Source organism: Capra hircus, assembly GCF_001704415.2.
Source record: "Capra hircus breed San Clemente chromosome X unlocalized genomic scaffold, ASM170441v1, whole genome shotgun sequence".
NCBI lineage: Eukaryota > Metazoa > Chordata > Mammalia > Artiodactyla > Bovidae > Capra > Capra hircus.
In genome coordinates, this window is record NW_017189516.1 from 2,836,337 (window position 1) to 3,103,558 (window position 267,222).

General features: G+C 36.8%; 1 protein-coding gene and 4 pseudogenes across 1 annotated transcript; 4 read left to right on the plus strand and 1 right to left on the minus strand.

Moving 5' to 3' along the window:
• Positions 1–8,280: 8,280 nt before the first annotated feature.
• ATRX (ATRX, chromatin remodeler) lies at positions 8,281–243,487 on the minus strand. The gene is made up of 30 exons (XM_018043618.1): positions 243,484–243,487; positions 243,202–243,436; positions 167,990–168,102; positions 145,823–145,878; positions 144,898–144,950; positions 143,894–144,018; positions 140,637–140,750; positions 136,488–136,597; positions 134,672–134,739; positions 133,326–134,374; positions 131,310–133,238; positions 127,312–127,384; positions 113,551–113,681; positions 112,680–112,856; positions 103,127–103,220; positions 92,058–92,160; positions 88,266–88,481; positions 68,194–68,335; positions 67,142–67,251; positions 65,934–66,080; positions 65,604–65,781; positions 58,751–58,888; positions 57,596–57,771; positions 56,141–56,258; positions 51,087–51,217; positions 49,150–49,238; positions 48,848–49,020; positions 19,289–19,442; positions 16,232–16,338; positions 8,281–8,429 (listed from the first exon to the last, which is right to left on the minus strand). The coding sequence occupies exons 1-30, from the start codon at positions 243,485–243,487 to the stop codon at positions 8,317–8,319; spliced, it is 6,426 nt and encodes a 2,141-aa protein (XP_017899107.1). The 3' UTR covers positions 8,281–8,316.
• On the plus strand, positions 38,429–42,033 carry LOC106503819 (annotated as a pseudogene).
• Positions 182,248–184,043, plus strand: LOC102170127 (annotated as a pseudogene).
• LOC108634332 lies at positions 204,373–205,068 on the plus strand (annotated as a pseudogene).
• Positions 205,224–206,086, plus strand: LOC108634280 (annotated as a pseudogene).
• Positions 243,488–267,222: the final 23,735 nt, after the last annotated feature.

The following is a 267,222-nucleotide window of genomic DNA, read 5'->3' on the forward strand; positions in this document are numbered from 1 at the left end:
GCAAAGAAGCTCAAAATTTAATAAGAACAAGCTCATAATAAAGAAAAATTCTGGTACAAGATGAATTACAGTACTAGTCATGTTTTATATCATCATCTTGGAGCTATCACATGTCTAGGAATATAACCTATAGAAATTACCAGAAATGTAAGAATATATGTTCATCACAGTGTTATTTACAAGGGCATTAGTTTGGGGGAAAAAACCTGTGTGACACACAAGACTAACTTACACTCTGCCTATTCAACATGGTACATTACCATAAAAATCTACAATATAGGGACTTGTCCTGTGGTTAAGACTCCATGCTTCCACTGCAGGGGCATGGGTTGGATCCCTGGCTGGGGAACTAAAATTCCTGCATGCCATGTGGTGTGGCGCAAAAGAAAGAAAGAAAAAAAAAAAAACTACAATATTACCTTATGTGGGGGAAAAAAGCAGGATATAGAACTTAATTAAGTATAATTGCAACTGTATTAGAAAACAAAACATATACATAGCTACATACAAACAACGTTAACAGTGGTTACCTCTGGTCACTAAGATGATGATCATTATTTTCTTCTTTATACTTATCTGTAAAACATACTCATTACAGAGAATGAACTGTGCTTTCTTTAATTAGTAGATATACTTAAAGTTTATGGGCAAATGCTGCTCCAAAATTACTTCAGTTACTTAGATCTATTCCACACCAGCTAAAGGATCAAGCATATAGAACAGTATGGACTATATGGGTTAAAAAACACACAGATAAGAGAAAACAGAGGAGAGAACTTCAAAACTCTTTGGTAATCTATCCACTAATGAACAGTTGAATGGGTTTAATAAGCATGTTTATCAAACTGTTATCAATTCCAAGTGCTGAACTACTCTGGGAATACAAAAGATGAAAAAAAAAATCTGGTAACTGCACTAAAGGAGACCACTAACTACAAAAAATTTTAAAAGACATATAAACAATTGTAATATAGTCTAGTTTGCAATAATAGAGGTACTTATTTACACGATAAAGATGTAGTCAGTGACATATTTTGTTTCTTAAAGGCATACAAGTGGGAAGCAAACGTGTAATTTTGTCCTCAGAAGAAAAATAAAGAAACAGAGATTCAAGTGACTGAACCAGCATCAAGAATTATTCTACAACTATTTAACCTTTAATATTATTCAGTCTGGAATATGTAAGCCCATACTAAATTAAACTTAACCAGGATATTTTCAGATTTTCTTAGTATTAAGGTACACAATAAGACACAATTAAAATATGAACCATATTTGGATGGTGTTGCTATAAACCATTTTTGTATGTTTTTGGTTAAAAATCTGCAAGCATTTCTTTTAGGTATATATACCTAAGAGTAGAACTGCAGGATCACACAGTATATACATGGCACTATTAAAGCTGAACAAATAGTTCTCCAAAGTGGTCATTCCAATTTACATTCCCACCAGCAGAGTATGAGAATTCCAATGTTTCAGATCTTAGATAACTCATGATATTGTCTTTTAATAAAGTATAACCTTTAAAAAATAGTTACGGTTCATAAGAATTTGCAAAAGTGGTACAAAGAGTTCCTGTGTACTGGTTCATCCAGCTTTTCCAAATGGCAACAACTTACATAGCTACAATATGTTGTCAAAAACAGGAAACTGCCATGGGTACTGGTACAAAACTATGAACTCAATCACAGAGTTTGTTTGGATTTCACTGGTTTTTATACATATTTTTATTGCTTGGTGTATAGCTCCATGAAAATTTATCACATATGCAGAATCATATAACCAAGCAGGAATCAGAACCATTCCATCACCACAAAAAACCTCCCATAAGTTATCCCTTAGTATTTACACTATCTCCTTAACTCTAATCCCTGGCAACCACTAACGGGCTCTTTATCACTATAATTTTGTAACATCAAGAATACCATATGAATGGAATCACATCATATGTAACTTTTTGAGACTGGCATTTTTCACTCAGCATAATACCCTCAAGATCCATCCAAGTTGTTGTCTGGATCATTATGAACAGTTCATTTCTTTTTACTCCTGAGCAGTATTTAATTATATGGACATATCACAATTTGTTTATCCAGTCACATGTTAAAGGACATTTGGGTTGTTTCCAGTTTTTGTTTATCAAAAATAAAGATGTGTATAGGTTTCGATGTGAAAATTTTCACATAGAAAGTTTTCACTTCTCTGGCATAAATTTCCAAGACTGTGATTGCAAGATTTTACAATTAAGCAAATGTTTGATGGTTTAGTTTAAAAAAAAAATACCTATTTTTCAGGAAGAGTGGCTGTGCCATTTCATTTTCTCACCAGCACTGCAGAAGAAATCCAGTTTCTTCTCTGCAACCTCATCAGCATTTGGCAGTATTACTATTTTTTTATTTTTAGTTACTTTGATAGATATGAAATGATATCTTGTGGTTTTAATTTACATTTCCCTGTTAGCTAATCATGCCGAACATCTTTTCCTGTGTTTTTTTCTTTTCTTTTGCCAGACATAGATTCTCTTCAGTGAAGCATAAGTTTAAGTCCTTGACTAATTTTCTAACTGAAAAAAACAACTTCTCTTACCATTACATTTAGATAATTCTTCATATACTCTACATATGACTTCTTTGTTAGATATGCAGTTTCAAAGTTGGTGGCTTGTCTTTTCCTCTTCTTCACATAGTCTCTCACAGACAAAAGTTTTTAATTTTGGTTGTTCAATTATTGATTTTTTATTTAATGGCTTATATGCTTTTGGTGTCACAGCTAAGACATCTCTGCTTAATCTTAGTTCCTAAAGACTTTCTTCTATGTTCTCTTACATATCATTTTTACACTCAGATTTAGGATCCACTTTGACTTGATTTTTGAATGGGGGTTAGGCTTAATTCAAGGTTTGTCTTCAGCTTATGAATACCCCACTGTTTCAACACCATTCATTGAAAAGCTTATCCTCCCTTCATTGAAACATTTTTTTGCATCTTTGACAAAAATGTGTTTAACTTGTATTTCTCTCATGATTAATAAAAATGATCACATTTTTGTATGTGTATTGGTCATTTGGATATTATCTTTTGTAAAGTCTTTTCCAAGCTTTTTGCTCATCTAACAATGAGGTTGTCTGGTTTAGTATCCTGATTTTTAAGAATTCTTTACATATTCTGGGTAAGAGTCCTTTTTGAATCATTTTATTGAAAATAGCTTCTCCCAGCTTATGGTTTGCCTTTTCATTTTATCACAAAATGCCTTCGATGAATAGAAGTTCTTAATTTTAATCATGCTCAATCTATCAATTTTTCCTTTTATGGTCAGCACTTTGTGTGTCCTATTTACAAAAAAATTCTTACAACAAAATCAGGAAAATACTCTGTGCTATTGCCAGTTAACACCTTTATGCTTTAGTTTCAACATTTAAATCTATAAACTACTTGGAATTAGTTATCAGGAAAATACAGATCAAGATTATGAAGCCTTGGGACTTCCCTAGTGGTCCAGCAGTTAAGAATCCACCTTGCAACGCCGGGTACGCGAGTTCGATCCCTCATCCGGTAACTGAGATCCCACATGCCGCAGGGCAACTAAGCCTGCAAGCTAGAACTACTGAGTTTGTGCTATGCAATGAAAGATCCTGCATGACACAAGAAAGATACCGTATGCCACAACTAAGATCTGATGCAGCCAAATAAATAAATACTTTTTAAAAGACTATGAAGTCTTACTACTATATATCTATGACAACGGGTTAATAAAAACTGACATCAAGCGATGATTAGGACAGATAACAAAATGAAACACATCCTCTACTAGCCGGAGTGTAAACTGGTACAACCATTTGGGAAAAATGTTTTGATAGTATAAGCTAAAGCTGAATATGCACATACATATTACCTAGCAATCCCACTTCTAGACATACACACAACATAAGCAATCTATATGTTCACTAAAAGACAGATAAAATTCTTGAAAAAGTGCAATCTTTGGACTTCTAATTCTGGAAACATAAAATAGACATGTTGTTCCCTATTCCTCACCGTGTATGTGTGCACACACACGCACACATGTGCGCACACTCAGTCCCTCAGTCATGTCTAACTTTGCAATGCCTATGGAATGTAGCCTGCCAGGCTCCTCTGTTCATGGGATTCTTTAGGCAAGAATACTAGCATGGGTTGCCATTTCCTACTCCAGGAGATCTTCCCAACCCAGGGAACAAACCTATGTCTCTTTGTCTCCTGCATTGGCAGGCAGATTCTTCACCACTGTACCACCTGGGAAGTCCTATTTCCCACCATAAATACAGTGAAAACGCCTGGATACTATATATAAAACAAACAAGAAGCTTCTTAAAAGTGAGAAGGAAGCACACGGGCTTGAGACCTAACACATAATATAGCAGTGACTTCCACAGGCTTTCTTTTTGCCCTGTATATCCCAGATTGAGTGCTAAAGAACTGAGCGATCTGGAAACACCAGTGGGTGCTATCAAAATCTCCACAAAAAGCCTGCTCTCTAGCAAAAGGACCAAAAAAGGGCCAGACCAGCAAGAGAAAAAAAAACTTTACAACAATAATCATTCGACTCCAGTCAAAAACAGTACAGACAAAATGTGGTGAACCTTCACCCTTATCACTAAAGGCTGAGTGGGAAGCCCAGGCTTCCATCCTCATCTAACTGCAACAAGTCATAGCCAAAATAGTGTCAGATAATTTTGAGTTAACAAAGTCCTCTCACCAATCCAGCAATGTCAGTGAAGACCATGTAGGGAACTAGGATATCCATTCCCACCAAGTGGTTGTAAGAAAAACCCACTCCCCTGTACTAGGTTAGTATCAGAAGAAATCAGGTGGAGAATTAGGAATTATACCACAACGCAAACAGAAGAAAAAAATGGAAATCTCAGAACGGAAAAATACAGTAACAAAAAAAGAAAAACTGAACAGATGAGCTCAACAGTAGAGAACAGCCAACTCATTGGAAAAGACCCTGATGCTGGGAAAGACTGAAGGCAAAAGGAGAAGTGGGCAAGAGGATGAGATGGTTGGATGGCATCACTGACTCAGAGGACATGAATCTGAGCAAACTCTGGGAGACAGTGAAGGATGGAGAAGCCTGGCATGCTGCAGTCCATGGGGTAGCAAAGAGTTGGACATGACTGAGTGATTGAACAACAACTACAAGATGTAACCATTAGGAGAAACAGGTCACAGTACCTCTCTATCTTTGTAAGTACCTTTGATTCTAAATAGTATAAATAAATAAACATATAAATAAATATAAATAAAATAAATAAGTTTAAAATAATGGTATCAAGCTAACCAAAGACCCTGAGCCTGTTAAAAGTGCTTCCTGGCCATACAAGGCATTATGTTACTATTTTAAAGCTTATCTTAAAGTGTCTAATGGCTTAACAATAAACAAAATTGTATTTATTTTCTGAAAATTAACAAGTCATGAGAAAATAGAAGATGGATAGGTAGAAAAACAGATATAATCTTTCACATTTGCGAATTAAATCCAGACAGATTTAGCTACTCAAGAGTAACCCCTCAAATCCATGGGGTGTTTGTATGTGTGTCATGAAGAATCTGAATCAGAGACACTTTCTGGCAGATGTTTAAGGGGTTTAATTTGCTAGTGAATAAGTCAAGATGACTGCTCACCAACCATATTTCAACATTGTTTCCTTCAGTTCAGTTCAGTCACTCAGTCGTGTCCGACTCTTTGCGACCCCATGAATCGCAGCATGCCAGGCCTCCCTGTCCATCACCAACTCCTGGAGTTCACTCAGACTCACGTCCATCGAGTCCGTGATGCCATCCAGCCATCTCATCCTCTATCGTCCCCTTCCCCTCCTGCCCCCAATCCCTCCCAGCATCAGGGTCTTTTCCAATGAGTTAACTCTTCACATGAGGTGACCAAAATACTGGAGTTTCAGCTTTAGCATCATTCCTTCCAAAGAACACCCAGGGCTGATCTCCTTCAGAATGGACTGGTTGGATCTCCTTGCAGTCCAAGGGACTTGCAAGAGTCTTCTCCAACACCACAGTTCAAACGCATCAATTCTTTGGTGCTCAGCCTTCTTTACCGTCCAACTCTCACATCCATACATGACTACTGGAAAAACCATAGCCTTGACAAGATGGACCTTTGTTGGCAAAGTAATGTCTCTGCTTTTGAATATGCTGTCTAGGTTGGTCATAACTTTTCTTCCAAGGAGTAGTGTCTTTTAATTTCATGGCTGCAGTCACCACCTGCAACTAGTTATCAAATATGACTCTTATGGGACAAATCATATGCTATTACGACATTTACAAATTTGGGAAACTGAACAAGTCAAAGGTTCAGATTAAATTTGACAAGAATAGGATTACTCAGAATTCTTTCTTCACACTTATGCACAAATAATAACTTTTTAAAACATGGCAAACAGAATACAAAATGTACTTATCTTTATATAGTTATATAACCATTAAAACATAACTTTACTGTACTCAATCCCTTTGTAAGCTTTCCAGACTCTACAGATTTTAAATATGTAATAAAAATATAATCTTTCCTAGGGTCTAACTGGAATTTCCCTAGTTATAACCCTAGGTGTAGTTCAGGATGGGCTTCCCTGGTAGCTCAGTGTGCTACCTGCAATGAATCTACCTGCAATGCAGGAGTGGCAGGTTCAATCCCTGGATCGGAAAGATACCCTGGAGGAGGGCATGGCAACGCACTCGAGTATTCTTGCATGGAGAATCCCATGGACAGAGAAGCCTGGCAAGCTATAGTCCATAGGGTCACACAGTCAGACACGACTGAAACAACTTAGCACGCACACATGTAGTTTAGGACTCTGCTAAAATTAAAACATGTTTTACACACAATATACTACCTCTCAAACTTTAGAACATTTATTAAGGCATATATCAGCCATCTTTACATTCAACTAATCTCATCAGGCCCTTTGCTGTCCACTTGAAACACTGTTAATTGACTATGTGTGAGTGTTAGTTGCTAAGTTGTGTTCAACTCTTTGAGACCTCATGAACTGTAGCTCACCAGGCTTCTCTGTCTATGGAATTCTCTAGGCAAGAATACTGGAGTGGGTTGCCATTCCCTTCTCCAGATCTTCCCAAAGCAGGGATTGAACCTGGGTCTCCCATACTGCAGGCAGATTCTTTACCACATGAGCCACTAGGGAAGCCCCATTAATTGGCTATACTCCAATACAAAACAAAAACTTAAGAAAAAGCTAATCCCATCTCTTCATTACTTTCTTAAAGGCAATGTTTTCACACACACACGTGTGTGTGTGCAAATATTTATATGTACATATACACATAAATTTTTCTCTTACAAATTCAGTTCAAGTATATTAATTGCTAACAGTTAAAAGTAACATCAGGTATGGCAAAACCAATACAATGTTGTAAAGTAATTAACCTCCAATTAAAAAAAAATTTATATTTAAAAAAAAGCAACATCAGTAACACATATATAACACAACCTCTACCTACAGTGGTTTGAAGTATATTATTCAGAGATCAAGGATACCTTCTTAACTTTAACAGCTGTGTCTCCAAAGATGATAAACACATGAAAAGATGCTTCTCATTAGGGAAATGCAAATTAAAACCATGTAAGGTTCCATTACACACCTATCAGAATGGGTAAATTTTTATTTTTAACTATCATACCAAGGACGTAGAACAACTAGAACTCTCATACACTGCTGGTGGGAATGCAAAACTATACAATTACTTCGGAAAACTGTTTGGCAGTTTCCTACAAAGTTAAACATAAATTTACCATGTAGCCCAGCAACTGCACTCCTAGATTTGCATTTCACTTGGACAAATATCCACACTCACACAAAACTTACACATGAATCTTTAAAACAGCTTCAATTTTAATTTCAAAATCTGGAAGCAACTCCAAGATCTCTCAAACAGAAGTGATTAAACAAACCACTCATCCATACAATGAACATATTCAAACAATGAAAACTATGGTAACAAACTTTATACCCACACAACAGAATAGTATAATGAAATACAACTCAACAATAAAAAGGAACTAACTATTGACATGCAGTAATGAGGATGAATCTCAAATGCATTTTGCTAAATGAAAAAAGTAAGATTCAAAAAGCTACAAACTGCATGATCCCATGAGTGAATTTCCTAAAGGATGATGAAACCATTTTATATCTGGACTTTATCTTGTATTTGTCAAAAATTATAGTAGTAGACAATAAAAGAGTAAATTTTATTATCTGCAGATTTAGAATGATTTTATAAAAATTATACATTCAGAAAATGCTTCTTACCTCACATTAGTTTCATCATTAAATTCTTCAGCCCATTTTTTCCTTGACTGAGCAGTTGTAGAGCCATCTAAACGGTAATAATCAATGTTTCTGAGCCACTTCCCTTCACCTGAAAATTCAACAAGAAAAAAGATATATATATATATATATATATTATCCTAGTAGTAAAAAATTTATCTTTTTTGCTTGCCATTTAAGAGCTATTTATATATACTCTATTTGCAGAGCAAGACAAATTTTTATTCAAGAGATAACATTGTATTACTAGTACAATTTACCACAGATTTCCTTCTAACACATATTGAATAGCAAAGGTATTCTCAAAACTATTTCACCTACATGTAAATTTCATCCTTGATTAGAATCCAAAAAAACTTAAGCTGTATGAAAATTCTTTTTAATTAAGTCTAAAAATGACAAGCTTTCCCCCTTTGTTATTAACAAGTTGATACTAAAGAGATAAAAACCAAAGACATAGAATGCATTTATTCATTCACTGAACAAATAATGACTGAATACTTATTTATATGCCAAAAAACATACTATCATCTACTAAGGTGAAATAAATAAAAGCAAAAATACATCAATGGGACCTAATTAAACGTAAAAGCTCTTGCACTGCAAAGGAAACCACTAACAAAATGAAAAGAAAATCCATGGAATGGGAGATAATATTCACAAACAATATGACCAACAAGGAGTTAATATCCAAAATATACAAACAGTTCATATAGCTAAATATCAACAAACAGTACTATCAGAAAATGGGGAGACCTGAACAGATATTTTTTCCAAAGAGGGCACTGTTGTTGTTCAGTCACCCAGTCATGTCCAACTCATTATGACTCCAGGATCCGCAGCATGACAGGCCTCCCTGTCCCTCACCATCTCTGGAAGTTTGCCCAAGGTCACGTCCTTTGAAACGGTGATGCCATCCAGCCATCTTATCCTCTGATGCCCTCTTCCCCTTCTGCTCTAAATCTTTCCCAGCATCAGGGACTTTTTCAATGATTCAGCTGTTTGCATCAGATAACCAAAATACTCGAGCTTCAGCATCACCATCAGTCATTCCAATGAGTATTCAGGGTTGATTTCCTTTAAGATTGACGGGTTTGATCTCCTTGCTGTCCAATGGACTCTCAAGAGTCTTCTCTAGCACCACAGTTTGAAGGCATCAATTCTTTGGCCCTCTGCCTTCTTCAGAGTCCATGTTTCACAACCTTATATGACCTCTGTGAAGACTATAGCCTTGATTATATGGGCCTCTGTCAGCAGAGCAATGTCTCTGCTTTTCAACACACTGTCTAGGTTTGTCACAGCTTTCCTGCCAAGAAGCAATCATCTTCTGATTTCATGGCTGCAGTCACCATCTGCAGTAATTTTAGAGCCCAAGAAGACAAAATCTGTCATTGCTTTCACCTTTTTCCCTTCTATTTGCCACAAAATAATGGAGCTGGATGCCATCATCTTAGTTTTTTTTAATATTTAGTTTTAAATCAGGTTTTTGACTCTCCTCCTTCACCCTCATCAACAGGTTCTTTAGTTTCTCTTTGCTTTCTATTGTTAAAGTGGTATCATCTGTATATCTGAGGTTGTTAATGTTTCTCCTGCCTATCTTGATTCCAGCTTGTGCTTCATCCAGCCTGGCAGTCTTCATGATGTGCTCAGCATATAGGTTTAATAAACAGGGTGACAAACAGACAGCCCTGTCACACTCCTTTCTCAATCTTGAACCAATCAGTTGTTCCATAGAGGGTTTTAACTGTTGCTTCTTGACCTGCATACAGGTTTCTCAGGAGACAGGTAAGATGGTCTGGTATTCCCATCTCTTTAAAGAGTTTTCCACAGTTTGTAATGACTCACACAGTCAAAGGCTTTAGTGTAGTTGATAAAAGAGAGGTAGATGTTTTTCTGGAATTCCCTTGCTTTCTCTATGATCCAGCAAATGTTGGCAATTTGATGTCTGGTTCCTCTGCCTTTTCTAAACCTAGCTTGGATGCCTGGAAGTTCTTGGTTCATGCCTAGCATGCAAGATTTTAAGCATGACCTTACTATCATGGGAGATGAGTGCAACTGTACGAGCTGATGGGGACATTAAAAGATGTTTGACATCACTAATTATTCAGTTCAGTTGCTCAGTAATGTTTGATGCTTTGGGACCCCATGGACTACAGCATACCAGTCTCCCCTGTCCATCATCAACTCCTGGAGCTTGCTCAAACTCATGTCGATCAAGTCAGTGATGCCACCCAACCATCTTATCCTCTGTCATCCCCTTCACCTGCTGCCCTCAATCTTTCTGAGCATCAGGGTCTTTTCCAATTAGTCAGTTCTTTGCATCAGGTGGGCAAAGTATTGGAGCTTCAGCTTCAGCATCAGTCCATCCAATGAATATTTAGGACTGATTACCTTTAGGATTGACTGGTTTGATATCCTTGTAGTCCAAAGGACTCTCAAGAGGCTTTTCCACCACCACAGTTCAAAAGCAACAGATCTTCAGCACTCAGTTTTATGATCCAACTCTCACATCCATACATGACCACTGGGAAAACCATATAGTTTTGACAAGACAGACCTTTGTAGGCAAAGTAATATCTCTGCTTTTTAATATGCTGTCTAGGTTTGTCATAGCTTTTCTTCCAAGGAGCGAGCATCTTTTAATTTAATAATTGACTAATTATTAAAGAAATGCAAATGAAACCATAATATCCTTTACTACCTGCCAAAATGGCTATCATCAAAAAATCTACAAATAACAAATGTTGGTGAAGATGTGGAGAAAAAGAAACCCTTTTACCCTGTTGGTGGGAATGTAAACTGGTTCAGCCACTATGGAGAACAGTATGGAAGTTTGAGAAAAACTAAAAATAGAACTACCATAACATCCAGCATGGAGAAGGCAATGGCAACCCACTACAGTGTTCTTGCCAGGAGAATCTCAGGGATGGGGGAGTCTGGTAGGCTGCCGTCTCTGAGGTCGCACAGAGTTGAACATGACTAAAACAACTTAGCAGCAGCAGCAGCAACATCTCGCAATTCCACTCCTGGGTATATACCCAGAAAGTCTGAAAACACTAATTCAAACACATACATGCACCCCAATGTACACAGGAATAGTCAAGATATGGGAGCAACTCAAAAGTCCATCAGCAGACAAATGATTAAAAATTTGTGGTATACACTCAAACACAGACATATGAATATTACTCAGCAATAAAAAAAAGAGTGAGATTCTTCCATTTTTAGCAATATGGATGAACCCAGGAAATATTCTACTTAGTGAGATAATTCAGATAGAGAAAAGACAGATGCTGTATCACTTACATGTAAAATACAAAAAAATTACCCATACAAAGGTATATAACAAAACAGAAACAGACTCAGAGATACAGAAAACAAACTAGTGGTTACCAAGGGGGAGAGGAAGAGGAGAGGGGTAAGAGAGAGGTAAGGGATTAAAAGATACCAACTACTATGTATAAAATAGATTTTTTAAAAAGGGTATACTGTATAACACAGGGAATAACAGTCATTATTTTCTAAAACTTTTAGTGGCGTATAATCTGCAAAACTACTGAATCACTATGCTGTATAAAAGTGTGTTAGTCGCTCAGTTATATCTGACTCTTTGTGAACCCATGGGCTGTAGCCTACCAGGCTCCTCTGTCCACGGAATTCTCCAGGCAAGAATACTGGAGTGGGCTGCCATTTCCTTCTCCAGGGGAACTTGCCAAACCAGAGACCCAAAATGAAAATTAATACAGTGTTAAAAAAATTAACACATCCATTCCTTTGAGAATTTAGACTAAAACAAAAGAACAAAGTATGTCTCATCAAGTGAAATTTTGTTTATGTTCTAAGGACTGTAATATCCTACAAGATTCAAATATTAAGGATGTCTAGAATAAATGATCTAGCTGTATTAATGATTCCCACAAATAGGATGTGTTTCTTTATTTTTGGCTGTACTGGGTCTTTGTTGTTTTTGTGTGGGCTTTCTACAGTTGCAGCTACACTTCACTGCAGCATGCAGGCTTCTCATTGTGGTGGCTTCTCTTGTTGTGGAGCACAGGCTCTAAGGCATATGGGCTTCAGTAGTTGTGGCACATGGGCTTAGTTGCTCCACCACATGTGGAATCTTCCAGGACCAGGGATCAAATCCATGTCCCCTGCATTGGCAGGGAAATCCTTAGTTGTTTAATTTTTTTTTTTTTTACTTTATTTTACTTTACAATACTGTATTAGTTTTGCCATACATCAACATGAATCTGCCAAGGGTGTACAGATGTTCCCAATCCTGAACCCCTAGTTGTTTAATTTTTAAATAACATTAAAAGTTTAAAAGTCTTAGGATATATCTTAAGGTGTATGCATGCTCAGTCACTCAGTGGTGTCCTATTCTTTGCAACCCCATGGACTGGAGCCTGCCTGGCTCCTCTGTCCTTGGGATTTTCCAGGCAAGAATACTGGAGTGGGTTGCCACTTCCTCCTCCAGGGGATCTCCCCAATCCACATCTCCTGCATTTGCAGGCGGATTCTTTGACCACTGAGCCAAGTGGGAAGCTCCACATCTTAAGGTATATAAGAATACATTATTCCTAGGGAAAAATTTTAAATTAACAAATTAATTTAAAAAATCCCACATGATCATCTCAATAGACACTAAGAAATCACCTGACAATACTCAATACACATTCATGACAAGAAAAACACACTCAAAAAACTGGAAATAGAAGAGAATTTCCTCAACATCATAAATGCTATCTACTAAAAAATATAAATAACATTATACAGAATGGTGAAAGATCAGATGCTTTCCCTTTAAGATTAGGAACAAGCAAAGGATGTCCGGTTTTGTCAGATTAATTCAACACTGCACTAGAAGTTCTAAGGAGGGAAATAGTCAAGAAAAAGAAATAAAAGTAATCTATATTGGAAAGGAAGAAGTAAATCATTGTTTGCAGATGACATGATCTTGCATAAGGAAAATCCTTGAAAATCCGCAAAAAACTACTGGAACTAATAAATTATTTAATACGCAAAACTTAATTCATACATTTGCAATGAAAATTCAAAACTGAAAGTAAGAACACAATTCCACTCATAATATTATCAAAAAGAATAAAATAAATTTAACATAAGAAATGCAAAATGCATACACTGAAAACTAAAACACTGGTGAAAGAAATTCAAGATTTAAGTAAGTGTTAAAACATCCCATGTTCATAGATCAGAAGACTTAATATTGTTAAGAAGGCAATACTTCCTAAAATGAATTTACAAGTTCAATGCAATTTCTATCAGAATTCAAGCTGACATCTTTGTAAACTTTACAAGCTAATTCTAAAATTCATATGAAATTGCAAGGGATCCAGAATAGCCCCCCAGAAAAAAAATGTTGAACAGAAACAATGTAGGAGGAATCACAATTTCAAAACTTACTTTCAAAGCAAACGTAATCAGAACAGTGTGCTACTGGCATGAGGACTGACATACAGATAAATGGAACAAAACTTGGGGAGTCAAAAAATAAATCTGTCTCTTTGGTCAACTAATTTTCAACAAGGGTGCCCAGAAACGATGAATGGAGAAAGAACAGTCTTCTCAGTAAATAGTGTTTGACAACTGGATAGACACAGCAAAAGACTGAAGTTGGATCTTTAACCTCATAGCATATATAAAAATTAATGTATCAAAATTCTAACCAATTAATGCATCAAAGACCTAACCAAAAGAGCTAAAACTATGATTCTTTGAAGGAAGCATAGGAGTAAATATTCATGAACTTGGATTTGCCAATGGTTTCTTAAATATGACATTAAAAGCATAAGTAACAAAAGAAAAAATGTAAATTAGACTTCATAAAAATGAAATACTGCCTAGAAAGTAAAAAGACAACCAAAAGAATGAGAGAAAATATTTACAAAGCATATATCTGAAAATGGCCTCCAAACAGAATATTTTTTTTAATTTTTTTTTTAAAAAGGTCTTTCAAATGAGCAAAGGACCCAAATAATCATTTTTCCAAAGAAGAAATACAGATGGCCATGAAACAATGGTCAAAATCATTAGTCACTAGAGAAATACAAATCAAAATCACAATGAGATACCATTTCAGGGCCACTAGGATGACTATAATTCAACAACAGAAAACAAATGTTGATAAAGATGTGGAGAAATGAGAACCCTTGTACAATGCTTCTTGAGTGCAGCCAGTATAGCAAACAGTTTGGTCGATCTTCAATACATTAAACTTAGAATTGCATATGACACAACAGTTCCATTTGTAACTATCCAATATATCCCAAACAGGTAAAAACAGATTTTAAAGAAATAAAAACTTGTATACAAACATTCGTAGCTGCACTATTCACAACAGCCAAAAAGAGAAAACAACTTATATCTATGAATTAATGAATGGATAATCAAAATGTGGGTATTAACCATAAAACAGAATATTATTAGGTTATTAGGAATAAAGCAGTGACACTTGCTACAACTTGGATGAACCTTAAAAACATGCTATGCAAAAGAAGTCAGTCACAAAAGACCAAATATTATATGACTCTATTTATATGAAAGGTCCAGAATAAGTCAATCTCAATTTATAAAAAGAGAAGGTAGATTAGTGTTTGCTTAAGGGTAAAGTGGTAGAAAGGAGGTTAGCAGAGTGATAGCTAAAGGGTACAGTGCTTCTTTGGTGATTAATATGTTCAAAAATTGACTATGATGATAGCTGTACAACTCTGAAAATATACTAAAAACCATTGAACTGTACACCTTAAGTAGGTAAATTGCATATTATGTTAAGTATATCTCAACAACACTGTTTAAAAAAACAAACAAAAAATTTGCTACAACAACAGCAACAAAGACCATATTTATAGGGAAAAGGACAAAAAGAAAGTGCAGAAAAAATATATAAAGGTTGTGAGTCCAGGTAATTTTTTTCTTCTATTGTTAAAATGTTTATATGTCTGAATGAACATTACATTTCTCCAAAGAAGACATATGGATGGCTAACAAACACATGAAAAGATGCTCAACATCACTCATTATTAGAGAAATGCAAATCAAAACCACAATGAGGTACCACTTCACACCAGTCAGAATGGCTGCGATCCAAAAATCTGCAAGCAATAAATGCTGGAGAGGGTGTGGAGAAAAGGGAACCCTCCTACACTGTTGGTGGGAATGTAAACTAGTACAGCCACTATGGAGAACAGTGTGGAGATTCCTTAAAAAATTGCAAACAGAACTACCTTATGACCCAGCAATCCCACTGCTGGGCATACACACCGAGGAAACCAGAATTGAAAGAGACACATGTACCCCAATGTTCATCGCAGCACTGTTTATAATAGCCAGGACATGGAAACAACCTAGATGTCCATCAGCAGATGAATGGATAAGAAAGCTGTGGTACATATACACAATGGAGTATTACTCAGCCGTTAAAAAGAATTCATTTGAATCAGTTCTGATGAGATGGATGAAACTGGAGCCGATTATACAGAGTGAAGTAAGCCAGAAAGAAAAACACCAATATATACTAACACATATATATGGAATTTAGAAAGATGGCAATGACGACCCTGTATGCAAGACAGCAAAAAAGACACAGATGTGTATAACGGACTTTTGGACTCAGAGGGAGAGGGAGAGGGTGGGATGATTTGGGAGAATGGCATTGAAACATGTATACTATCATGTAAGAATTGAATCGCCAGTCTATGTCTGACGCAGGATACAGCATGCTTGGGGCTGGTGCATGGGGATAACCCAGAGAGATGTTATGGGGAGGGAGGTGGGAGGGAGGTTCATGTTTGGGAACACATGTAAGAATTAAAGATTTTAAAATTTAAAAAATAAAAAACTAAAAAAAAAATTATGATATACAACATAACTCACCTTTATAAATAAGAGGCTTATCTTTATCTTCTGTCTTTTCTCTACTAGCCAATTCAAGAAAATCTTCAATCAAGTCCAGAGATATGAGAGATTGGCTGAAAACAAGGCTGAAAAACAAATCAGCATTCATAGATTAAATGAATAACAAACTCAACACATTTCTAATCAAAACGTCAGTAGGACTTTTTTGGTAGACATTAACAGGCTGATTCTAAAGTTTATATGGATATGCCAAGCACATAGAGTAGCCAAAACAATTTCGAAAGGAAAAAAGTTGGAGGCATAACTCTACATGATTTCAGCACAAAGCTAGTATAGTCAAAATAGTATAGCACTGACGAAGAAACCAACACAAATCAATGGAACAGAATATAATCCAGATATAAAGCCACATTACATTTAACTAGTTTTTGACAAAGAAGCAAAAGCAACTCAATGGAAAGAAGTCTTTTCAACAATAGTCTTGGCAAAACTGGACGTTCATATGCTAAAAAACAAATTTCTGTCTAAGCCTCAGCTGCATAAATAGGGAACAGAAGAATCTAATTTGACAAGTTTTTCTTTAAAAGAAAAAAAAATCTTAGCTGACCATAAGTCAATATGAAGCAATAATGTTGTTTAGATGTTGGAAAACCATTCTATCAGACTGTAGGAATGGAATGACAGGATCCAGAGTAAATAATAACCAGACTCACTATAATTATGTGTTAATAGAAACTCAGCTGAAGTGTTTTGTTTACTGTGACCATATTTTGAGATGAGTGCTAAAAACTGAAGCATATTCAAGACCATTGTCAGGACTGAAATTAAGCCATACAAAGAATAGAACAATCAACTGAGAAGAAAAAAGCTTACAGTGACAAGAGATAAACCCATCATTATCTGAAGAGGAGACAATTGAAATAGTAGTAGTGATGTCTGCAACCTACTTTGAGAAGTATCAGGAAAATAAGATGGACAGAGGGATGGATAGATAGGTATATAATAAAGTATAATAAAGTATAGTATAGATTCTAGGAAAAAGGTATGTAGGTATTCACTCTATTTATTCTTTCTGCTTTTTATGTTTGAAAATTTCCATAATGAAACACTGGACAAAGAATAGTGGTAATCACAATTTCAGAAATGCACAGTTTTATGTCTTAATGTTGATAACATTTATCACTTGGGTTAATAACTAAAAATGATCATTATAACAGTATTTTTAAAAAGCAATAGATATATTCTATTTTAGACCAGGGGAAAATAGCTATAAGAATACAGTACAAACTAAAGATAAGCATGCATTTTCTAACACTTTGAAGTATTCAACTCTTGGGAGCCTTCTGAAATGGAAAATATTCTACTCAGGAGAAACTAGAAGAGCATCTATGATGAACATGGTAAAAGATATTCCTTGTTAGGAAAAATTTAAAGACTACTAAAAATCTCCTATACACTCATAATATTCTTATATGGTATCCAATAAAAATTAACATTAAACTATAAAAGTTAATAGAAAAAAAAAAAAGCATAAGCATGTCTAAATCATCAGTCTCTTCTGACCCTTCAGGAACTTGGAGCTCAAATATCTACTTTCTACTTGACATCTCTCGTGGACATATAATATGCCTTGGAAACTTAACAAAACCACAGTAGAACTCTTTACTACCTGTAATAAACTTAGTTCTCCCTTAGACTTCTCCATTTTAGTAAATAACAACATAATTCACAGGCACTTAGGGGGAAAGCCTGGGAGTCATCTTTGACTACTCTATCTTACTGTCCTGCATTTAATCTACCAAGTATTGTTTCTCTACCCCAAAACACACTCTTTATCTCCACTACTACCATTCCATTCCACGCCAATATCCTCCCTTATCTGAACTACTTGTTTCTGTGTAAGTGGCAATTTATAACTAAAATAACTTGCAGTGAGTATTTACTTGGTGTGATGTACAGTGGTTAATAAAAATCAATATTTTTATAATTAACGATTAACTCAAACAACTCACTGTCTAGCAAAAAAATAAATACATTAGAATGTGTTAAGAGTAAAGTAGAAGTATATTAAAAGGTGGTATGAAAATATAACAGAAATCTACCTCTTTCCAGGAAAGTTAAAGAAAGTAAATTAGATTTTTTTTAAGATAGAAGATTTGTTTTATTTCAGCCTTATGTTAAAGTGCTTAAAGTTTTTAACAAAAAATTCTTATATTACAAGCATTATATTTTAAAAATATTTTATGACCAGAACATAGGGCCTTATAAAAGCCTAAATGATAAGCATGGTTCAAAATTTTAAAAGCACATTTTTAAATAATAAAATGAAGGATAAGATTGGGGGATGGAATCTAGGGAAGGGAATTGGGGCACAAATGCTAGAAGTAAAACAAACAGGAAAAAAAAACAAAGGAGAAATTATAGAGAGTAGTCAAAAAGGGGTAAAATAAAGTCTGAGAGGTATCCACTAGATTTGGAAATTAGAAGGTCAATAGGTGACATTAAAGGGCTTCCCTGGTGGCTCATCAGTAAGGAATCCACCTGCCAATGCAGGAGATGCAGGGTGGATCCCTGGGTTGGGATGATCCACTGGAGAAGGAAATGGCAATGCACTCCAGTATTCTTGCCTGGGAAATCCCATGAACAGAGGAGCCAGGAGGTTATAGTCTATGGGGGTGCAAAAGAGTCAGACACAACTTAGCAACTAAACAATAAAAACAACAAAGCGACTTTGAGGGTGGGGGGAAATCTCAGTAAAGTAACAGTGTAGAAACCACACTGCATGGATTGAAAAATGATTCTGAAAATGATGAAATATAGATACCAAGTAGAGACTTGGCTCAAGGAAATAAGTTCAAGATTCTACAGCCAGAAGGGGAAAATGGCACTGAAAGAACATCCAGAATATGCACTCAGAAATAGTGGCTTAGAAGGAAGATAGTTGTCACTACACTAACCAAGAAATTACATCTTTAAAAAGGAAGAAAACAAAACAGATTTAAGTATTTCAAACAATAAAAAGGTTATCAAAAATTTGTTTAATATAATAAAAATAGGAAATAAGAAAGAACTTACACTTTATCCCCAATTTCCTCTGCCATTCGAAGAATTTCAAAGAGAAGTACCATTTTTCCAGAATGCTCTAAAACTTCAGCATCAGCATCTGTAACAAAATCTTTGTACCAGTCTGGAGCTGGGCTGCTTGGATTAGAAGAGGAAGTAGCTTTACCTAAACAAAATAAATGAAATATAAATAAGTAGGCAAATAAGAGAAGAAACTAAAAGACTCCAGAGTGGGATTAAGAAAGAGATTAAGAGAAACAGATATAGACCAACCAATTCAGGGAGAGACTGAGAAAGAAAGAGACTGGTAGGGAGAGAGAGGAAAAAAGACAACCATAGGAGAGAAAGAGCTCTACACTCTAAGAGAAAGACAAGAGGTGGGGGAGGTGATGGCAGAGAGGATTGCGAGAAAAGGAAATGAAGAGACAGAAAATCAAGACATATACAAAGGCACATAAACACACACACACATGCACACAGACACGGGGGAGGGCCTCCAAATACAGAGTAAGCAAGAGACAGACCTTGAGAAAGTGGAAGTATGAGAAACAGCATTTGGGGTGGGGGGAGGGGTTCAGAAAGATAGAGACCCAAAGAAATTAAGTCTCCCAGGCCCTGAGACAGTATAATCCCAAAGCACACCCTAACAGACAGGGACTAGGAGAAAAGACCGAGAGACCCAAAGAGAGAGGGAGAGAAGGGAAGAGAGACTGACTTGGAGATCAAGAGAGAAAAGCTCTTTAGGGACAGGAAAACTTTCACTGTGCTAGAATTCTGGAAAACTCAAACAAGGATTGTTCCCAGCATCATCATCTCGTGGTAAATCACTTTGCTCTTTAAAAAAAGAAGAAAACACTATTTTGCTCTTATTTTCCCCATAAACTTTGACTATAAAAAGGTATGAGAAGCAAGTAACAAAATACCTATGAAAGATAAACAGTTAAGTTTTAAATACAGGATGTACAGGTTTAACATATTTCTGTGCCTTCTCAGATGCCATTTAATGCAAAGTACTTTAAATTTTTATATTGTTTGTTATAAAGTATTCTACATATTCAGAAACGTATACAGAATATAAAGAACAACAGTGTTTACACATCTCATCTTTGTCTAATTTTAAAACTTGTTAAGTCTGCTTCTGATGCAGTTGAAGCATAATACATGACCCTACTCAATACTATTCTCTTATTTCCCACCCTTCTTTCTGAGAGATAAATAAAACCCTAAATTTTATATTTACTTTTTATGTGTATGTTTTTTTTAATATAAATTTATTTATTTTAATTGGAGGTTAATTACTTTACAATATTGTATTGGTTTTGCCACACATCAACATGAATCCACCACAGGTATACACGTGTTCCCCATCCTGAACTCCTCTCCCTCCCTGGTACGTCACCAAACTGTATATTATACTTCATGTTTTTAAACTAGATGTAAATGGAACATATGTATAACTATATATGTATAGTTGTACTTTGGCCACCTGATGTGAAGAACTGACTCACTGAAAAAGATGCTTTCTTGATGCTGGGAAAGATTGAAGGCAGGAGGAGAAGGGGACAACAGAGGATGAGATGGTTAGATGGCATCACCGACTTGATGGACATGAGTTTGAGCAAACTCTGGGAGCTGGTGATGGACAGGGAGGCCTGGTGTGCTGCAGTCCATGGGGTTGCAAAGAATCGGACACGAATGAGAGACTGAACTGAACAAACTACATACTTTTATACTGAATATACTTTTTCACTGAATATAGTTTTCATTTTCCATTCAAAGTGAGACTGATTCAATAATTCTGCCATATATGGTATTCTACTGCATCACTATATTATAATTTTTTAGTTCTCCCGATCACAGACATTTAGGTTCTTTTTCATTTTTGGATACTATGAAATAACTGCAATAAACCAATCAGTATTCTATTTTTCTAGAATGTATATATCTCATATAAGTTTAAAATTTTCTGGTATAAAGTTATGCTTATGATTTATAAAATATCACATTAAACATTACTACTTTATAAATTGTTTACTATCTCAGGTTCTTGACATTCTGATCATGCTGTTTGATTTTTGTGTTAACTTTGTCAGGTTAACTAATAATTTTTGTTGCTAACTTTTCCTAATGTTGATTGTTTCTTCAGGCATTCTATAACTTTTTACTGTCATGTCACTTTTAATGTGGCTGGAATATGTGAGAATCGTTGATAGCCTGGGTTCAGTTCAGTCAGTTCACTCGCTTAGTCATGTCCAACTCTTTGCAACACCATGGACTGCAGCATGCCAGGCTATCCTGTCCATCACCAACTCCCATCACCAAGCTCCCAGGGAGCTTGCTCCAACTTATGTCCATCGAGTTGGTGATGCCATCCAAACATCTCATCCTCTGTCGTCCCCCTCTCCCACCTTCAATCTTTCCCAGCATCAGGATCTTTTCCAATGATATAGTTCTTCACATCAGGTGGGCAAAGTATTTGAGCTTCAGGTTCAGCATTAGTCCTTTCAATGAATATTCAGGGCTGATTTCCTTTAGGATTGACTGGTTTGATCCCCTTGCAGTCCAAGGGACTCTCAAGAGGCTTCTCCAACACCACAGTTCAAAAGCATCAATTCTTCAGCACTCAACTTACTTTATGCTCCAACTCTCACATCCATACATGACTACAGGAAGGACCATAGCTTTGATTAGATGGACCTTTGTTGGCAAAGTAATGTCTCTGCTTTTTAACATGCTGTCTACATTTGGCATAGCTTTCCTTCCAAGGAGCAAGCATATTTAATTTCACGGCTGCAGTCACCATCTGCAGTGATTTTGGAGCCCAAGAAAATAGTCTGTCACTGTTTCCATTGTTTCCCTGTCTATTTGCCATGAAGTGATGGGACCAGAAGGCATGATCTTCATTTTTTGAATGTTGAATTTTAAGCCACCTTTTTCTACTCTCCTTTTTCACTTTCAAGAGGCTCTTCAGTTCCTATTTGTTTTCTACCATAAGGGTGACGTCATCTGCACATCTGAGGTTATTGATATTTCTTCTGGCAATCTTGATTTCAGCTTGTGTTTCATCCACATCAGCATTTTCATGATGTATTCTGCATATAAGTTAAATAAGCAATATACATCCTTGATGTACTCCTTTCCCAATTTGGAAACAGTCTGTTGTTCCATGGTTCCAACTGCTGCTTCTTGACCTGTATACAGATTTCACAGGTGGCAGGTAAGGTCAGTATTCCCATCTCTTTAAGAATTTTCCACAGTTTGTTCTTATCCACAGAGTCAAAGGCTTTGGCGTAGTCAATAAAGCAGAAATAGATGTTTTTCTGGAACTCCTTTGCCTTTTCTATGATCCAGCGGACGTTGGCAATTTGACCTCTGGTTCCTCGGCCTCTTTTAAATCTAGCTTGAACATCTGGAACTTCTCAGTTCACGTACTGTTGAAGCTTCACTTGAAGAATTTTGAGCATTACTTTGCTAGTGTGTGAGATGAGGGCAATTGTGCAGTAGTCTGAACATACTTTCACATTGCCTTTCTTTGGGACTGGAATGAAAACTGACCTTTTCCAGTTTCCTGACAGCAAGATGGCAGAGTAAAAGGATGGGTGCTCATCTTTTTCTGCAAGAACTCCAAAATTGCAATTCAGTGCTGCATAACCACTGACAGGAGAATGTTGGACCCGACCAGAAAAAGATACCCCACATCCAAGCAGAAAGGAGAAGCCCCAACAAGATGGTAGGAGGGGTGAAATCATGTTTAGAATTAGACCCCACACCTGCCAGAGATACTTGAAGGGCTCAAACAAAACCTTGAGTGCACCAGGACCCAGAGGCCCCTCAGAGACTGAGTAAGACCTGCCTTTGAGTGTTTGAGTGTCTCCTGTGGAGGCACGGGTCAACAGTGGCCTGCCGTGGGGACAGCGGCTCTGGCTGCAGCAGACCTGGGTCACACAGCATGTGCCATAAGCCCTCTAGGAGGAGGTCGCCACTAGCCCCACCATATAGCTCCGAGCAAAGGACACATAAACTGCAGAACAATTATACCAAAGAAATTCTCCCACTATTAAGAAAGTTCTACGACCCACAAGAGATTTCCCAACCTGGAGATCTCGCAAAGGGACCAAGAACACCCAGGGAATTTGACTCCACAGGCCAGTGGGAAACTGAGCCAGACTCGCCTGTGAGTGGAGGCAGGAGTCAACAGCTTGGCCTCAGGCCAAACAATAAGGAGGGAACACAACTATGCCTGTCAACAGCGAATTAGATATAAGATTTACTGTGCACAGTCCTGCCCATCAGAACAAGATGCAATTTCCCCCTCAGTCAGTCTCTCCCACCAGGAAGCTTCCATGTCTCTTCTCCTTATCCCTCAGAGGACAGACAGAATGAAAACCACAATCGCGAAAAACTAACCAAACTAATCACATGGACCACAGTCTTGTCTAACTCAATGAAGCTATGGGCCATGCCATGTAGGGCCACCCAAGATGAACAGGTCATTATGGAGAGTTCTGACAAAATGTGGTCCACTGGAGAAGGAAAAGGCAAACCGCTTCAGTATTCTTTTCTTGAGAACCCCCTGAATAGTATGAAAAGGCAAAAAGATATGACACTGAAAGATAGAGTCCCCAGGTCAGTAGGTGCCCAATAAGCTACTGGAGAAGAGTAGAGAAGTAACTCCAGAAAGAATGAAGAGACAGAGCCAAAGCGAAAACAATGCCCAGTTGTGGATGTGACTGGCGACAGAAGTAAAGTCCAATGCTATGAAGAACTGTATTGCATAGAAACCTGGAATATTGTTAGGTCTATGAATCAAGGTAAATTGAAAGTGGTCAACAGGAGATGGCAAGACTGAACATCGACATTTTAGGAATCAGTGAACTAAAATGGACTGGAATGGGCGATGTTAAGCCTGGGTTAACATCATACAATTCCACAGTGATTATGCATCTGCATCTGTCAGGTCTTCCAAGAGGATCACCAACCCAGAACTACTTTTGAGATTAGTATTTCAGCTTGAAATGTTTAGACTATGTAGATAATATAAATTGAAACCACAAACTATGTGAGGGAAAGCCCGTGATTATGAATCCAAGGGAACTACTTTTGAATCTCATAGCCCAGGGTGACACAGATAAGATTTCTTGCCATCTCCCTGAACTGATGGGCAAATTTTTTTGTATCCTATTCTTCTATGGAGTAAATATCCTTTAAATAGATTCAGCTTTAATCTGAGTTCTAAGAACTTTCCACCTCATAGAGGGCTTGAATCTTACCCTGGATAGGTAAAAACCAAAATTACTCTCAAGACTAGCCCATCCCCAGAGCTTCCATAGCATATCTTCTTGACCTTACTGTTTAAATTCAGTTTCTTCTTTTTGTCTGGGTCCTAGTAATTTCCATTACTTTCGTTTTTATTGTTGTCCAGTCGTTAAGTCATCTCCAACTCTTTGCAACCCAATGCACTGCAGCACATCAGGTTTCCCTGTCCTTTACCATCTCCTGGAGCTTGCTCAAACTCAAGTCCATTGAGTTGGTGATGCCATCCAACCATCTCATCCTCTGTCATTCCCTTCTCCTCCTGCTTTCAATCTTTCCCAGCATAGGGTCATTTCTGATGAATTCTATCTTCACATCAGGTGGTCAAACTATTGAAGCTTCAGCTTCCACAGTAGGCCTCCCAATGAATACTCAGGGTTGATTTCCCTTCGGATTGACTGGTTGGATCTCTTTGCAGTCCAAGGGACTCTCAAGAGTCTTCTCCAACACCACACTCCAAAAGCATCAGTTCTTTGGTACTCAGTCTTCTTTATGGTCCAACTCTCACATCCATACATGACTAATGGAAAAAACATAGCTTTAACTATTCAGACTTTTGTTGGCAAAGTAATGTCTTTGCCTTTTAATAAGCTAAGTTTGTCATAGGTTTTCTTCCAAGAAATATCTTAATTTCATGGCTGCAGTCACCATCTGCAGTGATCTTGGAACCCAAGACAATAAAATCTGTCACTGTTTCCATTGTTTCCCCATCTATTTGCCATGCAGTGATGAGACTGGATGTCATGATCTTAGTTTTCTGAATGTTGAGTTTTAAGCCAGCCTTTTCACTCTTCTCTTTCACCTCTTTAGTTCCTCTTCTCTTTCTGCCACAGAAGTGCTGTCATCTGCATATCTGAGGTTATTGATATTTTTCCCAGCAATCTTGATGCCAGCTTGTGCTTCATCTAGCCCGGCATTTCTCATGTTGTACTCTGCATATAAGTTAAATAAGCAAGGTGACAATATACAGCCCTGATGTACTCCTTTCCCAATTTGGAACCAATCTGTTGTTCCATGTCTGGTTCTAAGTGTTGCTTCTTGACCTGCATATAGGTTTCTCTGGAGGCAGGTAAGGTGGTCTGGTATTCCCATCTCTCTCAGAATTTTCCACAGTTTGTTGTGATCCACAGAGTCAAAGGCTTTAGAGTAGTCAATGAAGCAGAAGTAGATGCTTTTCTGGAATTCTCTTACTTCTGTGATCCAAGGGATGTTGGCAATTTCATCTCTATTCCTCCGTCTTTTCTAAATCCAGCTTGTACACCCGGAAAGTCTCAGTTCATATACTGTTGAAGCCTAGCTTGGAGGATTTTAAGCATTACCTTGCAAGCATGTGAAATAAATGCAATTGTGCAGTAGTTTGAACATTCTTTGGCATTCCCATTACTTTTGCAGACCTCATTATGCATTTATCTTTAAACCACAATAAACTACTACCTAATGTGTCACATATTTAATATGATTCTATGCCTTGAGTATCTTATACTATATTCCTCCCTCTTTTCTTGACAAACTTCCATGTATATTTTAGTGTCCTTCAAGTGTCAACAAAACTTTCATCTTAGAACAGCCTTCTTAAGAGAGTAACCCTTGTCTATCATCTGGGAACTTGAATGGTAAACAGTCCCCTGTACTAACGTAAAATTTTCCCTGAAAACGAAGGGATCACTGACCCTAGGCTTCTAGAAAAAAAACACCTATTTTTGTTCCAGGAGTCTGGTATTTGCTAAAAGCCAGGCAGACAGTGCTGTTGTCACCAGGCCCCAATAAAAATCCTTGGGTACTTAGCTTTTAATGATCTCCTCTGGTAGACAACACTTCACACATATTCCCATAAAATGTTACTGCAGAAATTAGTACATCCAGTGTGAAGGAGATCAGCCCTGGTATTTCTTTGGAGGGAATGATGCTGAAGCCGAAACTCCAGTACTTTGGCCACCTCACATGAAGAGCTGACTCATTAGAAAAGACTCTGATACTGGGAGGGATTGGGGGCAGGAGGAGAAGGGGACGACAGAGGATGAGATGGCTGGATGGCATCACTGACTCGATGGACGTGAGTCTGAGTCAACTCCGGGAGTTGGTGATGGACAGGGAGGCCTGGCGTGCTGCGATTCATGGAGTCACAAAGAGTCAGACACGACTGAGTCACTGAACTGAACTGAACTGACTGTGACTCCACTAGAAGAGGATTCTTGGAAGATTATGCCTGTTTTCCTCTGGACTTTGATCCATATATGCCTTTTCCCTTTCCTGATTTTGCTTTATGCCCTTTTGCTGTAACAAACCATAGTCCTGAATATGAGTATCTGCTAAGTCCTATGAGTTACCAAACCTGGGGGTGGTTTGGAAGACTCCTGACACATAGCTTATCAAGCATATGTTGACTAAAATTCCTTTCTACCATTAGTCAACTGGCAAATAATCAGTGCCTTTGGGAATTTTACATTTTGACAGATGTGCAAACAACTTCAGCAATGGTTACCCAATTCAATAATGGCAATTTATATATGGTAAAAGTGTCAACAATTAAATTAAAAAGCTGGTTCAAACGTGGCAGAAAATAAGAAGTCTCAAAACTTAGCACAGGTGAAAATTTCTGTGCAAAGCCAACAGATTCATACTAATTTTAATTCTATTGGATATAATGACAATATTTAATCTCTAAAAATTAAAACTGGCCCCCAAAACATGGGATACTCCAGTTAATAATTATCCTGAATATATAATTAAAACCTACAAATAGATATTACATGCAGAATATTCATATTTCATCATTGACATAGAATAATCATTCCTTCTGTTATAATTTTATATTGTATAGGCATATATGATAATTAACAGTGAATTAATAAATCAAAGCCATTCCTAAATATCCACCTTGGATATCAAAAACATGCTTACAAGGTATGGTACAAAGGAAATACAAATAGAAAGCAAAACTTTTACCTCTAATTTCTTGAAGCAATGCAAATATATATTTAAACACCATATCTGCAGCGAGATACACTATAGTTGGTTTTTTTCTTTAGAATTTCATTTTATACCAGAATTCTACTACACATGAATACTGGGAGAAATCATTGGAAATGTAGATTATTGTTAAATGCAACTTAAAGAATACTCTCTCCATCCCGTTTTGATAGCACAAGTGTTTATACGCTTACTATACTCAGTGGTTCTATTGGAAAAGCAACATATTTGCCAGTCTAGTGAAGAATATTCCCTACCAGACTAAGCATCCCCTTTGCTTATCTTTTGATTCCTGGTATCAGCATATTAGATATACACCATATATTTTTTATTCTAGAGAATGATTGGAAGAATTAGGCTATAAATTCATCTATCAATCAGTCATCATCATCATCTTCAAAGTGGGGTTGCACAGAATCGGACATGACTGAAGCGAGTTAGCAGCAGCAGCAGTAAGTATATGTTAATCCACAACTCCTAATTTACCCCCCTTTCTGTTTTGGTAACCACAAGTATGTTTTATATGTCTGTAGGTCTATTTCTGTTTTGCATATGTTCATTTGTATTATTTTTCTTTTCTTAGTTTCCAGATATAAATTATATCAGATGGTATTTGTCTTTCTGACTTACTTCACTCTGTATGATAATCTCTAGGTCCATTCATGTTGCTGCAAATGGCATTATTTCATGAATTTTTATGGCTTAGTAATATTCTACTATATATACATATATGGGATTGCCTGGTGGCTCAGTGGTAAATAATCTGCTTGCCAATCCAGAAGACGCAGGTTTGATCACTGGGTCAGGAAGATACCCTGGAGAAGGAAATGGCAATCCACTCCGGTATTCTACCTTGCATGGAAATCCCAGGGACAGAGGAGCCTCGTGGGCTATGGTCCATGGGGTTGCAAAAGAGTCAGACAACACTAAGCGACTAAACAACTGACTAAACAACTAAACAACAACATACACATATACACACCACATCTTTATCCATTTATCAACATTTAGGTTGCTTTCATGTGTTGGCTATTGCAAATTGTGCCACAATGAACACTGAGGTGCACATATCTTTGCAAATTATGGTTTTTCTCCTGATATATGTGCAGGGCTGGGATTCTAAGATCATATGTTTTTAGATTTTTATGGAACCTCCATCATCTCACACTGGTCAGAATGGGAATCATCAAAAAGTCTACAAACCATAAATGCTAGAGAGGGTTTGAAAAAGAACCTTCCTATACTGCTGATGGCAATGTAAATTAGTATAGCCACTATGGAGAACAGTAAGGATATTCCTTAAAAAGCTACATTGTAATCTTAGAAATAAAGGTGGGATATCATTAAAATATTATATGTATAAATAACAGTACTAATAGAATGGTAAACTCTGTAAGTGTATTTTGTACATTGATATAACCAAGCTTATTGAGCAGTACCAGGCACATAGTAAGAATACAATATGCATTTGTTGAATGAATAAATGTGCTATGTTACTGTTAACATTATGATATTACATCATATACAAAGACTATACCCATACCATAAATTATAGACATTTTGCTTTTAATTGACTTTTAATTAGCTTTTAGGTGTACAACAGGGATTAAATGTTTTATACATTATGAAATGATAACCACAATAAGACTAGTTACCATCCATCACAGTACAAAGTTGCTATAATATTACTGACTATATTCCCTAGGTGTACATTAAATCCGTATGAATTACTCATTTTATAGCAGGAAGTTTGTATCTCTTTGTACCTCTTAATTCCCTTTACCTATTTCATCCACACCCTCATGATGTACCTCCCTCTGGAAACCACCAGTTTGCTCTAGATATTTGCCCTGTAGGTCTATTCATGTTGCGAAAATGACAAGATTTCACTTTTTATGGCTGAATAGTATCCCATCACACACACACAGACACAGACAAACACATACACCATCTTTATCCATTCATCAACTGATAGACACTTATGTGCTTCCATATCCTGGCTATTGCAAATAGTGCTGTAGTGAACATGGGCTACATATGTATTTTTTATTTAGTCTCTGTATTCTTCAGAAATGGAAATGCTCGATCTTGTGGTGAATGTTAGTTCTTTTAATTTTGGGGACAACCTTCATATTTTCATAATGGTTGCATCACTTTACATTCCCACCAGCACTGCACAACAGTTTTCTTTTCTCCACATATTCACCAACACTTGCTGTATCTTGATTTTTGATAACAGCCATTCTGACAGGTGTGTGGTGGAATCTCACTGTGCTTTTGATTTGCATTCTGCTGATAATTTGTGATGTTGAGGGTCATTCCATGTTCTTTTTTTTTTTTTTCCATTCCATGTTCTTCTCAACCGTCCGTATGTTTTCTTTGGAAAAACATCAATTCAGGTCCTCTGGCCAGTTTTTAATCAGTTTTTAATTGTTTTTTGATACTGAGTTGTATGACTTCTATATATACTGTGGATATTAACCCCTTATAGGGTATATCATATGCAATATGTTCTCCCATTCAGTAAGTTGCCTTGCATTTTGTTGGTGGTTTCTTCCACTGTAGAAAATCTTTTTACTTTGATGTAGTCTCATTTCTTTAATTTCACTTCCATTGCCCTTGCCTAAGGAAACAGATCCAAAAAAAAAATTTTCTAAGACCCATGTCACAAAGCTTACTGCCTATGCTTTCTTTCAAGAATTTTAAAATTTAAGGTCATTAAGTCTATAATCCATTTTGAGTTTATTTTTGTATGTGGTATAAGAAACTGGTCCAGTTTCATTCTTTTGCAGATAGCTGTCCAATTTTCCTAACAACATCTTTCCAAGAGACTATCTTTTGCCCAGTGGATGTTCCTGTTCCCTTTGTTGTAGATAATGGGATATAGAGGCTTGGTTGAGTTTTTTCTTCTGAATTCCCTATTGTGTTCTATTGATCTATGTCTTGGATTTTGTGCTACTACTATCTTGTTTTGATTACTAAAGCTTTGTAGTATAATTTTATAAGTCTGGAATCATGTTATCTTCAGCTTTGTAACTCTTCTCAAGATTGCTTTGGCTGTTCAGTACATTCCTGGTTCTATACAAGTTTTAGGATTGCTCTAGTTCAGTCTAAAAATGCCATTGGGAATATTCCTCCCTTTGCAATTTTTGAAGAATTTGAAAAGGAAAGATGTTAGCTCTTCTCTAAATGTTTGACAGAATTTCCCTGTGAAGCCATCTGGCCCTGGACTTTTGTTTGCTGGGAGATTTTTTATCACAATTTCAATTTCCCTGGTTCTGATTAGTCTCATGATATTTTCTATTTCTTCCTGGTTCAGTCCTGGAAGAACAGGTTGTATCTTTCTAAATATTTGTCCATTTCTTCCAGGTTGCCAATTTTATAGGCATATATTTGCTTGCAGTAATCTCTTATGATTTTATTGCATTTCTGCAGTGTCAGTTATAACTTCTCCTTTTTCATTTCTAATTTTTATTGAGTTCTCTGCTTTTTTTTCTTGATGAGTTTGGCTAATGGTTTATCAATTTTGTTTATCTTCTCAAAGAATGCGCCTTCAGTTTTATTGATCTTTGCTATTTTTTTCTTCATTTTTTCTTCATTTATTTCCACTCTGCTCTTTATGATTTCTTTCCTTCTACTAACTTCAGGGATTTTTTGTTCTTATTTCTCTAATTGCTTTGCATGTAAGGTAGGTTGTTCATTTGAGATTTTTCTATTTCCTTAAGGTAGGATTATATTGCATAAATGTCCCTCTTAGAATTGCCTTTGCTGTGTCCCATACATTTGGTGTTGTCATGTTTTTGTTGTCATTTGTTGCTAGGTATTCTCTGATTTCCTGTTTGATTTCTTCAGTAATATCTTGGTTAGCTGGGAGCATATTATTTAGCCTCCATGTGTTTGTGTTGTTTTTTTTTTCTTTCTTTTACAGTTTTTGCCTGTAATTTATAACTAATCTCATAGCATTGTGGTTGGAAAAGATGCTTGATACAACTTCAGTTTTCATACATTTACTGATGCTTGATTAGTGACCCAAAATGTGATCTATCCTGGAGAATGTTCTGTGTGCACTTGAGATGAAAGTGTATTTGGCTGCTTTTTGATGGAGTGTCCTATAAATACCAATTAAGTTCTAAATGCTCTAATGTCTCATTTAAGGCTTGTGTTTCCTTATGAACTGTCTGGATTATATGGCCACTGGTATAAGCGTGGTGTTAAAGTTCCCCACCATTACTATGTTACTGTCGATTTCCCCTTTTATAGCTGTTAGCATTTGCCTTATGTACAGAGGTGCTCCAATATTCCTAAACTCATTCTATGAGGCCACCATCAACCTGATACCAAAATCAGACAAAGATCACAAAAAAAGAAAATTGCAGGCCAGGATCACTGAAGAACATAGATGCAAAACTCCTCAACAAAATACTAGCCAACAGAATCAAACACATTAAAAGAATCACACATCACAATCAAGTAGGGTTTTCCAGGGATGCAAGGATTCTTTGATATACAAATCAATCAATGCAATATACTATATTAACAAATTGAAATCTCAATAGATGCAGAAAAAGTTACTGACAAAATTTAATATTCATTTCTGATTAAAACTCTCCAGAGGGAGGGCGGGGTTGGGAAAAAATAAAAAAATAAAAAAATAAAACTCTCCAGAAAGTAGGCATAGAGTGAAGCTACTGCAAGCTAATAAAGTCCACATATGACAAACCCACTGCAAACATTATATGCAACAGTGAAAAACTGAAAGTATTTCCTCTAAGATAAAGAAGGTAATAAGGGTGTCAACACTTGCCCCTATTCTTCAACATAGTTTTGGAAGTCATAGCCATACTAATCACAGAAGAAAAATGAAAGGAATTCAAATTGGAAAAGAAGTAGTAAAACTGTCACGGTGTACAGATAACATACATGGAAAATCATCAAGATGCCACCAGAACATTACTAGAGGTAACCAATGAGTTATTAAAGTTGCAGGACACAAAATTAATGCACAAAAATCTCTTACATTCCTTTATACTAATAATGAAGGATCAAAAGGAGAAATTAAGGAAACAATCCCATTTATCATCACAACAAAAAGAATCAAGTACCTAGGAATAAACATACCTAAGGACTCAAAGGGCTTCCCTGGTGGCTCAGTCAGTAAAGAATCCACCTGCAATGTGGGAGACCCGGGTTCGATCCCTGGGCTGGGAAGATCCCCTGGAGGAGGACATCACAACCCACTCCAGTATTCTTGCCTGAAGAATCCCTATGGACAGAGGAGTCTGGCAGGCTACATACAGTCCATGGGGTCACAAAGAGTCAGACACAACTGAGTGACTAAGCACAGTACACAGCACAGCAAGGAGGCAAAAGACTTGTATGCAAAAAACACAAGACACTGATGAAATCAAAGACGACACAAACAGATGGAAGAGATATACAATGTTCTTAAATTAGAAGAATCAATATTGTGAAAATTACTATACTACTCAAAGCAATCTACAGATTCAATGAAGTCTCTATCAAATTACCAATGGCAATTTCCACATAATTCAAAATTTGTATGGAGACACAAAAGACCCCTAATAAACAAAGGAATCCTGAGAAAGAAAAACAGAGCCAGAGAAATGAGGCTCCCCAACTTTAGACTATACTACAAAGTTACAGTAATCAAGGTATTATCATACTAAGACAAAAACAGAAATATAGATTAATGGAACAGAATAGAAAGCCCAGAAATAAATCCATGCACCTATGGTCACCTAATCTATGACAAACAAGGAAAGTATATACCACGGAGAAAACAGTCTATTCAGTAAGTGGTGCTGGGAAATCTGAACAGCTATGTGTAAAAGAATAAAATTGGAACACTCCCTAACAGCATACACAAAATGAATTAAAGACCTAAATGCAAAGCCACTATTAAAAACTTAGAAGAAAACATAGCCAGAACAGTCTTTGACATAAATCACAGCAAGATTCTATCTCCTAGAGTAATGAAAATAAACAAATGGGGCCTAATTGAACATAAAAGCTTTTGCATAGGAAAGGAAACCAAAAACAAGATGAAAAGACAACCGTCAGAATGGGAGAAAATACTTGCAAATGAATCAACTGAGAAAGTATTAATCTTAAAAATACACAAGTAGTTCATGCAGCTCAAAATAAAAAACAAACAAACGACCCTACCAACAAATGGGTGGAAGACCTAAGCAGACATTAATCTAAAGAAAATACACAGACAGCCCACAAACATGTGAAAAGATGCTCAACATCACTCATTTTCAAGAAATGCAAATCACAACTACAATTTATATCACCCCACACTTCTCAGAATGGCTGGCATCAAAAAATCTACAAACAATAAATGCTAGAGGACTTCCCTTATGGTCCAGTGGTTGAGAGTCTGCCTGCCAATGCAGGGCACACAGGTTCGATCCCTGGAGGTCCAGGAGGATTACACATGCTATGGGGCAACTAAGCCTGTAAACCATAACCAGTGAGCCTGTGCTCTAGAGCCTGCCAGCCAAAAATACTGGAGCCTGTGCTAGTAGAGCCTATGCTCCACAGCAAAACAAGCCACTGCTATGAGAAAACCACACATTGCAACTAGAAAGTAGCCCCTGCTTGCCGTAACTAGAGAAAGACCATGAGCAGCAACGAAGACTCAGTACAGTCAAAAATCAATCAATAAGTCAAATAATATATAAAAGACGATCATTAAAAATCAACAGAATCTACATTTTCTTTTTAAAAATTAAAAAATGAATGCTGTAGAGGGTGTGTAGAAAAGGTAACACTCCTATACACTGTAGGTGGGAATGTAAATTGGTACAGAGACTAAGGAGAACAGTATGTCAGTCACTCAGTCCAGTTCAGTTCAGTTGCCCAGTTGTGTCCGACTCTTTGCGACCCCATGAATTGGAGCACACCAGGCCTCCCTGTCCATCACCAGCTCCTAGAGTTTACCCAAACTCATGTCCATTGAGTCGGTGATGCCATCTAACCATCTCACCCTCTCTCGTCCACTTCTCCTCCTGCCTTCAATCTTTCCCAACATCAGGGTCTTTTCAAATGAGACATCTCTTCGCATCAGGTGCTCAAAATATTGGAGTTTCAGCTTCAACATCAGTCCTTCCAATGAACACCCAGGACTGATCTCCTTTACGATGGACTGGTTGGATCTCCTTGCAACCAGGAATCTCAAGAGGCTTCTCCAACACCACAGTTCAAAAGCATCAATTCTTCAGCGCTCAGCTTTCTTTACTGTGCAACTCTCACATCCATACATGACCACTGGAAACACCATAGCCTTGACTAGATGGACCTCTGTTAGCAAAGTAATATCTCTGCTTTTTAATATGCTGTGTAGGTTGGTCATAACTTTCCTTCCAAGGAGTAAGCGTCTTTTAATTTCATGGCTGCAATCAACATCTGCACTGATTTTGGAGCCCCACAAAATAAAGTCAGCCACTGTTTCCCCATCTACCTGCCATGAAGTGATGGGACCAGATGTCATGATCTTTGTTTTCTGAATGTTGAGCTTTAAGCCAATTTTTTCACTCTCCTGTTTCACTTTCATCAAGAGGCTCTTTAGTTCTTTTTCACTTTCTGCCATAAGGGTGGTGTCATCTGCATATCTGAGGTTATTGATATTTCTCCTGGCAATCTTGATTCCAGCTTGTCTTTCCTCCAGCCCAGCATTTCTCATGATGTACTCTGCACAGAAGTTAAATAAGCAGGGTGACAATATACAGCCTTGACGTACTCCTTTTCCTACTTGAAACCAGTCTGTTGTTCCATGTCCAGTTCTAACTGTTGCTTCCTGACCTGCATACAGGTTTCTCAAGAGGCAGGTCAGGTGGTCTGGTATTCCCATCTCTTTCAGAATTTTCCACAGTTTATTGTGACCCACACAGTCAAAGGCTTTGGCATAGTCAATAAAACAGAAATAGATGTTTTTCTGAAAATCTCTTGCTTTTTCAATGATCCAGTGGATGTTGGCAATTTGATCTCTGGTTCCTCGGCCTTCTCTAAAGCCAGGTTGAACATCTAGAAGTTCACAGTTCACGTATTGCTGAAGCCTGGCTTGGAGAATTTTAAGCATTACTTTACAAGGGTGTGAGATGAGTGCAATTGTACAGTACTTTGAGCATTCTTTGGCATTGCCTTTCTTTGGGACTGGAATGAAAACTGACCTTTTCCAGGCGTATGGCCACTGCTGAGTTTTCCAAATTTGCTGGCATATTGAGTGCAGCACTTTCACAGCATCATCTTTCAGGATTTGAAATAGCTCAACTGGAATTCCATCACCTCCACTAACTTTGTTCATAGTGATGGCTCTCAAATCCTACTTCTGGGGATATATCCAAATAAAATTAATTCAGAATGATATACGCACCCCAATGCTCTTTGCAAAGGATTAATCTCCAAACTACACAAATAGCTCATAGAGCTCAATATCAAAAAACAAACAAGTCAATCAAAAAATGGGTGGAAGACATAAATAGACATCTTCCCAAAGAAGAAATACATGTGTCTAATAGACATATGAAAAGATATTCAACACTGCTAATTATTAGAGAAATGCAGATCGAAATGACAATAAGGTACAACCTCACACCAGTCAGAACGGTCATCATCAAAAAATCTATAAACAGTAAATGCTGGAGATGATGGGAAGAAAAGGATCACCTCTTGAACTGTTGGTGGGAATGTAAACTGTTTCAGTCACTGTGTAGAACAGAATGGAGGTTCCTCAAAGAAAAAAAGTAAAATTACCATTTGTTGTTGTTGTTGTTCTAAGTCGCTTCCAACTCTTTGTGACCCTATGGACTATAGCCATAGGCTTCCTCTATCCATGGGATTCTCCAGGCAAGAATACTGGAGTTGGTTGTCATGCATTCCTTCATGGGATCTTTTTGACCCAGCGATCAAACCCACAAATTCACCTGTGATGCCATCTGTACCTGGACTTTTGTTTTTAAACTATAGGTTAAATATTGTTATTAGTATAAGGTCTATTCAGATTTTCTATCTCTTCATGATTCAGTCTTAGAAGATTGTGCAATTCTAGAAATTTATCCATTTCTCCTAGGTTGTCTAATTTGTTGCCACGCAATTTAGTACTCTCTCATTATTCTTTTTATTTTGTTGATGTTAGTTGTAACTTCTCTTTTCATTTCTAATTTTATTTATTTGGGCTTTCATTTTTTATAATTCTGGCTAAATGTTTGATTTTGTTTATCTTTTCAAAGAAACAACACTCAATTTCATTGAATTTTACTTTTTTAGTCTCAATTTCCATTCTTTCCACTCTAATCTTCATTATTTCATTCCTTCCAGAAACACTGGGCTTTGCCTGTCCTTTTTCTTGTTCCTTTAAATGTATATTTACATGATTTATTTGACATTTTTCTTATTTCTTCTAGTAGGCCTGTACCACTATGAACTTTTCTCTTAGCATTGCTTTTGCTTCATCCCATAGATTTTGTAATGTTTTGTTTCCATTTCCATTTGTCTCAATGCATTTTTGAAATACCTCTTTGGTTTCTTTGTTGATCCACTACCTGTTTAGTACCATGTTTTTTAACCTCCATATGTTACTGTTTTTCTCTAGTTTTCTTCTTCTACGTGACTGCTAGTTTCATACCACTGTGATCTAAAAAGATGCTTGATATGATTTCAATCTTCTTAAATTTATTAAGGCTTTTTTTCCATTTTTATTTTAAATAAATTTATTTATTTTAATTGGAGGTTAATTACTTTAAAATATTGTATTGGTTTTGCCATCAGTTCAGTTCAGTTCAGTCGCTCAGTCGTGTCCCGACTCTTTGCGACCCCATGAATCTCAGCACACCAGGGCTCCCTGTCCATCACCAACTCCTCGAGTTCACCCAGACTCACGTCCATTGAGTCAGTGATGCCATTCGGCCATCTCATCCTCTGTCATCCCCTTCCTCTCCTGCCCCCAATCCCTCCCAGCATGTATGGATGTGAGAGTTGGACTGTGAAGAAGGCTGAGGGCTGAAGAATTGACGCTTTTGAACTGTGGTGTTGGAGAAGACTCTTGAGAGTCCCTTGGGCTGCAAGGAGATCCAACCAGTCCATTCTGAAGGAAATCAACCCTGGGATTTCTTTGGAAGGAATGATGCTAAAGCTGAAACTCCAGTACTTTGGCCACCTCATGCAAAGAGTTGGTTTTGCCATACATCAACGTGAATCCGCCACAACTATACACGTGTTCCCCATCCTGAAACCCCCTCCCTCCCCCCTCCCCATTTCACGCCTCTGGGTTGTCTCAGTGCACCAGCCCCAAGCATCCAATATCATGCATCGAACCTGGACTGGTGATTCGTTTCATGTATGATATTATACATGTTTCAATGCCATTCTCCCAAATCATCCCACCCTCACCCTCTCCCAGAGTCCAAAAGAATGTTCTATACGTCTGTGTCTCTTTTGCTGTCTCGCATATAGGGTTATCATTACCATCTTTCTAAATTCCATATAAATGTGTTAGTATACTGTATTGGTGTTTTTCTTTCTGGCTTACTTCACTCTGTATAATCGGCTCCAGTTTCATCCACCTCATTAGAACTGATTCAAATGTATTCTTTTTAATGGCTGAGTAATATTCCATTGTGTATGTGTACCACAGCTTTATTATCCATTCATTTGGTGATGGACATCTAGGCTGCTTCCATGTCTTGGCTATTATAAACAGTGCTGCAATGAACACTGGGGTACACGTGTCTCTTTCAATTCTGGTTTCCTTGGTGTGTATGCCTAGCAGTGGGATTGCTGGGCTATATTTCCAGTTTTTTAAGAAATCTCCACACTGTTCTCCATAGTGGCTGTACTAGTTTGCGTTGCCACCAACAGTGTAAGAGGGTTCCCTTTTCTCCACACCCTCTCCAGCATTTAAGGCTTTTTGACATAATATATGATCTGTCCTGAGAAACATTCCATGTATACTTGAAAAGAATGTGTATTTTGCTGCTGTTGAATGAAATGATCTATATTGATTAAAGACATCTTGCTGAATATGTCCTTTACCAATTTAGAGTCTAGATGGTCTATCCATTGAAGTATTAAAGTCCTCCATTACTGTATTACTGTATATTTCTCCCTTTATTTCTATTAATATTTTCTTTCTATATTTACATACTCCTATGTTGGGTATATGAATAATTATAAATTTTATATCCTCTCTCTGGATCGACATCACAATGGCACACCCTTCCTTGTCTTTTCTTATAGTTTTTGTTTTAAAGTCTATTTTGTCTGATATAAGTATTACCATTCCAGCATTCTTTACTTTTCCATTTGCATGGAGTATCTTTTTTTTAATCTCTTCTTTTTTGGTTTATGTGTGTCTTCAGATCTGAAGAGTCTGCTACAGGCTGCATATAGAGATGTGTCATACTTTTTTATCCATTCAGCTACCCTATGTCTTTTGATTGAAGCATTTAGTCAATTTACATTTAAAATAATTATGGCAGGCATGTAGTTATTGCCATTTTGGTACTTGTTCTCTGGTTATGTTTTCAGTTCTTCTCTGTTCCAGTCTTACTCTGTTTCTTCCCTTGTTTTTTGATGGATTTCTTTAGTTTCACATTTGGATTCTTTTATTTTTGTGTGTACCCATTGTATTTATTTTTGATTTGTGGTTACCATGAGGCAAAAGTTCCCACTCTGTGGTCATGTGGTGTCAGATGAGTATGAGCAGCATTGGAGGCTGCCCCTACTTGTGCTAAGTACACAATGAAAAGCTATGTCAAAGATGGTTTCCACGTCCAAACACATCACCCTTTCACAACATCTGTATCAACAGGACAGTGTCCTGTGCCAAGGCTGACAAGCTCTAAGAAGATATGTCGGGTGCCTTTGGAACACCCCAGGACACAGTGGCCACAGTACACATTGGTCAAGTCATCATGTCCATCAGCACCAAGCTGAAGAATAAGGAACACATGACTGAGGCCCTACAGAGGGCCAAGTTCTAGTTCTCTGGCCAAGAGAAGGTTCACCTGTCCAAAAGGTGAGGATTTACTAAGTTTAAAGCCAATGAATTTGAACAGATGGTGGCAGAAAAGCAACCCATCCCACTTGGCTGTGGGGTCAAATACATCATTAATTATGGCTCCCTGGACAAATGGCAGGTCACAGAATCACAACAGCCTTGGCGTTCTCCACTGCTTGTTCAAGCCCACCATTAAATCCTCCTTTTCAGTCTGTCAATCAATCAATCAAAAAAAAAAAACTCCATTTTCACTTGTCTGTCACATTTTTTGTTGCTGTATTTAATTTCTTTTTGTGTATCCCGTAACTTACTTACTTACACCTGATACCTGATATTCTTTTTACTACTTTTTCTTTGAACTTTCATACTAGTTTTTTAGAGTGACTGATCTAATTCCTTTAACATATATTTTTCATCACCAGTGATTTTTTTTTCTTTCATATATTTTATTTCTAGTTGTGACCTTTTCCTTTACCCTTAAAAGTGACCCTTTAATATTTAAGGCCAGTTTACTGGTTATGGACTTCTTTAGAGTTGTTTGCTTGCCTGAAAAACTCCTTATCACCCACTTCAAGCCTGAATCATAACCTTGTTAGGTAGAGTATTCTTGATTATAAACTTTTATTCTTTCAGCACTTTAAATACATCCTGGCACTCCCTTCTGGACTGCAAAGTTTCTGCATTAAAATCAGCTTATAGGCTTATAGGAGTCCCCTTCTATTGATATACGATTAGCTGTTTTTCTCTTGTCTTTAAAGTTCCCTTTTTATCTTAAACTTTTGCCATTTTAAATATGACGTATGTTGGTATGGGAGTTCCCTTCAATTGATATATGATTAGCTGTTTTTCTCTTGTCTTTAAAATTCTCTTTTTTATCTTAACCTTTTTCCATTTTAAATATGATGTACCTTGGTATGAGTCTCTTTGGGTTCATCTTATTTGGGATCTTTGTTTCCTATACCTGGGTATCTGTTTCCTTCCCTAGGTATGGATATTTTCCACCATTATTTCTCAAGTAAGTTTTCTGTTACTTTCTTTCCTTCTGGGAACCGCATAATGTGAATATGGTTGATGTTTCACAGATGGCTCATATACTCTCATTTTTTAAAAATCCTTTCTTTCTTATTGCTATTCATATGGGGGTAATTTCTACTATTTTATCTATCAGATTGCTTGTCCCTTTATGTCGTCTCATCTGCTTCTGATTCCATAAAGTGTAACGTTTTTTATTTCAGTTACAGTATTGAGCTCTGATTGGTTCTTTCTTGTATTTTCTAAGTCTTTGTTAAAGCTTTCAATGAGTTCCTCCAATCTTTTCCTGAGTTTGGTGAGCACCATTAGGACAGTTTCTTTCAAATCTTTTATCAGGTAAACTACTTATGCCTGTTTCACTGGGGTTTATTTTTTCCTGAGGTTTTATTTTGTTCTTTCATTTGGACCACATTCCTCTATCTCATTATTTTTATTTCCTTTACATTTCTATAAATTAAGAGAAACAACTACCTCTCCTAATCTTGAAGAGGCCTTGTATGGGAGCATTCCCTGTGTAGACCACTTGGGCCTAAAGGCTTCTGCAGGCTGGCTGGAGCTGCAGCGGGCACCAACAGGGGTTAATCCCTGGGGAACAATATGCCCAATACTGCAGTGGTGGGACCAAAGAGCCTGAAGCAGGCCCAGTCCAGGGGCAGCCCCCTGGGAAGTACTGTGTATAAGGCTGCCTTAGAAGGATAGCTGGAGCTGGAGAGGACATGGCCCAGGAGCAACCCCTGAAGAGTGCTGGGCTGTAGGCTACCTTGATGGGGCAGCTGGAGGTAGAGCAGTCATAGGCCAGGAGGAGTGCTGGGAGGCAACTCCAGACAATGGTGATCATCAGTGCCTCCTACCCAAGCCAGACCTCCAGCAGTTCCCTGTCATTCTGGCAGCAACTTCAGGGTGAGTAAACATAGTTCCTTTACATATACTCTAGGTGCCTTTAAAGTTTTATCACTGTGTCACAGAGTGAGTGTGTCTGCATTTGGATGCCTCAGCAATTATCTTTCTACTGTAGATTATCCTGAAAGAGGAGAGATTCCCATGGATACTGTGTCTCTGACTTTCCTGCTAGTTTCTATGTGGATCTTCAATTGGCAGCACCAGCATATTGGGCCCTCAGATCTTCTTCAAGAAGAAGTGTGCTATATGTAGGTGTAGATCAGTGTGCTCAGGGGAGTAGGTAAAGACAGGGTCTTCGTGTGCCACCATATTCCTCAATCTGCTTTATGTTTTCAAATATAAATGCTCACTGATAAAGCTTACTCTGAAAACAAGTGCGTAACTCAAAGATACTGCACGTTCAGTTCCAGACCATCACAATACAGCAAATAGCACAATAAAGTGAGTCACATGGCTTCATGGTTTCCCAGCACTTGTAAAAGTTATGTTTATATACTATGCTTGCTTGCTAAGTCAGTCACTTCAGTCATGTCTGACTGTGCAAACCTATAGATCATAGCCCACCAGGCTCCTCTATTTGTGGGATTTTCCATGCAAGAATTCTAGAGTGAGTTGTCATGCCCTCCTCTATGGGATCTTCCTGACTCAGGGATTGAACCTGCATCTCTTACGTCTCCTGCACTGGCAGATGGGTTCTTTACGACTAGCTCCACCTAGGAAGCCCTTATATACTATCCTGTAGTCTGTAAGTATGCAATACTATTATGTCTTAAAAAAACAATGCACATAACTTAATTAAAAAGTAGTTATTGCTAAAAAATGCTAAACTTCATCTCACTGAAGCGAGTCATAATCGCTCTGGCTGGTGGAGAGTCTTGCCTCCATGTTGATGGCTGCTGACAGTCAGGTTCCTGATAATGGGGTGGCTGTGGCAATTCCTTAAAAAATGAAGTTTGCTGCATCAATATTAGCTCTTCCTTCCATGAATGATCTCTTTGTAGCATGTGATGCCGTGTGACACCATTTTATTCACAGTAGACCTTCTTTCAAAATTGCAGTCAATCCTCTCAAACCCCGCCACAGATTTATCAACTAAGTTTAAGAAAGGTTCTCAAGTCTCTGTTGTCATTTCCACTATCTTCACAGCATCTTCATCAGGAGCATATTCCATCTCAAGAAACCACTCTTTTTGCTCATCCACAAAAAGCAACTCTTCATCTCTTAAAGTTTTATAATGAGATTGCAGCAATTCAGTCACATCTTCAGGCTCCAATTCTAATTCTAATTATCTTGCTATAGTATTTCCACATCAGCAGTGACTTCCTCCACTGAAGTCTTGAACTCCTCAAAGGCATCCATGAGGGTTGGAATCAACTTCTTCCCAACTCCTGTTAATGTTCATATTTTGGACCCTTCCCATGAGTTACAAATGTTCTTAATGGTACCTATAATGGTAAGTACTTTCCAGGTGGTTTTCAACTGACTGCCCAGATCCATCAGAGGAATCACTATCTATGGTAGTTATAGACTTACAAAGGGTACTCCTTAAATAATAAGACTTGAGAGTCGAAATGACTCCCTGGTCAATGCGCTGCAGAAAGAATGCTGCATTAGCAGGCTTGAAAACAACATTAATCTCATTGTACATCTCCATCAGAGCTCCTAGGTGACCAAGAGCAGTAATATTTTCAGAGGAATCTTTTTTTCTGAACAGTCGGTCTCAACAGTGAGCTTAAAATACTCAGTAAATGATAACAGATGTGAGGTTATGCAGGTTTTGTTCCATTTACAGAACACAGGCAGAGTAGGTTTAGCAAAATTCTTAAGGGGCCTAAGATTTTCAGAATGTACTGTCTTCAATTTGAAGTCACCAGCTGCATTAGCTCCTAATAAAAGTCAGCCTGTTCTTTGGCACTTTGAAGCTGGACATCCAGTTCTCCTCTCTAGCTATGAAAGCCTTAGGTGGCATCTTCTTCCGATAGAACACCATTTTGTCTCCACTGAAAGCCTTTCGTTTAGTGCAGCCACCTTCATGAACTATCTTCACTAGATCCCCTGGATGCCTTGCTGCAGTTTCTGTATCACCACTTGCTGCTTCACCTTGTCCTGTTATGTTATACAAATGGCTTCTTTCCTTAAACCTCTGAACCAGCCTCTGCTAGCTACAAATTTTTCTGCTGCAGCTTCCTTGTCTCTCTCACACGTCTTACAATTGAAGAGAGTTAGAGTCATGCCCTGGATTAGACTTTTTAGCTTAAGAGAGTGTTATGGCTGGTTTGATCTTCTATCCAGACCACTACAACTTTCTCCATATGAGCAACTAGCCTGTTTCACTTTCTTATCATTCATATGTTCAGTGGAGTAGCACTTTTAATTTCCTTCAAGAACTCTGCATTTGAATTTACAACCTGACTACTCGCTGTTTGGTGCAAGAGGCCTAGTTTTGGCTTATCTTGGCTTTTGACATGTCTTCCTCATTAAACTTAATCATCTCTAGCTTTTTATTTAAAGTAAGACACAAAAGAGTCTTTCTTTCACTTGAACATTTAGAGGCCATTGTAGGGTTATTAATTGGCCTGATTTCAATACTTTGTGTCTTAGTGGATAGGGAGACCTGAGGAGAGGGAAAGACACAGGGGAAAGGCCATTTGGTAGATCATTCAGAACGGCAACAGTGCAATATTTATCAATGAAGTTGCCTGTCTTACCTGGGTGTGGCTCATGGCTCCCCAAAACAATTACAATCGTAACATCAAAGATCACTGATCACAGAGCACTATAACAAACCTAATAGTAACCAAAGAGTTTGAAATATTGTGAGAATTACCAAATTGTGACACACAGATACAAAGTGAACAAATATTGGAAAAATGGTGCCAATAGATGTGCTCAACATAGAGTTGCCACCAAACTTCATTTTGTGAAAACACAGTGTCTGTGAAGTACAATAAAACAAGGTATGCTTGCTGTGAAATTAATAATAAATCAAATATTTTGAAGTAGTTTATATACAGTCATTTCCTCCTCACAAACAACCTAATATGATACTAAACTAAAACACAAAGATGTAGATGCTGTAAGGTAAACGTAAATGACTTATTCAAGATCCTGTTTCTCAAAAAGACCAGAAAGCTAATGCAAATAAATTAGATATCAATTCTTTAAAGGAAAGTGAAATATGTAGTGAAAAAATGATAGTTCAGTTACAGCCATCTACTTATTTATTAATAGTATCCATTTCGATTTCCAGGTGCAATATGTTGGTTCCTTAATACTTCCAATTCAGGTTTTACATTTACTATAAGAAAGTGATTTTGGGGGGAAATTTCCTGGCAGTCCAGTGGTTAGGACTTGGCATTTTCAGTGCCAGGGCCCAGGTTGGATCCCTGGTCTGGAAACTAAGATCCTGCAAGCCACAAAGCATGGACAATAAATAAATAATATATACCAGGTATATATGACCATATGCTGTGATCTACTCAGCCTTATATAGATTTAGATCTAAAGAACAAAAATAGATCTTTATCATCTATTTGTTCTAAAAAATGTTTCTGATGAACTATACATGCAGAGAGCTGCAAAAAATGAAATACATCCATATATGAATGACTTCTTTTTGACCACAGAGAGCTACACACTAGAGGAATAGGTGAAGTTCATCATTTGTAAACCACAGCTTTCCCTGTCTGCCTTTATGTTCATAACATGCAGCAACCTACTCTTTGCTCCAGTTCTTTATAGTCTTTTCCATATTTCAGCAAATATGGCAAGTGATAGTATTAGGTTGGTGCAAAAGTTAATTACAGTTTTTGCATTGTTGAAATCTGCCTTTTGATACTGGCTGCTGCTAAGTCACTTCAGTCGTGTTCGACTCAGTGCGACCCCATAGAGGGCAGCCCACCAGGCTCCCCTGTCCCTGGGATTCTCCAGGCAAGAACACTGGAGTGGGTTGACATTTCCTTCTCCAATGCATGAAAGTGAAAACTGAAAGTGAAGTCGCTCAGTCATGTCCGACTCTTTGTGACCCCATGGACTGCAACCTACCAGGCTCCTCCGTCCATGGGATTTTCCAGGCAAGAGTACTGGAGTGGGGTGCCATCGCCTTCTCCGTTTGATACTGGAATGCATTCTAAATAAATGTGGTCATCATTTTCATGTGCATTTCTTGCTTTATGCTTTTTTGCTAATGAGTTATGACTTACTATTTTATATTTATTTTAGACTAGGGAAATGATGTTAGACAAAAAGCAAATTCAAGCGATTTTCTTATTTGAGTTCAAAATGAGGCATAAAGCAGTGGAGACAACTCACAACATCAACAACACATCTGGCTCAGGAACTGATAATGAACGCACAGTACAGTGGTGGTTCAAGAAGTTTTGCAAACGAGACGAGAGCCTTGAAGATGAGGAGCACTGTGGCCATCAGAAGTTGACAATGAACAACTGAGAGGATCACTGAAGCCAATCCTCTTTCAACTATGTAAAAAAGAGTTGCCAAAGAACTCACCGTCGACCATTCTATGGTCATTCATCATTTGAAGCAAATTGGAAAGGTGAAAAAGCTCGATAAGTGGGTGCCTCATGAGCTGACCGAAAATCAAAAAAACCATCGTTTTGAAGTGTCATCTTCTCTTATTCTATGCAACGACAACAAACCATTAATCAAACAGATTGTGATATGTGACAAAAACTGGATTTTGTATGACAACTGACAATGACCAGCTCAGCAGCTGGACCAAGAAATAGCTCCAAAGCACTTCCCAAAGTCAAACTTGCACCAAAAAAATGTCATGATTACTGACTGGCAGTCTACTGCACATTGATCCACTACAGCTTTCTGAATACCAAAGAAACCACTTACACCTGTGAAGTATGCTCAGCAAATCTATGACATGCACCAAAACCTGCAATGCTTACAGGTAGCATTGATTAACAGAAATGACCCAATTCTCCATGACAATGCCCAACTGCACATTGCACAACCAATGCTTCAAAAGTTGAAAGAATTGGGCTATGAGGTTTTTCTCTCATCCATCACATTCACCTGACCTCTTGCCAAGAGACTACTACTTCTTCCAGCATCTCAACAACTTTTCCAGGGAAAATGTTTCCACAACCAGCAGGAGGCAGAAAATGCTTTCCAAGAGATTGTCGAATCCCAAAGCATGGATTTTTATGTTACAGGAATAAGCAAACTTATTTCTCGTTGGCAAAACAGCATTGATTTTAATGGTTCCTATTTTGATTAATAAAAATATGTTTGAGCCTTGTTATAATGATTTAAAATTCACTGTCTGAAACCATTAATTACGTTTGTGCCAACCTAATACTTTTAATTGCACAACAGGAAAACTGGAAGAAGCTCCTCATTTCTGAAAGCAACCCAGCTGCATTAGACCCCATGTGTACTTCCAACTGATGAAGGGATCTATACCTCAACATACTTTTATGCAACCCATATGGAGCACAGTATGATACATACTGGTTAGTCTACTCTCTCTTCTCTTAACCATGCTGCTGCTAAGTCACTTCAGTCGTGTCCGACTCTGTGCGATCCCATAGACGGCAGCCCACCAGGCTGCCCTGTCCCTGGGATTCTCCAGGCAAGAACACTGGAGTGGGTTGCCATTTCCTTCTCCAATGCATGAAAGTAAAAAGTGAAAGTGAAGTCGCTCAGTCGTTTCTGACTCTTCGCGACCTCATGAACTGCAGCCTGCCATGCTCCTCCCTCCGTCCATGGGATTTTCCAGGCAAGAGTACTGGAGTGGGGTGCCATTGCCTTCTCCATCTCTTAACCATAAGTTACAAGAAAAACTTCAACAAGAGTATTTTAGGAAAAATCATTCCCAGGAACACATAAATTATGAGCTATTTATTTCTAATTATGAGATGAGAGACTAAGGAAAATTTAAGTGAAATGCAGATTAGGAGACCAGAGGAGAAAATAGCAGGAGATTCCCACTACCTTAAACCTTAACCATTCCTTTAAGTATACTTTAAATCTAGCTGGAAGATGAACACTGTTAAGCTATCTTTATGGGATTGCAGGGGACAAAAACAAGAAAAGAGAAACTGCTTTGGTGGTCCAGTAGTTGGGAGTCTACCTCCCAGTGCAGGGGACATGGGTTCAAGCCCTAATCAGGAAACTAGGTTCCTACATGCTGCAGGGCAACTAAGCCTGCACACCACAACTACAGAGCCCAGGTGCCGCAACTAAGACCCAATTTCACCAAAAATAAAAAAATTAACTAAATTTTAAAAATAAGAAGAAAAGAGATTTTGTAATTTAATTTATACTACTCCCCTGGTTTCTCAGAGAAGTAATCCAAGGTCTATTGTTAGGCTGCCATCTGTCTATTCTAAGGAGGTACTGAAGAGAGAAATGTTTATCAGGGATTCACCAAATTTGTTCAGCTGGAGGCCTGTCTGTTCTTAGGATCATTCACTGAACTGGCAGCCACAACTCCCTTCTCTTCAAAGACGGTCTATACTTTGCTCCACGATTCACAAATGCCACATATTTAGAGTTATTTATACTGTTGTGTCTCTAGATATTTTAAATATTCAGCTATCTGTTCCTAGCACTCGAGTTTCTAAACATCTAGTCAGACTGCTCTAGGAGAATGTGCACCCTGACTACTCATCCTTCAAATGTAGAAATGAGTAAAGAGAACTTAAGCCACTGGGAAGTTCAATGGAAGACTTTCACTGAGTTTATACCCATGCACAAGAGAAAGAAAGAGAAAGCGAAGTAGATGACACAACTGTACCTGATACAAGGGAAATCTAAAGTAGACAATAAACACAGATTCTGAAGAATTACAAAGGAATAAGACTAAAACATCAAAACTAGCTTTACTGTATAAAATGAATGACAATCATTGTTTATTACCTGAAATGCTTACAGTTATTTATATGTAGTTAAGTGAAATCACCATGGTGGGTTTAAAATAGGATATATCTAGGTCTGAATCCTCTTCTACCGATCATTATAAAGATATAATAATATTGTGAGGCTGTTCAAGAATTAAGTTAGATAACACATAGAGTAAAAATAATATAGACTTTAGGCATATACGTGTAAATGTTAGCTTTGCTTTTTTCCCTTCTTAAATACCAAAGAGAGCACAATGGTTTGCTTCTACTTCAACATTCATTAAACATTTGTTGCTATTATGTGTATATGATTATCCTAGATGCTTACCAATTGTGGAAAGATATTCCTTTGAGCCCATTGGTGAGGATAATAACTGGAAAGAAGCATGACTTTACAATGACATGATATTTTTAAAATCAGTGTTCCATGATATATGTAAGAATTATTAGACTCACTTTCTTCCAGTTTTAAAGAAACTGAGGGATTGTTTCCTGTTTCATCCACATTTCCTTCACCACCTCCTCGAGATCTTGAATTCCAGACTTTAATCACTTCAACATCATTGTCACTGCCACTTCCACTTGAGCTACTATCTTTTTTTCCCTTTTTCCCCTTTGCTTTTTTCTTTCTAAAAAACAGAACAAATTCAAATGGTTAGGGAAACACAGGAAAAATACAAGTGCCAATTATTAGAGGACAATCAGCAAGTTGGGATTTTAAACATGTCAACACAGGGCACAAAAAGTATTCAATTTACTTTGTATAATCATCAGAGCTTAAACTCATGGAGGTTTCATCGGAATCTGAAGCTATAAATTCATCCATACTGTCTTCATCAAAATATCCCTAGGAAAAAAAATGAACAGTTTAAGAATTTATTTCAATTTAAACTGGAAATCATAATGATGATGCCTATTTCATTTAAGGATAAGTTCATTGTTATGAGATAAGAAAGAACTGAAGAACTATAATATATTAGAAAAAATAAAGGAAACATCACAATATAACTAATAAATGCAACATGAAGTCTTAGATTGACTCATGAAAAAGAAAAGGGATGTAAATACAAAAACTGATGAAATCCAATTAACCTCTATGTTTAGTTACTAGTACTTATGTGAATTTCTTAATTTTGACTATTTTACTATGGTTATACAAGATGTTAATCTATGACAGAAGAGACAAGAACATACAATTGAAAAAAAAATAGTCTCTTTAATATGTGGTGCCAGGAAAACTGGACAGCTATATGTAAAAATGAAATTTGAACATTCCCTAACACTATACACAAAAATAAACTCAAAACGGATTAAAGACTTAAACGTAAGGCTGGATACTATAAAACCCTTATAGGAAAACATAGGCAGAACACTCTCTGACATAAATCGCAGCAAGACTTACCTCTGAGAGTAATGAAGATAGAAACAAAAATAAACAAATGAGACTTAATTAAAATTTAAAAAGCTTTTGCAAAGCAAAGGAAACCAGAGACAAAAACGAGGTACTATGCCACACTGGTTAGAATGACAATCATCAAAACTCTACAAACAATATATACTAGAGAGGGTGTGGAGAAAGGGGAACCCTTTATACTGTTGGTGTGTGTGTGCTAAGTCACTCAATCGTGTCTGACTCTTTGTGACCTCATGGATTGTAGCCCGCCAGGTTTCTCTGTCCATGGGAATTCTCCAGGCAAGAAAACTGGAGTGGGTGGCCAGGCCCTCCTCCAAGGGATCTTCCCAACCCAGGGATCTAACCCAGGTCTCCCACATTGCAGGTGGATTCTTTACCGTCTGAGCCACCAGGGAAGCCTTGTTAGTGGGAATGTAAACTGGAATAGCCAGTATGGAGAACAGTACGGAGGTTCCTTAAAAAACTAAAAGTAGAGTTGCCACATGATCTAGCAACCCCAGTCCTGGGAATATACCTGGGAAAAAACTGTAATTCAACAAGTGTACAATAGTCAGAACATGGAAGCAACCTAAATGGCCACTGACAGAGAAATGGATAAAGAATATGTGGTGTATATATATATATATATATATATATATATATATATACACTATGGATATTATTCAGCCATAAAAAAATGAAATGATGCCATTTGCAGCAACATGGATGGATCTAGAGATTATCATTCTGAGTGAAGTCAAACAGAGAAGGACAAATATTGTATGATATTGCTTATATGTGGAATCTAAAAAAAGGGTACAAGTGAACTTATTTAAGCAACAGAAATAGAATCACAGGTGTAGAAAACAATCTTATTGTTACCATCGGGAAGGGAATAGGGGATTGGAATTGACATATACACAATACCATAATAAAGACCTACTGTATAGCAGAAGGAACTCTACTCAATACTCAGTAATGATCTATATGGGAAGAGAATCTAAAACAGAGTGGATATACGTACAACTGATTCACTTTGCTATACAACAGAAAGTAACACAACACTGTAAATCAACTATATGCCACTAAAAATTTTTAAAAAGATTAACATTTAACACTCCTTCCATAATCACAATTCATTTAAACACTGAGTAATTAACTAGAAATAAAATAGGCTGAAGTACTGTACCACAAAGAAAAAGAAATCTGAATATACAGTAAGTCTATATAGATCAACCTTTTTCCAAAGTTATTCTACTTACTACAGACACCTTTTGATCAATTTTAGGTTAGTTAATTTACCTTATTTTCTTTACTAATGTAGTCCAGCTGCAAACACCATGGGTGAGTCCAGATTCTACTTAACATTTGAAAATCTTGGAAAAGTTTTGCACCGGCCTTTCCTCTTCCGCCTTCACTGCTATTACCTACACCTGATCAAAAGAAAAAAAAAAAAAAGAGCTAACGTTAAGACATAAGAATTCTCTAGTTCAACTGAGGTGTTTCTGTATTAGGACCTTAGCTTGATCTGTGCATCAGAATACTCTGGCCCTGTAGAGAAGCTAATAGGCCCTCACTTTTAGACTATTTCAAAACACATAAACAGGACTGCAAAAGAAATCTAACATACAGAAATCATCAAAATGCTACAAAAAAACACTTGTGGTATAATGATATGCAACCTTATTAATACACTAAATAACAAAATATAGTAGTAACTTTAACAATGGCCTGAAATTTTGAAGTACTGATAAAGGTAAATAAGTTTGAGATATCAGTAACAACAATAATATGTAGAAATATTTCTTATTTCTATTGGTAACAAAGTCACAGCTATCACTAATACTACTATGGTTTAATTACTGGAAAAATGCCATATTTTTGATAAAGGTTAGTGAAAATAGGCAGTATTTTCTTATTCAGGTCCTAGATTCTATCCATGTGCTCTATATTACAAATTCCTGCTTTAGATAAAGCCACTCTCTGTATGCAGTACTTAAGCAAAACTCTTATGTCAAAAACCCAGCATTTATAAAAAGTGTTTTTCAAGTTAAAAAAATTATTTATTTTGCCCAGGGAAACTTCAACAATATATTTTTTATATGAAAATGAAGTAAAAACAAAATGAATGCACATTTCATTAAGATGACAAAATTATCAAGGGGGTAAAACACAAAAGAACAAAGTTGATCTTTTAAAAGAACAGTATTTAAACAATAACATTTTTCTGTCCACACATGAGGGACAAGATGTATATTCAGTAATGATATGAAATATGAATAAAAAAGCATAAAAATCCAGTACTCGCTATTTTGCCTGATTAGAGGTATTGCCACTGTGTATGATAGAAATCATTGCTGTGAAAATGAGGCATCTAATTTCTTGATAGCATTCCCTTATAATCCTTTTATTTCTACAAAGACATAAATGAGTCTTCTTTTCACCTGAACACTTAAAGAGGCTAAGGTATGCCTATATCTTGTTCTGGTTTTGATTTACATTTCCCTGATGGCTAATCATATTGAGCAACATTTAGAGAGGTGATTCTCAGGCAGAGGGTACATCAGAATCACCCAGAGGAATTATAAAAATGCAGCTGCCTAAGCCCTACTCTAGAACCATTGAATCAACCTGTAAGATAACAGGAGTTTATTGTTTTCTATTTATAAGAGTACAACTCAGTGGCATTAAGTATAATCAAAATGTTGTACAACCATCAGCACATTCCATTTCTAAAACTTTTTCCATCATTGTTAACAGAAACTCTGTACCCGTTAAATGAATCTGATTCTTCTAGTCAATTCTAAATGTAATCACACAGTATTTGTCCTTTTGTTTCCGACTTATTTTACTTAACATGATGTCTCCAAGTACCATTCACGTCAGAATTTCTTTAAAAGATTGTAATATTCCATTGTTTGCATATATCATATTTTGTTAATCTGTTCATTATTTGATGGACACATTGACTGCTTCCATGTTTTTGGCTATAATGCAGCTATATAAACATGAATTGGTAAGTATCTGTTTTGAATTCTTGCTTACAATTATTTTGAAAGTAGAATTTTACCTAGAAGTACAATTGCTGTATCACATGGTAATTCTCTGCTTAACCCTTTGAGGAACTACCACACTTCTGTCACAGCAGCTACACAAGTGTTCTAATTCCTCCATATCACTTCCAACACTTATTATCTTTCTTTATCTGAGAGTCATCCTATTGGGTGTGATGTGATATCTCTTGGTTTTATTTGTATTTCTTGAATAACTAGTGATAATGTAGAGCATCTTTTAATGTGCTTATCAGTCACTTGTATATCTTTTTTGGAAAAATGTCTATTGAAAACCCCTAAGTCCATTTTTTAATTTTGTTGTTTTTTTGTTGTTGTTAGGTTGTAAGGGGCTCCCCAGGTGGCGCTAGTGGCAAAGAACCCGCCTGCTAATGCAGAAGACATAAGAAACACAGGTTGGATCCCTAGGACCGGAAGATCCCCTGGAGGAGGGCAAGGCAACCCACTTGCCTGGAGAATCCCATGGACAGAGGAGCCTGGCAGGCTACAGTGTACAGGGTTGCAAAGAGTCAGACATGACTGAAGCAAATGACCACATGCACACACAGAAGTTGTAAGAGTTCTTTTTATGTTCTGGATATTAATCCCTTTTAGGAAAATGACTTACAAATATTTTCTTCCATTCTGTAGACTGTTTTTGTATGTGCTCCATTTCTGCATGCCTAAGACAATGTATGGATTTTAATAGTGATTTAAGCTAAAAATCAGGCTGTTTTAAAACTAAGTATTCACACTTATAAAACCTAAAGTGTCTACTGAAAGCAGAGGCTTACATGTAAATTGAAACTTCTGATGGAAAGTCAAGTTTTAGCTCCTCGGTTGTGTCTGACTCTTTGTGACACCATGGACTGTAGCCCACCAGGTTTCTCTCCATGGAATTCTCCAGGTAAGAATACTGGAGTGGGTTGTCATGCCCTCCTCCAGGGGAAATTCCTGATCTAAGAATCAAACCTGCATCTCTTGCACTGCAGGCAGATTCTTCACTGTCTGAGCCACCAGAGAATTTGATGGTAAAAAGGAAGGAAAAGAACTGTATTTTTTAGAGAATGAAGGAAAATTAAGATGATACTAATTTTCTTGAAATTCATTAAATTTAGTCTCTTATGACTTTAATTCTACAAATATTAAATATATGATAAATTATTACTACTAAAATTACCATCAAATTGTTGCTAGCATTAAAAGAAAAATTTATATGAACTTCTTAAAGCTAAGTTGAATATAAAAAGAGTCAAAGAAACAAAAGTATTTTTGGACTATGTAATCAATAAAGTATCAAAGATTTTAACTGCAAGTGAGAAAGGTGACATTTTGGGAGAAACACTTTGATGGTTTCTAGTGAGAATCAAGATAAAGCAGCTTTTAATATAATCCATTTGGCCTTTTATGAGAGTTTTTTTCAAGGGGTTATTAACTCAGGTTATTCTACTTTAAGGAAAATAAAACATCACATTTAGTAAGGGGGAAATTCCAAGACATTCTCATGACTGAAAGATTCATGGCACCAGATAAATTAACAACCATACCTTTCTTAGTTAAGAAGCTATAGCAGTTAGTACTTTAGATATCTACTATCAATTAAAGTCATAAAAAATGAGACCCCCTTAAATCTTAAAATTGCACTGCTCTTAGAAAGAATGTTTTAATATCTATACATGAGCTATATTAACATTTTGCTGTTGGTTATTAAACACAACTGATTCTTTAATATTTTTAAACAGTATGTTCCCCATAATGAAACAAAATTTTAAATATTTTGGAGAAAATATTAAGTGACCAAATTTAGCACCTTTTATTATTCAGAGATTAATGAAAGACAGGTCTCAACATCCCTCTCTTTCTCACTGGAATGACTATATTTAGTTAATGATGTCTGTACTTGTCATTCAAGTCCACATGGTACAATAAATCTAATAGCTTATGATTAATACACAAATGAAAATGTGTGACTTAATAGAAATGATCTCCTTTCAAAAGTCAGTCAGAAAATTGTTTTAAAAATAAAGCAAAAAAATCTCTATAAAATACAAACATTCGAAACCTGTTTTCCCCAAAGTAGAAGAACTGTTCAGGACCATCATCATTATTCTATTTTCTAAAATAGAAACTATCTGTCACAAAGAGTGTTATTTTAACTACTAATATGAAGCATCACTATAATGTGTGTGTATAAATCTCCACTCTCTATTTTTTTTTGATCACTTGTATTGAAAATAGCTGAAGAGCACCTTCTAACCTATAGCCCCTAAATAAATCTGGCACATCCACTGGGGAAAGGTACCAGAATAAAGTGACCAACAAGTAAAAAATTTCACTCCAGACCAAACAGAAACTAACGTTTTGCTCTGTGAATGGTGACAACCTTGGACAAACACACATACAAACACCTGAATTTATTGATGATGAAACAGTATCTATCTGCTACATGTTTTTAAAGCACATAGAGTGACTTTCCTAATAGACCAGTGGTTAAGATCTGCCTTCAATGCAGGGGACACGGGTTCAATCCCTGGTCCAGGAACTAAGATCCCACATGCTGTGGGGCAACTCAGCCCACATGCCACAACTAGAGAAAAGCCAGCATGCTGCAACTACACAGCCCACATACTCTGGAACTCACATGCCACAAGTAAAGAGAAGCCTGTGTGCTGCAACAAAAGATATTACATGCCGCAGCTAAGATCCAATATAGTCAAAGATAAGCTTAAATAACAACAATTTTAAAAAAGCATATGAAAAAGAGTATAAGTTCCTCATAATGTAATCACTCAGAAAATAACCTGTTATTAACATATTTGTGTATTTTAGGCATTTCTGTGTATTTTTATTGTAACACTGGGACATAATATATGCCCTGCTTTGTATTTTGCCCTTTTTTCCCTTCAACATTTGTCAATTTGATACCTAAAAGGCAATTTCATTAGTCTGACTTATAGGTTTTTTATTAATGTGGTCAGATATTTTTTAATAATACAATGGAATTTTCTGTATCTTCTTTTATGGATTTAGTAAAATATATATTTTATGAAATAAAAGCTCTTTACAAATTGAGGCATTATTGATATATTCTATATATTTTCTCACTAATTTGTTCCTTAATTTTATTTTGAGAATATTAGCTTTTTAATTAGAAATATTTTTTGTTTTTATAATATAAACATACCATTTTATACAAATCCAAAATTGCAAAAGAACAACTGATGTGGTAAAATTACCATGATAGCATTCTTCAGAAAAGGAATGTCTTAAGAAAGAAAAAAACAATAAACTAAGTCTATTTGTTACCTGTTAAGTGATCTAAGTAGTATTGATAGAGTTTGCACTGAATAGGAGTCATTCTCACAGCTAAAACATACTCATGCTTTGGAGGCAAAAACTTTGTTAATGCTGTATAATCTTTCCTCTGTAATTAATAATAAACAGAATGAAAATTAGTTAAATATATGACAGGAATTAACTGCTCTAAGAATCATCACTGCTTGCAACTAAAAAGTGCACACAAATAAAAGGTACCAGACATATAAGAAAACATTTACTTAAATATATTTACCCTCTTTAATCACACAATGATCCCATTTAATTGTAGTTAATGTATTTCATGTGACTACATAGTATGACTCACTGGTAAAAAGATACTGCAACACACCAGGCAGGTTTTAAATTGAAGTGGCCATACTACCAAGTGAGCAATTTAGGTTTTCAAATGGTCTCCTCTATATAGAAAAAAAGAAAAGAAAAAAAAGGTGGGGAGGGGATACAGTAGGTAGTGCTAGCAAAAAGAATTGCTTTAATCATACAGTAAAACGGATGAATCAAAGTCCAATGTAGTCTGGGTTATCCTTTGGGTAAAGTGTGTCAACATGCCAGAGGATAACATATAACATCAGGGGGAATGTTTGTCCAATTGAGAAAACAAGCCATGTATAGGCATTCTTAATATAGGAACAGGAAAGAAAGAACACTAATGTGATAGATACAAATGACTACCTAAATCAGAAAAATGCCACCTAGGTAGTAGCAGTAATACAGAAATAAGAGTACCTGCTAGTAAGTACCTGTGGGTAACCTAAACAAACAGAAAGACTTTACCTTATATAACGGTAGTACAGTCAGTCAAAAGGACAGCCTATCTCATCTGTTATATACATTAATAGCTGGTGTCTTAAGAAAAATAAAGAACTGAGATCTATTAACTGCTTGCTTAGTCTCTAAATACTTACCTCCTCATTAACAATGGTTTACTGAAGATCTATGCGGAAAGAACACTATTAGTCCATTAAAGTTATTGTATGTACTTGGAATTAATAAAACTGTTTCTTCAGGATTACTTCTTTCATAATTCATAAGTGCCTTTCTTATAACCATTTCAAACAAATGAGGTTTGGAATACTATACTATAAATTCTGGTGAGCACAGAAATTTCCTAATCATAATAGCTGTGGTCCTTTTACATATCCCCTATCTTGAGGATGAGGAAAATCTAAACATTAACATATAACCATATCAAGCTATACATCCAGAAAATGAATTAATTAAGTATTTTCTAAACTTCTCAATGCAAATTTTTAAAAGTTCAATACTAAATGAACTTTGGAAAAGAGTGCAAGAAGATTTAACTGTAAAACTACTGAAAGAAGGAGACAGAAAACACAAAATAATTCACGTTAAAATTCAGAAAACATTTTAAGATTACAATATAAAAAAGTAACAATATATTATTACTGTGGAATGTACTTGTACCTGAACACATCCAGCTAACATTTCATAGAGAATGTGAGCTCGTTTTTTCATTACTCTGACATCTACCATGGTAGAATCTGCACACTGACCATTTTGGATTGGATTTATAAACCGATTCCTGAATTCCTTAATGGATCCAAGCAAATTTTCTTTGATAAAGTTAACCATGCAATGATCTAAGAAAGAAGATATTAGTGCATTAACAACAGTAACAGCTAAAAGAACTGAGAAAAATTCTCTGACATAAAGCTCATGTCAAAAATGCATGCCATGGCAGCATTAGAATCAAGATACAAAGAAAGAACACCAAACTGAGTGTAGACTAAACACTGGTTTATCAGTCTCATCTAGAACTGGATTACCTAAACCAGATGAGAAATTCAAATAAAACTCAATCCAAAATTCTAGACTGTTTAGGAAAAACACCTAGAACATTTTATTCTAACTCACTAGTCTTTATAATACATATTGAGTACACAACAACTGCTCTGCAATTCTACCCATGACTTTATGATCAGCAAGGGTATCATGTGAAAACAACATAGATACTGAACCAAAATAATAAAATCAATTAATAAGCAACTAGATCAAATTTTGAATTAACTAATTTTAGTTCAAGAAGTCCTAAATAGTTGCCCTATGCTATATAGGACCACAATGTGAAACAGGGCAACATTCTATAAATGGGGAAAGAAAAAAGGGGAAATTGGAACAGACAAAACTAAAGATAAAATATAGACATATAGTATAGATAAATATAAAGAAAGATAAAGTGAAACAGTAACCAGTATTACAAATAATAAAACAGAAAACAGAAACTATAAAAATAGTAAGAGAATGGAAATAACATAAAAATAACAAAAAACTATTAGAACAGATTACAATGGGATATTTCAATTTGTTACTTGCTGCGTAACTCATGTTCCCTCTTTAGTGTCACCACACACATATGAAAATGAGGGAAACTCACAAGTCACTTCTTTGGGTTCTCATCATTTATCCTCAGCCTCAGCAAACTATATCCTGACATCAATTCAACACAACTTTCCTCCAATCTCCACCTTCCTAAAACTTTCATTTAGCACAGCATTTCTTTCCAAGTTCCTAACAGTAACTCCTCCAAAACTGGATACATTCTTTTACACATTGACTCACACTCAATTAGGTTATTTTGAAGTGGTGTTCCTGTTAAAATAATTCTCCTCCTTGATCGTATAGAATTCATAGCTTTTGAAACAGCAGATGCTTCATTTTTTAGAATATGGCCTTCATCACAAACAACAAAGTCAGGTCCTAGAAAAACAACATTTAATACATAATAAAATTAAAAGAAAAATCGATTTAGGTAAAGTTACCCACTTTTCAGTGCTGCTCTTATGGAAAGATGCTGTGGAAACAACATCCTGATAAGAACAGTTATATTTTATCTGTTGCTGTATTTAGTTAATGCGGTACTAACAGTATTAATCTTATTAAAGTGCTATTATGATGGTACTTAAGGGCCTCTGAATAAGAGCACAATATAAGTTAAAACTACCACTTGAGACGAAGAGTAACTTATATATACGAGAAAAGACAAATTACTAAAGCTACATTTAAAGAAACACTATAGAAATCACAACAGACCAAGTAGTAAAGTACTTCCCATTTGACTTACTTCACGTAACTGGTAGTCACTGCTGGGAAAAAATTTAACTGATAAAGGACAGCTAAACTGACTGTTACATGGGTATGGAGGTAGGAAGAAAAACATGGTCCAAGCTACAGATCTCATACCAGAGAGTGGCTCTTTCAAAAGAAATACATATGATTTGTTCTATAAAAATAACCATATGCACTCTTGGGTAAAGTATCCTATAAACACAAATTGCTTGCAGGTTAATATCACAGCCTTGATGTACTCCTTTTCCTATTTGGAACCAGTCTGTTGTTCCATGTCCAGTTCTAACTGTTGCTCCATGACCTGCATACAGGTTTCTCAAGAGGTAGGTCACGTAGTCTGGTATTCCCGTCTCTTTCAAAATTTTCCACAGTTTATTCTGATAAACACAGTCAAAGGTTTTGGTATAGTCAATAAAGCAGAAATAGGTGTTTTTCTGGAACTCTCTAGCTTTTTCAATGATCCAGTGGATGTTGGCAATTTCATCTCTGGTTCCTCTGCCTTTTCTAAAACCAGCTTGAACATATGGAAGTTCACAGTTCATGTATTCCTGAAGCCTGGCTTGGAGAATTTTAAGCATTACTTTACTAGCGTGTGAGATGAGTGCAATTATGTGGTACTTTGAGCATTCTTTGGCATTGCCTTTCTTTGGGATTGGAATGAAAACTGACCTATTCCAGTCCTGTGGCCACTGCTGAGTTTTCCAAATTTGTTGACATTTTTTCACAGCGTCATCTTTCAGGATTTGAAATAGCTCAACTGGAATTCCATTACCTTCCACTACCTTTGTTCATAGTGATGCTTCCTAAGGCCCACTTGACTTCCCATTTCAGGATGTCTGGCTATAGGTGAGTCATCACACCATCCTGATTATCTGGGTCGTGAAGATCTTTTTTGTGTATTCTTGCCACCTCTTCTTAATATCTTCTGCTTCTGTTATACCATTTCTGTCCTTTATCGAGCCCATCTTTGCATGAAATGTTCCCTTGGTATCTCTAATTTTCTTGAAGAGATCTCTAGTCTTTCCCATTCTGTTGTTTCCCTCTATTTCTTTGTACTGATCACTGAAGAAGGCTTTCTTATCTCTCCTTGCTATTCTTTGGAACTCTGCATTCAAGTGGGTATATCTTTCCTTTTCTCCTTTGTTTTTCACTTCCTTTCTTTTCACAGCTATTTGTAAGGCCTCCTCAGACAGCCGTTTTGCTTTTTTACATTTCTTTTCCTTGGGGATGGTCTTGATTCCTATCTCCTATACAATGTCATGTACCTCCATCCATACTTCATCAGGTACTCTGTTTATCAGATCTAGTCCCTTAAATCTATTTCTCACTTCCACTATATAGTCATAAGGGATTGATTTAGATCATACTCAATGGTCTAGTGGTTTTCTCCACTTTCTTCAATTTCAGTCTGAATTTGGCAGTAAGTTCCTGATCCGAGCCACAGTCAGCTCCCATTCTTGTTTTTGCTGACTGTATAGAGCTTCTCCATCATTGGCTAAAAAGAATATAATCAATATGATTTCTTTGTTGACCATCTGGGACTGTTCACGTGTAGAGTCTTCTCTTGTGTTGTTGGAAGAGGGTGTGTGCTATGACCAGTGTGTTCTCTTGGCAGAACTCTATTAGCCTTTGCCCTGCTACATTCTGTACTCCAAGGTAAAATTTGCCTGTTACTCCAGGTGTTTCTTGACTTCCTACTTTTGCATTCCAGTCCCCTATAATGAAAATGACATATTTTGGGGGTGTTAGTTCTAGAAGGTCCTGTATAGAACTGTTCAATTTCAGCTTTCTTCAGTGTTACTGGTTGGGGCATAGACTTGGATTACCGTGATATTGAATGGTTGCCTTGGAAACAAACAGAGACCATTCTGTCATTTTTGAGATTGCATCCAAGTACTACATTTTGGACTCTTTTGTTGACTATGATGGCTATTCCATTTCTTCAAAGGTATTCCTGCCCATAGTAGTAGACATAATGCTCACCGGAGTTAAATTCACCCATTCCCGTACATCTTAATTCACTGATTTCTAGAATGTTGATGTTCACAATTGCCATCTCCTGTTTGACCACTTCGACTTTGCCTTGATTCATGGACCTGACATTCCAGGTTCCTATGCAATATTGCTCTTTATAGCATCGAACCCTGCTTCCATCACCAGTCCCATTCACAACTGGGTGTTGTTTTTGCTTTGGCTCTATCCCTTCATTCTTTCTAGAGTATTTCTCCACTAATCTCCAGTAGCATATTGGGCAGCTACAGACCTATGGAGTTCATCTTTCCATGTCCTATCTTCTTGCCTTCTCATAAGGAGTACGTCAAGGCTGTATATTGTCACCCTGCTTATTTAACGTCTATGGAGAGTACGTCATGAGAAACACTTGGATGGAGGAAGCACAAGCTGGAACCAAGATTGCTGGGAGAAATATCAATAACCTCCCATATGCAGATGACACCACCCTTATGGCAGAAAGTAAAGAAGAACTAAAGAGCCCTTTGATGAAAGTGCAAAGAGGAGAGTGAAAAAGTTGGCTTAAAGCTCAACATTCAGAAAACTAAGATCATGGCATCTGGTCCCATCACTTCATGGGAAATAGATGGGGAAACAGTGGAAACAATGGCTGACTTTATTTTTCTGGGCTCCAAAATCACTGCAGATGGTGATTGCAGCCATGAAATTAAAAGACGCTTACCCCTTGGAAGGAAAGTTATGACCAACCTAGACAGCATATTAATATAAAAGCAGAGACATTACTTTGCCAACAAAGGTCCATCTAGTGAAGGCTATGGTTTTTCCAGTGGTCATGTATGGATGTGACAGTTGGACTATAAAGAAAGCTGAGTGCCAAAGAATTGATGCTTTTGAACTGTGGTGTTGGAGAAGACTCTTGAGAGTCCCTTGGACTGCAAGAAGATCCAACCAGTCCATCCTAAAGGAGATCAGTCCTGGGTGTTCATTGGAAGGACTGATGTTGAAGCTGAAACTCCAATATTTTGGCCACCTGATGCAAAGAGCTGACTCATTTGAAAAGACTTCGATGTTGGGAAAGATTGAAGGCAGGAAGAAAAGGGGATGACAGAGGATAAGATGGTTCGATGGCATCACCGACTCAATGGACATGGGTTGGGTAAACTCCGGGAGTTGGTGATGGACTGGGAGGCCTGGCATGCTGCAGTTCATGGGGTTGCAAAGAGTTGGACATGACTGAGCGACTGAACTGAACTGAGCTAATATACACATAAATTACTTAAACACTGATTTAAACAACAGCAATTGTCGAATCATCCCCTGTATTTTAGGGATTACAGAAAATGCATCTTTTACATGATTTCAGAAGTAACTCCTTCAGTATGATTGATCAAAAAACACAACTGCTATTCAATGTTCAGATGGCGCTACATGAAGAATAAGAGCTATTTTTAAACTAATCAACTTTTTAAAAATGAAAATAAGTATCTTGCTTTATATGTAAAAACTTATTATTTACTTTGAATCCTAAAAAGTTATCTAAATATAAAAATTATCCTTTATACAAGTGATTAAAATGATTTTTACTACCTAATATTACATGTTCATGAGGGTGTGGTAAAGTAGGTACTCATACATTCTTTGTAGAAGTCTAAGGTAGTATCAACGGGGCTTCCCTGGTGGCTCAGATGGTAAAGAATCTGCCTGCAATGCAGGAGACCTGGGTTCAATCCCTGGGTCAGGAAAATCCCCTGGAGAAGGGAATGGCTACCCACTCCACTATTCTTGCCTGGAGAATTTCATGGACAGAGAAGACTGGTGGGCTATAGTCCATGAGGTTGCAAAGAATTGGACACAACACAGCGACTAACACTTTCACTTTTCACAAGCTGTTAATCAAACACTGTGGAAGACAATTTCATAATATCTACTAAAATATAAAATATGTTGTACCCTTAACCCAAATTTCAGCTTCTGGGAATTTAACCTAAAGATATACTTCCACAAGTATCATAAGATACATGAAATATTCTCTAAAGCATTGTTACGGTAGAAAATTGAAACAACTTAAAAGCTTGGTCAAAGGGGTTAATAAAACTATGCTATGATGGAATGTTGCAGTACTTAAAATTAATGATGTACATTTCTTTGTACTATCCTTCAAAGATATGTCAAATGTGTTGTTACTAAACAAAAGGAAGAGAGTTTCAAAATCTACATTATGATCCCATTTTATTTAAATAACCACCTCAAACAGGGTAATTTTTATCTATGTACACATATATGTAGTGAAGTAGAGGATTAACCTAGCCCCAAAAAAAGTTTAGCTTTTGCCTCCAGCTCTAGGGCAGTAACCTCTAAATTCCAGCAATGTCTAACTAGATAAAAATTTGTTTACCTAGATGGCTTGGGAAACATTAGAGATAGTCTATGCTAACAAGGTGATGGGGCTGAAGGGAGATCAACTCTGGGCATGTAGCATCTTCTCAACTTCTGGAAGGACTAGAAACTAAGATGACCCACATGAGTGGTCAACCATGTCTATGTGACCAAGCCCAAACTTCAGACACCAAGGCTCGGATGAATACGCCTGTTTGGCAATATTCCACATATACTGTCACTATAACACTAGCCTAATCACAAGAAAAACAACAGACACCAGTGAACATCCTACAGGATACTTTAATAACACTCCTCAAGACTGACAAGATAACAGAAAATAAAAGAAAGACTAATAAACTGTCATAGACCAGAGAAGAATGTGGAGACATGACAAACGCTATGTGGTACCCTGGATGGGATCCTGGAACAGAAAGTGGATGGTAATATTAAACTGGTAAAATTCAAATATGGTTTGGAGTCTAGTTACTAATATATCAATTTCTTAGTTTTGACAAATCTACCATGGCAATGTAAGATGAACAATGGGGGATTTGGGTCCAAGATAAATAGGAGCTTTCTTTACTGTCATTTTAACTTGTCTGTAAACAAACAAACAAAAATTTCAAAATAATGCTTTTTTAATGTTACTAAATAGCTTACATAGAAAAACAAACATTACTAATTATGTTATAAGCTTTCATTTCTTTTTATTTCCTCATGATCACATTAAACATCTGAAACTTGTTTTAAACTGTTTCAAGGAAACCTTCTGAAAAATATGCTGCAATACTATTCACTAGCTTATACCTCTCTGACAACAAAACCACCACAGGACTTTTAGACAACTATTTTAGTCATGAGAAAAGGACAAACTTAACATTTATAATGGCAGTTAGTTTGGTACATGTTGATTACATCATTACAAAAAAAAGGCAAAAGAACACAGACTTTCAGTTATAAAATGAATAAGGTCTGAGGATCTAATGTATAAACAACATGGTGATAACAAGGTGACTATAGATGATAACAATGCACTCTATCACTGAAATCTGAAAATGAGTAGAGCATAAATGTCATGACCAAAAAGAAAAAGAAAACTACATGAGATAATGGATGTATAACACAAAGGGGGTTACCCTTTCACAATGTATACATGTATCACATGATTACATTATACATTTTAACTGTTACAATTTTACTTCTCAAATAAACCTCAATAAGCTGAAAAAATAAATTAAAAATAAAATTTAAAAGGGGCAAAGCCACGGATTCTATTCAAATGATTCTATTATTCAAATTCAAATTATTCTATTCAAATCATTCTATTCAAAATAATACTATTATTTTGGCAGTGAAAAATTAGACTTTCTCAACAAACATCTAAAGCCTCAACAGTGTCTTAAAGTAATTAGATATAACAAGACAAAGTTTGAAAAGAAAAAATTATAGAATACAAATAACTAAATATTGATTGGCTCTGGGACAGTACAACTTGCTGCTTTTCCAAGTCACAAATAGGGATTAAATATTTGGATCTTGCATCATGAGGATACTGTCAACACCACTGTAAATATTAACCTTCCACAGTGATGACCATTTAAAAAAAGGAAAAATGCAGCAATTCTTCTAATGATATAAAGTTGGAAAAGAAACATAAAGAACTGTTTTCAGAGAATGGAGAGAGCTCTCATGATTGTCTAATATTCAGTCAGAGGAATTTCCAATTGTGACATACCTGGTACATTTTTAATTGCTTATTTATTGAAAACCTCAAACATTTTCAGACTCAGCAAGTGAATTCTGAACATCTGACAATATTAAGGATCATTTCATCTTAATGAAAGTATACTAAGAAACAAACAGAAAGCAAAAACCTGAATGATAAACAATAGCCAGCTACTTAATAGTTGGTCAATTAGTATTTGTTAAATAAAACATAATAAGCACATTTTTCATTCAACTTGCTTTGTTATCTCAGTGGCTGTTAATATCTTACCTGGATCAACCAATGCTTTGTTAAATATTTCTTTAAGTTTCCTACTCTTCACATTCCTTCCTTGAGCAAGATTTCTGTACATCTCATAGCCTATGATCATAACACCACCATCTTCTTGCCACCTCTGTAGCATGTAGCTTCTTTCTTGAGGACGTTTCACAGTTGCTAATTCAGAGACCTTTGGTGGGAAATTAAAGATTTTTAAAGGTAGGAATGCATAAATACTAAATATCCCCACAGAAACATGCATCACTGACAATTAAAAATCTTATTTTTTACTATATGAATTTTATGCAGTTATTTTCATAATAGAAAATATTTTAAATATACCTCAAGCTTCTCATCATCTTTTAATCCCTCCTGCCACTTCTCAAATTCATTCATCCAATTCAAAGCAGTATTAAGAGGACAAACCACTAAAGCTGTGCTGAAATCCAATTTGTCACACAAAAGAACTGTATGAAGAAAACTTACCACCTACAAGAAAACAAATTAAGTTGCCACCTTCATTTAAATATCTTCAAAAAGTAAATAAATTGAGCAAACTTATAATAGTTGGGATTTTTTTTGCTGTTTAAACAATAAAGCAACCAGGCAAAGGTCACAATTTCCAAACCAGGAAAAGTACAAAGAGATATAACATGTAAAAGGCAGAAATTCAACTAGATGATACATAACGTCCTTCCAACTCTAAAGCTCCATGATTTTATGATCAGGAATAATAATAATATGAATATAATAAACAATAACCACAGCAAAATAGCTACTAAGTCCCTAGTCCCCAGAGAACATTCCTATGATCTTTAGAAAATACCACTTCCCATTTAGAAGAGAATTATATCATAGAGTATTTTCCCACTGCAAAGTGTTCTGACTCACTGAATCTACTGTCTTATGGCTTGGAATTACATATATATACAGATATATATAATACATATATTTTGATATATATATTTTATATATATATATATGTATCTTTTCACTAATTCCACAACTCTGCTACAATTCCTGCAGTCTTCCTGCAACTTCCTGCATTCAGAAATGTAGTGTTTTAATAGTGAAAATACATTATGTTCTCATTACTACAGGATCACCGACTATTACCTGGTTAGGACTGTGCTTTCATGCCGAGGACATTGGTTCAATCCCTGATAGAGGAACTAAGATCTCAGAAGCCACACAGCACGACAAAAAGAAAATTGTAAAGGAAGTTCATTTCCACCTCAGAATCTTTGCAGTTTTACTGGCTATGCCTATAATCCCACTGCTTCACTTCATTAGGGTCTCTGTTCAAACATCGCTTCCTAAAAAATGCTTTACCTCTCTATGCTTCCTTAACATTATCTGAAAGTACATATTTCTTATTTCATTTGAATAAAATCTCTCTCACCCACCAGAATATAAGCTTCTTGGGGGAGAAATCTTGTTATTCACTGCTTTATCTCCAGCCCCTACAACCGCATCTGGAACCTAACAGAACATAGTATACATTTTTTAATTCATGAATGCACAAGAACAGAATACCTTCATGTTCTTACCTGTAAAGTCTTACCAAGGCCCATGCAGTGGGCAAGAATGCATCCTGAACCTGGAGATTTCTTTGTTTTTTTAACAGACTCACAGCAGCAATCCCACATAAATTGAACACCTAAAAATGATATCTTTGTTAAGTTCAAATTTAAAGGTGCAAGTTAAAAAATCTTCCTTCGTAAATACATCATAAACATAACTAAAACTTCTAAGAAACAGAATTTTTTAAAAAGAAAGAGACAAAAATCTCTTAATGTAAATGAGATTTGTTTTACACACAACCCCCCTACCCACCGCTAAGGTTTATTAGAAAAAATGTGAACACAGGCACACAACAGGGTGACTTTCATTCCTCTCAGGTATCACAGCACACCTTTTCTGCATTCCCTGGGATGATCCAAAGAGACAGATAAATAATCTAATAGAAACTTTATCCAAAGAGAATAGATCCCTATCAAATATACTTTCAGATTTATTGAGTCAATTCAGGGCGGGAGGGGAAACCTCAGGAGCTAAGTTATCATTTCTCCCTTTATTCAACACTAAAAACTCAACAAGAAATGGGCTTGCTACCTAAGAAGTAGGAACTACAGAATTTGCTTAATGTATTCATTCACATACACCCTCAAAATTGACTTATTGATTCTGCTCAGACAAAGCAGATAGGGATAATTGGATATCTTTCCAAAACCAATAAAGGAATATTATTAACAAAAATACTTGAAAAAGCATTTCCTAAAGAAGGCTTTTAGCTAACTGTACCTTTCCCTACCACACCGCTGCCCTTAGCTAACCATTGCAGATTAGGTGAAATCCACTTGCTATACATACCCATTTGTGAGTGGCACACACTTCCCGTTTCACAAAACTCATTTTCTGTGCAATGTTCAATTTTGTTCTTCCTCATTTGCTTATGCACTCCATAAAGGCAGAGATCATATCTGTTATGCTCACCAGTAAAAGTAACTCCAGGTCTTAGCAGAAACGTGAGGCACACTGGGGCCATCAAATATTGGTAAAATTTAATGAAAAACACTTTAACCATCTAATGGTTTCTTACCATCTACTTGATGTGGTTTCAATTTGATAACCATATTTCTATGAACCTGCACTAAAGGTTCTTTGGTTTCTTCATCTTCATCTAAAACCAACTTCGTTGTTATTGGACACTTAGTCGGTGAAGCATCTTCAATTTCTATCACCTACAAGAAAGGGAATTATAGATAGTTAAGCTCAAAGAAACCTTTTAAGCAATGGTGGAATATGAATCTTACTAAAAGAAGTTTTCCAAAATACAGACATGTCTACTTCCATACTAAAATCCAGTAATTTTTGTTCAGTAAGACCAGGATGGATCATTAGTTTACAAGTTTTCTAAAATTAAAAAAAAAAACCTCTACAAGACTCTGAATCACTGTTGTAATGTTGGTAATTTATTAATAGCTCATTGGTTTTCACCTTGAACACCTTAACACGTGATAGGTAGAGATGTGAGAAAAGGAGCACTCTAAATTAACCAATGACATCATCATTAAAATTCACCATTATGTGGGATTCTATTCTTCTAGAGCTTCCCTGGTGGCTCAGATGGTAAAGCCTCTGCCTGCAATGCGGGAGACCCGGGTTCGATCCCTGGGTTGGGAAGATCTCCTGGAGAAGGAAATGACAACCCACTCCAGTATTCTTGCCTGGAGAATCCCACAGACGGAGGAGCATAGTAGGCTACAGTCCATGGGGTCACAAAGAGTCGGACACGACTGAGCAAGCTTCACTCGCTTCACTCGCTTCACATTCTTCTACAAGACATGTGAAAATGTGCAAGGAAACTTATGGTTACCACAATGACTGGTCATGACTAGTATTTAATTCAGGCAGTAGTGAAGGTAAATATAAATGTTTTACAATGTGAATGAAGACAGTCCCAAACAAGAACTGTCCCACCCGAGATTCCAAAAGGCTCCCACTGAAAACCACTGTAAATATGTTGTGAAAGGGAAACATTTTCAGAAACACTGGTATGAGAACCTCAGGCTCAAAAGCATAACAAGAATATATAACACCCTTTAATTGCAAAAGGGAAACAATCACCTCAAGTTTATTATTTGAAAGAAAACTTAAATACATATACATAAATACAAATACATGTGTCTGAATATATTTCTTTGCTGTCTCATCCCAATTACATCCCAATTACATAGTATACTCAAGAACTGTATAAGCTAGGTACAAGTATTGCCATTTTACAAATTTAAAAAAAAAATCCTGAGAGACTGAGAAGTTAAATTACTTATACAAGGTCATGCAACTCTTAAGTAACACAATACTAGGACTTATACCAAGAGGGCTAGGCTCCATAGTCCATGAACTTAACCACTATGCATTAATAGTTTAATAAAGAAAATGTTTATATGAACAGGTTTATGGTTCCATGAAAATCAATAAAGAGTCATGACTTTAAACTATGGACATTATGATGTTTAAGAATAAAATTTTAGTTGGTACTTTTTTCCTTATTTAGAACTGTAACTAGGAATGAATGATTACTTGATACTCACTATAGACATTTCCAAACATGAATAGAAGTATATAGAATAGCATAATGAGCCCTATCACCCATTATTCAGCTTCAAAAATTATCAACCTCTGGCCAGTTGTTTCACTGGCAGCCTCTCACCCATTCTCCAACTCCTCTGATCCCATAAATGATTCTGAAGCAAACCCAAGCAAGTATATCATTTCATCTGTAAATGTTTTAGAATGTCTCTTTAAAAGGACATTCTCTCTTTTTAAAATCATAACTATAGTATCATTATTACATGTAAAAATTATTTAAACAAGTCACAAATTTGTAATATATTACCTTGATAAAACTAAAATTATATACAAATCCAGATGTGGTAGAGTATAAATAGCACTGGTTATTTAGATCCCAGCTCCATTTCAACAACTTACTTAAACTCTCTTAGCTTCAGTTTGTCCATGTGGAAACTAGGAAAGCTTATAAATAACTCTCATGAGGTTGTTGTGGCGATTAAATGAGGCAAAGAATACAAAGTATCAGGCACAGACTAAGTATTCAACAAATTTTTATTGTGTTCTAGCTTGGATGTATCCCAGCTTCATACTGCTGTGTCAAAGACATAAGCCAAAATGGAAAATTATCTGAATGTCTTGTCCTGTTAGCAAGGTGTGGTGGGCAGAACCCTAAAATGGCCTCCAAGATTCCAATCCTCTGCTGTAAACATTCTATATAACTTCATTCCCTTGGGGGTGACTGAGATCTGTAACTATAATCATTCCCGTAACTGGGCAACTAATCAGTTGATTTGACATAATCAAAAGGGAGATTCCCTTAGATGAGGTGGGCTTAAGCAAGGTAAGCCCTTTAAAAGACTGATGTGTAAGAGATGTTCTCTTACTGGTCTCCAAGACAAGCAAACTGCCACACTATAGAGAAGTCTACAGTACTTAAGAACCTCATTGCCAGAATCACAAGGAACTTAATTCTGCCAACATGTGAGCTAGAAAAAAGCACAAAGTCTTAGATGAAAATTGCAGCTCTGGCGAACATCTTCAATTTCAACTTAGTGAGAAATTGAGCAGAAGACCCAGCAGAGTCAGGCTCAGCTAAGCCACTCTCAAATTCCTGACTTATTGAACTGTGAGATAATAACTTTGCTTTGTTTTTAGCTAAGCTGTGATAGTTTTTTTTTTTTAATGCACAGTAGAAAACTAATATATAAGGCTTTAACCAAGACTTCTGAACTATATGCTCATAAGTGATATGGATGACATTTTAGCTATTAAGCACTATCTTTGGGATTAGAGATGAATGAATCTTCAACCTGAATGGAGAAGATAATTTACAAAGAAATGGTCTACTTATCTGTGACTAAGTACATGTGTTTATGCACTAAAGGTACAACTTAAGGAAGGTTTATTTAACTAATAATAGACAGACAGGAATGAAATGAGAGAATTTAGGAGAAATAAATTAAGCTATAGTAAGGAATAAATAAGAACATGCATCCCATGTCTGAATTGAAAAAGGAAAAGAAAACATGAATACAAAATCATTTAAGCAACACACTGAAAAGGCTGAGCCCCATTTCTGCTGATGGAGATTAAGTACCTTGATACATGATGGAATATTAGGGACCAAATCTGTCTTCCTGCTGTAATCAGTTAGAAAAGTAGACAAAACATATGAACCAAACATTTCTGGACTTTGGATTATAGGAACCAACAGGACACTGATACCTGAGAGAAGAAAAATCAACAAGGAGGGCCCTAATCCCTCTTGATTGCTGCCAGAAGGTACATTTCAGAATTTAAGATAACCCAAGCAGAACTCTGGAGTTGTGCTGAGTTGGGGAAACAGAGGTCAAGCTCAGAGAGCTGGAAAAAATACAGAGAAACTACAGAGAGAAAAGAGCTATACAAAAAGACCTCCAGAAATCAAAATGGGAGTCACTTCAGTCTTAGCTGAGTATTACAATGCACATGAAGAATGAAATTCCACAAAGCCAGACAAATTGTGACCAAGAAGTCATGAGGTAAATAGTCCCCAGTGATCATATAGGTCTGGAAGGCATTCAGTTTTAAACAAGGTAGAGTATGATCTTCATACTAACTCAGGGCATTCTGTAGAAACCAGACAAAGGCCACACATTTTGCAGTGGGGCAAAACCATCCATAAACTACAGGGACACACCTTAAGAGTTTTGTTTTTTTTTTAATATCAAAATAATTAAACTGGGGACTTCCCTACTGCTACAGAGGTTAAGAATGCACCTGCCAATGCAGGGGACATGGGTTCCATCCCTGATCTGGAAGGATCCTACACGTTATGTATAGAGCAACGAAACCTGCGCACCACAACTACTGAGCCCATACTCTAGAGCCCTTGTGCTACAACTACTGAGCCTACATGCTGCAACTACTGAAGGCTGTGAGCCTACAACTCATGCTCTACAACAAGAGAAGCCACGGCAATAAGAAGCCCACACACCACAACTAGAGAGTAGCCCCTGCTCGCTACAACTAGAGAAAGCCCACACAGAGCAGTGAAGACCCAGCAAAGCCAAAAATTAAAAAGAATAATTAAACTGAACTAATAAGTACCTTAAATATCTATACAGACAATGCCAGCACTCTCCAATAGAATACAACATACACTCAACAATACCCAATTTACAATGTCTAGTTTTTAATAGGAGAAGGCAATGGCAACCCACTCTAGTACTCTTGCCTGGAAAATCCCATGGACAAAGGAGCCTAGTAGGCTGCAGTCCATGGGCTTACGAAGGTCAGACACAACTGAGGGACTTCACTTTCACTTTTCAATTTCATGCACTGGAGAAGGAAATGGCAACCCACTCCAGCGTTCTTGCCTGGAGAATCCCAGGGACGGCAGAGCCTGGTGGGCTGCCATCTGTGGGGTCACATAGAGTCGGACACAACTGAAGCGACTTAGCAGCAGCAGCAGTTTTTAATAAAACATTATTAGATACATCAAGAAAAAATATGAACAATAATCAAGAGAAAAGTCACTTAACAAAAATGGTAAGAAATGACAGAGATGTTCAAATTGGCAGACAAACACAACAAAGCAGATGTAAAATGTGTTCCAATACTGAAAGGAAGATGTGAACACAGTGGGAAAAGAAATACAAGCTATAAGAAAGAACCAAATGTAATTTCTATATAATAAAAATGTAAAAAATAAATATTTAATATGAAAAACTCACTGAATGAGATTTAGCATCATAATGGAAAAGAAGAAAAGATCTTGCTTGAAGACAAAGCAAGAGAAACTACCTACAATGAAACAGGGGGGAGGGGGCAGGGGGAGGAATTGAAGAAACTACTGGGAAAATGCCCAGCAATCTAATACATATGTAATTAGAGTCTCATATAGGAAAAGAACAGAAAACCTTGTCTGAAGAAATAATGGTCAAAACTTTCAAAAATTTTTATAGAAACTATAAGTCCACAGAACCAGCAACTTAAAGGAGCACCAGGCAGAATAAAAACTAAGAAAATCACAACCATCAATTCCTGAAAGTCGGTGATAAATAGATAATTTTTCACAAACCATTAAAACATCTAATCATTTAAAAAAAGAAAAAAAGACACATTACATACACATGGGTGGGTGAGGGGCAAAAATAAAGACGAGAAACAACATGTCATGACGAAGCAACATCTTTACACAGATGAAAGAAAAAGATAATAACTTATAATTCTATACTCATGGATTATAACATTCAAAAACTAAGGGAAAAGTAAGATGTCAGCAAAATGACAAGAAACAAGCTCTAAGCTCCTGTTTTCGCACAGAAATATAAAAACAAATGAAAAAGGAAAAAACTTTAAAAATCAGAAACTGTTTGAACCAACTTTGTCAGAGTTCTGGAAAACAGTCAAAGGTTTATAATAGCTACCAAATAAATGACCAATCAAGAAAAGGCCATTTTCAAAATGGTAGTAAAGTTTTATAGTATTTTTACTTGCTCTTACCCCACTACCTCTTAGTGAAGTGATAGTCTTATTCTTGAAGCAGCAGTAGCCTTGTGGACAGTTTCTTTCCTCAAACCAGAGGGAGTACAGTATTAATTATTTGCTAGTTATTGTGTACAGCTATTCTAACCTGCCAGAGGGTAACTGAAGGAATGACATAAAATTCTTACTACTATTTCACCTAACTTAAATTCTAATGGGAGAAACAGAAGGAAATGCTCAAAAAGAAAAAAAAAATAGTTACAAGGCAATTGTAAACCCACAGATGCCAGGGCCAAGACATGATACATGGAGAAATACAACTGACCATCTAAGGCCCAGAAAAGAAGCTAGGATAAGACTCTTGGAATTTAAGGCATCTGAAACTAACAAAACATACAGAATAATTTAAAAAGCCATGTTTCCCCAGGAAAAAAAAAAAAAAAAAAACTGAGCAAACCTCAAGTTTTAACCTCAGAGGGATCCTTAGCTTAACTGCAAGCCTAGTTAAGTACTAGGGATGTATCCCAGTACAGAGCTAATCTAAAAAGACTGGGAAGAAATTAGCATTCAAGGAAATCTCTCTCAAAATATTAACAGAACACTAGTGAAAGGAAAAGAGCATTCCGTAATGATGTACAATAAACAAACTTTGTAAAATTAAATGAGAAGAGTCTCATAACAATCAGACAGTAACAGCTAAAGAAAAAAATACAAAAAAATCCTCGGGAAGGGAGAAAACTTAACTTCCAGAGTTATCACATTCTAATAGCTAAACCCCCAATGGTGATTTAAAAAAAAAAAACGCACAAACCAAACAATGAAACAGGAAAACATGGGCAATTCAAAAGAAGAAATTAAAATAACAGAAAACATCCCTAAGAGGTACTCAACAATGGACTCATTACACAAAGCAAAACTGGGCACAATCTAAAAAAAAATCAAGAAAAGATACAAAATGGGGAATACCAACAAAGTAGAAATTACAAACAAGAACCAAACAGAAAATCTGGAACTGAAAAAGAAAAAAGCAGGAAAAAGAGCAGGAAGAAGAATCATTAAACATGAAGGTGTCAACTGAAATTATCAAGTCTAAGTAGCAGAAAGAAAATAGAATTAAGAAAAGTGATAGACCAAGGGACTTGTGGGATATCATCAAGCAGACCAATACACATATTATGAGAGTCAAAGGAGAAGAAAAATACAGGCAAAAGGTTATTTGAGGAAATAATGGCCAAAACTCCCAAATTTGAGTAAAGACCAGGATCTACAAATCCAAGAAGCACAACAAACTTGAACTGAGATAAACTAAGAGACTCAGACTAACCACATTATAGTTACACCTTCACAGTACAAACACAGAAAGAATCTTGAAAGTATCAAGAGAGAAGTGATCTATCACAACAGGGATCATCAATAACATTATCAGTTTATTTCTCATCAGAAACTTGAAGATCAAAAGGCAGTGCAATGATATATTTTAAACTACTGAAAGAAAGTAACTGTCACCTGAGAATTTTATATTAAACAAAAGTATCATTCAAAATAGAGGCAGAAACTAATACATTCTTAAACCAAGACAGTTCATTAAAAATAGACCTATGCAACAAGAAATGCTAAAGTGAAGCCTTCGGGCTGAAATGAAAGAATACTGAAAAATGGATAAAGAACTATCCATATGTATGGAAAACACACACGGCCAAACACAAAACCCAATATTATTGACATTTTGGTTTGTAACTCCAAGTTTACTTTCTATAGAATTAAAAAGACAAACCATAAAAAGTAACTGTATGTTACTGGGGCATAAATATATATAAAAACAAAATGTGTAACATGAATTATATGCAAGGGGAAATGGGGCTGTATAATACATTTACAGTATTTTTCTACATGATTAAAGTTAAATTCATTAAATTCAAACTATAACATTATGACTTTAGGAGGTTACATCTCATCCCATGTTAACTGCAAAGAAAACATCTATAGATTACCAAGAAGATATAACAATCATAAAGATAAATATACCAAAATCAGAGTCCCAAATTATATGAAGCAAACACTGACAGAATTGACAGGAGAAATAATAGACTGTTCTACAAAAATAGTTTGGAGACATAATACCCTACTTTCAGTAAAAAACAGAATAAGCCAACTGAAGATGGAAACACAGAACTTGAACGACAATGTCAACCAGTAAGTCCTATCAAAGAGAACACTCCATTCAACAACAGCAGAGTACAAATTTTCTCAACTTAATTTAACACTTCTTAAGGACAGACATAATAGGGCACAAAACAAGCCTTAATAAATTTTAAAACATCCAAAACATAAAATTAACAACACTTCAAATAAAAGAAAATTAAAATTAAATGAAAAAGTTTACTAACTTATTTTAAAAAATTAAAAAAATAAAATAAAAACTTAAAATCTCCAATAGCAATGGAATGAAACTAGAAATCAGTAACAGAAGGACAGTGGGAAAAATGCAAATATGCATAATTTAAACATGACACTCTTAAATAACAAAAAGGTCAAATAAGAAATCACAAGAGACATTAGAAAACACCTTCAAATTAAAATAAAAATAGAATACTAAAGGTTGTGGAATTCAGGGATTAGAAAAGAAGTAAAATTATCACTGTTTCGAGATATTATACTATAAATAGAAAGCCCTAAAGATGCTATCAGAAATTACTAGAGCTAACCAGTGAATTTAGTAAGTTGCAGGATACAAAATAAATACATAGAAATCTCTTTCATTCCTATACACTAACAATGAAAACTCAGAAAGAAATTAAGGAAACAATCCCAGTCACCACAGAAACAGAAAGATAAAATACCTAGGAATGAATGTACTTAAGGAAAACAAGGGCAGTGTTGTTGTTGTTGTTATTGTTCAACAGGGGTAAGCTGGGTCCTAATTGTTGCAACGCCATGGACTGCAGCATGCCAGGCTGCTCTGCCATCACTATCTCCCGGAGTTAACCCAAATTAATGTCCACTGAGTTGGTGACAATATCTAAACAACTCATACTCTGCTGCCCCCTGCTCCTTTTGCTTTCAATCTTTCTGATCATCAGGGTCTTATCCAATAAATCAGCTCTTTGCACCAGGTGGCCAAAGTACTGGATCTTCAGATTTAGCATCAATCCTTCCAATGAATATTCAGGGTTGATTTCCTTTTGGATTCACTGGGTTGATCTTCCTGCTGTACAAGGAATTTCAAGAATCTTTTCCAACACCACAATGTGAAAGCATCAATTCTGCAGCATGCAGCCTTATTTATGGTCCAGCCCTCACATCTGTAAGTGACTACTGGAAAATAATAGCTTTTATTTATGGACCTTTATTGTCAAAGTGATATCTCTGATTTTTAATACTCTGTCTAGATTTGTCACAGCATTCCTTCCAAGGAGCAAGCATCTTTTAATTTCATGGCTACAATCACTGGCGGCAGTGATTTTTGAAGCCCCCCAAAATAAAATCTGTCACTACTTTCACCTTTTCCCCTTCTATTTGCCATGAAGTGAGGGGACTGCATGCCATAATCTTAGTTTTTTGAATGTTGAGTTTTAAGCCAGCTTTTTCATGCTCCTGTTTCACCCTCATCAAGAGGCTCTTTAGGTCCTCTTCACGTTCATTACAGTGGTATCATCTGCATATCTGAGGTTGTTGATGTTCCACCTGGCAATCTTGATTCTAGCTTCTGATTCATCCAGCCCAGGATTTCACGTGAGGTAACTCTGTAGAGAAGGTAAATAAGCAGGGTGACAATATACATCCTACTCATACTCCTTTCCCAATTTTGAACCTGTTTGTTGTTCCACATCTGGTTCTAACTTGGTTTCTTACCTGCATACAAGTTTCTCAGGAGATAAGTAAGGTGGTCTGGTATTCCCATCTCTTTAAGAATTTTCCATACTTTGTTATGATCCACATAGTCAAAGGCTTCAGTGTAGTCAATGAAGCAGAAGTAGATGTTTTTCTGGAATTCCCTTGCTTTCCCCATAATCAAACAAATGCTGGCAATCTGATCTCTGCTTCCTCTGCCTCTTCTAAATCCAGCTTGTACATATGGAAGTTCTCGATTCACATACTGTTGAAGCCTAGCTTGAAGGATTCTGAGCATAAACTTACTAGCATGTGAAATGACAGCAATTGTACGGTAGTTTGAACATTCTATGGCATTGCCATTCTTTGGGACTGGAAAGAAAGTTGACCTTTTCCTGTCCTGTGGCCACTGCTGAGTTTTCCAAATTTGCCAGCATATTGAGTACAGCACTTTAAAAGCATAATCTTTTATGATTTGAAATAACTCAGCTGGAAATCCATCACCTCCAATAGCTTTGCTCATAATAATTCTTCCTAAGGCCCATCTGACTTTGCACTTTAGGATGTCTAGCACTAGGTGAGCGACCACACCTTTGTGGTTATCCAGGTCATTAATACCATTTTTGTATACATCTGTGTACTCCAGCCACCTCGACTTAATCTCTTCAGCTTCTGTCAGGTCACCATTTCTGTCCTTTATCATACCCATCCTTCCATGAAATGTTCCATTGATATTTCCAATTTTCTGGAAGAGACCTGTAGTCTTTTCCATTCTGTTCTTTTCCTCTATTTCTTTGTATTGTTCATTTAAGATCTTATCTCTCCTTGCTAGTCTCTGGAACTCTGCATTCAGTTGAGTATATCTTCTCCTTTCTTCCTTGCCTTTCACTTCTCTTCTTTCCTCAGCAATTTCTAAAGCCTCCTTAGAGAAATGCTTTGCCTTCTTGGCACTGCCTACTATACAAAGTTATGAACCTAAAATCAAAATGGATCTTCAGGCACTTGTCTACCAAATCTAATCTCTTAAATCTATAAATCACCTCCACTGTATAATCAAAAGGGATTTGATCTAAGTCATACTTGAATGGCCTAGTGGTTTTCCCTACTTTCTTCAATTAGAGCCTGAATTTTGCTATAAGGAGCTCATGATCGAGCCACAGTCAGCTCCAGGTCTTGTTCTTGATGACTATATAGAGCTTCAAGGAGAGAAAAGAGGCATATACAGAAAACTATAAGACATTTTTGAAAGAAATCAAGGACTACACAAATAGATGGAGAGATATACCATGTTGCTGAATTGGAAGAATCAACATTGTGGAAATGAATATATTACCCAAAGCAACTTCCAGAGTCAATGCAATCCCTATCGAATTGCCAATGGTATTTTTCACATAACTAGGACAAAAAATTTCAGAATTTCTGTGGATACACAAAAGGACCCGAACAGAAAAAGCAATCTTGAGAAAGAAGAATACAGCTGAAGGAATCAACCTTCCTAACTTCAGACTATACTACAAAGCTGGTCGTCAACACAGTATGCTACTGCCACAAAAACAGTGAAACATGACAGAACATGACAGAAAGCCCAAAGATAAACCCATATACCTATGGGCACCTTATCTTCGACAAAGAAGGAAAGACTATACAATGGAGAAAAGACAGGAAAACTGGACAGCTACATGCAAAAGAATCAAATTAGAACACTTTCGAATATCATACACAAAGATAAACACAAAATGGGTTAAAAACCTAAATGTAAGATGACAAACTATAAAACTCTTACAGGAAAACATAGAATACTTTCTGACATAAATGAAAGAAAGTCTTTCTATGACCCACTTCCTAGAGTAATGGAAATAAAAACAAAAATAAACAAATGGAACCTAATTAAACTTAAAGCTTTTGAACAGCAAAAGAAACCATAAACAAGATGAAAAGATAATCCTCAGAATGGGAGAAAATAATTGCAAATGAGGCAACTGCCAATAGATTAATCTCCAAAATATACAAGCAGGTCATGAAGTTCAACATCAGAAACCAAACAACCCAACCAAAAAATGGGCATAAGACTTAAATAGATATTTCTCCGAAGAAGACATAATAATAATGCCAATTTTTCTCAAACTCTTCAAGAAAACTAAAGAGGAGGGAATATTTTCTAGTTCAATCAATGAGACCAGCATTATCCTAATTTAAAATTTAAAAGATAAACTATAAGAAAACTATAGATTCTCTGTGAATACAGACTCAAAATTATTCCACAAAGTACAAGCAAACAAAATTCAACACAGGATTATATTACACAGGATTATACAAAATGGCAAAGAAAGAAATTGTTATGACACAGGATTTGGCAACAATGCCTTAAATAAAACATAAAAAAGCACACACAATGAAAAAAAAATAGATCAACTGGACTTCATCAAAATTTCAAACTTTTATGCAAGGGATACTTATCAGCAGAAATAAAGATAATCCATGAGATGGAGGAATATAGTTGCGAATCACATATCTGATAACAGATTGATATCCAGATACATATAGAACCCCTACAATACAACAATAACAAAAACAGCACAATTTTTAAATGTGCAAAGGATTTGAATAGACATTTCTCCAACGATATACAACTGGTCAATACACACATGAAAAGATGCTCAACATCACTAGTCATTCACTTCAGTTCAGTTCAGTCGCTCAGTCATGTCCGACTCTTTGAGACCCCATGAATCGCAGCACGCTAGGCCTCCATGTCCATCACCAACTCCCGGAGTTCACTCAGACTCTCGCCCATGGAGTCAGTGATGCCATCCAGCCATCTCATCCTCTGTCGACCCCTTCTGCTCCTGCTGCCAATCCCTCCCAGCATCAGAGTCTTTTCCAATGAGTCAATTCTTTGCATGAGGTGGCCAAAGTACTGGAGTTTCAGCTTCAGCATCATTCCCCCCAAAGAAATCCCAGGGCTGATCTCCTTCAGAATGGACTGGTTGGATCTCCTCGCAGTCCAAGGGACTCTCAAGAGTCTTCTCCAACACCACAGTTCAAAGGCATCACTTCTTCGGTGCTCAGCTTTCTTCACAGTTCAACTCACATCCATACATGACTACTGAAAAAACCACAGCCTTGACTAGACAGACCTTAGTCGGCAAAATAATGTCTCTCCTTTTGAATATGCTATCTAGGTTGGTCATAACTTTCCTTCCAAGGAGTAAGCGTCTTTTAATTTCATGGCTGCAATCACCATCTGCAATGATTTTGGAGCCCCAAAAAATAAAGTCTGACACTGTTTCCACTGTTTCCCCATCTATTTCCCATGGAGTGATGGATGGGACCAGATGCCATGATCTTCGTTTTCTGAATGTTGAGCTTTAAGCCAACTTTTTCGCTCTCCTCTTTCACTTTCATCAAGAGGCTTTTTAGTTCCTCTTCACTTTCTGCCATAAGAGTGGTATCATCTGCATATCTGAGGTTACTGATATTTCTCCCAGCAATCTTGATTCCAGCTTGTGTTTCTTCCAGTCCAGCATTTCTCATGATGTACTCTGCATATAAATTAAATTAGCAGGGTGACAGTATACAGCCTTGACATACTCCTTTTCCTATTTGGAACCAGTCTGTTGTTCCAAGTCCAGTTCTAACTGTTGCTTCCTGACCTGCATACAGATTTCTCAAGAGGCAGGTCAGGTGGTCTGGTATTCCCATCTCTTTGAAAATTTTCCACAGTTTATTGTGATCCACACAGTCAAAGGCTTTGGCATAGTCAAGAGAGCAGAAATAGATGTTTTTCTAGAACTCTCTTGATTTTTCCATGATCCAGCAGATGTTGGAAATTTGATCTCTGGTTCCTCAGTCTTTTCTAAAATCAGCTTGAACATCAGGAAGTTCACAGTTCACGTATTGCTGAAGCCTGGCTTGAAGAATTTTGAGCGTTACTTCACTAGCGTGTGAGATGAGTGCAATTGTGTGGTAGTTTGGGCATTCTTTGGCATTGCCTTTCTTTGGGATTGGAATGAAAACTGACCTTTTCCATTAAGGAGATACAAATCAAAACCTTAATTATCCAAATTCTTGCATCTCGTCTTATCTAGAAAAGCACTAAACTCCTTCATAGTGACATCATCTCCTCATGATAAGCAGAAAAACTTTTTGTAAGATAAGTTCTTGATTTCATAAAATTTCCCTTCACCACCTTCCCCCACCACCTCTTAGAGCAGTGTCTCAGAGCTATCTGAGGTGCTGTATCCCTCAGTGCAGTCCTAATTTTGCCCCAAATAAAATTTAACTTCTTAAAAAACAAAACCATAATGAAATACCACTTCACGTCCATAACGTTGGCTATTACAAATGGGGTGGGGGGGCAGGAAAAGGTAAGAAAGAAGAGAAAGGGAAAGAAAAAAAAAAAGAAATGTTGTAAAGATATAGAGAAATTGGAACCTGTATGCATTGCTGGTGGAAATGTAAAATGGTGCAGCTGTTGAGGAAACAATGTGATGACTCCTCAATGTTCCATCATTCCACTTTTGAACATATATATCTAGAAGCATGGAAAGCAGGAACTTGAAGAGATATTATATATCCATGTTCCTAGCACTATTATTCCCAACAGCCAGAAAGTGTAAGAAACCTAAAATATCCATCAACAGATGAATGAATACCCAGATGTAGAGTGGAACTGTGCACACAGCAGGGGAAGGAGAAGGTAGGACAAATTAAGAAAGTAGCACTGCCATATATGCATCATCATGTATAAAATAGAGGGCTAGTGGGAAGTGGCTATATAACACAGGGAACCCAGTGATTCTGTGAGCCCAGATGGAAAGGGTGTAGAGAAAAGGGAACCCTCTTGTGCTCTTGGTGGGAATGTAAATTGATACAGCCACTATATAAGACAGTATTGAGATTCCTTATTAAAACTACGAATAAAACCACCATATGACCAGCAATCTCACGACTAGGCATAAACCATAGGAAACCAAAACTGAAAAAGATACATGTATCCCAGTAGCTAGAACAGCACTGTTTACAATAGCTAGAACATGGAAGCAACCCAGATGTCAACAGATGAATGGATAAAGAAACTGTGGTTCATATATACAACAGAATACTACTCAGCCATAAAAAGGAATGCATTTGAGTCAGTTCTAATAAGGTAGATGAATGAAGAGCCTATTATATGGAGTGAAGTAAGTCAGAAAGACAAAAACAAATACTGTATACTAATGTATATATATGGAATCTAGAAAGATGGTACTGATGAAATTACTTGCAGGGCAGCAATGGAGACACAGACACAGAGAAAGACTTATGGATCACCAAGGGGGGCGGGGAGGATAGGGAGGGATGTACAGAGAGAGTAACATGGAAAATTATATTACCATATATAAAATAGAAAGCCAATTGGAATTTGTTATATGACAATGAAAACTCAAACTGGGGAGGGGTGGAATGTGGAGGGAGATGGGAAAGAAGGTCAAAAGAGAGAGGACATACGTATACCTATGGGTGATTTATGTTAATGACTGGCAGAAACCAACACAATCCTGTATAGTAATTATCTTCCAATTTAAAAATAAACAAATTTAAAATTAAAATACACAATTTTTTAAAAAACAGATGAATGAATAAACAAAATGTGGTATATGCATACAATGCAATGTTCATCCTTAAAAACAAATGAAATTCTGATAGTTGGTACAACATGAATGAATCTTGAAAACATACTGAATAAATCCACTTATAAGAGGTAAATAAATAGGCAAATTCATAAGAGACAGAAAGTAGAAGAGAGGTTATAAGAGACTAGTGGGAAAAGGGGATGGGGTCTAGTTTTAAATGGGTACAGAGTTTCTGTTTGGAATGATGAAAAAGGCAATGAAAAGGATGGTGATGATGATTACACAACATGTATTTCACTGACCTGTGTATTTAAAAATAGTTAAAATAATAAGAAAATTTTTTAAAAGAACCCAAAGAAGCACAAACAAAGTAAGTCATTCCAATATGTAACAGGATACTCCAGTTTAGTGAAAACCTTCAAACAACCTAACTGTACCTCAAAAGAAGATTTGGGGAAGGCAAAGATGACAGTGATAAGTGCATTCAACAGATAAGTTTTGCCACAGTTAAGGGCAGACACAAGCTACTGAGGAAAGAACACTCTCCAAATATTAAGTAAAAAGAAAAAAAGGCAAGGTGAAGAAAACCATGAAAATATATACATTCCCCAATTACATGGTATGTCAAAACCAAAATGTAAACTTAAGATTGGTATATTTCACTCTAAGTAAATTTTTCATGAAAAGAAAAATTTTAAATAAATATCAATTCTAATTAATGATATGCAACCTAAAGCATTTAGGTTAAGTGAAATAATGTTTGCAACTGACTTTCAAATGCATAAAAATATAATGAAGGATAGAGAGCTTAGTAAATATATAGAAATGTTATAAACCAAGTATAGTGAAATATCAACAGAAGAATGTAGGACATGAGTTTATGGGAAATTACTGTGAAATTCTGTAAAGCTAGCAGTATGTTGGAACTTTTCATAGCAAAATGCTTGAAAAGTAAGATGGTATGACTACACCATACTCAAACAGAGTAGATTTCAGATGAAAAATTAGCAGTGTTAAAAAGGGACTTTACATACTGATAATGGATCAATTCATGAGAAAGACATAATAATCCCACAAGTAGATGTACCTAGCAGAGCTTTAACAAACTATGAGAAAAAACAGAGAAGTGCAATGAGAAAATGACAAACTGACAATTAAACTTGCAGACCTCAACTTTGCTCTATGAGACAAAATATCATTAAGGATATAAAGGATGTGAATGTAATAAATCAACATAACCTAACTGAAATTTATAGAATATTTCACACCACAAAAGTAAAATATTTGCATGGACCATCATTTTCTTGGTCATAAGAAAAACAGAAAGAGTAAAAAGCAAAACACAAAACATCAAAATTCATACAGTTCAACATTTAAAATAGTATGCACATTGGGGAATTTTATATTATTTATAGATTAAAAAAGAATCAACATCCAAAAGCCACCTTAAATAGCTATTTTAAAAAAGCAAATTATACCCAGAGAAAAAGTGACAACACAAAATCAGAGTAAAAACCAATGAAATAGCAGAAGGTAAAATAATAAGAAAAAAATCATTAAAGCTGGTTTTTTTGAAAGGATAATACAATCTCTAAACCTCTAGAGACTAATCAAGAAAAAAAGATAAATTATCATTGACAGAAATGAAAGATGAGCTATCATAACAGGGTCTACAAAAAACAAAAACATTAAAAAAGGAATATCATAAACAAATTTATTTGAAACAATACATTTGACTACTTAAATGAAATGGACAAATATCTCAAAGAAAAATTTACCAAAAGAGATCAAAAGAGAACAGATCATCTACTTATTAAAGTAATAGTAATAACTTATTAAATACAATCTGTCTAAAAATTTAAAAAAACTCAGAAAACTCAGGAGAGTACCTTTACTGGAGAATTCTAGCAAACATTTAAGAATAAAATACTACCTATATTATAAAAATACTTATAAGTAGAAGAGACAGGAGCATTTCCCGTTTCATTTTACATGAGAACAGTATTACTGTAATAAAAAACCCAGAAAGATATACAAGTAAAGCAATTTATAACCCAACATGCCTACTTAAAAGTGAGGTAAAACTCCTGGTGAAACAATATAAGAAAAGAAATACAACAATATATAAAAAGAGTAATATAAGATGACCAGTAAGGCTTATCCTAGCAGTTTAAGACATTTTCTAGATCATTCCACAGATACATTAAAATGCATTTGAAAAAATTAACCATCCTTCTGGTGGTGGTGGTAGACAACATGACTGAATATGTAGAAAATCTTTAGGAATCTACTAAAAAGGTTACTAGAACTAGTAGGAGAATATAGTAAGCTCACAGAACACAAGGTCATTAAATCATTTGAAATTTCATTTACCATGACAACAGAAAACATAGATTACTTAAGGATAAATTTAGAAAAATACGTGCTAGTTATGTACAATGAAAACCATAAAATGCTGCTAAGAGATATCAAAGAAGAGATAAATAAATGGGAAATATATGATATTTATATAAGTGTAAACAAAATCTGTTAAGATGTCACTAGAGATCCAACCAAATCCCCATAAAAGTTCCAGGAAGATTCTTATTAAAAATTGACAGGATACTAAAATTAATATGGAAATAAGAATAACAGAGTATACCAAAACAACTCTAAAAGTGTGGAACCAAGTTGTAGAAATTACAGTATCTCATTCCAAGAATTACTATAAGGTTACAGTAATCAAGACACTGTAGGAATAGCTTAATGATAAACCTAAGTATCCAAATGTAACCCAACACACAGTGAGACCTTTTTAGGTTCCTGATTCATAACAAATATTTTTATAAACCACTATTATGCTTATGAGGTAAATGAAAGAATTGTTAATATTAACTAGACATTTGACATTATGAAATTATTGTTAATGTTTAAGTGTAATAATGATACTGTGGTAATGTTTAAAAGTTATCTTTCAACAATATATTCTGAACCATATATAATCAAAATAATATGATATCTGAGACTTCTCAAAAATATTGTGAAGGTAAGAGAATAGATGAAAAAAAAAAAAACTAGCCGTGATGCTGGGAAAGATAGAAGGCACGAGGAGAAGGGGACGACTGAGAACAAGGCAGTTAGATGGCATCATTAACTCAATGGACATGAGTCTGACCAAGCTCCAGGAGATGGTGAAGGACAGGGAAGCCTGGTGGGCTGCAGTCCATGGGATTGCAAAGAGTCGGACATGACTGAGCAATTGAACAAGTTCAGTTCAGTTCAGTTCAGTTCAGAAAACAGATGAAAAAAAAACTAGTCATGTGTTGCTAATTTTTTTTGAAAGTTCAGTAAATTATTTATTTGCAGTCCCTAACCACATAACATCATCATCAACATCTAAAATCTACAATTACTTTTTTATTACCATATGCCTGGTATTGTGCTAAATGTTTAATGTGGATTATTTCACTAAATCTTTTGACCACTCATATAAGGAAGATATAATTTGCCTTATTTCACACATGAGTAAAGAGATTTGAAGGATTAGGTAAACTGCTGCTGCTGCTGCTGCTGCTGCTGCTGCTGCTGCTGCTGCTGCGCCACTTCAGTCATGTCTGACTCTGTGCGACCCCATAGACGGCAGCCCACCAGGCTCCCCCATCCCTGGGATTCTCCAGGCAAGAACACTGGAGTGGGATGCCATTTCCTTCTCCAATGCATGAAAGTGAAAAGTGAAAGTGACGTCGCTCAGTCGTGTCCGACCCTCAGCGGCCCCATGGACTACAGCCTTCCAGGCTCCTCCGTCCATGGGATTTTCCAGGCAAGAGTATTGGAGTGGGGTGCCATTGCCTTCTCCGAGGTAAACTGCTTTGGGTCAAAGAATTAAAACATCTGAATATGAATATGTATCTAGTCTTTTCTTCCTATACCACTTGACAAAATAAAGACCCACAATTACTGACTGATATGTAATAATTCTTGAATAAACAAATTGAGCACAACGAGAAATGAAGATTGGCCCTGGTCATTCAAAAGTCAGAAAAATAGACCATAGTCAGTAACTGAATTGCAACACACTGACTAGTTCAGAGCAAGCTGTTTTACATGTGTGTCAGTCAAAGTTCCAGCTTATTTGTATTTGCCCCTTCCTCTCTCACTCCTACAGTGCCAACAGAATCTCTCTTCTTCCTTTCCTTGCTTTTCCTTCTACAAAATGCTAAATTGCCATTTGCTGTATAGTCACTAAGTTGTGTCTGACTCTTTGAGACGTCATGGACTATAGCCTGCCAGGCTCCTCTGTCCATGGGACTTTCCAGGCAAGAATACTGGAGTGGGTTGCCATTTCCATCTCCAGAATATGTTGGTAATTATTGAAGGTGGGTATTGTACAGATGGAGATTTATAATACTATTTCTTCTGCCTGTTCAGCTCAGTTCAGTCACTCAGTTGTGTCTAACTCTTTGCAACTCTATGGACTGCAGCATGTCAGGCTTCCCTGTCCATCACCAACTCCTGGAGGTTGCTCAAACTCATGTCCATCACGTTGGTGATGCCATCCAACCATCTCATCCTCTATCGTCCCCTTCTCCTGCCTTCAATCTTTCCCAGCATCAGGGTCTTTTCAAATGAGTCAGTTCTTCACATCAGGTGGCCAAAGTACTGGAGTTTCAGCTTTAGCATCAGTCCTTCCATTGAAGATTCAGGACTGATTACCTTTAGGATTGACTGGTTTGATCTCCCGGCAGCCCAACGGACTCTCAAGAGAATTCTCCAACACCACAGTTCAAAAGCATCAATTCTTTGGCGCTCAGCATTCTTTACGGTCCAACTCTCACATCCATACATGACTACTAGAAAAACCATAGCTTTGACTAGATGGACCTTTATTTTACAATGAAAAGTTTATTCAAAACATTGAAATCGTTCATGGATTTAAGCAATAATTTTTTAATGTTTTTCTACCTCAAATAAAAAACAATCACTCTGGTGATCATTCAACAATCTAAATCCTTCCCATGTACCTAATTCTAAATATTACCTAATGACGATTTTTAAGTTGTATAAAATACTGCCAATAGGAAAAAGTAACTTACAAAAAATATCTGGTTGATTACAAGATCCTCTTCTTGGACAACTGAACTATAATCTGTGAATCTATGAAAGTCATACATTAAAAAGAAATTATAAATAAAATGTGGTGTACCTCTCTCAATTTCTCTCGCTCTCGCTCTCTCTCAGCAATACGTTTTCGCCTCTCTTCTTCTTCCTTAAGAGCATTTTGTGTTTCTGTTCTTAGCTTATCATCTTTAAGAATCTTCCGAATTTTCTTTCTGCCTTTTCCAGGAGACTTGGAATCATCATTTTCATCTTCTTCTTCATCTTCTTCTTCATCATCTTCTTTATCTTCTTCAGAATTACTCTACGGAATTTAAATGATCAAAACATTAATACTACAAAGTTTTCTGATTTCTCCATTTCTCACTCCAATTAATATGCCAAGAAAAGGTAGAAGAAGACATACTGAAAAACTTCAGAATTACACTTTACAATATAGAACAGTATTTTACGAAAAGAACTCTAAAAAGGGGGCAAAGGACTGAACAGAAAATTCTCCAAAGGAGACACAGAAATGTCAAATAAGCAAATAAAAGGACACTGAACATCACTTCTTATTAGGGAAATTTAAATCAACACCACAAATGAGATACTATCTCACACCCATTATGATACCTCTGGAAAAAAAACAGAAAATAACAAGTGTTGGTGAGGATGGGGAAAAACTAGAAGGCTGGGGCATTGGGAAAACAGTGTAACTCCCTCAAAAAGTTCAACACAGAATTACCATGTGATCAAGCAATTGCACATCTCAGATTACAACCAAAAGTATTAAAAGTATTGACTCACTTGCATTCCTATATAGTAATAATGAAAAATCAGAAAGAGAAATTAAGGAATCAATCCCATTAAATATCTAGGAATAAACCTATGTAAGGAGACGAAAGAACTGTATATGGGAAATTATAAGACACTAATAAAAGAAATCAAAGATGACATAAACAGATGGAGAGATATTACATGTTCTTGGGTAGAAAGAATCAATATTCTGAAAATGACTATACTATCAAATATAAGGGCTTCCCTCATGGCTCAAACAGTAAAGACTCTGTCTGCAATGTCAGAGACTAGGGTTCAATCCTTGGGTTGGGAAGATTCCCGGAGAAGGGAATGGCAACCCATTCTAGTATTCTTGTCTGAAGAATCCCATGGACTGAGGAGCCTGGCAGGCTACAGTTCATGGAGTCACAAAGAGTCAGATACAACTAATGACTAACACTTTCACTTCTTTCACCAAATGCAATCTACAGATTCAATGCAATAAAAATTACCAATGACATTTTTCACAGAACAAAAAATTTCACAATTCATATGGAAATACAAAAGACCCCGAAAAGCCAAAGCCATCTTGAGAAAGAAGAATGGAGCTGGAGGAATCAACCTTCCCGACTTCAGACTATGCTACAAAGCTACAGTCATCAAGACAGTATGGTACTGGCACAAAAGCAGAAATACAGATCAATGGAAAAAGATAGAAGATAGAAAGCCCAGAGATAGAAGGAGATAAAAACAAGACAGAAAGCCCAGAGACAATCCCTTGCACATATGGGTACCTTATTTTTGACAAAGCAGGCAAGAATATACAATGGGGCAAATATAGCCTCTTCAATAAGTGGTGCTGGTAAAACTTGAGAGCTACATGCAAAAGAATGAAATTAGAACACTTCCTAACACCATACAAAAAGATAAACTCAAAATGGATTAACAATGTAAATGTAAGATCACAAACTATAAAACTCTTAGAGGAAAACATAGGCAGAACACTTGATGACATAAATCAAAGCGAGATCTTCTATGACCCACCTCCTAGAGTAATAGAAATAAAAACAAAAATTAACAAGCAGAACCTAATTAAATTCAAAAGCTTTTGCATAGCAAAGGAAACTACAAACAAGGTGAAAAGACAACTCTAAGAATGAGCCTAAATAATAGCAAAGGAAAGAACTGACAAAGAATTAATTTCCAAAATACAGAAGCAACTCATACAACTCAATACCAGAAAAACAAACAACCCAATCAAAAAGCGGGAAAAAGACCTAAACAGACATTTCTCTAAAGAGATACAGATGGCTAACAAATACATGAAAAAATGCTCAACATCACTTATTATTAGAGAAATGCAAATCAAAACTACAATGAGATATCACCTCACAGTGGTCAGAATAGCATCATCAAAAAGTCTACAAACAATAAATGCTGGAAAGGGTGTATAGAAAAGGGAACCCTCTTGCACTCTTGGTGGGAATGTAAACTGATACAGCCACTATGGAAGACAGTATTGAGATTCCTTAAAAAACCACAAATAAAACCACTATATGACCCAGCAATCCCACCACTAGGCATAGATCATGAGGAAAGCAAAATTAAAAAACACACATGTATTCAAATGTTCACTGCAGTGCTGTTTACAATAGCTAGAATATGGAAGCAACCTAGATGTCCATCAACAGATGAATGGATAAAGAAGCTGTGGTTCATATATACAACAGAATACTACTCAGCCATAAAAAGGAATGCATTTGAGTCAGTTCTAATGAGGTGGATGAACGCAGAGCCTATTATATGGAGTGAAGTAAGTCAGAAAGAGAAATAAATATCATACACTGATGCACAGATATGGAATCTGGAACAACGGTACTGATGAATTCATTTTCAGGGCAGCAATGGAGAAACAGACAAAAAGAAAAAAATCTATGGACACGGGGGTAGGGGAGGAGGAAGAGGGTGAGATGTATGGAAAGAGTAACACAGAAATTTACAATACCATATGTAAAATAGATAGCCAACAGGAATTTGCTGTATGGAAACTCAAATAGGGGCTCTGTGACAAATCTAGAAGGAAGGGAAGGGGAGGGTGATGGGAGGGAGGGTTGGGAGGGAGGGGACATGGGTGTACCTATGGTTGATTCTTGATGTATGATTGAAAAGAACAAAATTCTAAAGCAATTATCCTTCAATTAAAAAAATTAAACTGGCAAAAAATAAAGATTATGCACATAAAAGAAAAGCAGGGACTCAAAAAGACATTTGTATACCGATGTACACAACAACATTATTCTAAATAGCCAAAAGTAGAAAGAATTCAAATATCCATCAAAAGATGAATGGATAAACACAACATGTTATCATACATACACTGGAACATTATCTAACCTTAAAAATAAAAGAAATTCTGATATATGCTAAAAGGTGGATGAACCTTGAAAACATTATATCAATGAAATAAGCCAGAAAGAAAGGACAAATATTGTGTGACTTCATTCATATGAGATACCTAATATTGGCAAATTTATAGGCACAGAAATTAGAATTAGACGTCACCAAGGAGCTGCAGATAGGCGGGAATGGGGAGTTACTGCTTAATGGGCACAGAATTCCTAATTAAGAATGCAATTAAGGCCATTGCATTGTACATGAGAAATGGTGAAAAGGGTCATTACAAAACAGAACTCTTCTAAAAGAGAATAGAATGGAGAATTTGTACTCTGAATAATTCTGCTTATATACAAGAAACTGAAATTGACTACTTTCACTGCTAGAAGAAATTTATTCATTTAATGAGTTATTATGTTTTATGTAATTAAACAGAACACTTCATATCAGTTGTATAGCACTAAGAATATAAATAATGATTAGAAAGCTTAAACTTTCCATCAAATTCAGTGAAGGAAAAGAAAAAATATTGATAATATATTAAACTTAACACTTCTGCATACTTATATATTCAATAATTAGTCAATTCTTCCACAAAGCTTAAAATGTAAATCAACTAGTAGAATTCAACTTATGAACAGAGTGCAAATGAGGTAATAACATATTTACTATGGTCTACTATACCAGTGATAAATCCAAGTACATAGTAATTCTCATTATTTATTACCTTGTTTTCACTGGATGAGTCTTCTTGAACCTTAATGCGTCGCCTTTTCTTCTTCTGTTTGTAACTTCTCTGATTTTCTTCCAACTCTGCTTTCTTCGCAGACCTAAAGAATATTTAAAATGCAAAATAAAATACTTTATGATAAACTTCCTTACATGAATTATGTACTATTTTAGAACTGCTTCACTTTTACATACATTCTTTAATAAAATGATAAAGGAAAAAACAGAAAGCAAAAAATCTTCACTGGGTTCAAAAAGGAGAACCCTTAATTTGAAATCCAGTGAATAAAAAAAATAAAAAATAAACTCAGTGATCAACATTTTAAGTTATTCAAGAGGGAGGTTTAGCATATGAGTAATAAGATGGATGGAGCACCTTCAGAAATATAACTGGCCAATATACACATGAAAATTATTCACTATCTCTTTAAAAAATAGATTATAAAAGTTAGATACAATTTTCATCATATCAGTACACACAAAGTAAAAAGAAAAATAGTAACAATTTGTAGTGAGAATACTTATGTGGCTAGAAATTGGTATATAAGCTTACATTAAATAAGACAATATGTTCCTACATAAAGGACAAACATGAAAATCAACAGCAGAGAAATTAAAACCCAGAAATAAAACTTTACATTTATAGTCAATTGATTTTCCACATGGTCAAGACATTCAATAGGGACAACAGTCTTCACAAATAATACTTAGACTACTGGATATCTACATGCAAAAGGATGAATCTGAACCCCTATCTTAAAACATATAAAAAAAATTAACTCAAATGGATTGCAGTTCCCCCAACATGTGTTCTAATTAACAGATTGCTCATTGCTTTATTGCTGAACCAGTGAGACAATGGCTATTTACATATTCAGCAGGGGGAAGAAAATATTGACTTCTGCAAGTGTGAAAATATATATGAAAGGTCCTAAAACTGTGTTAACTTTAACCCAATAATGTAATTTTTAGAAATTTACTCTAGGATTTAGGTATGAGGGAGGAGACAAGATGGCAAAGTAGGACTTGAGCTCACCTCCTCTCAAGAAAACATCAAAATCACAACGAACTGCTGAACAACCATCAACAAAAAACACTAGAAACTACAAGAAATATTCTGTATTCAAAGACAAAGAAGCCACAACTGAGACAGCAGAAGGGGTGCTTTCACCATATAATCAAATTCCATAATGAAAGGGAAGGTGACCCACATACTAGAAAATGATTACATTACAAAAGTTTTCCCACAGGAGTGAGACTTCTGAGACCCTCATCAAGCTCATCAGCCTGGGGATAACATTTGGCTTTGAAGGCCAATGGAAATTGGGTTTAAGAGCTCCACAGGACTGGGCGGAAACAGATTTCCACTCTTGGAGGGCACACATATGGTTTCACATGCACTGGGCTGCAAGGCAAAGCAGTGACTCCATAGGAGCCTGGGCCAGATAAACCTGTGAGTATTGCAGGGTCAACTGGGGAGGTAGGAGTCAGCTGTGGCTCACTGTAGGGGCAAGGACACTGGTGGCAGAGGCCTCAGGGAATGTTCATCAGCAAGAGCTCTGGAGAGGTTGCTGTTTGGGCAAACAACACCTGGTCCCACCCAACAGTCTGCAGGCTTCAATGTTCAGATGCCTCAGGCCAAACAAACAAGATGGGAATACAGCCCCAGTCATCAGCAGACAGGCTGCTTAAAGTCCTCCTTTGCCCACAACCACTCTAAAACACACCCCTTGACTTGGTCCTCCCCACCAGAGACAAGGTTACGCTCTAACCACCAGTGGGCAGGCACCAGTCTTGTCCAACAGCAAAGCTGCACAAGTCCCTGGACCAACCTCAACCACCAAGAAGCAGACACCAGAGCAAAAGGAACTATAGTTCTGCAGCCTGTGAAATGGAGAACACAAACACAGAAAGTTAGACAATATGAGCTGGCAGAGAAGTATGTTCCAAATTAAGGAACAAGATAAAACCTCAAAAGAACAAGTGAATTGGAGTTAGGCAATGTACCTGAAAAAAATTAGACTAAAGATAGCAAAGATGATCTAAGAATGAAGACAAGAATGAAGAATGAAAACATAAGAATGAAGACACAGATCAAGAAGATACAAGAGAAGTTTAACAAAGAGCCACAAGATTTAAATAAACAAATGAACAACACAATAACAAAAATAATAAATATCTTCAAAAGAATCAGTAGCAGAATAAATGAGGCAGAAGAACGAATAAGCGAGCTAAAACACAAATTGGTGTAAATCACTGACACAGAACTAAATAAAGGAAAAAGAATGAAAAGAAAGGAGGACAGTCTCAGAGACTTTAGGGACAATATTAAATGTACCAACGTGCACATTATATGAATCTCAGAAGGAGAAAGGAGAGAGAAAGGGCATGAGAAAAGATCAGAAGAGGTAAGAGCTGAAAATTCCCCTAACATAGGAAAGGGAACACTCACTCAAGTCCAGGAAGTACAGAGAGTCCCATGCAGTATGAAACCAAGGAGGAACACAATGAGACACATACAATTCAAACTGACAAAAATTAAAGACAAAGAGAAAATTTTAAAACCAACAACAGAAAAGCAACAAATAACATACAGTGGAATCCCAATAAGGCATCAGCTGATTTATCATCAGATACCTATCTGGCCTGAAGGGAGTGGCATGATATATTTAAAGTGATGAAAGGGAAACACACATAACCAAGAATATTTTACCCAGTAAGACTCTCATTCAGATTCAACACAGCTATCAACAGCTTTACAGACAAGCAAAAGGTAACGGAATTCAACACAGTGAAACCAGCTTTATAACAAATAATGAAGGAGCTTTTCTAGGCAGAAAAGGAAACAACCAGAAACAAGAAAATTATAAATGGAAAGCCCCACTGGTAAAGGCAAATATAAAGTAAAAGTAGGAAATCATCCACACCCAAATATGGTATCAAATCAGCAATTATGAGAAGAGTACAAATGCAGGTTATTGGAAATGCTTCGAAATTAAGAGGCCAGCAATTTAAAACAATTCTGTTAATACACAGACTGGTGTACCAAAACCTCATGGAAACCACAAACTAAAAATCAACGATACAGACACAAAAAAGAAAAAGCAATCCAAACACAACACTAAAGGTAACTGGCAAACGACGAGAGATGTTGATGAAAGAAATCAAAAATGACAGAAACAGATGGAAAGATATACTGTGTTCTTGGATTGGAAGAATCAATATTTTCAAAGTGACTGTACTACTCAAGTCAATCTACAGATTCAATGCAATCCCTAACAAATCACCAATGGTATTTTTAATAGAAGTATAACAAGAAAATTTACAATTTGTATAGAAAAACAAAAGACCCTGAATAACCAAACCAATACTGAGAAAGAAAAACAAAGCTAGAGGAATCAGGTGTCCTGGCTTCAGACTATACTACAAAGCTACAGTAATCAAAAAAGTATGGTACTGACACAAAAAAAGAAATATAGATCAATGGAACAGAATAAAAAGCCCAGAAACAAACTCAAGCACTTGTGATCAGTCAGCCCATGACAAAGGAGGCAAAAACATACAATGGAGAAAAGACAATATCTTCATTGAATGGTGCTGGTAAAACTAGACAGCTACTTGTAAAAATGAAATTAGAACATTCAATAACACCACGCGTGCTTAGTGACTTCAATCGTGTCCGACTCTCTGAGACACCAAGGACCATGGACAGCCAAGCTCCTCTGTCCATGGGGTTCTCCAGGCAAGAATACTAGAGTGGGTTGCCATTTCCTTCACCAGTGATAAAGTATGAAGTGAGTGAAGTGAAGTCGCTCAGTCGTATCCGACTCTTTGAGAATCCATGGACTATAGCCCATCAGGTTCCTCCGTCCATGGGATTCTCCAGGCAAGAGTACTGGAGTGGGTTGCCATTTCCTTCTCCATGATAACACCATACAAAAAATAAACTCAAAATGGATTAAATACCTAAATGTAACACCAGACACTATGAAACTGTTAAAGGAAAACATAGGCAGAACACTCTTGGACATAAATCACAGAAATATTTTTTGTATCTACCTCATAGAGTAATGAAAATAAAAACAGAAATAAACAAATGGGACCTAATTAAACCAAAAAGCTTTTCAACAGCAAAGGAAACAACAAACAAAATAAAAAGACAACCCACAGAATGAGAGAAAATATTTACAAACAGTGCAACTGACATGGGATTAAATTCTAAAATACACAAAGAGCTCACTGCAGCTCGGTAACAACAAGAACAAAATCAAGAAAATGGACAGGAGATCTAAACAGACATTAATTCAAAGACATACAGAAAGCTAAAAGCACATGAAAAGATAATCATATTCATTAATAATTAGCGAAACACAAATCAAAACAATAAGGTACCACCTCAAAATCATCAGAATGGTCAGCATCAAAAATTCTATGAACAATTAATGCTGGAGGTGGGGTACAGAAAAGAGAACCCTCATACACTGCTGGTAAAAATATAAATTGAAACAATGGAAAACAGTATGGCATGTGCTCAAAAAACTAAAAGTAGAGTTACTAAATGATACAAATTCCATTCCTGTGCATATACTCAAACAAAACTAAAATTCAAAAAGATACATGCATCCCTATATTCACAACAGCACTATTTACAACAGACAAGACATGGAAACAATCTAAATGTCCACTAAGAGATGAATGGATAAAAATGTTCTACACGTGTACACAATGGAATATTCGTCATAAAAAGAATGAAATAATTCCATTTGCAGCAACTTGAATGGACACAGAGATTATACTAATGATGTAAGTCAGAAAGAGAAAGACAAATATCATATATCACTTACATGTGGAATATAGAATACAACACAAATGAACATATCTATGAAACAGAAACAGACTCACAGAGAGAAGAAATTTCTAGTCGTCAAGGGGGAAGGAGCAGTAAAGGAAAAAAGGATTGCGAGTTTGAGATTAGCAGACTCAAAGGATCTTTTATATATATATATATATATATATAATATATATATTTTATATATATATATATATATATATCAGATGGGTAAAAAACAAGGCCCTATTGTATAGCACAGGGAACCATATTCAATGCCGTTATAAACCATAATGAAAGAATATAAAGAACAACATAAATATGTATAACTGAATCACTTTGCTATATATCACAAATTAACACAATTTCTATAAATATACTAAATTTATTCTGTACGTATTCTGTAAATATACTAAATTTCAATGAAGTTTTTTAAAAATGATTTAAGTACAGAAACAAGCTACAACATGGATCAAAATTGAAAACACGCTAACTGAAAGATTCCATTCATAATAAGACACATATTTACAAATCTTTTCATATGAAATGTTCAGAATAGGCAAATCCATACACAAGGCAGATGAGTTTTTGCCAGGGAACGAGACACAGGAAAAACGGGAAATGACCAAGGGCCATAGGGTTCCTTTCTGAAATAATGGAAATGTTCTGATATTAGATAGTGGTAGTAAATGCACAACTTTGTGAATATTCTAAAAATCCCCTATATTTTACACTTTTATATGGTGAATTTTGTGTTACCTGAATTCTATCTCAGTTCTTTAAAATTCTCATTATATCCTATTGTTATTTTATATTTCCCTAAAGTGTGGCTTAAAGCTCAACATTCAGAAAATGAAGATCATGGCATCTGGTCCCATCTCTTTATGGCAAATAGATGGGGAAACAGTGGAAACAGTGTCAGACTTTATTTTTGGGGGGCTCCAAAATCACTGCAGATGGTGATTGCAGCCATGAAATTAAATGACGATTACTCCTTGGAAGGAAAATTATGACCAACCTAGATAGCATATTAAAAAGCAGAGACATGACTTTGCCAACACAGGTCCGTCTGGTCAAGCCTATGGTTTTTCCAGTGGTCATGTACGGATGTGAGAGTCGGACTGTGAAGAAAGCTGAGCACCAAAGAATTGATGCTTTTAAACTGTGGTGTTGGAGAAGATTCTTGAGAGTCCCTTGGAATGCAAGGAGATCCAACCAGTCCATTCTAAAGGAGATCACTCTGGGGTGTTCATTGGAAGCACTGATGCTAAAGCTGAAACTTCAACACTTTGGCCACCTCATGCGAAGAGTTGACTCATTGGAAAAGACCCTGATGCTGGGAGGGATTGAGGGCAGGAGGAGAAGGGGACGACAGAGGATGAGATGGCTGGATGACATCACCGACTCGATGGACATGACTTTGAATAAACTCTGGGAGTTGGTGATGGACAGGGAGGCCTTGCATGCTGCAATTCATGGCGTCAAAACGAGCCGGACACGACTGAGCGACTAAACTAAACTGAACTGAAAGCTTGTCAGCAGCAATGATGCACAGGCGACGCAGAGAGGAACTACCCCAGGTCCGAGGCCGGGGGCAGTGGATGAGAGAAGCTAACCCATTTCCAAGATACGGAGCAGGGCTGCACTTTGGTGGAGCAGCTGTGAAGAGATACCCCACATCCAAGGTATGAGAAACCCCAGTAAGATGGTAGGCACTGGGAGAGGGCATCAGAGGCCAGACAGACTGAAACCACAATCACAGACAACAGGCCAATCTGATCACACAGACCACAGCCTTGTCTAACTCAATGAAACTAACCCACACCATGTGGGGCCACCCGAAGTGGGCAGGTCATGCTGGAGAGATCTGACAGAATGTGGTCCACTGGAGAAGGGAATGGCAAACCACTTCAGTATTCTTGCCTTGAGAACCCCATGAAAAGTATGAAAAGGCAAAAAGCTAGGACACTGAAAGACGAACTCCCCAGGTCAGTAGGTGCCCAATATGCTGCTGGAGATCAGTGGAGAAATAACTCCACAAAGAATGAAGGGATGGAGCCAAAGCAAAAACAGCACCCAGCTGTAGATGGGACTGGTGATAGAAGCAAGCTTCGATGCTGTGAAGAGCAATATTGCATAGCTACCTGAAATTTTAGGTCCATAAATCAAGGCAAATTGGAATTGGTCAAACAGGAGATAAAAAGAGTGAACATCGACATTCTAGGCATCCACGAACTAAGATAAGATCGAATGAAATGGGTGAATTTAACTCAGATGACCATTAAATCAACTACTGTGGGCAGGAATCCCATAGAAAAAATGGAGTGGCCATCATAGGCAACAAATGAGTCCAAAATGCAGTATTTGGATGCAATTTCAAAAATGACAGAATGATCTCTATTTGTTTCCATGGCAAACCACTCAATATCACAGTAATCCCAGTCTATGCACCGACCAGTAACACTGTAGAAGCTGAAGGTGAATGGTTCTATGAAGACCTACAAGACTTTCTAGAACTAACATCCAAAAAAGTTGTCCTTTTCTTTATAGGGGACTGGAATGCAAACATAGGAAGTCAAGAATCACCGGGAGCAACAGGAAAATTTGGCCTTCGAGTACAGAATGAAGCAGGTCAAAGGCTAATACAGTTCTGCCAAGAGAACACACTGGTCATAGCAAACACCCGCTTCCAACAACACAAGAGAAGACTCTACACATGGACATCACCAGATGGTCAACATCGAAATCAGATTGATTATATTCTTTGCAGCCAAAGATAGAGAAGTTCTATACATTCAGAAAAAACAAGACAGGGAGCTGATGTTTATCAGATCATGAACTCCTTATTGCCGAATTTAGACTTAAACTGAAGAAAGTGGGGAAAACCATTAGACCATTCAGGTATGACCTACATCAAATCCCTTATGACTATACAGTGGAAGTGAGAAATAGATTTAAGGGACTAGATAGATCTCAGAGACAGAGTGCCTGATGAAGTATGGACAGAGGTTCATGACCTTGTACAGCAGACAGGGATCAAGACCATCCCCATGGAAAAGAAATGCAAAACAGAAAACTGGCTGTCTGAAGAGGCCTTACAGATAGCTGTAAAAGAAGGGAAGTGAAAAACAAAGCAGAAAAGGAAAGATATACTCATTTGAATGCAGAATTCCAAAGAATAGCAAAGAGATTTAAAAAAAGCCTTCCTCAGCGATCAATGCAAAGAAATAGAGGGAAAGAACAGAATGGGAAAGACTAGAGATCTCTTCAAGAAAATTAGAGATACCACATGAACATTTCATGCAAAGATGGGCTCAATAAAGGACAGAAACTATTTAACAGAAGCAGAAGATGTTAAGAAGAGGTAGCAAGAATCCACAAAAGAACTGTACAAAAAAGATCTTCATGACCCAGATAATCATGATAGTGTGATCACTCACCTAGAGCCAGACATCCTGGAAGGGGAAGTCAAGTGGGCCTTAGGAAGCATCACTACAAACAAAGCTAGTGGAGGTGATGGAATTCCAGCTAAACTTTTTCAAATCCTGAAAGATGATGCTGTGAAAGTGGTGCACTCAATATGCCAGCAAATCTGGAAAACTCAGCAGTGGCCACAAGACAGGAAAAGGTCAGTTTTCATTCCAATCCCAAAGAAAGGCAATGTCAAAGAATGCTCAAACTACCGCACAATTGCACTCATCTCACACGCTAGTAAAGCGATGCTTAAAATTCTCCAAGCCAGGCTTCAACAATATGTGAACCATGAACTTCCAGATGTTCAAGCTGGTTTTAGAAAAGGTAGAGGAACCAGAGATCAAATTGCCAACATCCGCTGGTTCATGGAAAAAGCAAGAGAGTTCCAGAAAAATATCTATTTCTGCTTTGACTATGCCAAAGCCTTTGACTGTGTGGATCACAATAAACTGTGGAAAATTCTGAAAGAGATGGGCATACCACCTGCCTCTTGAGAAACCTATATGCAGGTCAGGAAGCAACAGTTAGAACTGGACACGGAACAACAGACTGGTTCCAAATAGGAAAAGGAGTATGTCAAGGCTTTATATTGTCACCCTGCTTATTTAACTTATATACAGAGTACATCATGAGAAACACTTGGGCTGGAGGAAGTACAAGCTGGAATCAAGATTTCCGGCTGAAATATCAAGAATCTCAGATATGCAGATGACACCACCCTTATGGCAGAAAGTGAAGAACTAAAGAACGTCTTGATGAAAGTGAAAGAGGAGAATGAAAAAGTTGGCTGAAAGCTCAACATTCAGAAAACGAAGATCATGGCATCTGGTCCCATTACTTCATGGAAAATAGATGGGGAAACAGTAGAAACAGTGGCTGAATTTTTCTTCTGGGCTCCAAAATCACTGCAGTTGGTGACTGCAGCCATGAAATTAAAAGACACTTACTCCTTGAAAGGAAAGCTATGACCAAACTAGATAGCATATTCAATAGCAGAGACATTATTTTGCCAACAAAGGTCCGTCTACTCAAGGCTATGGTTTTTCCATTAGTGGTGTATGGATGTGAGAGTTGGACTGTGAAGAAAGCTGAGTGCCAAAGAATTGATGCTTCTGAACTGTGGTATTGGAGAAGACTCTTTCGAGTCCCCTGGACTGCAAGGAGATCCAACCAGTCCATTGTAATGGAGATCATTCCTGGGTATTCATTAGAAGGACTGATGCTGAAGCTGAAACTCCAATATTTTGGCCACCAGATGCAAAGATCTGATTCATTTGAAAAGACCCTGATGCTAGGAAAGATTGAGGGCAGGAAGAGAAGGGGACGACAGAGGATGAGATGGTTGGATGGCATCACTGACTCAACGGACATGGGTTTGGGTGGACTCCGGAAGCTGGTGATGGACAGTGAGGCCTGGCGTGCTGCGGTGCATGAAGTCGCAAAGATTCGGACACGATTAAGCGACTGACTGAACTCAAAGTACAATATGCTGCTATACGCCAGGTACAACCTGGTAATTATTAAGCTAAAACAATCTCAAATGTTTTAAAATTTACACATGCAAACACCCATATAGATATACATATACACACTCACACAAACACAAATTGATGGACATATCATATTATTCCAGAGGAAATAAAAATCTTCTTAGAATGGTCAGTATTATTAAATACTATGCTAAGAAGGAAGCAAAATTTTAATCAGCTGGTAATCTAGATTAGTTATCTATGCATACTGAAAGAACAAACACATCTTAATTAATAGAATACTAGTAGTGTTGTTTTTGTTCCATGGCTAAGTCCTATTTAGTAGTGTTATGAAAGAATAATAGTTAGCGTTCACAGAGCACTTACTATCTCCAAAATAGGCATTATTTTATAAGCCCTTTAATCTCATTTAATGCCCACAATAATCAATAAGGGAAATAATAATGTTAATTTCCTCTTTTACAGTTGATGAAACTGAGCCACAGAGTATTCATACAAATAGGAAGTATAGTAAAGCTAGGAGTTAGATTGAGGCAGTTGGTCTACAGAGCCTCATAACTACTACACTACAATTTTCCACCACAGCAATGAAAAATTACAGTTCCCTGGTGGTCCAGTGATTAACAATCTGCCTTTCAATGGCAGGCAGTGGAGGAAACATGGGTTCAATCCTTGATCAGGAAACTAAGATCCCACATGCCACAGGGCAACTATTGAGGCCGTGCATATTACAGCCCATGTGTTATAACTAGAGAGACGCCTGTGCACACTGCAAGGAAAGATCTCGCATGCTGCAATGAAGATCCCACATGCGGCAACTAAGACCTGATACGGTCAAATATATAATTTTTTTTAAAAGGTGTTTTTGCACACTGAAAGTCCACCTACTTCAGAACATACAATTCAACTATATATAATATTTATTACTATTTTTAAATAAATAATTTTAACAGTTTCACATCAAAATGTTAAATATTTTACTTAACTACTATGCCCTGGTGGTTCAGAAGGTAAAGGATATGCCTGCAATGCAGGAGACCTGGGCTCGGTCCCTGGGTGAGGAAGATCCCCTGGAGAACAGAATGGCAACCCACTCCCAGTATTCTTGCCTGGAGAATCTGATGGACAGAGAAGCATGGTGGGCTACAGTTCATGGGGTCGCAAAGAGTCTAACACGACGGAGTGATTTTCACTATTAATAACAGCAAACTTTCTACAAATAATTTGAAGCATGGTTATTAATTCCTAAAATTTTTGAAAAAATAATCTATTTACCTTGTTCTGGGCCGTTGTTCATCTTCAGATTCACTAACTTCTTCACTAACTCCAGATTCCTGAAAATCAGAATCTTCAGAATCTTCACTACTCACTTGAATAAAAAATATTAAAGGTTATTAAGTGCTTTCTAATACAAATTCAATTTGCTTAGTTTGTCAATAATATCACATTAACACTTATAAGTATTATGAGAATAATATCTCTAGTACATATGACATCATATACATTAGACCAGTTAATGACTCAATTGCTGTTTATGAAAATCCAAGTGAAAACCAAGTATGGTTATAAAACTATGATTCTACATTAAAATATAAGTATATTAACTGTATGTAAACTGACAAAATGAAAAATTACCAGTCAATACAAGGATTCTGGTTATTTTTTAAGGGTGATTACAGATTCTTTGCCACTTATAACAACTGAAAACTATGGACAGAATATATAAATAAACAACCTAAGGACTCTGCAAAGGGAATAAGAGTATGCAGATTGGGGAATGAAATCAAAACTTAAATAATAAACCTCATTAAATTGTGTGGGAGGATCAAAATCATGGGGTTTTTTTTCCCCACTCCTTTCCTGGTTTTGACAGGAAAGCGGGCTGAATTGCAAATTATGCAAAGGGTGCTGACTGCAAAACTCTGGGAGAACCTCATTTCTAGCCATAGAACTGGGAAAAAGGAGCTGAGTCATGCCTACCCCAAGAAAATAAGATGAATAGCTAATTTTATTTTTTCTCTCCAAAATTTTATTTTTCTGTACCAAAATTGCCAGTAAAACACAGGCATCTAAAACCCCAAGAGAATACCTGTATTTTTCTGGTCAGAGGAAGGCAAGCAGGGGAAATACAAGATAACCCTGGACTATCTTGTGGTACCAGAAAGTAAAGCATTTCTCAAAAACTGATGGGGATATATTAGAAGGATAGATGATGCAACTTGAAGAAGCTCCCAGCAACCAAAGGTGGAACAATCTGAGCAATAAAATGAAAACCTGGATTGTAACTCATAAAATAAAATAAAACACCTATATGTCCATATCAATATAAGTAATGTGATAAAAATAGAGGGGAACAACTCTTCCTAGAAGTAATGAAACAAATTGTAAATCACTATTTAAACATACAACACAATAAAAACTGCTTAGGCAGTTGGATGCTAAAATTAGTGGGTAGAAGTATGATGAGAAATGGAATATCTGCATTGTCTCAAATTATCTCTCTATAAGATATTCATTAAATATGAACAAAAAATAGGGGTTAACAGTAGAAAAAGTCAGCAGATACCAACTTCAGTAACTTAATCAGGTTAACAATACCAATAGTAAGAAACAAATTGTTATCATACACACTCAGTATAACACATCAAGAAGGATTCAATATAACTTTTGCAGTATTCTTGTCACAATGTCTAATAATCTAAATCTAACCATAAGAAAACACTAGACAAATACATACAGATCGACAGTCTAGAAAATAACTCATCAACACTCTTCAAAAGTGTCAAGGTCATGAAAGAAAAGACAAATAAACTGTCACAGACTAAAGTAGATTATGGCCACAACTGAATGCAATGCAGGATCCTAGACTAGATTCCAAAGTGGAAAAAGAACACAAGTGGGAAAAATAACGATAACCATATAAAATCTACAATTTACATCAGAGGTCAGAGATCTGATGGTATTTTCAACTTTGTAGGCTATAAGGTCGATGTTGCAGCCACTACTCAACTTTCTCACTGTAAACTCATGAAAGCAATAACTGAGTAACTATGACAGTGCACCAATAAAACTATTTATAAAACCATGAAGGTCAGATTTAGCCTTCAGGTGTAGTTTATCAAACACTGGCTGAATTAATAGTATTGTATCAATGTTAACTTCCTGATTCTGATTATTGTGCTATAATAAGTATAAGGTGTTAAATTAGGAGAGCTAGGTAAAGGGTATTTTTGTGACATTTCTATAAATCTAAAATTACATCAAAATAAAATATTTTTAGAATATCTATTATGATCTGACATCAAAATCAAAGGTCTGGTCTATCTTTAAAAACATAGATAAGCATAAATAATAAAAAAGATTGGTTATGGAAGAAGAGGAGAGTGAAGAGTTACTGTTTAGTTTCAGTTTGGGATGATCAAAGAATTCTGGAGACAGAGAGTGTTGATAGTTGCCAAATAATGTAAATATATTAATGCCACGGAATTGCTTCAAACAGTTAAAAATGGTTAAAAATTATGTTATGTGTATTTTGCCACAGTAAAAAAACAAACAAAAAAACAATAAAGGAGTTCTCTGGTTGTCCAGTGGCTGATACCACACTCCCAGTGCAGGGGGCCCAGATTCAACTCTCGTCAGTGAACTAGATCCCACATACCACAACCAAGAGTTCACATGCCACAACTAAAGATTTCACATGCTGGAAAGAAGATCGAAGATCCTGGGTGCCATAAGTAAGACCTGCTGCAACCAGATACATAAATAAAAATATTATTAAAAAAAAAGAACAGCTAAGCAACTGGGAATTTGGGAGAACAAGATGTCCACAGACACACACAAATTCTGTGATTAAATGCAATAGTATTAATTTTTCATCAAATATGTTATTTTGAAAATGTTCACACCTACCAAAAATTGGAAAGAATCACCAAATGAACAACTGTATCCCTTCTCCTAAATCCACTTAAAGTAGATTTGCTTTACCACATTTGTTTTATTTCTGTCTAAATATATGCATATCCTTTTTTGCCCGGAACCATTTGAAATTACATGCTGATATCATGACACTTCACCCTTAAGTATAAGGGCGCTATCCTACATGATTAAATATCATTATAATACATGAGTAAGGTCCGATGCTGTAAAAAGCAATATTGCATAGGAACGTGGAATGTTCGGTCCATGAATCAAGGCAAATTGGAAGTGGTCGAACAGGACATGGCAAGAGTGAACATCGACAATCTAGGAATCAGCGAACTAAAATGGACTGGAATGGGTGAATTTAACTCAGATGACCATTATATCTACCACTGTGGCAGGAATCCCACAGAAGAAATGGAGTAGCCATCAAGGTCAAGAAAACAGTCCAAAATCCAGTACTTGGATGCAATCTCAAAAATGACAGAATGATCTCTGTTCGTTTCCAAGGCAAACCATTCAATACCACAGTAATCCAACTCTATGCCCCAAACAGTAATGCTGAAGAAGCTGAAGCTGAACGGTTACAAGACCTTTTAGAAATAACACCCAAAAAAGATGTCCTTTTCATTAAAGGGGACTAGAATGCAAAAGTAGGAAGTCAAGAAACACCTGGGGTAATAGGCAAATTTGGCCTTGGAATACGGAATGAAGCAGGGCAGAGGCAAATAGAGTTTTGCCAAGAGATCGCACTGGCCATAGCAAACACTTTCTTCCAACAATACAAGAGAAGACTCTACACATGGACATCACCAGATGGTCAACAGTGAAACCAGATTGATTATATTCTTTGCAGCCAAAGATGGAGAAGCTCTATATAGTCAGCAAAAACAAGACCGGGAGCTGACTGTGGCTCAGATCATGAACTCCTTACTGCCAAATTCAGACGTAAATTGAAGAAAGTAGGGAAAACCACTAGACCATTCAGGCATGATGTAAATAAAATTCCTTATGATTATACAGTGGAAGTGAGAAATAGATTTAAGGGATGAGATCTAATAGATAGATTGCCTGATGAACTATGGATGGAGGTTCATGACATTGTACAGGAGACAGGGATCAAGACCATCTCCATGAAAAGAAATGCAAAAAACCAAAATGGCTGTCTGGGGAGACCTTACAAATAGCTGTGAAAAGAAGAGAAGCGAAAAGCAAAGCAGAAAACGAAAGATATAAGCATCTGAATGCAGAGTTCCAAGACTAGCAAGAATAGATAAGAAAGCCTTCCTCAGGGATCAATGCAAAAGAAATCAATGCAAAGAAATCAAATGCAACAGAATGGGAAAGACTAGAAATCTCTTCAAGAAAATGAGAGATACCAAGGGAACATTTCATGCAAAGATGGGCTCAATAAAGGACAGAAATGGTATAGACCTAACAGAAGCAGAAGATATTAAGAAGAGGTGGCAAGAATACACAGAAGAACTGTACAAAAAAGATCTTCATGACCCAGACAATCACGATGGTGTGATCACACACCTAGAGCCAGACATCCTGGAGTGTGAAGTCAAGTGGGCCTTAGAAAGCATCACTATGAATAAAGCTAGTGGACTTAATGGAATTCCAGTTGAGCTATTTCAAATCCTGAAAGATGATGCTGTGAAAGTGCTGCACTGAATATGCCAGCAAATTAGGAAAACTCATCAGTAGCCACAGGAATGGAAAAGGTCAGTTTTCATTCCAATCCCTAAGAAAGGCAATGCCAAAGAATGATCAAACTACCACACAATTGCACTCATCTCACATGCTGGTAAAGTAATGCTCAAAATTCTCCAAGCCAGTCTTTAGCAATACATGCACCGTGGACTTCCAGATGTTCAAGCTGGTTTTAGAAAAGGCAGAGGAAACAGAGATCAAATCGCCAACATCTCCTGGATCATCGAAAAAGTAAGAGAGTTCCAGAAAAACATCTATTTCTGCTTTATTGACTGTGCCAAAGCCTCTAATTGTGTGGATCACAATGAACTGTGGAAAATTCTTAAAGAGATGGGAATACTAGACCACTGACCTGCCCCTTGAGAAACCTGTATGCAGGTTAAGCAGCAACAGTTAGAACTGGACATGGAACAACAGACTCAGTCCAAATAGGAAAAGGAGTACGTCAAGGCTGTATATTGTCACCCTGCTTATTTAACTTCTATGGAGAGTACATCATGAGAAACACTTGGATGGAGGAAGCACAAGCTGGAATCAAGATTGCCAGGAGAAATATCAATCACCTCAGATATGCAGATGACACCACCCTTATGGCAGAAAGGAAGAGGAACTAAAAAGCCTCTTGATGAAAGTGAAAGAGGAGAGTGAAAAAGTTGGCTTAAAGCTCAACATTCAGAAAACGAAGATCATGGCATCTGGTCCCATCGCTTCATGGGAAATAGATGGGGAAACACTGGAAACAGTGTGATTGCAGCCACGCTTACTCCTTGTAAGAAAAGTTATGACTAACCTAGATAGCATATTCAAAAGCAGAGACATTACTTTGCCAACAAAGGTCCGTCTAGTCAAGGCTATGGTTTTTCCAGTGGTCAGGTATGGATGTGAGAGTTGGACTGTGAAGAAACCTGAGCACCAAAGAATTGATGATTCTGAACTGCGGTGTTGGAGAAAACTTTTGAGAGTCCCTTGGACCGGAAGGAGTTCCAACCAGTCCATTCTAAAGGAGATCAGTCCTGGGTGTTCATTGGAAGGACTGATGCTAAAGCTGAAACTCCAGTACTATGGCCACTGATGCGAAGCGTTGAGTCATTGGAAAAGACTTTGATGCTGGGAGGGATTGGGGGCAGGAGGAGCAGGGGAGGACAGAGGATGAGATGGTTGGATGGCATCACCAACTCGATGGACATGAGTTTGAGTGAACTCCAGAAGTTGGTGATGGACAGGGAGGCCTGGCGTGCTGCCGTTCATGGGATCGCAAAGAGTCATACACAACTGAGCGAGTGAACTGACTGACTGATAATACATGAGAAAAATAACATGAACTAATATAATCTACTATAAATGCAATCAATGCATTCTTGAAATTACCACGAAAATAACTTTTACAAGTTTTTTCAAATTCAGGTGAAAATGTTCACATGCTACACTTCATTTAATAATTAAGCTATTAGCTTCTGATTTTTCCCTATTGCCCATTATAACTTTCCAGACAATATAGAGACACGAGAGTTTGCAAAACTTGGAAAATGGTGCAATTCTGAATGTAGTATCAATCACTATTACATTCATCTTTATTAGAAACATAAATAAGATGGAATTTTAGTTTACTTTCTTCTACACAAACAGACCAAAAAAAAATAGTTGGATTACAAGCAACCCACAGAAAAGGACAGTGGAAACACAGGTCACAGAAAACTTGGGATTCAATAAAACATTTCAAATGTATTTGGCCCACAGCTGCTGACAACGCTACTATTTAGTTGCTAAGTCGTGTCTGACTCTGTGAAGCCATAGACTATAACCCACCAGGCTCTTTTATCTATGGGATTTCCCAGGCAAGAATACTAGAGTGGGTTGCCATTTCCTTCTCCAGGATATCTTCCCGACCCAGGGATCAAACTCATGTCTCCTGCTTGGCAAATGGGTTCTTCACCACTGAACCACCAGGGAAGTCCTATTTGGCCTAGTAAAGGACTCTATATTCCTGAGCTAATAAGCCTAAGAGGCAAAACTAGTATTTCTCCTTTTGAAGATGCATAGGAAATCATGCTGCTTTCTAATATGTTAAATCACTCAGTTCCTTTATAGAATCTGAAAGATCAGCTTGCAGTCATGTTGTAAAGAAATTTATGAAAAATGCATTCACAAAATGAGGTACTATTATTTATTTGTTTACATGAAAATGTCCAAGGCATATTAAGTATATGCATGTGTGGGGAAGGGGTACCTTCCTCCTCTTCTTTAACGGATAGCTGTTGTCCCATAGCCCTTTAAATGCTTAGGATTCCAATATTCTTTCCCTAGTCTTCTATTTGCACAATATTATACCTCTGCTGGGTAATCTCATTATTATACATATACTATGACAACTGAACTTGACATCAACTATGGCAATATGCTCCAAACAGATTCAAAGCCTTCAGTTCAGTTCAGCCGCTCAGTCGTGCCCGACTCTTTGTGACCCCATGGACTGCAGCACGCCAGCCTTCCCTGTCCATCACCAACTCCCAGAGCTTCCTCAAACTCATGTCCATTGAGTCAGTGATGCCATCCAACCATCTCATCCCGTCGTCCCCTTCTCCTCCTGCCCTCAATCTTTCCCAGCATCAGGGTCTTTTCAAATGAGTTAGCTCTTTGCATCAGATGGCCAAAGTATTGGAGTTCCAACTTCAGCATCAGTCCTTCCAATGAATACCCAGGACTGATTTCCTTTAAGATGGACTGGTTGGATCCCCCTGTAGTCCAAGGGACTCTCAAACGTCTTCTCCAACAACACAATTCAAAAGCATCAATTCTCCACTGCTCAGCTTTCTTTATGGTCCAACTCTCACATGCATACATGTACTGGAAAAACCACAGCTTTGACGAGATGGACCTTTGTCGGGAAAGTAATGTCTCTGCTTTTTAATATGATGTCTAGGTTGGTCATAGCTTTTCTTCCAAGGAGCAAGCGTCATTTAATTTCATGGCTGCAGTCACCATCTGTAGTGATTTTGGAGCCCAAGAAAATAAACTCTGTCGTGGTTTCCATCATTTCCCCATCTATTTGCCATGAAGTGATGGAACTGGATGCCATGATCTAAGTTTTTTTAATGTTGAGTTTTAAGCCAGCTTTTTCACTCTCCTCTTTCATCAAGAGGCTCTTTACCTCTCTTTGCTTTCTGCCATAAGGGTGGTATCATCTGCGTATTGGCGGTTATTGATATTTCTCCTGGTTATCGGATCAAAGCCCTTAGTCTCACAGTTTAACAGGCAACTAATCTGACCATATTACATCCTTAGTTGAAACCTTTCAATGGAACAATGAGTGGTTGTACTGAAGTTATAGATCTTGAATGCTGCTAATAAATGTCTTGTGCCTTTATCTAGGTGCTGAACATGTTCATCTAGATTTCCACTTACAGAGACTTCCCTGATGGTCCAGTGGCTAAGACACTATGTTCCCAATGTAGGGGGCCTGGGTTCTATCCGTGATCAGGGAACTAGATCCCACATGCCACAACTAAGAGTTCAAATGCTGCAACCAGAAAAAAACTGCTTGCCACAACTAAAACCCAGTGCGACCAAATAAATACATAATTTTTCTAAAAGCTGTCCACTTATGAAATATATGCTTTTCTATATATATATACCTTAAACAGCTTTTTAAATAGTGGCACCTCTCTGTGAATATACTGAAAACAAACTGTACACTGTAAGCAAGTAAACTGTATTATTTTAAAATTATGTCTCAATACAGCTATAAAAATAATTTTTAAAATAAAAAAAAATTAACTTTTCAATGGCTCTCCATTCTATAGAGCCAATGTACTTCTCAGATATTTCCAAAAATGCTTTCTTATTCCTAGTGGCACAAAGAAGAGTTAATCTGCCTGACAAGAATTGGGTAATAAAGTCTTCAAAGTCTGTCCCAAAGAAGAAAAAACTGTCTTTGAACTTCTTGTTAGCCAAAATCCTCAGAAAAAGTTCATATTTAATTGCTCAATATGTATTATTTAATATGAGAACGCTCTCCACCAACTCTCAAGTAAAATGAACACACCAAAGAGATGTACCATATTCACTCTACAGCCTCATGCACTCATGAGTCCACAGTCAAGTACTCCAATTTGAGGAACAGGCTTACAAGGATCTACAGTATCTGATTTCTGTCTTATTGGTCCAGCCTAATTTCCTGCTGTTTCTTTCCTTACTCCATTCTATACTCCAGCCATACCACATGAATTGCATCCCCTCCACCATGAGCTAAACAATTTGCAGAGGTTTTTAAAACTTTTTCCCTGCTTATATTATAAATTTTAACAACAAATCTACCTTTTCCCCATTTAGAACTTTATCTGCTGAATGAAACTCTCCATCTTTGTCAAGTCTTCTCTGTTGATAACCCCTACCCCTCAAGAAGCTAAAGAAATCCTCTTTATGCCACACCTTAACTTAACATTTGTTACACAAGACAACCCTCATGGTACTACAAGTTCTTATAATACTAATGTCAGTAATTCTTATTAAACCTGACTGCCAAAACTGGCTACATATCAAAATCATTTCAGAGATGCTTTTAATACATATGGATATCTAGGTTCCCACCACCATCAATTATGCTTCAACTGGCTCAAGGTGGAGCCCTGCCATAGGAAGGTATATTTTTAAATCCCACAAGTGATCTGCAAGTGTAGCCAGGTTGAAAACTATCATATAAAACAGTGATTTCTTTATTCATTTTATATCCTCAATGTTCACCATGATGTTGGAAACATGTAACTGACTCAGTGCAGAAAGACACAGAATTTAATGTAATAAAAATTTAACCTGGCTACATATAAGTTTTAAACATAAGCTTGCATAAATCTATCCAAATTAACTATATCTTCTATCTTTCCTCAGGAAAGCATTATTTCTTCCTATAGTTATAGGCAGTCTTATATGTTCCATATGACCTTATGCATATTTTATTTATTGTCATATTTATCTTTTTAATCTAGATGTATATGACTACTAAAGGTCAAAAATATTCTTTGTCATCTCTCAAGTTTCTGGGTTACCTTCCCACTCTAAATTCTTTATTTTACTCTCAGAATAGCTGTTGTCAGTGTGCAGATACTCACCTACTATAGGTGGTCAATTGTTGGACCAGATATGTTCTTTACCAGTATGAACCAGTACGTTGTTCACTATCAAAATTAAAATGTCTTACCCTTCCTTCTATTTCTGCTTTTGGCTTCTTTGTGCTCTTTAGGCTTCATCTTTTTTTCTTCTCCAGATTCTCCATCACTCAGACTCAGTTTGTGTCTCAAAAGCCTATGTCTGTATCTTGGCTTCTTAGATTCTTCAGAATCTGAATCTGATTCAGAAATGGCTTGATTTTTTACTTCTAAATGGAGAAAACAAATCATTAAAACCTTCAGCCTTTTTTCCTTTAAAATGTTGTACACCTATGTATTCTGTTTGTAATTATCATGATTTATAGAACTGATCAGAGCTGCATACTAACCTTGTTAAATTGTTGATAACAAGCAATCTCATACATCACACTTGATCTATTACTATCATTAAGTAGCAATGAAATATCACCAATATACATTTATAGATTTTTAAAAGGTAAAAAATATTTTGCTTTACAACCCATCTATTTATTGGCAGTGACTGACAAAATTTGCACAATTATTACCAGATATTCAAAACGATTAATGGTAGCAATGTTTTAATAAACTTCAAACATATATATTAAGAGATTTTATGCTCAGACAGTCTTCAAAGACTGAACTGGTCAAACAACCTAATTATGACATACTATACTTCTCTCTGGCTTCCCTGGTGGCTCAGACAGTAAAGAATCTGACTGCAGTGTGGGAGACCTGGGTTCAAGTACTGGGTTGGGAAGACCCTGGGAGAAGGAAATGGCAACCCACTCCAGTATTCTTGCATGGAGAATCCCATGGACAGAGGAGCCTGGCAGGCTACAGTCCATGGGGTCACAGAGTCAGACACGACTGCAACTACCCATTTCACTTCACTTCACTTCACTTCACTTCATTTCACTTCACACTTCTCCCTGGGGAACTCACCCTCATCTCCAGGGTTTTCTTCATTGTGTTTTCCAGTTCTTTTCTTCCCTTCTTCTGACTCATCTGAAGATCCATCCTCATCGGAGGAAAGATTGGCTTTAATTTCTTCTAAAAGCATCTTCTTGGCAATTCTCGAGAGTAAAAAGACAATAAAAACTATATATTTGATGGTGAAGTATTACAAATTAAAAACAAATGGAATTATATGTATCAAAATAGAAATAATTTGTCAATAGATTTTTATTATAAATATGTCTATCAAAGTCTATTTTAATTTAAAGTACTAACCAAAACTTTTGAAAATGCTCTTAGCACTGATTTTCCCCCAGTTCTATTCAATTTCACAATATACTGAAAAATCTCAGGGATGTTTCTACTATTTTCACCAATTGCAACTTCATGCTGGATATCCTTCCAATCTTTTACTTGCTCTGCTGCCACCATCTGACAACTACAGTATCAGACAGGGACACAATAGTAAATCAATTCATTCAAACAAATGGTATTTCAACACAAAATTCCACATGAAAGGATTTATTCAACAGCAGAACATATTCTTAGAAAATCAGTGTCTAATAAACCACTAATGTGAAACAGTGCCTAAAACAAGTAAATAACATTTTTGGCTCTTATATTTCAATTTACTGCATAAATTCTTCCAATCAAATGAAAACATACAACATATATTAAAATACTAAAGCAATAAAAAATCCCTAATAATATTCAAACTAAGGCAGAAAAGGGGCAAGAGTGCTATTTACTATGTACATAGTTAAAGAACACAAATTACTTTCAAAAAGTTTTTACTTTCCAAAAAGGTAGATAATGCATTAGCCTAAAGCATACCAAAATTTTTCCAGATGCTCCTCAAAGACTAATTTGCCAATGAAAAAATAAACTGTTCAAAGCATGAGAAAATATTTAATACTATCTTATGTTAAAATATCAGTTCAGTTCAGTTCAGTCGCTCAGTCGTCTCTGGCTATTTGGGACCCCAGGATCCCAGCATGCCAGGCCGCCCTGTCCATCACCATCTCCCGGAGTTGACTCAGACTCACGTCCATCGAGTCCATGATGGCATCCAGCCATTTTATCCTTGGTCGTCCCCTTCTCCTCCTGCCCCCAATCCCTCCCAGCATCGGAGCCTTTTCGAATGAGTCAACTCTTCGCATGAAGTGGCCAAAGTACTGGAGTTTCAGCATTAGCATAATTCCTTCCAAAGAAATCCCAGGGCTGATCTCCTTTAGAATGGACTGGTTGGATCTCCTTGCAGTCCAAGGGACTCGCAAGAGTCTTCTCAAACACCACCGTTCAAAAGCATCAATTCTTCGGCGCTCAGCCTTCGTCACCGTCCAACTCTCACATCCATACATGACCACAGGAAAAACCATAGCCTTGACTTAGATGGACCTTAGTCAGCAAAGTAGTATCGCTGCTTTTGAATATGCTGTCTATGCTGGTCATAACTTTCCTTCCAAGGAGTTAAGAGTCTTTTAATTTCATGGCTGCAGTTACCATCTGCAGTGATTTTGGAGCCCAAAAAGATAAAGTCTAGTACTGTTTCCACTGTTTCCCCATCTATTTCCCATGAAGTGATGGGACCGGATGCCACGATCTTCGTTTCCTGAATGCTGAGCCTTCAGCCAACTTTTTCGCTCTCCTCTTTCACTTTCATCAAGAGGCTTTTTAGCTCCTCTTCACTTTCTGCCATAAAGGTGGTGTCATCTGCATATCTGAGGTTATTGATATTTCTCCTGGCAATCTTGATTCCAGCTTGCGTTTCTTCCAGCCCAGTGTTTCTCATGATGCACTCTGCATATAAGTTAAATAAGCAGGGTGACAATATACAGCCTTAACGTACTCCTTTCCCTATTTGGAACCAGTCTGTTGTTCCATGTCCAGTTCTAACTGTTGCTTCCTGACCTGCATACAGATTTCTCAAGAGGCAGGTCAGGTGGTATGATATTCCCATCTCTTTCAGAATTTTCCACAATTTATTGTGATCCACACAGTCAAAAGCTTTGGCATAGTCAATAAAGCAGAAATAGATGTTTTTCTGGAACTCTCTTGCTTTTTCCATGATCCAGCGGAAGTTGGCAATTTGATCTCTGGTTCCTCTGCCTTTTCTAAAACCAGCTTGAACATCAGGGAGTTCACAGTTCACGAATTGCTGAAACCTGGCTTGGAGAATTTTGAGCATTACTTTACTAGCATGTGAGATGACTACAATTGTGTGGTAGTTTGGGCATTCTTTGGCATTGCCTTTCTTTGGGATTGGAATGAAAACTGAACTTTTCCATTCCTGTGGCCACTGCTGAGTTTTCCAAATTTGTTGGCATACTGAGTGCAGCACTTTCACAGCATCATCTTTCAGGATTTCAAACAGCTCAAATGGAATTCCATCACCTCCACTAGCTTTGTTCGTAGTGATGCTTTCTAAGGCCCACTTGACTTCACATTCCAAAATGTCTGGCTCTAGATTAGTGATCACATCACCATGATTATCTGGGTCATGAAGATCTTTTTTGTACAATTCTTCCGTGTATTCTTGCCACCTCTTCTTAATATCTTCTGCTTCTGTTAGGTCCATACCATTTCTGTCCTTTATTGAGCCCATCTTTGCATGAAATGTTCCCTTGGTATCTCTAATTTTCTTAAAGCGATCTCTAGTCTTTCCCATTCTGTTCTTTTCCTCTATTTCTTTGCATTGATCACTGAAGAAGGCTTTCGTATCTCTTCTTGCTATTCTTTGGAACTCTGCATTCAGATGCTTATATCTTTCCTATTCTCCTTTGCTTTCTGCCTCTCTTCTCTTCACAGCTATTTGTAAGGCCTCCCCAGACAGCCATTTTGCTTTTTTGCATTTCTTTTCCATGGGGATGGTCTTGATCCCTGTCTCCTATACAATGTCACAAACCTCATTCCATAGTTCATCAGGCACTCTATCTATCAGATCTAGGCCCTTAAATCTATTTCTCACTTCCACTGTATAATCATAAGGGATTTGATTTAGGTCATACCTGAATGGTGTAGCGGTTTTCCCTACTTTCTTCAATTTGAGTCTGAATTTGGTAATAAGCAGTTCATGATCTGAGCCACAGTCAGCTCCTGGTCTTTTTTTTTTGTTGACTGTATAGAGCGTCTCCATCTTTGGCTGCAAAGAATGTAATCAATCTGATTTCGGTGTTGACCATCTGGTGATGTCCATGTGTAGAGTCTTCTCTTGTGTTGTTGGAAGAGGGTATTTGCTGTGACCAGTGCATTCTCTTGGCAAAACTCTATTAGCCATTGCCCTGCTTGATTGCGCATTCCAAAGCCAAATTTGCCTGTTACTCCAGCTGTTTCTTGGCTTCCTACTTTTTCATTCCAGTCCCCTATAATGAAAAGGACATCTTTTTTGGGTGTTAGTTCTAAAAGGTCTTGTAGGTCTTCATAGAACCATCCAACTTCAGCTTCTTCAGCATTACTGGTTGGGGCATAGACTTGGATAACTGTGATACTGAATGGTTTGCCTTGGAGACTAACAGAGATCATTCTGTCGTTTTTGAGATTGCATCCAAGTACTGCATTTCGGACTCTTTTGTTGACCGTGATGGCTACTATATTTCTAATAAATTTTCATCTTTGCACTAAAGGAAGATATCAAGAAGTGTAAGATAAAAAGTTTTTGTGTAAGATGAGGTAATTTTCACCTTTAGATATAAATTCATAAATCACAATAACAAAGCGAAACCTTATAAAAAGGCTCAAAAGTTGACATGATTCTTGGTTTTCCCTGAACTAGCTTCTATATGGATAAACATCTACTCTGTAATCATGAATGACTCTAGCTCAGTCAAAATCTTGGAGCTGGAATTAGGAGACTTTTGTTACTTTTAAATTTGAAATTATTTTTATTCATTAACATGAACTCACATTAAATCAAGAATTCATTCAATGGTAGGAGGTGTTAATGTATGTTAATGTTTTTTTAATTTTATTTGAAATATAGATTGCTCATTGCAATTTATATTCAAAGATATACAGCAAAGGCACCTAGACAAACTAAAGCAAACAAAACAGCTAATCACTTTCATAAATGCTGATATGCCCTTTGGTCCTTCCTTCCTAAACAGATAGATAAGAAACATTTAGAAAACAGAGAGAGCTACAAATTGCAAGAGGAAACCACAGATGAGTTAGCTTTTCTGAGGATTTCTAACTTGATATGCATTTTAATGAAGTGGAGATTAGATCATTCCAATTCAAATCCTACTAGAGTTGCATTGGTGGCTCAGATGGCAAAGAATCCACGTGCAATGCAGATGACCTGGGTTCAACCCCTGGGTTGGGAAGATCCCCTGGAGAGGGGAATGGCAATCCACTCCAGTATTCTTGATTGAAAAATCCCTTGGACCAAGGAGCCTGGCGGGCTACAGTCCATGAGATCACAGAGAGTCGGACACAACTGAGAGATACTACCTTTAAACTTCTACATCAGTGGTTTCCTAACTGTACATGGTTTGAACTGTACATAGTAAAGGTTTTTAAGATGGGGACAACTTACATTTCGCCAAGAAAAAAAAATTAAACCCAAATATCATTTATTTCATCATTTTATAAAGTATGAACATACCCCTCCACAAATTAGGAAACAGTTTCAAAAGAAAGGGTGGCTCTTTAAATGAATTATAAGCATCCTTCTGGAAAAACTCTCTAAAATTATCTTTTATACATACCACATCATCATTTCCCATGAACAAGGAATGACTTTCTCAAGCCAATTTGAGTAAAAACACAGATTTGGAATGAATAAGTGTATGTGCACGTGTGTGTACATATAATATGAAGCACTGGATACTAGGTTACAAATAGAAAAACAGTTTACGTGCAGTTACAAGATCTTATATCACCATTTGAGTGGTATAATAACAGCAAATAAGAACACAATTATTAATTTAGTTACTCTAAAGGTTAGTTCAATCACCTGATTTTAGTTTGCATTTACAAGTTTAAAAAATGTCATAAACTCCGTATAATCTATAAAGACTTGGTTGTTAATTTTAGGAAACCACATATTTCTTCTTTCAAACTCTAGATTCCTAATAAGTCTACTAAATGAAAAGTCATAACATGTAAATTTATAAATACTAAAATTCTAGGCTGTCATGAGGAAACGAACATAAAATATGTAAGATAATAAGATTCTATACCACATGAAAAATCACACAATAAATCATGAAAAATGAAATGAGATCCACACACTGAAGAATTACTTGATTTATCAACAACCCTCAATAAAGTCATAATATACAGAATAATCACAGATGCTTTAGAAGTGAATGCTCATTTTTCTCCAATCTGAAAGTTATACAGAATAATGGAGATTCCCTAAGCTTTACCTCACTAAGATGTTTTAGATTTGCCCTTTTGAGCAAAGGAAAGCCTAATGAATACCCATATACATTAAGCCCTAAAAAGAATAATAAAGTAAAATAATTTTGCATAAATAATGGCTGATGGCTCAAGTCCAATAGGTCAAAGACTTAATGTATCATACAATTAGCCCATCACATAACGTACAACTCAAAGTTAGAACTTAATTTGAAAGACCTAAGGGCTGAGGCTGACCTTCAACCTGAGTATTCAAACATGTTGAGGTGAGATGTGTCCCATCTACAAAGCCTGCAGTGAGATTCTTCAAGGGAAACTCCACTACATTAACTCTTGAGTCACGGGTCACAGAAACTTCAAGGACATCATCACTTGAGAACCAGCTCAGGCTGGGAAAGCGTCATTTTGGAGGCCTCAGCTGGACCCATGCTGGAATGCATGTGATGGATGTATAGTCATGATTCCTAGTTGATTCTGTTTGCTCTGAAGTTTCCTTTCTTGAGGTTTTCCAGGATGTTTCTGAGAAAATCATCCAGGCAACAAGGTACTGCCCCTAGAATCTCAATGCTCAGCATTACATCTTGGGGCAGGTACAGCATTCAAAGCAGTCACAACTCTACCAGAAGCATCAGAGGCACTAGTTGTGCCAAACTTGTGGCAGAAAACCTGGCAGAACCAGAAGTAATGGAGCCACTTCTCCATTTTCCTGAAAGGGAAGGAAAGGAGAGGGGAAGAAAGCAAAACAATATGGAAAGGAGGATAAAAACCCACAAACAATGATCAGAAGTGGTAGCATGAAAGAGTAATAGAACCTCAAAACTCAAACAAGCTAAATCACATAATGAATACCAAGAGATAATGCCTTATTATCCTTGCACCATCAGCTACTAAAATAAAGCAAAAATAAAATAAGGAATGAGGCCAACAATGCAAAGACAAATGAGCAATCACACAGAGAGCAAACGAGACAAGAAAGCCTTTAGTAATTCTGATCCTTCCTAGAAAGGAAATCAGTAAAGCCTCTTGTTTAAGCACTCAAACAGGAAAAGAAAGTAAACCACCTCTTGGCTGGTAGAAAAATCGATAATTCAAAACACTCAGTTTCTTAAAAAAGGAATAATCAAGAGAATCTCTTCCACCAGGGAATTTTAGAGAAACAGCCATTACAAAAGCAACACAAAATGTTAGAACTGAAGAAAGGACCTCAGAGTCCAAGTTTGTCATTTCATAGATGAGGAAACAGGCTTAAAAAGGGGAAATGACTTGGCCAAAGAAACAAAGCTAGTAAGTGGCAAAGCCAGAGGTACAATCTAAGCTCCTAAATCCCAATCTGCTACTAATTTTACTATGTTAGTCCTATATTCTCTACTCATTCATTGCTACTGTGCTAATTAATGAGTGCTTAGGGCAATACACTAAAGTCACATTCTTAAAGATATCTGTATTTCATTGATTTTTAAGATTATGTATTTAGAAATGAAAGAATTCAAGCTTTCATTTTTAAAGATTTTTTTAAAAAGAGTTGTAAACATCTTTCACCTAGTATGCACTATCTCTAAAATACTGATAGACCATTTCAGATATCCCCAACAATCTACTGTCTTTATCTTTCAAGAGATTCTGAAAACAGGGTTGAAGAAAATTACTAAATGAAACTACATTTTTAGAAGGCCAAAATAGTGTGGCTCCATACACAAAGGTGACAAATTAATTTTTTTTGCATTCTGTGCAAAATATCACAAAAGAATAGTTAAAACAGAGAATTCTGAATAAGATTATAGTTTTAGAGATAAAAACACAACTAAGTAAATGTAATACTAAAACAACACACCATATATAAAAGGTTGATCTATAAAACAATTCAAATAACTACAGTCAAAAAATGTTGAATAAATAAAATTTCTCACAATAAAAATTTTTTTGAGAACAGGGTGAGGGACACATAACCCTCTAGTATGGAGGGACGCTTTGTTTTAACAAGTATTATATACTTCAGGTTGAGAATAAAAGATAAACACTGCATAAAACTACAAAGGAATTCCTCATCTTCAAAATCTGTATTAGTATTTTTTTAAACGCTGGTTCAAAATTAGTAATTTTTTTTTTTTGGTCACTTGGCTAAGCTTGGATCAAATCCAACCCCACTGCAGTGGAAACAGAGTCCTAATCACTGGACCACCAGGGAAGGCTCCAAAATTGATACTGGGTTAAACTTGAACGAACTTTTTGACCAACCCAGTATCTTGATATGACCCTTTCTATGAAAAAAATATAACCAAGGCATAATGAAGAGAGTGCTATTCATGAGATAATGATGAAGTCACTAAATAACCAAAAAGCTAAACACCACCTTGAAATATTTTAGTCACATGTTCTATAATGTTTGCACTTAATAAAAAACATCACCGTTTACTTAAAATTAGTATCAAATAACTTTTAAAAAAATCTTAGGAGTAGAAAGATAAAAGCTGTATGAAATTAAGAACTCAAAGTTTATTAACAATTTATGCATGGGCTCAAATTACAAAATGTGTATTCCCTGATTTTATGTAAAAATCTAAGCCAATTTTAGAGAAAATTTTAATAAGAAATTTATTAACATTGATATTAATGTAGGAAATTTGATCATACTAAAGAACTAGTTCAATTTTTTAATATTCAATACTTGAAAAGTAAAATCAAAGAATTTGAAAAAAAAAAAAAAGAATTTGCCTTAATTTTATTTTCAAAATCCAAAGACTATATAGTCATAAAAATCAACCTTTTTTGCTCACCCTAGAAACTCAAAACTCTCTCTTTTTGGGGGAGTGGGGATGGGAGCTTTTTCTCATTTTCTCAAAGTCCTAGTATCACCAAACAATAGAAAATAGGGGAAAAAGGCTGAACATAATGTTTATATCTCAGGTAGATTATATCTAGTGGCCAGATCACCTGTATTATACTTGACTTGCAATACTTACCTGCACTGGAAAGACAAAGGAAATTGAAAAAAAATTGCCTTAAAATTGCCAGATATTTAAAACCCTTATTCAAACATGAAACAAGTAAAATACTCATTTAAAACCTATCTTTCTTTTTAAAGCTCAATGAAACCTAAATCAATTTTGCAAATCAAATATGAAAAAAAATTCACAGAAAAAAATTATTGCAGTTTAGCAAATTTGTAAAGAAAGCTAAAGACATATACAGAAGATGAACACTTGTAAACGTGCTTAAGAAACCAAAGTCATATGCCAAAGGGACTTGACATATATTCAAGCCAATAATCTTTGCTGAAACCAAGTAAACAATCATCAAATATCTTTATTAGAATGAAAAACATCCAGGAATCATTAATCACTTCCAAAAATATGCTTGATTAATAGCATAGAGCCTGCATCAACAGAATACACCAAACTAATAGGGGAAAAAAATAATCATTTGTATGTTTTCCAGTCTGAAAAGCAAAGTAGTACCAACTGATATAACAACTGGAAAACTAAGGCTACAACGTAGTCCCACAATAATGAAGCAGAAATTCTATTAACAATGGGCAATTTCTTAAAGCAATCTCCACATCAAATTTTGCTTCTATGAAAAAAAATTAGCCCCACTGAGACAGAAATTATGAGAAAAACTATGCAATATTAGTCAACCTAACTAAGCATTTTTCTACTATAAAGTAAATATTAATATATATATGTGTGTGGCCGTAGAGGATATACATATAAAAAGCCTCAATTTAAGCTAAGTTTGGATTTTTAAAATTGCAGATTTAGGAAAAATTCTGACAATCTAGTTTTTTTCCTTTAAAAGCTCAGTTTTAAATATTTTCCACACCCTGTAAAAATTACAAATAAAGAATATTCTGAAGATAATTCTTTTGGAGGGGCTAGATTCTTCAGTGATAGTTTAACATGCAACCTCTGAAGAAACGCCTGATTTAATAATCCTCAACACAATCACTACTGAACTTAAATACACTACTATGTTATGACTGAGGCTAATTCACAGTGCAGGTATTAAAATAAACATTAAATATCCTTTTAATGAAAGAATCAATTTAAAACAAAACAGATATTTGAAAGGCAACATTAACATAATGGACAATTCAAATAAATGACCTTAAAATTACATGTATAATTTAAATAATCTGACAAACTGATATCATTTTCCCTTCCAAAAAGTATATAAAGCCTGTTATAAAATCTGAATTAAATTCTGTTATACAAATTCAAAATATAAACTTAGTCTATTTATATTTTTTCAAAAAACCTGAAACAAAAATTATAAAAGTTAAACTGCTGCTCAACCTATAATTTTTATCACTGTTTACTAAAGGTAATTAAATAGAAATTATTTTACAAGTTAGACCACTCTATCTCACAATAGCATACATTTACTTTCAAATACGAATGATACTACATAATAGCATGCTAAAATAACAAACTTATTTATTCACACCTACTAAAATATTCAGGATATGACTAAGTTCTTTAAATTACCTCAAAACCTACTATAACTTTAAAATGAAAATGATAAATTATAATGAAATCTGTCATAAAATTTTCACATAGGTAAATATATATGTTATATATAAGAACATATGTTTAAAGAATTATAAAGTATTCACTTCCTCAATTTCAGAAATATCAAAACTTAGCTGACTACAAACTAGCTTGCATATCTTGGTTCTACCAAATTGTTTCAACTCTCATGAAAAGAGCAATTATAATAAAAATTAAATGCTTGAACAAGAAAAAAGTTTTACAGACATTTATTGCATCCAAATAATTAACTATTTGCATTAATACACTATTTACCTGTCCATAAATATCAACAGTGAAAATGTGTTACAATACTGCTAAAAAGGCAAAGCATATGAAATTTATACACAATTGTGTACATATTTATACATCATTACAATATGCTGTCTACTAAAATATATCCAACTCAAAAATGTAAAAGGTACAAAATAACTCCAAGACTTTATCATGATCTGAAAACAAACTTTTAAAACTTGCTTAGTGCATATTCAAATCTGCTCAAGTACACTGTCTATACTAAAATAATTTAAAAAGGTATTATATCCCCATCATTAGATAACACATGGGTATTAGATACCTCTTTGGTATACTGCATATGAAACAAGTTATTAATGGCATATTTTATAAGAGCACACTAAACTGGATATAAAGAAAAACATGCTCAAAATAAAATTCTTCTCGAAAGTACTCAACATGGTTGTACTTTTTTAATCACAAATAAACGATGGAATTAAAGATGCCTTTCAATAAAATACCTGCCAGTTACAGAGAGATATGATCAAGTAACATAAAAGATAAAAAGTATACTTATATTTTGACAAGCTCTAACACAAAAATTATTGCACCCTAATGACACTTATTTGGTGGTTAAATATGAAATTAAGGTTCATAACCCATAAGTAAATTAGGATATAGCATGTTTTAAACATTATTAGCCTTTCAATAACATTTGAGACCATATAATTTACAAGAAAACAAATAACATAAATAAATGAAGAGGAATTAAAGCATGCTAAAAAAGAATAAAATTTAAATGCCTGTAACATAAAAGTTAATGAAATTTGAAAAAAACTGGATATATATGTTTAATCAAAAAATAAGCAGATGACAGCACCTGAGTTTATCTATGACTAATCTCCACTAGAACAAAGCTAGTGGAGGTGATGGAATTCCAGCTGAGTTATTTCAAATCCTGAAAGATGATACTGTGAAAGTGCTGCACTCAGTGTCAGCAAATTTGGAAAACACAGCAGTGGCCTCAGGACTGGAAAAGGTCAGTTTTCATTCCAATCCCAAAGAAAGGCAATGCCAAAGAATGCTCAAAGTACCACACAATTGCACTCATCTCACACTCTAGCAAAGTAATGCTCAAAATGCTACAAGCCAAGCTTTGGCAATATATGAACCATGAACTTCAAGATGTTCAAGCTGGTTTTAGAAAAGGTAAAGAAACCAGAGATCAAACTGCCAACACCTGCTGGATCATCAAAAAAGCAAGAGAGTTCCAGAAAAACATCTACTACTTCTTTATTGACTATGCCAAAGCCGTGTGACTGTGTGGATCCAAGAAACTGTGGAAAATTCTGAAAGAGATGGGAATACCAGATCACCTGACCTTCTCTTGAGAAACCTATATGCAGGTCAGGAAGCAACAGTTAGAACTGGACGTGGAACAACAGACTGGTTCCAAATAGGAAAAGGAGTATGACAAGGCTATATATTGTCACCCTGCTTATTTAACTTATATGCAGAGTACATCATGAGAAACTCTGGGCTGGAGGAAGCACAAGCTAGAATCAAGATTGCTGGGAGAAATATCAATAACCTCTGATATACAGATGACACCACCCTTATGGCAGAAAGTGGAGAAGAACTGAAGAGCCTCTTAATGAAAGTGAAAGAGGAGAGTGAAAAAGATGGCTTAAAGCTCAACATTCAGAAAATGAAGATCATGGCATCTGGTCCCATCACTTCATGGAAAATAGATGGGGAAACAGTGGAAACAGTGGCAGACTTTATTTTGGGGGGCTCCAAAATCACTGCAGATGGTGACTGCAGCCATGAAATTAAGACGCTTACTCCTTGGAAGGAAAGTTATGACCAACCTAGATAGCATATTAAAAAGCAGAGAGACATTACTTTGTCAACAAAGGTCCATCTAGTCAAGGCTACGGTTTTTCCAGTGGTCATGTATGGATGTGAGGGTTGGACTGTAAAGAAAGCTGAGCACAGAAGAAGTGATGCTTTTGAACTGTGGTGTTGGAGAAGACTCTTGAGAGTCCCTTGGACTGCAAGGAGATCCAACCAGTCCATCCTAAAGGAGATCAGTCCTGGGTATTCACTGGAAGGACTGATGTTGAAGCTAAAACTCCAATACTTTGGCCACCTGATACGGAAAAGCTGACTCATTTGAAAAGACCCTGATGCTGGGAAAGATTGAGGGCAGGAGGAGAAGGGGACGACAGAGGATGAGATGGTTGGATGGCATCACCAACTCCATGGACATGGGTTTGGGTGGACTCCAGGAATTGGTGATGGACAGGGAGGCCTGGCGTGCTGCGATTCATGGGGTCGCAAAGAGTCGGACACGACTGAGCAACTTAGCTGAAGCTCTATTCAAAACTACAAAAGAAAAATTATTGTTCATTCACCTTAATAAAAATGCTGTCCTATTAATTAGGAGAATGTTGATCTTTGAAACAGAAAAACCTGTCAGCAACAGCAAGACATAACAAAACTATAGTGACAGCTGGCCCCATAGCTTTTAATAACTCAGTTAATTCCTTACAAAATTATGACACAAAAATTAATGTTTATCTTCATGCTTTCTTAGTTATTAGAGCTTACTATTAGGAATAAATGGATATTAATATAGTACTCTATAGTAAAATCTCAAGTCTATCATATATTTTTGGTGCCAGAATTGATCAGAGAACATTTCATCCAATCTTTTCATTTTAGAAAACAGAAAATTGTGGCAAAAATCACTTTTCCAAGATCACACAGAAAAGTCAGAACTAGAAGTTAGATAATCTTATGCCCATTATCCCCAAATTCCATCCATTACACCACACTGTCTCCATGAAGATTATGAGTATGTGGGATCTTCTAGTTCAGGAAGGGTTTAAAAGATATATAAAAAACATAAATTTTTGAATATCTCCACTTTCTTTATTCCTCATTGCTAAGATATGGGTGTATCTTTATTTTTTTTCTTCTCCCTGCTATCCCTTAGTTAAGTCAATCTGTACAGACTACAATGTTCACATTTAAACCTATTATATAAGTATTATTAATGTTAACACTATCAAACTGTCTACTTCTATTTTATTTGAAAAACTGTTAAAATCTAAATCAGTCTAGACACTGTGCAAATAGATACTCATTTTGAAAGCAATTTCTTAATCATCTGACCAGTCTCCTTTTTTCACTTTGAATAGGTTTTAATGAATAGGATCATCACATTGGATGGCAATTTAAAACAATAATCAATATTGAGGATAGAGATTTCTGCTGTCAATTTTTGAGACATGATTCAATTTCACTAATAAATAATCTGTCAAAATTAAAATATTCTCAAAAACTTATCACAGTTTACATGAAACATAAAAATTGACAGTGTTGTATTTATAACACACCCTATGCTGGATGTGTTGATATTTATATTTATTTTCTCTTAAGGTTTCAGAGTTACCCCATTTTTTTGGCCTTTCTTTGAAACATGGAGGAAGACTGCAAGTTAGTCTTTCTAAAGCTGGCACTCCTAGTTTGTACAACTTGCTTGCGATTCCGATGCTGCTCTTTGTGCCCATGCCTAGGGTGTGTTATAATCTTTTTAAGGTCCTTACAGATGGAATCATACCTATTTTCAGGATCATTGTCATCGTCGTCATCATCCACTGTGACAGGCACTGATTTAGATAAGGCTTCGTCTCCTTGAGGGAATAAAAGTGTACTTAAAATTATCTACGTAAGTAAAATCATGTAAAATAAAACTGAAAGCCAAAAACTTTAAAATAAGTAGTGAGTCCTAAACTATGCTCTGGGATCCAAAACATGAATAAAAATAATTTATAAGGAAAGTACAATGTGGAATTTAAGAAGTGTCAGCAGCAAAATAATATATAGTTGGATCTTATATATTTCAAAGTCTCTTCCCACAGCACAAGAATTTTAAAACTCATCCTTCCTAGTAACAAATATTTTATCATTCACCATCATATTAGCGTAAGTTTCTCAATGAAGTAGGCTTTGTACTGACCCATTTAAAGTTAACAGATGTCTAACTTTTTCTGTATCATTGAAGAATTTTTTTAAAATGCTACCAATACTTGGTGATACTTGAATTTGTAAAATATACTTGAATTTGTATGGTGCTCATGAGTAGAATCACCCAGAGATATATTAAAGTACAGTAAAACTTATTTCCTTACAAAAAGTAACATTTATATCTTTTGATTAAAACTATAAAGTGATTAGGAGAAGGAAATGGCAACCCACTCCAGTATTCTTGCCTGAAGAATCCTGTGGACACAGGAGCCTGGTGGGATGCTGTCCATGGGGTCGCACAGAGTCAGACATGACTGAAGCGACTTAGCATGCATGCATGCATTGGAAAACGAAATGGCAAGCCACTCCAGTATTCTTGCCTGGAGAATCCCAGGGACAGAGGAGCCTGGTGGGCTGCCGTCTATGGGGTCGCACAGAGTCGGACATGACTGAAGCGACTTAGCAGCAGCAGCAGCATAAAGAGATTAAGAAAATTTGTACATTTCATTGGATATAAATTTTGCCTCAGAAACAAACATTGTACCCTAGTTAACACTATAAATGCTGAAGTAATCAGGGAGAATTATTCAAATTCATCAAAAATTTCAAGGGCATTAATAACACTGAGTGAAGAAAGACAATTTTGAAAGGTTATACACTTCATGATTCCATCTCAAAATAACAGAATTACAGAGATGGAAATCAGATTAACAGTTGCCACAGGTTAAGAATGGGGATATGGAAGGAAGTGTGTATAGGGGTAGCACAAGGGAACCTTGTGGTAATGAAACAGTTCAATATATTGGTTGTTGTGGTAGCTATACAAAGCTACACATGATACAAATTTTGCACAGAATTATACTTACACACACACAACCACACATACACACAAATGAAGGAGTGCATGTAAAACTGATGAAATCTGAATAAATCATCAGTTTCCTGGTTATGACACTGTACTATAATTATGAAAGATTGATACCATTGGAGGAAATTAATGAAAGACATCCAAGACCTTCTGTATACTTTCAACTTCCTGTGAATTTATAATTATTTCAAAATAAACAAAAGAGGGGGCAAAAGTTAGGTTCATTGATGGATAGATAGGATATATAAATTAAAGTATGTGATAAAGCAAATATAGTACAATGTTAACAGCAGAAATTCCTCCATATATTTAACATTTTTTCATAAAAAAATACTGGGAGAAAATGTTGAAGAAAAAAATTCACTAGGAACACAGATACCTACAGGTGCAGGATAGAAATATGCTAACTGTAGAAAGACAAAAGTAAATCTTCCAATTAACCTTAGCAAACTCACAATAAATACTTCATTCAAACAGTTCAATCCTCAAATTAAATATTACTAGCGATATTACTGCTGTTCCTCCTTACCACATCTTTGAAAATTTGACCCATCCTTCAAATCTGAGTTCAAATACTATCTGTTCTTTTAAGTCTTCCTCCAATATTTGGATAACTGGCTCACCTACTATTTATCACACAGACTCATTTTAGTTTTACATCTTTCTCCTGGTATTCTTTTTTTAAAAACAAATAATGACTTATCTATGTCTATCTTGCTCACTGGACTGCAATCTCCTAGGACCATGTTCCTCATCATGGTTAGTCATGCCATCCCCGAGACCAACTAGAAAATGGTGTACACTGTAATAGATTCCCAACTATTGCTGAATAAATAGGAATCCTCTAAATTCATGGGAGCAGGGTAGGCTTTTTAAGAGCTCATAAAAATTGTCACCTGAATTAAGTTGGATGTATTAGGAGAATAGATAAATTTAGCATGCTTTGTATACAGGCAAGCAAATTCTTAAGGAATGCCACTATCATTGACTCACACCCAAACTTATCCTGGAAATCAGTGCTTTTAACATAGTGCTTATTTGCAATTCCCTGAATATTTTTTTCTGACTAAGTATTTCTACCAACAAAGTCCAATTTTTATTTATTTTAATTTTTTATTGAAGTATAGTTGACAATGTCCAATTGTTAGATGAGTTCATTGTCCTCCTTTTCTACATCTAAAAGTATAATCAGTCCAAGAAATACCCAGAGTGAAGAAAATCTGAACAACAAATTTTATTCCTTCCAATAGTTGAGAGACTGGCATCTTGCCTGAAGTGCAGAATTCTCAAGGCTTTTCTGGATATAAACATGAGAAAAGGGAAATGAACCCTCTTAAGTATTAGCCATATGTTGCCATCTCTTATTAAGAGCTAATCAATGCATATTACTTTTTAAAATAGTTATTAACAGTTCTAAGCATGAGAATTGTAATTCTCATAGAAACTCTCATATATGTCAAGTGAGATTTGGGGAGATGAAAATTAGTATCTGAAATCAAACATGCAGATTTCACTAGGGAAGCTGTTTTGTCATGGAAATCAGTTTTACAAAGTTTGACTAGTCCAACAGTCTACTCCATGTAATTTATTATTCTCACACTCTAATCCTAATGAGAGTTTTTTCAACCTGCCTGATAACCAAAACATTGAATTGATATCAAAGCAACCATTATATTATATTTTGAATACAAATTCACAATCTCATATGCAATTTAAAAATCTAAGAAATTCTCAAAATTAAAAATTTTGTAAGGTGGTACCAAAGTTTACTTGGCAGCAATATCTAATCTGAACTGCTTATTCCTCTTACATGTAAATGTTCATATGTTCTGCTGGAACACAATAGTAAGTGCAATCTCCTTTACAATAAATTTGAAGTGTCCTTGGTTAACTGACAGGTTTTATTGACTTAAAAAAAGACAATAAGAGCAACAAGTGTACATTTATTATACAACTATTTTTTAAAGAACTGCCATAATGATAAATATTTTTAATTTTTTGAGGGGTATCATTGACCCATACCCTTATTGTCCTAGTGCTCTATCTCATCAGGGTAGAGTAATCCATGTACTTTCTGGAGTTTTTTCTTTTTTTATTTTGTTAATGTTAAAAATGGAAACATTTGTTCATGTTATTAGATAAAAAATGATGAGCATCAGCAACAGGTTTCAATAAAGTAAATTTAAATTTTTCAGAGGATTTCATAGACACAAAGTTAATGTGCCCAATTTAAAAATCAGGGCTGATTCTTGTGAATGTATGGCAAAAACCACCATAATATTGTAAAGTAATCAGCCTCCAATTAAATTAAAAAAAAATGTCAGATGCATGGCAAAGCAGTTAAAACTTTCACATAACATGTCATACTCATAACAAGCACTCATCTCCATTACATGAGTAAATGTCCACTGAACTACTATCAACAGTCTGATTTTCCTTCATAAATTACTTTTCATTACTCCAAAGAAAAGCATTAAACATTAATAAAGAAATTTACCCAACAAATTTGGTACACATGATATAGAACACTAATAATGTTTCAAATACCTCGCAATGGTGACAAAAGAAATTGGAGAAAGAGGTTCTAGAAAATCTCTAAAAAATTTTTAAATGGTGTTTTCCTACACAATAAGTAATCTTGCATTTGGCTGACTACAGAGAAAATAAACAATGTAGTTATTCAAGAGGGGAAAAGTATAAATTTTCTATTTGTTTTCCCATACCTGAAGATTGACAAAATCCAGTATGTGACGACAGCACTAAATTTTCAGTCACAGGCTTAATTTTCTGCTCATCACTGCTCCCCTCACCTACAGATTTCTGATCATCATCTCCTATATCAGAAGAAGATGAGGAAGTAATGTCAGCCTGCTTCCTTTTAGTGCTTGTTCTCAAGGAGTTTCTCATTTTCTCCTTCATACTGCCTGCCTTCTTTTTAGCTGAAGTTCTTTGTTTCTTCAGGTTTTTATTATCTTCAGAACTTTCCTCAACATCAGAAGATGATGAGCCACTTTGTACTTCCTTGCTATTTCTATTTGAATTTAAATTCCTTTTTTCCCTTAATTCTATTCTTTTTGGTCTCTTATCAGAAAAATCACAGCCATCTTCCTTCATGGAATATTTTTCAGTATCAGATGATGAACAATCCTGTCTCTTCCTCGAACTCTTTTCAGGCAAGTTGAACCTTTTCTTCTCTCTACTCGATGTTCCATTCTTACTCCTCTTATCTTCTGAAGAATCACAACTTTCTCTTTTCCCTGGTAACTTCTCAGAATTATCAGATAATTCACCCTTCTTTTTAGAAGCTTTATCTTTTATTTTTTTGCATTTCTTTTCCCCATCAGCTGAGTTCTTGTTTTGTTTTATGCTTTTAGGAAAGTGACAAATTTCTTCTCCCTCAGGTAATTTCTCAGTAGTATCAGATGATGATTCATACTCTTGTTCCATCACTTTTTTACTCAAGTCTGCAGTCTTCTTTTCTTTTTCTTCAATTTCCTTTTTGCTCTGCTCGTTATCATCTTCAGAGGATTCATCACTCTGTTCTTTCTCTGAGAACTTCTCAGCAACATCACATAAGCCACCCAGTATTTTCTTACACATTCTGGTTCGCTGGTGCTTACTCTTTCCTTTAGATTCAGCAAACTTTTTATCTTCTGGAGAATTAAAACTCTCCTCTTTCCCAGAACAAAGCTTATCAGCACTCTCTGAGGAAACATCAGGCTGCTGCTTCTTAGAGAGGCAATCTCTCAATTCCATGATGGTCTTGTCTTTATCAACTGTGCCTTCTGCTGAAGAGAAATTCTCTCTCTCTTGTTTCCTTTCAGCATCATCAGATGATCCTTCCTGTGCAGTCCTCAAACTTTTATGACCTTGATTATCCATTCCTTGTTTGCTGTGTTTTTCATCTTCAGAAGAATCATAATCTTCTTTATTTGGAACTCTTTTTTTGGTTGTTCTGGCAGTCCCAATTTTACTCATTCTCTTTATCTCTTTTTCTAATTCTGAGTCATAATTAGAAGATTCAGACTGGTTTTGCCGTTTCTTTTTAGAAATTATAGACTTTTTAACTGATTTACCTTTCTTAATATCAAAATCTGAGCCAGAAGTAGAACTTTTTCGTTTCCTTTTTCTTTTATCATCTTTCCCTCTTTGAATCTCTGAGTAAAAAGTCTTCTTGTTATTTGTATGAGGTTCATTAATATCAGTATCTGAAGAACTGTGACTCATACTGGGCACGTCTTTGAGGATTGCCAGCATTTCATCAGAATCTGAAATGTGATCCACAATCTCTGACTGCTTAGATTTAGGCAATTTATTAGGTTTAGGATTATCTATAGCACTGTCAGAAGAATTCCGCTTATCCTTTTTTCTCATTGGAACCGAAAGTTTTTGTTGCTCCTTAACTGTTTCATTATTTTCTTCATCTGAATTAGATGTTGTACGGTTGGTTTCTGTCTGTCGCCTCAAAGGTGTAGTCTTTACACGCGGGGATCTTCGAAGATCAGATTCTTCTGAAAGTAACGGAACTTCACTTTTAGCCAAATGCTCATTATCATTCTTTTCCTGTCCAAGTTCACAGTTCTCTGGCTTAGGGTTCAGACAAGAACTTTTATAGCTATCTTTATCTTGTGGAACTTCCTGACAATCAGCACCTTTAATTGGGGAAATAGAAAGGGAAACAGGGGTGAGTTTAACATATAATTCTTTTGTTACTTTAGCTGTTGTTTTTGATTTAATACCTCCTCTGTTGTCTTTTGAAGTAATATTTAATTTTATAGAAGTCTCCAGTTCTTGTTCAGTTCCACTGTTGCCATCTCCCTGATACTCTGATGAACTCTGAACTTCCATAGCAGTCTCAAGATTTTCAAAAATGTCTTCTGGAACTGAGGAAGGAACAGACACAATATCCATGTCTAAGTCTTCGGCAGTGTTAGTAGGTTCATACTGAGGTTCTTTTTTATCAGATTTCTTATGTTCAGTACTGGCATTTTTATGTGCTCTTTGTTCCTCTACTGCAATACTCTGACCTATATGCTCACTATCTACCTGCTTTCTTGACAGTTTACCTTCTGATTTTGAAATATCTTTCCTTTCCAAAACACAAGGTTTTTCTCCTTTTCTTACTTTTGTTTCAGACTTAGCATCTATGACTTTATGCTCTTTGGTATTTTTCTCTTTGTTTACAGCATCCAAAGCTTGAATCTCTGAATTCAAATCTTCTTCTAATGCAAGATGAGCTTCCTTGATATCAGCCAACACAGACTTAAAAGCCTTAAGCTGACGTAACTTTGTAGCAGAATTGATTTCTGAATTATCTGTTGCCTGCTTCAAAAATTTAATGTAACTGGAATTCATGTTGGCAGTAGTCTCAATCAGTTTTTTTGCCTTCTTAATCATGTCCTTGGGCACAATTAGTGCTGAATAAGAGTAGGTTACAGAACCAGAATATGAATCATCTAACTTCTTTTCTTCTCCATTACAATTTGAACTGTTTTTCTTTGGAGAAAATCTGGGTGCATGCTCATATACTTTACTAGTCTTTTCATTGTCAACTTTTATCTTCTTCTTATTTTGTTGCAACAACTGTTCTAAGTTTTCAAATACGCTGTTACACGCCGTGACCAAGTCCAACAAAGGCTCTGGGTGACAAATGTAGCAATACCATTGGTTGTTTTCATCCATTATTGTAGACAGCTCCTTTCGACCAAGGTTGCGAAGAATGCACTTCTTACAGAAGGCATTATGGCAAAAGTCACAACAAATTAAGTTTCCACCTTCTGCACACCATCTGCAATTATTTAAAGATTAAAATATTATTCAAACATGAAACTCATTTTAAATCTTTATAGTACTAAACCAATTAAAATTTCTTGCCAACAATTTTAATAGCAAAGTAATTTAGGTAATTTACTTATTCTTTGTTAGAAAATTAAGATATAAATCAAGGGCTATGTGGAAAAGAACAACCTTCCATTGAAGATATCAATGATGATACCACAAAAAAAAGATTTAATAACAGACTATATAAGAATTTTCTCTCAAGTAGACAACACTGAATTTTAGTTCATCTTGATTTATTACCTACCTACACTGTTCATCCATTCCATCTGAGTCACGGCTAATATCATCACTCATGTAATATTTAAAGCAATTCTATTTAAAAAAAGAGAGAGAAAGGGGAAATTTATTCAAAACTTTTAATATTCATAAAGGAGAAAAACTTCATTTTTAAGTCATTAAAAAAGTAAAGGGAATGCATCTATGTGTGTGTGTGTGTATGTGTGTTTTAGAGAATCAAAGCAAAAACACTGTACCACCCCAACTAGTACTTTAGAGACACAGGAATAGCTTAAGAAATTAAAACAGATTTCCATATCATCAAGTACCACTGTTCCTTATATAAAAATTGATAGAAGATTTTTAAGGCAAATTTCTGATCTCATATGGCTAGCTACCAAAGATCTACATAAAAATATATTAGATTTGTTGTTACTTAATACTAATTTAATAGTCATCATATCTAAACAGCTACTGTGTGTAGAGCTGAGCAATAGTATCCTTTTCTGCCCTATGTTATCTTTAAATCTCCAATACCTACTGTGTAAGATAGGCACTATTACTGCCCAATTTGAGAGACAAGGCTTTGGTTCATTAATATGTAAATAAATCTCCAAAAGTCATACAATTACAAAGGCAAAACTGATATTCAAATCCAAATCTGACTGACTTTAAATTCCTTCTCACTGGAATAGAAGAAAAGGGAAGGTTCCATGACCACTGATAACAACTACTGATTACTGACCTGGGCTCAACAGACTGGCCTTTGAAAAAACAACAATCACATATACAAGAAGAAAGGAATGCACATTACAAATCCAATAGATGCAAAATTCAGCTGTCACAATTTAAAACTAGAAGCCTGACTGAACTAAATTCAAGAAAAGGAAGGACACAAATTACTGCCTCTTAGGCAGTAAATTTAGCTTAAGTTGGTCTGCTGCTGCTGCTAAGTCACTTCAGCCATGTCCGACTCTGTGCGACCCTACAGACGGCAGTCCACCAGGCTCACCCATCTCTGGGATTCTCCAGGCAAGAACACTGGAGTGGGCTGCTATTTCCTTCTCCAATGCATGAAAGTGAAAAGGGAAAGTGAAGTCGCTCAGTTGGTCTACATCTATCAAAAATTCATACAAGATCTACAAATGGAACTCTAATTAAGGAAAGTCTGGTCTGCCCCTACAATTCAAGTAGATATTTTATTGGGAAACAAACTACTACAGGATTAATTTAGCAGTAACATGAGTTGGGGAAATGATATGCTTGATAAAGTAGATATTTAAAATTAATTCCAAGGTATTACTTATAAAAAAGTTTACATAGACTGTTAAAATTATCTTCAATACATATAAAATATTTTTTTAAATCTACAATCTCCAAATTAAATCAAAACACTACTACATGGAGAATTTAGATTTGAGTAATTAGAGTATGTAAAGAGGAAAGGTTATAAAACATATGTGTGCATACACATATACTCTGCAATTCTCCAACACACCACATTGTCCCTCACCTATGAGTCTTTGAATATCATGTTGCCTCTGGCCTAAAATATACTGAACCAATCCCACTTTACCAAGCTAATTCCTATTTATATTTCAGACATCAGCTGTATCATCTCCATTATATATCAACTTCAAATTACAATGGCTTCTCATGTGTTCCCAAAGTACACAGTATCCCCTCTATCGTAGCACTTATTGGCCCTTTCATGGCTGTCTTCCCCACTACCAGTATATGCCCTCCAATGGCAGAAACCATTTCCATTTTCATCACTGCATCAAAAGTCTGACACATGTTAAGCATTCAGATATCTGTGGAATTATCAACAGATCATTACATACCTTACAAATAAGTACTTGCAGTGAAGGATGTCTATAAATGGAATCTTTTTGAAAATGATTGACCTGTTGTCCACAAGCTGTACAGCTCACAATCCCATGAAGCCCATCTTCTAGAAGAAAAGAGTGACCATTATTCACACATAGACACACATATAAAAAGACATATATTTTAGTTAGCATTTTCCAACATTCAAATTGAAAATTAAATACTTCATAATCCTTGGGAAAATGACATTTTGGAAACAAATAAAAAGGTTAAAAATTTTATGGACTTACTAAAAACATGACAACCTTGACAAATTGCAGAGCTACCTTGTTCCCTTTTACAGATGCAGACCCTATTTCTCACAACAACTTGATATAACATGAAGAGATTCCATAAAAGAAGTTCTAAAAATAGGTATCAAGAGCTCTTTTCATTTTGCTACTGCTTCACAAATAAATTCAGCATCAGTTCTTAAAGAATGGAGAAGCAAGTGAAATACATAGAATAGATTCTTTTGGAACCCTATACTTTAGTTAGGTATGCCATAAAATTTTTATTCTCAAAATGGAATTTTCTATACAGATCCTTTCAAAAATATGTAAAAACCTGACAACTTTATGTTACCAATTTCCTTCCTCAGAGTCCCTTCAATGCTATCCACAATCCCCATTAACCTGCCTTTTTTCTATATTTACTCCATTGTCAAGTCCATATCAGCACTGTCCACTATTTCCAAATATGGACAAATAAGATTTGCAGTTATATCTATCTTGGCAGGAAAACCTCAGAATGGCTGGGTTTTGACAGAGCCCCATGCCACGGTTTCTGTAGAAAAACAGATTGAAGATAACCTACACAAGAATAAAAGGAACTTTTGCCTCACCCTCATCTCTAGTTCTATACAGTGCTTCACAATCTGAACCGAAAATTAGAATCAGACAAAGAATCTTTTAAAAATACGGACAGCCATTCCCATCCCTAACCCACTGAAAGTTTTACAGATGACTCTGACGTGCAAACAACTCTTACCCAAATAAGATGGCAGAATATGACTCAAAAGAGGCCAGTGAAAATGCCTGCATTCACTGAAGGAAAAAAAAAGGGGGGGGAGGGGACTAAGACTTAAAAAAAAAAAGGAAAAAAATTGTCTCTATCACTAACAAAAAGACAAAACAACACATGTATTTCTCACCTTTTAAATTTCTATTTTGTGTTATTATTAGTTTTAAGGTCCAAAGCACCAAGGACCCAAGTATCAGCACAAATATTTTTACTTGCAGAAGTTAAAAAAGGTTAACTGAAGTATAAGGGCACCATCACACTCTATAAAGCTGCTTATATTTTATTTTAAATCATACCATCCTGGATTAGTATTTGATTGTGAGTATTCATATATTCTGTACTTTAAACACAAATAAATTTACAGTGTGTTTTTTCATATCAAATAATGATTACATTCATGTAAGCTAACAAAGTAATGAAAAGCTAGAGTCTGAATGTTCATCCAATGTTAGATAATATTAAGCATATTCTTTATGCTTTTGCACATATATCACTCAAGAATTTTAAAAAGCTAGGTGATCCAATGGAGAATTTTCCCCAAATGTGCATAAAGAATCAATCATAAAAGATATTCACTGAAGTACTAACTAGCAATTGGGAAAAATTTGAAAACAAAAAATTAGAAATAATTTCACATTTAGGAAATGGATAGTGATTTAATTATATAACTGAATTCTATAGAACAGTGAAACATAAAAAACCAATTATACATTTACTGATATGAATACATTTCAAAATCAAAATTGAATAAAAAATGTTGCAAAAGGATATCTACAGATACTACTTTGTATATTTTTAAATGAAAAACAAATACTTTTTGAGCAAAATTAGGTAAAAAAAAATATAAAAACATGCATGCAAACAGCACATATGCACACAAACTTCAAATAATCACAACCTGAAGTGAAAAAGAAGAGGAAATAGGAATAAACCAATACTTTATTTAAATGAGATCTGAAGCAAATATTGTAAACTGTTTAAGTGGTACTTTACTACACATACTTGTTTCTATGGATGTATGTTTTATTTTTTTAGTTATGAAATATCATAATGGTTATAATACAGCATATAAATGGAAAAGAGGCATTTTCATTTCTGACCTCAATACATTTTATCAATCTTAAGGAGAGAATTATTCTGTCATATAGAAAAATTAAATGTAAAATATGTTTTCTAACAAGTGAACTAGGGAAAGGATGTCAAAATCGGCTATGGTATTTAAAAAAAAAATGGCTCCTTAAATGGTCAATATCTTTGCGTTTAATTTTGTTTCAAATCATTATAAGACTATTTTATGTATAAAGTTTACCTTCTTGACAGTTTCCTAAATTAGACTTCAATTTTAGAACTAACTTCCTAGGAAGTTTGAATATTAACTAACAGTTCAGTACCTTGTATCACTAGTTCATTCACACATGTGTATATAGGTAAAAATAGTTAAAATCCTGTGTGATTTCCGACAGCTTAAAGATGTAGCAAATTATTAAGACAAAAATTAACAAGAAAGATTTAGCTATCATATGGCTATAAACACACATATTCCCTTAAGCACAATATAAACATCCTTACACAGAACACTCAATAAAATGTTCCACAGACGTATCAGCTCAGACCAAATACCAGCAGCATAGTAAATTAGCACTAAAATCACCCTCCCCGATAATTGTAGCTCTTTTTTATTCTCCTTTTAGCCATTATCCATATCTGAGGCACTGACTACTCCAGAGTCCCTCCCCAAAAGACACCACTAGATATTAATTTTGACACAACACAGTATACTTAGTTATCTGTCTTCCTAGAGGATCCATAATCAGAAATAAGAAGAAAGAAAACTCTTACTGCTGGTCCTTATCATCATCTTCTACTTGATGATTCTCTTATTTTAAAGACTACTACTTAGCTTTGGTGAGCTCTGTTGCTGCTATGGCAGTTTCCCAGCTATGAATTAGTCTCAAAAAATCTTCCTTATGCTTGAAAGAGGTAGAACACCCCCTGGTGGACAAAAGACTAAACTACATTTTCTTGATCTCTAAACATAATGAATTCAATCTGAAAATTTACATATATATATATATACACACAGATCTAATACGATATACTACTGTACAGATATATTTTACTGGTACCACCAAGATATCATATAGCACTGGAATAAAATCTACACAAAATTTCAGCAAAATAAGAACTACTCTATAATTTCACAATTAAAATGATAAATATTAAACTGACAGGCTTCCGTTACACTCCTATTTAGAAATTTTGTGTCATTTCTATCTTTTAGAGACTCATTCTTTCTATCATAACGGATTCTAGCTCTGTTAATATGCCCCAAAAATACATACAGGCACTACTTTAAACTCACACACAAACAAGTAGGACACAAACTTCACTGCAGTGAATTTTTAAATGAATCTTCCTCATGCTCACTTTCTACAGATGACTAGCCAATGGTTGTGTGTATAAGTGAGGGTGGACAGACAAAGGAAGAGGTGACTGAGACAGATGAAGGGAAGGTCCCTAGCTCTAGTTCCCTTCTTCTTTCTATGCATATCTACACTGATATCCTTAAACCAACAGATGTCTGACTTTAATGCACATAACAACAAACTGGACCAGGGTCTTGACATCATCCCCAGAAATTCTAAATTGTCATGAGTGGAGTCAAGGGAATTGCATTTTTAATATAAGCATTCAAGGTGACACTAAAGCAGATGTCCATCACTCTATGAAACAATGTTTTAGATATGTCTAAAGTTATCTGAAGGCCACGTGGAAGACTTTGTCCAAATCTAAAATTCTTTCATGTGAGAGGGAACACATGGTATTCTGGCATATAAGCATTACAGAACTAACATGTGTAAGAAGGAAATACTAAGCTTCTTGAGATAACTTAATAGCCACTGAAGGCAAAGGTATTTTAATCAATGGTGTTTAACCTTTTCTGCTTCAGAGCTCAGAAAGAAACAGAAGTTATTTTTAAGTAGTGCTTTTAAAAAACAATGGGCAGAAAAGTGGAGGTATTTTTAGTAAGCACATCAGATTTTCCAATATGGTCATAAACAGCAATTTAAACTCATGTTTTCATTTTCACTTGTATTTACCTCCGCGTTTTTTGAGATTTTCAGTTTTCATTTTACTTCTGCTTCTAAATTCAGGCCCTTTAAAATCATCTTTGTCTTCATTCAGCACTGGCTCTGGTTGTACAATCACTGTACCTAGAATGATTTCATTTAAAAAACCATTACACATATTAAATGTGCAAGTGAAGTACAAGACTCCAGATAAAGCCAACATTGCTGGAACATAGTTTTGTTTCTTTCAAGCTTTCAATATTTATATAAGGACCTCTCAAGAATAAATAAAACAGGGAAATAGTAAAAGGGCCAGGTGTCAACAATCAAATTACTTGTTGGAACATAGTTCATAAAAAATGGTGGTGAGGGGGGAAGTATTATGAACTGATTTGTAACAGAAATGTGTGAATAAAGTTAAAAATCTTTAGCCCAGTTCTCAATTTTTATACTGCCTATCACAAAAGCTTTTCTGACTATGAACATCTACGCTAAGTTCCACAGTTTAAAAAATAAAAGGATCAGAAAAGAAAGCTTTAAAGACATCTTATTCTTCTCATAAGCTAAACCATAAAGGCAGCAAAATATTCTTAAATGTTGTTTTATATTCTGCTATTACTGCTGTACTATTCTGTACCATTTCCTAAATAGTTAAGTCAAAGATTCAGTACCCTGAAAGTCCTTACAGAGTTTTAAACAAATATTGCCTTAGGTACTTAAGCTCAAGTGCTATAACAATAAATTGCAGAATGAAATCAATTGTTGGTCCCTATAAAATCTTTTAGGAAGAATGTACTCTCTTAGCCATAAAACATGTGAACTGAGGAGAGAGGTTGCTAATTTTTCATTTTAATCTCTCAAGAGCAAATAAAGTAGAGGCATGGTAAAAAGGGTCTAGGTCTCACTTTACCTATATTGCTGGGCTTAGTAATTAGGCATTGTTGTTGTTTAGTCACTAACTCGTGTCTGACTCTTGCGAACCCAAGGACTGTAGCCCACCAGGCCCCTCTGTCCATGGGATTTCCCAGGCAAGAATACTGGAGTGAGTTGCCATCTTCTTTTCCAGGTCATCTTCCCGATCCAGGGATTGAACCTACTTCTCCTGCGTTGGCAGGCAGATCCTTTATCACTGAGCCACCAGAAAAGCCCAACTGGGCATTACTGACAAAAATTAATAAAGTATAACTGTCCCTCAGTATCCATGGGGGATTTGTTCCAGGACCCCTTGGATACCAAAATCCATGGATGCTCAAGTCCTTTATATAAAATAGCCTATAACCTATGCACATTTTTCTGTATACTTTAAATCATCTCTAGATTACTTACAATACCCAACACAATGTAAACCCTATATAAACGGCTGCCAAATGACAATCTCAAGTTTTGCTTTTTGGAACTCTCCACAATTTTTTCCCCAGATATTTCTGATCTGAGGTTGGTTGAATCTGCAGAGGCAGAACCCACGGATATGGAGGGTGAACTGTAAAACCTGGTAGTTGTCAGGGGCTGCTTCCCTGAAACATAGGTCTATGTTAGTCAGCAGTAAGGTTTAACCGAGGTTAAATGAATTTCTGAGTCTCTGAAAAAACACGGGGAAATAGGGCACAAAGGATTGAGTATTTTTACAAGCTGGTAAATATAAGTAATACCACACACACACAAAAAAACCTTTATTCACAACAACCATTTCACATATATACCCTCAGAGAAGCCCTGGCATTTGAAAAAAGCTAAAGATTTAGAGATAATCCTCCCCCCCCCAACACACACACACACACACACACACACACACACAGGGGAAAAAAATATTTCTTTATGAAGATTCTTCTATAAATTAAAGCAAAGCAGCAGAGTGGAAAGAGCACTCACTAGCTTTGGATTCAGGCAGACCTGGGTTCAAATCTTAGCTTTTCAATTTAAAGCTGAAAAAGTTCCTTGAGCTCTGCATTTGTTCCTTCATACCTTACAGCATTGCTTTGAGAATTAAATGAGTTAATTTTTAAAGAGTCCAGTACTTATACATATTCAGTATTATAAAAATAGTGATAATCAACCAACTTTGACCTTATGAAACAGGTCTATTTTGGTTTGGTGGAAGAGAATTACCCTTAGTTCAGGTTAGTAACATCCCATACTAACTTTCTTCCATAATGTCACTAAAAGAAAGATTGGAACTCCTAGTTCTTAGCTCACCCAGTGGCCATCATAAGCACTTCAAGTAACAACCACTGAGAATATAATAATCCAAAGTGAATCACTACCTATGAAACTCAGACTGCCATGTTAGCTGTTTCTGCCTTAGGCCACCAAAACCATTACACAAAATGATTTTCAAAGCCAAGTAAATGGTAGGCCCATTAATTTTTCTTCTTTCTTCCTCCTCTCATTCATTTCTTATCTATTGTAACTCCTAATTTTTCCTAGTCATGAAATGTATTATCCTCCTACTCATCATTTTTTAAACTTCCATAATCAAAATATGTGTCACGTAAACATAAGTAGAGACAGAGAATAAAGTAGTAAACATTGCTGCAAATGATCAGTGATAACAAATCTGAAAAATCTAAGAGCCTTGAACATATTATTCAATAAAGAAACAAATCAAAACTTTTGATTCTGAAACACCATGAAATTACCAAGATCCATGTCATTCTCTCATCATGTAATCACACTGCTCTTAGACTTGAGCTATGAAAAGTCCAAGATTTTCATTTGGCTTCTCCCCATCAACCCTGCCCTGGCCCCAATCTAATCAATGAAACTTTTAAGATTAGAAACATAACAGTTGAGAGGAAATGTGACAAGGCATTTTAAAAAAGGATAATTACAAGAAATATATCCAAATCAAATTTAACACATAACTTCACTTTGAATCTTAGGGAATTTAAGAATGCAGTAAGAATAAATTAAACTTTAAATGTTTTTAAGACGTTTTCAGAGTATTCATTATGTTTTTCGTAAAGCAAGCATATTAAAATTCACTGAACCAAAACTTAACGTACTAAACATTTAAACCAACTTCCACATTCAAGTATAATTTGGAAACTAGAAGCCAATGGAAAGAGACAATAAGTTTTCTTTTCAAACCCGACTATATATTCTAAATATTTAACCTCAGGAACACACATTATCGTTACCATACTAATACATTTCCAAACCACTGCTACTAAAATGTCAGGTTTGGTCCTTGACACACAGCTTACAATAATCAATTTCTAATTTTATAGTAATGACATTTAAAGATATTTTTCAACTTTAACTTCATATAAAAAATTAATACACTTTACCTTTTGGCAAGCTTTGCATAGTAATATCATTTTCTGAATTTTCATTAGAAGCATCTTCATTTACAGTTTCATCCAAAGGTTTTTCATCATCAGATTCTACATACTTTGTTACAATTGAAGGTTTCCTATGAAAAAATTAAGTCCATAGAATTACAGACATTTCTGACAATTGAAAAACACCCAAATAACATAAATAACATGTTTAGATTAAGCAGTGGCTCTTAACCAGGGATACATATCAGAATCACCTAGGGAAGCATACATCTCTATACCACATTACAATTTAGAAGGTCTTCAGCAGGACCAGGGCATGCGCATTCTAAAAAAAGTAGACTATTTAGAGGGGAACTCCTATTTAAGAACCACTACTTTAGGGAATAAGTAAATAACAAACAAACTGTGATTATTAAAAGACATTTATTTCCACTAGTTTTTAAAAAAAGTCCAATAGAATAAACAGCAAACTTCTAATAAAAACTATATTTCATAGTATATTACATATTACATTATGCTTAGAAGTAATTTCAGTCTTTATGTACAATTCACTTTGACAATTTAACACAGATAAGTATTTTAACCACTCTTTGATCTTCTTATAACTTCCTTATAACTATTAAGGCTACCATTTCCCATCCTAGACAATTTCGTATAACCCTAAAAAACTCATATTGCCTCATGAGATGTTTAATATTTCATTTTTCCTTTTCTCTTTTTTTTTAAAGCACATATATTATCTGAAAGGAATTACCTATATACTGCCAGGGCCACTAGTACATAATAAATCCTCTCCTGGGAAAATTTTAGTTAAAATTAAAAGTCAAGTGATAGATACAAGAGGATTCATTATATTACACAGCCTTTTTTAAAATATATGTGCTTGCATAAATTAGTTTACTTAGAACAAGAGTGCTTGAAGTTTAGGAAAAAAACAGATTATTCTAATAAAAAGGAAATAAAACAACCTGAAAAAGAAAGTAACTTTTTTCCCTCCAGTATCAACCAACCTCTTTGATCGTGAGGATCCTGACGATTTGGACTTTTCTGCAGAGCTAGCTCCCTAAATGCAAGAAATAAGTACAAAAGTGAGTAAAACTCTGAGAAACTTCCCTACAATTATTTTCCTATACCAACATCTATAATATAATAGTAGAATGAGACATAATTTATATGCTTAAAACATTTTTCTAAAAGAAACATCAATAACTAATTCTCATTTACTCTCAAGGTTTCCTTGATTTAAGACTATCTCTTTTTGTTAAATTATTACTGTTGAATTTTGAGGAATAGAAAATGATACACTGCTGTATACCACGATCTTGGCCTATGCTGACAAACACAAAACGAAGATGTACAGGTAACCAGATCTCAATAGACAGTTTTAAGAATCTAAAAATGTGTCATTTTCTCTATCCTAATATATGGCACAGAGTACCTTCTACAATTTTCTCAGAGATACTAAATTTACCTCCATTTTGCCAATATAATCAGTATATTTTATTGGATTTAATTTTTCACACTGGATAGAAAGAATCCTAAAACACAGTGTAGGCTGGCATTATCAGGTGAAGGACCTCAGGATGGGTTCTGATAATAATGCTGAAGAGATTCTGAATATCCATCTCAGAACCATAAGGTTATGCCCATAACAACCACCTTGAGCACCACTGTTACAATATAATAACATTCAAATACCTGTTAGCTAGGTTCAGTAGTCTGACTTTAGGTGAAGCAAACCACAGCACTAACAAAAACAGTAAACACCATCAAAAAGTGAACAATTACTGAAAATAAAGTTATCATAATAATACTTGGTTATAACGGTAAACTCAAACACATGCATATATTAAATAAAAGCAAACTGATGACACCTACTCTAGTTGGTTAGTAGTATGCAATAAATATCTTTTAAATGCTCCAAGTTATTCTTACCTCTTCCCTGCTGTTTTCCATCATATCAGAGTTATTGCCAGACCCACTGACTTTATCTTAAAAGACAAGAAATGAAAACATTATTTATCTCTTTGGTGCATTATCAAACAGAACACCAATACCTACAATTCTGTGAACCCATTTTTCAATCTATGCTGTATGGCAGTATTGGTAACACTTTACTCACATTAAAATATAAGAGTTTTCTATCAACTATACTCCAGTAAAAATATTTTTAATATATTGCTTTGGTTAAAAAATGTTTTCTGCCTATAATCACCCTTTTGACACACCAATCCCTTTTTAAAAGGCATTTCTGAAAGAAGCAGTATGTAATCAAAACATTTCCTATTGTAACCTTTTAAAGATTTTCTCTTAAAAGAAAATTTAAGTTCCATCTTCTACTAAAAACAAAAACATACTATTAACTAATTGCACTGAGTTGGCCAAAAAGTTCATTCAGGTTTCCCCATAACATCTTCCAGAAAAACCCAAAAACTTTTTGGCAAACCCAATATATTTCCCTTTATCAGTAAAGACTTTAGTAGATTAAGCCTAAAGAAAGCAGAGGAAAGGAAATAATAAAGATTAGAACAGAAATTAGTGAACCAGGGAACAGAAAAACAATAGAGGAAAATCAATGAAATCAAAATAAGTTCTTTAAAAAGATGAGAAAAATTGGAAAAAAAAAAAAAACTTAGGCTACATGGACCAAGAAAAAAGGACACAGATGAGAAGTTAAAAGGAGATGTTGCTATTTACCTTAAAGAAATTAAAAGATTATAAAGCAGTATCATGAACAATTGTATGCCAAAAACTTAGATAACCTAAATGAAATGGAAAAATTTTTAAACACACATAAATTACTGAAGTTGACACAAGAATCAATAAACAACATGAACAGATCTGTAACTGAAAAGACTGAATTAGTAATCAAAAATCTACCCACAAAGAAAAGCAAAGGTCCAGATGGTTTAACCACAAAATTACACCAAACATTCAAAAAAGAAAAAAAGAATTAACTCCATTTTTTTCATAAAGTCTTCTAATAAAAATGGAGGAACTACATTTCAACTCATTCAATGAGACCAGTATCATATCAAATCAGAAAAGATACCATAAAAAGAGACATCTACAGACCAATACCACTTATGAATACAAATGTGAAAGTCCTTAATAAAATACTAGCAAACTTCAAAAGAATAAGACATGTCTTTCTGCTACAAACTGAGAAAAAAATACTGGCAAAAGATATATCTAATGAAGTATTATTATCTAAAATAAATTTTAAAAACTGAAAACTCAACAATAATAAAATAAATAACATGATTAAAAACAGGCAAAAGATGTGAAGACATTTTACCAAAGAACATATATAAATGGCAAATGAGCATATGAAAAGATGCTCCACATCATCATATCTCATTAGGGGATCAGAAATTAAAACAGGAAAATAACACTCTACACCTATTAAAATGGACGAAATACAGAACACTGACTATACTAAATGCTGGTACAGATGTGGAATAACAGGAACTATTCACATTTGGTAGGAATGGGAAATGATCCACCCACTTTTGGCAATATCTTACGAAATTAACCAAACTCTTACCACCTGATCCAACAATCACATTCCTTGACATTTAACATAATAAGCTGAAAACAAAGTCCATTCAAAAAACTGCACACTGATGATGTTTATAAGTATTTTTTATTCATATCAACACCTTCATAAGTAGCTTTTTCCATAATTGCCAAAATGTGAAAACACTAAGATATTCTTCAAAAGGTGAATTGGATAAACTACCTGTGGTACATCCAGACAATGGAATATTCAGCTTTAACAAGGAATGAGCTAGCAAGCCATGAAAAGACATGGAGGAACTTTAAATTTATATTACTATGTGAAAAACTAAGATCATGGCATCCAGTCCCACCACTTCATGGAAAATAAATGGGCAAACAGTGGAAACAGTGGCTGACTTTATTTTTCTGGGCTCCAAAATCACTGCAGATGGTGACTGTAGCCATGAAATTAAAAGACGCTTACTCCTTGGAAGGAAAGTTATGACCAACCTAGACAGCATATTCAAAAGCAGAGACATTACTTTGCCAACAAAGGTCCGTCTAGTCAAGATTATGGTTTTTCCAGTGGTCATGTGTGGATGTGAGAGTTGGACTGTAAAGAAAGCTGAGTGCCAAAGAATTGATGCTTTATAACTGTGGTGTTGGAGAAGACTCTTGAAAGTCCCTTGGACTGCAAGGAGAGCCAACCAGTCCATTCTAAAGGACATCAGTCCTGGGTGTTCTTTGGAAGGACTGATGTTGAAGCTGAAACTCCAATACTTTGGCCACCTGATGCGAAGAGCTGACTCATTTGAAAAGACCCTGATGCTGGGAAAGATTGAGGGCAGGAGGAGAAGGGGACGACAGAGGATGAGATGGCTGGATGGTATCACCGACTCGATGGACATGAGTTTGGGTGGACTCCGGGAGTTGGTGATGGACAGGGAGGCCTGGCGTGCTGCGGTTCATGGGTTCACAAAGAGTTGGACACGACTGAGTGACTGAGCTGAACTGACTGATGTGAAAAAAGCCAATCTCAAGAAGTTTTCGGGAAAAGACAAAACTATGGAGAGAGTAATAAGATCAATGGTTGCCAAGGATTTGGGGGATGGGAAGAATGGAAAAATGGAACAGAGGATTTTTAGTGTCGATGAAGTTGAGATAGGAGGGAAGGTGGCAAGGAACAACCATTTAAAAGAATGACACTGCCATTGAGGATACAACAAAAACTGGTAAGAACCATCCAGGCCCAAGATGGTGGAAAACTTGACTTCCAGTAGACCTTGAGTCTCATTATACACTCATTGTAATATATTAGCATGCTACATGACACACCTACAGGCATCATAAGAGTTCTTAGGCTAACCATAAAAGGCCAAAAAGTGATGATGGCTCAATTCCTAGAAATCCCCACCCTGCACCAAAATAGTTGGAATAATATTGTTAGTCTATGAAATTACCAAGCCCATAAAAACAAACCACCCTCACACCCCAGAGCCTTTCAGCTTCTGTGATGGACCACACTCTAATGGAGTGTGTTATCTCCCAGGGCCGCTCTCACCTTCTGAGATAGACAGCATTCTGCCTATGGAATGTGTATCTCTCTCAATAAACCTGCTTTCACTTAACTACAGTTCACTCTTGAATTCTTTCCTGCGCAAAGCCAAGGACCCTCACTTAGCAGCTCATCCCAGCTCACTTGGCAACTTACCTAAGACCTGGGATGTGACCATCCTCTCGTATCCCATTTTCCTGCAACATCTTTACAAAGTAGCAGAAGAAGGTGGTCTTCTCTCTCTCCTCACTTTTCCTTTGATTTTTAAAAACGTCATACACTAAGATCTGGGGCAAAGCCCTCTTGCCTGCCTGCTTGTACCCTTTACAAACATCCTATATTAACAAATCCAGTTCTTGTCTATCACTTTGCCTCTTGCTGAATTCCATCTGTGCTGAGACATAAAAAAATTGAGTTTCACTGAGTTCTGACACCAGGTGTGTGGTTTCAGGTTGGGAGGTCCAAGTTCTCTCCTAAGTCAGAGATTGTAGGTCCAAGTTCCAACTGGACCTACAGGCATCACTGGGTTTGAGTTCCATCTGAGGTGGGAATGGTTTCAAGTCCCAATCTGGGGTATACAGTTTCACAGCTAAACTAACCTGTATGATACTATAATGATAGATAGATATCATCATACATCTGTCAAAATCCCTACAACACCAAAAGTAAAATCTAATGCAAACTATGGGTTTGGATGATAATGACTGTCACTGTAGATTCATCAACTGTAACAAATGTATATCTGTGGTACAGGAAGTTCACACTGGGGGAGGCTGTGCATGTGTGGGGATGCATAATAGGAAATTTCTGTACATTTCTACTCAATTTTTCTGTGCACCTAAAACCGCTTTAAAAAATAAAATTTATTTTTAAAAACTTAATAAACAGAACTTCCTCAACTACCTACAAAAAGTCCCATGGATGGAGGAGCCTGGTGGGCTGCAGTCCATGGGGTGGCTAGGAGTCGAACACGACTGAGTGACTTCCCTTTCACTTTTCACTTTCATGCATTGGAGAAGGAAACGGCAACCCACTCCAGCGTTCTTGTCTGGAGAATCCCAGGGACAGGGGAGCCTGGTGGGCTGCCGTCAATGGGGTCGCACAGAGTCGGACTGAAGTGACTTAGCAGCAGCAGCAGTAACAATATCATACTCAATGGTAAAAGACTGAATGCATTCCATCTAAGGGCAGAATGAGAGAAGGAAATCCTCTCTTGACACTTCCATTCAACACTGTAATGGAGATTCCAGCCAGAACAAGTAATCATGAGTTAAAGAAATAAAAGGCAAGAAGACTGAAAAGGAAGAGGTAGAACTACTTGTCTTTGGAGACAATATATCTTGCATATAGAAGTCCTAAGGAATCCACTAAAAAATAGTAGAACTAATAAAAGAGTTCAGAAAGGTTGAAGGATATCAGAAAAATAAAAGTCAATTACATTTCTATACATTGCGAAGAATGATCTGAAAATAAAATTAAGAAAACAATCCATTTATATAATGGCATCAAAAAGAATAAAATGCTTAGAAAAAAACTTAAAGAAGTTTAAAACTTATACTCTGAAAACTACAAAACATCATTGAAATAAATTAAAGATTTAAATCAATGGCAAAAACAATGCATGCTCATTAAATAGAAAGCAACATTGAGATAGCAATACTCCCCAAATGAATCTACAATTTTAAAAAAGGCAATCCATGTCAGAATCCCACTGGATTTTTTGCAGAAACTGATAAGCTAATTCTAAAATTCATGTACAATTAAAATGAACCCAGGATAGTCAAAACAAAATAGGAAGACTCACACTTAGAGATTTTAAAACTTAGTGTAAAACAACTATAGTCAGTATAGTGTGGTACTGGCAAAAGGACAGACATAAGAATCAGCTGAAAAGATCTGGAAGTTCAGAAATAAACCCCTATATCTATGGTCAAATGATTTTCAACAGGATGCTACAACCATTTAATAGGGAGAAAATAGTCTTTTCAACAAATGGCACTGGAACAATTATGTATTCACATTCAAAAGCTTAAGTTAGAGACCTGTCTTACACCACATACAAAAATTAACTCTAAAGTTATCAAAGAGCTAAACATAAGAGCTAAAACTAAAAAAACTCTTAGAAAACAACATTGAGGTAAATCTTTCTGACCCCAGATTTAGAAGTAGATTCTTATACATGACACCATAAGTATAAGCAACAAAAACAAAAATAGATTCAGTGGACATTTAAAAACTAAAAGCATTTGTGCTTCAAAGGAAATCATCGAGAAAATTAAAGAAACACATACATCTACACAACTGAATGCTATCCAGTCTTAAAAGGGAAGACAATTTTGATCTATGCTATAACACTGACTATAACTTTGAAGGCAATATGCCAAGTAAAATAAGACAGACATAAAAGGACAAATACTGTAGATTCCACATATGTGAGGTTCCTAAAGTAGTCATATTCATAAAGACAGAATGTACAATAGTGGCCAACAGGCACTAGGGGTAAAGGGGATTTGGAAGTTAGTGACTTTAAAGGGTACAGAGTTTCAGTTGGAGAAGATGAAAAAGTTCTGGAGATGGATGGTAGTGATTCACACACACACAGCAATGTGAATATACTTAATGCCAAAGAATTGTATATTAAAAATTAGTTGAAAGAGTAACCTTTACATTATATATATTTTTATTTTATCTTAATAGAAGTCTAGAAGATATAAAGAATCCTTATAAGTCAATGATAAAAAAGACAAAATACCCAATTAAAACTGAGCAAAGGATCTAAGTAGATAATTCTCCAAGGAATATATACAAACTACCAATAAGTATATGAAGAGATACTAACGTCCTTAGCCATCAAGCAAAATGAAAAATAAATCATAATAAGACTCAACCTCACATGTACTAGGTTGACTAAAATTAAAATCAAAAATCAGATAACAACCACTGTTGGCATGGATGCAGAGAAATCAGAATCCTCATACACTGTTGGGTAGAACATGCAAAGGTGTAGCCACTTTGGGAAACAGTTTGATATTTCCTCAAAGGATTTAACAGAGTTACTATATAACTCAGCAATTCTACCCCTATATATATAACCAAGAGAAATGAAAACATATGGCCACACACAAACTTGTTCACAAATGTTCATATTAGCATTATTCATAATAGCCAAAGGCAGAAACAAGATTGTCCATCAACAAAACAACCAATGTGATATATCTATATAAAACAATGTTATTTGGTCATAAAAAGAAATGAAATACTAATATACACTACAACATAAATATACCTTGAACACTTTATACTAAATGAAAGAAGCCAGTCACAAAGTACCACATGTAATAGAATGACATTTACAAGAAAGCCTAAAACAGGGAAAACCATAAGAAAGTAGATTACTGGTTGCTTAAGGCTGCTCATAGAGGGTGATAACTAAAGAATACGGGGTTTCTTTTTCAGGTAATAATATTATAAAATTTTCTGTCATGATGGCTGCATGTATCTGTGAACATATTAGAAACTACTGAACTGTACACTGGAAACTCATGATTTTTATCTCAATAATGGTGTTAAAATTTTTATTAGTCACTGGGGAAATGAAAATTAGAACCACACTGAGTTATAACTAGGTCTGTATCAGAAAGTCTAATTTGTTTTTTAATTTTTAAACAATGGTAAAATCAAATGCTGGAGAGAATACAAAAAAAATGGATCATTCTTAAATTGCTGTGAGACTGGAAAACCGTTTGGAAAACCGTTTAGGAGTGTTTTTAAAAAAAATACAACCATCATAATGACCCACCAAATACTCCTGAGCATTAATCCCAGAGGAATGAAATTTTCACTGACACAAAAACCTGTACACAAATGTTTATTGGCACCCTCATTTGTAATAGCCCAAATCTGGGATTATCCAAGATGTCCTTTAACAAGTAAACGGTTAAACCAACTGTAGTATATCCATACCATAGAACACTGCCTTGCAATAAAAAGGAGAGAACTATTGACACATGCAGTGACCTGGGTGAATCCCAGGGAAATCATGCTAAGTGAAAAAACACAATCCCAAAATGTCTAATCCCAAACTATACGATTCCATTTATGCTGGCACTGCTAAGTCGCTTCAGTTGCATACGACAGTATGTGACCCCATAGACAGCAGCCTACCAGACTCCCCCGTCCCTGGTTTTCTCCAGGCAAGAACACTGGAGTGGGTTGCCATTTCCTTCTCTAATGCAAGAAAGTGAAAAGTTAAAGTGAAGTCGCTCAGTCGTGTTCGATTCCTAGCCACCCCAAGGAATGCAGCCTACCAGGCTCCTCTGTCCATGGGATTTTCCAGGCAAGAGTACTAGAGTGGGGTGCCATCGCCTTCTCCGGATTCCATTTATAGAACATGTTAAAAATGAAAAAAATTTTAGAAATGGAGGATAAATTAGTGATTTCCAGGTATTAGGCACAGGTAGGAATACAGGTAGAGAGCTGAACATGATAACAAAAGGGCAAGATGAGAAATCTGCATGCTGACTGTGGTGATGCAAACATGAACCAACTCATGTTTATAATAAACTGTGTAGAAGTTAACACAAATACAAAGTACAATAAAACTGAGGAAAACTGAGTCATATTGGTAGATATCAATAACATGGCTAATTGATAATATACTTCTGTAAAACACTGATATTGTGAGAAACTGGGCAAAGTACAAAAGAGCTGTGCATATATTAGAACTGCATGTGAATCTACATCTATCTCAGTAAAAATATCACCTTAGGAAAGAAAAGTTAGAAAGTAAGGTGGGGGGTACTTTCTCAACTTGATAGAATATTTACAAAAATCTTATACAGGAACCATCATACTTAATGGTGAAGTAGTTCAATGCTTTCCCACTGATATCAGAAATACCAAGAGGATGTCTATTATCATTCTTCAACATAATAACAGAAAATATAGAAAGTCCTACCCAGGATAATGAGACAAGAATAGGAATTAAAAGCCATACGATGGAAAGTAAGAAATAAACATGACCCTATTTGCAGACAACTGGATTAGGTAGAAAATTTCAATAAATCTGAAAGATGAAAAAGAAGCTACCTAGAGCACGTTCACAAAATAAAAGGTCAACATAAAAAACGTAACTGAGTTATTGCAATGAACAATTAGAACTTGAGATTTAAAACCCAGGGAATTTAAAATAGCACCCCCAAAATGAAGTAATTTGGTAAAAATGTAACAAATTTGTATATGGCTAACAACAAAAGTCACTACAAGAAAAACTATAAAACACTAGGCCAACTGAGAGTTTCTATCAGCACTTTTTTCTCTACTGTTAAGCATTCCTAAGGTCCACACTGTATGATTATACAGTGGAAGTGAGGAATAAATTTAAGGGAATAGATCTGATAGACAGAGTGCCTGATGAACTATGGACAGAGGTTCATGACACTGTATAGGAGACAGGGATTGAGACCATCCTCATGAAAAATAAATGCAAAAAAGCAAAATGGCTGTCTGGGGAAGCCTTACAAATAGCTGTGAAAAGAAGAGAAGCAAAAAGCAAAGGAAAAAAGGAAAGATATAAGCATCTGAATGCAGAGTTCCAAAGAATAGCAAGGAGAGATAAGAAAGCCTTCCTCAGCAATCAATGCAAAGAAATAGAGGAAAACAATACAATGGGAAAGACTAGAGATCTCTTCAAGAAAATGAGAGATACCAAGGGAATATTTCATGCAAAGATGGGCTCAATAAAGGACAGAAATGGTATGGACCTAACAGAAGCAGAAGATATTAAGAAGAGATGGCAAGAATACACGGAAGAACTGTACAAAAAGGATCTTCACGACCAAGATAATCACGATGGTGTGATCACTCACTGAGAGCCAGACATCCTGGAATGTGAAGTTAAGTGGGCCTTAGAAAGCATCACTATGAACAAAGCTAGTGGAGGGTGATAGAATTCCAGTTAAGCTACTTCAAATCCTGAAAGATGATGATATGAAAATGCTGCACTCAATATGTCAACAAATTTGGAAAACTCAGCAGTGGCCACAGGAATGGAAAAGTTCAGTTTTCAATTCAATCCCTAAGAAAGGCAATGCCAAAGAATGCTCAAACTACTGCACATTTGCACTCATCTCACACGCTAGTAAAGTAATGTTCAAAATTCTCCAAGCCAGGCTTCAGCAATACGTGAACCGTGAACTTCCTGATGTTTAAGCCAGTTTAAAAAAGGTAGAGGAACCAGAGATCAAATTGCCAACATCCGCTGGATCATGGAAAAAGCAAGAGAGTTCCAGAAAAACATCTATTTCTGCTTTACTGACTATGCCAAAGCCTTTGACTGTGTGGATCACAATAAACTGTGGAAAATTCTGAAGGAGATGGGAATACCAGACCACCTGACTTCCCTCTTGAGAAACCTATATGCAGGTCAGGAAGCAACAGGTAGAACTGGACATAGAACAACACACTGGTTCCAAATAGGAAAAGGAGTACATCAAGGCTGTATATTGTCACCCTGCTTATTTAATTTATATGCAGAGTACATCATGAGAAACGCTGGACTGGAAGAAACACAAGCTGGAATCAAGATTGCCAGGAGAAATATCAGTAACCTCAGATATGCAGATGACACCACCCTTATGGCAGAAAGTGAAGAGGAACTAAAGAGCCTCTTGATGAAAGTGAAAGAGGAGAGCGAAAAGTTGACTTAAAGCTCAACATTCAGAAAACGAAGATCATGGCATCCGGTCCCATCACTCCATGGGAAATAGATGGGGAAACAGTGGAAACACTGTCAGACTTTATTTTGGGGGGGCTCCAAAATCACTGGAGATGGTGACTGCAGCCATGAAATTAAAGACACTTACTCCTTGGAAGAAAGGTTATGACCAACCTAGATAGCATACTCAAAAGCAGAGACATTACTTTGCCAACAAAGGTCCATCTAGTCAAAGCCATGGTTTTTCCAGAGTCATGTATGGACTGTGAAGAAAGCTGAGCACCAAAGAATTGATGCTTTTGAACTGTGGTGTTGGAGAAGACTCTTCAGAGTCCCTTGGACTGCAAGGAGATCCAATCAGTCCATTCTAAAAGAGATCAGTCCTGGGTGTTCTCTGGAAGGAATGATGCTAAAGCTGAAACTCCAGTACTTTGGCCACCTCATGTGAAGAGTTGACTCATTGGAAAAAACTCTGATGCTGGGAGAGATTGGCAGCAGGAGGAGAAGGGGACGACAGAGGATAAGATGGTTGGATAGCATCATCAACTCAATGGACGTGAGTTTGAGTGAACTCAGAGGATTGGTGATGGACAGGGAGGCCTGGCGTGCTGCAATTCATGGGGTAGCAAAGAGTCGGACACGACTAAGCGACTGAACTGAAGCATTCCTATCCTTCACATGTATTTGATTGATAACTATACAAATTAATTGTGGAAAGGATCTGAAGAGCTTGTGTTCTATTCGCTTTTTATTTTTCAATTTTTTCTATTCTCCGATTGGATGATTTCTGTTAGAATATCATCAACTTCACTGACACTACTACAGCTATCTCTATTCTCCTGTTAAGTACAATCATTTGTTATTCAGAAATTACATTTTTCAATTCTAGAATTTCAAGTTGGTCCTTTTTCTCATTTTCTATGTTTGTACTGAGATTTTCTATCTGTCCACTCTTCACAAATGTATTTGCTTTATTCAGTTCAGTTCAGTCGCTCAGTCGTGTCCAACTCTTTGCGACCCCATGAATTGCAGCATGTGAGGCCTATTTGCTTTATTATACTAAAGCAAATTAGTGCCTTTGTTAATAAGGTTGCAATAGCTGCTTTAATATTCTTGTTTGCTAATTTCAAAATTTAAGACATTTGGATTGTCTCTATTAATTGCCTTTCCTTTTCAGCATGGGTCACAGTTTCCTCTTTATATCTAATCCAGTATTTCACATTGGATACGGAACATATTTTAAAATATAGTGAAAACACTGCATGCCGTTCTAGTTGATGATTCTGTTAATAGCAGATAGTTAATTCAGCTGAAATCAAACCCCAAAATATTAATATATACCCTCTGGTGTAGGCAGCTGAAAACTTTATTCTGTTCTTTTAGCCCTAACTGGCCTGCACTTGTAATACAACCAGATATGGTAAGAATTTTTGCAGGTCCTGGAGCTCCCAAGCTGTAGCTCTCTTCTAAGTGGGATGTCCTTATCCATTTTACAAAACCTACTGGGATCTCTTAAATTCCGTTATGCCTCATCAAGAATGCAGATTTCTATCCAAATCTTTCATTTTGACATAAAATTGACAATGTATTCTTTTTAGGTGAACAACATAGTGATTCAATATTTTATATGTTGCAAAATGTTCACGACTACAAGGCTAGTTGCATCTGTCACCATATAAAATTATTGTAATATTGTTGGGTATAATTCTTCTTTAATGTTTGAAAGAATTCACCTATGAAGCAATCTGGTCTTTGATTTTTGTGTGTTGGAAGCTTTTTCACTACCAATTGAATTTTATTAGTAATCAGTCAGATTTTGCATTTCTCCATGATTCATTCTTAAAGATTGTATGTTTCTAGGAATTTATCCATTTCTTTGATGTTCTCCACTGTTAGCATGGTGGGTGCTCAGTCGCTAAGTCATGTCTGACTGTGATCCCATGGACAATACCCCTCCAGGCTCCTCTGCCCATGGAATTTTCCAGGCAAGAATACTGGAGTGGGTTGCCATTTCCTTTTCTAGGGGATCTTCCCAACCCAGGGATTGAACCCACGTCTCCTACATTGGCAGGTGGATTCTTTACCACTGAGCCACCAGGGAAGCCCCCATTGTTGGCACAGCAGTCTGTTATGATTCCTTGCACTGGTATAAGACAAGTTGATAAATCTCCTCTTTCATTTCTCATTTTATTTACTTGGGCCCTCTCTCTTTTTATCAAGATGGATCTCACTAAAAGTTTTTCAATTTTGTTCATTTTTTTTTTAATTCATTCATAAGTTTCACTGATCTTTTCTAGTATTTTTTTTTCACTCTCTATTTCATTTATTTCTGCCCTGATCTTTATGGTTTATGTCTTTCTAGTAACCTAGAGTTTGGTTTGTTCTTCTTCTGGTTCCTTTATAAAGGAGAAAAGCATGTCCTCCAAAGGAAATCTGTAAATTGGACTTGCTCAAAATTTGAAGCTTTTACTCTGCGAAAGACCCTGACAAGAGGAAGAAGACAAGCTAGCAGTTTCATTGTTTCCAGTCTGACCTTTATTATTAACTTCCTTTTACTAAGTTTGCGCTTGTTTTGTTCCTCTTTTTATAGCTCCTTTAAGTATAAAGTTTTGTTTTGTTTTTCAATTTGAGAATTTTCTTGTTTTGTGAGGTAGGCCTGTTTCACTATGATCGTCCCTCTGAGAACTGCTTTTGCTGCATCTCATAGATATTAGAGGGCTTTCCAGGTGGCACTAGTGGTAAAGAACCCACCTGCCAATGCAGGAAATGTAAGAGATGTGGGTTCGATCCCTGAGTGGAGAAGACCCCTTGGAGAAGGGCACGGCAACCCACTCCAGTATCCTTGCCTGGAGAATCCCAGGGACAGAGGAGCCTAGCAGACTAGTCCATGGGGTTATAAAGAGTCAGTCATAGATATTGGGAAGTTGTGTTACCATTTTCATGTGTCTCAAGGTATTTTTGACTTTCGTCTTTGATTTCTTCCCTGATGCACTGGTTTTGTAGCATTTTATTTACTACTTCAGCTTTCTTTTTTTGTTTCTTTTTGCACGGAATATATTTTTCCATCCCTTTAATATCAATCTGTCTTTAGATTGGAAGTGAGTCTCTTGTAGGCAGCATATAAATGGGTCTTGTTTTTCTATTCATTCAGTCATCTCTATTTTGATTAAAGCATTTAGTAAATTTTCATTTAAAGTGGTTATTGCTAACTATGTACCTATTGCAATATTGTTAATTATTTTCTACTTGTTTTTATAGTTCTTCTCTGTTCCTTTCTTCTCTTGCAGTCTGATGGCTTTCTTTATGTTTGGGCTCCTTTCTCTCTTTATTTTTTGTTTATCTATAGCAGGTTTTGGGTTTGCAGTTACTATCAGGTTGAAACCCACAAACAATGGTTTAATATAGGCTGATAGCTGCTTGAGGAGTGAGTGAGTGACGTCACTCAGTCGTGTCTGACTGTTTGCGACCCCATGGACTATAGCCTACCAGGCTCCTCCATCCATGGGATTTTCCAGGCAAGAATACTGGAGTGGGTTGCCATTTCCTTCTCCAGAGGATCTCCCCGACCCAGGGACTGAACCCAGGTCTTCTGCATTGTAGGCAGACACTTTACCATCTGAGCTACCAGGTTAGTAAAGTTCATATATATTCTAAAGTACATTTTTACTACCCCACCCAAATTTTTTTCTGACATTATTTTACAACTTTATGCATTTCTTAACTACTTACTTTACTTATAGTTGATTTTTTGTCTTTTAACCTTCCTACTAGCTTTATATGTTGCTGATACACTGTCATTACTATATATTTACCTTTACCACTGAGATTTTTTTTCATATATTTTCTTATTTCTAGCTAAGAGGTGGCAAAGAATATACAGAAGAACTATACAAAAAAGGTCTTAATGATCTGGATAACCACAAAGGGGTGGTCACTCACCTAGTGCCAGATATCCTGGAGTGTGAAGTCAAATGGGCCTTAGGAAGAATTACTACGAACAAAGTTAGCATAGGTGATGGAATTCCAAGGTCAGTTCCAAGGCCAAAGAATATTCCAACTACCATACAATTGTGCTCATTTCACATGCTAGTAAGGTTATGCTCAAAATTCTTCAAGTTAGGCTTCAGCTGTATGTGAACTGAGAAGCTGGGTTTAGAAAAGGCAGAGGAAACAGAGAGCAAATTGCCAACATTTGTTGGATCATAGAAAAAGGAAGAGAATTCCAGAAAAACATCTACTTCTGCTTCATTGACTATGCTAAAGCCTTTGACTGCATCGATCACAACAAACTCTGGAAAATTCTTAAAGAGATGGGAATATCAAGACCACCTTACCTATCTCCTGAGAAACCTACATGTACGTCAAGAAGTGGCAGTAAGAACTGGACATAGAACAATGAACTGGTTCAAAACTGGGAAAGGAGTGTGACAAAGCTGTATATTGTCACTCCACTTATTTAACTTCTATGCAGAGTACATCGTGAGAAATACCACGCTGGATAAATCACAAGCTGGAATCAAGACTGCCAGGAGAAATATCAACATCCTGAGATATGCAGATAATACCACACTAATGGCAGAAAATGAAGAGGAATTAAAGAGCCTCTTGATGGAAGTGAGAGAGAAGAGTGAAAAAGCTGGCTTGAAACTCAACATTCAAAAAACTAAGATCATGGCATCTCTCCTATCACTTCATGGCAATTTGAAGGGGTAATGGAAACAGTGACAGATTTTATTTTCTTGGGCTCCAAAATCACTGCTGACAGTAACTGCAGCCACAAAATTAAAAGTTCCTTGCTCCTTGGAAGGAAAGTTATGACAAATTTAGACCGCATATTAAAAAGCTGAGACATTACCTTGCTGAGAAAGGTCCGTCCAGCCAAAGCTATGGTTTTCCAGTAGTCATGTACGGATGTGAGAGTTGGACCATAAAGAAGGCTGAGCACCAAAGAATTGATGCTTTGGAACTGTGATGTCGTAGAAGACTTTTAGAGTCCCTTAGACTGCAAGGAGATCAAACCAGTCAATCCTAAAGGAAATCAACCCTGAATATTCATTGGAAGGACTGATGCTGAAGCTGAAGCTCCAATACTTTGGCCACCAGATGAGAAGACTTGACTCACTGGAAAAGACCCTGATGCTGGGAAAGACTGAAGGCAAAAGGAGAAAGAGGTGGCAAAGAGTGAGATGTTTAGACATCAATGGACATGAGTTTGCACAAACTCTGGGAGATAGTGGAAGACAGGGAAGCCTGGCATGCTGCAGTCCATGGATCACAAATAGTCGGACACTACTTATTGACACAGACTGAACAACAACAAGCTATTGCTTTTGCTTTTCTACCTTGAGAAGACCCTTGAACATTTCTTGTAGGCCATTTTAATGGTGTTAAACTCCTTTAGTTTTGTGCTTGTCTGGGAAACTCTATCTTTCCTTCAATTCTCAATGATAAACTCACCAGGTAGAGTATCCTTGGTTGGAAGTTTTTTACATTCAGTACTTTAAATGTATAATGCCACTCCATTCTAGCTTGCAGAGCTTCTGTTGAAAAATTAGTAAGTAATCTTATGTGGTTTTCCTTGTATATGATTGGTTGTTTTTCTCCTGCTGTCTATAAAATTGTCTTCATCTTTTGCCATTTTATATACATGTCTTGGTGTAGATCTCTGTGGGTTCATTTTGGGGGGGACTCTGTGCTTCCTGTACCTAGATGTCTGTTTCATTTTCCAGATTAGAGAAGTTTTCAAACATTTCTTTAAGTAAGTCTCTGTCCCCTTCTCTTCCTCTTTTCTCCATCTGCAATCCCCCTACCCCTACTATGAGAATGTTAGTACTCCTGATGTCATAGAGTTCCCTTAAACTCTCATTTTTAAAAATTCTTTTTTTCTATTCTGATTGGGTGATTTCCACTATTCTGTGTTCCAGATGGCTGATGTGTCCTACTATACCATCTAATTTGCTATCAATTGTCTCTATTTGTCATTTCAGTTATTCTTCAGTACTAATTGGTTCTTTCTTATATTTTCGAACTCTTTGTTGAAGTTCTCACTATATTCCTCCATTCTTCCCCCTAGTATAGAAAGCCTTTATGACAATTTCTTTCAATTATTTATCAGATAAATTACTTATCTCCATTTTGTTAAGATTTTTTCTAAAGTATTATCTTGCTCTTTCATTTGGAATATACTCTTCTGTCCCCATTCTGTTTGACTTTGTATTTCATGCTATACATCTGGCAAAACAGGTACCTCTCTTGGTCTTGAAGGCATAATCTCTGCTAAGAGCATCTCCTGTGTAGTCTGAATGTGTCAGGCAGTTTTGGCAGGTCAGCTGAAGCCTAATATATCATCAGCCAGGGGGATCCTAGGGCACTGCACACTTGCGCTGCCCTGGCACTATGGCTATACCTTGTGTGGGCCAGGAGCATGCTGAAGTGCCTTGGCAGGCCAACTAGAGAACCTGGACTACATTCCACTCATCTCATCAAGGTGATGGTGGTGGTTTAGTCACTAAGTCATGTCCGACTCTTACGATATCATGGATTGTAGCCTGCCAGCCTCTGTCTATGGATTCTCCAGGGAAGAATACTGAAGTAGGTAGCCAGAAGATCTTCCTTCTCCAGAAGATCTTTCTTCTCCAGAAGATCTTCCTTCTCCAGAAGATCTTCCTGACCCAGGAATTGAACCCAGGTCTCCTGCATTACAGGCATATTCTTTACCAATTGAGCTATGAGGGGAAGACCTCATCAAGGTGACGTGAGAACACAAAAAATGGTGCTCTCTAGCACCTTCAACACTGAAGAGACTTCCAGCAGTTCTCTGCCCATTTAGCAGACACTCTAGGTAGGGATAGTAAGAGGATTTCCTTCATGCATAGTCTAGGTCCCTTTTAAACCACTGTTTTTATCTCTGTGCCCCAGAGCACGCAAGTGTGCACACAGGCCCCTTAGTGATCCCTCTCCACTGCTGTATACCACATTGAAGTGGGGTTCTCATCAGTACTGTGTCTCTCTCTACCAATTTCTATGTGGTACTTGTACTGTTTGTTGTGCAGAAGCTGTTTAATCACACCTTAGTTCTTCTATAGAAGGAACTGCTCTTTACATAGCTGTAAATTCAGCATGTCTGTGGGGGAGCCTGGTGGGCTGCCATCGATGGGATAGCACAGAGTCAGACATGACTGGAGCAACTTAGCAGCAGCAGCAGTGGGTGAAGGTGAGATCATGGTATTCCTATACTGCCACCTTGGACCAAATGCTAAGTTTTATGCTGGTTAAACCTTAGTAACAAGGAGGCTATCAAAATTAATAGGGCTGCAAGCTCACACAGCATATCCAGAAGAGGGCTATCCAAATCTGAAATTCCACTGCTGGAGCTAACTGGCACCTGTCCTAAAGAAAAAGGCTCAACAATTGGGAATTGAGCAAAGAATACTTTCTTCCATATGTTGACTCTATTCCAGTATGTGTCTGGTTTGTGTCACTAATCAGTTCCTTCATCATTGTTTTCAGTATTTTGGCCAGAATTTATAATTGGTATCTGTGGGAGATGATCTGCTTATCCAAAAAGCTACTCTGCCACAACTAGAAGCAAAATTCCCCCAACTAACTAACTACTGAATTTAGAACTGTAACAATATAATTTCAGTCTAAAGACAGAACTTTAAATAAGTATTTACCACTAGTTAGGTTTCTTTATTGTGATAATTTAGCATGCAAAGTTGAAACTGTGGACACAATGAAGACTAAGTAACTGAGTACATAAACTGAGGATAATGGGAACCACCTTTCTCTCTGTTGCAGTAAGAAGTTAAAATATGAAAAGAGGAAGATCAGAATGATGTCTACAGTCCAAAGTAAAACTAAAAGTATCAATACCAACACATGAAAATGCATCACATATATTGGCTTTCCCTGCTAAAGAGCCTGGAAGCGAAGACACCCTAACAGCAATGAGCACATCATACACCCAGATATTGCTTTCTAAATAGTATACCCCACTAAAAGGAATCAGAACTTCTTGGAGAAATAACTGATTCCAGGGCTGGGGAACAGATAGTGCAAAGTAAACAATGAACATCTTGTGAGGGCAGAAAGTAAGAAAAGTGCTCAAGGTTGATGAAGACTTATGGAAATGTCTATAAGAGCCATACAAAAGGGGTTCCCACTAGCCAATATTGGTATAATTTGAACATTAAAATAATGACAGTAAGAAAATGTTCATGGAAAAAGAAAAAAATGCTAGCATACACTAACATAAACAAATAAATAGCATAGAAATGTAAACATCTCCCTTACAGAAAAGACAGAAGTAATGATAGGACATCACCATTTTGAACCATCATAGTAACATACCATTGAGCCAAGAATCATAAATGGATGTGGTGACAGGCAGAATTTCTAGGAATGGCCCCCAAGATTTCATGCCCCCTAATCAGCAGAAAGTAATGCTCAAAATTCTCCAAGCCAGGCTTCAACAATACATGAACCGTGAAATTCCTGATGTTCAAATTGGTTTTAGAAAAGGCAGAGAAACCAGAGATCAAATTGCCAACATCCGCTGGATCATAGAAAAAGCAAGAGAGAAAAACATCTATTTCTGCTTTATTGACTATGCCAAAGCCTTTGACTGTGTGGATCACAATAAACTGTGGAAAATTCTGAAAGAGATGGGAATACCAGACCACCTGACTTCCCTCTTGAGAAATCTGTATACAGGTCAGGAAGCAACAGTTAGAACTGGACATGGAACAACAGACTGGTTCCAAATAGGAAAAGGAGTATGTCAAGGCTGTATATTGTCACCCTGCTTATTTAATTTATATGGAGAGTACATCATGAGAAACGCTGGACTGGAAGAAGCACAAGCAGGAATCAAGATTTCCGGGAGAAATATCAATAACCTCAGATATGCAGATGACACCACCCTTATGGCAGAAAGTGAAGAAATACTAAAGAGCCTCTTGATGAAAGTGAAAGAGGAGAGTGAAAAAGTTGACTTAAAGCTCAACATTCAGAAGATGAAGATCATGGCATCTGGTTCCATCAATTCATGGGGAATAGATGGGGAAACAGTGGAAACAGTGTCAGACTTTATTTTGGGGTGCTCCAAAATCACTGCAGATGGTGACTGCAGCCATGAAATTAAAAGACGCTTACTCCTTGGAAGAAGAGTTATGACCAACATAGATAGCATATTCAAAAGCAGAGACATTACTTTGCCAACAAAGGTCCGTCTAGTCAAGGCTATGGTTTTTCCAGTGGTCATGTATGGATGTGAGAGTTGGACTGTGAACAAAGCTGAGTGCCGAAGAATTGATGCTTTTAAACTGTGGCGTTGGAGAAGACTCTTCACTCCCTTGGACTGCAAGGAGATCCAACCAGTCCATTCTGAAGGAGATCAGCCCTGGGATTTCTTTGGAAGGAATGATGCTAAAGCTGAAACTCCAGTACTTTGGCCACCTCATGCAAAGAGTTGACTCATTGGAAAAGACCCTGATGCTGGGAGGGATTGGGGGCAAAAGGAGAAGGGGTCGACAGAGGATAAGATGGCTGGATGGCATCATCGACTCGATGGACAGGACTTTGGGTGAACTCCGGAAGTTGGTGCTGGACAGGGAGGCCTGGCGTGCTGCGATTCATGGGGTCGCAAAGAGTCAGACATAACTGAGCGACTGAACTGAACTGAATCACCAAAACCTGTGAATGTGAGGAAATAACACTCCCATTGTTTGCTACATGAAATGGCACAGGTGACTTTAAAAAATGGGAGCTCATTTGGGAGAGGTGAGAAGGAAGGGACCTAATCTAATCACATGGGTCCCTTAAAATAGAAAAATGTCTCTAGTTCATGGCTACTGCTAGTGCTAAGTCACTTCAGTCATGTCTGACTCTGTGCGACCCCAGAGACGGCAGCCCACCATGCTCTTCCGTCCCTGGGATTCTCCAGGCAAGAACACTGAAGTAGGTTGCCATTTCCTTCTCCAGTGCATGAAGTGAAAGGTGAAAGTGAAGTTTCTCAGTCGTGTCCAACTCTTAGCAACCCCATGGACTGCAGCCTACCAGGCTCCTCCATTCATAGGATTTTCCAGGCAAGAGTACTGGAGTGGGGTGCCATTGCCTTCTCCTTAGTTCATGGCAGAAGATGCAAAAGAAGCAAGCAAAAGGCTAAGTCAGAGAAACTCAAAGCCTGAGAATGACACAGTGTGCTACTGCTGGCTTTGAAGCTGGAAGGGGCCATGCGAGAGGAAATTAAGGAGCTGGGAGGATCCTGGCCAATAGTTAGCATGAAATGAGGGCCTCAGACCTAAAACCACAATGAACTGAATTCTGTCAACAACCTGAATGAACATGAAAATGGATTCTTCCAGATTCTATAGAATGTAGGAACACAGTCTTACTATCACTTTGACTTAGCCCTTGTGATTCCCTGAGCAGACCTCAGCAAAGCCCACCTGGACTCCAGATCCACAGAACCGTGAGATAATAAATTTGGGTTGTCTTAAGCTGCCAAGTTTGTGATAATTTGCAATTTTACAAAAAGCTAATTTTTGATGATGAAAAGAATACCTAAGCAGTTTCAAAGTAATCTTCAACAAATTACTTTTTAGGTAGGTACAAAAGAATAAATCATAACTTTACAGTGGTTTAATCTAGAAAAACAGCCATAACCAAATAACCTAAGTTAACATCACCAATAAAGGAGGAAACTTCATCATATGCTTTGTGTTATGATGTATGGACAACAACATACACCACTTACACAGCAATCCTGCCAAAAATTCAAAACCTCAATCTAATTTTATAACTGATCAGACAAATATACACTGAGGGATAATCACCAAAATAATATATCTATACATTTGAAAAATGCCATGGTTCCAGCTTGTTTTGAGATTTGAAAATGCTAAAGACCAAGTAACATATACAGCGTGGGCTCTTCAACGGGATCCTGGTCTTGGGAGGGTAAAGGACTTACCTATGAAAACACTGTTGGGCAATTTATGAATTAAGACTAGAGATTGTGGATTAGATAAAAGTACATATTTCATTTTTCTACCTATTTATTGATCCCATTGTTATTCATAACTTCCTGTATTTTGATGCTGCCATTTCAAATTATTTTCCTTCTGATTTAAGAAAACCCTTTGGTATTTCCCCTAGTGTACATATGCTGACATCATTCTTTCTTTTTTTTTTTTTGGCCATGCCTCATGGCATGCTGAATCTTAGTTCCCTGATCAGGCATCAAACCCATGTCCCCTGCAGTGGAAGGGCAGAGTCTTAACCAATGGACTGTCAGGAAAACTCCAAAGTTTTATCCACCTTCACTTGTGAAAGATGTTTTCACTGAGCAGACTGTGCTAGCAATTATTTTCACTTGGCCCTTTAAGTAAATCATTTATTTATCATCCAGCTTCTAACATTACTGTTGTCAAATGAGCTATCAGTGTTATTGTTCAAAAACATTCAACATTAAAAAAGCAATGACTGTTTTCCTCCAGCTGCTCCTAAGATTTTTCTCTTGGTTTTTGTTCTTTAGGAGTTTATTATGATTTTTTTAGTTGTAGTTTTCTTTCCATTTATCCTGTTTGAGGTTCACAGTGTTTCATGAATCTACACGATGTCCTTCTTCACTTTTAGGAAATGCTCAGCGAGTATCACCTCAAACTCAGATTCTGAACCATTCTCTCTCTTCTTTCCTTCTGGGACTCTAATTATACATACGGTTGAACTTTTCACTGTGATCTACCACTCTTCATACTTCTTGTACATATTGTGTCTGTGTGCAAATAGGCCTGTGTGTGTTTGTGTGTGTGCACACGTGCACATCTGTGTGCATGTCCACCTCTTCTATATGTGCCTACCCTTAAAAACTTGAAAACAAATGATGGTAATCATCACATGATATAATATACTCTTAAAAAGGAAAAAGGGAGGTAGAAAGGAGATGTTGTTTTGTATTTAAAAATGTATAGACCAAATCTATGCTAAAGAATTATCAAACAACATAAAAACATAACTCATAATACATGAATAACTTTTAGAATAACATATTTCTGTACTGCTCCCACTCCTATCTATTTTAAAGTTAACATTCATCACCCACTTCTATAAAACATTTCCATTACAAATAAAATCTTCAGTGTATGCTTCTCTAAGCACCTAAAACCATAAAACGTTACATTTTTTACTTATCTGAATCAAAATCTATAATATCAGATATTATCAAACTCCTAGAACAGGGGCTATTAAAAACTTTAATAACTTCAGCTCTTCAAAAATAAAAGATAAATAAGACTAGAAGATATTGCAATTCTTTTTTCCAATTTACCTGTGCTTTGGTTCATCACAAGTCTTGGAGGAGAACTTGTTTCTTCAGATTCCTCTGATGAGTGTGCCAGAAAGTCATGAAGCTTCTGCACCAATGTATTCAACTTGCTTTCGCTGTTAAAATAAAAGTTTTAAGAATATCCTTATTTACCAGGTCATATATTGAATTAAATACATAGTTTAGTAAACTGAAAATCTATCTACACTGTAAGTGGTCTGAAACAAATAAAATAAAACTTAAAATATATTTTCGTTATTTCACTGAGGATATGAAAACATGAATAACAAACTCTACATGTACCCTTATCTACAAAGTATAATTTAAGGACTGTGATAAACCATTATGGAAAATAATGTGAAAAAGAATATGTGTGTCTATATATATATTATATATATGCATATATATAATATATATATAACTGAATCACTGAGCTGTATGACAGAAATTTAAAACTCTATACATGAATAAAATATTTTTAAAATAAAAAAGTATAATTCAAGGAAAATATTAATAGTATGAGATTCTGCTTTACATCATTTACAATAATAATTCATTCATTTTTCAAATATATTTCCTGAGCACTTACTCTCTGGAAGCCTTCAGTAGCTTTTTGTTTATTACTCTTATTTTCTGCTTAGAAGAGAGAAATTTTATAAATGACAAACACAAGGATGAATAAAACACAGAATGGGATTTAGAGCTCACAGATTCCCATGGAAATATTTATATAAGTGTATTATTACAGTATATCCTACTAAGTTATATAATAAGTGCATCTGCAATCCAACAGGGTTACAAAAGAATAAAAGTTTAAAATGCAAAAAATTCAAACCCTCTGTGTATCAAAAGATACCATCAAGAAAGTGAAGAGACAACCCATTTAACTGGGGACAACTATTTTCAAATCATGTATCTGAAAAGGCATTAATATCCTTTTATATAATATATATCCTTTTAATAATATAAAGACTTCTTACAATTAAACAATAAAAAGACAAACCCAACTGTAAAATGAGTTTTAAAGAACTCAGATATACAACTCAATAACAAAAAACCCAATCAAAAAATGGGCAGAAGACCTAAATAGACAGTATTCCAAAGAAGGCATATAGATGGACAATAGGCACAAAAAAAAGATGTTCAACATTTCTAATTACTAGAGAAATCAAACCAAAACTACAATGAAATACCATACCAGTCAGAAAGGTCATCATTAAAAAGTCTACAAATAACAAATGCTAAAGAGAGTGTAGAGAAAAAGGACCCCTCCTATACTGTCGGTGGGAATGTAAGTTGGTGCAGCCACTGTGGAGGTTCCTCCTCAAACAAAACAGAATTACCATTTGATCTAGCAGTCCCACACCTGGGCATTCAAAAAGATACATGCACCACAATGTTCATAACAACCCTATTCACAATAGCCAAAACATGGAAACAACTTAAATGGTCACTGACAGATGAATAAAGATGTGGTATATCTATACACATCACCATATGTAAAATAGATAGCCACTGGCAATTTGAGCTATGACTCAGGGAGCTCAAACTTGTACTCTGAAACAACTTAGAGGGCTGGGATGGGGTAGGAGGTGGGAGGGAAGCTCAAGAGAGAGGCATACGTATACCTATGACTGATTCATGTTGATGTATGGTGGAAACCAACACAATATTGTAAAGCAATTATCCTTCAATTAAAAATAAATAAAAATTTTAAAAAGAAGATATGGTACACACACATAGACTGAAATATCACTCAGCTATAAAAAGAATGAAAAAATGCCATTTGCAGCAACATGGATCCAATGAGAGATTATCATACTAGGGAAGTAACTCAGAAAGAGAAAGACAAATACCACATATCATCCATATGTTTAATCTAAAATATGACACAAATGAACCTATTAAACAGAAACAGAATCAGCTCTAGAGAGCAGACTGTTGTTTGCTAAATGGGGCGGGGGAGTAGGAGGGGGGCTAGAGTGGGAAATTGGAGGTAGCAGATTTAAGCTTTTATATACAGAATGGATAAACAACGAGGTCCTACTGCATAGGAAAGAGAACTATATTCAATATTCTATGATAAATCACAATGGAAAAGAATATTTTTTAAAGAATGTATATATAACTGAACCACTTTGTTGTAGAGCAGAAATTAATACAACACTGTAAATCAACTATACTTCAATTAAAAAAAGAACTCAGATATATAATTCTGCAAAGAATACAATGGCCAGGAAGCACATGAAAAAATGCTCAAGATTATTAGTCATTAGAACAAAATAGAAATCAAAACCACAATGAGATATTATTTTATACACATTATGATGAATATGATCATTGTATTTTAAAACTAAAGGGTTGGCAAGGATGTAAAGAAATTGGAACCTATATACATTGATGATGGAAATGTAAAATGGGACAGTCAGTATGAAAAACATTTTAGTGGTCAGCAATTCCACTCCTAGACATATACCCAAGAGAATGAAAACATATGCCCATGATCAAAAAACTGTACAAAGTTCATAGCAGCAATATTTATAAATGCCAAAAGCAAAAAGTATCCAAATATCCATCAACTGATAAATAAACAACAGGGTATTATACCCCAATAAAAGGGAATGAAATATTCATCCATACTAAACATGGATGAACCTTGGAAACTTTATGATAAAAAAAGGTAGACACAAATTCCTACATATTGGATGATTCTATTTATATATGTAAAATTTCTAAGTAGGCAAATCTACAGAGGGAGAAAGTAGATTAGTGGGTACCTAGGGGATGGAGGAAGGGGGAAATTGGGAGGTATGGGTTATCTTTGGGGACAATGAAAATATTCTAATTTTAGAAAGTGGTAATAGTTGTACAATATTGTGAAGTTAGTAAAAAAAAATTAACTGAATTATATACTAAAATGATTTTAAATGGTAAAGTCTGTTTTATGTGAATTTTACCTCAATAGAAAATAAAAAGTAGAGGATGGAATTTAAGAATGTATGTAATAAAACGTAAGACATAGAACTTGTGCACACACCTCCCCAAAAAAATCCATAAATAAAATTTAGTCGGCAAAATCATCTGAAAATAAAAAGATTTTTATTATATTAAATAAAACTGGGAATCCCTGATGGTCCAATGGTTAGGACTCCAGGCCTCCATTGCAGAGGGCATGAATTCAATCCCTGGTTAGGGAACTAAGATTTCATATGCCATACAGTGTGACCAAAAATAATAATAATAAATTCCTAGTATATAAATAAACAAAAGACAAATTTTTAATGGAATATAACTATGTAAAAAAAGAACTGGGAGAAAAAGTACTCCAATCTCATGGGGTCGCACGAGTCAGACACAACTGAGCGACATGATGAGTATATAAATGAATAAAAGACAAAAAAATTTTTCAATGGAATATAACTGTTAAAAAAAATGGGAGAAAAGCACTCCAATCTCACTAATCATCAAAAGAATGTACATTAAAACACTAAGGTGGAGCTTCTCTGGTGGTTCACTGGTTAAGAATCTGCCTTGCAATGCAGGGGACACAGGTTTGACCCCTAGTCCAAGAAGATGCCATGTGCCACGGGGTAACTAAGCCCATGCACCACACCTACTGAGCCTGAGCTCTGGAGTCTGCGAGCCTCAACTACTGAGTCCACGTACCACAGCCACTGAAGTCCTGCGCCTAGAGCCTGTGCTCTGCAACAGAAGAAATCACTGCAACCAGAAGCCTGCCAACCACAACAAACAGTAGTCCCTACTCTCCACAACTAGAAAAAGCTCAGCAACAAAGACCCAGCAGAGCCAAAAAGAAATAAATAAAAGACTTTAAGAAAAAGCCACTAGAAATCAAGTAATATCTCTGAGGCCTTCATAAGCCAGACACCTCCCAGATTCAAGCAGGGTGCTGGACTCCAAGGCCAGTGGCCCCTCTGTACCAGTCTTCTATGTTTGCTTGGGAAGATCCAAGATATTTAAGGAATGAAAAAGAAATGAACTGTAATAGGCAGTTACAGTTCTTGTAACAGGCAACTAGAGATCTTGTGTGAGATTTGGTTGTTGGTGGAGAGGGCTGTTTTAAAAAATCTTTAAACAAACTTGACTCTAGAATATAGATATCAAGAGGGTATGGCTTCTATTTTTGCCATAACCTTTCTTTGGAAATAAGTCAGATGTCCAAAAATATTATCAAGTCACTCAGTGTCCTTAAATCTTCAACTAGAGAATGGAACCAGAAGACAAGACAAGAAGACACAATGTCATTCTACATCTTGTTCCATCTACAGATTAGCAAACACTGAAAAAGTTGTACTTTAGAAATGAAAGAAGTATAGCAAATGATGTAGAAATGATACAGCATAATGATGATTATCCTGTTCATTCCTAGAACTCACAGCAGTCCAACCACAAAACCGGCTATCACATGAATTCATGCTGTAGCTGAACAATGTCAAGACTATGGATAAATCAATGCAACTCATTAACAATATGATTATATGTAAAAATTAAAACGAGGACACAATCAGGAGAACTTTTTTGTTTTGTGAAGGATGGCATTCTTAGCTATAAACATATCTGTGTCATATTATAAAATAGGGTTTTCCTGATGGCTCGGTGAGTAAAGAACCTGCCTGTCAATGCAGAAGCCATAAGAGATGTGGGTTCAATTACTGGTTCGGGAAGATCCCCTGGAGAAAGAAAGGGCAACCCATTCCAGTATTATTGCCTGGAGAATCCCATTGACAGAAGAGCCTGAATTACAAGACCAGCCAGAAGTCCAATAGTGAGAAAATATTGATACTTAAAAATTTTGCCCATCCATTTGAAAAATGTTCTCTATAAGGGCAGATGTGAATTTTGGAATTAGTCAAACGTCATTTAGAGTAAAGTATGAAAAACTTTCAGGTGCACTAACATTAGTTTTTGACAAATTCCATAGTATTCCTTAAGATTTATTTTCTTGAATATCTTCTAAATTTTTCAGAAATCTATTTAAGAGACAGCATTAAAGAGTGAAGTCAAAAAGATAAACACCATATTAACACATATACGTGTAATCTGAAAAAAAATGGTATAGACAATCTTATTTACAAAGTAGAAACAGAGACACAGACTTACAGAACAAAATGGATACCAAGGGGGAAGAGGGTGGTGGGATGAATTGAGAGATTGGGACTGACATACATACACTATCAATACTATGTATAAAATAGGTAACTGATGAAAACCTACTGTATAGCACAGGAACTAAACTCAGTGCTCTGTGTTGGCCTAAATGGGAAGAAAATACAAAAATGAGGGGCCATATGTATATGTATAACTGATTCACTTTGCTGTATAGTAGAAACTAACACGACATCAACACTTACGTAAATTGAAAGATCTTTTCCTAAGGCAAAACTGCATGCATTGACTTCAGTTCAGTTTAGTCGCTCAGTCATGTCCGACTCTTTGCGACCCCATGAATCACAGCACGCCAGGCCTCCCTATCCATCACCATCTCCTGGAGTTCACTCAGACTCATGTCCATCGAGTCCGTGATTCCATCCAGCCATCTCATCCTCAGTTGTCCCCTTCTCCTCCTGCCCCCAATCCCTCCCAGCATCAGAGTCTTTTCCAATGAGTCCCCTCTTCGCATGAGGTGGCCAAAGTATAGGAGTTTCAGCCTCAGCATCAGTCCTTCCAAAGAAATCCCAGGGCTGATCTCCTTCAGAATGGATTGGTTGGATCTCCTTGCTGTCCAAGGGACTCTCAAGAGTCTTCTCCAACACCACAGTTCAAAGGCATCAATTCTTCGGCACTCAGCATTCTTCACAGTCCAAATCTCACATCCATACAGGACTACTGGAAAAACCATAGCCTTGACTAGACGGACCTTAGTCGGCAAAGTAATGTCTCTACTTTTGAATATACTATCTAGGTTGGTCATAACTTTTCTTCCAAGGAGTAAGCGTCTTTTAATTTCATGGCTGCAATCACCATCTACAGTGATTTTGGAGCCCAAAAAAATAAAGTCTGACACTGTTTCCCCATCTATTTCCCATTAAGTGATGGTACCGTATGCCATGATCTTTCTTTTCTGAATGTTGAGCTTTAAGCCAACTTTTTCACTCTCCTCTTTCACTTTCATCAAGAGGCTTTTATTTCCTCTTCACTTTCTGCCGTAAGGGTGGTGTCATCTGCATATCTGAGGTTATTGATATTTCTCCCGGCAATCTTGATTCCAGCTTATGTTTCTTCCAGTCCAGCGTTTCTCATGATGTACTCTGCATAGAAGTTAAATAAGCAGGGTGACAATATACAGCCTTGACGTACTGCTTTTCCTATTTGGAACCAGTCTGTTGTTCCATGTCCAGTTCTAACTGTTGCTTCCTGACGTGCATACAGATTTCTCAAGAGGCAGGTTAGGTGGTCTGGTATTCCCATCTCTTTCAGAACTTTCCACAGTTTATTGTGATCCACACAGTCAAAGGCGTGGCATAGTCAATAAAGCAGAAATAGATGTTTTGCTGGAACTCTCTTGATTTTTCCACGATCCAGCAGATGTTGGCAATTTGATCTCTGGTTCCTCTGCCTTTTCTAAAACCAGCTGGAACATCAGGGAGTTCACGGTTCACGTATTGCTGAAGCCTGGCTTAGAGAATTTTGAGCATTACTTTACTAGCATGTGAGATGAGTGCAATTGTGCAGTAGTTTGAGCATTCTTTGGCATAGCCTTTCTTTGGGATTGGAATGAAAACTGACCTTTTCCAGTCCTGCGGCCACTGCTGAGTTTTCCAAATTTGCTGGCATATTGAGTGCAGCACTTTCACAGCATCATCTTTCAGGATTTGAAACAGCTCAACTGGAATTCCATCACCTCCACTAGCTTTGTTCATATTGATGTTTTCTAAGGCCCACTTGACTTCACTTTCCAAGATGTCTGGCTCTAGATTAGTGATCACATCATCATGATTATCTGGGTCATGAAGATCTTTTTTGTACAGTTCTTCCATGTATTCTTGTCACCTCTTCTTAATATCTTCTGCTTCTGTTAGGTCCATACCATTTCTGTCCTTTATTGAGCATTAACTTATCAGTTTTATAACTGTGAACTATTTTAAGTTATTTTTATTAAATCCAGATGTGGTTGTCATTCTATTACTCCTCCGCCAAAATGGGAAACTTACCCAGTACTAAACATTATATTATTCAAGGTACTAGATAAAAATCCTTAAAATGATCCTTTAAGAGTAAAGGACTTTCTTGGTGGAACAATGTATAAGAATTTGCCTGCCAATGCAGGGGACACAAGTTTGATCTATGGTCTGGGAAGATTCCACATGCTGCAGAACAGCTAAGCCTGTGCATCACAACCACTGAGCCTGCACTCTAGAGCCTGCAAGCCATAACTACTGAGCCCAAGAGCTGCAACTACTGAAGCCTGCACACCCTAGACCCTGTGCTCCACAAAAAGAGAAGCCACCACAATGAGAAGCCCATGTACTAGAACTAAGAGTAGCCCACACTCACTGCAACTAGAAAAGGCCTGAGTAAAGCAACAAAGACTTATCACAACCAAAAATAAATAAACCTTAAAAAAAGAGCAATTAAAAGTCTATTTTAGAGCAATGTGATCACCCTTTATACTTACAGATTCACAGTTAACAACATGGGCTTGATGTAAATAACCAGTAAGATCTAATCTATTTATCTTCAAGTAAACCAAAATAAAAATCTAAAGTGCTAATGTAAGATAACCATATCATACCTGACTGAATCTCAGACCAAGTTTTAAGTTCTAATATCAGTGTTTTGAACTATGGGCCATGTTCTTTACCTTGAATGTTTTACAACTTTTTTTCCATGAGGAACTCTGGAGTTCTAAAAATTACTAGTGCTTCACCATTTTGCATTATTAATTGGATAAGCATATGTGTAAAAGAGCTAGCCTTTTTTAAATTAAACTTTTCATTTTGAGATATTTACAGATTTACATGTAATTGAAAGAAAGATTCTGTGTATGTGTTACCTAGTATTTCAAAATGGAAACATCTAACACTATATATTGGGAATTCCCTGTGGTCCAGTCATTGGAACTCTGTGCTCACAATGCCATGGGCTTGGGTTCAATACCTTGTTAGGGAACTAACAAGCCTCATGGTATGGCCAAAAGACAACACAAAATAAAAACCAAAACCCTTATTTTTAATTTTCACCCATTCACCTACTTGCTCCAACAGATAAGCAGCTATTTTTAAAACACAGCAATGGATCACACAGTATGTCTGAAATTTGGAAATATCAATAACCTCCAATATGCAGATGACAACACCCTTATGACAGAAAGTGAAGAACTAAAGAGCCTCTTGATGAAAGTGAAAAAGGAAAGCGAAAAAGTTGGCTTAAAGCTCAATATTAAGAAAACTAAGATCATGGCATCTGGTTCCATCACTTCATGGCAAACAGATGGGGAAACAGTGGAAACAGTGGCTGACTTTATTTTTCTGGGCTCCAAAATCACTGCAGATGGTGACTGCAGCCATGAAATTATGACCAACCTATACATCATATTAAAAAGCAAAAAATAAAAAATAAAATAAAGAGCAGACACATTACTTTGACAACAAAGGTCCATTTACTCAAGGCTATGGTTTTTCCAGTGGTCATGTATGGATGTGAGTGGGACTATAAAGAAAGCTGAGAACCAAAGGATTGATGCTTTTGAACTGTGGTGTTAGAGAAGACTCTTGAGAGTCCCTTGGACTGCAAGGAGGTCCAACCAGTCCATCCTAAAGCAGATCAGTCCTGGGTGTTCATTGGAAGGACTGATGCTGAAGCTGAAACTCCAATACTTTGGCCACCTGATGCGAAGGGCTGACTCAGTGGAAAAGACCCTGATGCTGGGAAAGACTGAGGTCAGGAGGAGAAGGGGCAACAGAGGATGAGATGGTTGGATGGCATCATTGACTCAATGGGCATGAGTCTGGATGGACTCCGGAAGTTGGTGATTGACAGGGAGGCCTGGTATGCCAAGGTTCATGGGGTCTCAAAGAGTCGGACACGACTGAGCAACTGAACTGAACTGAATCATGAATATAGTGACCAAAACTGGTCTTTTTATAAACAAATCATTGGTAATTAAATATCTGCTTGTAACCAGAGGGAAAGGTACAGGGCACAACTTTTGAAAGAATGACAGCCCACTACACCATTCAGGTATGACCTAAATCAAATTCCTTACGAATATACAGTGAAAGTAAGAAATAGATTCAAGGGATTAGATCTGACAGACAGAGAACCTGAAGAACTATGGACGAAGGTTCATGACATTGAACAAGAGGCAGTGATCAAGACCACTCCTAAGAAAAAGAAAGGCAAAATGGTTGTCTGAAGAGGCCTTACAAATAGCTGAGAAAAGAGAATCTAAAGGCAAGGGAGAAAAGGAAGGATATAGCAATTTGAATGCAGAGTTCTAAAGAATAGCAAGGAGAGATAAGAAAGCCTTCCTCAGTGATCAATGTAAAGAAATAGAGGAAAACAACAGAGTGGGAAAAACTCGAGATCTCTTCAAGAAAGTTACATATACCAAGGGAACATTTCATGCAAAAACGGGCACAATAAAGGACAGAAATGGTATGGACTTAACAGAAGCACAAGATATTAAGAAGAGGTGGCAAGAATACACAGAACTACCGTACAAAAAAGATCTTCACAACCTAGACAATCACAATGGAGTGATCACCCACCTAGTGCCAGACACCCTGGAATGTGAAGTCTAGTGGGCCTTCGGAAGCATCACTACGGGCAAAGCTAGTGGAGATGATGAAATTCCAGTTGAGCTACTTTCAGATCCTGAAAGATGATGCTGTGAAAGTGCTGCACTCAAAATGTCAGCAAATTTGGAAAACTAAGCAGTGGCCAGAGGACTGGAACAGGTCAGTTTTCATTCCAATCCCAAAGAAAGGCAATGCCAAAGAATGTTCAGAAACCGCACAACTGCACTCATCTCACACGCAAAGTAATACTCAAAATTCTCTAAGCCAGGTTTCAACAGTATGTGAACCATGAACTTTCAGATGCTCAAGCTGGATTTAGAAAAGTCAGAGGAACCAGAGATCAAATTGCCACCATCTGCTGGATCATCAAAAAGGCAAGAAAATTCCAGAAAAACATCTACTTCTGCTTTATTGACTACGCCAAAGCCTTTGACTGTGTGGATCACAACAAACTGTAGAAAATTCTGAAAGAGATGGGAATACCATACCACCTTATCTGACTCATGAGAAATCTGTATGCAGGCCAAGAAGCAACATTTACAACTGGACATGGAACAACAGACTGGTTCCGAATTGGGAAAGGAGTACGTCAAAGCTGTATTTTGTCACCCTGCTTATTTAACTTATATGCAGAGTACATCATGAGAAATGCCAGGCTGGATGAAGCACAAGCTGGAATCAAGATTGCCGGGAGAAATATCAATAACCTCAGATACGCAAGTGACACCACCCTTATAGCAGAAAGCGAAGAACTAAAGAGCCTCTTGATGAAAGTGAAAGAGAATGAAAAATGTGGCTTAAAACTCAATATTCAGAAAACAAAGATCATGGCATCTGGTCCCATCACTTCATGGCAAATAAATGAGGAAACAATGGAAACAGTGAGAGACTTTTTTTTCTTGGGCTCCAAAATCATTGCAGATGGTGACTGCAGCCATGAAATTAAAAGATGCTTGCTCCTTGGAAGAAAAGCTGTGACCAACCTAGACAGCATATTAAAAAGCAGAGACATTACTTTGCTGACAAATGTCCATCTAGTCTAAGTTATGGTTTACCCAGTAGTCATGTACGGATGTGAGAGCTGAACTATAAGGAAAGCTGAGTGCCAAAAAATTGATGCTTTTGAACTGTGGTGTTGGAGAAGACTCTTGAGAGTCCCTTGGATTGCAAGGAGCTCAAACCAGTCAATCCTAAAGGAAATCAGTCCTGGATATTCATTGGAAGGACTGATGCTGAAGCTGAAGCTCTAATACAGTGGCCACCTATTGCAAAGAACTGATTCATTTGAAAAGACACTGATGCTGGGAAAGATTGAAGGCAGGAGGAGAATGAGGTGACAGAGGATGAGATGGTTGGATGGCATCACCAACTCGATGGACATGAGTTTGAGCAAGCTCCAGGAGTTGGTGATGGACAGGGAAGCCTGCAGTCTATGAGGTCACAAAGAGTAAGACATGACTGAGTGACTGAACTGAACTGAAGGACATAACATAAGTCGATTAGAATCAAGTGGGACCAAGATGGCAGACAAAGACTAGACCTTGGTCCTCAATCAGTAAGTGACATGACACACCCAGAGGTACCATGACAGCTCCAAGGCACTGTTAAAAGACCAAGGAGTGGGCAGTGCCCCAAATCCTGGAAATCTCCGTCCCTTCCCAAAAATAGTTGGAATAATCCTCCAACTTATTAGCATATTAAATTACCCAGCCTATAAAAACTAACCATGCCACATTTTGCAGCCACACAAGCACTCTGCAATGGTCCACACTCTATCTATGGAGTGTGCTTCTCTCAGGATCTGAATAAATCTACTTCTTACCTATCACTTTGTCTCTCACTGAATTCTTTCTGTGATGAGACATCAAGAACCTGAGCTTTATCTGGCCCTGAAACCAGTACCATGGGTTTTGGCTGGGTTTGAGTCCTATCCAAATTGGGTCAAGTCCCAATCTGAGGTAAATGGTTTCATGTTCACTTAACAACTGTTTAAAGTAGCATATTATAACCCAAACTGGAAAGGAAGAGTAAACTTATCTCTGTCCATAGATGACAACTTACATGTAGGAAATCTTAATAGAATTTGTAACAAAAACTCTTAACACAGTTAATAAACAAACTGAAGCTGGTGGATACAAAATTCACACACAAAAATCAGCTGTATTTCTCTATACTAACAACCAACAATCCAAAATGGAAACTGGCAAAACAATTACATTTACAATAGCATCAGAAAGAATTAAATATTTAGGAATAAATTTAACCAAGGAGGTGAAAGACTTCTGGTAAGCTGCAAAACAGCAATCTTTTCACAGCTGGAAAAAGTTAAAAACACAAATATTTTTAAGATGGCAATACTACTCAAAGTGGTCTACAGATTCTTTTCAACTCCTATCAAAATCACAAGATATTTTTGCAGAAACAGAAAAATCAATTCTAAAATTATTGAGGAATTTTGAATAGCCAAAACAATTATGAAAAAGTACAAAATTAAAGAACTCACAATTCCTAATTTCAAAACTAACTACTAAACCAACAGAATTTACCATATAACAAAGGGAACTACACTTAATATCATGCAATAACCTATACTGGAAAATAATGTGGAAAATATATATGCATAACTGAATCACTTTGATGTATATTATATATATATATATATATATAACAATACAGTAAATCAAGTAAACTTAAAAAATCTAAATGCAGAGCTAAAATAATTAAAACATTGTAGTACTGGCAGAAGAACATATAGAACAATGGAGTATAGAACCTAGAAATAAAGCCTTGCATATATGTGTCAGCTGATTTTCAAGAAGGGTATCAACAATATACAACAGGAAAAGGACAATGTGGAAAAACTGGACATCCACATGCAAAAAAATTGAATTGGACCCTTGTCTTACACCACATACAACAAAAATTAACTCAAAATTCATCAAAGACCTAAAAAGAGTAGCTAAAACCATCCATTAAACTCTATAGAAAATAGAAGGGGAATCTTCATGATATCGGATTTGGCTATGCTTTCTTGAATATGATACCAAAAGCACAGGCAACAACAACAAAAAATAAACTGGATTTCACCAACATGTAAACATTTTGTGCATCAAATGCTATTATCAAGAGAATAAAAAGACAACCCACAAAATGGGGAAAATATTTTAAAATTATATATCAGAAACGGTACTGATAGTCAGGAAACATAAAGAAAATCTTACAATTCAACTAGGAAGAAACCAAACAACCAAATTCAAAACTGAGCAAAGGCACAGCAATCAAAAAAGAAAATGAAATAAAACATTCAAATTGGAAAGGAAAGATAAAACTGTGACTATATGCATATGACATACTATACAGAAATTCCTAAGGACTCCACACAAAAACTATTAACTAATAAATGAATTTAGCAAGGTAAAAGAATATAAGATTAATATACAGAATATGTTGCATATCTTTATACTAACAATGAAATCTCATAAAGAGAAAGTAAAAAGAATCCCCTTTAAAATAGCATCCAAGGAGTTCCCTGGAGTTCCAGTGGTTAGGATTTGGTGCTTTTACTGCTGGGACAGGGGTCCAATACCTGTTCTAAAAACTAAGTTCCTGCAAACCACATGGTGTAGCCAAATAAATAAATAAATATAAAAATAATTTAAATAAATAGTATAATAGAATCCAAAAACATAAATACCTAGGAATAAACCTAACCAATGAGGTAAAATAGCTATACATTGAAAACTATAAAACAGTGAAAAAGAAAGCTGAAGATGATTCAGAGAAATGGAAAGATATCCCATGCTCTTGGATTGGAAGAATATTGGTAAAATGGTCATACTATCCAAAGCAATCTACAGACTTAATACAATCCCTATCAAACTACCTATAACATTTTTCAAAGAACTAGAACAAATAATCATGATTAACACAGAACCACAAAAGATCCAGAACTGCCAAAGCAATCCTGAGGGAAAAGAACAAAGCAGGAGGCATAACCCTCCCAGACTTCAGACAATAGTATAAAGTTACAGTAATAAAACAGCATGCCACTGGCACAAAAACAGACATATAGAAGAACAGAACAAAATAGAGAGCCCAACAATAAACTCAAACATCTACAGTTAAATAATCTTCAACAAAGAAAGCAAGTAAACAATGGAGAAATGCCAGTCTCTTCAACAAGTGGCAATGGGAAAGCTAGACAACCTCATCAGTGGTAAATCAGTGAAGTTAGAACACTCCCTCATACCACATAGAAAAATAAACACAAAATGGTTTAAAGACCTAAACATAGTCATGACACCATAAAATTCCTAAAAAAAGCATAGGCAAACATTCTCTGATATAAATTGTATCAGCGTTTTCTTAAGTCAGTCTCCCAAAGCAATAGAAATAAAAATAGGAGTTCCAGTTCAGCTCTTTGTGCAGCTTCAGCAGCAGCTCTGGGGAAGACGGCAGCCTGGGAGGGTTTCCAATCTGTGGCTCCCAGTGGGGCGTAGGAGCCTCAGGGAGGGGTGGGCATGGTGGCTGCCCTGGGCCTAGGCAGGGCACTGGGGAGTCTGGTGCATATGGTCCCACCACCAGAGTCAAGGGCTGTACCGCTCCTGGGTGCCCAAAGCAGCCTGTCTGAGACCAGGTATGCTACCAGGCAGCCAAATGACACCTCGGGGACCCTCCTTGGGACCCCCTGGCTATGGGGGAACCCTTCAGTCTGACCTGGCCTGGCTCAGGCAGGGATGGACCAGTCCCGCAAGAGACCTGCGCCTCAGCAGATCTAGCAGGTCCAGCAGCAGGCAGTCCAAAATCGGAATCACACTGGAAAAAAACGATGGCTGACAGAATTCTATCTCAAAGGATTCATGAAATGGTACCAGAATCCTAAGCCTATATAGATCTCTTGGCTTTTGAAAGGAAACTAGACCAGACTATTGTGAGCAAATGGCTAGATATCCAGGAAGCCTTGAAACGTCCCATCAAGCAAAAACAAAAGCTGTGAATTTTCATTTCTAACACTTTCAATCTGGCTAAGTCAGATGCCAAGGATGGGGAAGGGACAGTGGCTTTCTGGGAGCTTCAGGTAGAAGGACAGCTCCTCGAGGATTCAGCCTTGTCCAAATATGATGCCACCAAACAAAAGAGGAAGTTCTCTTCTTTTAAGTCCTTGGTAATCGAACTAGACAAAGACTTGTATGGACCAGACAACCATATGGTAGAATGGCACAGGACCACCACTACCCAGGAGACGGATGGCTTCCAGGTGAAATAGCCAGGAGATGTGAATGTACGGTGTACTGTCCTGCTGATACTGAATTACCAGCCTCCTCAGTTTAAGTTAGACCCTTGTCTGGCTTGGTATCCACACCCAGACCCGTCCAGTGATCATTCAAGCACTGTGGCAATATATTAAGACACATAAGCTTCAGGACTGACATGAGCGGGAGTTTGTCATCTCTGACAAGTGCCTCCAGCAGATCTTTGATTCTCAACCTATGAAGTTTTCAGAGGTCCCCCAACAGCTCCATGCCTTGCTTATGACACCTGAGCCCATCATCATTAATCATGTCATCAGTGTTGACCCAAATGATCAGAAAAAGACAGCTTGTTATGACACTGATGTGAAAGTGGATGACACCTTGAAGACCAGATGAATTCTTTTCTGCTGTCTAATGCTAGCCAGCAGGAGACTGCTACTCTAGACAACAAGATCCATGAGACAACAGAAATGATCAATCTGCTGAAGACCCAGCAAAAGTTCTTGCTGAGCTTTGCCAGAGACCCTCAAGGTTTCATCAATGACTGGCTTCAGTCCCAGTACCAGGACCTCAAGACCATGACTGATGTGGTGGGCAACCCAGAGGAGGAATGCTGAGCAGAGTTCTACTTCCAGCCTTGGACCTAGGAGGCTGTGTGCCAATATTTCTACTCCAAGGTGCAGCAGAGATGACAAAAATTAGAGCAAGCCCTGGGAATCTGAAATTCATAGGGCTTCACCCACAAAGCCCTGATTTGGCTGCACCAATTTCTTTATTTGGGCCCTGTGCTGTGTGCCTCATACTCTTGCCGGGGGCCTTCCAGGGGATGCTGTCAGTTCCAGGACAACACCAGAATGAAGAGGATATCACATGACAGCAGTTATCCTCTTCTCCCACCCCATTCCTTCCTGTCCCCAGCTTCCCTTTGCCCCACAAATTTCCCATGTCTGCTCCCTTCCCCTGGTCTGCATAGATAGTATTAGAGAGAAAACCCATAGTTTGATAATTAGTGCAGTGAATGGACTGGGCCTAAGGCCAAGTGGTCCTCAAGGGGACCAACTACACTGATCCTGCCCTTCAGAGACCCAGGAGTAAGGAGCTGTAGCCCCTTCTCCACAACTCAGGCCTGGGGGCACTCTATAAGCTAGCTGATATTGGATCTCCTGATAACAGAATCCAATTTCCTTCCTTCCCTCCACAGGTTTTGAGCAAACTCTCCCTTCACTTGATGCCCTCTAGCACTAAAGGAACCCTGGCCCCAGGTCAGTCTACAGCCCTCCAGATGGGCCTGCTGTCTCAGTGCTTCTCCACTTCCTCAGAGGGGGGCCCACATCAGTATCGGAGTTTGTTCCTGTAGTATTGCTCCCTCCCAGCACACTCCCTGTAGCTGCTGTTAAGGATTTCCTCCTGTCTGTCCTAACCAAGGGCATTCAGGTGGGGGAATCTTGCCTTTCCCTGTCAGAGCCCTGGAAACCTAACCTAGGGTGCTGTCATTGCCAGCAGAGGATGTTCCTTCCTGCGTGGAGGTGTGACTCATTCATTCACTCCACCCTGCCTCCCCCATCCTTTCATGGAGAAACAGCCCTGCAATCAAATAGGTAAAAGCCCTGGACCATCCCAGTCTTTCTGTCCCTTGTCTGCCCAGCTGACACCCACTGGTGACTTCTAGGGCACTGAGGAGTGAAAGTGCCTAGGAATAGAGAGAGCTCTGACTTGGGTTTGTGACTCATCTTTCTCCCTGCCTCACAGGATTGTGACTCCCCAGCCGGCACCCTCAAAGCTTCAGACCCCTCAGCTAGCAGCAGGACCTTACTCTGCAATCTTGGCCCCTTGGAACTGAGATGGTTTCGTATCTTTCCAGGAGAGTCTCAGATTCTTCCAGGTTGTGTCACCCCCAAGTTAGCATATCCCAGGCTCAGAGACTCAACACAGCAGGGTGGGAGACACCTGGGCACAGATGGGGAATTCTATTCAGCATGGGCTGTAAACCTGCAGAACTGACAAAGCCCCTGCTTCCCCACCCCTTCCTCAGACTCCTGCGAGCACATCCCCCAGCCCTGTATCCCTGACTGTTCCATGCTGACAACAACAGGACTTTCTACCCATCTTCTCCTTCCAGTCATTATCCCCCCACTCCCTGAAAGGTTCTCCCCAGAGTGACACTGTACAACCTCTGCCCCTGGGGCTGGAACCATGAAAAGGAAGCTCAGCACTCCTAGTGTCCCTGTTGAAGATAACTGTTTTTATTAACTGAATTATTATGTTTTTTTCATGGACCAAAATTTTTTTTGTACTGTCCCCTTATCGATATCACCCAGTTTCAATAAAAGACTCTTCCGGAAAAAAAAATAAACAAATGGGACCTAATCAAACTGAAAAGCTTTTACACAGCAAAGGAAGCCATAAACAAAAGGAAAAGAAATGGTAGGAAATATCTGCACATGATGTCACTGACATAGGATTACAATTCAATATAGAAAAAAAAATACCCAATCGAAAAAATGAGAAGACCAAAAGACAATTCTTGAAAAAATAAATGGACAACAGGCACATGAAAAGATGCTCTACATCACTGATTACTAGAGAAATGCAAATCAAAACCGCAATGAGGTATCACCTCACACCAATCAAAATGGCCCTCACCAAAAAATCCACAAGTAAAAATGCTGGAGAGGGTGTGAGTCTCACCTATACTGATGGTGAGAATGTAAACTAGTGCAGCCATTATAAAAAACAGTATGGAGGTTCCTTCAAAAATAAAAACTAGAATTACCATACAATCCAGCAATCCCACTCCTGGGCATATATCCAGAAAACACAAAAACCCAATAATTTGGAAACATATATGAACCACAATGTTCATAGCAAGACTATTTACAACAGCCAAGATATGGAAGCAATCTAACTATCCATCAACAGATGAACACATACAGAAGATACGGTATATATACACAATGGAATATTACTCAGCCACAAAAAAGAATGAAATAATGCCATTTGCAGCAACATAGACAGACCTAGAGATTATCATGCCGATTGAAGTTAAGTGAGAAACAGAAAGAAATATTATTTAATACAGCACATCCCCTACATATGAACCTTCAAGTTGTGAACTTTCAAAGATGTGAATCTATTCCAAACCTATTACAGTATAGCAGTATAGAGTCGATTGTGTTAGTTGGATACCTAGGCTAACTGTTGGATTTACCAACAAATTGGACTTACAAGTACACTCTCTGAATGGAACTCATTTGTATGTAGGGGACTAACTGTTCTACTTTTATGGGAAATCTAAAAAATAATACAAATGAATCTAAGTACAAAATAGAAACAAACTCACAGACCTAGAAAATAAACTTATGGTTACCAAAGGGTAAGGGGAAAGAATAAATTAGAAGTGTGGGATAACAAGATACATATCACTATACATAAAACAAACAAGGATTTACTGTATAGCACACGGAATTATGGGCATTCTCAATGGCTCAGTGGTAAAGAATCTGCCTGTAATGCAGGAGACACAGAAGTTGTGTCTTTGGTTTGGGAAGATCCCCTGGAGAAGAAAATGGCAACCCACTCCAATATTCTTGCTTGGAGAATCCCATGGACAGAGGAGCCTGGCGAGCTACAGTCCATGGGGTCACAAAGAGTCAGACACAATTGAGCGACTAAACACTGACATTAACATGGAATTATATTCAGTATATTCTAATAAATTATAATACAAAAGAATCTTTAAACAATATATATGTATACACATATATGCTAAGTGTATATAAATAAGTATGTATAACTGAATAACTTTTCTGTATACCTGAAAGAAATACAATATTGTAAATCAACTATACTTCAATTAAAAATGTAAAATATTCAATTCAGCAAAAAAAAAAAAAAAATTTAATGGGCAAAGGACCTGAACAGACATTTCTCCAAAGAGGACATAAAAATATCCATAAGCACACAAAAGGATGCTCTACATCACTAGTCATTGAGAAATAAAATCAAAACTGTAAAGAGGTAACACTTCACACCTGTTAGGAGCCTATTATGCCCTTTCAAAAAAAGTAAGGAAAATAACAAGTGTAGGTAAGGAAGTAACTGAAACCATGAGAGTAACGCTGTTAGAAATATCAAATAGTGCATTTACTGTGAAAAAACAGTACAGTTCAGTTCAGTGCAGTCCCTCAGTCGTGTCCAACTCTTTGCAACCCCATGGACTGCAGCACGCCAGGCCTCCCTGTCCATCGCCAACTCGCAGAGTTTACTCAAACTCATGTCCATTGAGTGAGTGATGCCATCCAACCATCTCATCTTCTGTCATCCCCTTTTGTTCTTGCCTTCAATCTTTCCCAGAATCAGGGTCTTTTCAAATGAGGCAGTTCTCCACAACAGGTGTCCAAAGTATTGCGGCTTCAGCTTCAGCATCAGTCCTTCCAATGAATATTCAGGACTGATTTCCATTAGGATGGATTAGTTGGATCTCCTTGCAGTCCAAGGGACTCTCAAGTCTTTCCCACCATCACAGTTTAAAAGCATCAATTCTTTGTCACTCAGCTTTCTTTATAGTCCAACTCTCACATCCATACATGACTACTGGAAAAACCATAGCCTTGACTAGACAGATCTTTGTTGGCAAACTAATAGTCTCAGCTTTTTAATACGCTGTCTAGGGTGGTCATAGCTTTTCTTCCAAGGAGCAAGCGTCTTTTAATTTCATGGCTGCAGTCACCATCTACAGTGATTTTGAAGCCCCAAAAGAGTCTGTCACAGTTTCTGCTGTTTCCCCATCTAATTGCCATGAACTGATGGGACCAGATGCCATGATCTTAGTTTTCTGAATGTTGAGTTTTAAGCCAAAATTCTTTTTGGCTCTCCTCTTTCTCTTTCATCAAGAGGCTCTTTAGTTCTTCTTTGCTTTGTGCCATAAAGGTGGTGTCATCTGCATATCTGAGGTTATTGATACTTCTCCCAGCAATCTTGATTCCAGCTTGTGCTTCATCTAGCCCAGCATTTCTCATGATGTACTCTGCATATAAGGTAAATAAGCAGGGTGACAATATACAGCCTTGACTTACTCCTTTCCCTATCTAGAACCAGTCTGTTTTTGCATGTCGAGTTCTAACTGTTGCATTCTGACCTGCATAAAGATTTCTCAAGAGGCAGGTCAGGTGGTCTGGTATTCCCATCTCTTTCAGAAGTTTCCAGTTTGTTGTGGTCCACACAATCAAAGGCTTTGGAGTAGTCAATAAAGCAGAAGTACATGTTTTTCTAGAACCCTCTTGGTTTTTCGATGATCCAACGGATGTTGGCAGTTTGATCTCTGGTTCCTCTGACTTTTCTAAAACCAGCTTGAACATCAGGAAGTTCATGGTACACGTACTGTTGAAGCCAGGCTTGGAAAATTTTCAGCATTACTTTGATAGCATGTGAGATGAGTGCAGTTGTGCGGTTTCTGAACATTCTTTGGCATTGCCTTTCTTTGGGATTGGAATGAAAACTGACCTTTTCCAGTCCTGTGGCCACTGCTGAGTTTTCCAAATTTGCTTGCACATTGAGCACAGTATTTTCACAGCATCATCTTTTAGGATTTGAAATAGCTGAACTGGAATTCCATTACCTCCACTAGCGTTGTTTGTAGTGATGCTTCTTAAGGCCCACTTGACTTCACATTCCAGGATGTCTGGCTATAGGCTGATGATCCCACCATTGTGATTATCTGGGTCATGAAGATTTTTTTTGCATAGTTCTTCTGCGTATCCTTGCCACCTCTTCTTAATATCTTCTGCTTCTGTTAGGTCTATACCATTTCTGTCTTTTATTATGCCCATCTTTGCATAAAATGTTCCCTTCGTATCTCTAATTTTCTTGCAGAGATCTCTAGACTTTTCCATTCTGTTGTTTTCCTTTATTTCTTTGCACTGATCACTGAGGAAGGCTTTCTTATCTTTCCTTGCTATTCTTTAGAACTCTTCATTCAAATGGGTATATTTTTCCTTTTCTCAATTGCCATATGATCCAGCAATTTCACTTCTGAGTATATACCAAAAGAAATGAAAGCTGGCACCCAAACAGAAATTTATACATCAAGGCTCATACCTGTATTATTCACAAGAGCCAAAAAGGTGGAAATAATTAATATGTCCATAATAACAGGTGAATGGATAAGTAAAATGTAATATACAAATGGTACTGTACAAAAGGAATGATACTCCCTAAAAAGGAATGAATTTCTGATACATTCTACACCACAGATGAACTTTGAAAACATTATACTAACTAAATAAGCCACTGCACAACAAAAGGAGAAACACTGTATACTTTGACTTAGATGAAGGTCCTAGAGCAGTCAAATTCATAGACAGAAAGTGGAATAGGGCTGGAAGGAGGTAAGGAATGCAGAGTTATTGTTTAATGGGTACAGAGTTTCTGTTTTGGAGATGAAAAAGATCTAGAAATGGAGAGTAACAATGGTTACAAAAGACTGCCACTGTACTTAATGGTACTGAACTGTAAACTTAAAAATAGTTAAAATAGTAATTTTTTAAGAGATATTTGATATATCAGACAAATATTAAAAGAAAGCTGGTATTGAGTGTGGCCACAAAGCTACGAATGAGGATATGTACAAACTGCAGTATTGTGTCAGAAAAAAATTTGGAAATAACCTAATTAACCATAAAAAACAGGAAGGACAGATTATACATTTACATGACAGATTTTACCAGTTGAACTAGTGCTATATTAATCAAACTACATCAAAAAATAGTTTAAATGGAACTTAAGCATTAGCTACAATGTTCTAACAATTTAAAGTGTGAAAGAACTATAATTTAATAAGTAAATTATTTTAATAATAAAGCAATTTATCTTGCAGAAAGGACATGAGAAGTCCTGAGGGGAGCTAGTTTGCACCTCGTGGCTCAGGGGAATGGGGGCCAGCAGTTAAAAAGGGGTTAGGTAAAGCACACCTCCCAGGACCAAGTGCCCTACTTCCCACACAGGACCTTGTTCCCAAGGCCAACCATAGTTACCATTCAGCAGCTAATAGGAAAATGGCTTTGATGAATATATAAAGGATGAGTAAAGATGTTGAGGGATATAAAAAAGCAGTATGAGTGGGACTGGCATTGTGAAAAATGGATGCAATGGTCAAGCCAGATTGCGTCATCACTTCTGACAGCCAATCTCTCACTATAAAAACTGAGTGCATCTTTGAAAACACAGTTTTCTTGAAAGCTAGAAGAGAGGTTTGAAGAAACCACAGCTGTTGGTAGAAAAACTCAAACTGTCTTCAACTGAGAATGTGTTATGAACAATGTCACCTGTACCAGGATCTATGAAAAGGTATTACAAAAATTCCAACATCATTTTAGAGGAACAAGCTATTATAATAAACAAGCTCAATTCGCTGAATCTCCACAATACTATTTTTCATCACTGTGTTCTAGTATCTCTATCACACATATTTTATACACAACTATTTCCAAGCACTGACTTAATTAGGATCATCCCGACATATAAAATCCTAAAAACACACCAAAAATATTACTGGACCTCATCAATTTGGTAAAGATACTGAATACAACTATCTACTGTATTTCTGTAAAATAACATGAACTATCAGAAAGGGAGCTTTAAAAAACAATCCCAATTACCACCACACCAAAAATCTCACTAAGAGGTAAAAGACTTGTACTCTGAAAACTGTGAAACACTGATGAAAGAAAAATATGACACAAACAGATGGAAAGATATATCATGTTTATGGACTGGAGAAATTAATACTGTTAAAATGACAACGTTACCCAAGGCAATCTACATATTCAATGAAATCCCTATCAAAATACCAAAGACATTATTCACAGAACTGTAACAGGAGGGAAAGGGGCAGGACAAAACTTTTGAAAGAATAACATCACCCAAGGCCATGATGTAAATGATTAGAATCAAAAGGGACCAAGATTGCAGACAAGACTAGACCTTGGTCCTCAATCTGATCTGTATAATGACACACCCAGAAGTGCCATGACAGTTCCAAGGCACTGTTAAAAGACCAAGGAATGGGCAGTCACCCAAATCCTGGAAATCTCGGCCCCTTCCCAAAAGTAGCTGGAACAATCCTCCCACTCATTAGCCTATTAAATTACCCAGTCTATCAAAACTAACCCCACCACATTTCATGGCTGCACTCACCCTCTGTGATGGCCCACACTCTGTCTGTGGAGTGTGCTTCTGTCTGTATCTGAATAAATCCACTTCTTACCTATCACTTTGTCTCTTACTGAATTCTTTCTGCAATGAGACAATAAGAACCTGAGCTTCATTAGGTCCAGAAACCAGGAACTGTGGGTTTTGGCTGGGTTTGAGTCCCAGCCACGTGGGTTCAAGTCCCAAGCAGGGTTCTGGCTTGGTTTAAGTCCCAATCTGTTGTAAATGGTTTCAGAACTAGAACAAAAACAATCTTACTTTGTATGTAAGTATGAAAGTCCTGGAATAACCAAAGCAATCTTGATAAAGAAGAACAAAGCTGGAGGTATCACACTCTCTGACTTCAGACTATACCACAAAGCTACAGTAATCAAACCAGTATGGTAATAACCAAATAAGACACAGAAATCAATGGATAGAATAAACATCCCAAAAGTAAACCCATGCACTTAAGACTAATGACTATATCACAAAGAAGGAAAGAATATGCAACAGAAAAATGATTCTCTTCAATAAGTAATACAGGAAACTGGACAAACAACATGCAAAAAGAACAGAGTCAGAACGTTTTCTCACAACATATACAAAAGTAAATGTAAAATGGATTAAAAACCTAAATGTAAGGATGGAAACCATAAAACTCTTAAAAGAAAACACAGACATTCTTTGACATAAACACTAGCAATATTTTCTAGATCTGTCTCCTAAGGCAAAGAAACAAAAGCAAAAATAAATAGGACCTAATTAAACATAATACTTTTTGCACAACAAAGGAAACATCAACAAAAGACAACTTATGAAATGGGAGAAAATATTTGCAAATGATATGACTGATACGGGGTTAATATCTAAAATATATAAACAGCTCACATACAACTCAATATTTCTCTTAAAAAAGACAAAAAATGGGTAGAAAACCTGAATAGAAATTTTTCCAAAGATATTTAGGTGACTAACAAGCACATGAAAAAATGCTCAACATCACTAATCACCAGAGAAATGCAAATCAAAACTACAATGAGATATTATCTCACACCTGTAAAATGGCTATCATGAAAAAGTCTACAAATAACACAATGTTGGAAAGGATGTGGAAAAAAGGGGACCCTAGTACATTGTTGGTGGGAATGTAAATCGGTGCAGCCAGTATAAAAAGCAGTATGAAGGTTCTGCAGAAAACTAAAACTAGAACTACTATATCATCCAGCAATTCCAAGCCTGGGAATATATTCAAAGAAAACAAAAACATGAATTTGAAGGAATATATGCACCTCAGCATTCACAGTAATATTACTTAACGATAGCAAGGATATGGAAGCAACCTAATATCCATCAATAGATGAATGTATAAAGAAAACATGATATATATTACACAATGGAATATTACTCAGCCATAAGAAATAATGAAATTTTTGCTGTCTGCAAAGACATGGATGAACCTGGAGGTATTATGCTTACTGAAATAAGTCAGAGAAAGACAAGCATTGTATGTTGTCACTTATATGTGGAATCCAAAAAAATGAAATGAATGAATAAAACAAAACAGACTCACAGATAAAGACAACAAACTAGTAGTTACCAGAGGCAAAGAAGAGGGACAAAAGAGGTGTGAGGATTAAGAAGTAACATCTACTATATATATAAAATAATTAAACTGCAGGACCTATTACATAGCACAGGAAATATAGGCAATATTTTGTAATAACTTTTTTGCATATGTATTTTTAATGTATTTAATTGTGCCAGGTCTTAGTTGTGGCATGTGGATCTAGTTCCCTGACCAGGGATTGAACACAGGGCCCCTGCATTGGGAGCACAGTCTTAGTCACCGGACTACAAGGGAAGTCCCTACAGCAACTTTAAATGGAGCATAATCTATAAAAACTGTGAATCACTATTCTGTATACTTAAAACTAATATAAGACTATAAATCAATCATAATTCAATTAAAAAAACTAGAAACAGAGACTAGATCAAGATGGCGAAGGATTAGGACATGGAGCTCACATTCTCTGACAAACATATCAAAAATATATCTACATGTGGAACAATTCTCATATAACAGCTACAAAACACAGGCAAAAGACCTCAGACTTCCAAAGAGGCAGGAAAATATCCACATAACTCAGTAGGGCAAAAGAAAATAGAAAAAGAAAGAGAAAAAGTAATTGGGACAGGACCCGTGACCCTGAGAGGGAACTGTGAAAGAAGAAATGTCTCCACACTAGAAATACCACTCACTTGGCAGGGAGATCAAGCAGGACAGAGTGGGAGATTCAGAGCCTCAGAAGAGAGTGCAGGAATTGCTTTAAGAACACAGCAGAGAGAGATCTGCACAGATGGTGATGGCCACCCAGCACTTCCCAGTCTGAGACACTGGGAGGGACTGGAAAAGGCAGGCACTGGGTGCCAAGGCTAGAGCTTCAGAGATCAGACCCAAGGGAGAGGACTAGGGTTGGCTGCACGGAGGGGCTGAGGGGCCATAAGGATACTGTGGAAGGAGGCCTGGACCTGCCAAAGAGTCAGGGCACCACTGTCAGGGGGCATGCAAGAAAACAGCCACTCTCCAGGTGATAGCTTACAGTGAATGGTGTCAAATTCATAATCTCAAAAAAAGATTTAGTTTTGGCATCAGGGATCAGGCTTGATTACTCAGAACTTTTGCATGACAGAAGTTTTATTACAGTGAAAAAGGACAGAGAAAGGACATCAGAAGGGGGACAGAGAGTGCCCCACTACCTAGTCTTATCAAGGCCTTATATACTTTTACCAGATCACTCCCACAACATACATCTTAAATTAACAAGATTAGAACTAACAACAGAAAGGTCTTACCAGACCCACTCCCATAACATATTTTAAGATAACAGGATTAGTCAGAAGGAAGGTTCCTGTTAAGAAGGAGAAATATGTCCTCAAGCAAGATCAGTTCAGTTCTGTTGCTCAGTTTCTTTGCAACCCCATGAACAGCAGCATGCCAAGCCTCCCTGTCCATCATCAACTCCTGGAGTTTGCTCAAACTCATGTCCATTGAGTCGGTGATACCATCCAACCATCTCATCCTCTGTTGTCCCCTTCCCCTCCTGCCCTCAATCTTTCCCAGCATCAGGGTCTTTTCAAAAGAGTCAGCAAGATACATTGTTGTTACATAATCAGTACAGAACTTAAGGAAAAACACACCCTTGAGCAAGATGAGTTGTTTTGTTGTGTAATTATTAGCTCTGGGCTTAAAGAAAGTTAGTCTTAAAGACTGTTTTCATAACAACTCAGAGTTTAAAAAAAAGCATCTTACTTGACTAAGCTAAAGCAATATAGAAAAAAAACATTTGCTCCTTTTTTCCTCCTTGAGAACCCAGGACCCGTTCCTCCTTGAGGGCCATGGACTCCTTATCAACCTATCTAAGAATCAGCTCTCTCACAGATAAACTCTCAGGTGGCCTATATGAGCTCTAGAAACAGGCATTATCTACCTCAGACCCCAGAGGCAAACACAGACCACTGCTGCGAAACATCCCACAACTGGGAGCCAACCACTGCCCATGCCTTCCTGGAAGCATGCATGGGTAACACAACTGCACACCCTCTATCAAGGGGATAATGGCCAGCACATGTTGAGGAAAGCGATGGCAAACGTGGCAAACATCCAAACCAAAAACTTCCCTCATGCCAAAAAACATTAACCCCACACAAGCTACACAGGAATGCTCCAGCATATAACAGCACTCCAAGACTGCTTCTCTTAAACTCACAGAATAAGATAAATAAAAGGAAGATGAAAAAGCAGATGAACCACTCTCAGTTAAAAGACCAAGAAAATTACCTGGAAGGAACAAACAATCAAACAGATTCTTTTTTATTCTAATAGGAGGTAATGGGATTTCCCTGGTGATCCAGTGGTTGAGACTCTGCACTCCCAATGCAGAGCACACCATTTTGATCCCTGGTCAGGTAACTAAGATTCTGCATGCCACAGGCCCTCCCCTCCAAGAAAAATGGAAGTAATGGAAATACTGAAGGAATTAAGAAAGGTTATTGACAGAAATGCAGGTTATTGTAAAAAGGAGCTAGAAAGTATGAGGAGGAACCAAGAAAAATTAGAAAATTCATTTGCTAAGATGAAAACTGAACTAAAGGCAATGAATAATTCAATGAATAATGCAGAAGAAAGAATAAGTGACCTGAAAGACATAATAATAGAAATCACCGAAGCAAAATAACATTCACAAAGTCAAATGAAAAAAAAAAAGGAAAGTGGTATAAGAAACCTACAGGATAATATAAACCATCCCAATCTATGCATACTAGGATTTCTAGAAGAAAAAGGGGGTTGAACATGTATTTGAAGAAATTGTGGCTGAAAATTCCCCAAACCTAAAGGAAACAGATATCCAGATATAGGAAGCATAGAGGATCCCAAACAAAGGAATCCAAAAGACCCACACCAAGACATATGATAATAAAAATGGCAAAAGTTAAAGATAAACAAAGAATTCTAAAAGCTGTAAGAGAAAAACACAGGTACTTACAAGGGAATCCCCATAAGGCTATCAGTGGACTTCGCTACAGAAACAATGCAGGCCAGAAGGAAGTGATAAAATATATTCAGTTTTGAAAGGGAAAAGCCTGCAACCTAGAATACTCTACCAAGCAAGATAGATAGTCATTTAGAACAGTAGGGAAATAAAGAATTTCTCAGACATGCAAAACCTGAAAGTCTACAGAAATACTAAATCTATCTTAAAAGAAATATTGAAAGATCTTCTCTAAATAGAAAAGAAGCAAGAAGATATAAGAAGGAGGAAATCAAAATTTGAAAATAAATCACTTAAATTAGCCAGTACATATATCAAAAAGAGAGAATAAAACACCTATTAGTGAAAGTAATGGTAAACACAAGGAAGAGCAACAGGATAAACATGAAAATGTAAAAAAGGACATCAAAATAATAAAATGTGGGGAAAGAGTAAGAAAATACATTCTTTTTTTTCAGAATGTGTTTAACCTATATGTCTAAAGCAAGCAGATACAGGAAGGAGTTAAGATACTTGAAAAACAAGGTAACCACAAATTTAAAAACATACAGCAGATTCACAAAAACCAAAAACAAGAGAACACAAGAATCAAGATAAAAGGAAATCATCAAACCACGAAAAGAAAAACAGAAAGAAAAAGGGAACAAAAGAAACAAAGAATCAACTAGAAAACAAGGCTTAATATGACAATAAATATGCATCGAAAATTACCTTAAATCTCAATGGACTAAATGTTCCTATCAAAAGACATAGAGTGGTAGACTAGATTAAAAAACAGCCTACAATATGCTGCCTACAAGAGACCCACCTTAGGGCAAAGAACATACACAGATTGAAAGTGAAGGAATGAATAAAGATATTTCATGCAAACAGAAATGAAAAGTAAGTGGGAGTTGCAATACTCATATCAGACAAAATATAGTTTAAAGCAACTATTATAAAGAAAAACAAGGAAACTATATAATGATAAAAAGATCAATACAAGAAAAGAGTTTTGCACCCGTCAACATATATACATGTAATGCAAGAGCACCCAAATACATAAAACAAATACTAATGAACACAAGGGAGAAACTGAGGGGAATAACAATAATAAGAAGAAACTTTTTACACCCATACACATCAATAAACAGATACTATAGACAGAAAATATGCAACAGAGATCCTAACTGATACAACAAACCACTTAATTGATATTTTCAGGAAACTACATTCAAAAAGAAACACAAAATACATATTCTTTTCAAAATACATGGGACAAGCTCTAAGATTGGCCACATACTATGGCACAAAACTAACCTCAACAAATTTAAGAATACACAAATTATTTCAATCACATCTCTGACCACAAAGGAATGAAACTAGCAATCAACCAGAGGAAAAGAAATGGGAAGTTCAAAGCAATACAGGCCTTATTCAAAAACATAAGAAAAATCTCAAACAAACAATTTAACCTACCATCTAAAAGAATTAAAGAAGAAACAAAACCTGAAGTCAACAGAAGGAAATAATAAAGATCAGGCAGGACATAAGAAAAAGAGAGATTTAAAAAATAGAAAATAATCAATAAAACCAAGGACTAGTTCTTTCAAAAAGTAAACAAAATTGACAAGATTCTGGCCAGGCTCACCAAGAAGAAAAGAGAGAGAAACCAAATAAACAAAATAAGGAATGAAAAAGGAGAAATCTCAAGTGATACTGCAGAAATACAAAAAGACATAAGAGAATATTATGAATAATTATATGCCAACAAATTGGACAACCAAGGAACTTCCCTGGTGGTCCAGTAGCTAAGACTCTGTGCTCCCAATGCAGGGAGCCCAGGTTCAATCTCTGTGGGAACTACATCCCACAGGCTGCAAGGGTTCACATGCTCCAACGAAGAGTTTACAAGTCGAAACTAAAGATCCCTCATGCCAAAATGAAGACTGAAGATCCTACTACTACAATTAAGAGCCAGTACAGATAAATAAATAATTTTTTTACAAAACAGAAGGGTTATGGCTTCCCTGGTGGCTCAGTGTTAACGAATCCACCCACCAATGGAAGAGACACAGGTTCAATCCCTCATCTGGGAAGATCCCACATGTGGTGGAGCAACTAATCCCACATGCCAGAACTATGGCCTGTGCTATAGAGCCCAGGAGCTGCAACTGCTGAGCCCACACACTCTAGAGCCTGTGGTTGGCAACAAGAGAAGCCACAGTTACCACAACTAGAAGAAAGCCCAAGCAGCAACAATGAACCAGCACAGCCAAAAATAAATAAATAAATAAGAAGGGTTAAGAAGTCCACATATAATAAAAACTTAGATTAAAATCAACTGAAAAAAATTTTAATTTGAAACCTCAGAAGAAATAGACAACTTTCCAGAAATATACAGCCCACCAAAACTGAATAAGGAAGAAATAGATAATTTGAACAGGTTGATAACTAGAAGTGAAACAGAATCTGCCATTTAAAAAAAAAAAAATCCCCTACAAACAAAGGTCCAGGACCAGACAGCTTTACAGGCAAATTCTACCAAATACACAAAAAACTTATATCAATTCTTCTCAAACTCTACTAAAAAGACTGTAGGGGAGGAAACAAGACCAAAATAATTCTATGAAGCCACCATCACACTGATTCCAAAACCAGACAAAGACACCACCAAAAAAGAAAATTATAGGCCAATATTTTTTTATGAACGTGGACTAGCTTCTCTAGGCCCTCCTGCTCCTGCGAAGCCACCACTCCTCGGGAGTGGGGTAGCTCCTCCCGGCCGCTGCCCCTGACCTCGGATGCGGGGTAGCTCCTCTCCGCTGTTCCTGCGCCGTCGTAGCCTGGCACTCTCGGCCCCTGCCCCTGACCTCGGATGTGGGGTAGCTCCTCTGGACCACGCAGTCGCAGCCGCCCACACCGGTTTTTCCAGTGGTCATGTATGGATGCGAGAGTTGGACTGTGAAGAAAGCTGAGCACCAAAGAATTGATGCTTTTGAACTGTGGTGTTGGAGAAGCCTCTTGAGAGTCCCTTGGACTGCAAGGAGATCCAACCAGACCATTCTGAAGGAGATCAGCCCTGGGTGTTCTTTGGAAGGAATGATGCTAAAGCTGAACCTCCAGTACTTTGGCCACCTCATGCGAAGAGTTGACTCATTGGAAAAGACTGTGATGTTGGGAGGGATTGGGGGCAGGAGGAGAAGGGGACGACAGAGGATGAGATGGCTGAATGGCATCACGGACTCGATGGACATGAATCTGAGTGAACTCCGGGAGTTGGTGATGGACAGGGAGGCCTGGCATGCTGCAATTCATGGGGTCACAAAGAGTCGGACACGACTAAGCAACTGAACTGATTTTTTATGAATATAGGTGAAAAAATTCTCAACGAATGTTAGCAAACTGAATCCAACAACACATAAGAAACTGCCATACAGAGACTTCCCTGGAGGTCCAGTGATTGACACTCTGCCTGTCAATGCAAGGGATACAGGTTTGATCCCTGGTCTGGGAAGATTTCACATGCCATGGAGCAACCAAGCCTATGTACCACAACTGAACCCACATGCCACAACTGCTGAGCCCACATGCCCTAGAGCCTGTGCTCTACAACAAGAGAAGCCACCTCAATTAGAAGGCAGCACACCACAAGGAAGAGTTTCTCTACTGGCATAACTAGAGAAAGCTCAAGTGCAGCAATAAACATCCAGTGCAGTCAAAAATAAATATAAATAAATAACCTGTTAAAAAAAAAAGGTCATACACCATGACTATGTGGGATTCATCCTAAGATCACAAAGACGGTTCAACATATGCAAATCAGTCAATGTAATATACCACATTAACAAAAATCTGGAGTCATAAATGACATGATCATCTCAACAGGTGCAGAAAAAGCATTTGACAAATTCAGCATCCATTCATGAAAAAAACTCTTAGCAAAGTGAGTATATAGGGAACATATCTCAACATAATAAAAGCTATTTATGACAAACCCACAGCCAATAAAATATACAATGGGAAGAGCCAAAATGCCTTTCTGCTAAAATCTGGAACAAGACAAGGATCCCACTTCTAATCAACATAGCACTGGAAGTCTTAGTCACAGCAATCAGACAAGAAATAAAAGGTATCCAATTTGGAAGGGAAGAGGTAAAAGTGTCACTACATGAAGATGATATGATAGAATATATAGAAAACCCTAAGGACTCCACACAAAAACTACTAGATCTAATCAATGAATTCAGCTAAGTAATAGGATACAAGATTAACATCCAGAAATTGTTTGCATTTCTTTACATGAACAATGAAATGTCAGAAATGGAATGGAAAAAAAAGTTGCTTTAAAATTGCAACAAAAAATAATAAAATATCTAGGAATAAACTTAACAAAGTGAAAGATTTATACATTGAGAACTATAAAACATTAATATAGAAAATTAAAGAGGATTCAATGAAATGGAAAGATATGCCATGCTTTTGGATTGGGAGAATTAATATTGTTAAAATGGCCAAGACTAGCCAAAACCATCTACATATTTACTGTGATCTCTATCAAATTACCCATGATATTTTCCACAGAACTAGAACATAATCCAAAAACTTATATGGAACCAAAAAGGACCCAAAACCACCAAATCAATCCTAAGGAATGAAAACAAAACAGGAGGCATAACTCTTCCATACTTCAAACAATACTACAAAGCTGCAGTAATTAAAAAAACAGTGTGGTATTGGTACAAAACCAGACATACAAATAAAAATAACAGAATATAGAGCCCAGAAGTCTACACAGTTATAGTCAATTAATCTTTGACAAAGGAGTCAAGATTATAAAACGGGAAGAAAAATATCTTCAGCAAGTATTGCCGGTAAAGTTGGATAGCTGCATGTATTTCAATAAATTTAGAACACACACTCAGACCATGCACAAAAATAAATTCAAATAGCCTAAAGACTTAAATATAAGTCTCCCAAGGCAATAGAAAAAATAAATAAACAAATGGGACCTACAACTATTTTTAAAAAATTTAAAAAACTATGGAATGGGAGAAAATATTTCCAACTGATACAACCAACAAGGGCTTAACCTCCAAAATATACAAACAGCACATACAATTCAACAACAAAAAAAGCTACCCAATTAAAAAATGGGCAGAAACCCTTAATAGCCATTCTCCAAAGAAGACATACAGATGGCCAAACAGCACATGAAAAGACGTTCAACATCACTAATTATTAGAGAAATGCAAATCAAAACTAAAATGAGATATCACCTCATGCCAGTCAGAATGGCCATCATTAAACGTCTAGAAACAATAAATGCTAGAGAGTGTGTGGAGAAAAGGGAACCCTTCTACATTGTTGCTGGGAATGTAAGTTAGTACAGCCACTATAGAAAACAATATGAAAGTTCATCAGAAGTTAACATTAAAATCACCATATGATCTAGCAATCCCACTCCTGGGCATATACCCAGACAAAACTATAATTCAAAGAGATACATGCACCCCTATGTTCATAGCACCACTATTTACAATAGCCAAAACATGGAAACAACCTAAAGGTCCACTGACCCATGAATGAAGAAAGAAGACATGGTACATATATACAATGGAATACTACTTAGTCATAAAAAAGAACAAATTAATGCCTTTTGCAGCAACATGGATGCAAGTAGAGATTATCATACTAAGTGAAGTCAGAAAGAGAAAGACAATACCTTATCATATCACTTATATAAGGAATCTAAAACATGGCACAAATCAACCTATCTACAAAACAGAAACAGACTCATAGGCACAGAGATCAGACTTCTGGTTGCCAAGGCTGGGAGGAACAGGAGTGAGAAGGATGCAAGGGGAACTTGGGGTTGGTAGATGCAAACTATTACATTTAGAATGGATAAACAACAAGATTCTACTGTTTAGAAGAAAGAACTATACCTAACATAAACCATAATGGAAAAGAACATTTTGAAAGCATGTATATGAACTCCCTGGTGGTCCAGTGGTAAGAATTCACCCTGCAATGCAGGGGACACAGGTTCAATCCCTGGTCAGGGAACTAAGACCCCACATGGCAGGGAGCAACTAAGCCCACAAACCAAAACTACTAAGCCCAAGTGCTAAAGAGCCCATGAGCCACTACTAGAGAACGCACGTGCCACAAGTACTGAAGCCTGCACACTCTGGAGCCCACAAGTTACAACCACTGAGTCTGTGTGCCACAACTAAGAGTCCACAAGCCACAAGGAAAGATCCTGCATGATGCAACAAAGATCCCACCTGCTGCAACTAAGACCTGAAGCAGTCAAATTAATTAACTTTTTAAAAAATATGTACATACGAGTATAACTGAGTCACTTTGTTGTACAGCAGAGACTGGCACAACATTATAAATCAAATATGTTGTTGTTGTTTAGTCACTGTGTCCGACTTTTGTGACCCCATGGACTGTAGCCCGCAAGGCTCCTCTGTCCATGGAATTTCCCAGTCAAGAATACTGGAGTGTATTGCCATTTCCTTCTCCAGGGGACCTTCCCAACCCAGGGACTGAACCCGCATCTCCTGCATTGGCAGGTGGATTCCTTACCACTGAGTCACCAGGAAAGCTATAAATCAACTATACTTCAATAAGACAAAAACAGGAACATTCCTTTGGTTAGTAGATAAATGTATTTATAGCTAACAAAAAATAAATAAGACAATGCAAAACACAGTACTTTGCTCCATTTCCCTTATAGAAACTTGAAAAAATTGTGAACATTTTCCTTTAAAAAGTAAGCAAAATGCATAAAGAAATAAACATGACAGTACAACTTACTAGATGCTATAAAAAGTGTTAAATGGGGCTTCCCTGGTGGCTCAGCAGTGAAGAGTCCGCTGCCAATGTAGGAGACACAGGTTGGATCCCTGATCTGGGAGGATGCCACATGCCCCAGAGCAGCTACGTCTCTGCACCACAACTACTGAGCCTGTGCTCTAGAGTTGACATTATAGAGTGCTATAGAGCCATACTCCACAACAAGAGAAGCCAAAGCAATGAAAAACCCGAGCACTGACCACAACTAGAGAAAAGCCCAAGCAGCAACAAGGACCTAGCACAGCCAAAAATTAATATAAATAAATAAAATTTTTAAGTGTTAAATGCAATACCTCTTTTTACTCTATCAAATATTCAATGGAAAAATGACTATTCATTGTAGAATAATATGCTATGAAATATACACTATCATATATGGCCAACGGTAATACAAGGATTTAGAAAACAACTTAGCAATAAGTCTTTGATATTCTCTTGAATAATTCTGCATCTTTTTATCTACACAAATAAAATAATTCTAAAGAAATAACTTTAATCACAAGACATTGATCTATGAGCTATTTACAATAGTTAAAAAAAACTATGAATACTTAAAAGTATAATAATGGCTAAACAGTCATGCCTAAATCATACAATATCATACCAGCTATTTAAATTCCAAAAAGTTCAATTACAATATAAAAAATACTTCATGCTGCAATGTTTAACAAAAAAAAAAGAACTGAAGTATAATCACAACTATTTTTCAAACTAAATAAAAATCTTGCAAAAAAGTACACTAAAAATATTAATGTTACCTGTATGATAAAATTGTATGTGATACTTTTTCTTCTACATTTTTGTAATATTATAAATTCATTGCATTACTCCTAAGTGCATGGAGATATAGGTTTTAAATTAAATAGTAATTCACAATTGACTTTTCACTGATCCAACAGATTTTCCACACTTCATTTACTACAAGTTTACTATTCATTCAAGTATGTCTACTAACTTATGTCCTTATTCAAGTAAAATTATAAGAAGTCCTTTCAATAGCTGGCAAGTATTAACTACGTAAACATATAAAATAAAGCCTAATTTTCTATAAACTTTGTATGCCTTGATTTTACTCTCAAATGTGATAAAGGTCCAAACAGGTTGCTGCTATGCCAATGAATACCAATCAATGGAAAATCAAACATTAGGGTAAACGGTGAATTTTCCTTAGCCCACACTGTCTCGGGTTTCCTTACATAACCATGACAAATTTTAACATCCATTTTATACACACTGGCCTGATTTAAACTTCATGAAAACTTTATTACAGGGAACCAAGGCTCAGAAAGGCGCTTATACCTGTACAGTGAGGGGCTGTGCCTGGCCCAGCCTTTCAGCCAGGAGTGCCCACAGCCTCTTCACCCTGCTCCTTCTGCACTACCAGGGTGGGTGGATGTTGGATCTTCACCAGACTTAAATAGATGCCCCAGCTCAGGTCTCATTTTGCTAGAGAAGAAACCCTAGAGTACAGGACATATGGGAATAAAGCAGGACAAGTCTGGGTACCAGAAGGATCTACTGCTTTCAAGTATCTGCTCTCAACAAGGTTATGTGCTGCTCTCCAGAGCAACATCTCTGACTGTGATGAAACACTCAACTACTGGGAACCAACACACTACCTCATCTATGGGAAGGGGTTTCAGGCTTGGGAATATTCTCCAGCTTATCTTTAAGATTCTTATTGGAGAAGGCAATGGCAACCCACTCCAGTACTCTTGCCTGGAAAATCCCATGGACGGAGAAATCTGGTAGGCTACAGTCCATGGGGTCACAAAGAGTTGGACACGACTGAGTGATTTCACTTTAAGATTCTTGTATTTTACATTTTATAATGTCTACTAGCTTTTCTGAGCTATATATGTGAACTTTACTTTTACAAGGCTGTGTGTAAGAAGTTTGGGCTGCATGTGCATCAAATGTTAGCTTTCTTGGTTCTCAGCACTGACATCTTTTGCTCATTATCAGCATTCCTTCCTAGAAGTTTCTGTTTGTACATTACCTTGATAGTTATGACTGGCTGGTATATGGACAAACTTCCATTAACATACTTGGATTAGCAACTGGGGCTATCTTAGGCTGGCCATTCAGTGTAGCTTTTGGTTTACCTATTGCCTCTGATTTGCTGGTCATGAAACAGGTTGGAAGAGTTTCTTTCATTGGTTGTTGGTTGCTCTAATGCTCTTTCTGGTGACTGTTTCACTGACAGCTACTATTACAGAAACTTGGTGACTGCACCACTCAACATTGTTTTGTATAATGTCTTTACTCTTCATGGACCTGATCTTTATGGTACAGACTTCTGGTATTTTTATTTAATTAATGAATTTCTGAATTTTATTGTAGTCTTCACTCACTGACATTTTTTATAGAATACCTACTGCAGAGATTTCATAATCAGAATTTAGGAAACTGACACTGGCTTACCTGATGGCTCAGATGGCAAAGAATCCAGCTATAATGCAGGAGACACAGATGACATGGGTTTGATCCCTGGGTTGGGAAGATCCCCTGGAGGAGAACATAACAACCCACTCTAGTATTCTTGCCTGAAAAATCCCATGGACAGAGGAGCCTGGCGGGCTATAGTCCATGGGGTCGCAATGTCAGACACGACTATGCAACTTAAAACTTGGTTCCAATGTATATTTCATTTATAATTTTCTTCATCCAGCCTCATAAAGAAGAGAGAGTTCTCTTCCCTGTATATCCATTTATATGTCTCTGTGGTGCTATCGCACTTTCTGCACTTCTGAAATGTTACCACTTCGTGGTTCAGCAATACCGCCTGGAGCATGATACTGTTTGACATCAAATTGGCTGGTGTTAGGAACACTCTTCCTGTTTAGACTCTTACCTTCTTCCTGTTCTGTGGCACTGTTCAGAAGGTATTATGGGCTCCTTGATTTGTATCCAGAATTTTACTGAACTGCCACAGACCCAACCATCCACACTGTCCCAGAAGGCCAACCTGTTAATGTCTGTAAAGGAAAAAAATGGTATAGATTTCCCAGCAGCTTCCTTCTGCCCAATAATTGGCAGCTTCAGTTCATTCCATCACAGTTCAGAGGCCAGTTACCAAAACCTTTTGTAGAGGGAACACTGGCCTACAGATTGTTGCTGCTGATATGAATGACCAGAACCTAGAAGAGCCATCCAGATATACTGACATCAGTAAATGCTAGTGGATTTGGACACCATGAGAGTAACAAACTAGGAGCCAAAATATTCATCCAATAGAGAAGAATGGATTAACTTGGCCTACAGACCATTCCTTGATGCTTCCAGATCTTCAAAGTTCTGTGTCTCTTCCTGTCAGATCAGTACACAGTGCATGCAAACTACACCATCCTCAAACCCCAGAAAGCAAAACAAACCAAAGAAAAGTGGAGGTTAGCACCATGCCTATGGCCCCAAAGAATAATCATCTTGTTAAATGGTGATTCCACAGACAGGACTCTCTCCAGGTCATTGCTTGTAATATGTGTAAAAAAGTCTGTCTGATACAAAAAAAAAAATGCAGTAAGCATTTAGTAAAAGCAAATTAAATAACTTGCACTTGTAATGGAAAATCAGGAATTCTATCTCTAATCAAAGCCAACCCTACACTGCATTCTTTAAGAGAAGTGAAAGCATAGTGACTAATTAACTTAATGAACAGGAAAAGTAGTTCTGCTAATAGATAATTCTCAAAACTCAGAATATTTCAAAGGACTAAGGATAAACTAAGATGTCCATGAAAGTATTGATACCTTCAATTACTATAGCATACTTCTCCAAAATTTTTCATCTTTGTTCATTACTTTATTATTTTGCATATATTAATTTTTCATTTAATTTTTAATAAAAACACTATGAATACATTAAATTACCTAAGTTCTTTAGTTTTACTATGCATGATTAATCCACTGAGCTTACCATACTAGCCTTATTTGGATGCAGCAGCAATTAAACATAAGGTGCTAACAGTAAGAAAAACAAATCGTTTTAAACTCAATTTCTAAAACTTCCAACTGAAATTGGAACCTGATTCTCACAAAGATCAAGCCCAGAAAGATGTTACACAAGCATTCTAAACAAAGGAGAGCATCCGGAAAAGCCACAGTTACATTATTTCACATGGGTTCGTTTATTTCAAAAAGCCAAAAACAAACAGAAAAAAATCAGTGAGCTACAAAAAGTAAGCAGCTTAGAAGTCTCACTACTATACTCACAACAAGAAAAAAGATAAACTGAAAATCAGTAAGTTTTCTTAGATCCATTATAGAACTGAGGTCACAGGTTGCTGTTTAGTTACTAAGTTGTATCTCTTTTGCAACCGCATGGACTGTAGACTGCCAGGCTCCTCTGTCCATGTAATTTTCCCGCAAGAATACTGGAGTGGGTTGCCATTTCCTTTCCCAGGAGATCTTCCCCACCTGAAGATTGAATCTGTGTCTCGTGCACTGGCAGGCAGATTCTTTACTGCTGAGCCACCAGGGAAGCCCAAGGACACAGAACAAATCGCCAAAAAAGAAAAAAAAAATGGAAAACAGGCAGATACAGAAAATCACATTTTTATCTAAAGTGAGAACACGTCAACAGTAACTGATGAATTACGGGAGGCCAAAAAGGATTAGCCTGAGAGTTAAAAAAATAATCCTGGGTTCCCAGTTGGAATGGGAGGCACACTTTGCTGGGTTTTACCTACAGGAGTCCCAAAAGGTTTTCAGGTTTTCATGAGAAAGATCTGAGGGGAAAAAAAATCGTACTGCACCTTAAGTAGGAGGAGGAGAAAGTAACCATATTAAAATATGCCCAGAACATTCTCTTTTTAACAAAGTCATGCTCTCAAGGTAAACTACTACACCACAGCATTCTCTACCTGGTGGAAGAGCAATTAGACAACCTCAGCCTCCTCCAGCTTTCCTACCTCGCCTAAGCAGGGAGGGGAAGGGCTAAGAAACATTTCTGAAGGTCACAGCCCAGGGACAAGGGCCTACTTTAAAAAAAAAAAAAACATGATTCATAAGATCTGCTTCCCTCTCCAACTCCTGGGATTTAATATACTAAAATAGAATTACAAATGGGAAAACTATAAGATACGAATTCTGTTTAAGAAGGAATTCTTAAGAATACCCAAAGACAAAAGGGAAGGAAAAAAAAAAAAACCTAAAACAAGGAAACTAGAAGAAATAAAGGCTCTGGCATAAACAGCTACAGCAAACTTTAAACACAGCCTCATTCCTTGCCATGTTAACATAAAAGTTCACACTAAAAGCCTGACTACCTCATTTCTTATTACATAAAGTGATAAAGATAAAGTGAAGTCGCTCAGTCATGTCTGATTCTTTGTGACCCCATGGACTATAGCCTACCAGGCTCCTCCGTCCATGGGATTTCCAGGCAAGAGCACTGGAGTGGGTTGCCATTTCCTTCTCCAGAGGATCTTTTCGACCCAAGGATCAAACCCAGGTCTCCTGCATTGTAGGCATATGCTTTGCCATCTGAGCCACCAAGGAAATAAAAACATACATACCTGCATACTGTTAAGATGGTGGATACACACACACACATATATACACATATATAAATATATATGATCCTAATAGTTACTCAAAATCACATTTTTCCAACTACAAATGAACTTCTGATCTATGCTCCCTGTAATTTTACTTTGCCATTAGGAGCCAAGAATACAACAGTGAAAAAAATTACTGTATTCACAAGGAATGAAAAGTCAAATATCAACCCGCCTGAAAAGCAAGCCATTCACCTGTGTAAAAGCGGTATACATACAGCTTTCAAAAAATTACAAGTCCTACTAAAAGGCAAGAAAAAAACACAATCTAAAGTCACAAAGAGAGCATTAGAACCAGACTCAGAGAAGACAAAGAGTTTTGGAATTATCAGATAGGTAAATTTTAAATAACTATAACTAATACAATAAGGATTCTTAAGGGATAAAGTGAGCAGCTTGCAAGAATAGATGTGTAATGTAAGCAAAGATGAAAAATAAAGAAAAGAAAATGCTACAAATCCAACACACTATATAAAAAAGAATGCCTTTGATGGACATGACCAATGAAAGAATCAATGAGGCTGAAGAGGAAACAGTGAGGATAATATGTCAATATAAACCTTTTGAATGGAAATGCAAAGAGAAAAAATAAAAGGGAACAGAAAAACTAATAACTGTAGGACAATTACAGAAGTTGTAGCATAAATATAACTGAAATACAGAGAAGAATGAAAACAGCAGAAGAAATGTTTGAAATAAAAGAATGGTGGAAAAGCTTCCAAAATTAATGACAGATATCAGAGAAAAAGGATATCAAACAGTGCAAATACTAAATATCTACATCTAGTTTTCTCATATGCAAACAGCAGAAAAACAAAGCCAAATAGAAAAATCTTTTAAAAAGCCAGGAAAAAAAATATTATCTATAGAAGATCAAGGATAAGCATTCGATCTTACGTGTTGCCCAAAACCAAGCAAGCAGGAAGAAAGCAGAATGAAATACCTCACCAAGCTAGAATAATGTATCCAATAAAGTGATTCTTTAAAAGTAAAAGAAAAATAGACTTTGTCAAACAAAAACCAAAGGCATTTGTTGACGGTAGCTTTTCCCTGCAAGAAATGCTGAAAGAAGTTCTACAAAGAGAAAGAAAATTATACAGGTCAGAAGTACACACCTACATAAAGAAAAGAAGAGCATTAGACGAGAAATAAGTGAAGGTAAAAGAACATCTCTCATGTTTCTTACCCTTAACTGATTTAATAGTCAACTGTCCAAACTAGTAATAGCAAAAAATGCATTGGGGGATTATAGCTTATGGATAAGAAGAGGAATTGGAAATACTGTTATAGGGGATCTACACTACTTGTGAAGGGGTATGCGTGTGTGCTAAGTCACTTTAGTCATATCCGACTCTTTGTGACCCTATGAACTATACGCCGCCAGGCTCCTCTGTCATTAGATTCTATACAAAATACTGGAGTAGGTTGCCATGCCCTTCTCGTGAAGTGGTATAGTGTTATTTAAAAATGGGCTGAGCCTAGTTATAAATGTATATTGCAAACTATAAGGCAATCAATAAAAATGTTTAAAGAAGTATAATTTATAAGAGGAAAGAAAATGAAATCACAGGAATGTTCAATTAAAACCAAAAGACAAAAAAGAAGATAAAGAAGAAAACGAGCACAAGGAACAAAGTTATAAACGTGGCAGGTATTAAACCAATTACATCAAAATTCACTTTAAATGTGAATGATCTAAATTTACCAACTAAGAGTCAGAGAATGTCAAGAACATGAGGTGGATATAGTAAGATGTCAGAGTTGACTAAACCAAGACCCATATATATGTTGTCTTTATATATATTTAAAGACACCACTTTAAAGACATTGACTATAAATAAAGGGAAGCTAAGGGAAATACGGAGTTATTCATTATAGGGTATAGAGGTTCAGTTTTGCAAGATGAAAAAGATCTGGAGATTGGCTGTACAACAATCTAAAAATGGCAAAAATGTACATAACACTATTGAAATGCAAACTTTATGTGTACCTTATCACATTTTTTTAAAACAGTAAATGGATGTCTATCCAAGTCCTTGGTACACTTTCTAACTGAGTTGTGTTTTGCTGCTGAGTTGTAAAATTTCTTTATATATTCTGGAAATTGAACACTTGTCAAATAAATGATTTGCAAACATTTTTTGTGTGGATTGTCTTCTCACTCTGGAGACTGTGCTTTAACCCACAAATTTTTAATTTTAATGAGGTCCATATTATCTATTTTTCTTTTCTTGCCTCTGTTTTTAGCATCTTATTTAGAGACACTGATGGGCTCTATACAGTCAGCAAAAACAAGACCGAGAGTTGACTGTGGCTCAGATCATAAACTCCTTATTGCAATATTCAGACTTAAATTGAAGAAAGTGAGGAAAACTACTAAACCATTCAGGTATGACCTAAATCAAATCCTTTATGACTATACAGTGGAAGTAAGAAATAGATTTAAGGGTCTAGATCTGATAGACAGAGTGCCTGATGAACTATGGATGGAGGTTTGTGAAACTGCACAGGAGACAGTAATCAAGACTATTCCCAAGAAAAATAAATGCAAAAAAGCAAAGTGGCTGACTGAGGAGGCCTTATAAATAGCTGTGAAAAGAAGAGGAGTAAAAAGCAAAGGAGAAAAGGAAAGATATACCCATTTGAATGCAGAGTTCTAAAGAATAGCAAGGAGAGATAAGAAAGCCTTCCTCAGTAATCAATGCAAAGAAGTAGAGGAAAACAACAGAATGGGAAAGACCAGAGCTCTCTTCAAGAAAATCAGAGATACCAAGCGAACATTTCATGCAAAGATGGGCACAATAAAGAACAGAAATGGTATAAAGAAGCAGAAGATATTAAGAGGTGGCAAGAATGCTCAGAAGAATTATGCAAAAAAGATCTTCACAACCAAGATAATCACGATGGTGTGATCACTCACCCTCACTTAGAGCCAGACATCCTGGAATGTGAAGTCAAGTGGGCCTTAGGAAGCATCACTACGAACAAAGCTGGTGGAGGTGATGGAATTCCAGTTCAGCTATTTCAAATTCTAAAAGATGATGCTGTGAAAATACTGTGCTCAATGTGCAAGCAAATTTAACTTATATGCAGAGTACATCATGAGAAATGCTGGGCTGGAGGAAACACAAGCTGGAATCAAGACTGCCGGGAGAAATATCAATCACCTCAGATATGCAGATGACACCATCCTTATGGCAGAAAGTGAAGAGGAACTAAAAAACCTCTTGATGAAAGTGAAAGAGGAGAGTGAAAAAATTGGCTTAAAGCTCAACATTCAGATAACGAAGATCATGGCATCTGGTCCCATCACTTCATGGGAAATAGATGGGGAAACAGTGCAAGCTGTCAGACTTTATTTTTGGAGGCTCCAAAATCACTGCAGATGGTGACTACAGCCATGAAATTAAGACAGTTACTCCTTGGAAGAAAAGTTATGACCAACCTAGATGGCATATTCAAAAGCAGAGACATACTTTGCCAACTAAGGTCCGTCTAGTCAAGGCTATGGTTTTTCCCGTGGTCATGTATGGATGTGAGAGTTGGACTGTGAAGAAGGCTGAGCACCGAAGAATTGATGCTTTTGAACTGTGGTGTTGGAAAAGACTCTTGAGAATCCCTTGGACTGCAAGGAGATCCAACCAGTCCATTCTGAAGGAGATCAGCCCTGGGATTTCTTTGGAAGGAATGATGCTAAAGCTGAAACTCCAGTACTTTGGCCACCTCATGCGAAGAGCTGACTCATTGGAAAAGACTCTGATGCTGGGAGGGATTGGGGGCAGGAGAAGGGGACAACTGAGGATGAGATGGCTGGACGACATCACTGACTCGATGAACGTGAGTCTAAGTGAACTACGGGAGTTGGTGATGGACAGGGAGGCCTGGCGTGCTGCGATTCATAGGGTCGCAAAGAGTCACACACAACTGAGCGACTGAACTGAACTGAGTGAGGATGTGGAAACATTGGAACCCTCATACACTGCTGATGTAAATATAAAACAGATAAACAGTATACTTTGTGAAATAATACAAAACTGAAAAAGTTTTGACAGCTCCTCAGAAAGTTAAACATACAAAAATTTATATGCAAATGTTGACAGCAGCATGATTCATAATAACCAAAAAACAGAAACTACTTATCCATTAAATAAGTGAATATTTTTCAGCAATATTAATGAATAAAGTTCTGAGTCATGCTACAATATGGATATACCTTGAAAATATGCTAAATAAATGTATTCAGTCATGAAATATCACATCCTGTATGGTTCCTTTCATAGGAAATGTTCAAAATACACAAATCCATAGTGAAAGAAAGTAAAATAGTGGTTGACAGGATCTGGGGTAGGGATATAAGGGAAAATGAGGAGTAACCACTAATTGGCAGAGGATTTCTGTTGAAGTGATGAATATTGTAGTGAAGGCTATACAGATCTGACAGTACACTAAAACCACCAAATTGTACTCTTTAAATGAATGGACTGTAGTATGTGATTTATATCAATAAATTTTTTATCTTTTAAAAAGTGACTTGGACACTGACTGCGTTGTTTAAGAGATCTTCTAACAACAATCGCACTAGAATTTAGACCTTTCATATAATTTTTAACCTGAACAAAAACTAGGAAAAAAAACTGATTCACTAGAAATTTTAACATGATCTGAGGATATTACTTCAATTTCTTTAGCTTTAAAAGCAGTGATTAGAAAGTAATCAATATGTTAATGCTTGAATTCTTTGGTTCAGCACAGATTATAAAACTATGGGATGGAAACAGAAATTAAATCTCTCAACTATACCTTTTTTAAACTATATCTGTCAAACCAGTTAATTACTTCGGTGCTTTTGAAGCCAAGTAGCAGTGAACAAGGATTGACAATATTAAAAATGAGGTAGAAAAAGCACAAGTTTCCTCTACCCAGGATCTCACACTAGAATATCAAGCCTTTCATGAAGCTCTGCTTTATGAAAAATTCCACATTTACTATTAAGAAGAAAAATCAAGTGTCCACATTTTATGTCCACACAGAGCACAAAGTTTTACAATAGGGTTTTACAATCTCTATTCTCTATGATAAGATATTTTTTGGTTGACTCCTACCTGAATCTTATTATTTTATTATTCTTTCTATTTAAGATTACTTTTTAATAGTAATTTTATAGTGGGACATAGGAAGGATCAATGTATCACACAGTCTGGTAAAAATCTTGTGCCACTAATACGGGAATTAAATGCTATCTACCCTCTTAATTGGAAGAGAGTGTTTGCTATGACCAGCATGTTCTCTTGGCAAAACTCTATTAGCCATTAACCTGCTTCATTCTGTACTCAAAGGCCAAATTTGCCTGTTACTCCAGGTATTTCTTAACTTCCTACTTTTGCATTTCAGTCCCCTATAATGAAAAGGACATCTTTTTGGGGTGTTAGTTCTAGAAGGTCTTGTAGGTCTTCACAGAACCATTCAACTTCAACTTCTTCAGCATTACTGGTTGGGGAATAGACTTGGATTACTGTGATATTGAATGGTTTGCCTTGGAAACGAACAGAGATCATTCTGTCATTTTTGAGACTGCATCCAAGTACTACATTTTGGACTCTTGTTGACTACGATGGCTACTCCATTCCTTCTAAGGGATTCTTGCCCACAGTAGTAGATCTGTTACGTTACCAAAAAAAGGGAGGCAAACAAAAAAATACTAAAACAGGAAATAACACTGGTATCTCTTTTATATCATCTCAAAAAATCACTCAGGCCTCCCAGCAATCTAAGGATGTAAAAATTAAGTATATGAGATGACAGGTCATATCTATCACTGACATCATAGAATAATCATCTTATGAAACAAATTTTATTTTCCTGAAAATAGTATCCAAAATGCACTACAACAAACAAGACACTAGTAAAATACAAGACCTTCTCTATGAGTCCCAAAACAAGATATATTAAAGATACAAAGGTTATTCAGGTTAGCTTCACAAATACTTCTTGCCTAAAAAACTTCCAAACTGACATAAAGAGTTTTAAACATAAATCAGTCAGACTTCACTTTTTATTCATGAGGAATAAGATTCACTTATTTCATTTTATAATATTTACCAAATGCTGAATATATTCTGAGTACTTAGTACTGCAATAAAAAATAAATACATAAGACATGACCTTAAGGGATTCAAACTCTAATGGCAAAGAAAAAGGCTGTTAAATATCCCAGGAATAATCTATGGAAGAAAGGGGAAACATGCTTATAACTGTGAATTTCCTAATACTTTTAAATCTCTACTATGTGTAATTATTTTCCACCTAATTTTTATATAGGTTCCTTTAGAGTGAAAACTCTTAACCTTGTTTCCAATACCTGCTAACCTCTATTTTAAAAAGCAAATTTTGCTATAGAATCAGGAATTTCCTGATGGATACCTTGGAAAACAAACACTGAACCATGGATGTTTCCTTTATTAAAAGAGAAAATTGTAGTGCTTTTATACAGAATCAAGAGAAAATAAAGAACAGTTGAGGATAAGAAATATGCATAAATATTTGAAAAGCTTAAATTTACTCCACTCAAGGTACATCTATTTAAATTCAATATATTCTATTCACTGTAACAGAAAAATAAGTACAAGTATCACTGTATTTTCTAAGAAAAAACATACTAATTCTTTCAAAAGAAGAAACCTTTGGAAGGTTTTTATCAAGATTAAGTATATTGCAGCTCAAAGGGAATGAATTTAGATTTAAGTAGGATAAAATACAAACTATCCTCTGATAAAGCAGAAATGCAATTTTACTTTGCCCATTTTAACAAAACCTATTTTCCCCTAGAACTTGAATCAGAGTAAATCTATATCCCTATATATTGTAATGCAAACAATACTGAAACTTAGTTTAAATAAAATTCTCATTTCTCTTTTGGTAAAGAGGAAAGAGGAGAAAAACAAAATTTAGGTTTTCTGAGAAAAGACAAAGCCACATACACATTCCTGTATTTATAACTAAATATTCAGTGCTTTAACAAAATCTATCTACAACCTATTAGGGCAATCATTTAGTTTGTGGACTCCAATTCAATTCTGGGGGAGTTATAGCAAATTTCTCCAGATAAAGTATATAGCTTATGTTCCTAATCAATAAAAACAGATATAGCTTATGTTCCTAATCAATAAAAATGGAATCAGATAAAATCTACAATGCAAGCACTAGCTAAAAGGAGTTTTTATAACTGCTCATTAAGGTCTGAGATAGCATTAACTTTCTTACAAGAGCAAAGCTATCATTCCAGAAGCAAAAGATATATAAACAGATGAGATCATCTTTGAAAACACAGTGTTTGGCTTATCGTTAGAATGTAATGAACTCAATACTCCAGGTGATAGATAACTGAGGGGAAGGTATAAAAAATCAGAATCAACTTACATGGTAACGTCTCTATTTTTTTGATATGTACATCAAAACTATTCATAGTTCTTTTCATGAAACTGATACCTAATCAATTCTGTCTCCAGCTATTAATTGCACCTACTCTGAAAAACAGAAAAGGAAGAGATAAAGCAACTCAATTTTATTAACTGTTTACACTATGCTAGGCAGCTGATAAAGATTTTCATGTAGGTATTACCATGTTCACTATATAAGTGAAAGAACAACTTGGTTGTTGGGTAACTTTTCAAAGGTTACAGAACTGGCTTTGAACCCAAATCTAACCTTTTATCAGGTAATTCCAAATGAAACTAATTTGAGACCAGAGCTCAAACCGTCTAAATTTTATTCCAAAGGATTGAAGATTAATCCATTTTCCACTATTTTGTTTCCCCCAAAATAGAAAACATCAAATGCAAATAGACTTCTTATTGAAGTTAAATGATAATTTCTAATTCTTGGAAAAGTTTCTCTAATATTGAAAAAAACAACAGGTAAAGAATAATATAGTTTGGGTCCATTTGTACCTTAAGGAAAGCCTGATATTTAATATTTAAAATGGGAACAATTACAGCACATTTAGTCACTCTCTCTAGCCTATATTATTATTCCAGGTGTGGAAGTTTTAGCTTATTGTTGCCAAGGACACCCTCCACATCCTCTGTCCCTAGGAAGTCCACTAGAGAAAATGGAATACGAAAAAGTACGAAGTACACAATATAATGTCAGCTGATGTTAGCATACATGTTCGGGTATTTTTTTTTAACAAAACTGAATGGTTACTTTACTGTTTTGCAACCTTTCCTCTCCATTAATATATAGGAAATAATGTTCTGCATTATTATTTTCTATAACAATTTTTAATGTCAGTATAGTAGCCCATCATGTAAAGAAAGATGCCAGAATTTTTTCCTCAGGCTAACAGCACTTAAAAAGATAGATATACTTTTGTTGCAAGAACTGTAGCTGCCTACTAATAGGGTCTGTATTATGGCTGCAAAATTTTAAAATCAATTTTTATTTATTCAGAACATAAGTAGTACAGAAAAAAGGGCTATGTGCAGTGACTATTACAAAAGATTCACTAAGAGAAACTTAAAAGAATTACCATTGCTTGCTTAAGCTGTTAATTTAAGGGTTAAGTTACAATTGTCTATAAAAACACATTGGCCAGGATGAAGAAATATAGAATAAGAAAATTCTCAAATTGCCAATGGAAGTGTAAATTAGTAAAACCATTATGGATACTAATTTGGCAATTATCTTATAATAAAAAACAGAACTGACCTCCTAAAGAAGCTCTAGCACATGTGCAGAGAAACATTTAAGAATGTTCTCAGTAACATTTTTTAACAGTACCAAAATAGAAAAATATTCTAAATATCCACCAATGGTACACAGATAAATTGTAGTATACCCATTCAACTGAAAACTAATGAAATGAAAAATGAGCAATCCAGATCAGTACTGTTCAACAGAGGTATAATGTAAGCCAGAAATATAATTTAAAATTTTCTAGAAGCCATTTTGGAGAAGGAAATGGCAGCCCACTCCAGTATTCCTGCCTGGAGAATCCCAGGGACAGAGGAGCCTGGTGGGCTGCCGTCTATGGGGTTGCACAGAGTCAGACACAACTGAAGTGACTTAGCAGCAGAAGTCACTTTTTAAAAAATGCAGGTGAAATTAATTTTAATCTTATTTAGTCTAATATATCCAAATTATCATTTCAATATATAATTAATATAAAATAATTAGTAATGAGATATTTTACTTTCATAGTTAAGTCTTCAAACTCCTGTGTGCAAATACACTTCCAGCACATCTCAATGCACACTGGCCACATTTCAGGTGCTCAATATCCACAGACAGTTAATGGCTATTGTACTGAACAGTGTATATCTAAAGCTACCTCAAAATCCCCAAAATACTGAACCAAAAAAGCAAAGTTGCAAAATCATATGTGCTATATGCTATCACTTAAATAACCTATCAAGCTAAAAAATTCTAAATAATGGTTCTGCCTAAGGATATGTAGAAACTTATCTACATATATGCATACATATATATTACATAGAAAATATTTAAAATTCTATGAGACCTCACCTCTACCTTTAATGTTTTATTTCTTTTTTTGTTTGGCTGGTTTTTGTGTTTTTTTTTTAAAAGAAATCTAAAACAAACATGACAGAAGATTTTATAAAGTAATGTAATAGATGCAGAGGTGTTCGTTCATACTATAATCTTATCTGAAATGTTTCCAAATTATAACTAATTTGGAATATGCATGTTCCAAAACTCTTTTCTTATTTCTATTTACATTCAATCACTTAAGTCTGAAATATGCTAATGAAGTATTTAGAATGTAAACGTCATACTTCACTTTGATATACACAGAGCAAAAACATCCTTCTGTCCTTTATGCAGTAAGTTTGATAATAAAAGGTAAAGAAAAACTTCAACAAATTTAAGGTATGAATTGATAAAATTATCTCATTTATTTGCTCAACAGCATTTACTATACAGCTATTGAATGTGTGTTCAGTTGTGTCCAAGTCTTTGCAAACCCATGGACTGTAGCCCTCCAGGCTCCTTTGTGGAATTCTCCAGGCAAGAATACTGGAGCGGATGGCCATTTCCTATTTCAAGGGATCTTCCTGACCCAGGGATCAAACCGGCATACCCTGCGTCTTTGGCAGGCGAATTCTTTTCCACTGCACCACCTAGGAAGCCCCACGTGGCTATTATGAGCATTCAGAAAGTTCATAATGTGGTAAAAAGATTTTTCTGTCACAAGTCATGTAGTCATATGGAGAACAAACAATATTTACACACTTGACAGAATACCAAGATCAAAGAAAAAGAGTTAAACACTAAAACAGTGACTTATGGCCCTCCGTGTGTGCTCAGTCACTTGAGTCATGTTCGACTCTCAGTGACCCCAGGGACTGTAGCCCACCAGACTCCTCTGTCCATGGGATTCTCCAGGCAAGTATACTAGAGTTGTTGCCATGCCCTCCTCCAGGGGATCTGACCCTGACAGTAACTGTTAAATAGAAAAATTTTAAAGAGATTACTAAAATTACATATTAGTTTAATGTACCACAATGGGACACACAATTATTTCCTAAAATAAATTTTTTTAAGACCAGTGAAAACACATATGCAAAATTCTCATTATTCATGCTACTTTAGTTTTGGTTAAATATGAATTACTGGTACTTAACCTAAATATTCTAATAAAGGTTCACAGTATATGAAAGCAAAGTTCAAAATGAGAAGCACTGAAACCACAGAGACTATGAGCAGCCACAATTCAGAACTTTAAATCATTCACAAAAATAAAGTTTACACAAAAAGAAATCTGAAAAAAAAAAAAACAGTTGAAAAAACAGCTTTAAAAATTGAACTTCAATTATACTGATTGTTGGAATTTACTTTGGAATGAGTAAAAAAAACAAGATGGACTGCTGCATTAGAGTTAGATACATGGAAAATATGTGCTAAAACAAGTGTAGTAAAATGTTAAAGGTAGAATCTAGGTGGTGAATATATGTAAAATCATTCCTGAAAGTCTGAAATATTTCAGAAGAAAATGTTGAAAATTTTATACCTTAATAATGTGAGAGTATACTAGCTTCTAAACTTCAAGTATGGATGGACTCCAAACATCTAAAACGCTATCATCTAACAGAAGTCAGGAAGGCAATCTGATTTTTGTATTAGTATCAAAAGAAAAAAGCATCCACTTGTCATTTTGCAAATACTAGTTGGTTTCAGGGAAATACATCATAGTATAGTTTTTTTTTTTAAACTTCAATACAATAATGTGACATCCAGAATTTGTTTAAAACTAATCCAGTGAGGGGGTACTTAGGTCAGTATGTATTAAACAGAAATAGAAAATTCAATTAACCATGAGATGATAACTACTGAAGATGGTATCACATACTTAGATGGTTCTATTTTCTTCCTTTTGAATATGCTTACAACTGTCCAAAATAAAAGAAGTTAAATATATAGAGACTATTACTTTAATACCCAGTTCAGGGTCATACCTTAGAAAAGTGGCCTGTAGACAATAAAGACTCAAATTTGTATATAAGTATTTACAACAGTAGTAAGAAGTACATCAATTATACTTCAGTTAAAAAACAACAAAAAAATCTGGAGTTTAAACTCATTTCTGGTTATATACAATGAAAAATGGATTAATGCTTATTTATGAATTCACTTCATAAACACATCCAAGGCATTCATTTAAGTGTCCCTTGCCCTGACACCTCACTAGGTGTTCCCACAGAAGATTCAACCATGATTAATAAACACACATGCTGATATAAACAAAAAACATAGCTAACATTTACTGAGTATCTATTATTTCCTAAGCACTATTTCTAAATGCTTATTATGCATGATCTCATTTAATCCTCAGAACAACCTCAAATATGTACTATTACCTTCATTTCTCCTTCATGGATCACAGCCTTGTTGTGGCAAAGGGGTTTGCATAACTCAATGAACCTATGAGCCATGCCATTCAGGGCACATATGGACAGTATTAAAATGGGAAAAAGTATGACATGGGAAGATGAGTCCCGCAAGTCAGAAGCTGTTCAATATGCTACTGGGGAAAAGTGGAGGGCAATTACTAACTGCTCCACAAAGAATGAAATGGCTGAGTCAAAGCAGAAACAATGTTCAGTTATGGATGGGTCTGGTGGTGAAAGTAAAATCCCATGCTATAAACAACAATATTGCATAGGAACATATAATGTTAGGTACATGAATCAAGGTAAATTGGATGTGGTCACACAGAAGATGGCAAGATTGAACAACATCTTAGGAATCAGTGAATCAAAATGGAAAGGGAATGGGAAAATTTAATTCAGATGACCAGGACTTTTCTGGTGGTCCAGTGGTTAAGAATCCACAACGCAGGGAACGTGGGTTCAATCCCTCATCCAGGAACTAAGATTCCACATGCCTTGGGACAACTAAATCAATGTGCCACAATGGAGAGCTGGCATGTGGCAATTAAGACCCAATGCAACCAAATAAATCAATATTTTTTAATTCAGTTTTTGTTTTAAATGACCATTATTATATCTACAGCTATGGGCAAGAATCCCTTAGAAGAAATGCAGTAGCCCTCATAGTCAGCAGAAGAGTAGTAGAATTTGAAATGCAGTACTTAAATGCAATCTCCAAAACGACAAAATGATCTGTTTGTTTCCAAGGCAAACCATTAAATATCACAGTAATCCAAGTCTATGCCTCAACCGCTAATGCCAAAGAAGCTGAAGTTACCAGTTCTATGAAGAATTACAAGGCCTTCTAGAACACACACCAAAAAATGATGCGTTTTTATCACAGCAGATTGGAATACAAAAGTAGGAAGTCAAGAGATACTCAGAATAACAGGCAAGTTTGGCCTTGGAGTGCAAAGTGAAGTAGGACAAAGGCTAACATAGTTTTACCAAGAGAACATGCTGTCATAGCAAACACTCTTTTCCAAGAACTCAAGAGATGACTCTCAGATGGACATCACCAAATGGTCAATATCAAAATCAGACTGACTATATTCTTTGCAGCCAAAGATGGAGAAGCTCTACACAGTCAGCAAAAACAAGAACTGGAGCTAACAATGGCTTGGATCATGAGCTCCTTATTGCAAAATTCAGGGTTAACTTGAAAAAAGTAGTGAAAACCACTAGGCCATTCAGGTGTGACTTCCCTGGTGGCTCAAACGGTAAAGCATCTGCTTACAATGCAGGAGACCTGGGTTCAATCCCTGGGTCGGGAAGATCTCCTGGAGAAGGAAATGGCAACCCACTCCAGTATTCTTGCCTGGAAAATCCCATGGAGGGAGGAGCCTGGTAGGCTACAGTTCATGGGGTCGCAAAGAGTCAAGACGCAACTGAGTGACTTCACTTTCACTTTTCACTTAAATCAAATCCCTTACAACTACACAGTGGAGGTGACTAAAATACATTCAAGGGGTTAGATCTGGTAGACAGAGGGTCTAAAGAACTATGGATGGAGGTTCGTAACATTGTGCAGGAGGTGGAAACCAAAATTATCCCAAAGAAAAAGAAATGCAAGAAGGCAAAGTGGTTGTCTTAGGAGGCTTTACAAATAGCTCAGGAAAGAAGAGAAGTGAAAGGGAAGGGAGAAAGGGAAAGACATACCCAACTGAATGCAAAGTTCCAGAGAATAGCAAGGAGAGATAAGAAAGCCTTCTTAAATAAATAATGCAAAGAAATAGAGGAAAAAAAAAAGAGAATGGAAAAGACTAGATATCTCTTCAAGAAAATTGGAGATATCCAGGAACATTTCATGCAAGGATGGGATGGGCATGATAAAAGACAGAAATGGTAAGGACCTAATGGAAGCAGAAGAAATTAAAAAGAGGTGGTAACCATGGAATGTTGGCAGTTATCTGAAACATTTTAAACTCCCTCACTGAATTCCTGTCCTGTCCCTAGGAATCATATGACCAAGAAGCCACAGTCACCTACCATAAATTTCCCCAAGAGGAGGAGTGATGCCAGAAGGGAAGAGAGTAAATGGTTCCTTTGTATTCTCATAGTCACCAGATGAGGAAATAGTTAAACTGGTTGTATAGCATTAAATGTATAAAAAGCCATACTTTTTTTCCATTTTCCTGGTTTCCAGAGTTTCTGCTGTGTGGATGAATAAAATGATATCTGCAAATTTATTTGAAAATCCCAGAAGGAAGGTACTTTTCAAATACAGTATTCTTAATCAATAAACTTACTATTTTTATAGCAAAAAAAAAAACAGGTGGAAAGAATATACAGAAGAATACAGAATATATAATGACCCAGATAACCATGATGGTGTTATCACTCACCTAGAGCCGGACATCCTGCAGTGTGAAGTTAAGTGGGCCTTAGGAAGTTTTACTATGACAAAGCTAGTGGAGGTGATGGAATTCCAGCTGAGCTATTTCAGATCCTTAAAAAAGGATGCTATTAAAGTGCTGCACTCAATTATGTAAGCAAATTTGGAAAACTCAGCAGTGGCCACAGGACTGGCATAGGTCAGTTTTCACTCCAATCCTAAATAAGGGTAATGCAAAGAATTTTCAAACTACCATACAACTGTGCTCATTTCCCATGCCAACAAGGTTATGCTCAAAATTCTTCAAATCAGGCTTCACCAGCATGTGATCCAAGAAGTTCCAGATGTACAAGTTGGGTTTTGAAGAGGCAGAGGAACTAGATCAAATTGCCAACATTCGTTGGATAATGGAGAAAGCAAGGGAGTTCCAGGAAAGTATCTCCTTCCGCTTCATTGACTACACTGAAGCCTTTGACTGTGTGGATCACAACAAACTAGAAAATTCTTAAAGAGTTGGGAATATCAGACCACCTTACCTGTCTCCTGAGAAACCTGTATATGGGTCAAGAAGCAACCGTCAGAACTGGACATGGAACAGTGGACTGGTTCAAAATTGGAAAATGAGTATGACAAGTCTGTATATTGTCACCAGCTTGTTTAACTTCTGTGCATAGTACATCATGCAAAATGCTGGGCTGGATGAATCACAAGCTGGAATCAAGACGCTGGAGAAGTATCAACAACCTCAGATATGGAGATGATACCACTCTACTGGCATAAAGTGAAGAGTAACTAAAGAGCCTCTTGATGAGGGTGAAAGAGGGAGTGAAAAAGCTAGCTTGAAAATCAACATTTAAAAAACTGGCATCATGGCATCTGGTCCCATCACTTCATGGCAAATAGAAGGGGGGGAAAATGGAAACGGTGAGTTTCGACTTTCTTAGGCTCCAAAATCACTGCAGACCGTGACTACAGCCATGAAATTAAAAGACACTTACTCCTTGGAAGAAAAGCTATGACAAACCTGTACATGCATGGTAAGTCACTTCAGTCATGTTGGACTCTGAGACCCTATGGACTCTAGCCTGCCAGGCTCCTCTGTCCATAGGATTCTCTAGGCAAGAATAGTAGAGTGGGTCACTGTGCCCTCCTCCGGGGGATGTCCCTGACCCAAGGCTCGAACACAGGTCTCTTATGTCTCCTGCATTAGCAGGCGCATTCTTTACCACTAGTGCCACCTGGAAGCCCTAAATAGCAAATTGAATAGCAGAGACATCACTTTGCCGACAAAGGTCTATATAATCAAAGCTGCTATAGTTTTTTCAGTAGTCATGTATGGCTGTGAGGGTCAGACCATAAAGAAGGCTGAGTGCCGAAGACTTAATGCTTTTGAATTGTGGTGCTAGAGAAGACTATTGAGAGTTCCCTTGACTGCAAAGAGATCAAACCAGTCAATCCTAAAGGAAATCAACCCTAAAATATTCACTGGAAGGACTGATGCTGAAGCTGAAGCTCCCATACTTTGGCCTCATGATGGGAAGAGCCAACTCACTGGAAAAGACTCTGATGCCGGGAAAAATTGAAGGCAAAAGGAGAAGCGGGCAGCAGAGCATGAGATGGTTAGATAGCATCACTGACTCAACAGACATGAATTTGAGCAAACTCTGGGAGATAGTGAAGGACAGGGGAGCCTGGCATGCTGCAGTCCATGGGGTCGCAGAGTCGGACACTACTTAGCGACTGAACAGCAACAAACAGCTGATTTACAATACTGTGTTAGTTTAGGGCACACAGCATAGTGATTCAGTATTTTTGCAGATTATATTCAATTACAGATTATTACATGATAATGGATACAATTCCCTGTGCTATACAGTATATCTGTTATCTATTTTAAATACTGTAGTTTGTATTTGTTAATCCCATACTCCTAACTGGTAACAACTAGTTTGTTTTCTGTTTGAATCTGCTTTCTCTTTTGCTATATATATTAGTTTGTATTATTATTTTTTTAGATTCCACATATAAACAATATCATATAGTATTTGTCTTTCTCTGACTTATTTCACTAAGTATCATATTATGTAGGTCCATCCAAGTTGCTGCAAATGGCCATATTTCAACCTTTTACATGGTTGAGTAATATTTCATCACACACACACATGCACACACACATATCTTCTTAATCGAACAGTCTGCTGATATGCACTTTCATCTTATTTTTTTCTAGATATATACTCAAAGGTAGAATTGCTGGATGATAGTTCTATTTTTACTTTTCAAGTAAGCTCAACACTGTTTTCCACAGTAGCTGCACCAATTTACATCCCCATCAACAGTGTACAAGTATTCCCTTTTTAGTGTTATCTTCTTGAGTGTAACATTCACCATATGCTTTTTATCATTTCATTATTGTTGCTTCAAAAAAGTTGAACATATTACTCTAAAAACATTAAAGTAATTGTTGGTTTTCTATAATGAAAAGACAAAAAAATTAAACAGAATAGCATGAAAAGCCTTTTCAAATCTGACCCCAACTCCCATCCTTTTCAAGTCTACATTCCATATCCTCTCCAATCACATAATTTCTTTCTGCTCTCAAGGCTCAAGTAAGGGTCCTTTTACCAAGTCTCTAGACTTCTTACCACCTAGAACATCTCCCTTCCTAAAAAACATCACTATCTAGCATTAAGACCCAACTCCATGGCAATTTTTACTGTTTGTTAACATTTCTTGGTTCATATACATACTTAACCATATCACAGAATATTTCAGCCATTTACTCCTCCCCTTAGCTCAGTATTAATTATCTGTGAATCCCTATCATCTAGAATAGTAGTTCTCAAGTGGGAGGACTGTGTCACCCCCATACCATCACCTCCCACAGGAACTATCTGACAACATCTCTAAACATTTTTGCTTGTCACAACTGGTGAAGGGTGGGGAAGGGGGTGTTGTTACTGGTATCTATTGGTAGAGAACAGAGAGTCCATGCACACACAGGACAGCCTCCCACAACAAATAACCACCTGGACCAAAATGTTTATTATGCCAAGTTTGAGAAAAGTTGATATAAAACAATGCTTGGCTCACAGTAGGCCTCTAAAGTGTTTATCAAAATAGAATTAAACACCAATCAAAGCATTTAGAAATACAAGAAAAAGATACATAACATGGAACAGTACAAGAATAACCAAGATAGTATGAACAATGTGGGCACTCAGGCCCTAGTAGATATCAAGACTTCATAAAAAGCTACACTTATTAAGAAAATGTGGCAGGAGGGATAAATTAGGAGTCTGGGATTAATATATACACACTACTATAGCACAGGGGACTACACTCAATATTTTGTAATAACTCATATGGGAAAAGAATCTGAAAATAAATATAGATAGATAACTGAATCATTTTGTTATACACCTGGAAATACAACACTGTAAATCAACTATCCATCTGTCCTTGCTCATGCTCAGTCATATTCAACTCTTTTTAGATCCCATAGACTGCAGCCCACCAGGCTCCTCTGTCCATGGGATTTCCCAGGCAAGAATACTGGAGTGGGTTGCCATTCCCTTCTCTCAGAGATATTTCTGACTGAGAGATCGAACCCACATCTCCTGTGTCTCCTGGCAATGCAGATAGATTCTTTACCCACTGAGCAACTGGAGAAGCCCAACACTTCAATTTAAAAAAAATTAATTTTAAAGAAAATGTGCCATTGCATAGGGATTAAAACAGACAGACCAAGAACATTATACACAATGGTGGAGTGAGTAACTCCAAAATTGTGTCCCTCTACTATGGCAACAATTATGCTGGTAAAGACTGTCATCAGAATCAACTGTTTTGGAACTTTAGAATCTTGTAATCAAACCACTACAACCACCAGGGGAGCACTTAATAGAAAAAGCTGCTGAACTTTGAAATGAGAGCACTGTGGTATTTTATTTTATGCACCTACCATGCCTCATTCCTCAGTTAGGTGGTGGCCATGAAGACAGTGGCCTACAATTCTAGCACAACGTGCAGATGTCAAAAGGAATAATACAGACCTTATTCTTAAAGAATGGTAGTTGTGTGTTCTCACCTGTTTGGTGGTTACCTGGCATACTGCATCACAGGTTTCCATTTCTTTCACCCACCTCAGGAGGAAGAACAAGTTCCTGAAATGAGCAACTTTTATACAAAGCATTTAAAGGAAAATATACTATCCACAGTCACCTGGGGCAAGGAATAACAAGCGGGCCAGACACTAGACAGACATAAAAGGATAAGAAAGAAAAAGCTGGACAGAGAAAGACATACATAGAAGGAACAGGGACTCTGAAAAGCTCCTACATAGCAGGGAATTTGAAAGGCCACACACACCCAGGGCTGGACACATGCTCAGAAAAAACAGAGGGCCATAAGTGTTCATCTATGGCTGACCTTTAGCCTCCACACAATCAGGCAGGGAGGGTTAGGCAAGAGTTTTAAATGAAATGGCCAAGCACTGAGAAGTGCCCCAATGCCAAGTCAATCTCCAAAGACTGAGAGAGTAGTTTTGTCTGGATTTGGGGTCTTGTCTGTATTTTTTGCTTTGGTGCATTTATGGAAAGTTCAGTCAAACCACTAACTGATGAATAATTTACCAGAACAAACACTTCAGTGTCCACACGTGACAAAGAATAGTCATAATAAAAATAGGTTATAAAATTCCCTAAGCAAAAACTACAATCCATAACAAACAGCAAGAACAAATCCTGTGGAAAAGAAAGAATGTTTTCCGAAGTTACCACGTTACAATATTCAAAATGTCCATTTTCAACAAAAAGTTACAAGCATGCAAAGAAATAAAGTACAGCCCATTCACAGAGGAAAAAGAAGATAGTAACAGAATTGCTCCTAAGGAAGCCCAGATGCTGGAATTAGTAGGCAAAGATGTTAAAACAACTGTCCTAAATATACTCACAGAGTTAAAGAAAACCATGAACAAAAATAAATAAATAAAGGAGGGACTTCCCTAGCAGCCCAATGGTTAAGACTCCACACTCCCAATGCAGGGGCACAGGTTCAAATTCTGTTCAAGGAAATAAGATCCCCACACCTCGCAGCATGGCAAAAAAAAGAAGAAGAAAAGAATTAAAGGAAAACAGTCTTACCAGGGAAAGAATATTCAGAAAAATAACTACAAAACATAACCAAATAAAATTTGGGGACTGAAAAAGTACAATAGTGAAAAACCCACTATAGAGATTGAGCAGATGATCTGAATAGAGAGAAGAAAAATTCAGTAAACTTAAATAAAGCCCCATTGAGATTACCTAGTATGAGACGCTGAAACAAAACAGGATAAAGAAAAATGAAAAGAGCATGAGAGACCTTTAAGATGCCATCAGGCCTACCAACACATTCATAATGAGAGTCACAGATGGAGAGGACAGAGAAAAAAGAACGGAATGAATATTTAAAGAAATAACTGCCAAAAACTTACCAAATTTCATGAAATACATGAATCCAAAAAGCTCAGTTAACTCCAAGCAGGATAGACAGAGATCCATACTGAGACAAAACATAATTAAACTGTCAAAAGTCAAAGAAAAGCTTGAAATCAACAAGAGAATGGTAAATACACAGGGTTTTCATTAACAAAATAGTTAAATACCACGGAAACCAGAGAACAGTGAGATAACATATTTCACACGCTGTGGAAAAAAATGTCAACCAAGAATTCTATATCTAGTAAAAGTATCTTTGAAAAATGCAAAAGAAATGTGCCAAAAAAACAAAAGCTGAGTGAATTCACTGCTGGCATACCTGCTAAACAGAGTCCATTAGGCTGAAATAAAAGAACACCACAGTATAACTCAGAGCTACAGTACAAAATAAACAATGGTAAAAGTTAATACATGGTTAAATGCCAAAGATAGCATTCAGCAAATGGAGGGAGTGGGGGCAATTAGTCAATCTCCTTACTTGAACTGACAATCAAAAACATTCCAAAGGACTTCCTTGGTACTACAGGGGATAAGAATTTGGCTGTCAGTGCAGGGAACACAAGTTTGATCCCTAATCCAGGAAAATTTCACATGTCATGGAACAACTAGGCCAGTGTACCACAACTACTGAGCCCACGTGCCTAGACCTGTGCTCTGCAACAAGAGAAGCCACTGCAACAATAAGCCCACACACCACAACTAGAGAGTAGCTCTCACTAGCCACAATCAGAGAAATCATGTGTGTGGCAACAAAGACCCAACACACCAAAAGTATATAAACAAAGTTTTAAAAATAAAAGAAGAAAGCAGAGAGATAAAACTTTATGACTTTAGATTTGGCAATGATTTCTTGGATGGTACCAAAAACATACAACAAAAGCAAAAATAGATAACTTGGACTTTATTAAAAGTCAAAACTTTTGTGTATCAAAGAACACTACCAAGAGAGTGAAAAGGCAATCCATAAAATGGGGGAAAGCATTCACAAACTTTATATCTAATAAGGAGTTACTGGAAGAGACTCACTGGAAAAGACCCTGATACGCTGGGAAAGACTGAGGGCAGGAGAAGAGGGCCACACATGATAAGATGGTTGAATGGCATCGTCAACTCAATGGACATGAGTCTGAGCAAATTCCAGGAGATAGTGAAGTACAGGGAAGCCTAGCATGCTGCAGTCCATGGGGTTGCAAAGAGTTGGACATGACTGAGTGACTGAACAACAAGGGGTTACTATCAAGAATTATCATTAGAAAAGACCCCGATGCTAGGAAAGATTGATGGCAGGAAGAGAAGGAGATGACAGAGAACACAATGGTTAGATGGTATCACCAATTCAATGGACATGAGTTTGAGCAAGCTCCGGGAGATGGTGAAGGACAGGGAAGCCTGGCGTGCTGCAGTCCACATGGTCACAAAGAGTTGGACACGACTGAGTGACTGAACAACTAAAAAAAAACCATAAAATGTGCAGAAGACTTCAATAGACATTTGTCCAAAGAAGACAAACAAAGGGCCAATAAGCACATGTTAAAAGATGATCTGTATTAGGGAAATACAAAGCAAAACCACAATGAAAAAACACTTCACATCCATTAGGATGACTGCTATCAAAAAAATGTTTAATAAAAGCCATTTTTGAAAGAATATAGAGAAATTAGAACCTTTATACGTTGCAGGCAGGAATGTAAAATAGTGCAGCCACAGAGAAAAACAGTTTGGTAGTTCCCCAAGAGATTAAAGATAGAAATACACTTCAAGGTATATGCCTGAAAGAACTAAAAATAGGGATTCAAACACACATTTGCACACCAAAGTTTACGTTAGCATTATGCACAATGGCCAAAAGATAAGAAACATCCCAAATGCCTATCAATATATAAACAGATAAACTAAATGTGGTACATACATATAATGAATGGAATCTTATTTGGCCTTAAAAAGAAATGAAATTCTGATACATGCTGCAAAATGGATAAATAAGGACACTATGCTAAGTGAAATAAGCCAAACAAAAAAGGAAAAATATTGTACAATTCCACTTATTCAGAGGTATCAAGAGTCAAATTCACACAGAAAGTAGAACAGTAGTACCAAGGTTTAAGGGAAAGGGGACTGGGGAATTGTTTAATACATATGGAGTTTTAGTTTGGGATGATGAAAAGATCTGCAGATAGTGGTGATGTTTGTACAACAATGTGATTTATGTAAGGCCACTAAATTGTACACTTCAGTTCAGTTCAGTTGCTCAGTCATGTCCGACTCTTTGCGACCCCATGAATAGCAGCACGCCAGGCCTCCCTGTCCATCACCAACTCCCAGAGTTCACTCAGACTCACACCCATCGAGTCAGTGATGCCATCCAGCCATCTCATCCTCTGTCGTCCCCTTCTCCTCCTGCCCCCAATCCCTCCCAGCATCAGAGTCTTTTCCAATGAGTCAACTCTTCGCATGAGGTGGCCAAAGTACTGGAGTTTCAGCTTTAGCATCATTCCTTCCAAAGAACACCCAGGGCTGATCTCCTTTAGAATGGACTGGTTGGATCTCCTTGCAGTCCAAGGGACTCTCAAGAGTCTTCTCCAACACCACCGTTCATGGTTAAATTAGCATAGTCTGTCAATTTTATCACAATTAAATACAGCCAAAATCTTGAGGTTTTATTGCAGGTCCTACAAGATCTTAGCCCCTGTTTTTTGAATGGCCTTCCCTCCTACTAGGATAGTCTTGTAAAAAATTTTAATGTTCCACCTTAGGGCATTTGCCTTGATCAATAACACTGAATACTTAAAATGGAAATGGCATCTTATTTAATGTTGACTGATTCAATTTCTTCTACTTTTAACATCCATTTTTCAGAAGGTAATCATCAAGATTCAGAGAGACTAAGCAAGTTTCCAAAGTAAGCATGGAATTAAGATTTTAACAAAGTATTTCTTACTATTAAGCAATACTGACTTTTATGCTATGACAGAGCTGTATTCTCCATAGTGCACAGATACTTGCAAATGTGTAGAAGAATCCACAAAACGAATTAACTGTACATAGTAAACTTTATTCACTATTAGTAGCAATTATTTCTCATATTCATCTCCTGTCCCTAATCATATTTTACACAGTTTATAATCTAATACTGAAAATGTCTTGGTTGGATCTATTTTTTTATATTGAGTAGTTTGTTGTTCAGTTACTAAGTCGTGTCTGACTCTTTGCAACCCCATGAACTGTGGCACACCAGGCCTCCCTATCCTTCATCATCTCCCAGAGTTTGTTCAAATTCATGTCCATTGAGTCAGTGATGCCATCCAACCATCTCGTCCTCTGTCACCCCCTTTTCCTCCTGACCTCAAACTTTCCCAGCATCAGGGTCTCTTCCAATAAGTTGGTTCTCCACATCAAACAGCCAAAGTATTGGAGCTTCAGCTTCCGCATCAGTCCTTCCAATTAATATTCAGGGTTGGTTTCCTTTAGGATTGATGGTTTGACTTCCTTGCAGTCAAAGGGACTCTCAAGAGTCTTCTGCAACACTACAGTTCAAAAGCATCAATTCTTCACCACTCAGCCTTCTTCATGGTCCAACTCTAATATCCATACGTGCCTACTGGAAAAACCATAGCTTTGACTATATGGACCTTTGTCAGCAAAGTGATGTCTCTGCTTTTTAATATACTGTCTAGGCTTGTCATAGCTTTTCTTCCAAAGAGCAAGCGTCTTTTAATTTCATGGCTGTAGTCACCATTCATAGTGATTCTGTAGCCCAAGAAAATAAAGTCTCTCACTGTTTCCATTGTTTCCCCATCTATTTGCCATGAAGTGATGGAAGTGGATGCCATGATCTTCATTTTTTGAATGTTGAGTTTCAAGCCAGCTTTTTCACTCTCACCTTTTACCTTCATCAAGAAGTCCTATAGCTCTTCGTCACTTTCTGCCATAAGGGTGGTATCACCTGCAAATCTGAGGTTGTTGATATTTCTCCTGGCGATCTTGATTCCAGCTTGTGCTTCATCCAGCCTGGCAGTTTGCATGATGTACTCTGCATATAAGTTAAATAAGCAGGGTGACAATATACAGTGTTGACGTACTCCTTGCCCAATTTTGAACCAGTGAGTTGTTCCATGTCCAATTCTAACTGCCTTCTTGACCTGCTTGGTCTTTTTAAACAAGACCAAAATATTTTTAAACAGATTCCAAATAAACTTGCTTAAATAAAAAAAAATAAAATAAACCACAGTGAGATATCACTTTAATATATATCACTCATTATAGCGGCCATAATTTTTTAAATAAAACAGAAAATAACACATGCTGCCAAGGATATGGCAAAATTAAAACTTTCATACATTGTGGTAGAAATGTTAAGATGTGCCACTGTAGAAAATAGTTTGGCTTTCCTCAGTACATTAAACAGAGAGCAGCCAAATGGCTCATCAAATTCTACTCCTTGGTATATACCCAAGAGATATGAACACACATGTCCAAATAAAAACATATACTGAAATATTCACAGTAGCACTACTTACAACATCCAAAAGGTAAAAACAATCTAAAAGCCTATCAACTGACGAACAGGTAAACAAATGTAGGATATCCTAATAAAATATTATTCAGGCATAAAAAAGGAATTAAGTACTGATACATGATTCAATATGGATAAATCTTCATATTATACAGTTTCTTCTATATGAAAACTTCAGAATACCCAAATCCATCGAGCTAGAAAGAAAGTACATTAGTGTTTGCAAGGGGAATGGAGAAGTAGTATTGGCAGATATATGGTTCCTTTGTGGGGGATAAAAGAAATGTTTGGGAATTAGATAATGATGGTTGCACAACACTGTACTTAATGTCACTAAATTATACACCCTTGAGTGGTTAAAATGTTAAAATATTTAAGAAAGAATGGAGGACTTAACAAATTACGACCTATTGTTTTAAATACAAAGATACAAATGCTCTAATGCAGATAAAAGTTATAAATCTGAGTAATAAAGCAGCAACATTTGAACAAGACCTACATTTTACCTTAATATGTATAAACGGTGATCTCTAAGAAACATTCAAAGATTTTTAATTGCAATAACTACATTCATGTGGGCCAAACCAGTAATTCCCAGTAGGAACTTCAAGAAATGCTTCATTCTGTTTGGCACAGTGATTAAATACAGTTCATTTCATCAATATGCCATATCCAATCCCCATTCAACAGCAGAGTCTTCAAATGGAGATAGAAGGCAAAAAATGTGGTAAGAGCAAGAAAGTAAAGCAAAAAGTTTTATTCTGTTGTGAGCGGTTACAAGAAAAGGGTCTTTAGGAGAGAACTGGCATTCTCTCTCTCTGCAAAAGGAAAAGTTACAATTTTTAAAAGTTTAGGTTTTACAGGCAGAAAGAAAATCAGACCTGATTCCAGAATTCATTCTTCAAGTCAAGTAGCCCTAGCTCCCATCCAGAATAATCAGGTGAATGTTTAGAATTCAGATGTGAGAGACAAATCACGGAAAACAGTATTAAGTGGATGGCAATACTTAACAAATAAAAGTTATTTAAATCTTTTAATATTATATTTGGAATGGGGAAGGGGGGGGAAGTATACCTAAAAGTCATTATTATCTGCCTTGAAATTCCATCTTTGCCCAAGTTCATTCTATTTCAATTCAAGTACTAAACTACTATATTATCATACCTATAATGTCTCAGTTGATACTTAGCTTGTGCTATTATTTTAGGGGGTAAGAGGTGGGAGTTAGAGGTATATGACTATATTCTCCTAAATTTACAGTCATTCCTCAGTAACTATGGGGATTGGTTCCAGGATTCCCCCATTACCAAAATCTGAGGATGCCTAAGACCCTTATATAAAATGGCAAAGTATTTGCATATAACCTATGATCTTCTTCACCTATGCTTTAAAACTTATCTAGAATACTTATAATGCCTAATATAATATAATTGGTATCTAAGTAATTGCCTATGTGTTTCAAATTCAAGTTTTGCTCTTTGGTACTCTGAAATTTTTTCCCCAAATATTGTCAATCGAGTTTGTTTAAATCTGCTGATGCAGAATCCAGATTTGGCATAACTGAGCATGGATTCAAGTATCTGTCACCCCCATGCTCAAAATATTCAGAGGCTTCCCATGTTTATAAATAAGGATAAGGTACAAACCCCTAAGCAAGAATTTGAAGCTTTCTGCAAAATAATTCACACATGACTTTCCAATCTTATCTAACCACAACTCTTACCTCAAAGAAGGTTCTCTTTCCCCTCTTCACCCACTGAACATTCTTTTACTTCTCTTTAACAGCAACACATTCTCCTTATAATTTCTTCTTTAAAACCCAAGAGTACTCCCTACTGGAGTGTAAACTCCTCAAAGAAGGAAACTGGTCTGAGTTCATCTCTTTTTTTCCTTATGAGAAAAAAACAAATTGCCTTGAACAGAGGAATACTAAATGTTTATGTAAATGATGATAATGCTTGCTCAGGGATTCCTTAAAAGAAAAGAATAGTGATTTGTTGAGTATTTTTTAAAAGCTCTGAAGTCATTAAGTACCATAAAATATTTTTCTTCTATCTCTAAACTGAAATATTCAATAAGCTCTCTTGGATGCTCTACATTCAGCCTTTGGAAGAAGTGCATTATTTCATATACTTAACAGGTCCAGTCACTTTAATATGAAACATTCATTCTTAATTCTTGTAGATACTCAGAAAACACAGTGAAAATTCATAAATAGGGTGTTTTGATTTGAATGCTGGGGATACCTGAGGAAAGTTAGAAATGGGAAAGGCAAGAAAAATAAGAGGTGGGCAAATTCTCTCTAACTCTATAGAAATTAACCAAACCTAGCTTTAAAATCTCTAAATTGGGCTGATAATATCAGTGTTAAAAGTAAAAACATTTTAAAATACAGTAAAAGCAAAGATGTGCCCCCTGATAAAATGTGCCAAGAAAAGCATATCACTTCATACTATTTCTAGCAAAATACACGGCCACAGGGAAACATCAGACAAACCCAAATTTACTGGCCAGTGTTCTTCAAAAAATGGGATAGAAAGGGATAAAAAGGTAAAGTGAACTGCTCCAGATTTAAAAAGATTAAAGAAACATGAAAACAAAATGCAACGCCTGTTCCAGAACTGCATCCTGGACCAGAAAAAAGAAATTGTTGTCTTTCACTATGACGGACATTAAGAATCAACTGGCAAAATGTGAGTAAGGTCTGTAGGTTAGAAATAGTATTGTATCAAAGTTAATTTCTAACTTTGCTAATTATAATGAGGTTATATAGAAGAATATTCCTATTTGGGGGAAACTTTTAATTTTGAAATATAGTAAAAAGGCGATGATTATTCTTTATCTGGTTGAAGGTAGAATCAAATTCATCACCCAAGGTTATAGTTATAAAAAACATTTCAAAAAATCATTCAATGAAACAGTACAGGAGATGAATAATATATTGACTAGAAAGTTATTTTAAGTATCTTTGATTCATGGATAGACATTTTTTAAATATCATTTATAAAAACATCAAAACATCTTTTTTGAGCGGGGGGGGGGACTACAAGCGAAAATGCAAATTAGTACAGATTTTTTTTAAGTATAAAGTAAGGTCCATGGGGTGCCTTAACTTGTCTTGTACACATAAGCAGTACTTAGAACAGTTCTTGGCACATGGTAATAGTAATTATTAACAACTAATTTTTGAGTAATTATTATGTCACACTAACCTAAGTGTTTTGGGTCCACTAACTCACTTAAACTTCACACAGTCCGAGAAATATTTGGGGAATGAATCAATACTTTTTGCAGGATGACAATTAGTCAATTCTGCAATGACATGAGCTCCTAAAAATCACCAGGTAATGCAAAATTATACAATGAACACCATAGGACTCTGGGGGGAAATGGGATTAGAAGCACAACACTCCAAAAACTTCATCAGTGACACATATTTTAAAAAAGACAAAAACCTAATAGAAATAGTAGCACAATTTTACACAGTTTACACACATTAAGTGATTAAGAAATACACAAGTACAACAATAAATATGGCACTTTACCTTGAAAAAGACCTGAAGTTTGCTTGTGGAAGTGGGCATCAGAAGGGTTGCAGCTCATGAATTATTGTGAAGTGATGGAAGGAGGGTTATCTGAAATCGGATGGAAAATTGTAACAATAGATGTGGATGGGTGTGGCTCATAACACAAGGGGTGAACTGAGGTAGCTGATAGAGGTCTGAGGCATGTGCCTGTATATGCATGTATTTTAATGCAGCTCAGTTCAGCTTCCTGCATTTACCTAGGGCAAACTTTCTATAAAGGGCCAGAGAGTAAATATTTTAGGCTTTGTGGGCCATTGGGTCTCTGTTGCAACTATCCAATTCTGAGACTCTGCTATAAAAACAGCCACAGGACAATGTAAACAAATGAGTTTGGTGTGTTCCAACAAAACTTTATTTACAAAAACAGGTCACTGTGGTGGCCATAGTTTGCTGAACCTTGACCCTGTAAACAAAATCCTGAATAAGCAAATACAAATTTTGTCTTATGCTCAAATTGTTACCCACTGTATCAATCTTGTTGGAACAAATGAACTTTTTTTTTTTTTTTTTCAAAACAAGCATTATAGCAGAGCTAAATTTGGAATGCTATCAAATAAACCAAAAAATAACTGATATATTCAAATAAGCAAAATAAATCCAATATTACTAAAAAAAAAAAAACTATTTTTGATTTTGGATTTTAGAAATCAAATGTTACCCAAAAGTCAACTGACAAACGACCAAAATAAAGACAACTAATGATACATTTTGAATGCTTGTCATTCAAAATCTGTGCATTAAATTCTACACAATCTTTAAGAAAAATGGGTTATGCTTTTAACAGCTCTGCTGAACTAAAATTATCAGGCTCAGTCACAAGCTTTTATAAGATCATCAAGCCATAAAAGTTAACATACAAACTTCACTATAAGATAAGTTCTAAAGATCTGATATACAGTATACAGCATGGTGACTCTAGATAACAACACTGTATTATATCCTTGAAAGTTGCCAAAGAGTAGATCTTAAATGTTCTCTCCACAACAATAATTTAAAAAAAGGTAATTATTGTAGCAGTCACCTCAAAGTATATACGCATAACATAACATCACACTGTATACCTTAAATTTACACAATGCTGTATGTCAATTATATCTCAATAAAGCTAGAAAAAAATACTAGTTGCCAATGGTTATACAATTATTTGCCCAGGAATTGAGTTAAAGATTCTAAGTTTACCTCCTTTCAGTTAGAAAACTCTAATATACTTAACATTTCTTTGCTCAAGCTGCTATACCTCACATCTGAAATCCTTCTCCAGTCTTCTTTGTCAAAAATGTATGTATCCTCCAAGAGCACATTGAAATACTATCTCTAAGCCTTTCCTGGACCCCATTAGAAATGTCTTCCTACTTTAAACTCCCACAGCAACTAAGTTTTTACCCAACGCAGCATTTAGCCCTTTATATCCTGCTTCAAATTTATTTGTGAACATATCTTATTTCCTCTGCTATGTAGAAAATAAGACTAATCTTTAGCCATACTAATCCCCCTGTTGGACTGCCCTTTTTCATAGTCAATGCCTAACTGCTAACTTATCTTCAAGACCCAATACAGATATCATCTCCTCTGCAAAATTTTGCTAGACATCCCCCAAATTAGGCTTTTCTTCATTCTGATCCCAATAGATCTCCATTTTAGCATTGCTCTGTAAATGTTTATTTACTATTTCCCTCCTTAGGTTAAAAATGCTTTAAGGGGGCAGGAATTTTGTCTTTTACCCTTTGCATATGCTAGAACAGTGCCTAGCACCTAGTTGATACTCACATTGATCAATGAATAAAGCACCTCCCCCCCAAAAAATGGAGCATAGGGTATATATACACATGAATACCATTGCCATACAATGATTTCTTAAACAAATATTATATGTAACACTTAACAAGAAAACTGGACTATTGATACCAAGAATGGCTACCGTGCATCTTAAAACCGTAAGTTTTAAGGCAAACAAATTCAAGAAAGATATTTTCCCTCATCACTTCTCCCTACTCCCAAAAAGGCAAAGTCAAAAAATGATAGACACTAACATAAATAGGACTTTTAATAACTTTATGGACCATCTAGTACAAATTCATTCTGCAAATGATAAAGCAGAGGCCTAGAAAGGATACATGATTTGTTTACAATCAGTTGAGCAATAGAGCTGCAACTAGAAAACCTAGGTTTGGCTCAGAGTTAAGCATTCATTCCTCCACAACCAGCAGATCTAGTCTCAGGAACTCTTTACACTCCTAAAACACTTAAAAATTAACAAAGATCCCCAAAGAGCTTTTAGTCTATTGTCTTGTAAGAACCGCTGTTATGACCATGTGCAGAGAGATCCTACTTAGACACTCCTTTTACTGCCCTGTTATATTCAGCATTCCTAAAGGAAGATCTATATTTCATTTCCCATGGCTTAACCCATCTGAACAGCTTCTGCCAATGTCCAAAGAGAACATAAAAGGTCTGGAGAAAACAGACTTCATGCAAATCCAAGAACTACCTGTATTCTGTCACCCAATCTGTAAACTTATTCAGATTTCAAAACTGAAATAGGCACATAAATACAATTTCTTACCAAAAAAATTATTTCACATACCTAAATCTATCTACAAATACCTTTAAGTACTACACTTATCTTATCTCTAGAAATTAAATATAAAACTGAAAGCTCATGATCAACTATGCCAAGAGATGCCAATAATGGGCAGTGGTCTGATCACAATTAAAATAAAAAATGTCTTTCTTTTCACCCCCAGCAATAACATAACCAAAGAACTGACATTTACAATACTTTTCATTAGAACAGGGAACACTACTCAATGCTCTATGGTGACCTAGATAGGAAATAAATCTTAAGAAGAGTGGATATATGTATAACTGATTCACTTAAAAACTAATACAACATTGTAAAGCAACTATACTTCATAAAAAGTTAATTTAAAAAATTGTTTAAACCCTTTATAAAATTTGCATGTACTCCCCTGCCACAGGCCTGGCTTAATGCTTTCCACAGAGTGGGAATGCACATATTTCACAGATAACATTTTTAAAAAACTAGGCTAGTATGCAACTGATTGTAGACTATCACAATAACAGACACTTTCTAAGTCATTTTCTCAACATCTCTCAATTTAGACAACTTCTACTTTTTAAAATTTAAGACCAATGACTAGTTATACTGCTTTCAGCTTTTCAAGTAAGAAATTGCCATATGGTTCAGAATGACAAGTCTATCAAATCTCTAAGATCTTTACATGAAAATAAATGAAAGTTTATCTGTCAATCAGAGGCTGATCTTTCAGGCCAAAAAAATGAAGAAACAATCTTATTGAAAACAAAAACAAATAACAAAAAATTATTTAAAAACAATAACAAAAACTTTACTGAGCCACTGATTTTTCAATGTATATTTGTCCTTCGGTATCCACACAGGGTATCTTGATTCCAAGATCCACCATAGATACCAAAATATGAAGATGCTCAAGTCCCATAGTCAGCCCTCCATATCCTCAGTTTTGCATCCTGGGATTCAACCAACCACAGGCTGAAATCCCCAGTATTGAATGGAGGAACACAGTGAAGTGAAGGGAAGGGAAGGGAAGGGAAGGGAAGGGAAGGGAAGTGGCTCAGTTGTGCCTGACTCTTTGCGACCCCATGGACAGTAGCCTGCACCAAGCTCCTCCATCCATGGGATTTTCTAGGCAAGAGTCCTGGAGTAGGTTGCCGTTTCCTTCTCCAGGGAATCTTCCCAACCCAGGGATCAAACCCAGGTCTTACGCATTGTAGACAGACACTTTACCGTCTGAGTCACCAGGGAAGTCCCAACATAAGATTTAGCCAAATCACCAATTCATGTTCCTCCCTCTTGCCTTTTGGCTATTTTTTCACCACAGAATCCCAGAAATGTTCCTTTTTATAAAATGTAAGTAAAAATCAGAAACTAATCTTTGCTCCTATTTTTAAGTGCCAGACAAAGGATCTGATAAAAGAGAAAATCTGGAACAATTCCCTAAAATAACATTAATGACAATGTATAGAATTGTTCATATCATTTCTGCCTCACATATAAGAAAATCAAGAATGATTTAAGATATAAAATAGATAACTAATAAGAACCTGCTGTAAGGAACAGGGAATTCTACTCAATTCTCTGTAATGGCTAATATGGGAAAATAATCTTTAAAAAAGAGTGGATTTATGTATATGTATAAATGATTCACTTTCCTGTACACCTGAAACTAACACAACATTGTAAATCAACTATACTCTAATAAAAGACTTTTTTAAAAAAAGAGTGGTATTGTGGATTTAACTCACTCAAGCATTACCTGTCAGATTATCCTTCACCTATGATTATGACTTGAGATGAATAACACTTCATACTGAGACAGTTCTGAACACCCACTTGGATCTCTTTCATAGTAAATAATCAGAGAGCATCACACTTTTTAAAATTAATTTTTTTTATCTATTATATGTATTCTTTGCAAGGGGGTTTTCACATAGCTTAAGATTCTCCTGAAATTAAAGGCCCGTTATCTTACTATTTCATATGAACATAAAAGGCAAAATATTATAAACACCTACAAACTCAAAGACCTACAACAAATGACAACAGCAGCTAACATGAACTTCTTCCATTGTAATACTTGAACTAAATTAAAATGGTCATAATCACGTTCTTTCTGGTAGCTCAAGGAAGTATTAATGTCTTGTGGTTAAGAACATAAGCTCTGGAGTCAAGACTCAGTTCAATTCCAGCTCCATCAATTACAATTTATATAACTGATCAATTTCTTTGCTCTCTCTATGCCTCACTTTTCTCATCTGTAAAATGGGGAACACCAAGTACTTATTCCATAGAGCTGTTTTGAAAATTAATTAAAATTACAAAGGTAAAGGTCAACAATAAGCACTCAATTTTAGTTATGATTATTATTCTTACACCAATATATACAAAAATTCAAGGCCCGTAAGAAAAACTGACCCTCACATAAACTAATTCTATTCAGAATGTTTATACATAATTAATTTGTTCACCCTAAAAGAAAGGGAGAAAATCCAAGTTCAACCTACAATTTTAAATGCAGACTTTCTGAGATTTAGTAAAATCTAAAGGTCATATTTTGGAGAAGGCAATGGCAACCCATTCCAGTGTTCTTGCCTGGAGAATCTCTATTTAACTGTAAGGTACACCCTTCATGTATAGCAACATGGGCACCTGATAATAACTAGCGAACAAGTTGTACTGGGTACCTCTAATGTGCCCAATATCAATTAAATAAAGGCTTACTGCACTCAGAACAATGAACACAAAGTCAGAAAACAAAGCCACAATCTTTACACAACTAGGGATCTACAATCTGAGAACTAAAGTCCATTTTTTCCCCCTCAAAGGAAGGAACACATCTTCCATCTACTGCTTGTTAATGCAGAAAATAGACATATAAGTATCATAGGTTCATTACCAAATTCTATACACTAGCTAAAATGCTCTAAAAACATACATGCATGTGTGTGTGCTAAGTGGCTTCAGTCGTGTCCGACTCTTGCGACCCTTTGGACTGTAGCCCACCAGGCTCCTCTGTCCATGGGATTCTCCAGGCAAGAATACTGGAGTGGGTTGCCATGCCCTCCTCCAGGGGATCTTCCTCATCCAGGGATTGAACCGGCGTCTCTTATGTCTCCTGCATTAGCAGACAGGTTCTTTACAACTAGCGCCACCTGGGAAGCCCAAAAACATACATAAAAAGATAAAGGGAAGTCGCTCAGTCGTGTCCAACTCTTTGCGACCCCATGGACTATAGCCTACCAGGCTCCTCCGTCCATGGGATTTCCAGGCAAGAGCAATGGAGTGGGTTGCCATTTCCTTCTCCAGAGGATCTTCCCGACCCAAGCATCAAACCCAGGTCTCCTGCATTGTAGGCATATGCTTTGCCATCTGAGCCACCAAGGAAATAAAAACATACATACCTGTATACTATTAAGATGGTGGATACACACACACACATATATATACACATACATAAATATATACGATCCTAATAGTTACTCAAAATCACATTTTGCCAACTACATATGAACTTCTGACCTATGCTCCCTGTAATTTTACTTTGCCATTAGGAGCCAAGAATACAACAGTGAAAAAATTACTGTATTCACAAGGGATGAAAAGTCAAATATCAACCCGCCTGAAAAGCAAGCCATTCACCTGTGTAAAAGTGGTATACATTTCATATTAACAACCCATATTTTTAGACACTATCAAGAGCCAAATTAGAAGCACAAGAGAAAAGCAGCCTCAACCTAATAATAAACGTGCTTGATTAGTAAGAGGTGGCCTGCCAGTCACCGCTTCCTTGGAATAGATTTTATTTCCCATCAAACCAAGTTAACGTGTTCCCCATCCCTCTTGGAATAAATAAATAAACAAAAATAAGGCCTAATTATTTTTGCTCAAAATTTGCCCATAAAATGGAGACACATCTGATGACTGCCTTACCACCCATTAAAGCTGGACTACACAAAAAGTAGTACACTGGGGTCCTCTGGAAGCAAAACCCTGCGTTATTACCCCTTTGCCTTCAAGATAAATCCAGGGCTACTCCTCAGGATCTGGAATAGAGAAGGAACCCTGGCAAGACCCACCCATTCACCCCACAAAATGGGCTTGTCCCCAGGGTTTGCAGAAAAAAATAAAATTCCGCAAGGCCGGGGTATTCCCGTCCCCAGCAGTACAAACGCCACTGAGTCTTCCCAGGATTTCACATCCTCCCCACCGCCCCTCCCCCTCCTCCCACCTCTCGCCCCTCTTCTGCCTACCCCCTACCCTCTCTTCTTACCCACGCGGTTTCTAGGCCCAAAGATTAGTAAGAATTATCAGGATACCAAAAACCGCCTCCCACTTGGGGGTTTCAGTTCCACAGGCAGCGAAGAATAAACAGAGGAATTCACCTAAGCTCCGCGGGTTTGGAGAGGCTTGAGAAAGCGCCCGACAAACCAGGCCGCGCCCCCCGTCAACCCCTACCCCCCCACACCGCGGACTGGAGCCTACTTCCGAACCCTCCTCACCTAAAGAGAAAACGATGCCTCTTTCCGCTCAGCAAAACACAGGCCTAACCCACCAAGCCAAAGCTTTCCCAAACACCAGGTTTAGAAAACGCGTAGGCCGAGACAGCTGGGACCCGTGAGACGGAGTTGTGTTTTACCTCATGGGCTCAGCGGTCATGTTTTCGCTTCTACGCCCTGTAGGATTCAGCGACCGTAGGGCGCGACTCTGCCCTCCCCGGCGCGCAGTTAGGGTAGAATGCACTGGACCCTTAGTCGTCACTAGATCTGGCGCTGGATCCTCCCCACAGCTCAGAGGCCGGCACCGCTGCCACCGCCGCAGGAGCCGCGGAAACAAAGCGACGCTGCCGCCGCCGCCATTTTGTTGGGCCGAGGCTCAGGCAGCAGAATTGGCGCGTCCTCCCTCTTCCTCTTTCAGTTACCCATTGGCTATCTTATCTGCAGTGCAGATTCTTATTGGCTACAGAAATTCACCTTCTTTGGGGGCCTGTTGCTAAGGGGGTCTACGTCATTTGATCCCCTCCGCCTTTTCATTGGGGGTCTAATTCAGTCCCATTGACTTGAAAGTGCTAGTGACGTATTTTGACTTTATTGTGAAAATGCTTTTTAATCCATCCTCTTTTCCCTGACATATTGACAAAACAATAACAACAACATATGTTTATTGAGCGTTTAATATATACCCACACTATGTGTGTTAGTCCCTGGGTCATGTGGGATTCTGGGAGCCCGTGCACTGGAGCCTGCCTGTCACCTCTGTCGATGGAATTCTCCAGGCAAGAATACTGGAGTAGGTTGCCTTATCCTGCTCCAGGGGATCCTCCTAACGCAGGGATAGAACCTGGGTCTCCAGCATTGCAATCAGATTAGTTATTGTCTGAGCACCCAGCACTATCAGTTCAGTTCAGTGGTTCAGTTGTGTCCGACTCTGTGACCCCATGGACTTCAGCACACCAGGATTCCCTGTCCCTCACCAACTCCTGGAGTTTACTCAAACTCATGTCCATCCAGTCGGTGATGCCATCCAACCATCTCATCCTCTGTCGTCCCCTTCTCCTGCTTTCCCAGCGTTAGGGTCTTTTCCAGTGAACCAGTTCTTTGCATCAGATGGCCAAAGTATTGGAGCTTCCGCTTCAGCTTCCTTCCAATGAATATTCAGGACTATTTTCCTTTAGGATTGACTGGTTGAATCTCCTTGCAGTCCAAGGGACTTTCAAGAGGCTTCTTCAACACCGCAATTCAAATGCATCAATTCTTCGGCACTCAGCTTTCTTTATAGTCCAACTCTCACATCCATACATGACTACTGGAAGAACCATGGCTGGGAATAGATGGACCTTTGTCGTAAAAGTAATATCTCTGCTTTTTAATATGCTGTCTAGGTTTGTCATAACTTCTTTTCCAGGGAGCAAGCATCTCTTAATTTCATGACTGCAGTCACCATCTGCAGAGATTTTGGGGCCCAAGAAAATGTTTACATTGTTTTCCCATCTATTTGCCATGAAGCGATGGGACCAGATGCCATGATCTTCTTTTTAGGAATGTTGAGTTTTAAGCCAACTTTTTCACTCTCCTCTATCACTTTCATGACTAGGCTCCTAGTTCCTCTTCTCTTTCTCCCATAAAGGTGGTGTCATCTGCATATCTGAGGTTATTGATATTTCTGCCTGCAATCTTGATTCCAGCTTGTGTCTCATCCAGTCTGGCATTTCGCATGATGTGCTCTGCATATAAGTTAAATAAGCAAGATGACAACATATAGCCTTTGCATATGCCTTTCCCAATTTGGAACCAGCCTGTTGTTCCATTTCTGATTCTAACTGTAGTTTCTTGACCTGCATACAGATTTCTCAGGAGGCAAGTAAGGTGGTCTGGTATTCCCATCTCTTTAAGAATTTTCTACAGTTTATTGTGATCCACACAGTCAAAGGCTTTAACATCAATGAAGCAGAAGAGATGTTTTTCTGGAATTCTATTGCTTTTTCTATGCTCCAAAGGATGTTGGTAATTTGATCTCTGGTTTCTGTGCCTTTTCTAAATCCAGCTTGAACATCTGGAAGTTCTCAGTTCACAAACTGCTGAAGTCTGGCTTGGGGAATTTTGAGCATTACTTTGCTAGCATGTGAGATGAGTGCAACTGTATGGTAGTTTGAACATTCTTTGGCATTGCCTTTTTATGGTATTGGAATGAAAACTGACCTTTTCCAGTCCTATGGACTGATCTCCTTTAGAATGGACTGGTTGGATCTCCTTGCTATCGAAGGGACTCTCAAGAGTCTTCTCCAACACCACAGTTCAAAAGCATCAATTCTTCAGTGCTCAGCTTTCTTTATAGTCCAACTCTCACATCCATACATGACCACTGGAAAAACCATAGCCTTGACTAGATGAACCTTTGTTGGCAAAGTAATGTCTCTGCTTTTTAATATGCTGTATAGGTTGGTCATAACTTTCCTTCCAAGGAGTAAGCATCTTTTAATTTCATGGCTGCAATCACCATCTGCAGTGATTTTGGAGCCTAGGAAAATAAAATCAGCCACTGTTTCCACTGTTTCCCCATCTATGGTATTGGTATAAGTATATAGAAAATGGAACAGAAAAGAAGGCCCAGAAATAAACACTTGCATATATGGCCAAATGATTTTCTTTTTTTTTTTTATTTTTTACTTTATTTTAATTTACAATACTGTATTGGTTTTGCCACACATTGACATGAATCCACCATGGGTGTACATGCGTCCCCAAACATGAACCCCCCTCCCACCTCCCTCCCCATAACATCTCTCTGGGTCATCACCGTGCACCAGCCCCAAGCATGCTGTATCCTGCGTCGGACATAGACTGGCGATTCAATTCTTACATGATAGTATACATGTTTCAATGCAATTCTCCCACATCATCCCACCCTCTCCCTCTCCCTCTGAGTCCAAAAGTCCATTATACACATCTGTGTCTTTTTGCTGTCTTGCATACAGGGTCGTCATTGCCATTTTTCTAAATTCCATATATATGTGTTGGTATATTGTATTGGTGTTTTTTCCTTCTGGCTTACTTCACTCTGTATAATCGGCTCCAGTTTCATCCATCTCATCAGAACTGATTCAAATGCATTCTTTTTAACAGCTGAGTAATACTTCATTGTGTATATGTACCACAGCTTTCTTATCCATTCATCTGCTGATGGACATCTAGGTTGCTTCCATGTCCTGGCTATTGTAAACAGTGCTGCGATGAACATTGGGGTACATGTGTCTCTTTCAATTCTGGTTTCCTCGCTGTGTATGCCCAGCAGTGGGATTGCTGGGTCATAAGGTAGTTCTATTTGCAATTTTTTAAGGAATCTCCACACTGTTCTCCATAGTGGCTGTACTAGTTTGCATTCCCACCGACAGTGTAGGAGGGTTCCCTTTTCTCCACACCCTCTCCAGCATTTATTGCTTGCAGATTTTTGGATCGCAGCCATTCTGACTAGTGTGAAGTGGTACCTCATTGTGGTTTTGATTTGCATTTCTCTAATAATGAGTGATGTTGAGCATCTTTTCATGTGTTTGTTAGCCATCCATATGTCTTCTTTGGAGAAATGTCTATTTAGTTCTTTGGCCCATTTTTTGATTGGGTCGTTTATTTTTCTGGAATTGAGCTGCATGAGTTGCTTGTATATTTTTGAGATTAGTTGTTTGTCAGTTGCTTCATTTGCTATTATTTTCTCCCATTCAGAAGGCTGTCTTTTCACCTTGCTTATATTTTCCTTTGTTGTGCAGAAGCTTTTAATTTTAATTAGATCCCATTTGTTTATTTTTGCTTTTATTTCCAGTATTCTGGGAGATGGATCATAGAGGATCCTGCTGTGATTTATGTCGGAGAGTGTTTTGCCTATATTCTCCTCTAGGAGTTTTATAGTTTCTGGTCTTACATTTAGATCTTTAATCCATTTTGAGTTTATTTTTGTGTATGATGTTAGAAAGTGGTCTAGTTTCATTCTTTTACAAGTGGTTGACCAGTTTTCCCAGCACCACTTGTTAAAGAGATTGTCTTTACTCCATTGTATATTCTTGCCTCCTTTGTCAAAGATAAGGTGTCCATATGTGTGTGGATTTATCTCTGGGCTTTCTATTTTGTTCCATTGATCTATATGTCTGTCTTTGTGCCAGTACCATACTGTCTTGATGACTGTGGCTTTGTAGTAGAGCCTGAAGTCAGGCAGGTTGATTCCTCCAGTTCCATTCTTCTTTCTCAAGATTGCTTTGGCTATTTGAGGTTTTTTGTATTTCCATACAAATCTTGAAATTATTTGTTCTAGTTCTGTGAAAAATATGGCTGGTAGCTTAATAGGGATTGTGTTGAATTTGTAAATTGCTTTGGGTAGTATACTCATTTTCACTATATTGATTCTTCCGATCCATGAACATGGTATATTTCTCCATCTATTAGTGTCCTCTTTGATTTCTTTCATCAGTGTTTTATAGTTTTCTATATATAGGTCTTTAGTTTCTCTAGGTAGATATATATATTCCTAAGTATTTTATTCTTTTCGTTGCAATGGTGAATGGAATTGTTTCCTTAATTTCTTTTTCTACTTTCTCATTATTAGTGTATAGGAATGCAAGGGATTTCTGTGTGTTGATTTTATATCCTGCAACTTTACTATATTCATTGATGAGCTCTAGTAATTTTCTGGTGGAGTCTTTAGGGTTTTCTATGTAGAGGATCATGTCATCTGCAAACAGTGAAAGTTTTACTTCTTCTTTTCCAATTTGGATTCCTTTTATTTCTTTTTCTGCTCTGATTGCAGTGGCCAAAACTTCCAAAACTATGTTGAATAGTAGCAGTGAAAGTGGGCACCCTTGTCTTGTTCCTGACTTTAGGGGAAATGCTTTCAATTTTTCACCATTGAGGGTAATGTTTGCTGTGGGTTTGTCATAGATAGCTTTTATTATGTTGAGGTATGTTCCTTCTATTCCTGCTTTCTGGAGAGTTTTTATCATAAATGGATGTTGAATTTTGTCAAAGGCCTTCTCTGCATCTATTGAGATAATCATATGGTTTTTATTTTTCAATTTGTTAATGTGGTGAATTACTGGCCAAATGATTTTCAACTAAGGTGCCAAGACTAAGAAAGACACAACTAAGAAAGGACAGTCTCTTCAATAAACGGTGTTGGGAAAATAAGATATCCAGTAGCAAAAAGTGAGGTAGTACCCTTAACTTAAAAAATATACAAAGATTATCTCAAAATGGCTTAAAGACTTAAACTTGTAAAATTCTTAAAAGAAAACATAGGGGGGAAGCTTCAGGTCATTAGATTCAGCAACTGACTTCTTAAATGTGACAACAAAACACAAGCAATACAAGTAAAATAGATAAATAGGACTATATCAGATTTTAAAATTTATGCACATCAAAGGAAACTATCAACAGTGTGAAATGGCAACCTACAGAATGGAAGAAAATATTTGCAAATCCTATATGCAATAAGGGTTTAATATTCAGAATACGTAAGGAACTTTTACAACTAAACAATAACAACAAATAAAAAATTTTTAAATTTCAAAGGATGGAGGAGGAAAAAGCAACCCACTCCAGTATTCTTGCCTGGAAAATTCCATGGACAGAGAAGCCTGGCAGGCTACAGTCCATGGGGTCGCAAAGAATCAGACACAATGGAGTGACAGAGCACACAGGCACAGATAACTGTTTTATTCCTGGTAGTGTGGAGATCTTATAGCAAAGAATTGTAATTTATGTGCATTTTAATCTTTATTATTCAAAATGAGAAATAACATAAATTAGATTTGTACCTTTCTGTTCTAACTGGAACTTGTGAAGGTGGAAGGAATTTATTGATACAGTGACATTATGATGAGATTACAAAGTTATGTAACTACCTTAAATATTACTTGCAGCTACTCATCATCCACTGAGTAAAGGGGAAGGAGGTAAGGCAGTGCTGGGGCAGCTCACATTTATTAAATTTCTACTCTGTTGGGCATGTGCTAGACACATCTACATGTATACTTTCATTTTTAATATGTGAGGAAATGTAACAATACAGGAAGTAGAGCAAAGACAAGAAGCACTATGCACAAATTTATCTTTTTTTTTGTATAGATGGTCAACATTTTAAACTTTTTATATTCTTTCTCATCCACTTTTGGCCAACTAAATCTTTTGATTGTTCCCAGCTCTCTGAGTCACAATTACCTGGAATTGCTGTGTAGCGCTTATGTGACCAGAAGGACATTTAGTGGGTTTTTTTTTTTTGAGGGGGGGGGATTGGAGAATTAGACTTTAAGTACTCAGAAGAATATAGTTAATGGTAGTGTATTATATACTTTAAATTTTGCTAAGAGGGTAGATCTTAGTTATGTGCTCTTGCTGCAAAAACATTTTTATTTGGAAAAAAAGTGGGGTGGGAGACACAAAAGGAAACTTTTATAGGTGATGAATAAGTTTATGGCTTTAATTTTAGTCTCACAGTTGTATGTTTATCTCCAAACTTGCTGAGTTTGTATGTATTAAATATGTACAGCCTTTTGTATGTCAATCATATCCAATAAAGTGGTTTTTAAAAAACTTTTTAAAAAATGGTCAAAGGAATTGAGAATAGCAAGGAAAGACAAGAAGGCCTTCTTCAATAAACAATGCAAAGAAATAGAGGGAAACAACAGAAAGGGAAAGACTAGAGATCTCTTCAAGAAAATTGGAAATATCAAAGGAAAATTTAATCAAAGATGGGCACAGTAAAGGACAGAAAAAGTAAAGATAATAAAGATAATAAAAGAAGAAGAAATCAAGAAGAGACTGAGAAAATACACAGAAAAACTGTACAAAAAAAAGTTTTAATGACTTGTGTAACCATGATGGTGTGGTCACTCATGCAGAGCCAGACATTCTGGAGTGTGAAGTCAAGTGGGCCTTAGCAAGCACTGCTGTCAATAAAGCTAATGAAGGCAATGTAATCCCAGCAGAGCTATTTAATATCCTAAAAGATGATACTATCAAAGTGCTGCACTCAATATATCAGCAAATTTGAAAAACCCAGCAGTGGCCACAGGACTGGAAAAGGCCAGTCCTCATCCCAATTCCCAAGAAGGGCAGTACTAAAGAATGTTCAAACCACCGGACAGTTGACCCATTTCCCTTGCTGGTAAGGTTATGTTCAAAATCCTACCTGCTAGGCTTCAGCATTATGTGGACTGACAACTTTCAGATGTCCAACCTTGCTTTAGAAAAGGCAGAGAAATCAGAGATCAAATTACCAACATTCACTGAATCATAGAGAAAGCAAGGGAATGCCAGAAAAACATCTACTTCTGTTTCATTGACTACACTAAAGCCTTTGACTGTGTGGATCATCTACCTCTGTTTCATTGACTACACTAAAGCATTTGACTGAATCATAACAAACTGTGGAAAACTCTCAGTAAGAGATAGGAATCATTTCAGTTCAGTCATTCAGTCATGTCCAACTCTTTGAGACTCCATGCACTGCAGCACGCCAGACTCCCCTGTCCATCATCATCCCCTGGAGCTTGCTCAGACTCATGTCAGTGATGCCATCCAACCATCTTATCTTCTGTTATCCCCTTCTCCTCCTGCCTTCAATCTTTCCGAGCATCAGGGTATTTTCCAATGAATCCATTCTTCATATCAGATGGCCAAAGTATTAGAGCTTCAGCTTCACCATCTGTCCTTCCAATGAATATTCAGGATTGATTTCCTTCAGGATAGACTGGTTTGATCTCCTTGCAGTCCAAGGGACTCTCAATAGTCTTCTCCAACACCACAATTCAAAAGCATCAATTCTTTGGCACTCAGATTTCTTTATGGTCCAACTCTCACATCCATACATGACTCCTGATCGCTTTGACTACACGGACCTTTGTCAGTAAAGTAATATCTCTGCTTTTTAATATGCTGTCTAGGCTTGCCATAGCTTTTCATCCAAGGAGCTAGCATCTTTTAATTTCATGTTTGTAACATTGTACAGGAAGCAGTGATCAAAACCATCCCCCAAAATAAGAAATGCAAGAAGGCAAAGTGGTTGTCTGAGGAGGCGTTACAAATAGCTGAGAAAAGAAGAGAAGTGAAAGACAAAGAGATGGGAATACCAGACCATCTCACCTGTCTCCTGTGAAACTTGTGTGTGGGTCAAGAAGCAACAATTTGAGTCCTGTATGGAACAACTGGTTCAGGATTGACAAAAGAGTATAACAAGGCTATTTTTATTGTCACCCTGTTTATTTAACTTATACACAGAGCACATTATGAGAAATGCTGGGCTGGATGAGTTACAAGCTGGAATCAAGATTGCCAGGAGAAATATCAACAAACTCAGATATGCAGATGATACCACTCTAACAACAGAAAGTGAAGACGAACTAAAGAGCCTCTTGATGAAGCTGAAGGAGGAGAATGAAAAAGCCAGCATAAAACTAAATATTAAAAAAAAAATTAAGATCATGACATCCAGCCCCATTTCTTCACGGCAAATAGAAGGGGAAAATGTAGAAGCAGTGACAGATTTCCTCTTCTTGGACTCTAAAATCACTACAGATGGTGAGTACAGCCATGAAATTAGGAGATGATTTCTTCTTGGCAGGAAAGCTATGACAAACCTAGACAGTGTGTTAAAAAGCAAAGACATCACTTGGCAGACAAAGGTCTATATAGTTAAGGCTGTGGTCTTTCCAGTAGTCATGTACGGTTGTGGGAGCTGGACCATGAAGAAGGCAGAGCACTGAAGAACTGATGCTTCTGAACTGTGGTGCTGGAGAAGACTCTTCAGAGTCCCTTGGACTGCAAGGAGACCAAACCAGTCAATTTTAAAGGAAATCAACCCTGAACACTCATTGGAAGGACTGATGCTGAAGCTGAAGCTCCAATACCTTGGCCATCTGATACAAACAGCTGACTCATTAGAAAAGACCTTGATGCTGGCAAAGATTAAAAGCAGAAGAAGAGGGCAATAAAGAATGAGATAGCTGGAAGGCATCACCGATGCAATGAACATGAACTTGGTCAAACTCCAGGAGGTGGTGAGAGACAGGAAAGCCTGGCATGCTGCAGTCCATGGAGATGCAAAGAGTCAGACACAACTTGGCAAATGAACAACAAAGGAATTGAATAGGCGATTTTCTAAAGAAGATATACAAATGGCCAACAAACAGGAAAACACACTCAACACCACTAATCATAAGAGAAATTCAAGGGACTTCCCAGATGGTATAGTGGCTAGGACTCTGTGTTCCCAACGGAGGGGCCCCAAGTTCAACTTTTAGTCAGAGAACTGGATCTCACATGCTGAAACTAAAAGACCAGGTGAAAACAAATAAATAAAAAATGTTGTAAGTATAGTCAAAACTCCTTTAAAAAAAATGCTGGTAAGGATGTGGTATAAAGATCCTCCTTGTGCATTGTTACTGGGAATATAAAATGGTGAAGCTGCTGTTGAAAACAATACGGAGGTTCCTCAAAAAGTTTAAAAGAGAATTACCATATGATCCAACAATTTCACTTCTGGGTATATACCCAAAATAATCAACAGGATCTTGAACAGATAAATACCCACTGATATTCACTGTAGCATTATTCACATTAGTTAGGGGGTGTGAAGCAATGCAAATGCACATGAATGGATAAAGAAAATGGAATATTATGCACCCTTAAAAAGGAAATTTTTTTCATACCCTGCATAGATGAACCTTGAGGATATTATGCTAAGCAAAATGTCAGTCATAAAGGTCAAACACTGTGTGATTCCACTCATATGAAGTATTTAAATTTCTTTTTTCATTTTATTTTTTGTCACACTACTTGCATGTGGGATCTAAGTTCCTCAAGCAGGGATTGAACTAGCATCCCCTGCAGAGGAATCATGGAGTCTTAACCACTGGACCACCAGGGAAGTTCCATATGAAGTATTTTAAATAGTCAAATCAAATAAATAGAATGTAGAAAGGTGATTGAAAGGATTAGGGAGATGGGTAGGAGAGAGGGGCATTCGTTTTTAATGGGTATAATGTTTCAATCTTTCAAGGTTAAATAGTCCTAGAGATCACAACAATTTAAGTATACTCAACACTGCTGAATGCTACACTTAAAATGGTAAATTTAATATTCTATGCTTTTAAACCACAATAAATACTTTTTAAAAAAGACAGATATACATGCACATACATGTGATTTTTTCTAGTTATATTGTTAAATTAAAAAAAAAAGCAAGTTGCATAACGATGTATTTTAATACTTGTGTTGGAGAGTGAGGGGGATTCCCAAGTAGCACTAGTGGTAATGAACCTGCCGGCCAATGCGGGAGACAAGAGAAATGGGTTTGATCCCTCACTCAGGAAGATCCCCTGGAGGAGGACACAGCAAGCTACTCCAGTATTCTTGCCTGGAGAATTCCATGGACAGAGCAGCCTGGCAGGCTACAGTCCATAGGGTTGCAAAGAATTGGACACGACTGAAGTGACTTAGCATGCATGCACGAAAGTGAGAGGAAGAGAAAGAGCCACAGAGTGACAGTGGGAGAGGATAAGAAGCAAAATAACTCTGAAAGAATGAAAATTATACTTAATAATAGTGATTACCTGTGGAAGGTAATCTGGGAGCAGGGGGAACAGGACAGGATGAAACTTCACTATACTTCACTATATATTCTTTATGCCTTTATATTTTATCACTATGTGTGGGTATATTTCCTGTTCAAAAAATGAATGTTAATTGAAAATGAAGACAGTGTGATATTGGTAAAAGAACAGACAAATAGATCAATGGAGGAATAAAGAGCCTAGAAATAATCCCACACAACTAGAGTCAATTGATATACGACAAAGGACCAAAGGCAATGCAGTGGGAGAAAGAAAAGTCTTCAACAAAAGGATCTAGCAGAGTTGAACATCCATATGCAAAGTAAATGAGTCTAGACACAGATCTCACAAATTTCACAAGAATGAACTCAAAGTAGATCATAAATTTAAATTAAAAGCACAAAACTATCAAATGTCTATAAGATAAAATAGAAACTCTAGGTGACCATGAGTTTGGCAATGACTTCTTAAATACAACAGAAAAAGTATGATTCATGAAAGAAAAATTGGTTACTTGGACTTTATTATAACTAAAAACTTCTATGCCTCAAAAGACACTGCTAAGAGAATGAAAAAATTAGCCACAGACTGGGAGTAAATATTTGCAAAACATATCTGATAAAGGACTGATATCCAAAATACACAAAGAAATCTTACAATTCAACAGTAAGAAAACAAAGACCTAATTTTAAAATGGTCAAAAGAATCAAAGAGACCCCTCATCAAAGAAGATATAATGATAGCAAATAAACTTATGAAAAAATGCTCAACATTACATAACATTCAGTTCAGTTCAGTCACTCACTCGTGTCCGACTCTTTGCAACCCCGTGAATCGCAGACGCCAGGCCTCCCTGTCCATCACCAACTCCTGGAGTTCACTCAAACTCACATCCATCAAGTCGGTGATGCCATCCAGCCATCTCAGCCTCTGTTGTCCCCTTTTCCTCCTGCCCCCAATCCCTCCCAGCATCAGAGTCTTTTCTAATGAGTCAATTCTTCACATGAGGTGGCCAAAGTTTCAGCTATAGCATCATTCCTTCCAAAGAACACCCAGGGCTGATCTCCTTTAGAATGGACTGGTTGGATCTCCTTGGAGTCCAAGGGACTCTCAAGAGTCTTCTCCAACACCACAGTTGTAAAGCATCAATTCTTCAGCGCTCAGCTCTCTTCACGGTCCAACTCTCACATCCATACATGACCACTGGAAAAACCATAGCCTTAGAGAATTGCAAATTAAAAGAACAATGTGATACCACTACACAGTTATTAGAATGGCTAAAATCCAAAACACTGATTACACCAAAAGCTAATGACAACATGGAGCAACAGAAACTCTCGCATTCATGGAAAATGGTGCAACCACTTTGGAAGTTTCTTACTAGAATTAAAGTAAAAAATACTTTTACCATATGACCCCATACTTGCAAGAATGAATGCATGAATGAATTGAAAACTGACATCCAGACAAAAACCTGCACACACATGTTTATACCAACTTTATTCATAGTTGCCAAAACCTGGAAGCAACCAAAATGTCCTTCACTAGCCTGTGGTGCAAAAATACAGTGGTATATCATTCAGTCCTGAAAGAAATTAGATATCAAGCAATGAAAATACATGGAGGAAACATAAAAGCTTATTACTAAGGGAAAGAAGCCAATCTGGAAAGGCTATATACTGGGACATCCCTGGTAGTCTGATAGTTAAGACTCCATGCTTCCAATGCAGGGGCCATGGGTTTAATCTTTGGTTGGGAAATTAAGATCCCACATGCCTTGGGACATAGCCAAATAAAAGAATGAAAAACAAAAATTAAAACATTTTTAACTGTCTAAAAATTATTTAAAAAATATAAAGGCTATATACTGTATGATTCCAACTATCTGATATTCTAAAAAAGGAAAAACTGTGGAGACAATAAAAGGATCAGTGGTTGTCAGGGGTTGTTGGCGGAGGGATATATGAATAGGAAGACCACAGAGGATTTTCAGAGCAATGAAAATATTTGGTATAGTACTATAGTGCAAAGAAATAGAGGAAAACAATAGACTGGGAAAGACTAGAGATCTCTTCAAGAAAATTAAAGATACCAAGGGAACATTTCATGGAAAGATGGGCTCAATAAAGGACAGAAGTGGTATGGACCTAACAGAAGCAGAAGATATTAATAAGAGATGGCAAGAATACACAGAACTATACAAAAAAGATCTTCACGACCCAGTTATTCATGATGGTGTAATCACTCAACTAGAGCCAGACATCCTGGAATGTGAAGTCAAGTGGGCCTTAGGAAGCATCACTATGAACAAAGCTAGTGGACGTGATGGAATTCCAGTTGAGGTATTTCAAATCCTGAAAGATGATGCTGTGAAAGTACTGCCCTCAATATGCCAGCAAATTTGGAAAACTCAGCAGTGGCCACAGGACTGGAAAAGGTCAGTTTTCATTCCAATCCCTAAGAAAGGCAATGCCAAAGAATGCTCACACTACTGTACAATTGTACTCATCTCACATGGTAGGAAAGTCATGCTCAAAATTCTCCAAGCCAGGTTTCAACAGTATATCAACCGTGAACTTCCAGATGTTCAAGCTGGTTTTAGAAAAGGCAGAGGAACCAGAGATCAAATTGCCAACATCTACTGGATCATCGAAAAAGCAAGAGTTTCAGAAAAACATCTATTTCTGCTTTATTGACTATGCCAAAGCCTTTGACTGTGTGAATCACAACAAACCGTGGAAAATTCTTTAAGAGATGGTGCAGACCACCTGACCTGCCTCTTGAGAAATCTGTATGCAGGTCAGGAAGCAACAGTTAGAACAGGACATGGAACAACAGACTGGTTCCAAACAGGAAAAGGAGTACATCAAGGCTGTATATTGTCACCCTGCTTATGTAATTTCTATGCAGAGTACATCATGAGAAACGCTGGGCTGGATGAAGCATAAGCTGGAATCAAGGTTGCTAAGAGAAGTATCAATAACCTCAGATATGCAGATGACACCACCCTTATGGCAGAAAGCAAAGAAGAACTAAAGAGCTTCTTGATGAAAGTGAAAGAGGAGAGTGAAAAAGTTGCCTTAAAGCTCAACATTCAGAACACTTTGATTGTAACATCTGGCCCCAGCACTTCGTGGCAAATAGATGGGATAACAATGGAAAGAGTGAGAGACTTTATTTTGGGGGGGTTCCAAAATCACTGCAGATGGTGACTGCAAACATGAAATTCAAAGACGCTTACTCCTTGGAAGAAAAGTTATGACCAGCCTAGATAGCATATTAAAAAGCAGAGACATTACTTTGCCAACAAAGGTCTGTCTAGTCAAGGCTATGTATGGATGTGAGAGTTGGGCTATAAAGAAAGTTGAACGCCGAAGAATTGATGCTTTTGAACTGTGGTGTTGGAGAAGACTCTTGAGAGTCCCTTGGACTGCAAGGAGATCCAACCAGTCCATCCTAAATGAAATCAGTCCTGAATATTCGTTGGAAGGACTGATGCTAAAGCTGAAACTCCAATAGTTTGGCCACCTGATGCAAAGAACTGACTCATTTGAAAAGACACTGATGCTGGAAAAGATTGAAGGCAGAGAAGGGGATGACAGAGGATGAGATGGTTTAATGGCATCACCGACTTAATGGATACGAGTTTGAGTAAACTCCAGAAGTTGGTAATGGACAGGGAGGCCTGGCGTGCTGCAATCCATAGGGTTGCAAAGCGTTGGACACACCTGAGTAACTGAACTGAACTGACTGACTATAATAGTAGATACATGTCATTATACATTTGTTCAAACCCATAGAATGTACAACACCAGGAGTGAACCCTAATGTAACTATGGATTCTGGGTGATAATGATGTGTCAATGTAGGTTTATCAACTATCACAAGAATATCACACTAATTCAGATAATAATAGGAGAAACTGGGGTAGGGGATAAGGTGATGTATGACAAAGCTCTGTTTTCCTATAAAACTAAAACTGCTTGAAAAATAAATTCCATTTAAAATGAATATAATTAAAAATCATAAAATAGCAATTCATTTTTTTCTCATAGATCTGTCTAGTTTTTATTATTTATTTTTGGCTGTGCTTGGTTTTTGTTGCTGCATGAGTTTTTCTCTAGTTGTGGTCAGTAGGGGGTACTCTCTAGTTGTGGTGTGCAGTCTTATTGTGGTGACTTATAGCATAGGCTCGAAGAAGGCAATGGCAACCCACTCCAGTACTCTTGCCTGGAAACTCTGATGGATGGAGGAGCCTGGAAGGCTGCAGTCCATGGGGTTGCGAAGAGTCAGACATGACTGAGCAACTTTACTTTTACTTTTCACTTTCATGCATTTGAGAAAGAAATGGCAACCAACTCCAGCGTTCTTGCCTGGAGAATTCCAAGGATGGAGAAGCCTGGTAGGCTGCCGTCTACAGGGTCACACAGAGTCGGACACGACTGAAGTGACTTAGCAGCAGCAGCAGCATAGCATAGGCTCAGTAGTTGCGATGCATGGGCTTAGTTGCTCCTCGACATGTGGGATCTTCTAGGACTAAGGATTGAACATGTGTCTCCTGCATTGGTAGGCAAATTGTTTACCACTGAGCCACTAGGGAAGCCCCTGTCTAGTTTTTGTTTTTTGTTTTTTTTTTTAACATAAATTAAAATAACCTCTCCATTCACATTATGAAAATTATATGGAAGAACAGAATATTTAAAAGTAAACCAGGGACAATCTTCCAGTTATAAAATAAATGAGTCATGGAGTTGTAATGTATACCATGATGACTATAGTTCATAATACTGTATTGCATATTTGAAGCTTGCTAAGAGTAAATCTTGAAAGTTCTCATCACGTGAAAAGAAATGGTAACTGCATATGTTGATGGATACCAATTAGACTTATTGTGGTGATCATTTTACGATATCCCAAAATATCAAATCATATTGTTCACCTGAAACTAATATCGTATGTCAGTTTTACCTTAATTTTAAGAAGTCTACCAGACAAGATTAATCTTATAGCTCCAAATGAAATAATGTTTCTTTCTCATAAACCAATGGGAGTTGAATAAATTGTGCAATATTTTATGAAGAATCTAAACTTAAGGCAATTTAATAATTTGCTGGTGTCTTAAAAAAAAGCTAATATTTTATTTGCTGATTTTCTCTGTTGTTTTTCTATTCTCTATTTTGTGTATCTTCATTCTAATCTAATCTTTAGCATTTCTTTCCTTCTGCTAAATTTGGGTATAACTTCTTCTGTAAATCTTTTATATCTAGTTTCTACTATACCTATAGTTTCTTAATTTCTTTGTTGTTGTCCACTCGCTAACTTGTGTCAAATTATATCCTCTTTTCTAGAAGTTGTAATGTTAGGTTATTGATTTCAGATTGATTTGATATTTTTCCTCTTTTTAATGTAGGCATTTACAGATATAATTTTCCCTCTGTTATGCTTTCACTGTATTCCATGTTTTTGTATGTTCTTGTTTTCACTCATCTCAAAGTATTTTCTAATTTCCTTTGTGGTTTCTTCTTGACTCATTGATTGTTTAATATTATACTATTAATACTATTCTACATATTCATGAATTTTACAAATTTTCTTTTGTTATTAATTTCTGGTTTTGTTATACTGTAATCATGGAAGATATTTAGTATGTTTTCAATCTTTAAAATTTATGTTTATTATTACTATACTGTCTTGTTGAAATGACCCCTTAATCAATACATAATGTCATTTTTTGTCTCATAACAATTTTTGATTTAAAGTCTATTTTTCCTGATATCAATACAGCTATACCAGCTCCCTTTGGTTACTATATTTTACATGGAATATCTTTTTCCATCCTTTAATTTTTGATCTATTTGTGTCTGCATCTAAAGTGAATCTCAAGGGAGAGGACATACATATACTGATAGCTAATTCATGTTGATATATGGCAATTATCCTTCAATTAAAAATAAATTAATTTTTAAAATAAAGTGAGTCTTCTACTCACAGACTTAGAAAAAGAACTTATGGTTGCAAGAAGGAAGGGATAATTATATACTTTGACAAGCTCATGTACACACTGCTATACTTAAAATGGATAACCAAAAAGGACTTATCATATAGCACGTGGAACTCTGTTCAATGTTATGTGGCAGCCTGGATAGGAGAGGGGTTTGGGGGGAGAATGGATACATTTGCTGTAGGAAGGGGGCCCCTTCCAGGGCCCAAAACCTCTCTCAGAAATGAATTATCCAAGGAGACACATGTGCTGACAAAGCAAGAGATTTTATTGGGGAAGGGCACCCAGGCAGAGAGCAGTAGGGTAAGGGATCCCAGGAGAACTGTTCTGGCAGTTCTGTGAGCCATGTGTGTGCCACATGGCTCACAGTCTTGGGTTTTATGGTGATGGGATTAGTTTCCAGGTTGTCTTTGGCCAATCACTCTCATTCAGAGGCCTTCCTGGTGGCCCACACATTGCTCAGCCAAGATGGACGCCAGCGAGAAGGATTCTGAGAGGTGGATGGACACGTGGTGTCACTTTTTGACCCTTCCTGAACTCTTCCAGTTGGTGGTGGCTTATTAGTTTCATGTTTCTTACCAGGACCTCCTGTCGTAAAACAAGTCATGCACGTGGTAACTATGGTGCCTGGCCAGGGTGAACAGTTTCAGTCAGTGTACTTCCTCTAACACATGTATATGTATGGCTGAGTCCGTTCGCTGTTCACCTGAAACTAACACAACATTTTTAATTTGCTATACACAAATACAAAATATTAATAGGAAGTTTAAAGTTCAGAAAAATAAATAAATAGAGTCTCTTCTCACAGATATAGAGAACAAACTAGTGGTTACCAGTGGGGAGAAAGAAGCTGAAAGGGGCACTTCAAGGCTAGGGAATTAAGAGGTATAAGCTATTCTGTATAAAATAAGCTACAAGAATATATTTTACAACTTGGGGAATATAGCAAATATTTTACAATAACTATAAATAGAGTATAATCATTAACAGTTGTGAATCACTATATTCTACACACCTGTAATAGAGATGGGAATACCAGACGACCTTACCTGTCTTCTGAGAAAGCTGCATGCGGGTCAAGAAGCAACCATTAGAACCAGGCATGGAACAACTGACTAGTTCAAAATTGGGAAAGGAGTATGACAAGGCTGTATATTGTTACCCTGCTTATTTAACTTATATGCAGAGTACATCATTGGGAAATGCCAGGCTGAATGAATCACAAGCTAAAGTCAAGATTTCCAGGAGAAACATCAACAACCTCAGATATGCAAATAACACCACTAATGGCAGAAAGAGAAGAGGAACTAAAGAGCCTCTTGATGAGGGTGAAAGAAGAGTGAAAAAGCTGGCTTGAAACTCAGCATTTGAAAAACGAAGATCATGGCATCCAGTCCCATCACTTCATGGAAAATGGATGGGGAAAAAGTGGAAGCAGTGATAGATTTTAATTTCTTAGGCTCCAAAATCACTGTGGACAGTGACTGCAGCCATGAAATTAAAAGACACTTGCTCCTTGGAAGGAAAGCTATGACAAACGTACACAGAGTATTAAGAAACAGAGACATCACAATACCAGCAAAAGTTCATATAATCAAAGCTATGGTTTTTCCAGGAGTCATGTACAGATGTACAGATGTGAGTTGGACCATAAAGAAGGTTGAGTGTTGAAGAATTGATGCTTTCAAATTGTGGTGCTGGAGAAGACTCTTGACAGTCCCTTGGACAGCAAGGAGATCAAATCAGTCAATCCTAAAGGAAATCACCCTGAATATTCATTGGAAGGACTGATGCTGAAGCTGAGGCTCCAATACTTTGGCCACCTGATACAAAGAGCCGGCTTATTGGAAAAGACCCTGATGCTAGGAGGAATCAAAGACAAAAGGAGAAGGGGGTGGCAGAGGATGAGATGGTTAGATAACATCATCGACTCAATGGACATGAATTTGATCAAACTCCAGGAGACAGTGGAGGACAGAGGAGCCTGGTGTGCTACAGTCCACGGAGTAATAAACAGTCAGACATGACTTAAAGACTCAACAATAACAACAACATATAATGTTGTATAGCAACTATACCTCAATGAAGAAAAAAATGAGTCTCTTGTAGACAGCCTATATTTGGATAGTGGGCTTTGTTGTTGTTATTAAATTTATTTATTTTTGGCTGCGCTGGGTCTTCATTGCTGCTCATGGGCTTTCTCTAGTTGTGGTGAGTGAGGACTACTCTCTAGTTGTAGTGCTCAAGCTTCTTACTGCAATGGCTTCTCATTGCAGAGTGAGGGTTTTAAGGAACGTGGGCTTCAGTACCTGCAGAATGTGGGCTCTAAAGCATGGGCTGAGTAGTTGTGGCACACAGGCTTAGTTGCCCCACAGAATATACAATCTTTCCAGACTAGGAATTGAACTCTAAACCTAACCCTAACCTGAATTACTAGGCTGATACATAACTGCTAGATCGCCAGGGAAGTGCTACATTTAAGCAATTAGTGATAAGGAAAAACTAACTTCTGCTATTTTGCTATTTGTTTTCTATATGTCATATATACTCTTTTCTTCAGTTCCTCCATTACTTCTTAGTTTTGCATTTAATTGATTTTTTTTGGAGTGCATCATTTTAATTCTTTGTCATTTCCTTTTCTTTATACTTCTACATTATTTTCATAGTGGTTGCCCTGGGAACTACAATAAATCTCTGAAATTTATACAATCCAGTGTGAATGAAAGTGAAAGTGATGCATTGGAGAAGGAAATGGCAACCCACTCCAGTGTTCTTGCCTGGAGAATCCCAGGGACCAGGGAGGCTGGTGGGCTGCCGTCTATGGGGTTGCACAGAGTTGGACATGACTGAAGCGACTTAGCAGCAGCAGCAGCAGCAGTGTGAATGAATACCAGCTTAACTTCAGTTCAGTTCAGTTGCTCAGTCGTGTCCGACTCTTTGCGATCCCATGAATCACAGCACGCCAGGCCTCCCTGTCCATCACCAACTCCCGGAGTTCACTCAGACTAACATCCATTGTGTCAGTGATGCCATCCAGCCATTTCATCCTCTGTCGTCCCCTTCTCCTCCTGCCCCCAATCCCTCCCAGCATCAGAGTCTTTTCCAATGAGTCAACTCTTCGCATGAAGTGGCCAAGTACTGGAGTTTCAGCTTTAGCATCATTCCTTCCAAAGAAATCCCAGGGCTGATCTCCTTCAGAATGGACTGGTTGGATCTCCTTGCAGTCCAAGGGACTCTCAAGAGTCTTCTCCAACACCGCAGTTCAAAAGCATCAATTCTTCGGCGCTCAGCCTTCTTCACAGTCCAACTCTCACATCCGTACATGACCACAGGAAAAACCACAGGCTTGACTAGACGGACCTTAGTCGGCAAAGTAATGTCTCTGCTTTTGAATATACTATCTAGGTTGGTCATAACTTTTCTTCCAAGGAGTAAGTGTCTTTTAATTTCATGGCTGCAGTCACCATCTGCAGTGAGTTTGGAGCCCCCAAAAATAAAGTCTGACACTGTTTCCACTGTTTCCCCATCTACTTCCCATGAAGTGATGGGACCGGACGCCATGATGTTTGTTTTCTGAATGTTGAGCTTTAAGCCAACTTTTTCACTCCCCACTTTCCCTTTCATCAAGAGGGTTTTTAGTTCCTCTTCACTTTCTGCCATAAGAGTGAAGCTTAACTTCAACAGTATGTAAAACTGATCCCATACAGCTCCATTTTTCCCCTTTTATGTTGTTACCATCAAACTTACATCTTTAAACTTTGTGTTCATTAACTAATTTATTTTATGCACATTAACTAATTTTTGTTTTATGCACATTCTTTTAAATCATATAAGGAAATAGTTATTGACCAAGAATGCAATAATATTGGCTTTTATAATTACTTGTGTATCAGTGTCCTTTATTTCCTCAAATGGCTTTGAGTTAGTCTAGTATACTTTAATTTCAGCCTGAAGGCTTTCTTTTAACAAGTCTTGTTGGACAAATCTACTGGAAATCAACTTTCTCAGCTTTTCTTTATCTGCCAGTGTCTTCATTTTTCCTTCATTTAATTATTTTTTGGGGGGCTGCACCTTGTGGCATGTGAGATCTTAGTTCTCAGACCAGAGATTAAACCCATGCACTCTGCAGTGGAAGCACTGAGTCATACCCACTTGGACTACCAGGGAATTTCTTTCTTTCATTTTTAAAAGATTGTTAAGGGGGTACTTCCCTAGGGGTACAGAGCCTAAGAATCTGCCTTGCAATGCAGGGGAGGCAGGTTTGATCCCTGTTTGGGGAACTAAGATCCCACATGTTGGGAAGCACCATGCATGTGTGCTGTAACTACTGAAGCCCATGCAAGGCAACTAGAAAGTCCTTGTGCTGTAGTGAAAAATCCACGTGATGTAATGATCTCCCCTGCCGCCACTGTGATCCAATGCTGCCAAATCAGTAAATCAGTCAATAAATAAATATTTTTAAAAAGATTATTATGCCAGATATAGAATATCTTTTTCTTTCAGCACTTTAAATGTCATCTCACTGCTTTCTGACTTCCTTGGTTTGTAATGAGAAATTGGCTGTTAATCTTTTTTTCTTTAAACTTTTTATTTTCTATAGATATAGCTGATTAACCATGTTCTGATAATTTTAGGTGAACAGAGAAGGGATTTGGCCTTATATATACATGTATCCATTTTCCCCCAAACTTCCCTGTCATCCAGGCTGCCACATAACATTGAGCAGAGTCCCATGTGCTATAAAGTAGGTCCTTGTTGGTTATCCATTTTAAATATAGCAGTGTGTACATGTCCATTCCAAACTCTCAAACTATCCCTTCCCCTCATATGTCCCACTGGTTACCATAAGTTCGTTCTCTAAGTCTGTGAGTCTCTTTCTGCTTTGTAAGTTCATTTGTATCATCTCTTTCTAGATTCCACATATAAGGGATGTCATATGATATTTCTCCTTCTCTGTCAGACTTACTTCAATCAGTATGACAATCCCTAGGTATGTCCATCTATGTTGCTGCAAGTGGCATTATTTCATTCTTTCTAATGGCTGAGTAATATTCCATTGGGCTTCTCTGGTGGCTCAGTATAAGGAATCTGCCTGCCAATGCAGGAGACATGGTTCAGGATCTGGGTCAGGAAGATCCTGGGTCCTGGGTCAGGATCCTCGATCCTGGGTCAGGAAGATCCCCTGAAGGAGGAAATGGCAACCCACTCCAGTATTCTTGCCTGGGAAACCCCAGGGACAGAGGAGCCTGGCGGGCTACAAGATTCAGACATTACTTAGCAACTAAAACAACAATATTCCATTGTATATATGTATACCTTCTTTAGCATTCCTCTTTCGATGGACATTTAGGTTGCTTCTGTGTCTTGGCTATTGTAAACAGTGCTGCAGTGAATATTGGGGTGCATGTGTCCTTTAGGATCATGTTTTTCTCTGGATATATGCCCAGGAGTGGGATTGCAGGGTCATATGGTAGATATTAGTTTTTAAAGGAACTTGCATACTATTCTCCATAGTGGCTGTACCAATTTACAATCCCACCAACAGTGTAGAAAGGTTCTCATCTATCCACGTCCTCTCCAGCATTTATTGTGAATTTTTTGCTGATAGCCATTCTCACTGGTGTGAGGTGATATCTCATCGTAGTTTTGATTTGCATTTCTCTAATAATTAGCGATGCTGAACATCTATTCATGTGAGAAATTGGCTATTAATCTTCTTGAGGATCTAAGTGAAAAATCACTTCTCCCTTGGTACTTTCAAGATTCTGTCTTTCTTGGTATGGATCTCTGTGTTTATTTTAGTTTGATGAACTTCTTAGATGTGTAAATTCATGTCTTCCATCAAATTTGGAAGGTTTTGGCCATCATTTCTTTTGTTCTGCCTTTTCTCTCTCTCGTGCTGTGACTCTCAATTATTTGCATACTGGTGTATTTGATGTTGTCCCTCAGGTCTCTTGGTTCTGTCCATTTTCTTCATTCTTGTTTTTTAATTCTGTTTCTGACAGGATAATTGTAATTGACTCATATTCATGTTCACTATTTATTTCTTCTGTCAGCATAAATGTGTTTTTGAAGCCCTTTAGTAAATTGTTTTTCATTAATGTATCTTTCAGACCAAGAATTTCTATTTTTTATATCTTTTTTCCTCAAGAGGAATGTATTCTACTTTTTCCAGCTTTATTGATATAATTGACAGATAATGTTGTTTAAGGTGTACAACATGATTATTTGATATACACATATATATTATGAAATACCACAATAAGGTTAACACATCCTCTACCTCGCATAACTACCATTTTGCTGTTATTTCTACTTCTTTACTGATATTCTGTTTCATGAGACACTGTTTACCTTGTTTCCTTTAGTTTTTTGGACATGATTTGCTTTAGCTTTTTGAACATATTTTAGGTAGCTGATTTAAAATGCTTCTCTTGTATGTCCATTGATTGTTTGGGCTTCTTCAGGTATAGTTTTTATTAATTTCCTTTTTTTCCCTGTGAATAGGCCATACTGTCTTATTTCTTCATCTATCTCATAATTTTTTATTGTTGAAAATTGCACATTTTGAGTATTATAATGTGATAACTCTTGAAATCAGATTCTTCTTTCCCATTGTGTTTCTGCACGTTGCAAGTTATAGGCTTTGCTTACTGAACTTCCTAAACTATTTTTGTAAAGACTGTATTCTTCATCATATGTGGACACTGAAATCTGTTTCACTAGCTTAGCAGTCATCTAATGATATGAGAGTGATTTCCTTAAACATGTGGAGGCAAAACAAAAAAATGTCTTTCAGTCTTTGTAGATTGGCCCTGTTTTGGTACAGTCCTGTAACACAGTCAGTCTGTTTACAACTCTGCCTTAGCTTTCACTTCCTGCTAGAACTGAGCATAAATATTAGAGGTGAAAGCTTATAAAACTATCAAGTCTATTCTGGGCATGCATCCTATTATGGGGATACAAAGCTTTTGTTTCCCAAAGTTAAGTCTCTCCTCAAGCTTTTGCTCCCACACTTTTGACACATCTATTATGTACCACAATAGCAATGTTTTGACCTAAGCAGCAGTGGCTTGTTCATTTGTCTTTTAATGTTTTTGAGGAACACGCTGTGTGAACAGCTGCTTTCCTGCCCTGAATGACTTCTGAGTTAGACAAAACTAAGGCAAGCCTCTGTGTCATTTGTTAGGGAATCCACAGACAGGTCAAAACAAACAACTTCTTGAGAACAAGGTCTGCTGTGCTTTCTTTGGAAGAGACATGCTAAGTCAGACATGACTTAGTGACTGAACAACAAAATGATACTATACTGATAAGAATAATTTGGCATTTTGGTACTTAAATCTCTCCCTTCCTCTACCTCCTAACCTCAAAAAAGTGATCAAACCCTTCTCTGTATCCGTGATACAACACAGATTTTCCCTACTGGGATTACATTTGGTTATATGCTTGTTTCCACCACAAGACTGCAAACACCTTGAGAGTAAAGGTTTTTTCTTCTTTATTCAATCAGTGAAAATTTACCACATGTGTACTCTGCATGTATTTTCTAAAAGGAACATACAAAC

What these genes read in the sequence shown, in the direction of transcription:
- ATRX (XM_018043618.1), bottom strand. An exon ending in TTCAAAAGACAACAGAGGAG is followed by an intron (nt 133,239 to 133,325) that starts GTATTAAATCAA and finishes CCCCAATTAAAG; the next exon opens with GTGCTGATTGTCAGGAAGTT. An exon ending in AGCGAGAGAAATTGAGAGAG is followed by an intron (nt 68,336 to 88,265) that starts GTACACCACATT and finishes CCTTTCTTGTAG; the next exon opens with GTGATAGAAATTGAAGATGC.